Source organism: Myodes glareolus, chromosome 20, assembly GCF_982192425.1.
Source record: "Myodes glareolus chromosome 20, mMyoGla1.1, whole genome shotgun sequence".
Taxonomy (NCBI): domain Eukaryota; kingdom Metazoa; phylum Chordata; class Mammalia; order Rodentia; family Cricetidae; genus Myodes; species Myodes glareolus.
Genome location: NC_142045.1, coordinates 4897512 through 5141304, shown reverse-complemented (window position 1 = coordinate 5141304; position 243793 = coordinate 4897512). Strand labels below are relative to the sequence as shown.

The following is a 243793-nucleotide window of genomic DNA, read 5'->3' as shown; positions in this document are numbered from 1 at the left end:
CAGGGAGCAGTAGGTGCACAGAGAGATGGTACCAGGGCAGTCGTCAGTGGGAAGAGAGGCTGCTTTGACACAATGTTCCCGAGAAGATTAAGAAGAGAACTTGAGAAGATCCATCTAGGGCTTCTTGTTTCCCTGCTTTCCTTTGATGAGTCATAGCTATGAAGAAGAGGCAAGCAAAGCAGCTCAGCCCAAGAAAGATGTGCCCACCAGGCTATGAAAACCCAGTTATGAATGAATCAAACCCTGGTAAGCTGCTATGACTAGCGGATGAGGGAGCTGAGGTCAAAAGGAATTGAGGGTGAATAGTGGAGAGAGCACACTCTAAGTCGTGTCCCCTAGACACGTCGGAAAGTGGATTTGCCTTGCATGATAAATAGCTTGACAGACAGACAACTGTAGCACTCAGCTGTCCCCTCAAGAAAGGACTTGCTTGGTCGTTAGCAAGGTTTAGGAACTCTTTCTCAATTGTTGTGGACAGCACCATGAAAAAAAAAAATTACCCACTAGGTTTCTGCCTACCTTGCCAGTGATTAGCCTATTGGGAACATTTTATGAATCCTTTACTGAACGGCTACAGAAGGCGGGCATAATGACACATGCCTGTGACCCCAGCTCTCGCAAGGCTGAGGCAGGGAGATTACCAAGAGTTCAAGGTCAGCCCAGGCTACACAGCAAGACTATTTCAAAAGAGCCAAGTTATAGCAAAACCACCACTGGCTTTTGCCGGTTGCCTGATTGGGCACTCCAATCAGGAGTACAAACACAGTGGATGCCATGTGTGATTTTCTAATAGCTGTTTCGTCCAGAACGAGATTGGAGTCGTATTTCAGATTCTCATAGTGCATGCCTAGATGTGTAGAGAGCCTCACAAATCTTTGTCTAGCTAATTTGCATTGCATCCCTTCTGGGTTGCTAATGACCAGGCAGTTTGTATTTTGGGAGCTGAAGTAGGCTGACTCCAGAACTTTCTTGATTTATGGATGATCATCTCTTTATCTGGGTGTTATCACTGTGTAAGGCTGTGAACAACTGTGAATCTAGGATTCCTTCTTTTAAAAAGGGCAGTCGTGAAGACAAATCGTGTCTCGAGTTTTAGATGAACGGAAACGACCTTGATGGGCCATGGAGAGAATTACATGTGAAATTCCTTAAGTAAAAATGTATTGTTCTGGGGTGGAACCTAGCATCCATGAGGTCCTGGATTCAATACTTAGTGTCAGAAGGCAAATAAAATGGAGCCATGCATGGAAGCGTGTGCCTGTACTCCCTGCACACTGGAGTCTGAGAAGGACCATGAGTTTGTTTGTTTGTTTCCCAGAGGGTTTCTCTGCATTGCCCTGGCTGTCCTGGAACTCCCTCTGTACCTCTGTAGATCAGGTTATCCTAGAACTCAGAGACCTGCCTGCCTCTGCCCCATGAGTGCTGGGACTAAAGGTGTGTGCCACCAAGCCCAACGATATGTATATACCTAGGCTATATAGCAAGTTAAAGGCCTGAGCTGCATGATAAAATCTTTTTTTTTAGATTTTTATTTATTTATTATGTATACAATATTCTGTCTGCATGCCTGCCTGCAGGCCAGAAAAGGGCACCAGATCTCATTACAGATGGTTGTGAGCCGCCATGTGGTTGCTGGGAATTGAACTCAGGACCTCCGGAAGAGCAGTCAGTGCTCTTAACCTCTGAGCCATCTCTCCAGCCCCCTGCATGATAAAATCTTACCACAACAAAACAAAATGAGGACTTTGACTTGAAAAGAAATGCCATTTCCACAGGCACAAAGGGTGCTGGAGGCCTTCAGCCTGCAGCTGTGAGTGCCTCAGCTTTCAGACAACTCAGCCAGCAGAGCCAAGCAGATACTCAAAGGCCTGGCTATGAGCGCTTAGAGCGGAGTGTGGTTGTCTGTTCGAGACCTTCCAGCTGGACTAGTGGAGGCCCTGTCAGGTAGAGGGAGTGATGAGAATGCTCCTTTGTTCTTATTGCAGCCTTTCTTCTCCACCAACCCTGTTGCTCTCCTGTTCAATCAACCGACTAGTTCCCAGAGAATCCAAACACAGTCAATTCTGCATAACAAACAACCACAACACCTCAATGACACAAAAGCTCCTCTTGCTGCCGATGAGTTAGCTGGCCAGCTGCTGTAGCTGTAACCTGAGCTGGGTCTCTCAGGTGTCTGTGAACCTGAGAAACATTTCCGCTGATGTTGTCCTGTGTTGTCTGCCATGCTTGAGAGTCAACTGGCTGTGGGCTGGTCTTGATGCCTCCACTGTGACAGGGAGTCTTTTCTTCCCACAGGGTCTAATTTACCAATAGACTCACCTTGGCTGGCTTCCAAGAGGGCAAGTTGAAGCAAGGCAGGCCTGGGAAGGTCTGGCTTGAATTCTTCTGTCACCATTTCTGCTGTATTCTAACGGCTAAAGCAGACTAGCTCAGCTTTGTGAAACCATGTCTTGATGGAAGGTATGGAAAAGAACTTTGGAAAGTTAATATGGAGAGAGGCATAAGAAGTGGGGAGTGTTTTGCATTAATCTGCTGTGGGGGAAATTCCCAGAAGTGAAATGCAGTGTTCTAGGCTAACAGAAACGAAAGCAATCTCAGTTTACTGTATTGCTACTGCCTCCCCCAACTCTTCAGAGTGTGTATGTCTGGTTTTGCTTTTTTATTATTGTTTATTCAATTTTTCTGAGTCAGGGTCTCACATATCCCGTGTTGGCCCTGATTTGATATGTAGCTTAGGATGACCTTAAACTTCTGAGTTTCCTAAATGCTGGGATTTCAGGTAGGCACTCTTTGGATGGAAGCCTCACCCCAGCCCCTGGCATCCGTACATCCAAAGAGTCTGGAATGTTTGGGTGGAAGCTCCACCCCAAACCCCCTCCCCTGGAGCTTCCTCAGTCCAGACTCCACCCCTGAGAAAGTCCACCAAACATTGACCCCTCCCCAGAGAGGCTCAAGACCACTTCCACAGGTTATTTAAACTGCCCTCCAGAGAACAAGGGCGTGGTCTTCAGGTCTTCTTTAGCGCCCCCCACCCCCACCCTGTCCCATCTCCTCTCTGGGGGATCAGAAAGCCATCCAGGAGTATTTGTGTCCATTAAGCCTGGGCTTTCTCTAATTCGGTTTGATTTGGTCTGATTTGGACTATTGCATCAACGGAGAGGTTTATTGGGGTGCGGAAACTTTTCATGCACCACTCTGCCCAGTTTTTGTAGTTCTAGGGATCAAACCCAGGGCTTCCTGCCCACCAAAAGGGCATTGTGCCAACTAAACATAAGGAGAGTTCCGGAGATGGCCTGGCTAATATGTCAGCAAGCAAGGGTGTTAGCAATCAGGCACTGCACCGGCCTGCCCTCAGGGATGAGTGTCATCAGCCCCCAAGATACGACGCAGTCCCACCGTCTCTATGAATCTGGGATTTTAGGTATGCACTCTCTATGAGTCACGCATTCTCCCTATGTGCATGTGCTAAGTCCCCTTATAAAAAGCCAGGTCCTTCTCTGTCTCTATGTTCCCTTTCCCCTCCCACCCTTGCTCAGAAGCAGCCTCTGACCCCCACCCCCAGATCTCTTGCCTGGTTTGGGTTTATGGTGCCCCTTGGTTCCACCCTGCCAAGGTATCTTCTGCCACTTAAATCATTGCAATGGGCCTCTGGAAGTAATGCCTGGCTCCTGATCCTGAGTCTTTCTGTCCCACCATGATGCGAAGAGCCTTTGACTATGATGGATTGAGATTCTCTGAAACCATAAGCTAAAATGAACAGTTCCTCCCTGTGGTGGTTTGAATGAGAATGGTTCTCATAGACTCATGTTTCCAAACAGTTGGAACTGTTTGGAGGTTTCAAAATCCCATGTCATTCTCTCTCTCTCTCTCTCTCTCTCTCTCTCTCTCTCTCTCTCTCTCTCTCTCTCTCTCTCTCTCAGCTACTGCCCTATTAATATGCCTGGCTGCTTGCTTGCCTGCCTGCTAACATGCTCCCTGGTTATGATGTCTTAGTCACTGTTCTATAGCTGTGATCAGAAACCATGACCTCAGCAACTCTTATAAAAGAAAGCGTTTAATTGGGGCTTGTTTACAGTTTCAGAGTTTCAGTCAGTTATCATGGTAGGTGCATGGTAACACACAGGCAGACATAGAGCTGGCAAAAGTAGCAGAGAGTTCTCTATCAGGATCGCTGTGGGTCTCTGCCTCCATTTCTATCAGCTGCTGGATGAAGATTCTATGGTGATATCTAAGATATTCATTGATCTGACTACAGGGCAAGGCCAGTTCAGGTACCCTCTTCTCTGTTGCTTAGGGTCTTAGCTGGGGTCATCCTTGTGGATTTCTGGGAATTTCTCTAGAGCTAGGTTTCTTGCTAGCCCCATAATGGCTCCCTCAGTCAAAATAGCTCTTTCCATACTCTCATCTCTGTCCTTCCTCCATCTTGACCATCCTATTCTTTCAAGTTCTCCTCCCCCTCCCCTTCTTTCCTCCTCTTCCCCCTCTACCCCACTTCTCCCCACACCCATAAGCTCCCAATTTTCTCAGGTGATCTTGTCTATTTCCTTCTTGCAGTGGATCTATGTATGTTTTTCTTAGGGTTCCACCTTGTTACTTAGCTTCTCTAGGATCATGTACTATAGGCTCCTTATCCTTTGCTTTACAATTACAATTATAATAGGAAATAATCAAATTGAGGCCTGAAATCAATAAAACAGAAACAAAGAATCAATGAAACAAAGAGCTGGTTTCTTGAGAAAATCAACAAAATATACCAACAAATCAACAAGATATCCAAACTAATCAAAAGGCAGGGAGAGAACATTCAAATTAGGAAAATCAGAAATGAAAAGGGGGACATAACAACAGAAACTAAGAAAATCCAGAGAATCATTGGGTCATACTACAGAAACTTGTACTCCACAAAACTGGAAAATGTAAAGGAAATGAACAGTTTTCTGGATAGATACTAAATACCAAAATTAAGTCAAGACCAGGTGAACTTTATTATTTTTAAACTATTTTTTTGACTGTCTATACCCATTTTTTTCTTCAGGATCTAAGCACATGTTTAAGCATATTGTACCTTTTTAGAGGTTTTCTGTGTCTGAATCTGGCTTTACTAAGCATCTGCAGTGGTCTCTGATCATGTGAGACAAATCTCAAATGCTATGCCAGCCTCCAGTGTGCTCATTCGTGGATGGTGCTGGTGCATGGCATTGGTGCCTGGCTGCTGTGTCTGCTGAACCTACCCAGGAAGCTGCACCAGGGAGCCACATTTGACTCGCTCTTCCAAACTTAGTTTGTTTTTTCTTTTTAGTTTTATCCGGCCTTATGAGGATGTACATGAACTTGTCTGTGAGAGTGAGGAGAGCAAGCTTCTTTTTTTTTTTTTCCTTTCTATAGGCTGCCAGCAGAAGGTGGATCTTCCCACCTCAAGAGATCCAGATTAAAAGTGGGTCTTCCCACTTCAAATGATTTAATGAAGAAAAGTACCCCTCACAGGTATACCCAGCCTTTTTGGGTTTTAGTTCCTTCCAGATGTAGTTGACAACCAAGACAGCCATCACAGGTAGGTAGTTGACCACACCTTTGGTTTTCTTTCGTATAATTGAAATTTTATAATTCAATTTTTTGTAATTCCTACCTGATTTTTTTTTTTTGGTCTCAGTTTCCTTTGCTGTTGTGGTGGGGTGGTTATCTCGTATTTTAAACAGCTTTATTGAAATATACAATTTATATGCCAAGAAATTTGTCTTTCAGTATACTTAACATACCATAAAATTAATCTATTTTAGAAATAAAATATCTTGGTGGGCCAGAAACAGACAGCTTACTAAAAGTAGGGTCATTATGAGTTTCAGGGTTTTCCCCTAGTGACCTACATCACCAGACCCTATACCTCAAGGGCTCCAACACCTCCCCTGACAGTGCCATTGTAAGTTAAGGTTAAACCAGGTGTTTAAATGCATAAGCCTATAGGAACATTTAACATTCAAGCTTCACCTTAACACTCCTCACTCTGAGTAATGCTCAGTGTTAACCTGACTGGACTTAGAGGCACATCCGTCAGGTCTGAACGGGCATTTTCAGGGAAGTATAACTGCAGAAGGAAACCCCACTTAGGATGTGGATCACACACTCTGGCAGGAAGGGGAGAGCCAGCGAGTGAGTGTGAGAATCTCTACTTTCTGCTGTACAGCCTGTGGGGAGGTGCGAGTCCCAGCTCCCTGCTTTCACCACTACGAGTGTCCACCTTAAATGTACCCTAAAATCGTGAGCCAGAATAGGACCTTCTTTTGCATTGCTTTTTGTCCCTTATCACAGTAGCCAACACATCTCCACTCCTGCCTGCCCCTGGTCACCACTAAGCTGTATTTAGTACCTGTAGACTACCTATTCTGGACATGTAATGTAAATAGGATCACACTTAGAAATATTTTGTCTCTGGCCTCTTTAACTTAGTAAAATGTCTTCCAGGCTCATCTATGAGGTAACGTGTATCCATTCTCCAATTTTTCTTGGCTGAATAATTCTCTATGTGCCACATTTTGTTTATCTACTGACCAACTGATGAGTGTTTAGTTTCACCTACTTTTAAGGTATTAAGAAAAAGCCACTAAGGGCATTTATGTACAAGATTTTGATGGGCTATAATTACAATCGACTGCATCTCTCAGATAGTCACTGAGAGTGATAATTGCTATGTTGAGTGTTAGCTCTAACTTTAACTTTTTGAGGAACTGTCAACTCTTCTCCAAACTGGATATGTCATTTTACAGGTCTCAGGCATGTGTGGGATAGCTGTATCATCCATTTACATTAAGATTTTTAGAAATAAATTAGCAGTAGTAGAAGTTTGTCGTGTAATTTTTTATTTACATGTAAATAAACACATTAAAGTAAGTGTCTGTTTGTGCTTTCTCACTTGCTTGTCTGTCTTTCTCTCCCTTCTTCTCTGTCTCTCTCTTTGTCTCTCTCCCTTCCTCTCCTCCCTTTTCTTGTTCTTCTTTCCTCTTTTAATCCTGCCTTGCTATATAGCCCTGGCTGATGGCTAGACCTTGCAGTCCTCTTGCCTCTGCCCTCAGTGCTGGAACTACAAACCAAACAAAATCCTAACTTCATAATGTTATGAAGCTTCCTGATCCTGGGCTTGTGCCTTCCCCACGTTCCCAATCTCCTGCTCTTCGGTAGGGAAAACTTGCTTGACACTCTCCACCAGTCAGTACGTGTAGAGCCCCAACAGACCAGGCTAATGTGAGATTTGATCTCACATTCACAACTTTGAAAGTCTCATAAGGATTTTGGATCTCATAGAAAGAACCCCTCAAAGTTGGCCTGGGCACATGCCACATGGGGACTTGGGTAATTTCCCAACCTTCCTGGTCGAAAGGTAAACAATCCTATTACCAGAGGTTCTGTTTATCCTAGAGGTCACATGCAGGAAAGCCCACAACAGCACATCACATGATGAGCCGTTTGCAGCACTTCCAGGCATAGGGGAAAAAGGACTTCATTTTTAAATATTTGTTTTTATTTTATGTGTGTAGGTGTTTTGCCTTCATGTATGTTTGTGTAGCACATGAATACCTGTAACATGAGGGCTGGCTTGTTGGGGTTTCTGTCCCTCCCAGTACCCCAACAACCGGCAAGCAACAAAGAAAATCACACACAAGACTCCATAAGGTTATAAACTGATTGGCTCATTAGGTCAGGCTTCTTGTTAACTCTTATAACTTATGTTACCCCATTATCCTTATCTACTTTAGCACATGGCTCTGTACCTTTCTCAGCTGGGCAAGTTACATGCTGCCTCTTCAGTGATCTGCGCAGGAGTGAAGGAATGGCTTCCTGCTTTCCAGGATACTCCTGTTTTCATTGCATCACCTCTACTTCCTGTCTGGTTTTCCCACCTATACTGCCTGCCTGGCCAATCAGCGTTTTATTAAAATATGATTGACAGAATACAGACAATTCCCCCGCATCATTTCCCTCTTTTTTTTTTTTAAGCAAAGGAAAGTACCCATAGTCCATTTGTTGGGAATGTGGGCGTAGTATTTCAGGCTACTTCCTGCTGGTTGGGGGCGCTGATGATCTTATGGGGACCTAAAGAAAATTTAGAGTTATAGTCAAGTCATGACTGGAGTATCCTGTGAGACCTGATCATCTCAGGCAGCGCCTTGAATCCGTTCTGGATGTAGAACTCAGACATCTGGGCCATCTATTCCTGTCGGAGATTTTTCAGGTGGCCTCCCTTGGTCAAAGATGATTTTTCTTAACTCTGAATAAATCCAGAGCCTCTCATTTTCTGTGGAAACAAAAGCAAAATCTCTTCTCCAAAGTATCATACCTTTTGACTTCAATTTTGAAGCCAAGGTATTTTCAAAATTCCTATCTTGGGTTAGTTCAGCAGCATTTATAAACAAAAGTCTTTTAGCAGTTGTTGCTCCTTCCTCAGCAATCAAACAATTTAAAGAGAGCATAATAGCATACAGTATGAAGATTCTCTGTGCATTTTCCATCTTTATGCAGCTTTATTTTAACTTCTATTTCTTTTATTTTTTCTTTTAACTTTTGGCTTTTTGAGACAGGTTCTCTGTATATATCTTTGTCCTGGAATAACTCTGTAGACCAGGCTGTCCTTGAACTCACAGAGATCCACTTGTCTCTGCCTCCCAAGTGCTGGGCTCAAAGGTGTATGCTACTACACCTTAAACTCACAGAGATCTGTCTGTCTCTGCCTCCCAGGCACTGGATTAAAGGTGTGTACTACCACACCTTGAGGTCACAGAGGTCAGTCTACCTCTGCCTCCCTTGTGTTGGGATTAAAGGTGTATACCACCACACCCAACTACTCTCTTTCTTCCTTTTTTACCCTAAGAACTTTAACCTTTAGCCTACATATATTTTTAACTCATAGTAAACCATTTAGAGGTTTTCCTTCCCCTTTGACTCTCTTTTTACTGTATATCGCTTTTTCTGACCACATGAGTCTAAAACCGTGGCTTTGATGGCTAGACCCAGTCCATTTCTTAGCTTTCCAGACTCATGGTAGAGGTACCAGCCAGAGCTGTGTTCACTGCCACAACTCTATATGGAGTTTCAAGGTCCTTGTCAGCAAGCAAGCTGCAGCATTCTGCTCACAGACCACTCTCAGTCAGACTGCCGGCCTGAAAGAGTCAGAGTTTGCCCTGGCAGGACGGCCCAGAAAGCCGGCATTTTAAAACAGCGCAGCTTTTTTCGTGCTACGGCTGAAAACCGAAAAGCATGCATTCAGCCCTTCATCAACACCGTTTAAGTGCTTCGCGGCAGGACCTCCCAAAAGAGCTGCAAGGTTTTGCAGCTAAAGCTGAGTCAGGAAGCCTCTCTTAGATGAGGGCATTTGCTTGCCTCTAGCAAGCAGAGCAGACCCGAGAAACTGCTGCTACCAAGAAACCATGCATAATGCTGTTATTTTGTTCTAGAATTACTTCCCAAGCTGTCTCAGGCTTTATGTGGATACAGTTGTCCACACGTTGGCGCCATATGTAACATGAGGGCTGGCTTGTTGGGGTTTCTGTCCCTCCCAGTACCCCAACAACCGGCAAGCAACAAAGAAAATCACACACAAGACTCCATAAGGTTATAAACTGATTGGCTCATTAGGTCAGGCTTCTTGTTAACTCTTATAACTTATGTTACCCCATTATCCTTATCTACTTTAGCACATGGCTCTGTACCTTTCTCAGCTGGGCAAGTTACATGCTGCCTCTTCAGTGATCTGCGCAGGAGTGAAGGAATGACTTCCTGCTTTCCAGGATACTCCTGTTTTCATTGCATCACCTCTACTTCCTGTCTGGTTTTCCCACCTATACTGCCTGCCTGGCCAATCAGCGTTTTATTAAAATATGATTGACAGAATACAGACAATTCCCCCGCATCAAATACCTGCTACCCAAAAAAGAGGTTATCAGAACCCTTGAAGCTGGCATTATAGACAGTTGTGAGCCTCCCTATTGGTGCTAAGAATTGAGCCCAGGTCCTCTGCAAGAACATCAAATGTTCTTAAGCACCGAGCAATCTCTCCAAACCTAAGGTGATGGATACTTAATACTGCATTTTATTTTTTCTATCTTTTTTTTTTCTTTTTTGAGACAAGATCTCCCTCTACAACCCTAACTTGCCTGGAACTTGCTATGTAGACTAGTTTAGTCTCTAAATCATAGATCTCCCTGCCTCTGTCTCCAAGTGTTGGAATTAAAGGTATATTTTACCAGGTTCAGCAATACTGTGTTTCTTTGATGTGTTTTAAATTTCTAGTTTTTGCATCTAGTTTTTTTTAAAAAATAAGTTACCTTTATTTTTGAGATTTTAATATAATTACATCATTCCCCCTTTTACTTTTCTCCCTCCAAACTTTCCCATGTTTACCCCCTTGCTCTCTTTCAGATTCATGGATTCTTTCATTATTGTTACACACACACACACACACACACACACACACCCTGCTCAGTCTGTATGATGTTACTTGTACGTGTTTTGGGGCCGACCATGTGGTATTGATTAACCAGTAGGTGTGTTCATCTTTCAATCTCACTGTTCTTTAGTTGCCTGTAGTTCCTTGTCTTGACTTGAGGTGTTGTGAGCATCCCCCATCCACAACATGTCCCCTTGTGTCATGTCTAGGCACTCACACTGGTAAGGTTTTATGGGTGTAACTTCTGATATTCCTAGGAGGACAGTCTCACAGCAAACTCCTCGGGCTATTACAATCTTTCCATCCCCATGTCCACAATGATCCCCGAGCCTTAGGTGCAAGAGTTGTATTATACATGCATCAGTTGGGATGGGATTCTACAGTTCTGCATTTTAGTCAGTTGAGATTTTCTGTAATGGTCTCCATCTATTGCAAAGAGAAGTTTCCTTGATGAGAGGTGAGAACTGTTGGGAGCAGTGAACGCCCAGATCCTGAATTTCTTGTAAACAACTTGTTTTCCCCTGATCTGAGTGCCTACAGCTGCTCTGAGCACAAGATCCTCAGGGGTTCCTGATGGCAGGGGAATGGTTTCTGGTGTGTTTGGCTGGGGTGTGGCTATCCCTATATAAGCTGGCCCTGGACACAATAAAGGGGGCAGTCTTGTTTCAAGGATGACCCGTGTCTCTGTCTCTCTGTCTCTGTGAGTCTTTGTGTGTTTTAATCTCTAGCCCCTTGCCCGGTTCACTAACTGTATGGTATAGCACATAGAGTGCAGATGGGCACCGTGTGCCATTGAGAACTACCCTTATCTGTGTGCATAATGATAAATATTTAGAATGTAGTTAGAGATTACGCTGGTTTAGTAACGTTAGTAAAATTTAGTCTTCTAGGTTCTTATGGTGGGTTTAATAGAAAATGCTCCCCAAAGGGAGTAGCACTATTAGGAGGTGTGGCTTTGTTGGAGTTGGTATGGCCTTGCTGGAGGAAATGTGTCATTGTGGGCGTGGGCTTGGAGGTTTCCTATGCTCAAGCTGCTTCCAGTGTCACAGTCTACTTCCTGTTGCCTGAAAGATGTAAAACTATCAGCTACTTCTCCAGTACCACATCTGCCTGCAAGTCACCATGTTCCACTATGATGATAATGGACCAAACCTCTGAAACTATAAGTTGCCACCTCAATGAAATTTATAATAATTTCATTTATAATAGGAAATCATATATAATTTCCTTTATAAGAGTCACCATGGTCAATAGAAACCCTAGCAAAGACAGGTTGGTACCAGCATAGTGAGCTATTGCTGGGACAGACCTGACCATGTATTGGGGAGGACTGTGGAAGGAGTTTGGAACTTTGGGCAAGAAAAGCCATTGAGGGTTGAGACCTCAGTGGGATGTTCTGTGGGAGCTTGGAAGATAAGAATGTTGAGAGGCATGCAGAAGCCAGAGGCCTGGCTTGTGAAATTTCAGAGGGAAGCTTAAGGACTCTATTTTGTGGTTCTGGTTATCTGGACCTGAAGAATCAGCAGTGATTAACAAGATCCCAGAACTACTGAAGTGAAACCTTTATGTCACTGGGACAATTGATGCTGGTCGGCTGGAGCTAAGAAATAAAGGTGATTAAGAAGAGACCGGCATCATTGAGGTGAAATTTTCTGGGAAGTGTTTCCTGAGAGCACAGAGAAGCTGTGTTCCAGAGGCAGCCATGGTTATACCTCATGTCGGCAGCAGGACTTGGTAATATAAAAGCGTCACCCAAGTGGTTCTGGTTTTGAAGACATGAAGGGGACATGGAAAGCAGCTAAGGCTTGGCACTGGGAGAAGCCAGGAGAGGCCATTGGTGAAGGTGCAGCCTCAGTGGCAATTGAAGGCCCAGAACTGAAAGGATCAGGCAAAGAAGTTGAGGCTTGTCACCATGAAGAGAGGCTATGCAAGGCTATTGGGAGGGCAGTCCAGTTGCAGCAAGGGACTCCAGAATTTTGGAGTTGCCAGTACGTGGGAAGACTACCAAGGACAGCATCAGCAGTGGAATAGAGCTGGCTGGAGCTTAGCAGACAAGCTGTGTGTGCTACAGAGGGCAGAGCTGGAAAAGTGATCCAAGCCCTTTGCAGGAGTCCGGGAGATCGTGAGTGAACCCCAGATCACTGGACAGAGTTATGTGCACTGTTGGAGTTTGTTTCTGCTTGGTTCAGACCGTGACGGTGCCCTGGTTCTTCCATCTTAAGGAAGGTGTTTACCTTAATTTTCATTGTTAAAGGAGCCCACTTGAACTTTTAAAGGAGACTGGATATTTTAAAAAGACTTAGATTTTAATGTGTTTGAATTTGTAAAGACTGTGGGACTTTTAAAATTGTTTATGATCTTCATATGAGATCTTGGGGGATGAATAAGAAGGAAAGGATTGTGACTTCCTAGTAATGCGCTTATGTGTCAAGGTGAGAAGGGGTCAGCGGTACTGGCTGGTTTTGTGTCTCAACCTGAAATAAGATTGAGTCATCCGAGGAAGGAGCCTCAGTTGAGAAAACACTTCAGTGAGACCCAACTGTAAGGTATTTTCCTATTTAATGATCAGTGGGGGAGGGCCCAGACCAGGATGGGTGGTGCCACACCTGGGCTGCTGGTCCTGTGTTTTATAAAAGGCTGGACTGAGCAAGCTAGGGTAAGCAAGCCAGTTAGCAGCTCTCCTCCTGCCTCCAGATTCCATTTCTGCTTGAGTTCCTGTTCTGACTTCCTCCAGTGATGGAAGTCTTCTCCCCATCTTGCTTTTTGGTCAATGGTGTTTTGTTGCTGCCATAGAAACCCTAAGACAGTTCTCCAAAATCCATGGACCCACAGGGCAGAGCGGGATCTGACCAGAAAACCTCCTCCCTGAGGACCTGAGAACCTGAGGACTAGTTCTCATGGTACCAGAAGGCACTATGCAAGCTTCCAAAGAAGGAAAGCGACCAGTAGTCCTACCCCGCTATGTGGGTATGACCCACATATGCGACACCTATGACCTACAATAATGACCAGCAAGGCACAAAAACCATAAGGCTCCAATAATAGCACACATGCCTTCACGGTAATCAACAGCTCGAAAGACTTAAAGTCCTCTCAACAAAGGGAAATCATGCCTGGTACTGGGAGTTTTACACAGAGTTTTATAATACATGCTGAGTTAGACAATATGAGGTGGGGTCAAATTCATTCTTTCATGCAGGGATACCCCGTCATAAAAACAATTTCTCCTCCATTGAATTAGCTCGCCATCCATGTCTCTGACTATATCTTTATTGCGGAACTTCCTAACTTTCGCTTTAATTTGCAGTAAGCTGGGTAGGTCTTTGCTGCATTAACTTTTCCTGGGGAGACAAGAACAGACATCTACTCCACTTAGATAAGACATCAATGACGGACCAATGGAACAATTCTACCCGAGTATCACTTAAAAAGCCAATCAGTTTATTGTTCTTACTTGCAGGAGCATGAACAAGGAGTGACTTACAGGTGTCCCCAAGCAAGTGCATCACCAGGGAATCTTACTCCAGGATGTATGACAGCTTCTCCCCAGCTGCAATGATGGAGCCCTTCTGGCCATGTGTTCATATGTGCCAGAACCTCCTACCTGAGATCATGTGCAGCCGCGGTGGAATTACATGGGGAGGGGGAGTGTAGGCATGCGTGCCCAGAAGCTGAGGTGAGAGTCTAGTGGCCCACCCCACCCCTCTTTCTGAGGAAATGCCAAGAGGCCCCATCTGAGGGTTGCTTGTGTGCTGTTCTGATCAAAATGGCAACAAATGGTTGCAAATTCAAGGACAGTCTGTTGTTGGAGGAGTGGGCTGCGTCCCGCCACCTGGTTAGCTTAACCCCCGAAATAACCACACAGAAATTGTATTAATTAAATTACTGCCTGGCCTATTATCTCTGGCCTCTTATTGGCCAAATCTCACATCTTGATTTAACCCATTTCTATTAATGTGTATCGCCACTTGACTGTGGCTTACCAGCATGAGTCTAACCAGCGTCCATCTTGGGCAGGAAAATCATGGCGTCTGCCACACTTCCCTTCTTCCCATCATTCTGTTCTTTCTACTCTGCCCACCTAAGGGCTTACCTATCAAAAGGTCAAGGCAGTTTCTTTATTCAACCAATGAAAGCAACACAAATACAGAAGGACTCCTACACCAACAGCTTTCTACAAACAACTTTCTATCTTAGTGGAGGACAAAGAATGTATTTCGTTCATTTAAAATGGCAAACATATATACAAAAAGCTCTACAACGGTTCCTGACAGTAACCATCCATTTCTTCCCTTCTTTTGTCTCTCCAAGGAATCATTTGGTGTGGTCCTTGGCACATAGTAGTTAGAAATATTGTTCGCTAAATGTGAGTGTAAGCATGCACCCTAAGAGGGTATGGATCTTCCAAGCTCTGATTGCATGGGACACACAGGGAAATTTTTAGGGATCCCCAAACTAAAGGTCAGGAAATACTAGGCTGACCTCAAGAGCCATCCTGTTGTCAGGGAAGGGCCTCCAAATTACTCCTCCATCCTGAAGGCCAATGACTTCTACTCGAAGTGAGCCCTGACACTTAGGACAACTCAGAGTTCCCAATACTATCACCCCATTTCAATTTTCAGCTATCCAAGAGTTCACTTGTTTAACGGCTTGCCCAGCCACAGTGTTTTTAACATGTGGACATGACCTCAATTTCTTAATATTGAATTTTGTTCTTATCTGCCTAAAACCAGAAATACTGTTCTCAGGCGGCAACCGTCACCACTGCAGAGGCAAAGCAACGGCGCCGGCATTTCTGCCTCCGCTGACCCCTCTCTCCCTTTCTTTTTCTAGCATGCTGCACGTTGGGAACTCTCACACACTCTCAGGAAGAGAGAAGGAGGCTGCCGATAAAGGCCTGTTCATCCCACGCAGCCCTCTCCTACGGGTTTCGGTATCTTTCTGTGACATTCCAGAATCTGCCCTCCGTGTGAAATTACGCATGTGCACCGACAGAGCCTTAGATGTGTGTTATAGGGTGCACACAACGACTTCTGTCACTCTGCTCTTTCCAGCTTTGGAGCGCTGTTCAGGGGGTAGGCCCCACGGTTAAGTGCTTCAAATTACAGCCTCTGACTTCAGAGCCAACTCCCCCACCACTTGGCCAAAGCACCTCTCTACAAATGATTGGGTATGGGACTCCATAAACACATTTTCTTCCTGGACTTCTAGGGATGGTGGCCTTCTCCTAACCCTCAATTAGCTGGAATACAGGGAGACTATATTCACTTATTTATGTATTTATTTTTTACTCTGCCAGAGACTCGCCTCACCCATGCTGGGGAAGTGTTCTACCTCCAGACCAATCTCAAGTCCTTTCTAGTATTTCAAAGAAGTTAGACCTTATTGTTTAGACCAGAATTGTGCTCTCAGTAAGACAGAAGTGAAAGTACAGATGCTCTCCCGGATTCCCACACCCTGTTTCCCTCCTTCCCACCATCCCCCATACAGTACACTCGTTACAGCTGATAAACTTACTCAAACACAAGGCACATCTTTGTCACCCACAAAGACCATAGTGTGCACGGAGGCTCCTTGTTGTGGCACCAGACTGTGCCTCCAGACTGATCTATAATGACATGTGTCATTGAGTAGCGGCAGAATGATCAGGAGTTCGAGGACAACTTAAGCCACGTGTCCCGGGGCGTGGGAGGGGGGGAGACAGACAGACAGACAGACAGACAGACGAGAACTCCCAGAGTCTAGACTCAACTCTAGGTGGTGCACCTCAAGTGAAGTTCAGCCTCTCCCAGCTGGCGCATCTCTGCTGGCTGGCCTAGGAACCGGTTCCACCCCCTTTTGTTTAAGTGTCAAGCGAATGGGTTTCCTGTTGACTCCGGGATATTGTGAAAGGGCAGGAAGAGGCCAGGCCTCCTCGTCTCTCTCTTTCCTCGCCAACCCCTTTATTTATTTTGTGCACGTCTGTTTGGGTTCTGGGGGTGTTTCCAGCTTGTGCTGCTGGAGGGCGGCCTTAGCAGCCGGTAACCCCTCCCCAAGGAGGCGAGGCCGGCCGGGAGTCCGCCCGATCCCAGGCTGGACCTTCGCGGGGCGGGGAAGGGGACAGGACGGGAAGCCAGCGGCGAGAGCCAGCCGAGGAGCTGCAGGCCGCCTGTGCGTGCCCAGGAGGCGGGGAGCTCGGCCGGGTCCGCGCCCCAGCTCTGCGCGCGCTGCAGGTGGAACCCTTCTTCCCCGCCAAGAGCGCTGGCGAGGGGCACCGGCTGCCCGCAGCTCGTCCGCCGTCGCCGGGCTGCGCGGTGGCGCCTCGCCCATGGCTGAGGGCCGGCGGCGGGAGGACGAGGAGGAAGAACTACGGGAGCGCCGCGAGCTTGGGGGCCCTCGGCGTGCCCGGGGCCGCGCGCTCCCGGGCCATTCGGCTGCAGGTGAGACGCGTGGGGCGCGGGGACCAAGGCCACACGAGGGTGGGGAGCGCCTAGAATCCGGCTTTCCGTGGCCACTCACTCACGCCCTGACCCGCGCGGCGACAGTTCTCGCTGCAGCCTGGAGGGACTGACACCTTTAACTCGTGGAGGCGAGAGGGCGGGACAGTGGCCATTCCATCCTTAGTCTCTTTTTGGAGGGCTGAGCCCGAGATAATTCAGTTTGGTCTCTTGACCTGTTAGTGGTCTTGGATCTGAAACTCCAAAATTTCCGTGCAAACCAAATCCGAGGCTGCCGGTTTGGAACTTGTGGCTGGGTGATTACTTATCTGTGGGTGAGTCAGAGGCCATGGAGAGCTCCCTGTGTCTGATTCTCCTGGTGGACAACGACCTCTCCCTACGGTTTCGCCTGCGCCACCTCAACCTGGTCAGACCACGTGCCCTCCTGAGTCAAGTCTTGTTTCGGCGCAGGTGAACTTTGGACCTCTGGGCCTTTCCTTCCCTCCCTCCCCCACGGCACCAATTTTCTGTTTGAGAGTAATTTGTTGAAACTATCCTCCTCGTGGTAAAAGGGAGTGCCCATGTAGTATCGGAGAATGGAGTTCATTTGGACTGGGGATCATTTGGGGGCCTGTAGTTACCTATATGATCTTGTTTCGGGGCACACAGATGCTGCACAAATCAAGTAACTTGGTGTATAAGTGTAAGATTAAATGTAGGTCCTTCCGTTTTCCTGGGTTTTTTTTTTAATCTAACATAATGGGGAGGAAATTATTGGGGCTGTGGTTCCAGCGGGCTAACCACAGTTATCTGCAACTGGAGGGAAGAATTAACCTGGAGGATGATACGGAGAGGTGAAGGATTTGGGGAGATTCCGGTGAAATCCGTTCACCAGGCCGGAGGATCCTTAGAAAGTGAACTTGGAGGAGCTAAAGTTGGGTCTTTGAAACTGGAAAGCAGAAAATGGGATACAAGGGAAAAAGGAGAGTTGATCAGAACAGGATACTCTCGGGAGAAATCCTGGGACCTTAAAAATAACTTCCTATGGCCCTTGTTGGACTTTTTTTTTTCCCCAGAGTAAAGACACTTGGCTGTCACCACGAACACCCACTGATAATAACTGGTCGTTTCGTTCAGTGTAACCCTCCGTGAAATAACAAAGGATGGTCCAGCAAACGATCCGAGAATACCACGCGAAAAGTTCGCAAAGATGTGCCTCCATTGCTTACGGGTTTTAGAAAGTGTGGGCTGTTCTGGATTCCTGGCACCTTTCCGCAAAACGCTTCCCTCTTAGGAAGCACTACACTGTGGAGAGCCGTGCTGGAATTTAAACTAGATATGACCCAGATATATGTTCAGTATTTCCTCAGTGTTGTGGCTCCCCCCCCTGCCCCAAGGCCAGTACAAATGGTATTTATGTAGCTTTTTACTAGTTCCATAATGTGTGAAGGCTGCCGGGGCCTGGTTAGGTTCTGTGAGAATAGTTTGCCAGGGCATGGTGGTATCCGGTTTCTGCACCTAGAAATGGGTGTTTTCAGTTTTTGTATCTTTAATATGACTTTTCTTCACGAAGGGGTAGGGGACAGCGATTCCATAAGTGGGGTAAGAGGGTCAGACTCACGGTTTTAGGTTTTATTGTCTTGGGATAAATTATTTAATGTTGGCATGTGGTGCTTCTCCCGCCAAATTTATTACCATGTTTTCAAACACTTTTTGCATTCCTTACCAAGCTTGGGCATTAACTCTGGTACTTGACTGGTGCCCCCTTCCAAGTGAGCGTGTGAACTCATTCTGAGGCCTGATGTCCCTCTGTTTCTTCCTGACAGTAGTTCATTCTGCTGGTTCTCAGTGTTTCTTCTTCCCTTCGTCAGTCACGTTCAGACTTTTCCCTCTCAAGATTCCTCCTTCTCTTTAATCTCCTTTAACCTGCTGCATGCCATAGCCCTGAGACTTGTAGACTTGAAACACCCAGGGAGCTCTCTCCTGCTGCCAAATTATGTGTGGTTGTATAAATGTATCTAGTTTTGCAGTATACTTACAGTGAATTATAAAGCGAAGACTCTTCTAACTTATGCAAGAGTAAGAAAAAGAGTACCAATTCCTTAGAAAAAGAATATCAATTCCTTAGAATTACACTTCTATCCCTCCCAGACATTGCCCCTTCTCTCTTTATAGTTAAACATTAAAACCTTTGTGTGTGTGTGTGTGTGTGTGTGTGTGTGTGTGTGTGTGTTTCTAGGGACTGAATCCAGGTCGTTGTGTGTATTAGACAAGTCCTCTACCACTTGCTATTAAAAAAAAATTGAAACTTTTTCCTACCTTGTCTATAAAATTTAACCGTACACATCCTATACAATATTAAGTTTATAACTTGGCTTAGGTAGAATCATCCTGAATGTAGTTTTTCCACGGTCATGTTGTGTAGCCCGTTCTGTCCTCAAATTAATGGTCCACCTGCCTCGGTCACGTCATGTTTAAAATGCCAGGCTTTTGTTTTTTGTTCTTTTGTTTCTTAGATGGCAGGTGTAGGGTATTCTTAGTAAAAAAACTGTGATTTTAGTAATCATTTATCTTACACATAGAAAGTTAATTGATTTAATTCTTACTTCACAAAATATATCTAAGTTTTCTCAGGTTTTTTGTTTGTTTATTTGTTTGTGGGGATAGGAGGACATGCTAGCTAGAGATCGACCCTAGGGCCTTATCACTGCTAACATGGGTCTTAGAAGCCCTCTATTTTACAATTTAAGATACTTTTTAAAGTTCCAAGATATTACCTAAGGCACCAAATGGACTATTTCCTCATCTTTTGATCATTATTACTATTATTATTATTATTATTATTATTATCCTTCTATTCCCACACGCACACATTACTTCTTTGTGATTTCAGTTTTCCCTTACTGACAAAGAGAACCACACAGAAAACCTTAAAATGTACAAGGGTGAGAGAGGAGGGATTGAAAGAGAGAGAGAAAAAAACAAAAGGATAAAAGGAAGGAGGAAGAAGACAACTGAAATTTTGCAGAATTGGAGAAGTTACCTATGTGACATTAACATATGAGCAGAAAGAGCAGAGAGGATTGCCAAGCACCGAATCTTGTGGATGTTGTGGACACTTGTGAATGCTCGTGGTCCCTTGTGGACACTCGTGGACACTGTGGACGCTCGTGGACACTGTGGACGCTCGTGGACACTGTGGACGCTCGTGGACACTGTGGACGCTCGTGGACACTGTGGACTCTGCGCTGTTCTGAACCATGTGGGATATCACTGGTGTGATATGAAATCCTTAATTGCCCCTCTTGACAGTTTTAATATAAAAGCCAGGCACATTTTAATTTTTGGGACATCTTACTGATCCATTAAACGTCAGTCTCAAACAGGGAAGACTATCATGGGTTTGTCAATCAAGTGATTCTCAAACTTTTTGTTTTATAGGGGTTGAACAGTCACAGAGTGCTAGCTACTCTCTCAGGTCCCTGGTCTCCACTGGTTTGGGGACTAAAGTCTGAAAATATTCTTTTTTCAAAAAAAGAATATCATTTGGCAGGGAACAATTTGCTGGAGCCATTCTCTCCTTCCATGCGAGTCTCAGGGATCAAACTCAGGCAAGCAGTCACCTTTACTCACTGGGCCACCTCATAGGCCCTGGTCAGAGAGTGTTCTTAAGGTGCTCCCAGACATTTCGATGCTTCCGGTTCCTTCAGAATGGTACTTTTGAACAGAGCAGTTGAAAAACAATGAGGTAAACACAGAGAGCTCCACAGATAGCACATAAGCTTATTTTTTATTCTGGGGTTCTTGGCAGCTTAAAGGATTCCAAAGTTGGTTGATGTAAGCCAGCCTAGACAGTCAATGGTATTCTCTGTTCTTGACTTTTCTTTCCCGCCATTGGTCAGCAATTCTTCATCTGCACAGCTAAGTCTGGTGTGTTGACGTTGCCACGTCACGCGGGTGTGTTGGCGTTTCCACGTCACACTGGTGACTGCTGGTGACATGGATCACGTGGAGGGCATGGGAAGTAAAAGCTGGGGTCACCAGTTCTCAAGTTTCCTGTGACTGCCTTAGCTTTTAAAATGGAAAGTTCCCAGGAAACTTCGAAGTGTTAGGTGCATCAGAATGTATAGTTATGCTTAGCCAAAGCCAAGGTTAGATAACTTCTTCTAACATTGGAGGAAGAGGGGGAGAAAAGGAAGGATGAAATTTACTGATGAGACCACACTTACACCAAAGTGAGCATCCTGTTTCTTTCAGTCAACATTGTAAGATGATAATGTCACAGGTTGCTGTTGGTTTTTATTGTCCTTTAAGAATGGGCCTTCTTAAATATTTTTTTTCACTTAACACCCTTTTTAGGCCAGAAAATTTTTATATAGCCCTAGATGTATAAACCTATAAAAGCATTAACTGAAAAGAAATCATAAAGAGGGCTGGAGAGATGGCTCAGTAATTAAGAGCATTGCCTGCTCTTCCAAAGGTTTTGAGTTCAATTCCCAGCAACCACATGGTGGCTCATAACCATCTGTAATGAGATCTGGTGCCCTCTTCTGGCCTGCAGACACACATGCAAGCAGAACACTGTATAGATAATAAATAAATAATAATAAAAGAAATCATAAAGGATTTTTATGTTGAAACAGTTCTTTGATATACATGTAATTTTCTCACTTATTAAAGGGAAAAGCAGATTTGCATACAAGAAGTGGGATTTGCTTTTTTTATGTTTGAAGTCTTGGCTGAAATGCTCGTGCTTCTGGGTGTCAGGGCATCTCTAGTGTTCTTCAGAACTGGTGGGCACTTTGATTTTAAATTGTCAGCACTGACAATGATGCATAGAAGCACGCAGTCCATAATGACTGAAGTTGTGTTAAGCACGCAGTCCATAATGACTGAAGTTAGTTGTGGTTTTGGGCTGCTTCACAGATTGCTGGAAATTCTGTTCCAATTCCAAGACAAAATTCATTTAATGATTTTTTTTTGTTTGGTTGGGTTTTTTGTTTTTTGTTTGTTTGTTTGTTTTGTTTTTCAAAACAGGGTTTCTCTGTGTAGCTTTGGCTGTCCCGGAATTCGCTCTGTAGACCAGGCTGGCCTCGAACTCCAGAGATCTGCCTGCCTCTGCCTCCTGAGTGCTGAGATTAAAGGTGTGTAAATTCAATGTCAGCCTGGTCTACAAGTGTTAGTTCCAAAACAGGCTCCAAACTGCAGAGAAACCCTCGCTAGAAAACTTAAAAAAAAAAATTAAACATTCCAACACAATGCAATTCAAATGTATACTGATTTGATACATGCTGAAGAATGGTTCTAAGAAAATATTTATTTCCATAACAGGCTCTGGTTGGTGTGGTGCAGGCCCTGGTTGGTGTGGTGATAATGGTGCAGGCTCTGGGTGGTGTGGTGATAATGGTGCAGGCTCTGGGTGGTGTGGTGATAATGGTGCAGGCTCTGGGTGGTGTGGTGATAATGGTGCAGGCTCTGGGTGGTGTGGTGCAGGCTCTGGGTGGTGTGGTGATTGTGGTACAAGCATTGGTTGGTGGGGTGATTGTGGTACAGGTTCTGGTTGGTGTGGTAACGTGTGTCACGTGCTCAGAACTGAGGCTGCAGTGAAGCCCAGAGCTGCAACACTCTCCAGAACTGTCAGAAACCCTGGCATCTCCTGCACATTTGATGTTGAATTTACTTTGGCCCTTGCACATTCAGAAACATTTTACTAGTCCCACTTTTTTTCAAATACACATTCAGTTATGTGACCCCATATGCAGGGTGGCGGTTCACATTTTAAGAAACTGTGAAAAATACTTTATGGTTTTTTTCCATTCTTTTTATTAATTGTTGGGGGTTTTTCTTCTTTGTTTTTTTTCTCAACTAAGGTATCTAGAGTTTTGTGAGTGGTTATATTCACTGTAAATATTTAATACCTGAAGCTTTTCTGCTCATTTGTTCTTCTCTTTGTGGTCTCTTTGATGTCGACGTTTCTCACTTCAGTGTAGGTGACTGTGCGAATTCTTCCTTTATAATTGTGTCCACTTCCTCTTTCTGGTTAATAAATGCTATCCCTACAATAAATCATGAGAGCATTTTTCTCTGTAGTGTTTTATTATGATACTCCTAGAACATAGCTAGACTTGTAAATATTTATAGTTATTAGTGTTTATGTCTGCTTTTCGCTGTTGCTAACATATCTGATACTTAGTTAAATCTAAATTGCTGTTTCATTTGGGGATTAGTTGTGGATTTTTTGTTTTGTTTTGGTTTGTTTTGGTTTTCTCTGTGTGACAGCTCTATCTGTCATGGATCTCACTTTGTAGACCAGGTTGACCTTGAACTCACAGAGCTGTGCCTGTCTCTGCCTCCCAAGTGCGGGGATAAAGGCGTGTGCCACCACTGCCTAGCTGGCTGTGGGGTTTTATCAGCAGAAAAAGCAATAGGCACAGGCAGTGTCACCACTTAGCAATCAGATACGTTTGCTGCGAACTGTACACTTGAAATCCCTTAGTCCTACCAGACTCTCGAAGTCTGAGGCTGCTTCTTCATCTCGGCATTCTGTCAGCCAACAGATGATGATGATGATGATGATGATGATGATGATGATGATGATGATGATGATGATGGTTACTAGTTGGGGACGAGGGTCTGGAGTTCTAGATCGGGGTAAGCCATCACGTGAGGGCTAGGAATAAAACCCAAATCCTCTGCCAGAGCCACGAGTGCTCTTAACTACTGAGTCAACTCTCCCGCCCCGTGCAGATTATTTTAACATGACCCAATAGTAATGTTTAGTTTTCATTGTTGTCAAAAATCAAAAGTTTGTTCTTGTGACTTAATTTCAACAAAGGAGAAGTTGACAGTTTCCTCCTTCCTTCTGTCTTCAGTCCTGGAGATCACACACACATACATAGATACACACATACACACACGGACACACACATACACACACATATACACACAGAGAGACAGAGACACACACACAGACACACAGACACACACACACAGACACACACGGACACATACACAGACACACACACATACACACAGAGAGAGAGAGACAGATACACACACATATACACACACAGACAGAGACACACACACATACACACAGACACATACACATACACAGACACACACACATACACAGAGAGAGACAGATACACACACACATATACACACACAGACAGAGACACACACACAGACACACAGACACACACGGACACATACACATACACAGACACACACACAAACACACACACACCACCTCACACTTCATTTGCTTTTTTTGATTCCTCTTCTTTCAAATTTATCTCTAAGCTAAAAGACTCAACAATTTTATTTTCACATTTCACAATACCCATGAAAACTAAATTTGTATCCCATTCCTCCCTTTAATACACATTTTTAATCATGTATATATAAGTATTTACCTTTGTGTATGTGCACCGTGCACATCCCTGGTGCCCACAGAGGCCAGACGTGGGTATCGGGTCTCCTGGACCTGGAGTTCCAGACTACTGTAAGCCCCTGTGTGGGGGTGGAGAACTGAACCTGGGTCTTTTGCAAGAGCCGCAAGTCTTTTACAAACACTTAGACAAAAATAGCAAAAGGCCGACATAAAATAAACACTAATAACTTTACAAATATTTCCATGTCTAGCGGCATTCTCGGGGTATCCTAAGACAGCATCACAGAGAAAATATTCTCATGGCCTTTAGGGAGAGCATACAGAGCCCGGGTTCTTGCTTTGTGGCCCACACTGGCCTCAGAGTCTTCTCCTCCATCAGCCGCGAAAGTGCTGGCATCACAAGTGTGCCAGCCCTGTAATCATGTCGCACTGGTGCAAGCTATTTCTGACTGGGGCGTGTCCTTCCGCTCTTCTTTGTCTTCGCCTCTTTGACCCATGGACTGCTGTAATTTTCTTAGCTTATCAATTCTGGGGAGAGCATCAGTATTCTGTTTTCAATTAAAGTTTCACCTTTGCATCTGATCCCATCTCATTTAGCTTCATAGCCTGCAGCAGCTGACAGCATCTTTCTGGCCCTTAAATTTTGCCTTAAGATTTTGCGTTGTGGGTAGAGGAATAGCGCTGGGGTGAGCCTCCATGCCTTGTGCCTGCTGAGCTCCGCCACTGGCCCAGACAACTCGTCTTCCCTTACTTTTGACTCACTGTCCTAATTGTGTTGTAGGATCCCACCTGCCATATTGCGTTTGCTTGTCACGTCTCTTTAGGCTTCTGGTGGCTATGGCAGCTCCTTGGGTTTTTCTTGTTTTCGATGCCCTTGGTGTTTCTCTACTGGGGTTTGTCTGATTTACTTCAGACTTCGAGAAGCCACTTATTTATTATTTGCTGAGTGAGAAAGTGCAGTTGTGGGTGTACCGCGATGGGGTTGTTCTCACTTTCCCCCCTTGTTGAAGCAGAGGCGGGGTCTCTCTTTTCTGCTGCCGAGCTGTGCTGTGCACCAGGGTAGCTTGCCCAGGAGCTTCTGGTAATCCTGCCTCTTCCTTCTGTCTTCTGGAGTGCTAGGATTATGTTATGCTATACACGTGTGCTCCCTCATCTGGGCTTTTGCTTGGTTCTGAGCATCAAACTCAGGTCCTTACCCTTTATGACCCTCCCCCGACCCATCATTTTTCTAAAGACTAGACTGGGTGTTATGAAGACCACAGACTTGAAATGCCATTTTCATTTGATATCGGGGTTGTATACCATTCTTGTTCCTTATTTTTGTGGATGCTGACTTGGGTCCCTGGCGTTGGTAGTGACTTGGTTTCTATATTTCAGCTTTACTCCCTGTAACTTATGTACGGTATGAAATAAAGGAAGCCACCGTGCAAGCCACACCAACAGGGTAAGAGAAAAAAAAAGTATTCTGCATGAAAGACCCATTTTGAAGTTTCTGTAAGTGTCGTGTGTTTGAGGCTGGGCTCAACCTTGTTGTGTAACTAAGAATGACCTTGAAATTGTGATTTTTCTGCCACTGTCTCTTGAGTGCTGGTTCCTCCATGCTGCAAGGCAAGCACTCTACCAACCAAACAACATTCCTGCCCTAAGATCATCCTTTTCCACTCCCTCAGTATCTTCAGTTCTACAGGACAATGGGATTTACGTTGGTCCTGGAGAATCTCAGTTCCTCCATCCTACGTCTTTGGATAATTGCATTTCATAATTTAAAAGGGAACGATGTGAAATACACACCTGAATGAGGTGACCCTGCAGCTAAGACTCATTCACACTAGAGTGTTCTGGCAGCGGGTAGGATGACTAAGAGACATTCCTTTCCAAATTCAGAAGTGGAGAGGAAGTCAGAGAGCAGGAGAGGATTTGGAAAAACACCCGGCTCCGATGAATCAGATAATTAGTTACTATTTTATTGTCCTCTAAGTGCTGGGCAGTATTCTAGTTATTTTATCCATATTTTTCTTGTTAGCCCTGGCATGAGTCCTATGAAGTAGGTATGACTCTTTCCTTATTTTATGGACGAAGGACCTAAGACCTGCAAAGGGTGGATAATCCAGTGAAGGTCACACAGATGGTGACAGACTAGGACCAAGGTACACACACTTGTCTCCCTAGTGATCATTCATCACGTCGTCTTGGTGACTGGAACACCTGTGTTGCTGTGTGTGACTGCGTAGTTACCTATGAGGCTGCGTCTAGCCTGCTAATGAGGCGCAAGTAAGTGTTGAGTGGGGTTTCTGAGAGCCTTGTTCTTTAAAGGGTTAACTCATCATCGGAAAGGTAATGGCTCAGCAGTTAAGAGCAGTGACTTCTCTTTCGGGGGGACCTGGATTCAATTCCTAGCAGCCACGTGGTGTAGGTGTAAAACTGTAACTCCAGTTCTAGGAGATCTGATGTCCCCATTTGGCCTCAAAGAGCCCTGCGTGTGTGTGGCACACCGAAATACATGCAGGCAAAAGATCTGCATGTTTAAAAATAATATCTTAAAAGAGTTCACTCAGTTGCATCATTTCCCCCTACTACTCCATGTTGGCAAGCTTTTTGTGACTATGCCTGAGAAAATCCTCCTTTTCCTAAAGGAGGAAAGGTTTGTTTGACCCTTGGGTTCATAGGTGTTGGTCTGTACTCGCTTAGACCCATTACCCTTGCGCCCATGGCAAGGAGATATTCTCACGGCCAGTATTCTGGGCACAAGAAGCCTCTCCCTTAATGGCAGCTGGAAGCCAAGAGAGAGAAGGAAAGATATCATGCTTCTAGTGACCTAACTTCCGTTTTCTATGGCTCACCTACTTCCCAAGACCACCACAGGTTGAAGACTAGGCCTCTGAGGGATATTGAGGATCCAAATGATAGCATGCCAGGAATCAAGAGGTTTAGCTCACAGTAACTATCCCAGACCCCAAGAGCAGAAAATAACTATGGTGGAGCAGAAAAGTAAATGAGATCTTAGTTCCTAATGATAATAGAGGCACCACATGAAGGTGTGCTTGCCTTCTTTCGGTGAGAGAGAAAAATAGCAACAACAATAACAGCAGCAACTGTTATCCCATGCCCCTAACCACGACCCAGTGTGGTCTTTACTGAGAAAGGCTCCACCTTGATGCTTTACTTACCTTCTCTTATCACTAAACCGTAATGTACTTTGTACATTACGATACCAGAGGATGCCTAGATCTGAGGCTGGAGAGTTGGCTGAGCTACTGACTGCTTTTTAGACAACTAGGGTTCGGTTCCTAGTACCCAGTGGTGGCTCACCATGGTCTTTAATGTCAGTCCCAGGGGATCTGATGCCCTCTTCTGGCCTCCTCAGACATCAGGCATGCACATGGTGCATAGACTTCAATGCGGGACACACACACACACACACACACACATCAAACAGAAACAAATGCCTAAATCCTTGTGATATTTTTGCTTTATTTTAATGACCTTGGACAAATCCCTTTATTTTATGAGTCCCTTTTGTTATTTTGGCTACCTCTTTTGGTTGGGAATTCAAGACATTGATGAGGAGTGTGTTTACAACTTTGAAGTTCACATGGCGGTGTGTAATATTCAGGAGTCTGGGTTACCTGAAACTCACTTTGTAGACCAGGCTGACCTCTAACTCACTGAGTTCCACCTACCTCTACCTCCCAAATGCTGGGATTAAAGTGGTCTGCCACATTTTTTTTTTCTTTTTCTAAAGACAGGGTTTCTCTGTGTAGCCCTGGCTGTCCTGGAACTCGCTTTGTAGATCAGGCTGGCCTCGAACTCAGAGATCAACATGCCTCTGCCTCCTGAGTGCTGGGATTAAAGCCATGCGCCACTGTGACTGGCTTATATTTGGCTTTAAATTGAATGCTTGATGTGAAATGTCTTAATATCACCACAATCAGTTTTATCTTCTACCCTGTATGCTTTCTTTTTCGTATAAATACTTTATAATATGGCATATTTCCCATATTTCTGTCCCAATAGGAAGTCTGCAGTGCTCCTCAAACCTCATTATGTCCAAAATCAGCTAGAGATCTTGCTAACATACAGGTCAGGATTTAGTAGGTTTTAAGATTCTGCGTTTTCCCTTCCCTTCCCTTCTCCTCCTCTGCTCTTCCTTGACCAAACAAACAAACCAAAAAAACCCCACCCAAACTGTGGTTGCGAAAGCCTCTGGCTCCCCAACTCCCCACCAAGCTATAAGAAGAGGTGTGTGTGTGTGTGTGTGTGTGTGTGTGTGTGTGTGTTGTGGGGGCCTTAGAGACATTTCTTAGGGTGCCTGCATTGTGACCTTCACCTGGGGTATGGAGTGCTTGAGTCCAGTAGTCCCAGGCCAGCCTTGGCAACACAGTGACTGTTTAAAAGAACAAGTCATGGGCTAGAGAGATGGTGTAGTGGTTAGGATCACTTGTTGCTCTTCCAGAGAACCCAGATTCCTTTCCCGGCACCCACATGGAAGCTCACAACCACCTGTACCCCCAGCTCCACAGAATCTCACGCATCTGTCCTCTGAGGGCACTGGACCAAGGGGTGCAAACATATATACACATAAAGTAATAAAATAAATCTATATGAAGAATTTACACAGAGGAGTCCTGAGGTAGGCCAGGTGGTTCATGAGTAAAGATGATAAACCCAAAGCCCGAGTGTCTAAGTTCAGTGTCCTGGACCAGCAGGATGGAAGGAAAGGGCAGACCCCTACTTTTCTACTGACATTCTCGTGAGTATCTTGGCATGACAATAATAAGAAGAATGTAATAAATTAAGGGGGAAAAAAGAGGAGTCTTGGGTGCTGTAGTGTTGTAAGGGGCTGCTAGTGTGTTCCTGGATGCCCAGATCCGAAATAACCACACAGAAACTGTATTAATTAAATCCCTGCTTAGCCAATTACTTAAGTGTATTGCTAGCTAGCTCTTACATCTAGAATTAACACATCTCCATTATTTTATATTTTACACGAGGCTTGTGGTCCACCGGCAAGTTTCCAGCATGTCTGTCTCCTGTGGCACTCCATGGCTTCTCCTTCACTCCGCCTCCTTCCTCCCAGCATTCCATTTAGTTTTTCCCCGCCTAGCTCTGCTCTACCCTATCACAGGCCCAAGACAGGTTCTATATTAATTGATGGTATCCACAGCATACAGAAGGGAATCCCACATCACCTCCCATTTTCTGTTTAAATAAAAAGGAAGGTTTTAATTTTAACATAGTAAAATTATGTATAACACATCAGGTATCAAGCAAAAATTAGTTACAATATTTATATCTATCTTTCATCTTAACTAAGGAAAACTATAACTATATATTCTTCAACTCCATCAAAAACTCCAGAAGGATATATTACCTAAGTAAACAGGAAGTGCATTGTAAGCAACTTCCAAAACTCTAGAATTGACAGAGACATCCGAAGGAAAAAAAAAGTGCATTAAACTTTGTTTTTTTATGTGTCTAGAGTTCCTTTTCAAGCTTTCTTGGGTTTTACATGACTATAGTTGACCACGTTGGAGTGCCAATTTGTTGTAGGAGGCTGCTAGTATGTTCCTGGCTGTGCTCCGCTTGGTGATTAAATGGCTGCTCTTTCTGAAGACCTGAGCTAGATTCCCAATATTCCCATGTAACTCTAGTCTTAGGGGATCCAACTAAGATCCAACTAAGGCTTTTGAAGGCACCAGATATGTGTGTGCTGCACAGATATACATGCAGACAAAACACTTATTAGAGAAAAAATTGAAAAACATTGTTTTAAAAAGTGCATTACTTAGCTGAACATCCAACCCCCATTCAGACTTGCTGGGTTTCTTTCTTCTCGTAGATCACATAAAGTCCCCACATCTCTTTGTTGCATTTTAAAACATGATTTCCCAGGAATATCTGGCCAGGGGAGCTCCATTGTAGTGATATTTCATTTTTATTTTAAAAGATAAAGTTTACCTGGAGATCAGAGAGTAAAACAGCCCCACTCATCAGCCTTACAGACCAGGAAGTAGTAACACACACCTTTAATCCCCTAGCCACACTAGGTTGCCATAGAAACTGGGTGGTGCATACCTTCAATCCCAGTGGTGCACGCCTTTAATCCCAGAACTAGAGAGGATTACACAACATAAAAAAAAAAAAAAAAAAAAAAAAAAAAAAACAGTTCTCAACCACAGTCTCATTCTGAGATTCCTGGAAGCAGGATCGCCAGTTTTAGATTGAGGTTGAGGTAAGAGTTACTGGCTGGCTGTTTTGCTTTTCTGTTCTTCAGGCTGAATCCCAATATCAGTCTCTGAACTTTTCTTAATTGCACATCACTCCATATTCTTCTTCTTTGCCAGAGTGACTAGAAAAAGTCCATTGTTCAGATACAGCCTCAATCAATGATGACAAGATGGAGTGGCTGACATCCTAGAGAGAGGGTGGAAGAGGCCTGGAGTGTTTTTCTGTATATTCCTGTATTGTTTGAGTTTCTCCCAGTGAGTGCTTATTATTTTTGAAATTTAAAGAAAGGAAAATAAATTTAAACCATAAAGGGCGAAGATAGGTCAATGGCAGAGTTTCAACTTAGCTGCCAGGGTCGCGGGTTTGCCTTCAATACAGAAACAACAAAGGGAAACATAAGAAGTGATCTCCGACTGCTTTTGTATACTCGTTCATTTTATGATATTTTTAAAACGTTATTTTTTCCCTGAGATGAGTTACTGTAAAGATAATAGCAAATGCTGTCCTGTTGATAAAAGAAATGATTGATAAACTGTCGTGCAGATGATTGTAGGAAGGGAGCATGTAATTGTGTTTCTACTGAAGCTCATTTTTCAAAATGCTGGCTAATTTATCATTTGTTCATGAGTTTAGTCTTATGTTATCTCCTTGTTTTCGCAAACACTATAATCATTTGAAAAGCAAATCCTCATTTATAATAAAACTGTTGCCTGCTTAACATAATTTTAAAAACCCCAAGTAGTCTCTGCTTTATTTTTTATGTGTATTTTGTCTTTTTCTTGTGGCCCAACAGAGTACCTCTTCTGAGGACTAGACTCAGGAGACATGCATTCTTTTGGGTTGAGACAGGGTTTATCTGTGTTGCTTTGTCCTGGAACACGCTCTATAGACCAGGCTGGCCTCAAACTCACGGAGCTTTGCCTGCCTTTGCCTCCTGAGTGCTGGGGTTAAAGGCATGTGCTACCACCTGACTGAGACGCACATTCTAAATACTTAGTCTCAGTGGGCATAGTGGAGCAGACCTTATCCCAGCACGCAAGAGGCAGAAGCAGGTGGATCTCTTGAGTTCGAGGCTAGCCTGATCTACAGAGTGAGTTCTAGGGTAGTCAGGCTATATAGAAAGAAACTTTCTCAAAAAGCAAAAACAAAACAAAGCTATACTAAGCTAGATGCTCAACCTCTTATGTCCAGCGGTTCTGGTTAGCATTAATTGTCAATCAGTAGTGACAAAGTCTAGAATCAAGGGCTGGAAGGGCAGGGATTAAGAGTATTAATTGAGTTTGTCTTTGTCTGGTAGATCTGTGGCCCAGCTGCTGAGGCATGTCTTGATTGACTTACTATCAAATTTCCTTTCAGACTTAAAATTCTTGGTTCTAGATTTGGATATATAAGCCAGTATCCCCCACAGACCCCTTCCTAGTAAATTACTAGAAAAATTCAACTGGAAGAGGAGAAAGCATCATAAATGATACATTATTATTATTTGTTAGCAACCCGAACCTGATCTATTCGGTCACTAACGCTGTTTAAAACAAGCGCTAACTCTCGCGGATGTATTCAGCTGGCTGCACAGGCTCACCCTGCGCTCTTCTGGGATCCCGGCTGAAGGAGCGACCCCTAACAAGAGACAGAAATCTGCCTGCCGGCGTTAAAGCTGCCGCTCACAGGTTACAGGTATCGATTTCCACATTTCCCAGGCTAACCTCGCATTAACCGCACCAGGTGGTTGCAGTTTCTGTGGGAGACCCTGGGAGTCATGGGAACCTGGAGCGGATGGCCAATCCGGAAGGAAGAGCGATCCGAGGAGGTAGTGGCATTTTCCTCACCTGCTTAAAGCTTTGCCAGGTTAAAGGGACAGAAACTATTGGCAGAAACTTGTTTTGGAATTCTTAGTGCGATGCTTTCCATGAGCTCCTTATTAAGAAATAACTAGAAACCGGCCCAATGAGCTTTTGGAATATACCAGTTTTCATAGCTTGCTTAGTCAAAATTCAAAGTCTAGAATGTGTTTTCAGAAGTTGAAAGTGACCTTGTGAAGGGTTTAGATGGGGTCCATTCAGAACTACTTGGATATTGGCCTCGTCTCGCCAAATGGATCGTCTTTTTCCTTGTGCGGCACTAACTTGGAAGTCTCGGAGGCAAGAGTTCATTTATTTTCCTTGTTTGTGATCTTTCATGTCATCCCTCTCTTTCCGAATTAAAAATAGCTTTGTTGAACTCCTAGGGGATAGGATATTTCTCCTAAAATTCAGATACTTGCCTTTGATGATGTTCCACCGACCTTAGATTTTCCGAAGACAAAATATTTTTTATTATTTCAAACTCACTGATAGACAATATTGACCAAACAATGCTTCATTTCTCTTTACCTCGCCTATTGAAATGGAATTTTTAATGACATTAACCAATTCTGAAGCTTAATAGTGGCCGCATCACAGATTTCTGTTGTAAGCTAGTTTTTAAAAGAAGATCTCTGGCTCCAACATTTTAGAAGGAGTTGTTGCACAACAGCCAAGTCCTCAAGCCAGCTCAGAGGGCAACAGTGAGGACTCTGTGGTGCCCAGAGATTTTAAACCTTCCATGTCGGTCACGTCTGTGGCGTTTGATTTTCTTTCAGTAGCCAGAATTTGGGAAAATGATTCTTTTTTTTAGATTAAGTGCTCCTTGACTTCCCCTCTCTTAAGGAGGCAGCAGTCGTGACACCAGGGCAGGCTGTTTGGTCATGACATCACGGCAGACTGTTTGGTCGTGACATCAGGGCAGGCTGTTTGGTCATGGCATCAGGACTGTTTGGTCATAGCATCAGGAGAAGCTGTTTGGTTGTGACAATCAGGGCTGTTCAGTCGTGACATCAGGGCTGTTCAGTCATGACATCAGGACTGTTTGATTGTGACATCAGGACAGGCTGTTTGGTTGTGACATCAGGGCTGTTCAGTCATGACATCAGGACTGTTTGGTCATGACATCAGGACTAGGCTGTCTGGTCGTGACATCAGGGCTGTTTGGTTGTAACATCAGGACAGACTGTTTGGTCGTGACATCAGGACAGGCTGTTTGGAGCTGTATTTCCTCTGTAGGCCCACAGATAGACCATGCCTTTAATTTTACTTTTTTAAAGTCAGGGTTTCTCTATGTAGCCCTGACTGTCCTGAAACTCACTACTACATAGACCAGGCTGGCCTCGAAGTCACAGCAATCCACCTGCCTCTGCCTCCACAGTGCTAGGATTAGGTGTGTACCATCACACCTTTTAGATTTTCGGAGCCCAGTATATCCCTTGGCTCATGGTCCCTCGATTCATCTCTATAGCAACATCTCTGCTTCCCTTGTTCTACACCACTATGGCATCTCTGTGTCACAGCGTCTGTCTTAGTCAGGGTCTCTGTTGCTGTGAAGAGACACCATGATCACGGCAAGTCTTATAAAGGAACACATTAATTGGAGGGCTCATAGTTTCAGAGGTTCAGTTCATTATCATCATGGTGGGTAGCATGGCAGCATGCAGGCAGACATGGTGCTGGAGGAATAGCTGAGAGTTCTACGTCTTGAAGGCAACCAGAAGTCGACTGAGACCCTGAGAGGCATCCTGAGCCTAGGAATCCTCAGAGCCCGCCCCCACAGTGACACACTTCCTCCAACGAGACCATACCCACTCCAACAAAGCTACCTGTTCTAATAGGGCCACTCCCTATGAGTTTATGGGGGCCGATTCATTCAAGCTACCACAGTGTCCTATGGGCATCTCTACCCTAATTCTCTGACCTTATCCTGTCAATAAGCCCTGTCGTCACTTTGGGTTATCTATATAACCCAGAATAGTTTCCCCATTTTGTGATACCTGCTCTTATGTGCAAACCCCTTTCACCATGTATGAAAACACACTTACAGGTTGTGGGGATTAAGACATAGGAATCCTCACGGGAGGCATCGTTCATCCTCTTGCCTAATTTGAGAGCACAGTAAATCCATTTCTCTTCATCCTTCCTCATTTTGTTTTTAATGGTACACTCACCACGAGACCAGTGACCTGTGAGCCCTGTCATTCTTAATTTCTCCTCTCTCTTTCCCATCCTCCTGTCTTCCCACTTCCAGATCGCATCCACAGCTGATCAGATGTGGTCGTGTTGCCACCACCCAGCTCTGCCCAGATTTATCCTTTTCACTAATTTCGACTAAACACAGAATAATGTCTGAAGTATCCTGGGTCCCCAAGCTGACTCCCTGCCCCTCCCTTCCACTCTTGGGTATTCTGAGTTAATTACAGCCCAGTACTGTGAGTGTCATAAGTGGCACACACAGTGCCACAGGACTGATCTCAGTCTCGTTCCTTCAGCCATATGGAGCTGGAAGTGAAGCCTTACATCCTAGAAGACACTGGAGAGAATTTGGGTTGTTTAAAGATAATTATCTCGAAAGGCAATTAGGATTTGAATGGCGAATTTCAGTCTTTTTTCTTCATCTGGTTGAATATTTCCTCTTGTTTATTGGGAAGAGAGAATGAAATTAGGCTCTGGTTATCTGAGCAACTCTTTCCCTTCCCTTCCTGGAGAAAGGGTATGTTTTAAAAAGTTGCAGATGGCTGCTTTCTAATATGTAAATAAAGCGTATTTCGTCAGATTTGACGGGGCATTTGGGAAAGCATCTGGAGAAGTGAGTACCATCCCTGAAACATTAGCAACGTGCAGGCTTCCGGTCCTACTGGGAACTCTTTCTGTAATGTCCTCACTGTGTGAGGACGACTGTGTGGCTTAATGAAACGAGGGTCAGTCTACTACTTGCTACAAAGAAAAAAAAATGGATGTCACTAACTATACACGTCTCCCTCCTGCTTTTAGGGGGGAAAATGTTTACTAGATTTTCGGCAATTTTTATTTATTAAATCCCTAGCTTAATTAAAATTTCTCAAGACATCTTGAAAGGAAAGGTAACAAATATGAAAATGAGATACCCCAAGAAGTAACGTATTCTGCAGATTAAAATTGATTTTAAATCAGAAGCACTGTGCGGCGCCCTCCCAAAGCAGAGGATAAAGATGCCCTTGTTTATGTCCTCCTTCTCTGCTGGTGTGATGCTGACTACATCACTTGCCTGTAACTGCTTGACATTTTAGTTTTGTGAATACAAATGTCTATTGATTTTTTTTTTCCCTCTTCAGTAACGTATTAACAAGTTCCATGCCCCCACACTTTGGCTTATCCTTTCCATCTTGTGTCTTCGCGACTGAAACAGAGACTGTATATAATGACTTTGAGTCTTGTTTTGAAATGCAATCACAAGTATTGTTCAGATCTTCAGAGAGCCCCAGATACATCACGGACAAGTCGATATTTAGGTTACGCAGGAGATATACTTCTCCGTTTGTTTTTAGAAAGTGGAATTAATGAGCTATAACTCATGTGCCATGCAATTCACCCATTGCCTGTGAATTTTTCTCTCCTGGTGCTGGGGACAGGGTCCAGGGCTTTGCTTGTCACGGTCTGTGTTCTACTGCCAAGCCACACCCCAAGTCCTAATTTAAAAACCATTCCCTATAGTGCTTCTAATGTATTTTGTTGGTATTCTTTGCTTCCTTTTCTAAGCAGCAGACAGAAATAAGTGTATTGAGATGAACAAAAGGAAGTATTTTAGGTATGAAGGGCGGACAGGATAAGGCCACGAGGTGGAAATGGGCCGAAGGATCGAGATATGCTCTGGGTGTCTAAATGCTGGATTTTAATTCAGTGTAAGAAGCAAGCTGTGGCTTCCTCAGATCACTGTGGTCTACAGGCTCCAAGGGCAGTGCCAACAAGGAGCAGGAGAGGAGGGTAAAAAAAAAAAAATATGTGTCAGGTGGAATCCCGTTACTCTTTTTTTTTGTTTTGTTTTGCTTTTCGAGACAGGGTTTCTCTGTTGCTTTGGAGCCTGTCCTGGAACTAGCTCTTGTAGACCAGGCTGGCCTCGAGCTCACAGATCCGCCTGCCTCTGCCTCCCGAGTGCTGGGATTAAAGGCGTGCACCACCACCGCCTGACTTCACACAGGAATTTTAAAAGAACAAAGCTGCTTATATGCACCTCGTGTTATGGACTGAGGGATAGAAGAGGGTTAGCAGGGAAACAAAGGATAATAGAAGAGGCAAAAATTCAGAGTAGGTAAGAAATCCATGATGCAGCAAAACAGACCCCTTATAGAGGTCCCTGAAGACCCTTCCTTACAACATATAGGTGGGTTTGTTTTTTTTTTTAGTTTGCTTTTCTAGTAGTTATTTAACTCAGATTCACAAATATTTATTCATAGAAAGCATCCTTCCTCCCTCATAAGATACATTATTCTGAGATAAAAATAAAAAAATATCACATACAGAAGTGATAGCCTTATTTGTCAGCTGTTTGCATTCTAACCACTAAAACATAAGAAAATCAAGAACCCTGAAAGCAAAACCATGGAATCTCAGCGACTCTCTTAAGAATTTTCTGCCCAAGGCTTTATTCTCCACAGTCCCATCCCATTAGTTCCCCAGCAGGTTCAGCTCCATATCCTTCCTGTCTTGGTATCATGTTAGGGTCAAGGCTCAGGGGGATCCCAGGAGAGCCAGAGGAAGAAGAACAGCAGGGTACAAGAAATCACATAAGTACAGTCACCACCGGAGCCCCGAGCTCTCGAGATAATGGCTTTGATCCATTTTTGGTAGTAGGTCACGTTGACGTAGACTCCAGGAGGACTTTTGCTGCATTCCAAACCCCAGCTTACTACACCCATCAGGACCCAGACGCCATCAATGTGGCATGACAGAGGCCCTCCAGAGTCAGCCTGAGGGAGAGAAAGGCCAGAGCTCAGCAGTGAGAAGGCCTGGGATGAGGCTGAGGGGTGTTATCAGTCAGGAGGGATCAGAGAGTTCTACAAAACTGGACCTGGACCCCAAGCTGTGCGGCAGCAAGGGAGCTGCTTCAGGGAGAACTCATAGGAGTTCTGGAACCAATGGAATTTGAAATTCACAGGGACCTTAGAAAAAAAAATGCATTAGTTGTTTCTAAATAGTCATTTGATATGCTATGAAAAAGCAAGGGGAAATTAATACGATGTTTCTTACTAAGGTTTTCACTACAAAGCGAGACTTAATGAGTGTAAAACGCGCCCGTGTTTTTCCCATAGGTCCTTATTTTCTTTTCAGTGTTGTGTTCATTTCTCCGTTGGCATGGTGACAGCCATCAGTCGGTTGTCTCCGTTGGCATGGTGACAGCCATCAGTCGGTTGTCTCCCGTTGGCATGGTGACAGCCATCAGTCGGTTGTCTCTGTTGGCATGGTGACAGCCATCAGTCGGTTGTCTCCCGTTGGCATGGTGACAGCCATCAGTCGGTTGTCTCCCGTTGGCATGGTGACAGCCATCAGTCGGTTGTCTCCGTTGGCATGGTGACAGCCATCAGTCGGTTGTCTCCCGTTGGCATGGTGACAGCCATCAGTCGGTTGTCTCCGTTGGCATGGTGACAGCCATCAGTCGGTTGTCTCCCGTTGGCATGGTGACAGCCATCAGTCGGTTGTCTCCTGTTTTGTTTCTTTGTCCTCTGACAGCTTTAAGAGCTCATGGTATTCTAAGCTCACTTCATGTGTGTCTCGTCTATTACTGTCGCTTTGTGGAAAGCCTTGGAATCACACAGGTTGAGTCTTTCAATTTTGTTCTTCTTTTTCAAGACTGTTTCTGGTCCCTTGAATTTCATATGAGTTTTAGTATCAGCTTATTAATTTCTCAATCTATTTTTTTCCAATTTTATTTTAAAACAAACTTTGGCTTTTTTTCTCCCTTTTTTTTTTACATTTTATTGTTTTTCTGTTCTCTGCTTCAGTAAATAAAATCATTATTTCTTTCTTCTTTCCCAGGTCTAGTTTGCTCCCCAACTCCCAGAACTGTGCCCCCTCTCCCCCTTCCGCCCTCCCCCCTCCCTCTTTCCCCCTCCGCCCTCTCCCTCTCTTTAGTGGCTGTCTTTCTCCCTTGTTCCCCTTTCCCCCCCTTTCTCTTCAGCGTTCAGATTGAACCAGGACCTTGGATGGGCTGCTCAGGTCTGTGCCACTACACTGTGTCCCGTGTCTTAATGTAGAGATTAGGTTCTTCACTTGAGATATTCTTGTTTATAGAACTGACATTTACAATTATGAGTTTCTCTAACTACCGCTTAAGGTCTGTAAGCTGTGTCTCGACTTCATTTCTATCAACATGTTTCCTAATTTCTGCAGTGATTTCTTTTTTGGCTCATTGGTTGCTTAGGAATATGTTAACTACCACAGATCTGAATTTTCTGTATTTTTCTGGTACTTTTACTCTGTTACTCTATTTTATTCTGTTGTTATTAGAGACCCTACTCTGTATGATTTCAATCCCCCTAACTGTACTGAGGCTCAGCTTACAGCCTTAGATAAATCTGTTCTGAAGAATGCTCGGTGTACATTTAAAGTGTGTTCTATTCTTCGCTGCTGATCTCAGATCAACTCTGCTGCAGATGAAATATAAAAGCCAACTCCATGAAGGCAGTGGAGAGAGGTCAAAAGCAGACAGCAAGTGGGGTTAATCTTCAGAAGAAAAAGAATAATACTTTGTTTTTAAGTGGCTTTCTCTTAAACAGGCCCATTCCCTAGCTTATCTGGTAGCTAGAACTTAAATAGAAACCCAGGCTTGCTGACTTGAGATCCAAAGAAAGAGCTCCGAGTCACACAGACGGTTAGAAGGTGAGCAGTGAAAAGCGACCTACAGATTTAATGCAATGCACAGCAAAATTCTTCATAGACCTCAAAAAAATGGTACTCAACTTCATATGGAAAAGCAAAAAAAACCCATGATACCCAAAACAATCCTGTACGATAAAAGAACTTCTGGAGGCATCACAATCCCTGACTTCAAACTCTACTACAGAGCTACAGTACGGAAAACAGCCCAGTACTGGCATAAGAACAGACAGGAGGACCAATGGACCCGAATAGAAGACCCGGATATTAATCCACACACCTTTGAACACCTGATTTTTGACAAAGAAGGAAAAAATATCAAATGGAAAAAAGAAAGCATATTTAAAAAATGGTGCTGTCATAACTGGATATCAACATCATATAGAAGAATGAAAATAGATCCATATCTATCACCATACAAAAAACTCAAGTCCAAATGGATCAAAAACCTCAATATAAACCCAACCATACTGAACCCAAAAGAAGAGAAAATGAAAAGTACACTGAACTTATTGGCACAGGAGACCACTTCCTAAATATAACCCCAGTAGCACAAACACTGAGAGAAACAATTAATAAATGGGACCTCCTGAATCTGAAAAGCTTCTGTAAAGCAAAGAACATGGTCAACAAGACAAAACAACAGCCTACAGAATGGGATAAGATCTTCACTAATCCCACATCAGACAGAAGTCTGATCTCCAAAATATACAAAGAACTCAAGAAATTGGGCATCAAAAGAACAAATAATCCAACTAAAAAAAAAAATGGAGTACGGACCTAAACAGGGAACTCTCAACAGAGGAATCTAAAATGGCTGAAAGACACTTAAGGAAATGTTCAACATCCTTAGTCATCAGAGAAATGCAAATCAAAACAACTCTGAGATTCCATCTTACACCTGTAAGAATGGCCAAGATCAAAAACACTGATGACAACTTATGCTGGAGAGGCTGTGGGAAAAAGTGAACACTCCTGCATTGCTGGTGGGAATGCAAGCTGGTACAACCCCTTCGGATGTCAGTGTGGCGATTTCTTAGAAAATTAGGAAATAACCTTCCTCAAGACCCAACAATGCCACTTTTGGGTATATATCCAAAGGATGCTCAATCGTGCCACAAGGACATGTGTTCAACTATGTCCATAGCAGCTTTGTTTGTCATAGCCAAAACCTGGAAACAACCTAAATTCCCCTTGACTGAAGAATGGATGAGGAAAATGTGGTATATTTACACAATGGAGTACTACATAGCAGAAAAAAATAATGACATCTTTAAATTTCCAGGCAAATGGATGGAGCTAGAAAACATCATTCTGAATGAGGTAACCGACACCCAGAAAGACAATAATCACATGTACTCACTTATAGGTGGTTTTTAAATATAAAGCAAAGAAAATCAGCCTACAAATCACAATCCCAGAGAACCTAGACAATAATGAGGACCTTAAGAGAGACATACATGGATCTAATCTACATGGGAAGTAGAAAAAGACAAGATCTCCTGAGTAAATTGGGAGCATGGGGACCTTGGGAGAGGGTTGAAGGAGAGGGAAGGCAGGGGAGCAGAGAAAAATGTAGAGCTCAATAAAAACAATAAAATTTAAAAAAAGGAAAGTGAACGGTGAAAAGCTAGATAGGAGAGAGGGAGGGAGACACACACACACGAGAGAGAGAGAGAGAGAGAGAGAGAGAGAGAGAGAGAGATTGAAAACCAGAAGCCTGGATTCAGCCAGGCTTACTGAAAAGTAAGAAAATTAAAAATTAAAATTATGTGTTTATCTCAATATATTTATGAAAAAATCACAGGTCTTAAAATGTAATAACAAGTGGCTACATTGGTCTAAATCAGTAGTTTTCAACTATGGGTCACAACCCCTTTGGGGGCAGTGCTGAAGGACCATTTATTTCACAGGGGTCACATATCAGATATCCTGCATAGCAGATATTTACACCCCGATTCATAACAGTAGCAAAATTACAATTATGAAGTAGCAACAAAAATAATTTTGTGGTTGAGGTCACCACAGCATGAGGAACTGTGGTAAAGGGTCACAGTATTAGGAAGTTTGAGAACCACTGGTCTACATCAGTGGTCTAGACTGGTAGTCTTACGTTTTGAAGGAATTAAATTGATATAGGCCAATATTACAGAAAACACAACCAATCAAAATACAGAGTTGCCGGGGCTTGAGAGACAGCTCAGTAGTTAAAAGCATTGGCTTCTCTTCCAGAGGACCCAGGTTCGATTCCCAGCACCTACATGGCAATCGACACCCATGGCAAAACACCAACGCACATAAAATAACAAAATAAAAACCAGAGTTGTGGAGTCTAGTACCAAGGCATTGATCTATAATAGAACTCCCACACCTAAGGTCCAGGTAACATCATGGAAGAAAGGGCAGAAAGATTGTTTAAAAGCCAAAGGTTTGGGGAGTTTGCTGTGAGACTATATCTCCTTGTAATGTCAGGAGCTACACAGGGTCTCACCAACATGACTGCCCAAATGTGAGTTGAACAAAAGCAGCAATAGACAAGCCAAAGTAGACAGGGAAAAGGCCATGAGACCCCAGCCCTACACAAAGAACTAGGCAATTAAGGAATGCTGAGTCAGGGATATGGTCTTCCCCAGGTAAGAGTATGCCAATTAGTTATCCAATACCAAACCGTCAGCCCTAAAAACATACATGTGAGTAACACTATGTTGACTGAGCAGGTTATATTTAAGTATTTAGGAGTATATATGTATGCGTATATATGTGTGTTTGTATGTATATATGTATGTATGTATGCGCATGTAACAACAATGAAATGGAAACGGAGGCTATGAATTTGAAAGGGCTCAGGGAGGGGTATATTGGAGGGTTTAGAGGGAGGAAGAGAACGGGGGAAATAATGTAATTATAGTCTCAAAAATAAAGCAAATTTAAATATTGATATAGGTCAGTTGATTCATCCAGCATAACTCAAGAGTTACTGTGAACCATCATTTCCTGGGTTGTAAGTTATTGTTAATTACAGATAAAACGGCTTATACCCACATTAAGATGTCCCAGAAGGAAAGTAGGAAGGAGGGAAGGAGGAAGAGAGGGAGGGAGGGGAAGGAGGGAGAGAGGGAGGAAAGAAGGAAGGAAGGAAGGAAGGAAGGAAGGAAGGAAGGAAGGAAGGAAGGAAGGAAGGAAGGAAGGAAGGAAGGAAGGAGTACCCCAGGAACAAACACCTTGCAGCTGTCCTTTGTCTGAATATTGCCAGCACAAAGTTCGTCCTCCTCGATGACGGACTCCAGTTCTGGGAGGAAAATGCCGATTGGGCTGTACAGTTGTTTACACCCCTCATTGCTAATGAGGGGCACTTCAGCTTCTTGGAGGGTAGAGGGGTAAAGACCTGAAGAGGACAACAGCAAGGAAAGTTTGTAACCGCCTGGAGTCAGAACCAGCCCGCCTTCCTATGGAGAGCTCTGAGATGCTGAAATCCAACTAAATGAATTTGAATTGTTTCAGTTTGTGCCAGCATCCTAATAAAGAATATTCACATAACTTCTGATTAAGTCAAAATGCAGGTAATCTAAATTATTCTAAAATTGTTCTCCTCATTTTTCTTAAATTTCTGAATTATCTCTACTTCATTCTGGAAAAGGTGTTAACACGTTTTTATAAACAAATTAACACACATCAAAACAAAAAAAAAACTAGACTTTCCAAACATTAAGTCATGTTTAATAGTCTCTGAAGGAGAGGTAAAACTATATGTTTAAATTGTTAATATTTGCTCTGTCAGTTATAAACAGACTCTAGGCATGATATAGTAGTAAACAAACAGGTAAATGTCAAAAGGATATTTTATTTGAAGACTTATAGATTGATTTAATCTAGCTGAAAAATATTAGCCAGAGTCATGCTGTGCTGTCATACACTTATAATTCCAGGAGACTAGTATAAAGGAACATGTGTTCAAGGCTAGCTTTGGCTACTGAGCAAGTTTAAGGCTTGCCTGAGCTACACAAGAACCTGTTTTAATTAATTAATTGTTAAGTAATTCATCCCTCTCTCTACCCATCTCTCCTGTACCTTCCTGAGTTTGTCCCTATCCGGTCACCCAGCACAAAGCTGGCAGAGTCAGCAGCTGCTCTGAGATACTGGGGAAGCAAATTGGCAGAATGAGAGCCGTGAAGGTGACCGTGGACGACAGTTTCAGCAGGGCAATATCTCTGGTTATGCCATAGTGACTGGGATAGGTGATGATTTTGGACACGTAGTATTCCTTGTCTTTACTTGAGTGGTTTACATCAATGGATCCAAGCCGCACACTGTATAAAAAAACCAACTGTGTCCTAAGAGGAAAAGACAGAAGAGAACAGAAGTGACGTACTGACCTACAGCGCATCAGAACAAGCTGCCTATCATAGCCCAAAGTCTCTGAAGAAGAGAAGGTGATACTTCCAGGGTTCAGTTCCTCTGGAGCTAAGATTAGTTTGTGTCTTTTTCTTATCTCCTGTGCCCTGTCCTGGCTTCTCTTCCTGTGGTCTTCTCTTACGTGATGGTGGCCAGAATTCGCCCTACATATTCTCCCTGATTCCCCCACTTAACCTCTTCCATTTTCCATGGTTGTGTGTGTGTGTGTGTGTGTGTGTGTGTGTGTGTGTGTGTGTGTTGTGTCAGGTGGTCTCATCAGATGCACAAAATAAATAACCTAAGTAGTGTCAGGCAGCCTGTTACCACCACCACCACCCCCTTCTTTGGCCTTCTGCCTTTTTGTTCTAGACTATCTTACCGTCTGTCATCTTGGTTTTCTTGGGAATTCTCTTGTGTTATAGCCTACCATTTTGTCTAGGTCCATGTCTTCCCGTCCCTCCCTGCTCATACGCAGGAGTGGAAACGGTTTTGTGGCTTTGAATATTTGTAAACGTCTGTGTTTATACGCTATCTATTCACCGTTTGTATGCAGGTAGAACATACAATTCTGAGCTAGGAAGAAACTCTCCCTCAGTATTTTGAACTCACTCTACCATTTTTCTGAGTTTTCATGGTTGTTCGTGAAAAAGCCTTTTGACGGCTGTGCATATTAGTGTCCGTTGTTGCAGAATGAGTTGTTATCATGTTCTGTGGTGTAAATGAAAACATATTTGGGTCTCAGAGTCTTTGAGTCATGGACCAGGTGTGGCCTAACTGGTGCCTACGTCTCGGTCTCTCCAGTGGCCCCAGTCAGGGCTTGAATTGGGGAGAATCTGTTGCCAGCTCACTTACATTGAGTTGGAGTCTTTGTGAGAAACCAGTCTCATCTGGTGCTGACCACACAGCAACTTGCTTTTACACCACGGCTCTGAAGGCTCTGATTGTATTTGCGAGACCCAAAAGCTCAAGACAAACCCCTGAGTGGTTTCGGAAGTGAGCAAACGCAATGGAAGGCATCGTCTACACCCTGTCTCCTGGTTGTGTTCCCTCCAGGATGATGTAGGCTTCCCTGATGCTATCCAAACATCCATGTGTCCTCTCCCAGCTACAGCGTGCTGCTGTCAGTACCCAGCGCTCGTACCCAGCGCTCGCTGATGAGGGAACCACCACAGATGTGAGTCTGGCCAAACTGCAGGTTGACCTGCCAAAGCAGCAGGTTGGCCACCCACAATGCGTCCAGAGTATACAGGTCGTCCACACACTAGACAAAAAGGAGAAGGCACAGTGCACACTAACTTCTGGCCTCCATTTTATCACTGTCCCCAAACTCCCATCTCATCCTTTTCTAGGATTTGAGGCCTCCTTAAAACAACTTACACTTCCCAATTCCAGTTTTCTTTTTCCCAAGTTCTTTATTTATGTGCTTTAAATATATGGGTGTTTTGAATCTGCATGTACGTCTGCACATCAGAAGAGGGCACAGGGTTCCATGGGATATAGTTACAGGCAGTTGTGAGCCGTCATATGGATGCTGGGGATTGAACTCAGGACCTCTGGGAGAGCAGTCAATCAATGTTCTTAACCACTGAGCCAAATCTCCAGCTCACCGCCCCCCCCAAAAAAAATTCCAGTTTAAAACCCAGCAGCTCTAAGCCAGTGTGGAGACTACTCACCTGATTGCAAAGTTTTCTTTTTGGCAAAAGAATATGGGCAAGACCCTACAGAAAACACACCATATCATTAGTACATAGTAACATCTTATATTTGAACTCACTGAACAAGAGCTTTCTAGGTCGGCGGTAGGGCTAAAATTTACGAATGTCTACCAGTTACAGAGACTCCTGATAATTATATACCTACCTACCTGACTCTAGTAAGCGAAGTTTACCATTTGCTTTATGAGTCATTATCAGGAACATCAAATATGTCCAATTGCAATACAGTGATGCCCTGGGCCCCTTTTGAGATTTATAGACTGTTTATTTTTATGTTGTTTTCTTTAACTGAATTGTCATTTTGCAATATTTTTGTCTTTTTTTGTTGTTGTTGTTACTTCTTACCTCTTTGCTACTGACAGCATAGCCTTCTTTTAATTAATTGTAGTCCAGAGAAGTAACCGGACAAGTTGTTTATTATGCCAGTCCTACCTCCAGATTCCTCTACCTGAAATGCGGTTTTCCGGGGCCTGGGTCTCCTCTGACTTGCTCATTTCCATGAGTCATCCCCTCTGAAGGAATAGAGGAAGTCCTGAGTGAATGAATACTGTTGACATGGACCCTGGCCTCAGACCTGTGGGAAAATGGCAAAGCCCCTACCTCACCCGAGGGGTGTGGCTCCGCGGGAAAGCAGAGCCTTCTTCTGGGTCCTGTGGTGATAGTCGGGGCAGAAAATGTCCACTGTAGCTTTCTCCTGCTAATGCACATGCATGGCTTGAAGAATGCTCCCCAACAAACACCGCTCCTAGGAGATTAGCTAAAAGTGCCTCCTCAATCCAGCTTCATACAGTACACCTTGCCTTTTTGTTTATCCATATGTAACAGTCCCACCTTCTTGTTCAGCAGTGTATAATAAACGTGCTGAGCTTCTAGGGTAATGCAGCGCTCCATCAGAGGGCCCAGCCCACACAACCCCATTTTTTCTACTTGTCCTTTCCTCTTTCCTTCATGGCCCCAGCAGGTGAATCCCTGGAGCAATGCAGGGGCAACCCCTTGTGCTGCGGGGGCTGGAACATGACCGCCAAGCGCTCCACTTTCACCCAGTCTCTTTCCAGGACCTGCTCAAATTATTCCTTTTTAGAGAGGCCATTTTAGACTAACCCGTTAAAAATTACAGCACGCCTCTTTTGCTGTTGTTATTTTGTTTGTTTTATGCAGGCTGGGTTGGCCTAGAACTCCCATTCAGCCGTCCTGAATGTTGGGATTCTAGGCCCGTTTTTGTCCCTGAACTTGAGATGCCCCTTTCCCTTCATAACATTTATTAATCATTAATATGCTTTATAACTTACATTTTTAATCTGCTCACTGATTATAAGGCTCATGAAGACAAGGACCTTGGTTTTGTTTACTGCTTTATCTAATCACGGACGTTTAAACAAGGATGATGCCACTCACGAATAGCATCCATACGTTATCATACGATGTCTTCTTGAGTCAAACGTTTCCGCGTTCTCCCCTCTTGGCCCTGCCTCTGGAGCTCACCTAGCATAAGTAGCAGCAGGACCACGGGGACGGCAGGGCCCATGCCTCTGTCCTCAGGAGCAACACTTCCTGCTTCCCGACTCAGGGTCCAAGCCAGGGAAGGGGCTGGACCAGCTTCTCCGGTAGATGGAGCACTCTGCTTCTTGCTCAGCTTCTTCCCCCAAGGGAGCAGATTTAAGCAGAGCAATTGCAGGATCCTGCAGCGCCCCCTACTGTCACGGAGGAGCCAACTGTGTGGAGTTTTTGCCTAGGGGGCGGGGTAGTAGATCCGCTAAGGGTTCTGGGAAGGATTAGGGCTTTATTTGTCCATGGCGAGAAGGTGGAAGGGTTGCAGGATTCGAGGATTAGTCAAAAAATAAGAAAGGGGAAAGAGGAAATTAACCCACTATCTGAATTAAATCCATTTTTATTTTACAAATCAGGTTTACAAATAAACTCTAAGACAACGAACATCGATCTGTGTGTAGAACATTTATTGTAGTCTGGTCTCAGGTTTACAAATAAGCTTTAAGACAGTGATCTCTCTGTGTGTAGAACATTTATTGTAGTGTGGCCTCGGGTTAGTACCTGGGGTCTGCGTGGAAAGACCAGGAGCGGAGTGCAACGGGTCACCTGGAGCAAACCTAGGGCAGATCATAGCAGGGAAGACTTGGATGATGTTGGCTTGAGAGCTGGTAGCAGGGTTGTTCAATATCTCCACTCAGATTCCTGGCCATTCCTACATTAAAATGGCTCAGCTTCGTTCCATGCCACCTGCCCAAGAGTTTCCTTGTAGTTAGTCTGGATTCCGAGGAGGCTTTATGTGATGCAGATACTCTGTTCTTATCAGGACATAGGTTCTCATGTCTATGGATTGATTGTCTTTGAGGTAGGTCTCCTTACATAAAAAGAAGAGGGGGTGGGGACACAAAAATTTGTTTTTTAGGACAGTTGCCCTCAGCCTGACTCCCCCTAGTGTCTTGAAAATGATCAGTGTGTGTGTGTGTGTGTGTGTGTGTGTGTGTGTGTGTGTGTGTGTGTCTAAGAAATGTGATCTTCACAAGAGTTAGCTTTTCCAGCCTGTATGTACCACCCAACCTGGTCTACTTTATTTAAATAACTACAGTTTAAAGCCATTTTTAGAAGGGAACATTTGACAAAAACCTTGTCTCCGTGTGTTTGTTTACTGACTGTCCCACTACATCTTACCAAGTTTGTACTTTTCAGATCCACTTGCCTTCAGTTGTCTCTCCTGGAAACTGCATCTGCCATCTTCCTGTTAACTTACTAGTGTCCTGCAGGCTTTCTTTACACGCTCCGTTTGTGAGATTTGTGCATCCGTGCTGGCTTTGTTCTAGTTGCTGTGATATTTTTTTTTAGCATCTGATAATATATGACTTCCTGCTTTTATCTTATTTTTTTTCTGAAGAAGGAAAAAAAACCACTTATTTTTAATAATCGCAGCCACCTTTGTGGGTATTTCAAATAATTTGTGATGTTTGCAGACAATTTTATCTGTGAATGTAGCTTTAAGAAGGTCGGGGAGCTGGGAATAGCTCCATAGCAGACTGCTTGCCTAGCATACACAAGGCCGGCGTTCCACCCCGAGCACTGCAAAAAGTACAATGTCATCTGGCGGTTACCTGAGTTGTGTCTGGAGATCTGGTAGTTTCTCCTTGTTCTGTCACGATCCCTGGGCTCTGGGCATGTCTGCGATTTGTCTGGAGTAAAGGCTTTCTCAGACGCCATTAGGTCCTGTGATTATCCCAGGTTGCTTGGCGCCTGATCCCACTGGGCAAATGTGAAGTTCTAACTGACTCCCTTTATAATTTAGTTAGGCTGCTCACAGAGTCTCGTCTGTTAAAATGATTTATAAAAATGTATTTTGATACCACTGTCTATTAAATTGTGTCAGAAGCAAACTCTATGGGATGTAACGAGGCCATCGGCTTGTTATTCTGAAAATTGGAGGGGGGAAAAGAGTTGTCCTGCTTTTCCTGTAAAAATTATAGTTCATAGAAACCAATTAGGTTCAGCCAGTGAGGGACAGAGTACACCTGATGAATGCGTTTGGACTAGCAGAAAATTTAAAAAAGTAGAAAGTCACTAATTACATCCCATCGTGAAAATTGATTAGGATAGTGGTCACCGATAGAAGGATAGAAGGGTGGATATGGATCTCTGGCTGGTGGTACCTTTGAGCCCTGTGATCGAGTGTGGTGTGGCTAAAAGTGGGACAAGGCAGACACGTGCCTCTTGATGTCTCGAATATGAAGCACACGGTACCTCCTGTGTAGCATTCTTGTCAGACAAAGAGACCTGAACTCTGGAGCTACTTCCATTTGCCAAAAATACAGGGGATAAAAGAACCAGTTAGATTACAACACAAGGAAGTAAATAGGCAGAGTTGGAATGTGGGACATTTTCTAAAGCTGCTAACCTGGTTTCTGTAGTAAGTTAACCTTACGGGGCGGGGAGAGGAGACTGCACTAGGTTATAAGAAACTTTAAAGAGGGAGGTAAGTGTGTTGTCCCTGTTTGGATGCCGATGTAATAAACCAACTCTAATGAGTCCTTTTTCTGTAAGGAAGGAAATTTAATAGAGCTGGATAGTGGATGAGTGGCCTTAATCTTGGTAGGTGTGACAATGACTTTGGGTTATGTAAGGAAATATATATTTTCAAAGAGAGAATCAGGAGCCCATGAGTCCTTTGTAAATCTGAGCTGGATTCTTTTTCTCGTTTTGGAGAACACTCCAGTGGATTTTCGTCTGTAGCTGTTGTTTTCATGGATAAGGTATTGTGGCCTTGAACAAATCATCTTACTCAATGGCCTTTCTCCAGGCTCCTGATGGGTCATGATCAACTGAAGATCACAAAGAATGCAACATTGATTGTGCATTGCCTCTTTATCATCATACGCTTTATTGCTTCTACTTTTCCTCTACAGAGATTTTAATTTCAGTTCAGCAATCAAGAAACATGCAGAGCCTGACATTTTACTGCCTCCCTGACTTTCTAAAATAAGGAAGCCCCAGGGAATTGGAAATAATGAGTGTAAATCATTATGCCCACTCCTGGGACACGCCTGGAGCTCAGCACCGCTCTTACCATGTTCTGTCACAGGTGTTCGAGTCTCTGTCCACAGACGTCACAGCTAAGATGCTCTTCGGCTGTTTCTACTGTGCACAGAAACTGTTGGTTTGGGAAATAACAATATGGAGGAGACTATTGAGAACTTTGTCACTCGCTGTGGGACTGTGTGCTGTGGGAGCTTCTTCAGCCAAAAGCCTTTAAGACACTAGCCTATTTGGGCATAGTTCTCTCCAAAGTACTTCCTGCTTTTTGTTGGGTGAAATATTTTGGGGAGTGTTTATGGTAAGCTTTTGGGGGGTCTTGGTGCATCAAACCACATTAGTCTGGAAATAAGCCACAGGTTCTCATCCTCTGTGGAAACAAAAACAGAACCTCTTTTCCAAAGCAACAAATCCTAAGACTCAAATTCTGAAGTCAAGATACCTTTATGTTGGTTTCTTAGCAGTCCATACAATGAAATGTCTCTCATTACATAGTTCTTTAACAGTCAAAAAATTTTAAAAAAAAACACAATAATATACATAATCCAGACTCTCTGTGTATATTCCATCTTTTTGTGGCTTATTTTTCTTACTCTATTACTTTTTCTGCAAGTTTAATATTTATTTTATTATCTTTACTCCTTTAATCTATGACTGTCTTTACTCTTTTATATTACATTTATTGCCTGTTTACTCTTTTTCTTCTCTCTCCCAAGCCTATGTATGTTTTTAAACACATTGTGACTCCTTTAGAGTTCTTTTACATCTGAATCTGTCCTATGGTGTATCTGTAATCCTTTTCTGTCCTGGAGAGCTTTTAAAATGGTAAGCAGCTTGATCACAATGACCCTGGTGCTGGCTCTACCTCTCTTAACTTTTCAAAAGGTGGAGGTACCATTACCGCCAGCTCTGGAACTGCCAGGTGGGAGCCACACTCACCACTTTAATTCTGAGAAGGAGCGTGCAGCACATAAACCCATTTTATCTGAGTAATAGCTAAATCTGCCATGCAGTGCAATGCACAGCCTGAAAATATCTCTGTGTATGGCAGCAGGAATCTGCCATGCTCTCCTGTTTGTGGACTCCTAGTAGACCTGATTTCGCTGTCTGCCGAGGTGGGGAGCACTGAATCCTGGGCATGGTCTCAGCTACTTTGCTCCTGACCCTGAGTGGGCACACAAGCACCCAAGCTCACAAACACCATTCAAGTGTTCGGCATCTGAAAGAGCCGGAGCAGTTTGTGCTGCCATTTTGAAACCGCACTTTTTTTACTTTGTTTTTGTTGTTGTTGCTACTGCTGAATCAGGAAGACCTCTCTTAGAGGAGCCACCAGCAAACAGAGCAAGACGCTGCGTTAAACTCTTTTTTGTTTGTAGAATTACTTTTCAAGCTTTCTCAGATTGTATGTGGATTTAACTGGCACGCATTGGAGTGCCAATTTGTTGAGAGAAGTTGCCTGTTTGTTCCTGGCTGCCCAGACTCCCAAAGTAACTACTCAGAAACTGTATTAATTAAATCACTGCTTGGCCTATTCGCTCTAGCTTTTTATTTGCTAGCTCTTATATCTTTGGCTAACCCAGGTCCTCTGGAAGAGCAGCCAGTGCTCTTAACTGCTGAGCTATCTCTCCATCCCTGGAAAGCTTTTAACACGGTCCTAATTTAGTTTACCATTATGTAATTGCATTGTTTGTGTGGTTATTAATGAAAACTGTTGTTTTCAATAGTTATTTCTTTAGTGAAATCTGAGATGCTTGCTTTGCTATTGTTCATTCCAACAGTGCCAGAACTCCTTCCTATAACTAAGTTTTACTTTTACCTATCATGTGATATATTGTGTTACTATTTTATAAAAAGAAAAAAGGACTTGGCCCTGGCCAGTGTGTATGCCATGTTCTTAACCACCCATCTTTGTATGCCAGAGCTTAGGAAAAGAACAATAAGGCAGCCTTGCATGCGTTATGAAGGGTGTTTTTAAACTGTTCTCTGTCCATGCTGAATGTATCTTTAATAAAACCTCCGCTAATACCACACCTGTGAGCATGACTATGACTCACTTTCTCTGGGTGGGGCTAATAAAAGACTCAAGGAATTTCTCCCTACACTTTTCTGTTTTGATCTTTGAGCGCTAGGCACAGCCAGCCTTGACTTTGGAACCATCACACTGTTTCCGTTCATTTCTAAATGAGGAACGCAGCCTTTATTATGCCCCCTGTGGTGCTTGTAATGAGAATGGCCTCCTGTGGCTCCTATAGTTGAGTTCATAGTCCCCAGTTGAACTGGTTGGGAAGGATTAGGAGGTGTTGCCTTTTTGAAGGAGGTGTGTCACTGGGAATGGGGTTTGAAATTTCAGAAACCCATGCCGTGCCCAGTTAGTTTTCTCTGCCTTCTCTCAGGTACTGCTCTAACACCATGCCTGCCGCCCTCCTGCCAGCCACCATGCTCCCCACCATGCTCCCCACCATCTTCTCCATGATAGCCGTGGACTCTCTGAAACTGCAAGCCCCCAATAAACTCTTTCTTCTATAAGTTGTCTTGGGCATGGTGTCCCTTCACAGGAACAGAGACATAACTAAGACACCCCAGTCTTTGCCTCCTGAGAGACACAACTTGTTGACTCATTTCTAGGGGCTGCAACAGGAAGTCACACAATGACTTACGAAGAGACTTTCCCTTTCTTCAGCCACTCTCTCTTGAGAAGCCATTTTCACTAAGACCGCTCTGCAGACAGCTCCCTGTGGGCCGTGGGAAACAGAGTGGCAAGCAAGCTGGGGTCTCCCCGCAGGTACATGCATGAGCTCAGAAATGAAAGTCAAACATGGCCAACACAGTGGTAGTCATTGAGAGACCCCCGAGTCACTACCACCCAGCCCAGCCTCTCCTGGTCAGTGATCCACAGAAAGGAACTGAGGTTTCCTGGTTCAGTGATTTAAGTCTGGAAGGAATTTGTTGTACAGCAGTAGATGACTAATACACTGTGTGGGCTCTGCTAGCCTGACCCGATTTACCTGAATCCATTTGATCTTTTACATTCTCCCTTTTTTTTTTCAGTCTAAGTCTTGTGTTGGGTAATTTTCTTCTTGGATTCAGTCAAGGGCAGACTGACCTGCAGACACCAGCTTCTTTTCCTACTGAATGTGAAGAGTGGTTGGGCCAGGTGGTTTCTGAATTCCTTTCTGCCTTAAAGTTCTCTGCTTCTAAATTTCTTTCTAAGCTCTGCCTCAGTTTCAACAAAACAATGAGTCTGAGCGATGTCAGAGTTAGCCAGTTGTTTTTAAGTGACAGATTATAATTGTACAACTTCATGTGTTCTACTGTGTTTCGGTACACTTATTATATATTGGTCTACTTAAGACACTGGATACAGCGTTTGAAGCAGTCACTCTGTCAGCTCAGCTTTCCAGACAACAGGTTAGACTTACAGGGTGACAGAACTGTATCTGTCTTGCTAGACACCACAATTTTCAGCTTCCAAAATGTGTCCCTTCTCCCTCATTTGCAATTGCTCTTTTATCCTGGCTATATTGATCTTGCCTGTTAAAGTGACCCCAAGAAAATCAGAAGCATAAATATAACAGGAAGCCAGGAAGTGGGAGTGAGAGAAAACTCTGTGGATGAGATGACTAACTTCTTAATCCAAGAGTTATAGAAATTGGTGTTTGTGTATACTGCAGGCTCACTTGTTCAGGTACTGTATACTGTAGGCTCACTTGTTCAGGTACTGTATACTGTAGGCTTACTGGTTCAGGTACTGTATACTGTAGGCTCACTGGTTCAAGTACTGTATACTGTAGTCTCTCTGGTTCAGGTCCTGTATACTGTAGGCTCACTTCTTCAAGTACTGTATACTGTAGGCTCTTTGGTTCAGGTACTGTATACTGTAGGCTCACTGGTTCATGTACTGTATACTGTAGGCTTCCTGGTTCAGGTACTGTATACTGTAGGCTCCCTGGTTCAGGTACTGTATACTGTAGGCTCCCTGGTTCAGGTACTGTACTCTGCAGACTCACTGCTTCAGGTACTATACGCTGTAGACTCACTGGTTCAGATACTGTAGGCTCATAGAAATAAAGGCTGGTTTAGTATAATAATAAGAATTGAGACTGTGGACACAAAAATGAGCCTCTTCAGACAGGCTGACTCGGGCCTTCCCCAGTGGCTTTACTTTCCTGACTATGTCTGTCTGCCTATCTACCCACCTACATACACACATACTCCATCCAGGTAGGCATTAGCACAATACCAATTCCTTCTCAGATTAAACACCACTATCCCCTCTACAGCAGTTGCTCTGTGTGTAAAAGCACCTCTGTGCTTTTAAGGTCATAACTAAGCAAGAACAAAAGCCAGTATAAAGAAGCTAAGATTTTAACAAGAGGGCTGTGAAGGAGCACAGGGTCGAGAAGAGCTTGAGGGCTAGGTGATTGCTTTATGATGAAAGCGCTTGCCAGGCAAGCATGAGGACCAGGCTTTGGATGCCAGGTAATATGGCTGCCGGTCTATAATTTTAGGCTAACAAGACTAGCAATATCTGTTGTGGGAGTATCTTCCGCTGCCTCAGCCAATAGTCGCTGGAGCAGGAGCCGGGACCAAGCAACGGAACCAAGAGGACCTGATCCGGATCTGTGTCTCTTTTTAAAAGAGAAATATACCACGCCCCAGTGGGCTGGTATTTCAGCGGCTATTGGCTGATGGAGCGGAAGTCGCTCCCCGCTGCACTGTGGGCTCGTGCTTCAGCAACTATTATTCAGGCCCTCTTGGTTCCGGCGCTTGGTCCCGGCTCCTGCTCCCGGCTCCTGCTCCCAGCTCCTGCTCCCGGCTCCTGCTCCAGCGACTATTGGCTGAGGCAGCGGAAGATACTCCCACAACAAATATCATCAACCTTTTGTTTGGTTAGGAGGCCATGCCTCCATCAGTAAGGTGGCCTGTCCAGTTTCTTTTAGCCTTGTTGCCCTGCCCATCTTCCTGCCTTCACTTGAGGTCCACAAAAAGAACACGGCCCCCTACTGAGTATCCAATGTGTATGTATGTACGTACAGTATTTACCTGTGCATGGGTTTGCGTGTGTGCTTGCATATGGGAGCCCAAGGTTTATTCTGCAAACTGTGATCACTCCTCTGCAGACTTCCGATGAAAAGGGAGGGAGTATAGAAGATGAACTCTGGAGCTCGGAGCTCAGCCTCTCCCACCCTTCCGCTGTTCTTTGCCCCCCACAGGTATTCCCTTTCCTCTCAGGCACATAACCCTTCCCTCCGTCCCGGTACATCCCTGAGTGAGATATTATACTTAACTCAAGGAGATCCTTTGATTGATTCTTCCTCCTCGTCTATAACAGAAAGATGAAACCCGGATCTGGATAGGCGGCTCATACCACATGTTTCCTGGGCCGCGCCTCCTAGGCCACAGCTTCCGCCATTGTCCAGGGTTTCCTCGCCTCTGGGGCTCACCTGATGTCTCCAAGAGAAGTGGCAGCAGGTTCACAGCGCCGACTGAGCCCACACCTCTGTCCTCAGGAGCATCGGATGGCGCAGTTGGGAGATGGAGCAAGACCACCCTCTCCTCACAGAGCCCTTGGTCTTCACCCCAGCTCAGCTATGAAAGGGTCAGACTGAAAGAGCGGCTGCAGGGCCCAGACGTGGAGCAGAAGGTGCTGTTTGGCGTGTGTCTGCTCACTGTGAGGATAGAGGAATGGAGGAGCAAGGCAAGGTGGGTAATAGAAGGAGCCGGGCCTGTTTAGTGAATAGTGGCTTAGCGTGGGACGAGTCTAGCCAGACCTTCTGTCCCTCTCGTTACGTCTGGGAACAGGCGCCAGTCTCCCATCTAATTGCCCCCTAAGAGTGGGTAGCTTAGACCAAACCCTAAACTGGAATTAAGAAACAAACAAACAAACAAAAAATTCTATGAGGACTGCGTGTCCCAAATCCCGGGCCTTGTAACTGGTCACCTGACTAACACTATGGAGGACGCGTACCTGTCTGTTAGCTAACCAGTGTTTTCCGCTCTCTTTTTACATTTTGCCCTCCGGCACTCCATGCTTCACAGTCCTCGATCACCAGAGTTGTTTTTGTTTTTGTTTTTAGGTATTTGTAACATACAATGTGTTGGGCTAAATAGGACCAGAATCTGTAGCACTTATGCAGAGTGAACAATAGGAGAATCTAGTGGAAAAGGAAAACTAGCCCAGAGGCTTTTGTTTAGCACTTATATCATGTTTATTAAAACCAATAGAAAAGAAGGTTGTCCGGCCTCGTTCCTGGTCTGCCTGCACGTTGATTCTGAGAACTTTTGACCTTACAAGGTATATAACCTGACTGCTGAGCAAGAGCTGGTTACGATTTCTCATAAAATGATGATGTTGGAGCAGTTGAGAGGCCTTTCTGTTTTAGGCCCTGTGCTCAACACAGGAATGCATCATGAGAATAATAAAAATGTATAGGGTTCGAAGGCCCATGGTGGACGGTTGTATTTTCCAAGACTCAAGGATAGGATTACAGCTGGTAGTTTCAAGAGGTCAGCGCACCTAAAGGTTCGTTTATATTGGATCTGACCCGATGATGGCAAGTGTACTTTCAACCAGGAGATTTTTTTTTCTCCTTTGCAATAAAATTCGTTGAATTTATCACAATACTGTAAAAAACGCATTGATTAGCATAGTAAGCAGTTTGGTAGAGAGTGTTGTTACGGTGGTCTCTCAGTGCTGACACCGTCGTTTCGATTTGTGATTTCTGTGAGGAGATAAGCTAACTTAATTGAAGTGTTCACATTCCTGGTTATAGATCTGGAACCACAAGCAGAACTCAGGGAAGATGTTCCTTTCCCCTCCAGGTGCCTCATGCCCAGCTGTGCGCTCTCGAGCCCCTAGAACAGTGGTTCTCGACCTTTCTAATGCTGTGGCCCCTTAATACAGTTCCTCATGCTGTGGTGACTCCCAACCATAAAATTATTTCATTGCTATTTTATAACTGTAATTTTGCTATTGTTATGAATCATAATGTAAATTATGATTTACATCTTTGTTTTATGATGGTCTTAGGTGACCCCTATGGGATAGGTCACGATCCACATGTTGAGAACCACTACCTTAGACTATCTGACATGTTATCCCAAGGAACGGGGATCCTGTTTCTGCATGTGTGAGAGTCCATCTCAGCTTTGCCTGATTGGGAACTGCAGGGAGGTCTGTGGGAAGGACAAAAGCATCAAAGATCTCAAAATAACAAGTAACATTAGCCTCAGAATACAAAGCAAAAATAATCTTGGCCATAGCACCTACAAATTAGGATTTATAAGGTATGAATATGTACAATTTATATGGAGAAAATTATAAACCCTGAAGAAAAGAAGGAAGTTACAACCTTTTGTTCTTATCAAAGTTGTCCTTTTTGTTTATAAACCAAATAGCCCCTCTAACAATGAACCATTGCCTAGAAATTTGAAAATGATTCTAAATAATTTAACATGATCAATTACAGAAACTCAGCAGTGTTTTTGGTTTGCTCAGTGTTCTCATCACACGGTGGTCCTTCTAGTTTTCATTCCCATTTTGTGGATAAGGAAACTGAAGTCCCAGAAAGTTAAATGACAGCTATAAATGACTTTATGAAAGGTTGGTAGCATCCTGATTTCATATGATTACAGGCTCAAAGCCAGATCTTCAGACTCATTGTCTAACCACACGTCCTCCCGTGCTACGAAGGTTCCTGAGACGGAGACCTCATTTCTTCACCTGGCAGTCAGTTTTGCTGTTCCTGCGTCGGGTGCCAGGATCTGTTCTAGAGTGGACACGTGATAACAGATAAAGGCCCTGTCTGGGTATTTTATTTCAGTCCCTTTGAGGGAGCTTAGTATTTCTTGGGGTTTTCGTTTGTTCAGATAAACCACAGAAAGAGAAAAGAGCAAAGGGGGAGGGACCATACCTTTAAGACAGAGCTCATAAATACGAGCCTCTGAAATAGAATGACCAGCCGAGACGGGGAGTCACTTAAAAAGTCAGCCTTGGCTACAGACAATTAGCGTAAACTGAGACGGCCTTAGCCAGTGTCCTAATTAAGAGAACAGTGAGCAGGACATAGTGGCTCATGCCTTAGTCCAGTACTTGGGAAGCTGAGGCAGGAGGATGGTCACAAGGTCAAGGCCAGCCTGTGCTGTACAGCTAAACCCTGTCTTAGAAAACGAGAAGGGGGGTAGATGAAGAATTGCGAAAGCCTTCACGTTCTCCGGCGAGTCTGTAAAGATCGTAGCTTCTGAAGTAGTCCCTGTAAAGTGTTGGTTCAGCCGCACCAGGGTGTGTGAGCTTCTGATAACGACACTGGAATTTTTATTCTTTAATCAGTAACCAGGTTTTCATATCTTTAAACTTTGACCTATTTAGAAAAAAACTGTGCATGTATCTGATAAGTGGTATAGATTTAGGCTTTGTAAGGTTTTTCCCCATTGATTATTTTATGGAAATCTTAACCACGTGCTCCCAATCCAGTTAAATCATTCTCTTTGTTATGGCTTGAAAACTTTTTAACTTTCCGGAAAAGAGAAACACCAAAAACAACGTTCAATTTTCAACCGGAAGAGCCAAGTGTACTATTTTTATTTAACCGAGAAAATATTTTTAAGTATTGTGACTTGTCCAGACATAATGAACGTGTGCTTGGGAGGAAGGTGAGAATAGAGCCAACACATGTGTTACAGTGTCTCGGGCACCTCTGTTGGGGCTCCTCTCGTCAGCACAGCGATTGCCCTGGGGGGCTTCAGAATGGAGAGCTCGTGTAAGCGCACATCTGTTGGACTCTCCTACAGTCCTACAGTAGACACTTAAACGTGTCTCAGGTTCGCTTTATGTGTTTGAGTGGAAGATGGTAGAAAAGCTAACAGATGGCCAACAGGAATATTTAGTTGACAAGGGAAAAACAATAATTTAGCTGCTGTAGTTCCTGAGCTAAAAAAGCTGAGTCAGTGGAAACTCGCTGTATGAAAATCTTGGAACTATTTTTTCACTGAAGTGTTTTATTTACATTTTTTTGGGTGGGGGGACAAGGAAAGGGACAGGCAGATAGGAGGAGACAAGGGGAGGCAGAGTGGGGTGTGGGGGACACAAACATGGTGGTCCAGAGATTTGAACCCTTATCTACAGTTTTTTTAAAAATGTATGTTCTTTGCACTTTGCCAAGAGTTTCTTTCCTGTTGACCTTTGTCACTGGAAGAATTTCTTAATGTTCAAAGCAGTTTTTCCTAGTAACCTTAGCTCTGAGAATGCTGCTGCCCTGATTCTGCATGTTTGAACATGTCAAAATATTTTCTCGTCAAATTAAGTTTAATCTTCTCCTTCATGCCCCCTGCCGTGTCGGGGAGAACTTTGTAGCAGGGATCAGAAATCAAGTTACACAAATGCTCCCTAATTAGGGAAGTCTGTTCAGTGCTAACTAAAAATATATTGGCCAGTCTGTTAATCAGCGGTGCCTGTTCCTAAACACTAAATTCCTGAATATTTGGGGGTGAAAACATTCTGTCCGTTTCAGAAAACAGACTTTTTCCAGAGTCTCCTTAGACAAAATTATGAGGTGAGCATTTCAAAATGTCTTCCAATGAAGAATGGTTAAACAGGAAGCATAGTGGCCATTCCTGAGATGCTTCCCAGACAGGGGAATTGTTGTGATCCTTTGTCAGTATCAGCCCCTTTCACAAGTTCCCAGGAGCACAGCCAGGAACACGTATTTGTGGAAGTCACAGTGATGAGTAGACGAAAATGAGAGCAGCCGGTTTTGTTTTGTTTCGGTTTTTTTTTTCTTAGTGAAGACTGAACCCAGGACCTCACACATGCAAAGCAAGTATTCTATGACTGAGCTGTTGCCTTCTAAATTGTATTTTGAGATAGGAGCTCCCCATGTTGTCCCTGGTGGCCCCGAGCTTGCATTCTGTATGCCTCAGCTAGTATCGGAGTACCACTACACCCCCTACCAGACACCATTTGTTTTTAGAACCACATCAATTAATTTCTTAAAAGTAGACATTTTTTATAGACTCCATGTTCTATACCACACATGTAAGATTTAGTTCTCTGCTAATCAATATAAGCTAGGCATATCTGTTCATATCCATTAAGACTATAGAGTTATCTTAAAGTGAAAGGTTTTAAGAGGGCAACGGGTTTGGCTACTGATGGGCACAAGGGATTGTTCACTGTTGGTAAAAACTGAGCAGATTTCAAAGATAAATAACCCCCCAGATTGAGGCTCCCTATTCCGTGTTCTCAGGTTCTTCTTGCTGGCAAGGAAAGAATTCAGAGTTGAGACAAAATAAGTGATTGAGAAGACTTTTATGAGGGCAAAGGTACATTGAAGGGCTTGATACATTGCTAGGCTGTTTGTATAGCATATTCCCTGGGCACACTTGAACAAAGGGAGAATTATCTTTTTTTTTTTTTTTTTTTTTTTTTTTTTGATTTTCGAGACAGGATTTCTCTGTAGCTTTTGGTGCCTGTCCTGGAACTAACTCTTGTAGGCCAGGCTGGCCTCGAACTCACAGAGATCTGCCTACCGAGTGCTGGGATTAAAGGCATGTACCACCACCTTTATCTTGAGTTATCAAAGTGAGGTTACAGAAATGGTTCTAAAAAGGGGGTTGTTCCCCTTTACTGCCCTCAGAGGGGAATTCCAGCTGTGACAGACAGGAACAGGCAACTTTGCAAGGTCAGTGATACACAATTAATTATTATTTTAATGAAACTTAGAACTGTTGGTCAGCCTTGTTGGTCCCAGCTAGTTTGTGGTAGTGTTGTGTCTTTACGGTGTGAGCAATCACATAATGCCCGCTATAACATGCCTTTGTAGGTGCAGTGGCCTCTAGTCACTGTGCAGTTTGCCTCTTGATAGCCCTGTGACTGTTTGACCTACATCAATGGGAGGGTTCTACAATGATCATGGTAACGATTGCACAGATCTATAAGTTGTAGGAAATGAAAAATTGTATGACTATAGCTGACCACAGAACTCATAAAATTTAAGAAGAGTTAATATTGATTAAACAGAGAAGTTCTTAAAGCGCTTCTGTTTCCTTACCTCCTTCTTTCTCTTTCTTCCTTCAAGACAGAAAAATCTTGCTGAGCCTTTTGGTGGTTTGTTAAAACGTGCTGCTCATTAAGAATGCTGCCACATGGGACCGGAGAGATGGCTCAGCAGCTAAGAGCAGCGGACTCAGGTTCAGCTCACAGTACCCACAGGACAACTTGCAACCATCTCTAAGCTAGCTAGTTCTAGGGAAACCAGAGCTTTCTTCTGACCTCTGGGGCACTAGACATGCACACAGTATACATGTATGTATGCACACAGAATACTCGTACGGATAAAAATAATCTTTTTTCCAAAACAGTAGTGCAGCAAAAATCTTAATGGACATCTCCATTGCCCTGATTGCCTGTGTATTATTGTCTGTACTATTTCTACCAGCATTAGACATTATTACTGAAAATAGTGTCATTTTATATGAATTTAGTTAAATACAGGATAAGGTAGAGTAGGCAAGGAGTTAGGGAATTGGGAGAGAAGGCAGATAGATTCTTAAGAGGCAGCTTAAGACTTTCAGACGCTATCATTTCAGCAAACACATCTTGCACTGCTTGTGTCTGTTTAGTTAAAAAGGAACCAACGGAGCTGCTTGGGGCCCTACAGTGACCACAGCGATAAAAAGGGTAAACCGATTACACTAACAATTAGCTGTGTCGTCCTGGCTCAAAGCTAACAAAAGGTAATAAATTTGGTTAGCTGCCTGAAATCTATTTTGGTCCATAAAGAACGGCCTTTTAAGTGACTGCAGAATTCAAACCAACAGGAATGGAATTCAGCTAATTATTTCTTCCTTGGCCCAGACAAAGGAGGTCGGGTGCAGTTTTGACTCCTCCGGCAGAATACAGTTTAGTGGCCATCTCGGAAAAGTCAAAGGATGGAGGTGCCCAGTTCATTGCTTTCTCTGTGTGCCCACCATGACCTCCCAAGGCGTTCTTCCCTTCCTACGCTATTTAAATGTCCCTTGTCCTTTCCTCTGGTCTCCAGTTCATTCTTCAGGAAGGTGCCCTCGGGGACATCCTTTCTTAAATCACAAGTGCTGACTTCATAAGGGATTGAGTGAGCGAAGGTAGGAGTCTTGAAGAGTGTAACATTTCTAAGTGAAATGGCCAAAAATTAGTTTGAAATCAAGTGTGTAATGAATCCGAGTTGAGTTCTTTCTGATGGTATATGCTTGTGTTGAGTTACATGGCTGCAGCCTTAGTTCTGAAAGCCCACTGGTACCAGGCCATGCCATCGTACCATGTGGCACCAGTGAATGCTGCCTGAAATACCTCAGCTAAGATTTCAGACTGCTGTATATTATGAATTGCAGTGTTTTTGCTGTCCATATGTTTTCTGCTCTTTAGAAGCATAACTGTGGGAAGCAAAGACAATATCTTCATGCCAGCATTCTTCAGCATGTACATATCCAATTACTGTGTCTATGGGTTGTACTGAATTACGAAGTTTTATTTTATTCATTTAGGATTTTTATTTATAGCCAGGTGTGGTGCCACACACCTTTAATCCCAGTACCCTGAAGGCAGAAGCAAGAGGATTTCTGAGTTCAAGGCCAGCCTGGTCTATAGAGTGAGTTCCAGGACAGCCAGGGCTACACAGAAAAACCCTGTCTTGAAAACACCACCGCTGCCGCCACCACCACACATAATAATAATATTTTTGTGTTTGGGTGTTTTGCCAGCATGTGTGTCTGTGTACCAGTGGTGTGTTTGATGTCTGCAGAGTCCAGAAGAGGGTTTCAGATCCCCTGGACCTGGACTTGTAGAGCCAGCTATCACGTGGGTACTGAGAATCCAACCTGGGTCTTCTGGAAGTGCCCTTAACTGCTCAGCCATCTCTCCAGCCCCATAAACTTTGGTTTTAAAAACTGATATTTGAGTTTCATTTAAAAATTAAAAATTTGGGATTAGGACAGAATTTCCAGTAATTTAGACATGCCCCTAAGCACACCTCAGTCACTTTCATGCCATATTTTTATGTGAAGGAGCATTGGCAGCCTTGATGGTTATGAATCAAAACAGTAATCAGCCCTGAAAACTGTTGAAGATGTTCTACCCTTCAGTATCTCATTCACTAAGGATTTAATTAATTTTTTTATAAAATTAAACAAGCACATCAATCTCATTAATATTTAGATTTGCCTTTGTCTTTAATAAGTGATAAATTTACATATATACCAAAGAATTGTTCTAGAATAAATTACTTTGATTTACTGTCAGTAAATGTTTGGTTTGTATACTTATTTTATATACCTGTGTATATGGAGTTGCATAAGAATTTTTTTCTATTTTTCTTTTTTTGAGACAGAGGTTCTCTGTGTAGCCTTGGCTGTCCTGGATCTCCCTCTGTAGACCAGGCTGGCCTTAAACTCACAGAGATCCACCTGCCTCTGCCTCCCAAGTGCTGGGATTAAAGGCATGTGCCACCACTGCCTGGCAGAGTGAGAAGAATTTAATAAGCCTTTGTCTGAGAGACATTGCTAACCCCAGGCTGAAGCGACTTTCCAGTTCTCTGGTGACAGATGCACAACTGTAACTCAAACCTACCCCAAGATGCTTGGAATTTTGTATATGATTTTAAAAATTTATAATATGAAAATCATTACATAATATAATATTGTGAATATTATATTAATAATATAAATATACTAATAAATTATATATAATAATATTAACAATTAAGTTTTGCAGTAAAAGGTTTTAACTCTTTTAATCCTGTGGAGAATTTATTTTTCATAAAAATATAAATTAAATGCCTCCAGAAAATCTTTTGTGAGGGTGGGGGATCTGGTCTTTTCAAGTCACGTGTCTTATAATCCTATCCTTTATTGTTCCTTCCCAGTTAATTTTATCTTGGTCTTTAAATTCTTTGGGAAGTGAGTATGGCCAGATCTCAGCAAAAGACTCAGAAGGCTGTACTGGATCAGTGTAAATCCATCCAATTACATTTAAATTTGACAGCTTTACCGCTAAACCTAACACAGAACTTTATGAGCTTTCACAGAAAACAGGTGTGAATGTTCTGGGAATATCCCTGAAGGCCTGGGCACGCTTGCTACTGATAGTTGGGAAGGTAGGAAGAGCCCATCCCTGCGGTGGGCCCCTCCCCTCATGTTGCTGAGAGAGGGTTCATTTTTCCATGGGATCGTGAGTTGACTTGTAAATCTTGCCAAACATCAATATTCCTTCATTCTTCTTTTCCCCTCCCCGAAACAAATGAAATGGAAACCGTCTTCTTGCAACATTTAATCAATATATGAACAAATTAATATTAATATGGTTCAGAAAGGCCAGCAGTAATCAGTCCTCTCTGGTTTAATCATGGTGGAATATGTCGAGATCACTCCTGCTTGCCTGTCAGGTTTGCTGTGGTTGTATTTTGGAGACTACCCTGTGCAGCGACACTTGGTCAGCAGTCTATTTTAATATTGGAAGCATGTTTACTGTGTGGCCTATTTTAAATCGGTCACTCAAGTGAAAGGCCACCACAGTTCTGATGTCCATTGTCACCGTAGGCTCTTTCAGAATCTACATTTTGTTTGATGTATGTACTTTATGGTATTCAAGGATAACACGATAAACATAAATAAAAATAAAAAAACTTATTCCTAATCTTAGATATGGATAGAAACGATTTAAGATCAGAAGATCAAATCGGTTGTTGCTCCCTGGTGATTAACTTCAGGAGTTAATAGCCGTTTGATATTATTCAGCCTCTGGTTAGCACCTACTGGTGCCTTGAACAAATGTGCATTAATTAAGCTTGGAGACTGAATTCCATAGCAAGTCTTCAAAATCCACCAGGTTGTTTACTCTTTGGAGAGTATATTGAGATGGTTTTCCTTGTGAGTTCCTTTCTAAGAAAGGAATGGCATCTTTGTGTGATAACTCTGTGTGGTGGGTTGAATGAGCAATCTCCCCATAAATCTTGGGTATTTGACTACTTAGTCTCCTGTTGGTACTCCTGTTTGGGGAGGTGTGGCTTTGCCGAAGGAGGCATGTCACTAAGGGAGTACTTTGAGGTTTTAACAGCTGCAAGATGCATGTTTCCAGTGAACTCTCTCTGCCTCCAGACATGGGATCTCAGCTCCAACTACCTACTGCCGTGTCTTTGCTCTGCCATCAGGAACTCTAACACTCTGGAACTGTATGCCGAACTAAATGCTTTCTTCTGTGAGTTACCTTGGTCATGGTCTTTAATCACAGCAATAGAAAAGTAACTAAGATGCTCATGGCTTGTCTGCTTCTTAGCAGCTCCCAAACCATGCTAGTTTTTGAGCTTGTATCAAAGAGTGAAGTTTTCTTCTTCAATACTCAGGAAAAATAGAGCTCTTTGAGTGCCCAGCTTTCCCCAGAGTTGAAGGGCTTTGCCCTGGGAAACTGCTTTACACGCTTAAAATACACACCAGTGTCTCCTGCTTGGTTTCTGTTTTCAAAACACTATTATTAATAGTTACCATTTGTGTTTTATCTAGCTTAGTACTGTCCAGTTATGAGTTAACTCTTGCTGTTGGGCAAGAGCATAACATGGACTTTCTGTTGCTATCTGGAAGGCAGGTAGCTCAGCGGGAGATTGTCTGCCTAGCACAGTGAGACCCTGCATTTCATGTAGGCCATAAAAAGGAAGGAAGAGGGTGAGGGGGAGAGGAGGAGAGGAGAAGGGAGAGGAGAGAAAGCGAGGGAAGGAGTGGGTTTAGGAGAAGAGGGGGAGGGTGAAGATGTTGAAAGTAAGTGAGGGAAGGGAAGGTGATGGGTGACGGGGCTGTGGGTAGGGTAGTGATGGGTTGAGGGCAATGGGAAGGGAAGGACTTGGCCATCAGTACATCCTATAATTGTCCTATACAGGAAACACTTATATTTACTCTTTTGTTTGATGATTCATGACATGACTGTATAGTTTGTCCCTTACATCTTAGTGATATTCACAGAAGGAAATAACAAGAGACAATTCTTTTTTCCATTTTAAAGCACAAAAGCTTAGTTTCATTTGTCATTTATTATACCTTTTATTTGATAATAGCAGGGCTCTCTCACCTTAGATATTAAATAATGGTTGTTAGAAATATTTAGGCTCTGATTCCTCAGTAAGTAAAGAGGCTCTTCCTTGAAATGTATTTGCTCTATACTGATTAGTATCGTCAGGACTGAGAACTATGAGGGTGCCTCCTTCTCAGCTGTACTGTTTTAGGGGACACCTCATGGAACTGTCAGTGTGTCTGTCACCTGGAGTTGTCTCTCTTGGTTCATACAGCTTAGTCACCCTGAAGGCAAATCCGTGTTCACCTTCTTACCTGCATTACGTGGCTTTCTGTTGAAAGGTCATTTCTATATCTTTGTGTCATACTTGGATAATTAGATTGTTATAGCCTTAGTTAAATATAAAACAGTATAGCTGGGGCTATTGAAGTTTTTATACTGGAGGCTATTTATCCTCAAAGATGACTATGGATTTTATTTTAAAATTTTAATCTAATATTAAAAATTATTAACCTACTGTCATCCAAGGGTAAAAAGAATCAGATGAAGCTGTGGTGGTTTGATTGAATAAATGTTCTCCACAGCCGCAGGCATTGGAAACCTTGGTCCCAGCTGGTAGCATTGCTTGGGGAGGCTTAGGAGGTGTGGCCCTGCTGAAGGAAGTGTGTCTCCAGGGGCGGGCTCTCAGTGTCTGTGGCCTTGCCTGCTTTCAGTTTACTCTCTCGGCTTTGAACTGGTGGTTGAGGATTTGACTCTCTGCTTCCTGTCCCTGCCACCAGGCCTGCGATTTGTTGTTGTTGTTGTTGTTGTTTAGTGATGTTTTCAAGGTTCATCCATGTGTAGAATGTTTCAGTCCTTCATTCCTCTCCATTGCTGACTGATCAAATGATATTCTGTATTTTAAAATTTCAAATCGTGTGGGTGTGTCTGTGTGTTTGTATACGTGTGTGTGCACACGCATACGTGCATGTGTACCGTGACACATGTAGGGAGACGGTTCTCTCTTCCTAGCATGTGGGTTCCAAGGAGGGGCTCAGGTCATCGGGCTTAGCAGCAACCACCTTTATTTACCCACTGAGCCAGCTCACTGATCTGCTATCCAATATTTTATCCACTACTAGTTCATTCGTTTAAAATTCATTTCCGTGTTTCGGCTACTGTTAAGTTATGCAGCTGAGCATTTTTATACAGGAGTCTGTGTGGACATGATTTCGTTTGTCTTGGGTATTGTGAACAAGAATTCCTGGAAATAAGCTATGTCTGCAAAGGCCGATTGGCTGATGAGAACATCAATGATGCGGAGAGGGTGGATATTTGCGGGCCCAGAGCCTAACTGAATTTATCTTGGGCTATTAAGTACGTTAAGTACTTAATAGCTAGTCTTTGCATCCTCCCCCCACCCCCACTGTGCCGGACCTAACATCCTGTCACCAACAGATAAAGTCAGACTTAAAAACCTTTTGGAATGCATTGGCTTAAGAAAACCCTAATTCTATCAATCAAAAGGCAAAGAATGCTCTCAGATAGCATCAGAGGGCAATGGCTGAGATTTCTCTGCTGTACTGTAACTACGTACTTAATGTCTCCATCAGTGTATTTGCAAAGTGCCTTGATTTATGACTTTCTTTGTTCTCTTACTGTAAAAACTTCATGAAACGGCTTCCACATGTTGGAGCATGGAATTCTAGATAACCTAAATCTGTGCTCGTAGGCCACAGTCGCTCAAATTTGGTTCCAGAACAAGCTATCTCTTATTCCCTTGGAGGTATGAGCTGTGTTTTTTGTGCTGCAGGTACCGTGGGTGGCATCTTGGGGTCATGTGGTAACTCTAGTATTTAGTTTTTTGAAGCCTGCTGACTGTTTTATAGAACAAATGCACCACTCTGCGTTCCCACCAGGAACATGTAAGGGCTGCATTTTCTCCACATCTTTGCCAATATATTTTATTATCCATCTGTTGGATTATAGCTATTCTAGGGGGTATGGAATAGTAATATCTCATTGTATATTAGTGACTTCTTGGAGCTGAACTTGTGAAAAAATCCCGTCAGTGTAGTGATATCTGGTCAATGATGAGGCGGATGGGAAATTTAAACCTCTCATGTGGACTCTTTTATTAACCACCTTGTGAATAGTGTTTAGCTAGAGACGTTCTCTTATCTACATGATCTCTGTTTCTTCTCTCGAATTGTGGGGCTCAATTCCCAGTGCTTTCAAGAAAAGCTCCACCCAGACATTTCCCCTGTAAATACTGTAACAGAATCATCAGATCCAGCAGCTAGCTGCAACGCTTCCCATCTGTAATTATCGCACTCACAAGGCTGAGGAAGACACTTTCCATGAATTTGAGGCCAGCCTGCACTACATAGTGAGTTCCAGGGCAGCCTGACTTACAGTTTGAGACCCTATTTCAAGCTAAAAATAAATCCAAACATGTACACAGATACCTCAAAACAGACCCATAGCCTCTTCTGTCTTCCCTTTGTCCGTCCTTCTCCTAGGAGGAGATTTTCTCAACAGAATGTTTAAACATGGGTGATAAGTCTCCTTTTGGACAGTTACTAATGCCGTGGGAATATTTTCTGTTCATGGCTTTTAACCAACTGTTTGGGACTCTGTTACCTATTATGTTGCTCTATGCTAAGTTAGCATCTCAGAGATAAAAGCATAAATGAGCAGATGATGTGGACCACCTGAGTCCATCTTCTATGGGTCTTAATTTTTATATCTCTGTCTTTGTGTTGTTTAAAGTCCTGTCATCTCATTTTCTAGGTTAATTTTCACTTGTGTTTGTCCTCTTATTTAGCCTGTCTGCTTCCTCTCTTGTTTACCACCAATCATAGATTTCCTTCAAGAACTATTTCTTCTAAACAAATTGTTAATTTTTATTTTATATCTCTGTGTTGTACCTGAATGTATGTCTGTGTACCATGTGCATGCAGTGTTTACAGAAGAGGGCATTGGATCCCCTGGAACTGGAGTTGCAGACAGTTGTGAGCTACCATGTGGATGCTGTGAGCTGGACCCAGGTCCTCTGAAAGAGCAATAAGTGCTCCTAACCCCTGAGCCATCTCTCCAGTCTCTCAAAAGAACTATTTCTTGCTCTCAGTCTACTTTCTCCATGATAGATTTTTTTCCTGTTTTATTTATCAATATAAAGAGATATAAAGAGATAAAATAAGTTTTGTTAAATCTGAGACTGTGATTAGAATATCCATTTTATTTTTTTAGGGTTTTTTGTTTTGTTTTGTTTCTTCTTTTTCTTTATTTTCAAGACAGGGTTTCTCTTGTGTAGTCCTGGCTGTCCTGTAATTCACAATGTAGACCAGGCTGGCTTTAAACTCACAGAGATCCACCTGCCTCTGCCTCCAGAGTGCTGGGATGGAAAGCATGCACTACCACTGCCTGGCATGACTAGAATATCTTGGATATCTTATTCCTAGATTCTTTTTCTCTTTCATCCGGAATCGAATGTACATTTAGTCATCCTATTTTATGTATTGATTTCCTCAGCTGCTTGTTTAACATTGGTTGAGGGGGCATGTTTATGAGTGTCGGGATGGGTTGACCAATACAGGATGAAGGTTTGTTTTCAGTAACGCTTTTATCTGACTGCAGAACTGACTCCTCCAAGCCGTGTATTAGCAGGGCATGCCTGTTTTCTGTCGGAAGGTAGAGAAGGCTGCAGGAATTAACAGCAAACGGCATCTCAACAGTAATCCAAGCCTGCTGATGTCATGATGCACCACATCCCTATCAGTGTGTACATGTTTGCTCACAAATTCAATGTTAGTAGCAACATTAAAATATTCTGATAATATAGGCAGTAAGCTCTTCTCCCAGCCCAGACACCTCTGTCATAAGGTTTCAACTCAAAGGCTTCTGTATAATTGGAGGTTTCTGAGCTTAAGAATTCTCAGAGTCAGTAGGAATGAGTTCAAGACTCCGGATTGAGTCTTTGACCAACATGTTATCTAATGTAAGATGAGCGTGGCTTGTGATGAACAGCCATGTGAACCATGGGTTCGTCGGGTGAGGGCACCTCCAGCCTTCTGATGTAAACGGGGGTAACAGAGAATTTGGGGATCTTCAGATCCAGCTTCAGAAGCCTCCCCTTTAGTTCTCCCACTTCTCTGAGACTTTACTATCTCATCAGCAAAATGTCAAAGGCATTCGTCACGGGGCTTTGGTAAAGATGAAGAGGCCATACTTACGAACGCCTCTAGTGGCGTAGACACTCACAGCAGCTTTCCGTGCCGCGCTGACCATCAGTTTTTGCATTTGTTCCTATGGTTTCGCGTGGCCTGGGAGCCACAGAAGGGACTCTTAGGTAGCTCCGCATTCGGGAGCTCCGGCACTACCCTTCAATACTGTATTTCTTCATTGATGGATGTATGTCTTCCTTTGCATCCCTGAAGTAACAGTTCTCGACGCTTTCTTTCTTTCCTAACCAGAATTGTTTGAAGCTTCTGTACGCTGGTGCGCACCCTGTAAATCAGTCCTAGCCACCAGCTCCCACAGAAGAGACAACAACAGGCGTTTCGCTCAGCTGGTTCTCGTTTGCAGAGTTATGGAGAGCTCCAGCCAGTGAATCCCTCTATTTATGTTGCTCTGAGACTGTGTAAGGTACAGGGCATCACAGGCTTTGCCATCTTTAAGCAGTTTACACCGGTGGAGGCGATGAGCTGTCAGAGTGTGTTAGCGCTGAGAAGTGCTAAGCTCTGGGTGGGTGAGGGAGAGGACAGGTGTTATTTCTGCTCCTGGGAGAAGATCAAACAAGGATCCACGGCAAATGTGATGGATGTCTCCTAGGCATTGCTTCACACTCAGCAGCTCTGAGCGCTTAGGTCTACACAGGGAAGGATAGCATGAGCCACTTGGGAATTCCGCTTGTGTTTCTGTGTTCTTTTGAAGGAAGCCGTTCGGGTGGAAGTTAGTGGGGAGAAAGGAGATGAGTGGGCTTGAGTTTGCAGGAGGCTGTGTGTGTACAGAAAATACATTCCCTATCCCTCAGTAAGATCTGTCAGCAAGGCTCATAATTGGCTTTACCTTTCCTTGGTTAAAAGATTTTTTTTTTCCCTAAGTCACTCTAGCTTAGAGATCAAGACTGCCCCACTGTGGATAAACATGTCAACTTGAAAATTCTCAAACCAGTGAGAAAGGTTTGTGAACCAATTGTTTCCCTGGAGACCCCTAGGCCCGATGTTTGGAATAGTGTGATCCTGGTACACTCAGCTTCTCCACAGGGTCCTGGTGCACTCAGCTTCTCCACAGGGTCCTAGTACAGTCAGCTTCTTCACAGGGTCCTGGTGCACTCAGCTTCTCCACAGGGTCCTGGTGCACTCAGATTCTCCACAGGGTCTGGGTGCATTCAGCTTCTCCACACGGTTCAGGTGCACCCAGCTTCTCCACAAGTGAAGGGTTCTCTCTGCTACACTGACCCCTAATGTTTACTCAGCTTTTAGAGTCAGCTCTGCGGGAGCTCTGATGTTAACAAGATCGTTTAATGCTCAGAACTAGGACTAGGAGATGGGAAAATGGGGTTTTTGTCTTTAAAGAAATTTAAAGACTTCATCACTTTCTTTAACCCTAACAGCTGAAAAGGCAATGTGTGGCTAGTGGTGTTATCTATCCTTTTTGCACCTGAGTTCTCATGAACAAAGTCTGTATTGTTCTGAAATATAATGGGAGATTCTAGTAATTTCACAAAGAGATAAAATTATTATATTTAATATATTTAGTTCCTTTCTCTGTGTCCCCACAAGCCTACCCGGGAAAGTGGTTTGGAACTCTTGAGGACTGAAAAAAAAATTTTGAGCTAGGTTTGGTGGCTCATGCCTTTAATCCCAGCACCCGGAAGGTAGAGGCAGGTAGATCTCTATGAGTTTGAGGCCAGCCTGATCTACATAGTTCTAGGGTAGCCAGGGCTACATAGTAAGACCTTGTCCCCAAATAGCAAATTAACAATAATAATAGCTTTTTTGTTTTAGACCAAAGTATGTTATGGCACATTTTGGGAGAACAATTAACATATGCTAATTAGAAACAGGCATTGTGCTGCAAACCTGTAATCCTAGCACTTGAGAGTTGAGGCAGCCAGTGCTACATATCAAAGCTCATCTCAAAACAACAGTAAAATCTCTTATACACACACACACACACACACACACACACACACACAAAGCACACAATAACTAAGTAAATGCAACAAAAAGATATGGTAAGAAGTTTGAAAGAAAGTAATCAGTAAGGTAAGAGAATCATTAGAAAGCTTGAGTGAGCGCAGCGAGGAGGATTGATGCTCGCCAAGGAGCCCTGTCACTGAGCCAGCTTCCATTTCTGCCCCCTCCCTGTCAGTAGCCCTGATGAAATGTCCATCTCCCTAAAGTCCCTGCCAGAGTCACTGTGGGTGAAAAGGAGAAGTTCGGGGGACTCGGATTCCTTAAAATGACCGACATGAAAAAGTTCAGATTATAAATAGCCTGATATAGTAGCCAACTGAATTCAATAATCAAAACGAGCCAGTGGAAACACTTTAAAGAGTTATTTTAAAAGAGGCAGCCTGCCGCCGAGTAGCCAGCCCCTTTCCCAGTTCACATGGGCTGCAATTTTGTCTCCCATATTTGGTTTGTTTTCCCGAGTGCCGCTCTGAGGCACCAGGCTAGACTAAAACTGGACCTCTTTAGAACAGTACTTTTTAAATCATTGTTACGTTCGTGAAAAGCTAAAGATGACGTGGACCTTCTTAGATGCTATTTTCAACAGTATCAGATTTATATGTGAGATAATAAATATCTGTACGGCATACAGGATGCGTGGCAGAAGAGGAAAGGGGGGCACTGGGCGGTTCCATTATTGTAGACATTTGCAGCACCGACTGCGTGAGTTCCTAAGACTGTCCTGGCTTTTATCAAACACAGTGCTCGGGATAAATGGGAAAGGCCTGTGCCAAAAACCGTACAGAGCAATACATCCATACTGTTGTGAGCTTAACCATAGGATGATTAAGGTGATTTGGGCAAAATAATGCTCTCCCCTTGGCCACAAAGATCCACACCCTAATTCCTGGAACCGGCTGTCTCATTCTATATCAGAGAATTAATGTCGCTGATCAGGTGGTCATCTTATAAAGAAAATTAAACTGAATGATCCTCACCGACCCATTATAGCTATAGCTGGTAGTTAAAAACAGAGGCAGGAAAGAAAGCCAGAGTCAGAAAGAGATTTCAAAGTTCTGCTTGTTTGGTTGGAAGCGTGATGTTTGGTTGGAAGCATCACAAAAGCCCCTGACATCCATTCTGGGGTGATGCTTCCAACCAAACATTGCTCTGTTGGACTGGGACTATGGCTCCATCAGTAAAGCTTGACTTCTGAGGTGGATCCCCAGGACCCGCATAAAAGCCCACCACAGAGGCATGTATCGTCCATAGAACCAGTGCCCAGGAGGTGGAGACAGGCAGATCCTGGAGCTCATTGGCCAACCAGCCTGGCCAAATGGATGAACTCCAAATTCAGCGAGAGACCCTGAATCAAGAAAAGAGGTGGAGGGGACTGTAAAGGGGAATTCCTACACAGCTGTAGCCTCAGTTTGCCTTTTGTCTTCAACACCTTTTGTTTAACGTATAAAATATATCTGAAACTTTCCCAAGGGTACAAGCCTATGCAAAACTTGGTTGGAAAAATCCAGCACACTGTGATATTCCTTAATCGAGCATCTGCATTTGGCATTGTCCCTTTGGAGGTTTAGCTGGCATGTTTTGGGGATATGGAGATCAACTTACTCAAGGTGTAAATTGGAGAACAATAAAGGAGCTCTTGGATCCGGGAAAGCATCTCAGTGTCCGGAAGAGGCTGAGCCCTCTGCAGTTGGAAAGGCGGAAGTCATCCTTGAGGTACCTCTGTACTTCTTTCCAGGGACCTGCGTGAACACTCACACCCACTATCCACCACAAAGGACCCGTGAGATGGCTCAGTGGGTAAAGGTGCCTGCTGCCAAGACTGATGATGACCCAAGTTCAGGTCTCGGGACTCACAATGTAGGAGAGAGCTGATTCCTGCAAATTGTCCTCACCTGCACACCATGGCACTCATGTAAATAAATAATACACACTATAAATAAATAAATAATAATTATAAAAAGTGAGATAGACCAAATAGAGAAAGACAGTGTGAATTTCTGGCCTCTGTGCACATGCACACACACATACACATATACACACACACTATTGGAGGAAGAGGCCACAAACTAAGGAATGCAGACAACTTCAAGGAGCAGGAAAAAAAAGCCAAGGAAATGAACACACACACACACACACACACACACACACACACACACACACACACACACCTGGTGATTCCAGAAGGAATAAAACCTTTTAGAAACCTTAGTTTTCTAAACTAAGGAAACTAAGAGAGGAACTTTTGACATCTGGCCTCTGAACTATGAGATAATACATTTGTGTTGTTTTCCATTAACAATGCATCAAGGGGAAACGAATAGCAGAGTGTGAACGAAAAATAAAGAAAAATCAATGTCTGCTTTGCGGAGAAAGTGGCTCTTGAGCCAGGTATTAAAGATGCTAGAGGTAAGCCTGGCATAATTGTGTATGCTGATAGTCCCAACTACTTGGGAAGCTGAGGCAGGAGGATTGTTTGAGCCTAGGAGTTTGAGAGCAGCCTAGACAGCATAGAAATACCTTGTCTTAAAAAGCAACAGCTAACAGTATGTAACAAATTACAGATTGCACCTGTAATCCCAGCATTTGCGAAACTGAGGCAGGATTATAAAGTTAAGGCCAGGCTGGGCGACAGAGCAAGATGCTGTCGCAAAAAAAGCAAAACAATGGGCCTGATAAGACTCAGTCATTAAAAGCACTTGCTTTACAACTGTGAGGACCTGAGCTTAGATCCTATTGCCCATGTGACAAACCAGTGTGCTCCTGGGCCTGTCTGTAATCCCAGAGGGAACAGGAAAATCACTGGGACTTACTGACTGCTATCCTAGCTGAAAATTGTGAACTCCAGGCTCAGGGAGAGATCCTGCCTCAAAGGAATAAGACAGAGAGAGTACATGCTCTCCACTGGTGGGTGCACACAAGCACACAGGTGTGCACAGCCATGAACACACACACACACACACATCACACTCATACCCCTCCCACATGTACTTGGTAGAGTGCTCACCTAACTTGCATGTAGCCTGGGCTTCCGTCTCTAATACCACATCGAAAGGAATAGAATGTTGTAATAATGCTCCCAGCACTTGGGAGGTGGAAGAAGGAGGATCCTCAGCTACATAGTAAGTTCAAAGCCAGACAGGAATACATCAGACACTGTGTAAAAACAAAACAAACAAACAAACAAACAAACAAAGAACAGTGAAAACAATATAGCAAGCAATATACACACACAGTAATAATAGTAGACTTTTTTCTAGATACTAAGCTAAGCGTTTATAGCCTTTAGTTCGTGTGTCCTTACAGAAATTCTGTGAAGTAATCTCTCACTTTTACAGCTGAGAAAACTGGCTGAGCATAAATAACTCGTGGAATCATTTACACGAGTGGATACAGCTAGTTCACTGTGGCCCTCTGACGTGATGGTGGCTGATACTGACGAGGTCTTCAAAGCACAGGTAGCGTGTGAAGGGTGTCCCTGTTATCTCAGTCTTCTCAGGCTGTGTGGCAGGTCATGATTTGTAGTTTTGCTGAGACCTAGATTTCTCTGGCAAGAAATATGGCAGGATTGAAAAAGCCAGAACCAGAAAACCCAGTCGGGACACAACACCCTGAGGAGAGGAGAGCTGATAAGAACCTGGACGGGAGTAGAAACACTGGGCGTGGCAGGAGCAGACAGACGGCTCTGGCTGCTGCTGTGTAGTCACAAACCCTATTTTGAAAACTGAACTCCCCTTCCATACTCATTTCTCCTCCCTGTGATTAAGGTGCTACGCTTTAGCGAGTTTAGGGTTTCTAATTGGGTTTAGAAAAAAGGGCAGTGATCATGTAGAATGCTCTATCATGTGCCTAAATTTCTCCTGCTGTAGCTTGGTCGAGGGTCTCTTTAATCTCCTGGCCTTTTAATGACAGAATGGGTCTTTCTTACCTGAGTTCAACAAGAAATAGTGGGCTGCAGTATGGGGAGGGGACTCGATGGTAGAACAGTTAACTTTCTTAGTTTGAGGAAGGCCTTGGGTTTGATCACCAGCATTGCAAAGAAAGAAACTAGTTATTAGAAAACCTATACTTAATAAAACCATTATACCAGTCACTGTAGGAACTTTACAGACACACTGAAACAAAGCTGGGCAGCAGAGGCAGGCAGATCTCTGAGTTCATGGCCAGCCTGGTCAACACACATATGCATGGAACAGGATTCTTAAATACTATGTTTATGTAGAATGCATTTCTTTTCGTTACATTTATTTGGTGTGTGTGTGCATGTGTGGACATGTGGACATGGGGGAACAACTTGTGGGAATTGGTCCTTCTGCCACCATGGGGATTCCAGAGATGGAAATTGGGTTGTCAGGTCAAGCAAGCTCCTTGGCCTGCTGAACTTTCCCAAGCACCCTAATATGTTTTCTATTTGTTTGTTTAAAATTTTAGAAAAGCCTGTGACACTCTTTATAACATGTAAAATTCTACCCACATTCTATCTTTGTCAAATCGGCTTGCTGTCTTTCAAAGAGTCATCAAGGACTCATGAGCCCTGAATGTTTTTGTTCCATCATGTAATGGATGGTTTCATTGTTTTATTTAAGTTGCTTATCAGAAATAAGAAGCAATAGCGTTGTTGGGCAAATACCACCTTGGGTTGCTAATGATGGGGGTATAATGTGTGTGAAAAATGTGTCATCAGGCAGTTTCTTAGTCATGTGCACATCACAGAGTGACCGACACAGAGCCAGGTGGTGGAGATCAGTTACTAAGTGAAACCCCTTGACGCAGTCAAGAGATGCGGTAGATGCAAGATGCATGAGACTGCCACGTGCCGTATTACAGTAAATTTTTATTACAGTGAAGGGATACACTCTAAAATAGTGATTAAAAATATAGGACAATGAATATCTAAACCAGCAACAAAGTCATTATTATGTGTCCTGCTAATTGCTTGTACTACCCTATCATGAGTGACAGGGTTTGTTTATGCAGCATCTTATAAATGCATTGCACTGTGACAATATGAGAGGAACTTTTAGCTCCATCAAATCATGTGGGAACCACCAATGCATGTCGCCTGTAACTCGGTGTGGGTGTGTGGGTTCACCTGGGTCCCTGAAGTGAAGACTCAGAGACACCTTAAGAATGAACTTAGCCTCCGAGGTTGTAGGGGGCTCAGTTTTGGCGAACTGAAGGGCTTTCCCTTCACCTCTTGGCATCTTTATTTTTTCCTGTGTTTACACTTTAGCGAGTAGATTTCTATATCTCAAAACAAATTGAATGAAGTTTCCAAAAATACAATGCCAGGTGCAAATACCTGATTCATGAGGTACCACAGTTTTCCGGGTTTCCTCTAAACCAAGTTTTGCATTAGCTTTGTATCCATGGAGAACTCTCAGTCAAGATTCCCATAGGGCAACAAAAGGTATCTGTAACACAAAGAATGGATTAGGGGCTGAGCAAATGGATTAAGAACTAGGACAGGTATAGCCAAATGGGAGTTCATGGTGAGCAAGGGTTACTTGCTAACCCTCAGGCACCAGGCCAAAATGAATTTCTGCCACAAGTGTATAGGTGGTCTGTTACAATCTTACATAGCACATGGCTAAGCCTTTTTCAGATATATGTGCCCTTCCATTCATATTAAATGACTAAAGGATTTGTATGGGATTGGTCTATGTTTTAGAAATAACAGAATAAACTGGATGCGGAGACAAGGCATGTCTGTTAATCCTATCTGCTAGGGAGGCTGAGATATCATTTGAGACCAGTGGAGGCACCATAGTAAAACTGGGCATGGTGGTGAACTTGGGAGGCAGAGACAGGCAGATCTCTGAGTTCTTGTCTAGTCTGGTCTATACAGAGAGTTACAAAGTAGCCAAAACTGTATGATGAGATCATGCCTCAAAATAAACACACACACACACATGCATGCACGCACATACACATGCACTCATGCACACATTTCAGGGCTGGTGAGATAGCGTGGATAGACCTGGATTCAATCTCCAGCTCCCAGCACAGAAGAAGAGAATCAACTTCTGAACACTGTCCTCTGACGTGACATGTGCCATAGCATGTGTGTGCCCTTCACACACACACACACACACACGCACGCACGCACGCACACACACACACACAGACATATACCACACAGAACACACACACACACAAATAATAAAATTTAAACCAGTAGTCCTCAACCTTCCTGATGCTGTGACCCTTTAACATAGTTCTTCATGTTGTCATGTGTGGTAACCCCAACCATAAAATTGTTTTCATTGCTACTTCAGTTTTGCCACTGTTACAAATCATAATGTAAATGTGTGCGTTTTTTTTTAATGGTCTTAGGTGACCCCTGTGAAAGGGTCAGTCAACCCCCAAAGGGTAGCAACCCACAGGTTGAGAACCACTGAACCAAGCATATACAAACATATAAAACTTGGTGGTAATGCTTAGGAGTATTGATACAGAATCTCTTAAAGCTTTTTTTCCCATCATAGATGTTAGGTATTTTCTCTTAGACGAGCCTCTCCATCGATGTAAATCATTCCAATCAGACCAAATTAAATCGAATTAAAAGATGCCCATGTTTAGTAAATGGCCTTACTCCCTGGTGGCCCCAGGGAAACATGGAGAGGGGAAGACCACGTGAAACCTGGAGACCATGTGTTCATTCTCTGGGGGGCAGTTTAAATAGGCTGTGGGAGTGGTCCCGACCTTCCCCTGGGGAGGGTTCACCATTTGGCGGGCTTTCTCCGAGGTAGGGTTTGAACTAAGGCAACTTCCCAGGAGCTGGCAACAATCCGGACTTTTTATATAAAGGGGTGTTAGGGAGCGGGGGTGATGCTTTTGACCAAACAATAGAGAAGTGTTGACACTCGAGTGTGAGGTATGGGAGAGATTCTCTTCACACTGCTTTCCACTCTGCTGTGAGTTTATCCTGGGTTCTTTCTGGAGATTGATTCTTCCCCCTTATTTCAAAGAACAATGTAAGACCTTTCTGACTTCAGTTACAAAAGTAAGCTAGTCTCTACTCAATGAGGTTTGATTTTTTTTTCCTCTCCAGTTCAGTGATCAAAGCCAAATCATCAAAGCCGGAATATCTTACAACAGATTCTGGCATGTTCTACATTGCCCATTCTTCTTAAGTTTTAACTGAAGCGAAAGATTACGTTCTTATCATCTTCATTGCAAAGTGTTTGTCATCTTAGATTCAGTCACCCTGAATGGTGGGGTCTGCGTGGTTGTTCCCCGCAAGGCTGCCCTTGTCAGAGGAGTCCCAAGAGGTGTACCATCTAAACACATAAACACTGGATCATACGTGCTGGTAGCTTAGATGAGAATGGCCCCCATGGACACATATATTTGAATACTTGGCCCCCAGTCGATGGGACTCAAAAGCCCACACCACTCCCAGCTAGCTCGCTTTGCCTCCTACTTGTGGGTCAGGATGTAAGCGCTCAGCCACTGCCCCAGTACTATGTAGCCTGTCTGCTCACTGCCATGCTTTTCACCATGATGGTCATGGACTCGCCCTCTGAAACTCGACGGCCCAGATAAAGCCTTCTCTGAGTTGCCATAGCACGGTGTCTTATCACAGCGGTAGAAGGTAACTAAATTCTATGCACTCTGTGTCTTAAAACCAGAAGTTGTCTTGAAAGAGGAAAATGTACATAACCTGGAGTTCTCACAGAGTCCCAGACCTAAGACAGCTTGCTACCACGCTGCATTTCTCCTGTGTGCCATGGGTTCCCCATCATACCCTCCGTCTTCACACATCACAGACACACCAGAAAACAATCAGCTCTGCTTCATTTCCTTTGTTCTGTGTGGGGGATATTCTGCCATTTAAATAGCTTTAATAACCGAGAGGTTAATAAGTGGATGAGTGGGACACGGAATCTAATGTGTGTGTGTGTGTCTGTGTGCGTGCACACGTGTACATGCATTTATGTGTGTGTGCGTGCATGCGTGTACATGCATTTATGTATGTGTGTTCGTTATGCGGTATAGCTACAAAATCATCGCATGGAGGGCACGCTTTTAGACTTTGCATGACCTAAACCATTGCAGTTTTCTTGGTGCACTCTGAGGTTTAATTCTGAGGTGTATTCTGTGATATGCAATATTTGATAGATACATACTTGGAGCTTTTTATTTTTCGTGACTCTTCAATGGAAAGTCTTTGAGCCGATAGTTATTCATATCATTGCTAAATATACATAAGTCCAGAAACCTTCTTTCTGCACATACATTCTTTCCCAATTATTTAAAATTTAGAGAGGGTTTTAAAGGAATGGAGAACATATTAAGAAGTATTTGATTTGAAATTAATGAAATTCATACACTTTAAGCACTGTGTGTGTCTGAGATAAAATTTCCATGTTTGCTCTCAGTCTGTTCATGTTCTTCTTAAGGTTTTATCCCACTGGTTGGTTTTTTCACTGTTGGCAAGAAAGTAGAGCCTGACTCTTCTCTCAGTGGTTTGTTTTCTTCAGTCTTGGCTTTTGGACCAAAATAATCACAATATATTTCTTGACAGTTGCACAATATTCTTCCCTGTTGTGGAAATTGCTTTGCTTAAAATAGAAGCCTATAAACTATAAGGGTATTTGAAAAGGATAAACATCAGACACAGACAAGACACACACACACACACACACACACACACACATTCCACATATTTATATGCATTCTAGCTAAAAGAGGGCATGATCACCAAATGTGCAGTGAGTTTATCTCTATCCTTTGGGGAAAAAAAAGAACAAGGTGAGGATGTGTGTTTCACTTTTTCCTATTCTTGAAAGTTGAGGGTCTGGGGATATTGTAAGCAATGGATAATTCACTTTTATCTCTAAATCATCACGCTGCCGGTTCCTGGGAGTAACACATTATAAACACTGTTTATGTATTGACATAGGAATCTGATCCATAACACTAAGTGAACTTGTGGGAAATGTTTCAATGTCTTCCAACAGTTAATCAGGTCATTTTCTTGGATTTTATTTTACCAGTGTAATACTGTGGGAAGGAAGGCACTTGTACTTTCTTAGAGCAAAAAGTACCAAAATGACCATAGGATTTCCTGTTTGAACCGAGAACGAAGGAGAGATGCGAGCCATCCGCTTCCTGAGTGGCCGCATTCCAGATGTGCAGACTGGTCATAGCACATCTGCCAATCAGAATGGGCCCTGCAGGGAAACCCTTGGCTGCTGAGGCTTGTTTACAAACTCGTGACTCTGTTTCTCCCTCCTCTTGTGTGGTGTGCCACGGGGAACATTAGTGAGGGATCATGCTAGCACACGCCTAGATAAACAAACTGCCTGAAACCAGGATCACCACTGGAGCAGCCACATCCCAGGCAGAGCTTTAGCTCTTGCTAGCCACAGGTAAGCGCTGCTGCTTTAAGAGGATAATTGCTCCTGTAAAGTTTCTGGCTTTCCTTTTGTTAACCAAAACAAGGAAGCTAAAATATGCTGTGCATTACTATGACTTCAATACTCAACTAGTGGGAAGTCTGCTGTTGTTTTTGTTTAAGGGAAGAGAAGAATGAGGACACCAAGACCGTTTTTAAAGGCAAAGTCACATTCAGTGTGTAGAAATTCGAACCAGAAACATGAGCATTGTATACCTAAAGGGCAGAGCATCTAAACAAACATGTCTGACCATGAATCTACTTCCTACTCGTTCAGAAAACGGTGTCTTAGTGTATACTAATTCTTGGGCTTGAAAAGGCATTTCTTGGGCGGGTGAGGTGGCAAAGTGGGTAAAAGTGCTGCAGTCGGTGAGAGTTTTGGTCATGCAAGACTGCTGACTGAGTCTGGTTCCCGGAACCAACAGTGGAAGGAGAGAACTGATGGCTGTTGCACACGCACACGTACACACACACACACACACACACACACACACACACACACCACATGAATAAACAAATAGAACATTCTTTTTTATTATAAGCCCAGTGCAGAAAGATGGAGCATTCATGGATATTGGTGTGTCTTATTCCTTTCCACCTCTTTCTTCTTAGGGGACAGTCTTATCATCGAATGAAATTCTGAAATTGGGTGTAGCGGTTATTGTCTAATCTTTGCCTTATTTTAAATTACTTGTTCCTTGTTAGCATTGATTCAGAAGATATTACAGAAAATATCTTCTGTGTGCTTTGGTAGTGTTCCCTTAGGGTTCCCTTTACAGTTGGGTGGGACTATGTTGTGGTTTTCTTTTTTCTTTCAGTGTTGAATTGTGTACAACACTGAGGCTTTCTTCAGTTTCCTTTCTTATTTTGAAGCCTTTACCAGAAAACAGTTGTTGCTTGGACTCAAATGGGCAACTTGGGTGTTTTGTGGCCCTCATTCATAGGATGGTTTTCGGGTTGATTCATAGTATTTTGTAACAGTCTAGAAAATCACTTTTGAGCAAGTTAGGCCCCTGAACTCTTACACACAGCTGCCTTTCTCACCCGGAGCACAGCTGACATCTTAGGGCGTTTCCCTGTCCCTTTCGGACAACTAACAGCATCCCTGCTCTCTCGTCCTGAAAGCTCCTTCCTTCTCTGTTGTGACAACTGGAATGTTTTATGTGCACCACATCATAGCTAATTATCCCCCAGAGCGTTCTTGAACGTTCTGGATAGGAGAGAGTTAAGGCTGTATTTGTGTATTTGCAGATGTTGCCAGCTGCTCATTTTGCCCCCTCCCATTCTGTTAGGAGCTTCTGCCAACCGTGATTCATGGAATGATTTTTTGGAGCTGAGTAATCTGTGGCTTTTCTGTTTCCTTACTTTCTCCAGCTAAGTCTTTCTAGTTTCAGCAAAGTCTTTAACACAGCAAAGATCTTCTAAGCCTTAAAATTGAAACGTGGTGATGGTAACATTTTCCAAATAGATAATTCTAACAAACCACCAAAAGGTTTTATGTGTCCTATGTTGCGTGCTTTTGACGTCCGTGTCAGGCAGATCCTCCCCACTCCGACGAAGAGCACTGGAAAAAACACAACTGCCCTGACCGGTGCTTTGTGCGACCCAGTGGTGTGGCCTCTGGGATACTCAGCTCCTGCCCTGTGACTTTAACGCCCGTGCTGACTTGTGACTGTCTCCTTTCTTTACAGATCGTAGCGAGAGACATAAGCCAGAGCATCGTTCTTCAAGGTATGAGTTTATAGTGTTTAATAACTCTGTTTAAAGTTCCTTCTTTGAAAAACTATTTGGGAGCAATGAAGCTGTCCTTTTTAGGGTCACTGTTATATTGAACTCAGTTATGGTAGTCAGAGAACTTCACAAGAAAAATGTCTTTCGTTTCCTGAGCAAAACCCTGTGAAGTCACCGAGTCGTGGACAGTGTTTTACAGTGAGGATTCCTTTCAGGGACAGATATAGCTTCATAAAACATTCTCATTCTCTTCCTTTTATAACTCAATTCCCTCTCCTTCTAACCAATGTTTTAAAATGCACATTGCTATTTTTCTAGTTAAAACATTAACACAGACTCAGCATAGGAACTCAGAAAATACTTTTAAAATGTCATCGTTGTATGTGTGTGCCCATGATGTATGCCTAAGGGATAGGATACATGCTGAAGCACGCCTGGGTTAGAGGGCAACTTCGGAAAGTCATTGTCATTCTCTCCTTCCACCTTTATGGGCGTCACAGGATCGAAGTCAGGTTGTCAGGATTCTATGGCAAGTACCTTTACCTGCTGAGCCATTTTGCCCCCAGAAAATTTTGGGTTTGTTTTTGTTTGAGTCAGGGTTTTTTCATGTAGCCCTGGCTCTCCTAGAACTTGATATATAGACCAGGCTGGCCTTGAACTCACAGAGATCTGTCTGCTTCTGCCCCACCAGTGCTGGAGTTAAAGCTGTACACCACCATGCCTGAAACTTTTTTATAATTACAAAGCATTAAAAAACAAACAAATGAAAACCAACCTTCACCAGCACCAAATAATATTTCTAAAAATCTTCTCAAACTTGAAAAGATAGAATCTGACTTTTTCTCTTTCTTCTTAAGTAAAACTGGCAGGTTATTCTAGATATTTTAAATCAATTTCAAGAAAACTATAATTTTTCTACTATTACTTTCTCATTATTCTATACTTCACTCCTCTTTACATTTTATTTTGTGAAAATTGATAAATTAGTGATAATACATTTATTAGATTTACTGGTAAACTATACCCTAATGCTTTTCCAAAGGGGTCAAATCCTAACCTGTACTGAGTTCAGTGAATCAAAACATAAAATTTTCTGAAAGGAGAACATAGCCGAGTGTCTGTAATATTGACCTTTCTTCAGGTATAATGAATACATTATAATAATTTACTCTTTATATATGGCTGGTTCTGAGTCTCGACAGACATAAAAATTATTACTATATTATATATTTGTGTGTGTACATTTGTGTGAATGTACTACATATGTGTTGGATGGGTGTGTATATGGATGTGCGTGTATATATAATGAGTGTGTATATAATATTTGTGGGTGTGCTTCTGTGTGTGTGTGCATGTGTTTGGTATGCATATGGTGGGTGTGCATGTGTGTGTATGTGGTGGGTGTGCCTATGTGTATACATATGTGTGTGCCTGTGGATGGTATGTATATGGTAGGTATGTGTGGGGGAGGCATGCATGTGTGTATAAATATATGTATATATATATATACCTGTGATGGATATGCATGTGTGTGTATGTGGTGGGTGTGCCTGTGTGTATACATGGGCGTGTGTATGTGGCATGGCATGGCCTGGGTATGGCGATCAGAGTACAACTATGCAGGGGTTCTTTCTCTCCTACTGTGTTCTTCTTCGGGCCACACTCAGGCGTAGTGGCAAGCGCTTTACCTGCTGGGCCATCTCGATTTTCCTGTAAGCCTGATTTTATTTATTTTTTTTTATGCTTTTTCAAATACAAAGTTTAAAAAAAGAAGAAAAGCAATGTATGAGAATTTTGAGAGCATACTTAATCTGTGGATGATTTGTTAAGTTGGGTTATTGCATGGCACAGTCCTTACGGGGTCAAAAGAAAACCTTTGGGAGTCAGTTCTTTCCTTCCACTCTGGGCTCCTGGTGACTCAGTTTATCAGGCTTGGCCGCAAGCACCTTTACTTGCTGAATCATCTCATTGGCTCATGAGGCCACAAAGCTAGAAGAGAAAATTTTAAAAATAGTTAGAATAGTACAGACCAAGAATTGGCACACTGAAGGCTGAGATGAATTGAGCAGATTAAATTTTAATGCAGATCCTTACCCTGAAACATAAGTGACATAAAAGACAGGAGGAGGTAGAATGTTAATGATAGGAGGAGCAGTATGTTTTTTAAAAAATGTGAAAATTTAGCTCTTCGTAGATTTACCATGAGTGGAAACCTTGGCGCTTGCTTCCACGCTCCCCAAAGATTTGTGCTGTTGAATTATATGGAAGGAGAAGAGGCTTAGTGCCATGGGTTCACGGACCTATAAAAAGAGTGGATATATTGATATCAGACAAGGAGCTTAAAACACGAAGTAGAATCTCACGCCCGGTCCCTGAGAGCTTCCTCAGGCAGTCTGGAGTGGATACGTGAAGACTATGTATTAATTAAGGCCTCTGGCATTTGTGGTGCATATCCAAGCCGGGACTCTCTGGTCCCAGACACAGCAGCTGACTTGAGACAGGTAGAGGGGAAACACAGCTAAATCATGGGAAGACTGGGGCAGTGTAACCAATGTAGGTGTTTGGGAGAGAAATGGTATCTGACTTCAAAAACCTGGAGACTGACATATAAAAGGAGACCAGAATTGTTTTTCATAGTTACTGTCCCCTACTTGAGCACAGTCCTGAAGATTGGAGGTATCACTGATTTCAGGACTAGGAAGGGAAGCGTACAAAGTGAGTCTTGACTCCCAGTAGAAATGAAAAGCCCAGCTGAAGGAGTCATGGACAAACACTTATCCTACGGGCTTTGGGGAGATGGCTCCATCAGTGAAGTGCTTGCTACACAAACACGTGGACCTGAGTTGGATTTCCAGCACCTGTCTTAAAAACAAACAAACAAAATCCAAGCATGGCCACATGGGCCTGTGATCACTGGGAAAGTGAAGGCAGGAGGGCCCCTAGGCTTGCTGACCAGCCAGCTTCTCCATTCAGTGAGCTCCAGGGTCAGTGAGAGGCCCTGTCTCAAAACATACGGTGGGAACAATCAATAAAGACACCTGATGTTGATTTCTGGTGCTTGTGTGCGTGCGTGTGCACACACGTGCACACACACACACACACACACATAGTAGGTTTAGGAGGATAGCCAAACAAATTCAGGATGATTTGAGTGTTTAAAAAATAATAGATTTTAAATATATATTTGTATATATTTTACATATTTATGTGTATGAATATATTTCCAACAGGGTCTCACTATGTAACCCTGACTGGTCTGAACTCACAGGGATACTCCTGCCTCTGCCTCTGAATGCTGGGATTAAAAGCATGTACCAGCCTGACTGGATTAAAATAAACTGGAATTTTTTAAATCCACGTCAAAGGAATGATAGTGTTGCAAAACCATCACTGTACAATTTTCCGTGCTGTTGCGGACTGAGGCAAGGATCATGGGTGACTGTTAACACTTCTCCAGAGTTGTTGGGGAGCTGATATTTGTGTGACCTTATAGCAGGGTTTTCAGCCACACAAGGGGAAGTTACCACCTTCATCAATGGTCACCTTATCTGTCATCATCAGCAAGAGCCTGGCAGTGTCTCCAGATGGTTCTGTCAGCTGCACACACTGTGCTTAGGTGGCGGGGAGAAGGCTCTGGAGTAGAGTGTCTCAAAAGACACAGAGGCTGGGTCGAAGTTTTACGTTAAAAAAAAAAGCTACAAGAGCCAGACACCCAGACACCTGTAATCTCAGTTCTCAGGAAGCAGAGACAGGAGGATTCTAAGTTCCAAACCAGCCTAATGCATGCATGCATATGTACATACATACATGCATACGGTTAAAAGAGACATTAGCAAGTAAATGTGGTATGTACATTTAATTTTTAAAAACTGAGATAGAAAATACCTTCCCCACCACACACAAAAAGAGAAAAGAAACAAATTTAAAACATCTCTAATTTTAAAGAAAGAAGTTGGAGGAGAGGCCACTAGGGAAGCTTAAGTGGGGTTTTATCCGTAAACATTGCTTGTTTAGGTAGAGATTAGAATGTCATTCTCGGTAGACAGCTGCCAGAGTATCAGAAGTGACATGTTTTATGTTTACAGTCTGTTCTCGAATGATTCATGGGAGCAAAACAAGGGCAGATGAAGAAGCAGATGTATCAGAGGAGAATATTAGTGATTTGTGCATAGAAGAAAGGCATATGCCTGAGAATTTTATTGTTTCTTCGGCGTGTTTATAGACGTGAACATTTGTCATGCATGAATTTAGGCAAGTACAGTGCATGTGTGAACATCCAGACAGAGGTCAGCCTCGGGCATTGTTCCTTGGTGCTGTCCACCATTTCTTCTTAAGACCGTCTTGTAGGTAGGGCACCTGCCGCTCACCCCTTAGCCTAGGCTGACCGGCCAGCAAGCCTCAGGGACTCACTTGGCTCTGCACCCCAGCCCCGGGCTTACTGATACACCTGGTTTGGGATGCTGGGGTTTGAACTCAGGTCCTAATGCTTGCATAACAAGCAATTTACCCCCTGAGCTGTCTCCAAGCCCTGACTGGAAAATTTCAGAGTAGAAAGTCACAGCGGCAAGAACTGCCTGAGTGTTCGCAGAAGTCCCAGGAGACGATTGTGCCTCTGAGGACAGAACTTTAAGGGGAGTGGATCTCTACACAATATGAGGAAGAATTTGCTGTCAGCGCTGATCAAAGAGACACTGTTCTGTGAGCAGATACTGTGAAGGAAAGCTAACATAGCCGGCGCTAGGGAGAAGATAGAAGAGATTCCTGTGTGACTAAGTTATTCTTTGAGTTGCTTTAGCCCCTTGCTTGCTTAGTAACCCATAAATATTTGCTTGAGGGAGCCCTGTTCTGGCTCCCAGATTTGGAGCTGGATTCAAAGGAAGGGAGTGGCAGAAGATGAAGATGGCAGAATCGTGGATCCGCCTGCTCAAGATCAAAAGCGGCCCCTTGGGTTCGTTCAGAGTAAGAATAAGAGAGGGACGAAGGTGGGGGAAAGCATCAACTCGAGTTGGAAAAGCATAGCTCTTGGATTCACTGTAACCCCACACATCTGTTTCTTAGGGTACACTCAGACTCTTTCTTGCTTTCTTGGGATAGGCTTTCTTATTTTTAAATAGCCTCTTGTACTCGGTATGTAAGCCCAGGCTGACCTCCAGTTTGAGATTCTCCTGCCTCAGTCTCTTTTCCACACTTAGCTTCTTAGATGGACCCTTAGATGTTGCTGCTTATGTCTCAAATGTTCCTATGCATGGCTATTTAAAGTGGAGTGTTTCGCCCATCCTCTGTGCTGCCCTCTGCACAAGGAGCCAGTGCCAGCTTTATCTCACTGACGGTCAGCATTATCTCCATCACACTGGGCATTTCTTTCTCTGGGGCTTTGATGGCAAGGAGAGAGCCATTGATCATCTGGTGATTCCTGAAAGTGTGGGATCCCTGGGGCTTCAGGCCTTCATCCACTTCCTCCAAGGTAGCATTGCCATCGACAGGATGGGTTCCACAGGGTTGCTTTTCCTCCTCCGTTAGAGCAGAAACCAAGTCAGCTCAGACCGGACCCCGAAGCGCAGTAGGAGCCTAGAGGTTCTGCCGCCACTGAGAGATGAGAGTGAAAACAGGGACCCAGCAGATTCTCATCTCAATCCTTCCTTTTCCAGGAAGATTCAAGGTTTGCAGGCTGGATTTCTTTGTTCTCTTTTCACACTTAAAAAAAACAAAAGAAACAAAACCCCCAGTGTGTAGAGCAGAGCCTCCTTTCATTTTTTTTTTTTTTTTTGAAGGTCAGGACCTACCCCAGGCTTTGCTGCTGCCTGACAAAGCATACTAGCCTTGTAAATCCTACGTTTTATTAGCTGAAGATGGTGGGTGCTCTAGTTTCTGTTGCAGATGAACACACTGGCAAAAAGTAACCTAGGGAAGAAAGGGCTTACTTGATTTATAGTCACAGATTACAGTCTGTTGTTTCTCTCATCCGGCCTCTTCCTATCCTGTGTAGTTCAGGCCTCCCTGCCCAGGGAATGGTGCCTCCCAGGTGCACTGGGTCGTTCCTACATCAATTAACAATCAAGACAATCCCCTAAATAGTCCCACATCAATTAACAATCAAGACAATCCCCTAAATAATCCCACATCAATTAACAATCAAGACAATCCCCTAAATAGTCCTACATCAATTAGCAATCAAGACAATCCCTAATTGAGGCTGTCTTCCCAAGGGAATCAGTTCATTTCCCGCCGATGTGATAAAATACCATGACCAAGGCAACTTATAGAAGGAAGTGTATTTTACTTAAAGTGGTAGATGGTTAGGGTCTATGATGGTGGAGACATTCTGGCAGAAGATGGCAGGCATGGTGTCAGGACAGAAGCTAAGACCTCACATCTTGAACCACAAACAAAGCCGAGAGAGTGAACTGGAGGTGGCATGAGGCTTTCCATCTCAAAGCCTGCCTCCAGTGACATGCTTCCTCCAGCAAGGCTAGGCTGCCTCAATCTTCTCCAAAGAGTGCCACGAAATGGGAACCAAGTGTTCAGGGGCCTGAGACCGTGGGGGACATTTTCATTCAGACTACCACACCACACAATTCTAGGCTAGCAAGTTGACATTCTAAGCCAGCCGTCACAGCACTTCCAAGTTAAGAGAATGCAAAAGATCCTTTCTCCCCTCACTTGGTGTGCTTTGCCTACCAGAAGGAAGCTATGCCATTTGCCTTCTGGTAATGTACATTAGGTGGCTTTCTTGTTTCTTATTAGCCTGTCCGCCAGGTGGTTCTCAACCTTCCCAATGCTGTGACCCTTTAACACATACAGTTCCTTGATGGCTGAAGATACAGAATCACCCCACACTAGTTCAGAATTACATGTAGTAAAGGGTTATTTATTTAAGGGAGACTCCCAGATCACTGTCCTACATCACAGTCCTCTGCACGAACGGGGAATAGGAACAGAGTCTAGCAGCCGGAAGTGAGAGCTGGAAGTAAGAGAGTGAGCACAGGCTTTACAGCTGCATTTATAGTATAAGAGACCACACCCAAGTGGGCTGGTATCTTAAAGGCCTTTGGCTGAAAGAGCGGAAGGAGCTCTTACAGCACCGTATCTTAAAGGCTATTGGCTGAAAGAGCGGAAGGAGCTCCTACAGCAGTTCCTCATGTTGTGGCAACCCCCCCAACATATAATTACTTTTTGCTATTTCATAACTGTAATTTTGAGAGTTATGAATTTTAATGTAAATATGTGATAGGCAGGATATCTGATATGCAACCCACAGGTAGCATTAAGTTCTGTTCTGTACATTCCCACTGTCAATTCTTCATTGGAAAAAAACACATACATTCTCCTTTTCTAGCCCTTCTAAGTAGGTATGATCTGAGGAGCATGGGGTGAAACTGAAAGATTTTGACAGGGTAAGAAACAAAGAGCTGGATAGTTAACAGTCATGCCTGATTGACAGTTTAGGGGTCTGCTTATGTCGTTGTTGTGTGTATGGTTTATAATACCTTTATGAACCAGACAGGTTCCTATTACCACTATCATGGCTATTGATCCTAATCCTAAAATCCCTTTAAGGACAGCTCTGATACCAGATAATATCTGAGAAGGAGCAGATGGGACATCGCATGACTGTACAGTAATCACTCCCTGGCTCTAAGGGTGTGATGCAGACAGGAGTCATATTAGCAGATCAGCGTGGTAAAGGCTCCACCGAGTGAGGCTTAAGATGGCAAACCTCAGTGACCTAGTTAATCAGAGCATCCTCACCCAGCCAGGCATCCTTGAGAGAAACAAAGGCACCCTGCAAAGGGTTAACACCCTCGTAATTACTTTTGTGGTTTTACTAAACTAAGGTTCTCTGTTGATGGAGAAGAATAAAGCACTTTCCTCAGGCAGAGCTCTCTTTTATTTCAGTGCCATAAATCCAGGGTTTTATTCTTGCAAGTTTTAGTGCAGTGTGAATTGTTTGTAGCACTACAGCCAGCTGCCAAGGCTTATGGCCCATCTGGGTTTTTAGCAGCACTTTGTCCTTGGGGTGGAGAGGGTGGAACGCAGACCTAGAGAAAGTAGGCTGATGCAGTGGCTGACATCTGGCCAGATTCCAGTACATACTGCTTAATCCTGGCTTTATTTTCTCTTTTAAATTGTGGGATACCTGTCTTAGAGTCTAGTCTGTGAGTCTCCCAGAAAGTTTCAAGAGGGGGTCTTAATTTGGGTGCTGGAGAGATGACTCAGTGCTTTAAGAGCTTCCCGCTCTTTCAGAGAATGTTTGTGTTTCCCAGCCCCTCACAAGTGTTTGTAACTCCAGCTCCAGATGATATGGCGCCCTCTTCTGACTTCTACAGGCACTTGCACTGACGTGCACATAACCCACACATAAAATTTTCAAATAATTCTCTTTTTTTAAGGACTTGAGTCAGTTTCAAACATCTGTCCTAATTCAAAGTAAGGCAATAGATAAGACTTTATCTTGTTTTAAATGGATCGCCAGTATTTTATAAGGTTAAGGTTCATCTCTTCTCACCTCCTTCCATGGACCAGGGTCTTCACAATAAATCTAATTCTAAGTTGTTTACAAATTTTGCTCACCTTTTAGGTATCCAGAAACACGAGCCAATCCATTGTCACTTTGAATAGAGCTGGATACAGTCCACACCCAGGATTGATCTTTGAGCAAACTTAGTCATCTCTATTATTCTCTTAATCCTGGTAGAGCTTGTTTCTCCCAGCATAGGAAAACATTCACAAACACTAATGAGAGCATTCTTTAAATACATATAAAGGACTTTATAAAAATCTAAGCGAGAGTTCTAGTACACATCAAATTAAACTTTTATTTAAATTTGTAACTGTCTCCCCCAGACTCAGCTATTAATAACATCTAGGGGGGAAAATGCTGTGAAATAGTGTCAGAGAAACTAATCAGGTGGAAGTAAGAACTAAAGATAATAAAGGATGTTAAGTCCTGTGGCAATGATCGCCACGAACAGAGGATTAGAACTCTTTTACCAACCCCACGAGCCTTAAATTACAGATCTCAATGACTTCTGGGGACGGAATAACTAGATACTTCATCTCAAATATTTTATCTCCAAAAGAAAATAATTTACAGCAGCGAAGAAAGAGACAGTGAAGCAAACCTTTAAACTTCCCTTTCAAGAATTATCACGTGAGTCTTGATATTCCTAAGGCCTCGTTAAAATTACCTATCATAATCTTCTTTTGGGGCCAATTCAGGAAACTGAGTGATATTTTGTTGAAAAAAATCACACACCAGAAAGGAAACGTTAAGTGATTCTAGATGTATCGTGGAGAGAAAAGGTGGCAAAGGTGTTTTGAAAGTCAAGAGGGGGAGGCAGATGGCCGTCTATGATTAAGACAGTGTTGTCAGCAGTTAGGTCACTGGGACAGAAAGGGAAGCGCTCACAGACAGGTTATTATTTCCAGTATCCATGGGATGTGACAGAAGTGGCGTTACAGATCAGCAAAAGAATGAGCTGTCAACAAATGGTGCTAGAAACATTGATTATCCGGGCATTAAGCGTCCACAGGAACCGCTAGGAGCTAAGCTTCTAAAGCTATCAAAATAAAGAAGCAAAACTGTAATGCTTGAACAAATGTGGCTAAAGGCCACACATTGAGTTTTGTTTGGATGTTTTATCTGCGTATGTGTCTGTACATGCTAGACCAGAAGAAGTGTCAGATTCCCTGGAACTGGAGTTACAGAGATTGTGAGTTACCGTGTAGGTGCTGGGAATCGAACCTGGGTCCTCTGGAAGAGCAGTCAGTGCTTGAGCCCTCTCCCCAAACCTCACAGGGAGTTTGAAGCTTGACAAGTACAAGTCATAAGTTGGACCTTTAATCCCAGCAGAGACTAGAGGGTCTCTGTGAGTTCAAGACCAGCCTGGTCTCCAGAGTGAGTTCCAGGACAGCCAGAGCTACACAGAGAAATCCTATCTCAAAAAAAAAGTAAAAGAGGAAAGTGTGGCATGTGATACACATAAATGACAAAGGTTAGTGTCTAAGATATATATGTGTGTGTGTATGTATATATATCTTATATATCTAAAATATAAATATATGTTTATATATATGTATATGTATGCTGCATTTCAGGAAAAAGAAAAAAGACAACTCAGTAAAATAGGTCAAGGGATTCACAAAAGATGAAACCTAAATAATTAGGAAAAGATTATTCAAGCCAGGCGGTGGTGGTGCTTGCCCTTAATACCAGGAATGGGGAGGCAGACACAGGCAGATCTCTGAGTTCAAGGCCAGCCTGGTCTACAGAGTGAGTTCCAGGTCAGCCAGGGCTACACAGAGAAACCCTGTCCCAAAAACAAAACAAAAAAGAAAGAAAGAAAGAGAGAGAGAGAGAGAGAGAGAGAGAGAGAGAGAGAGAGAGAGAGAGAGAGAAAGAAAGGGAAGGGAAGGGAAGGGAAAGAAAAGGGAAAAAAAGAAGAAAGAAAAGGAAAAGATTATTTACCTTCCTAGCCAAAAAAAAAAAAAATGCTAGTTTGGGTACAGTACAGCTCAGCTCGGTGCAGAGTTGCCTCCTGGCATGCAGGTGAGCTCTGAGTTTCGCTGGGGTAGGGATGGGGGTAATGAGATAAGACTTCACTTCTGTTAGGATGACACAGAAAGGTCAGGAACTCAGGCTGCCAGCCAAGTGTGAAAGAGTGCAGCTTGGCACAGCAGGAAGGACAGCCTTAGTCAGGACCATAGCTGAGGCGTGTGGACCAGTGCAGTGAGATTTGGCAATAGGAGAGAATAGAAGTTTGAGCTTGACTTTGAACACACCATGGGTATTTGCAGTCAAGGTATCAGCGTTGATACCTGTCATTGGTGGTTTTCAGCATTGATTCCTATCATTGATGGTTTCTGAGCATTGGTACCTATCATTCATGTTCTGAGCACTGGTACCTGTCATTGATGGTTCTCGGCGTTGATACCCGTCATTGGTGGTTTTGAGCATTGGTATCTATCATTGATGGTTCTGAACATTGATCTATCATTGATGGTTCTGAGCACTGATACCTGTCATTGATGGTTCTCGGCATTGATACCTATCATTGATGGTTTCTGAGCATTGGTACCTGTCATTGATACCTGTCGTTGATGGTTCTGACCATTGGTATTTATCATTGATGGTTCTGATCATTGATACCTGTCATTGATGGTTCTCAGCATTGGTACCTGCTGTTGATTGTGGTTCTCAGCACTAGTATCTGTTGTTGATCGTTGTTTTCGGATCTGTATCCATTGTTGGTCTTGGTTCCAGGCATTGGTACCCATGGCTGATGTTGAGGTTTCTCTTTGGCGCGTCACCAGCATCTCATTATGGTTTTAAGTAGAATGTCTGAACAAAAGATTTACCTTGGGTTTTTTTTTCCCTCTTTCTAAGTATGTCTACTAAAATATCATGCTTTCCTGGGCTCCATTTAACTACTGTAATTGTGTAGCTTTTCCCTGCCCATATGTTTTGATTTCTGTATCTCTATAAACCATAGCTTGTGTGTAATTACCTCTTGGCATTATGTTTTGTGAGCTATAACAGAAGCATTACTTTTGCTCTAGGATCTATGAAGTTTGAAACAAGGTGAAAAATTAAAGTGCATATGGGCTTTGCGAAAGAAAGAACCTTTTGCAGGGGAGAAGATATGAATTGTGCTGTTTTATTGTAGATTTAAGAAATGGGACTTTACATTTCCCTGTGGTGTGATGGAATGGAAATGAAACATTATATTGTGTCTGCTGGATAATTGAAAAGTTTTATCAGCTGGCCTGCTGCTGCCATCAGACTTACTTGGGAGCTTTTCTGAAGTTGCAAATTAAGCCGCAGGCAGCTAGCTTTGGACAAGCCTGCTTGTATTTATGCCCTCTCAAGACAGGCCTGCATGGCCACGGTTTTTTCAGCAGTCCAGGGAACACATGGAACTCCTGACCCTATAATTCGTTCCCCTCTTTCCTTGGGTTGTATTTTGTATTCGTTCTTTACCTTTCTGCACTATAATTTAGAAGCACTATAATTTATCTACAGCTCTGCAAAGCCAATAGCACAGAGACTTTGGTTGAGTGAGCTTGGTGTGCAGCTTTGGGCTCAGTCTGCCCTTAGGTTATGGTTTATCCCAACCAATAAATATCCTTGTAAAACGCGGCTTTAAATTTTATTTAAATATGCCCCTCACTGGCAGAGCACAGATCACCTTTTTCAGGTATATTGGTTAGGACTATAAACTACAAAAACAAACTAAATCCTAGAAAAATCTCGGCCTAGACAGAGTTGGTTAAAAACAGAAACAGTCAGTCAGCCTGGACCTCAGACCTCTGTCTCAATGACAGCCAACAGCTGCAACTCCAAAGCCGAGATTTCTGGAGCCTGTCGCTAAAACCGAGTTAGTCCAGAAATCAGGACTGGAGTTTAGTGGGCCCAGATTGGAGCTCACTGGACCCAGAACTGGAGCTCACTGGGCCCGGAACTGGAGCTCACTGGACCCGGAACTGGAGCTCACTGGACCCGGAACTGGAGCTCACTGGACCCGGAACTGGAACTCACTGGGCCCAGGACTGGAACTCACTGGACCTAGGACTAGATCTCACTGGGTCCAGGACTAGAACTCACTGAACCCGGAACTGGAACTCACTGGACCCGGAACTGGAGCTCACTGGACCCGGAACTGGAGCTCACTGGACCCGGAACTGGAGCTCTCTGGTTGATTAGAGAATTCTCTACATAACACGTCAGAACTTCCCATCAGCCCTAGCTGATGTGCCTCTTCTGCTCTAGCTCCTGTGATTGACAGCTCGCCTCGAGGCCATGCAGGGATCATCCCGGTGCACAGCCCTTGTGATTGCACTGAAAGTAAGACGTCTCCAGAACTTGTCTTGTCCCTCCCTCCGTTGGGACGGAAAGGCTGAGAATTAGTCCCTTCCCTTTGGACATTAAGGAAATGAGAGAACAGACGGAGAGTGCAATTGTCTCATAAGCTTCCGGGAAACCGTGTCTAAAGGACAAACATTACCGAACTACACCGGTTACCTCAAGATAAAGCTATCCTTGGCACTCACGTCCCTCAGGCAGGCCAGCGGTGCAATGCAGGCCAGTAGGTGGAACCTAACGCTTCTCCCCAGCCATCGCACTAGTCGGCCAGCAAATCCTGAAGAGATCTGGACAGAGAAGTCCTTAGAGAAGGAACTGTGTTCTTCACCGTTTTTTCATCTGAGGAGTTCTGTCTTTAACACCATGGCTCTTTAAGAAAAAAAAAAAGTAGAATTACATGTGTTTATTCTAATTATGAAGCAGAATATATTCATGATGGGAATTTTTAAAAGGAGAAGTATATAAAAGAAAGGAAAATCACCTAATCATACCCATCCATGGTTAATCATTATTACAGTCTAATGTAATTTTTCTGATTTTATCTTTTTCAAATAGATTCTGACTTTAATATAAAAAGAGGTTCATGAATATGCTATTTTAAAATTGGCTGCTTTTATTTCATTAGTTCATGAAAAATTTTCCCATTTCAATAAATATTCTTAAAATTATGCGTAAAATTTTTTTTATAAAATTAAAATATTTATTGTAGAAAGTCTATTTAAAACATCGAGAAAAAAGACTATTGCTGATGGTTCAAAAGTAGCTATGTCAGTGTATTGACAGCTTGGCGTTTTACTGGGAATGCTCGTTATATACTCGCTGGTTTAGTTCTTCACAAAACAGCAGTAGATACATGCAAGCAGTTTTCATAACATACTCTTTAGTGATATTCCAGCTTGCAGGCACAGTGTATCCAATTTTATCTTCCCGTCACAGTGGTTCAGTATTTCCATGGCCTCCCCCCTCCCTCCCTCCCTTGCTCCCTCCCTCCCTCTCTCCCTCCCTCCCTCCCTCCCTCCCTCCCTCATTTAAAGCATCCTTCAAAATGACTGCACTGGACTTAAAAACTATAGGAAGTTACATATAAATATGTGAGCACTATATGGCCTCCCTCCCCCCTCCCTTCCTCCCTCCCTTCTTCCCTCCCTGTCCTATCTTTCTTCTAAAAGTATCTCATTATGAAGCCTCAAACTCTCAGTCCTGCTGCCTCGGGCTCCTGAGTACCACCCAGCTTCTTATTGTTAGTAAACGTTGCTGTGAACATTCCTGTGTTTGCATTTTATCGGCTGCCACTGATTGTCTCATGATAAATCCCTCATACTGAAATTCATAGACAAAAAAAATACAAATAAACAGTTTGGGACTTGATTTAATGATTTGACTTAAATCATTAATTTTTAATTGTTTTAATTGGGCTACATATTCTTTTCCGCTCCCTTCCCTTCCTCCCCCATCCTCTTCTACCCTCTCAAATAGTTCCCATGCTCCCAATTTACTCAGGAAATCTTGTCTTTTTCTACTTCCCATGTAGATTAGATGCATGTATGTCTCTCTTAGGGTCCTCTTTGTTGTCTAGGTTCTCTGGGATTGTTAATTGTAGGCTGCTTTTTTTTTTTTTGCTTTATGTCTAAAAGCCACTTATGAGTGAGTACGATGTTTTCTAGATCCATCCATTTGCCCGCAAATTTCAAGATGCCATAAATTTTTTCTGCTATGTAGTACTCCATCGTGTAAATGTACCACATTTTCCTTATCCATTCTTCGGTCGAGGGGCATTTAGGTTGTTTCCAGGTTCTGGCTATGACAAGCAATGCTGCTCTGAACATAGCTGAGCACATGTCCTTGTGGCACAATTGAGTATCCTTTGGACATATACCCAAAAGTGGTATTGCTGAGTCTTGAAGAAGTTTGTTTCCTAATTTTCTGAGAAATCGCCACATTGACATTCAAAGGGGCTGTACCACATTGACATTCCCACCAGCAATGCAGGAGTGTTCCCTTTTCCCTACAACCTCTCCAGCATAAGTTGTCATCAGTGTTTTTGGTCTTGGCCATTCTTACAGGTGTAAGATAGAATCTCAGGGTTGTTTTGATTTACATCTCTGATAGCTCAGGATGTTGAACATTTCCTTAAGTGTCTTTCAGCCATTTTAGATTCCTCTGTTAAGAGTTTTTTGTTTAGAGTTTTCTGGACTTCATTTTTTATTGGATTATTTGTTTTTTTGATGACCAATTTCCTGAGTTCTTTGTATATTTTGGAGATCAGACCTGTCTGATGTAGGGTTAGTGAAGATCTTTTCCCATTCTGTAGGCTGTTGTATTGTCTTGTTGACCATGTCCTTTGCTTTGTAGAAGCTTTTCAGTTTCAGGAGGTCCCATTTATTAATCGTTTCTCTCAATGTCTGTGCAACTGGGGTTATATTTAGGAAGTGGTCTCCTGTGCCAATGCGTTCAAGTGTACTTCCCACTTTCTCTTTTATGAGGTTCAGTGTGGTTGGGTTTATGTTGAGGTCTCCATGGTAGAGCACTTTTATAGCACTTTGCAAGACTGGATTTAATCTCTCTCTCTCTCTCTCTCTCTCTCTCTCTCTCTCTCTCTCTCCTCTCTTTTCTTCCTCTCTCCTCTCTGTCTCTCTCTGTGTCTCTCTCTCCTCTCTCTTTTCTCTCAGTCTCTGTGTGTGTGTCTCTGTGTGTCTCTGTCTCTGTCTCTCTCCTCTCTCTCCTCTCTCTCTCTCTCTCTCTCTCTCTCTCTCTGTGTGTGTGTGTGTGTGTGTGTGACACACACACATACTTACATGGTATCTTTCAGTTTAACTCTCATCTTTTATTAGGATGCTCATACCCAATCTGTTATTCATTCTGTACATTTTAATTCCGACTCCTAATCACCATTTTCCAGCCTCTATTTGAAAAAGGACCATGCCTGTTCAAGCAGAAGAAACTTTTAGGGTGTTCTGAAATGAACACTTAAAGCCCTGTTGCCGCTGTGTGGGGCTGGTCACAGGTGGACTGTAGGATGGAGATGAAGTGCCACCGTGCAGGCTGCCTGAATCCTGGCTTCATTATTTAGGAGCAGGGTTCCCTGGGGCAAGTTTTGGTCTTTCTGTACTTCAGGTTCTTCTGCTAATCATAGTAGGGCTAATCATAGTAGCTCCCTCTATTAGGCTTGTGGTACTTCTTTAGTTACCATATTTATCAGAAAAGCAGAACCAGTGGTAAATGAACCCATATTGATAGACATATTGGGAAGCTGGTGAGATGGCTCAGCAGTTAAGAGTGTGTGCCGCCCTTGCAGAGGACCAGGGTTCAATTCCCAGTGCCTACGATGGATGGCCCACAATCACCCATAACTCCAGATCCAATGCCTCTGGCCTCAGGGACCATTAGCACTCTAGTGCAGACCCCCTTACAGATACAGAATTGGAATTATAATAAATCTTTTTTTATAAAGAGAGATTGCAGAGACTCACAGAGATTGCAGAGACTTGATTAAGCAAGTCAGGAGCCGTAGGACAGAACCGGGAGGAGTTTGGGGCTCTCCTCTCTCTCCCACACAGACTGAAGCAGCTACCCGGGTCCTGCCCGTAGGGAGAATTCTCCATCATAGAAGTCTCATCTCTGTGTTTGAGGTTTTCCAGCTGTCTGACACGCCCACCTGGATTTACTCAAAGCTCTCTTCCCTGTATTGACTACTCTGGACAGCTATAGAATGCCTTCAGGGGAATGTGTAAATATGAGGGCCATCACCAGAAAACTGACCGTAGTAATCTCTTTGGACCTTGGATGAGCAGACTAAACCCACTTAAATGAGTTTTGAGGTCATCGCTGCTTTTCAAGGTCAGAACATTTTGATCCTCTCTAACCCAGAAGGTTTTGATATTTTAATATTTGTTCAATTTTGTCATAAATAACCGCACAGTTCACATTGATCGTGGGCCTGAAGAGCTCTGTCATTTTGAGACAGGTGTCTGATCATGATAAGATTCTACACAGTTAAAAAACAGTCAGATTCTGGGTGGGTGCCTCATCCACGCTACCCTGCAGCCTTCCAAGGCTGCTTGTTTTATCTGGGTTGGAGGTGCCTGGGGTTGTAAGGAACTTTGGGTTTTGATGTTGTGATAAGGCTCTTTCTCAGACTACTTGAAGGAAAGTTAGAGATTTGGTTTTCTGTTTTTATTAGGACTGATTTGTGTAACAGGACGTTTCTCTCCCACCTGCCAGTTCCCAATAGCCCACTCTGAGGCTTAATATTAATTAAAAACTGCTTAGCTTATTAGCTCAGGCTTGTCATTAACTAGCTCTTACAACTTAAATTAACCCATTTCCATTTTTCTATATTTTACTACGAGACTCGTGGCTTGTTACCTCACATCTTGCTTTTCCGGCACCTACTGGTGTCTTCTTCAACTCTGACTTCTTCCTCCCTGTATTCAGTTTGGCTTTTCCACCTGGCTATATTCTGCCCTGCCCTAGACCAAAGCAGCTTAATTTATCAACCAATAAAAGCAACACCTATTTGCAGCATACAGAAGGGCATCCCACATCAGGTTTGTCTATAAGCAAGTTCACAACTGATTGCATCTCTTTGGGAATAAACCCTCAGCTCCACTCGTTACACTCGGGATGACTTCTTCGTGCTCTTAGAGGAAAAGATGAGACATTAGTTGCATGAACAACAAGAGGCTAATCCCAGCATTAAGTCAAGTCTATTCTGGGTGGGAGCAAACCCAGTACCTTGCATTCTACCATCGAGCCACACATTCAGCCCACTTTTTATTGGTTTTATTTGTCGAGAAAATAACCTTGGGACCTACAAGATGGTTCAACAGGTAAAGTTTGATTCCTGGGACCCATGTGGTCAAAAAAGAGAACTGACTTCTGCAAGTTGCCCTCTGACCTCTGTATGAGTGGTATTAACCCCACTCCAAGAAATAGAGAAATACAATTACAGTAATTTAATAAAACATAGCCTTTACAGGGGATTAAAGTGGGAGAACTGGTGTTCAAGGCCAACCAGGACTACAGGACTACACTGTGTGTGAGAGAAGAGTGTGTGTGTGTGTGTGAGTGTGTGTGTGAGAGAGAGAGAGTGTGTGTGAGAGTGTGTGTGTGAGTGTGTGTGAGAGTGTGTGTGTGTGAGAGAGAGTGTGTGTGTGTGTGGAGTGTGTGTGTGTGCGTGTGTGTGTGTGTGAGAGTGTGTGTGTGAGAGTATGTGTGTGTGTGAGAGTGTGTGAGTGTGTGTGTGAGAGTGTGTGTGTGTGCGCGTGTGTGTGTGAGTGTGTGTGTGAGAGAGAGAGTGTGTGTGAGAGAGTGTGTGTGTGTGAGTGTGTGTGTGTGTGTGTGCGTGTGTGTGTGTGTGTGTGTGCACGTGTGTGTGGTCACTGCTGATCTGCTCATCACAGAGTTTTCTTCAGACCCTGGCTATCTGAATTGTGTGAAAAAGATAGAATTAAAAGTAAAGACTTAGATTCTAACCGCACCATTGGCGGTTGCAGTTCCCCCTACTTTGCCCCTCCCCCCTTTCTCTTCTTCCTCTTCCCACGGAGAGCACGGTGCAGTGTCCTTGGACATAGATACACTCAGACAGAAACAGCTGTAAATCTTGGGAAAGCTATGGCCTTGGTTCCAGCAGGGTACCTGTCTGGAACGGAGCGCGGCGTGTTGCCATGGCAGCTGTGGGTGTTTGGAAAGACACGGCCCTGTCATCCCATCAATAACAGGAATAAAACATAGACCACTGCTGAATATCTCCTTACCAAATCGTCGGTGCCATCTAAACCACGATAAAATAGGCCGAGTCACGGGTGGAGAAAATAACAAAACAATAGATACAAAACCTCAGAAACCAATCAATGCAATGTTATAGTCTGGAGACCTCACAAAGCCTTTCTTTTACTAATAAAATACATCTTGAAAATGAATTGAACCATGTCCTTGAAAAATAGAAATTTCTTGAGAAAGTTCCTCTCACTTGGCCAACAGTGTAAATGAAACATGGAAGCAGAGAGTCTCTTCCAACAACACAAGGGTTTGTTCTCCTTCGCAGTTGGCCACAGGAACCCCAACAATGTGTAGGCACAAAACCTTTATGCAAGTATTTAGAAATGTCTCCTTTACATAAGCAAGGCTATCGGGACTCCCACCAGCTCATTTCCATCCACTGGAAAACCCAGAGCAAACACAAGGACATTGGAGTCCTTTAAAATGATGACCGCTGCTAGCCATAGAAAATTACCCCAGAGCAGAGTACATTTCTAGAATTAGGCGGCCAGAGAAAAGCAAGCTTTAGAATAAGGGTATCTTCATTCTAAGTTCATAACTTAAGACCGCAGGCAGTAAGATGGTCTTCAAACAAGCAGTCCTGTGTAGTCAGGATGTTTAAACGCATCCAGAAGAGCCGGGAAGGAGAACAAGAAGGCAGGTGAGAATTGCGGATATGGAGTCCGTTTGAACCAAGGAGCAGACCAAGGAGAACAAGGCAAGGTTTCCAAAAGTGCTCAAGGTCAGCCTTTGCCTGAAGAAAGATGAGAGCGTGCTGGCCAGCTGGGAAGTAACTGGCCTGGTACACAGGGCACTGTGTTACTGCTGCCCCCATCCTCTACCCACCCCCACGTCTGTTCTCCCCTCCCACACTAGAGGCATTCTGTTCAGCCATTCTTTCCCAGCACCGCAGTGAAATGGCCCCAAAGACGGTCTGTGCTGAGGCAGGAGGGCACACGGGACCACATGATACTTCCAAAAGGCAGACAAATTACTCAATAGTCCATACAAATTACTTTGTTAAGTCTTGCTTTAAAAATCAGTGTGGTCTGAATGTTTGCATCTCACCAAACTTTATTGTGCTGAAGTCTTAACCTCCAATGATAACCGTTCTTTGTTTTCTGTTTTAAGTTATTGTTTATTTTATCTCTTGTGTGTATGTGTGTGGTGGCGGGGGGTGCATTCATGCGAGGTCAGAGGACAAGCTTGGGTGTTGTCCTCACTTCCCACGTTGTTGAGGATGGTCTTTTCTTTGTCGTTGCTCAGGCGAGCTGGTAGATTCTCCATCTCTACCTTTCATCTTCCTACAGGGAAGCTGGGATTACAGAGGCGTCTACAGCACCTGCTGTTACATGGGTTCAAACCAGGTCCTCGCGCTTGTGTAGCAAGCACTTTACCCACCGAGCCGGCTCTCCCCTTGGCCCCACAGGGAGGACTGTTAAGCTGAGGTTAGGTTGTGAGGGCAGAACCCTTATACAGAGGTCCTCAGCAGTCACTTTGCTCCCCATAAGGAAAAGGAGAAGCAGCCTCTATGAGCCGCTGGGCAGGTCCTCATCAGGTACACATTCTTGTTCCCACCTTGGTCATGACCTTTCCAGCTTCCTGATCTGTGAGAGAAAAAAAATCCTGTTGACTGTAATAAGCCTATGTTTTGTTTTTTAGATGAACTGATCACACACACACACACACACACACACACACACTTGTCAAATCAGACTGACTCATGAGGCCTGACAAATTTCCTGTCAGACACTGACAATGTGAAAGATTAAGTTGTATTAACCCATGAGTTGTTTTGTTTTGTTTTTTTAATCTTCTGGCTTTTTGTTAGTTCAGTTTTCTTTGTTTCAGGGTTAGGGTTATTCAGACAGAGTCTCATTCATTAGTCCAGACTGACCTGAAGCTCATTTTGTAGCCAGACTGATGTTGAACTCAAGGCAATCCTCCTGCCTTGGCCTCTTAAGGGCTAAAATCATAGGCGTCAAGTACCATGTCTGGCTTTAACCTGTACTTAAATAAACCACAAAATGAAGGCAATATTAGAACGCCATCTTCTATTGTTTTAATTTTGCTTGCTAGATGTGCGGTGTGTACCTCTTCTAAGTGGTGGCACCCTGCAACTTGGACTAGGCAACGGTGTGAATATTGACACCAGAAGCACTAGCAGACTGACGGCTGATTTATCATTTTGCTCAGCATCTACACATAAAACTATGGGGAAAGAAATGTTAGTGCTGGAAGCATATTGAAAGCGTTATGAAAAGCTCAGGGTGTGGTTCCATGGTAGACACTGTGCATGTCATACTCAAGACCTGGTTTGATCTCAGCACTGACGGACGCCAGGGTTATGAAAAGCACCCAAAAAGATGAATGAAAGTCCCTGCTTGTACTTGGAAATCATTGCCCGAGTCAGCAGCGATGTTGTGAATGCCACTGACGAATGAAAGCCTGGACAAATACAAACAAGAATGTCTCATACTGTGTGTGTGCTCCACACACACAGCAGACAAAACTGTATGTGCCCCAAATGCTAACAAGAGTTGACTTCATAGGCATGTGAGTATAATTTAGAATAACTTGTGCCGCTGTAGTTTTGAGCCTTCTGCGAATGAACGCAATGCTCTGTGTAATTTGTAAAATACCCTATTACTGTGTGTGTTTATAATGTGGACATATGTGGACATGTCTGCAACGGCCAGAGGACAGTTCTGCGCAGCCAGTTCTGTCCTCTCAGCTTTGTGTGAGTTCTGGGGGCCAAACTCAGTCCCAAAGCTGTGGAGCAAGCACCTTTATCCACTGAGCCGTCTTGTCAGCTCTGTGAATTATTTTAAAATAACTTGCTGTGGCAAAAAAAAAAAAAAAGGAAAACAAAATAAATCAATTGGCTCACATCAATTTCAACACCTTTGAATAATGAACATTATATTTAAGCCATCACCCAATCAATCACGTTGTGAAATTAGCAGCCTGAGGTCAAATTTATTTACCATTATGGGAAAGAAAATCCCCTGGACCCGGCGTTGCATAATAAAATGACTCAGGGTCTGTATGCAATGTCAGAGCTGTTTACAAAAAGAAAATGATCTGTTTCCTGAACCACCACGGCTGTGGCATGAAAATGAAGCAGAGCTAGCAGTCACACTAGATCAACTTGCAGACTTACAGTTCTTCAGATTTGTTTGTTTTTGTTTTATGCATATTTCTTTGCCGGCGTGTATGTCTGTGGACCACGTGTATGTAATGTCCTTGGAGGCCTGAAATTGTAGTTACAGCCCGTTGCGAACCACTGTCTGTGCTAGGAATTGGACCCAGGTCCTCTGGAAGAGCAGCCAGTGCTCTTAGCCACTGAGCCATCTCTCCAGCCCCAACACTTTAGAATTTTCTTTTTAAGCAATCACGTAATTAATATTTCTTATTTTCCTAGATGCTGGGGACAAACGTAAAAAATGAGCCCTTACCTTCAAAAAGTTTATTAGTGTGGAAGAAAGAAGTAAGCAGGCAGTTAAACAAACCGAACACAGGATTAATACAGACCAGGAGACGGGAACCACCTGCAGACCTTAGAATCTTTAGAAGATAATTACCAAATATAGAACTAGTCGTGTGCTAATTCAAACAAAATATATCTAAAGGAGAGGGTATTGTCAGAGAAAGTGCATCTCCCTCCCAATGGGAGAAGAGACTGAGCGGCAGTTTCCTAGAAGCTGTACAGACCTGAGTAGTTACGTTCACCTTGCCTTCAGCATCCAAAGCCAGAGCCATCCCTCAAATGACCCCGCTAGTCCAGAGCAGGCATGTGTGTACAAAGTCCATTATTAATTTGAACGTGTTATCGATGGCAACGTCACCGTAAGAGTGTCTAGACACTATTTATCTGACTATGGTCCTTCCTGCTTATGCATTACCAACAAGAGGAATCAGCTGAAGTGAACCCGTCTACAGGTGTGCGAATGGACAGGCAGACAGTTTTGTGGGGTTGGAGAGATGGCCCTTTGTAGAGGATCAGGGTCCCCAGCACCTTTGTGGCGGCTGTAAACGGCCTGTAACTCCTGTTCCGGAGAACCTGTTATTGTCTTCTGGCCTCTGAAGGCACCAGGCCACACATTATGTATGAACATAATGCATTCATACACCTCAAACAAAAAAATAATTTTTGTAAGTTAAAGTTTGGGGCTGGAGAGATTGCATGGTGGTTAAGAGCAAGCTGATCTTTCAGAAGACGAGTTTGGCTCCAGCACCAAGTCAGGCAGCTAACAGCTGCTTAAGTCCAGCTTCAGAGAAAGTCTGAAGCCCCTGCAGTCACTTGTACACACACACACACACAAGCAATTAAAAGTAATCTTTACAAAACTTACTTCCAAAGTAAGGTTGACCTTTGAGAAGAAAAATGATCCATGCTTAGTAAGAAGGTGGATCCTATTGCAGTATGAATAACACAGCAAAGACTCACTGTTGAGTGACAAACTACCTGTAGTTATTCAACATAATCTGCGTTTTATTCCTCTTATTGATGGAATGACAGTGCTGTCTTTCCAAACACACTGGACATCCTGTTCCAGACAGGTACCCTGCTGAAACCAAGATCATAACTTTCCCAAGGTGTGCAGCTGTTTCTGTCTGAGAGCAACCATGTCAGAGAACATTGAGAAAAAGCTAAGAAGTGAGTGACTAAGGTATTTTAAAGTTCAGCCTAACTGTGCACACACCTGTAGTCTTAGCTACTCGAGAGGGCAGAGGCAGGAGGATTGTTTAGTTCAAGATCAGCTGGGACAAATAGCAAGACCATAATTCGAACATCAATTAATAAATAAAAGATCTTTAATTTTTAAGACTTACTTTTTTCTGTGCATGAGTGCTTTACATCATGAATGTGTGTGCATTGTGTACATGCCTGCCTTTGGAGGTCAGATGAGGGCATCACAAGCCGTGGCGAGCTTCCATATGGGTACTGGGAATTAAATTTGGGTCCTCTGCGAGTGCAGTCACTGAGCCATCTGTCCAGCCCCATAAAAGGCATGTTTAGGAGTTATTTTGGTGTGGGAAATGTTGTAGTCCTTTTGTTTGGAGGAAGCAGTATTTTTGAGACATTTCCCCTTGTAGCCGAGGCTAGCCTAAAAGTGAGCCTCATGGAGAACTGGACTTATTGCCACCACACTTGGCTTACTGCAGTATCTTATAATAAATTAACTTAAGCATTTTATTATCATCTAAAGTGTAAAAAAAAAAGTATCTGCCTCATGTCACATAAAGCTTGGGTTTCAAACTGACCTAATTTCTTCCTTAGTCTTCTGAAGCATCAATTAATATTTTGATCAATTTCAAGTGCTTAAAAATATGTATTTGTCTTGGTTTTAAAGAAAAAAATAACAGACCTCCATCCCTCTTGGCAGTTTTACCTTAGTATCATAAAGAGTGGAGAATCATGTTTCTCACCTGTTTTCTTGCCCTGTTGTTTTCTGTTAAACCCACTGATCTTTGCGTGACTGTGTTAGTCATAAGATTTGATTTAGGGGTAGTAAGGAAAATATTGTACTCATTACTTGAAGTGATTCTAGTTTTGTCTGAGCAGTGTTTTTGCTGAAGCTAAGGCCAGAAGCTCACATGCACACACATGATTGTGATCACATGCCCTTATGTAATGTATTTTGTTGCTAACCCAATTCCAAATGACAACTGTTTCTGTCAAACTTTGTTACTAATTTTTTTTTTTTTTTTTTTTTGCCATAGCATCGGTAGACATTGGGGATCTCTGCTAGGAATCTCTATCTTCCTGATTTCAGTGTTGGATGCTTCAGAATGACTTAGAAGCAATGTCAAAAGGAAGGCCAAATATACTGACCTGACCAAAAATTAGAAAAGATGCGGGCGGTTGTCTTTGAAATATATTTCTCTCCCTCTCTGTCCTTCCCCCATCTCAACCATCCGATTCCCTCATGTTCTCCTCTCCCCTGATTGAGGGAGCCATTACCAGGCTAGTGAGAAACCGGGCACTAAGGAAATTCCCAGGAATCCACAAAGATGACCCCAGCTAAGACCCTAAGCAATAGTAGAGAGAGTGCCTGAACTGGCCTTCCCCTGTAATCAGATTGATGACTACATTAATTATCATCATAGAGCCTTCATCCAGCAACTGATGGAAGCAGATACAGAGATTCACAGCGGAGCACTGGGCCGAGCTTCCAGAGTTCAGTCGAAGAAAGGGAGGAGCGATAATATGAGCAAAGGGGTCAGGAGCATGATGGGAACACCCACTGAAACACGTGATCAGTGCTAGTGGGAGTTCACTGACTCTGTACTGACAGCGGGGGAACCTGCACAGGCCCAAACTAGACCCTCAGAATGTGGGTGACAGTTGTGTGGCTGGGCAGTCTTGGGGCCACTGGCAATGGACCCAGAATGGAGCCCATTCTCTTTGGAGGGATATTTTGCTCAGCCTAGATATGTGGAGAGTGATGTGCCAGACTTTTTTGATTCCCCATGGGAAGTCTCACCCTCTCTGAGAAGTGGTTGGGGGATGGGGTCGGTGGAAGGTGGGAGGAGGAAGGGAGGGAGAGGGAACTGGGATTGGTATGTAAAATGAGAAAAGATTGTTTTAAAAAATATTTTTAGAATATATATTTCTCTCTTCCTCTCACCCTTCTTACTTTCTCTTCCTATATCCTTTTTTTCCACATGTGTGTGGCATGTATAAGCATGTAAATGTGTGTTCATACATGTGTGAGCATATGCGGTGAGGGATGTTCTTGCACATGAGTGGGCCTGTATATGGAGACCCAAGGTTGAGGTCTAGAGTCTTCCTCAGTCACTTCCCACCTCATTCACTGAGGCAGGGTCTCTCAATTGGACCCCAAGGTCACTCATATGCCTGATCTCCCTCGCTCAGGGAGTCCCGTCTCTGCCGTCTCTGCCTGTGGAGCTCTGGAATTACAAGGGGGCTGCCACAACACTAGGCATTTTCATAGACTCTATGCTCACTGCCTACTTGGTGAGTACTTTAACCTTGGAGCAATCTCCCCAGCCCCTCACATTCTTTTTTAAAATTTTTGTTTACCTTTTAAAAATATGTATGTGTGTTCTGTGTGCGTGTTTGTCTGTGTTTCATATGTTTGCAAAGCCTATAGGGGCCAGAAGAAGGCATTGGATCCCTGGAACTGGAGTTGTAGATGGTTGTGTGCCACCATGTGGGTGCTGGGAATCAAAACGTAGACCTCTGGAAGAGCAGCCAGTGCTCTTTTAACTACTGAGCCATTTCCTCAGCACCCCCTGTAGTGTATATTATTTGTATTTTGATAAATAAATCTTGCCTGAAGACCAGAGGCAAAGCTAAAGCCACTAGAGGTCAGGCAGTGGTTGGCAAGGACCTTTAATCCCAGGATTTGGGAGACAGAGTCAGGTGGACCTCTGTGAATTCAAGGCCACCCTGGGCTACACAAGATCAATGTAGAAATAAATCCAGGTGGATTAATCCTGGATTAGTATGCTGTACATTTCTTGGTTGAAATTTAAAATTCATTCCTAATGCTCTAACAATTAAGTGCCCAGTTAGTTGTCTTTTGCTTTGAGAGAGCCGGGGCAGGGGGAAGGGGGATATAAGCCAGTAAGTCAAAAGGAAGCAGCCATATATTATCTAACATTATCCTTCCTCCCCCAATATAACAGATAACCTTTCAAAATTGTGCTGTCTTTCTTATGCCTTTCACCAGTAAACAAATCCTTACCATAAAATGTAATTCTACTCCATCGCTACATATCTGAAAAGAAGGTCATTGAATCTCAGCCCTTTCCTGTGACTAGATTTCTTTCCTTTTTTCTTTTCTGGAGCAGAGGCTGGGAGCCAGGTCTCATTTTTCTATGGAGTTACAGCCCCTCCTCTTTAGGATTTTTATAGAAACTTTCTTTAGATCAGGCAAGATTGGCTGTAGAGGAAAGGTAAGAAACAGCCTAGAAAAGATTTATTTCACTCCATAGGTGTTCATTATCTATCAGAATCACAGTTTTCTCTGTGTTCACATTTGAGGAGGTTAGAGGTCACACTGGACACGTTGCAATAAATGCCACCTTTCTTGGGTGCCGACTGGACATTATGCTACACGTTTCTCTGCAAATCGAGTTGTGTGCCTGCTCCCCAGCTTACAAGGAGCCCAACTGAGACACATTTTATCTGATGAGCGTCACAGTGTGTTACTGTATGTTCCACATGGCTTGAAACTAGCAGTGCATCTGTGCCCCACTTATTGGGGGCTACTGGACTCTTACAATGACAGAGTCTCTTTTAGATAGTACGCAGCTACAAAAACAAAAACAATAAATTTAGTTATCCCTGAAATTCTATGAACTGACACTTAGGGTTTCCTGTCTGCTACCAAACCACGTGTTGAAGTCTAAAGCACCATCATAGAAGGCCAACTTGATTGACACTCTTCCATCCACTGTTGGTAGCTAGGCCAGTCCTCTAGTGAATGCCGGATGCAGGCCAAGGTGATATCCTATATGAAAAGTACTTCTTTGTTTTCCCCAGAGCCGGCAGTGGATCCAAGGCCTAGGACGTGTGAGACACAGGCTGTAACACTGAGCTATATCCCCGGGTTATTGAGTTTATGAACCAAGATCTGACTGCAACCCAGACTGACCTTGAACCCACCATCCTCCTACCTTGATTTCTTTAGCGCTGAGATTATAGGTGTGCTTCACCAGGTCCAGTGAGCAGTTCCTGCTTTTAGATGAATGACGTTTTGGGCAAGATGCACGTGGCAGGGCATAGCTGGGTATTGCTATCAAGAGGGCAAAACCAGCAGCAAAATTAGATCTGAGGATTTGTGTGCTGAGTGGGCTGTGTGTGGAATCACTGGAACTAGTTAAATTATATTTCTTTCTGCCTGCAAGTAGGATTGAGTTCACGTTAGTTCAGCGAGCACATGATTCAGTTCCGCTGAGCTGCTTTGTGAAAATAGGGAGAAGCCATTATTTCTCCTTGAGAAACCTACAGTCTAATTAGGAAGTCGAGACGTGCATGTATGGGAAAAAAAAAAGAGACAGGGCAGCACACTCCATTTTTAAATGTCCCGTAGTTATAACAGTTGAAAGCATTTTCCATGATCTTTGAACTTTTTATAGAATTTCTTTTTAATAGACTTAGAGCAATATGAAACTAAATCACCAGAGCCACTGATCACCCTGGCCATTTTGTAGAACACATCCTGGGAAGGTGGCCTAAAAGAACGGAGGACTGTCTGTGTTTACAGTGGGAATAAGAGCGTGGGACTAAAGCTTGTGGCTTCTTCTCTTTACCTTTGCTTGGACTCCGTGCGAGATGAAGTAAGTGAGAAGTGTGATTTACGACACTCAGAATGTTTCCTAAATGGAGGAGAGCAGTCCCAACAGGGATGCAAAATATTTGAATTTTCAGGATAGGGTTATGGCTACTAGATCAGCCCAGCAGTGTTGACTCAGTAGCTCTGAAATTCCAGCCTGACTGGGGATATAGGACAATTGATGGAACACTTACTTGTCATGGATAAAGCCATATTTAACCCAGGTGTGGTGACACACACCTATAATCCCAGTATTCCAGAGACAAAGGGAGAAGCATCAGAATGAGATCATCCTCAACAATGTAATTAGTTTGGGACCAGCCCAGAGCATGCTAGAGTCTATCTCAGAAACAAAACAACGTTTCAGTCACGTGTATTATGAACTATTGAGTTTTCACCATTGGAAAGTAGGGTAGGAATATAACATTTAAGTCTACCATGTGCCAGCTCTGTGTTAATATATTTTACACTGTTTTCCTTTGAGTCTTAGTTGCCAGCCAGAGGATAGACTGTCTTCATTTTGCAGTCAAAAGAGGAGCAGAAAGTAAACGGCATGGCCTGTCACAAAAGAGGAGACAACGTGGGCCTCTAGCTGGCTTTGTACCCTTCTCTTGACATTGATGTGGCTCCAGGCAACTCATGGACACATCATACATCCTACCAGCCTGTCTCTCCCAACAATTATGTAGCATATGAATGTAGCTCATTGAAACTGTTATATCTATCCTTCAGATTATTTGGAAACGACGAATAGACAAGTGCCCGGGAAAACTTGATATTGTGTTATTGATCTTTTTGGGTTTTTCAGTCAGGGTTTCACTATGTTGTTCTGTAGGCCAGGCTGGCCTCAAGCTGACAGAGATCCTCCTGCCTTACCTCTCGAGTGCTCAGATTAAAGGCATGGGTCACCACTGCCAGACATATTATTGATCTTTTTAAAGAACATTTTTACATATTTTTTGACAAGTCCAAACCTGTATACAATGCTTCTTGATCATATCCACCCAATACCCCCTCTTAATCCCAGACCTGCCCCTCAACATGGCCCCTCCCACCATGGTCTTGTTATATGACCCACTGAGTCCAGTTAGTGTAGCAGCGTACACATGGTATTGATCTTAACCGTTAGAAATTGGCCTGTCAATGGTGACCAGAGATGAGTGAATTCGAACTCATGTAACTTCTCCTTATTGATTTCAGAGATTTAATTACAGAGGGGTTTTGTTTGTTTGATTGATTTTGTAGTTTTTGGTTTGCTTTTTTGTTTTGTTTTTGTAGTTTTGAGACACAAGCTTACCAAGTAGCTGAGACTGAACTATAACTCACTGTAAAGCCAGGCTAGCCTCAGACTCACCCCCAAGGGCTGAGATTATAACTATGCCCATCACTCTCAGTTTATAAATTCAACTGGAGCTTCTCGGTGGTGGCATCTGGATCAGCATGTGCCGTGTGTTGAGTGTAGTTAGCGCCCCTCCTTGAAAGTCATCCCAGTTGGGTCACAATTATCTTTCTTTGTTTCATTTTTATAAAGGGGGTCTCATATGGCTCAAGTTGGCCACAAACTCATTTTGTAACTGAGGATGAGCTAGAAGCTCCTCCTGCTTCCCCTTCCAGAATGATGGGGTTCTGGGTCTGTGTCTCCACATCTGGCGCCTGTGACTCCTAGTAAGGAGTCGAATCTTGTGCTAAGCAGTGCTCTGCCAGCTCCATCCCTAGCCCCCCTTTTATAAATCTTCATTCTATACCTCTTAAGCGTGAAGTTTATCTACGTTTTGAACTATAAGATTTTATTTACTTACTTCGTGCAGCTACACTTTCTCCTACTTTTCAATTTATCACGTTCTAGCCCAACATCGTGTATTATGGCATTAATCTAGACTACCAAAATATCATTATTCCTTTATATTTATGGAGCACAGTTCTTCCAGAACAGTACTTCCTCTTCTCTATTACATAATATATTGCTTTAATTCAAAAGTTACTACTTGGTGGTGCGAGTTACATCCCATACACACAGACCAGAAGCATAAGCTGTTCTGTAGCTCACTTGGTTCCTCTGGGGGTACAAATCAAACTGACCACAGCCCTATTTATAAAATCCCAAGGAACTGTATTTTTCTGAAATGTAGGAGATCATATGTCCTTCATTGTAGTCAAGGATTAAATATTTGGAGTGGGGGGGGGAGAAAATGGAAACGCAAAAATATATATTATGTGCCTATATAAAAATGCCGTGATGGGAGCCATTTTGTTTCTTTGTTTATAGGTTGTTTTCTGGGATGTGATGTATATCTCCAAATCCCAGCTTTTCAGTTGACTGAATAGCAGGAACTGGCCTTCAAGTCACAGTCTTCCTGCCTTAGCTTTTGAATAGAATGGGATTGTGAGTATGACCAGCATCCCGACCCGTTATTATGTATAATTACTATATGCTGAAGACAGGTGAATAGAGATTTATCACTATAAATTGGGGAGTATAAGTCAGTGGTAGAACCTTTCTTGGCCTGCCTAGGGTCCCAGGTTCAACATCATAAAATGCAGAAATTCAGGCCAGGCTATTGTTGCACTTCCTGACACACCTAACAACCACATGGTGGAAGGAGAGAATCAGCTTCCAAAAGTTGCTCTCCCTCCTCACACATGCTCACCATAGGGCACACACATGAACACATGATAAATACATGTAAAGAGAAATACTTTTTTGACTGCAAACAATCCTGAACTCTAAACACAGCACTTAAACAAAGGTTTGTTTCGTAGAACGACTACTTTCTATGTTCTGTCATGGAAAGACTGATTTCTCTACCCAAAGTTGGCTCTACTCCCCAGTTTTCTGAAAAACCTAGTGTTTCTAGAAAGTGATTTCCTCCCTTCTCTTCCTCATCCTGCCTCAGCCCTGCATCCTCTCATCCAGCCCCTGATCTTGTCAGTCTCTATCGCTGCCATCTTGCCTTGCCAACCAGAAGTGTTGACGCTGGCTTCAATTCTATCCTCGTTGGTCCTGGCTCTTTATCTATCGCTGCCAGCACTGGCTCTCAGTAGGTCTTTCGGCTGTCACTCCTGGAGAAGGCAGAACACATTGCAGCTACTCAGTCTTGATTCTATTTGGGAGAATTGTGACATCCACAAGGTATAGAGTTCAGTGAATTACCACCTCCTCTGAGTAACTCAGGAAGTCCTTTCTCTGAAACACCTAGGACAGGAAGGTTTTGGATTTCAGTCTTTCAGGTTTGGAGTACCCGAGTGGATTTTTTCTGAGAAGCATCCTTAGCCCAAAACCCAAAGTGCTCACAAGTCTTCACCTTTTGAGTGTCATGACCATGCTCAAAAGTTTGGATTTGGAATTTTTAGACCCAAGATGTTCAACCATGACAGGACTTAAAACAATAGAAATGTATTTATCTCACTGTTTTTGCTGGGGTCAGTAGGTGACTTAAAACAGCAAGAACATATTAGCCTAGTGCTTTTGCTGGACTTGAGGTGTCACGAGGCCTGTGTTCCTCTGAAACCCACAGACAGAACCATCCTAGCCTTGAAGTTCCTGTGGTCATCGACAGTCTCTGATGGTTCTCAGCTCTGAACAGTGTCCCTGTCACCATGTGGAGCTTTCCCTAGGTATCTGTCATCTAAACATCAAGCCACATTGGATTCTGTCCATCCTGCCCCCGTATGGTTATAAAAGAAAGCATTTAGATGGTAGTCTCTGATCATCATGATGAGAAGCAGACAGGCATGGTGCTGGAGCAGTAGCTGAGAGCTTTACATCCTAATTCACGGGCAGCAGAGAGAGAGAGACATTAGGTCTGGTATGGACTTCTGAAACCTCAAAACCCACTCCTTCAACAAGGCCACACCTTCTAATCCTTCCAATCCTTCTCAAACAGTTCCATGTCCTAGTGACTAATCATTCAAATATATGAGCCCATGGGGACCATTCTTATTCAGACCACCACAGCAAGTATAATTTTAAAGAACATTCTGAAAAATGTAAGGAATAGTATTTAAAAAAAATATTTTGTTGCTTTTTATTTCCCCTAAATCTTCTCATCACACTGGTTGTCTAGTAAAAAAAAAAATGGTTCCGAAGACAGTGCAGCTGATTTGAGGGAAAAAAAAAAAACCACAAACATCAAACTCATGTATTTTGTAGCCAGAGTGTCTTGACCAGTGAAGGAAGCACTGGAAGAGGGGACTATAACAAAGTCCACAGAAAGCCACAACTGACTACTGAACAGAACCCCCAAAAGTAGATTTCTTTGTTGGGCTGAGGTATTTTAAAGCCTTATCTAAAGAAGAAACTGTTGGTCCTTAGGTCAAATTGTGACTCAGTGTATTTAGACCCACTGTAAGGTTGAGGGAGACCTATGGGAAGCTCTTCCAAGCACACTGGGGTGTCTGATGAGGAGGCGTGTCCAGATTGTCCCTGAGAGATGTGATGTGTTGGTGTCTAAGAAAGCGATTTTTAAGGCATCGTGATATAAAAGGCAGTTTTGAGTTTTTCACTAACTTTTGTTCTGCCAAGAGACCAGTAATTAATGGCGTATGCCCCTCCCATGTGAAATTGTGAAAACCTGTGCTCAGAACTGATGAATGTGTAATTCATTTTCTCTCTTTCTTTTTCTAGCCAAGGACCATTGTCATCCATCAGAGCGGTGATCAAGAGATGTAAGTCTGTTTTCCTCTGCTCTGTGTCTTCCTCTGTGGTAGAGTTATAAACAATGGTTTAGGCTCCCAGCAAGCAATTGTAGATGATGAATCTGCAAAGGCCCCAGCGACTGTAGCTTCTCTTTAGAGGTAGGAAGGCATTTTTGGCAGCTAGTTTGTCAGCTGCTGTAGGTTGATAAGCCAGAACCTCAATTTTCCCTCATTGCATCAAGTAATTTAATCAAGTCATCAACAAAATCTGGAGCTGGGCACAGTGGCACATGCCTGTTGTCCTGGCACTTAGGAGGTGGAAATCGGAGGATCCAGAGTTCACAGTCATCCTTGGCCACATGAGGAATTTGAGGCCAGACTGGTCTACATGAGACTCTTGTCTCAAAAAACAAAACTGAAAATTTAATCTGGTAATACATATCTATGAGCAAACAGAATTTTGTGTAATAATTTTTCTAAAGTACAAGGTATCTGTCTGCTGGGTTTAAAAATTATTAAGCCCTGGGCTAGGGAAATGGCTCAGTGGTTAAAAGCACGGGCTGTTCTTCCAGAGGACCTGAGTTCAATTCTCAGCGCCCACATGAACTGTTCCAGTGAACCTGATACCCTCTCTGTACTCAAGGGCACTAGGCATTCACATGGTGCTCAGACATGCATGCAAGCATCACACCCATACACATAAAAGAAAAAATAAAAATAATATCAAACCTGTATCTTTTGATTAATTTGCTCTCTTCATGTATTTGGGGGCGGGGGCGTCAAGACAGAGTTTCTCTGCGTAGCCCTAGCTGCCCTGGAACTCGCTCTGTAGACCAGGCTGGTCTCGAACTCAGAGTTCTGCCTGCTTCTGCCTCCCCAGTGCTGGGATTAAAGGTGTGTGCCACCACTGCCTGAATTCTTCATAAAGAGTTTTAAATTATATAATTATATATAATGTATATATGTATTCCTATAAAGATAGACTCATACTTCTATATAAAAATAGAACTGCTGTAATTCTCTCCAAACTTAGCATTTATATTTTGTGTTTTCACCCCTTGGATGGTGTTTTATTCTTGCCATTGGTATAGAATTTTAACATTTTGTAAGAAAAAGGATCTGAAAAGCTCTTTTATTTAAACAGGACGTGGGTTACCTGTTACAGGAAAAGTAAAGATGTGATTTAGATGTTTTACACAGTATCTGAGCCAAGAGTGCCACACTAAAAAGAATATGGCCTTTTTTAGGAATGTAACTTTTAATATACAATATGAGTTTAAGGCATCCACGCGTCATGAAGAACAGTACAGTGAAAATCAATATGGTGGCAGTTTATAAAAATATGTTATCTATGGTAAAGAGGTCAGTGGTCGAGAGCACTTGCTGTTCTTTCAGAGGTCTGGGGTTTGATCCTTGGCATTCACATTGGGAGAGAAAAAATGAAAGAGACAGAATCTTTTGGTGTCTCTTAAAGCTGTTCCCTTTAAGGGACAGTAATGGAGGAGATGCGTGGTCATCTTTGTGAATCCTTGCCTGCTGAGGAGGGGAGCATGCTGTCCCTGCCTGGCATCTTCCCCTCTCCTTTCCTGGAATGACTTCCACTTTGTACCTAATCCCCCATAGAGTCCCCAGGATGGAGTTTGCTTAGACTTAGAGGGCAGAACAAACCAAAAGAGTGGCCAGAGAAGTAGAAAAACCCAGGAGACAGCTGCCTGTGACCTAAAGGATGGACATAGTACAGTGGAGCCACGAGCCAAGCAAAAGGTGGACAAGGACGGGCTATTCTGTCCCATGCTTGGGATGTCGGTGGAGACAGCAGTGACCATAGAACGACTGAACCATGAATGGGATGAAGCTTGGGAATAATGAGGAGAGAGGGGCTGGTGTTTGAGAAGTCAGCAGTCCTGTAGAGAGAACCCGTTTGTAGTCTGCTGAGGGTGACTACAAACAAAAGTTTGGGGCTATTTGTGTCTAGTGGGGAAGCATTCACTGGGGATCAACTGGGGAGTGGGAGAAGAGGAAGGTAGCACTGCGGCCCTCGCAGAGGGAGGGAGGAGATGGAACAAAAGGAAACTGAGGTAGATTTGGGGTCCCAATGACCCATTTGTCTTTAATTCCCGTGTGTCACTTACATCGTGGCAGCTACACAAGTGTCTTCATTTGTTCTCTCGCTGGACAAGGAGGCCAGATCGATACAGTATTCTCATTCCTATAAACAAAGTGAGGAGTGGTTGCCATGGCCACTCCCATCCCTCCTTTTGTCTATTTAAGAAAATCTGTAGGGCTGGAGAGACTGCTCAGTGGTTAAGAGAACCGGGTGCTCTTCCAGAAGCCCTGAGGTTGATTTCCAGAACTCACGTGGCAGTTCACAACATCTGTGACTCCAGTCCTAGGGAATCTTTTCTGGCTTCTGTGCTCACCAGGCATGCACGGAGTACACAGACATACATGTAGGCAGACATCCGTATACAATATACATTGTTACTGTTGGTGAGGGCTGGGTTGGTGAGGGCTGGGAATGCGACCTGGGTCCTCTAGGGGAGCAGCTTGTGCTTCTACCCATTTCCCCAGACACTCATTTAACAGGAAAAAATTTTAAAGGAAAAGTTGTAGTTTTTTTTTTTATCTTAGCAGTTAATTAGGATGTATATTTTACTAGCCCCGAAGACAGCCTTTGTTACCTTTTTAAGGCAGTATTCCTCAGCTAGATGCTTTTCAAATTCTTTAATATTGATTCTAGTTCCAGTCTATGGTGGGTCTTTGTAAATTCATTCTTGTGAATCCTAAATATTCTTTAAAGTTTTCTAAATAGGTGCTAATTGGATATATATGACCTTTCATTAACCTTTTTGCTGTTCATTTGCTTTTGTTTTTTAAAGACAGGGTTGTTTTGTTTTTTTTTGTTTTTTTTTGTTTTTTTTTTTTTTTTTTTTTTTTTTTTTTTTTACGTAGCTCAGACTGGCCTGGAACTCATTATGTACCCAGGCTGGCCTTGAGTTTATAGTGATTCTCTTGCCTTCCAAGGGCTAAGATTATAGCTGTGTGTCACAACCCTCGGCCCTTTCATAACTTTTTGAGACAAAAATATCTGGAGAATTCAAATTTAGCTGGCACTGTTTCCGTACCATGAATTGGGGACTGTCCCACACTTAGAAGCAGGGCTGTCAGCAGATGAGCTAACCCTGTTTTACAAAGGGAAACTGAATCCAGGGCGGTAAGTAGCTCACAAGGTAGAGCCAGGAGGTGGACCACAGAGTTGGCCACTCTGGAGGCCCCTGATGTCACATGCATTCGCTCACACCCTGTCCAAAATAATGTCGCTGCTGAGTTTATGATGTGACTTTTACCAATAGGGTGTTCTATAACAGGTACATCTATAACCTAAAACCCTTCTATATATTTGTTTCCTCTGATCATTTAATAGATAATTTAAAATGATTTAGGACCAAAACTAACATCCACCTCACCTAGTACCAAAGGAGACAAACAATATGGAGAAACGAGCTTCTCCGAACCTTCCCCACTGTCACAGCCGTGACCTCAGGTGGCTGACTTGCCTATACATCTCTCTTCCTATGGTTTAAGGAGGATCAAAGAAGGTCTTTCCAGGCTTATGATCCCACTAAAACAGAGGGTTCTGTGTTGGTGGTAACACTACAAATCCACTCTCAACTTCTGACCGTATGAAACTATGTATGGTTCATCAACTTTTCTTCTCCATTTAAGTGTGCAGAATGGGGGAGAACGTGGAGATCTTCCCCACAAATGGCTCTTTAGAATGGGTTCCTTGAGAACAGAGGCAGTTCCTCTTAGGTCAAAGCAACGTGGCAGGTGGTCTTGCTTCTGAGATCCTCGTAGAGCATAGGCACTGGCTCGCCCTCTCCCTCTTTTTCCTCTTCTGTAACCCCTTCTTTTTCTCCCTTAGCATTCATGAATAGTACAGAGCACAATGCCCCGTGGAAGAGGTACGTTTATGCCAATGAGACTTAAGTCTTGGGGAAAGTGTGCCATATCTGCTGATTCCGTCTTCAGTGGTGATGGTGGGGACTTCACTGCAGCAATGAAACCTTAACAATCAGACGTCTCGCACAGAGCTCTGACCTCCTCTCCTCTTCTGGTAGATAAACATCCCTCAGGGTGGCTCAGCTGTGATCCCAATGTCAACTGTCGGTGGAGCCAGATGATGCCATGAGCACGTTCCACATTGAGACCCATACGTGGGTTTTGGGTTTCATATGTTGGAGGTTTCACCTATGCAGCCCAGTGTAGGTTCAGCTGTCCCAGCTCTCAGTGTAGCCCAGATTTCATTCCCGTCTTCACCGGTGTCACCTTCAGCTCTGGCAGCATGCTCAAAGAAAAGTTGGAAGACAAAGAAGGAATGCAAGCTTCCAGTCTTCCCACATCAGAAGCACCGGGAGAGTAATGGAGAGGCAGGTGGTGAAAGCGGCTGTTTGAGTACAAATGCCCTTGGGTGCAAGTCTTTATGGTAGAGTAGTTGAAGATCCTACCCACCGAAGGGATCTTTGAAAATAGAGATAATGTTCTGTTATATATCAAAATGGATCTCCAAATGTGACCTCTTTGCCACAATATCCTATTGAATTGATTTGTTTCATAAATAAAATACAGGAAAAATTTAAGCCATGAAGCTTTTATTTGGGCCTGGCGAGGTGAGTAGACAGAGTCTCACCATGTAGCGTAGACCAGCCTGGAACTCACTGTGTAGACCAGGCTAGCCCTGGACTCACAGAGATCTACCTGCGTCTACCTCAGCACTGGGACTAAAGACATGTGCTACCAAGCCTGGCTGCCAGAGAGGTTTGAGTTTGAGAGATGAGGGAGAAGTCATTGCTTCATATACAAAAATCTGTGTTGTAAATATGATTGTGAAAGGGTCTTGAGTACCTTTATATTTATTATTATTTCTTAATCAATAGAACTACTGTAAAGGTCAAAAAAGTTAGAAAATAGATTTTAAGAATGTGTTACTTCTACACTTTTTACAGTAGAAATTTAAACTATTGTAATAGGACAGTCCTGTGGATAAAATTTAAGATTTCCTTCCCATTGTTACTTCATGTCATAATCTCAATGCCCCACCCTGCAGTCTCTCTCCAATAACTTTTCTCTGTTCTTTCTTCCCATGGTGATTTTTCAGAATGATGTAATATTTTAGATGCTATTTGAAATCTATTATTTTCTTCTGCAATACAAATATATGATTATAATTATCTGTGCCATATCCAAAGATCATTTTGATTTATTTTTCTTAGAGGTATAATGGTAATTACCTTCCATATGTGTCCTTGTAAGCTAACTTATTTCTAATTGTGTATTCTACAGAAATTGATTCTTTACTGAATACACTAATATGGTGCTTCACTAGCTTATTTTTTTTCTCTCCTAGCTTCTCGGACCTGTATTCAGAGTGAACTTCATCGGGATAGGAGGTATGATTACATATATAGTAGAGGGGATATTCTGATCATGTAAATTAAAGTATCTCATCAATTAGCAGATTATTTCACCTTCATAAACAGTGTTATACTGAGCTCTGCCTCAGCAACACATCTCTGAATCAATCTCTAAGTTTGAGAAATGAAGGTTTTGCTTTAGAGAAGTAACACGGGCCTTAAAAGATTCTTCTCTGTTTGCCGGATTCAATTTTAAATTAATTATTAAGCAACTATTCAATGTAAATGTTATTATACTGACTTAGAGAAGTAATCTGTTCTTTATAAGTACTAATAAATGTTGCCTAAACATAGAAATGGAGGACAGGAAAGAAAATGGGTCAGAAGGGTAACAGAAAAGGCTAGGTAGGATTATGGATGGATAAATGGTAGACAGGTAAATAGAAAGGGTGGTGAAAGAGAAGAGAAGGATGGATGGATAGATAGACAGACAGACAGACAGTAGGTAGGTAAGTAGATAGATAGATAGATAGATAGATAGATAGATAGATAGATAGACAGACAGATAGATAGACAGTAGGTAGGTAAGTATATAGATAGATAGACAGATGATAGATAGTAGATAGATGGATAGATAGATAGATAGATAGATAGATAGATAGATAGATAGATAGATAGATAATAGGTAGATAGATGATAGATAGATGGGTAGATAGACAGGTAGGTATATAGGTAGATGATAGATAGGTAGGTAGGTAGATGAAAGATGATAGATAGGTAGATAGACAGGTAGACAGATAGGTAGGTAGATAGACAGACAGACAGATAGATGGTAGATAGGTTGGTAGATAGATACATAGATAATAGATAGATAGATGGTAGATAGGTAGATGAAAGATGATAGATGGATAGATAGATAGATAGATAGATAGATAGATAGGTAGATAGATAGCGATAGATAGGTAGGTAGATAGATAGTAGATAGATAGATAGACAGACAGACAGACGGTAGATAGGTAGGTAGGTAGATAGATAGATGGGAGAATGAATGGAGAACATACAGACAAATAAAAGGATGGACAGGTAGATAAATGAATGGGTAAATTTTTATGAGTCGACATCCCTGCTTGATGTGGGATTCCCCTCTGTGTGCTATGAATATCATTGGTTAATAAAGGAACTGCTTTGGGCCTATAGCAGAGCTATAGGGGGACAGAGATAGGTGGGGAAAACTAAACTGAATGCTGGGAGAAAGGAGGGTGGAGTCGAGAGAAGCCATGTAGCCCCTCCAGAGCCAGACAGAACTTTACCCAGTAACCACAGCCACGTAGTAATACACAGATTACTAGAAATGGTTTAAATTAAAATGTAAGAGCTAGTTGATAAGAAGTTAGAGCTAATGGGCCAAGCAGTGTTTTAAATAATATGACTTCCATGTGGTTATTTCAGGGCTAAGCAGCCGGAACTAACTAGCGGCCTCCTTCCTACAAATTGGCTCCCAATGCTTTCAACTTTCTCAAAATAGAGTAAAGAATAGTGAAGAAGAAGAACTATTTTGGGCAGTGCAATAAGGAGGCAGTTTTCCTCAGTAACCCAGGCTGGTCTAGAACTATTTATGTAGCCCTCAGCCTTCTGAGAGTTAGAATTACAGGCCTGAGCCACTTATCCCAGCAGAAGGACTTCAGACTGAGACAGAGCCAAGTTCAAATCCTGACTTCAGTATTTTCCTATCATATGACTTTAGACAAGCTACTGTACCTCCTCAGCTTCCATGTTCCTCTCTGTAAAATGCTGGCCATGCCCACCTCGCCAATTGTCATGGGGATTAATGTATATTTGTAGTGTTCAACATTAACAGGTAACTCTTAGTTAGAAAAGGGGTTCTAGGGAATTCAGCTCAAACTTAACCATACTTCACAAGCTAGCAAGAGAGTGTGTATATAAGCACAGTTTTGATAACATTTTCTGTTTCCATGGAGTGCTAGAGAAGACAAAATAAATATCATTATTCCTATTTATTAGATAAGAAAATGAAGTTCAGAGACGTTGACTGGCCTTCCCAGGGTCACATACTTGGGGTTTGCTAGAAAAGCAAGTTGAAAATAAAGCATAAAAACGTAGACTCAGAAGCCAGGCATAGTGGCGCACCTCTTTAATCCCAGCACTCACGAGGCTGAGACAGGCGGATCTCTGAGTTTGAGGCTAGCCTGGTGTACATAATGAGTTCCAGGACGGCAGAGCTACACAATGAGACCCTGCCTTCAAAAAAATAAATAAATAAAAGCAAACAAACAAAACTATAGACTAACAGTAGTAAAGGAAGGTTCTCCTGAGTCACCACAACACAAATATTCCAGATAAATCATCAAGTCATATACAGAATTGACTAGGGGAGGGGGGCTGGAGGGATGGCTCAGTGGTTAAGAGCATTGCCTGCTCTTCCAAAGGTCCTGAGTTCAATTCCCAGCAACCACATGGTGGCTCACAACCATCTGTAATGACGTCTAGTGCCCTCTTCTGGCCTTCAGGCATACACAGAAAGAATATTATATACATAATAAATAAATAAATAAATAAAGAATTGACTAGGGGTGTGTATATAACGCCAGGTTCTCAAGGTAAACATGTGAATTTAAAACACTTAAAGGTAACCCAGTTGAGGCAGAGATAGCGTGAGAACAATGGCGTTCATCACATGGGAGCTTGCACTCTGTGTATACTTTTATCATCACAGGGAGCCAAACAAGTCCACTACCAATATGTTCTCCTACTGTGTGCCACACATTCGTTAGTTGCGCTAGCCAACCGCAGAGCCGTGGAATAAAACCGAAAGCCCTGAATTAGCCCTGTCCACCATCAACCAAAGCAGGGCTAAATGCACTAGGCCTAATTCTCAACTTTTCAAGGTTCTTGGAGGATAATCGTCACCCACTCTCTTGAAGCCTGCCTGGCTATATTATGCAGCCACCGGGACCAGAAAGACCATTCTGAGACCTCTAATAGATTCGGATGCTTTTTTATGGAAAGCGATTGCCGCCCTGAGTCTCCAATGATGGTAACTTGTTTTCTACTGAGAACCTCACTGGGGCTCCATCTTCCAGGCGCCCAGAGATCACCATTGTGGCGGCAGAGCCCCTGAGGCCGGCCTCGTGGTTTCCAGGAGGTCCACCACCGGGACTGGGATTTCCCTCCACCCCTGTAGCAGGCCCTTGGAGACCCAATGACTTGGTTCCTGCTGAGGTTCGTAGACACCGTTTTGTGTTTTCTTTTTCACATTAAACTTAAAGATTTTCACAGTGAGACCCGAAGCACCTTGCCTGTTGCCCACAGATGCAGGCAATTTTCATTCTTTGCTTTCCAGCTCCCGCCCTCCTATGAGCAAGTGATAAAAGAAATCAACCAAGTTCAGGTTAACACTACCAATAACAATAATGCCGCTGCCACGCCAAGGAGAACTATTACTTCTGCAACTCAGACCGACTTTCCGGAAGAAATAGACAGCGATCTGCCTCAAAGTAATGCAAGTAATTGGTCTTACCTAATCACCCGGCCTCCAGGCTTTAAAATAATTTACAAGTCGTACATAATTTATCGAGCCCTGCTTCCTAGGCTCCATGACCACTGTATGCTTTCTTAATTTGGATATGCAGCAATTGCTATAATTGATCTTTCCCGAGCACTGCAACCCCAATCTCTGGCCCATATCTCAAAAAAAAAAATAGCCTGTTTAACTCACAGTCTGCATTATTGTGGGTTCCCTCTATACCCGTGGAGAAGTTTACATTTAGCAAGTTGAGCTAAATGTAAGATGCTGAGGGAGACTGTTCTCTGGTCTTCTTCGGGGTGTTTTATTAGGGAGACAGAGGGGAGAGTGACTTGCCTTGGGAAACAAAGCAATGAAGTTGTTAGGATTTTTGACAACCAGATAGAAGTGGTTCGTGTGATGTCTGATGAGGACCAGGAATCTAATGGTGCTTTAAATTATACAATGATTATGTTATATAAACAGATGCAAGTTATACACTCCTGTAAGTGGTTATGCAATGACTTTTTCTTTCTATCTGTCTGTCTGTCTTTCTTTTTCTTTTTCTGCTTTCAAATGATAGCATGGTAACTTTGCTTTGTTCCTTTGATCCTGTCAGCCCTACAGGCGCCTCTCAAGCCTCTTCAGGCTTCCCCCGCAGCCTCAGCTGGTAATCCCCCACCAAGTGTGGCGCCTTTAATAGTCTTTGATGTTTCTGAAGAGCAAAATTGTCCTGAAAACCCCAGTGCTACAAGATGTCCAGTGCCAAGACCAAGATCAAAGAGCAACCTCAGACCAGTAGCTAGAGATAGTAACGGCGAAGAGAAAGGGATCCAGAAAAGCCCTGCGGGCCCGAGGGAAGACTGGCTGCTGGACAGAACCTGCGGCTTAGATAGTCAGGCCGTGATGAACATGATGAACACAGAACAAAGCCAAAATATTGTTTCCAGGATCAAAGCATTTGAGGGTCAGACAAATACAGACATCTCGGAACTGCCCAAGAAACCGGAGATTATCCCTCGCACGGTTCCCCCGAAACCTGCCGTTTCCTCAGGGAAACCCTCGGTGGCGCCCAAGCCTGCTGCTAACAGGGTTTCTGGACAGTGGGACTCTTGGACCGGAAACAGGCTGAAGGTGACCTCCCGAGAAGGGCTCACCCCATCCACATCGCCACAAGAAGCCGGGAGCATCCCAGTAACCAAACCTGAATTGCCAAAGAAACCAACTCCTGGCCTTACGCGCAGTGTGAACCATGAGATCCCGGGAGGAAGGCCCGTGGCCGAGCACCCTGATGCAGGGAAGAAAATCCCAACTCCTGCTCCCCGGCCTTTGCTGCCGAAGAAATCTGCCTCTTCAGATGTCCCAACTTACCCTTTGGTTCCACCAAAACTGGTTTCGGTTCCTCCCCGCCTCTCAGTAGCATCCCAAGCCAAAGCGTTTAGGTCACCGGGAGAAGGGCCTCCAGCCAACCCTCCAGTCCCAGCTCCGCAGAGCAAGGCCCTGGGAGACATTGACCTCATCAGCTTTGACGATGATGTTTTGCCCACCTCAGGGAGCCCAGCCGAAGAACACCTCGGTTCTGAGACAGTTCTAGGTGAGTTAAACTCTGGAGTGGAGGGGAACCCGAACTTACCAGTGGTGTCTATAGTGCGTGCCATTGTTTTGGTTTTCGGTACTTATGCACGCATAGGATGGGGGTAGTGTGTGTTCCAATATAATATAACAGATATAAGAGACATGGAGTGAGTACTTCAGGACACAGAGGGAAAGGAGAACCAGAAGTGAGAGGTGAGAGTGATGGAGAGATGCTAGAACACACTGATTTTAAGTATATGGGCCAGAGGTGAGCAGACCAGGGCTGGGGATCAGTTTGTTGTGGGACTGACTTCCCTTATGAGCAGTTTGAAGTTCAGGCCTCACGTTGAAAGCATCTGGGGACTTAGCAGTTGGAGAATGAGATGGAAGCTTCTCACAGAGAGAGACTCAGGTGGTGACCCCACAAGGATCCTCGCTGAGAGCCAAAAGGCCGCCCGAGGAAGGATCCTGCAAGACTGATTGCGAAGCTAGCACCCACTCTAGAGACTTTCCCATGCTCCTCACAGTGTGTCTTGACAATGCAAATTTCTGTAAATAAAACTCAACAATTGTCAGTGTGCTGCCAAGATCAGGATAATTAAATTTCCCGAAGGCCAAGAGAATGTTTTCTTTCCTCACGCTGTTCAGATAGCAAAGCTTATCTCTCCGTGAAGTAAAGCTTATCTTCCATCTGCCAAACTAAGCTGATCCACAGATCACTGATAGAATTCCCTTTACTATTGTTTGCTTATTTGGATGAAATTTGTGGGGATATAAACTTAATAGTATTTTCCAGAGTTTAACTGTTATCTTATAAATATGAAGCATGCTTCAGTATGGTATAGAACACTCTATTTCAAAGCCAAAGTCTGGCCAACAGGATAGCTAGATATCAGCACAGCACTCGGGAGACTAAGTCAGGAAGGTCACAAGTTCAAGGACAACCTGAGCTACAGCGAGACTTATCTCAAACAAAAAAATCTTGTATACCACGTACATGATAGCAGACATATTTGTTAAATATTTAATGCATATAACTGGCTTTGGCAAATAAAGCAAAAAGACATGCCTCATGTACATCAAAAAGCAGAGGGCAAACATTAGGCCGTATTGAGTGCTCTGATGGTCCTAACACAGAGATGAATACTATTCTTATTTAATGCATACAACTCAAACATAATTTGATTTAATACAGAAACAGCAAGGCATCATTGGCCTCACTTTGCAGATAAAGTAAACAGACCGAGAGACTTTCAGTGCCTCTTGTCATAAAACTGTCTTCCCAGTCAAGGCTCGTGTGTGTGTGTGTGTGTGTGTGTGTGTGTGTGTATGTGTATTGCTTGTGTGTGTGTGTGTGTATGTGTATTGCTTGTGTGTGTGTGTGGCGTGTGTGTGTATGTGCATGTGGTGTGTGTGTGCTTCGTGTACGTGCATGTGGTGTGTGTGTGCATGTGCGTGCGTGTGACATGTGTGTGCGTGTAGCGTGTGTGTGTGTGTGTGCATGTGTGGCGTATGTGTGTGTGTCCATTGCGATTTGTGTATCACTGGGGGGTCAAACCTGAGGCTTCATTCATTGTGCTGCCGACTGATCTGCATCCCCAGACATCTTTTTATTCTGCCTTGTTTATTTTTCACATGATGTTTGCTACCCAACATTTCGAGGACTCCCTAAGCAAAGCAAAACCTCAGAGACCTTTTTAATGTGGTGGCCAATATCATTTTCTTATCCAAACCTTTTGATGTTACAAGGATCAGAGAAGGACAGAGATGGGGAAACAACACAAACCAAACATACATTGCCTTTTTAGAACCCTACTAGGTACTGTGGGATGGAAACTTGGTTAAAACGCTGAGAATTTCTTCTGTGTCATTAAGATAGACATCTTCAGACAGGAAGCTGAACGGCAGACATTCGGCGTGACTATAGTTCCATGCCTCAGCACCTTGATTTCTACCACTTCATTGTACAACATTTAATTATGAGGGCCGTCTTTTGGCAAAACATATAATTTGTATGCCTCACCTGACTCTAACCATTGCTCTTGACCATGAAGTCATAGGTAGTCCACTGTTTATCTTGTAAACCTACCCCCTATATTTCTCACCTCCTCTGGTGACAACCTCACACGAACAGCCTTCCCTAGAGAGACAGAAGTCATCCCTGAGTCTCCTCACTGCGTCACAGGGTATCTAACTGTTTGGACTTGGAGTAGAGCAGGCCCTCACGCAGTTGCTGTGTGACTTTTAGCATTTCCCTTACCCTCAAAGGACCTCTGTCTCCTCATACATAAAATACCATAGTAATACCTCTTGCCAGGCGGGGGTGGCACACGCCTTTAATCCCAGCACTCAGGAGGCAGAGGCAGGTGGATCTCTGTGCGTTCGAGGCCAGGCTGGTCTACAAGAGCTAGTTCCAGGACAGGCTCTGAAGCTACAGAGAAACCCTGTCTCGAAGAAAAAAAAAATATGCTATCATGGAGGATGTTACCAGGGCTAACGTGGTTGTGTAGGATCGTCCTGCCTCTACTGTAGACCGGGATGTAATGTTTCCTTTCTGCTATCACGTCTGTTAAGCTGCTGTCACCTGCTGACCTGACCTTGTGACCCATCCTCAGAGCGGCCTCCTCACTTCTATCCCTGTCTGCTGCCCCACTTCCAGCCTTTGTGCTGAGATTACAGCGGCTTTCTTCTAAACCGAGCTCGCGCAAGCGTTTCATCGTCTTCTGAACTATGGCTGCCTGAGGGATTTTTCCAGAGTGCACACTGGCCTTCTGGCTCCCCATACTTGTTCCCCTCCGGAGGTCTTCAGGGTCGCCTTAGCCCCTCGGTACTGATGAATTTTTTGTTTGGTTTTTGACTGGGGATTCTGTGAGGCTTTGCTGTTATTTCGGTGGCATTGTCATTATAAATGAAGGTTTATGGCCTCTCTGAACCCTTACCTAATTGGTCCAGGCATCAGCCAGAAACGGAGGGAGGAACACAGAAGAAAACTCAGAAATATGTCTTTGCTCCTCTTTGTCTTCCCTCAAATATAATGAAAAACTAATAAAAGTGTTCATAAAATGAAGTTGCCATATTAATCTCAGGAAATAGAGATCAGAAAATACCTGACACTATGGAAACATTGTAAAGATTAGAAAAATTATTAAAGGAAAACTCATAAAACAGACAATTTAATATTGGATTCATTTCTTAGGTAGAATGCCTTCCAGGTTAATGTAATAAAGCCTAGAAGTATTAGCGATTTCACTTCACACCCTTGCAAATCATACCCAGGTGTCAAAAAAAAATAAAAAGGTAGAATATTTCTACTGTCAACTCCATTATACAGACCAGAATAATAGTTCAGCAGCCAGGCTCGGCTATTAACAGAACCCCAGGGAGAGAAATGACAGGAAAGCAAGCCAGAGATGGGGAAACTAATTGCAGTGACAAGCATATTATTACAGACAGGTAATGGCCAGAAGACAACTTCATCGTCAGTGTCTCTATCAGCCCAGTAATGAAGACCAGGCATGGATAAGACGGGCCTGCTTGTTTGGCGTCACGTGTAGAATAATTGGTGTTGATATGAGGGACTGAAAGGAAGACAGAATGAACACGGCAAGTGAAAACACAGAAAAGATGTCATTGGATGGTACATTTGTCCTGGGATGCGTGAGCAGCCTCTGATAGCGTTATCGCCACGAGGTTGTTTACCTCTGGTAGACCACAGGATCCTGAGACCCTGAAGCCAACTGTGACTCTTTTAGCTCCTTTCCAAAGGCTTCCATTAGCTCGTGTGCAAACAGTTTGAGGTGCAACGTTCAGCACGTCCTGACCATTCCTGGGATCTAGATTAAGAACTTGTTCTAAGGAACACATGTTCCTTATGTGCATGTATAATCTAAGGAGATTATACATGCACATGTGTCTGTTACTTTTCTATCGCTGTGACCAAACACTATGACCAAGGCAACGTGTAGAAGAAAGAGTTTATTTGGGTCTTATGGTTTTGGAGGGTTAGGGTTCATGACCGTTGTAGGTAGAGTTTTCCATCTAGACCGCCAGTCAGCTCTCTTCCACCAGCTGCTCCCCAAATAATTACACACAGATGTACTAATTATAAATACTTGGCTGATAGTTTAGGTGTGTGACTAACTAGCTCTTACAACTTAAATTAACCCATATTTCCTATCTACCGTCTGCTATATGGCCATTTCTTCTTTTAGCATGGCATGTTTATCTTGTTCCTCTCTGCATGTCCTTGAGACTCCCAGACTCTGCCCTTCTTCCCAGTGTCCTCCTAGTCTGGCTCTCCCACCCAATCTCTTCCTGCCCAGCTATAGGCCAGTCATCTCTAATTATTAACCAATGAGAGTAATACATATTTACAGAGTACAAATATTGTTCTATAATAACCATCATAGTAGGGAACATGTAACAGTCAGGCAGACATGGTGCTGGAGCAGTAGCTGAGAGCTATGGCTTCTTATTATTGTTTATTAGTATTATTGTTGCCTTGGAAAAACAATGAGATTTTAGTTCTGTTGTTTTTTGTTGTTGTTTTGTTTTGTTTTGGGCGAGGGTTTCTCTGTATAGCCCTGACTATCCTGGATCTTGCTCTGTAGACCAGATTAGCCTCGAATTCAGAGATCCACCTGCCTCTTCCTCCTGGGTGCTGGGATTAAAGGTGCATACACCACCTTGCCTGGCTACAAAGCATTAAGATTTATTGACAGCCTGTCTTCAGATTAATAGTCCAATTCAACCTATTGTTTCCTTATACCTAATATCTCCACCTTCAAAAATGCTTCCAAACCATTTGGGGGGGAGAGGGGGAAGTACTTAATTCTTCCTTTTTTTAAAAAAAAGCTCTTTCTTACAGTATATTTTTTTTAAATGTTTGCCATCAATTTTTTTTTCAAGCATAAAATGAAAGTATTTTGAAGTTAAACTCAGGGTTCCCCAGTTGATATTCAGGCTGTTTCCCTGTATTTTGCTTTCGTTTCATTTCTTTTAAAAAACAATTCTCTAATATCTACTCCCATAAAATTTACTCCCAGTGTTTTTGTTTCTGGAGTAAATTTTGTAAAACTAAGGCCCAGGACCGAAGGTCACAAACTTGGGGTCTTTGAACAGATGCCAGTGATGTGGCCTCCTTGCAGGCTGTGCCTGCAGCACCCAGGGACGTGCCATGCTTGCTTTGTATGTTGCCCACATTCAGGAGAAAAGTAAGCTTCAGCAGTTGGGGGTGTGCCTCGTTTGGAGGGAGCTTGCCTGGCGTGCATAGGGCCCCAGTTCCACCATCATCGAGATAAAAGCCAGGCCTTTGGTCCTCCTCCTTCTCTTTGATTGGTCAGCTCTGGTTGTGGTCTGTCAGATGGAGCCCAGCCCGGCACAACATGCCAGTGACCGTGTGGCTCAATAAGCACTGCTGGAACCCTTCACCACACCATTCCTGCCAGTCTGCAACTGGTGTTCACCAAGGCACACACAGCAGTGTAATAACGTGTGGCCAAGCCAGTTACTTAAGCGCAGCTCATAGCAAGGAGACTGAGAGTTCTTTGCATATAAACTGTAGCATAGCTTCTTGTGTTTCCAGCCTTCATCCTAGGACAATGTGGCTGGCCCTTCGACAGAATTGTTGAGATCTGTCCTCTACGGAGTGCAGGGTTTGAGACAGGCCTCTCCAGCAAGATGGATTTGGGTCTTCCTGTGCCAGCCTCTCCACAGTAACTATTGACCTCCTTTCTCCGTCCACCACCCACCCTGTGCCCTTGTTGTGCACACACCCACCTACTCTGGATTGTGAAAACGTATAGGTTGTGTATTGGCCCAAACTCCAATTTCAGACATTTCACGGTCAACATTTCTTCTCCCTTTAAACTCAACCAGCAATCGTCGCTTGTCAAAAACTATACCAATAACCCACAGATTAGAGATGCCAGAAACATCAGCTATAGCAGAAATACCACATGAAGGGTTGATTACACAGAACATTATCAGCCTTGATCCTTTTTTTAACTCTTTGGTCCTTTTTCAAGTAGAAAACAGAGGCCTGGACTGGAGAGATGGCTCAGAGATTAAGAGCACTGGCCGCTCTTCCAGGGGTCCTGAGTTCAATTCCCAGCAACCATGTGGTGGCTCACAACCATCTGTAATGAGATCTGGTGTCCTCTTCTGGCAGCCAAGCATACATGCAGACAGAACACTGTGTATAATAAGTAGATAAATAAAGATTTATTGAGAGAGAGAGAGAGAGAGAGAGAGAGAGAGAGAGAGAGAGAGAGAGAGAGGTGTCTGGGAGATTCTGAAAAATGGTCTATAGTAGCTGAGATTTGGGATAAGGGTTGAGGATGGTTGGAAGGCAAGGCCAAGCTTCTGCAGCTTGTAGAGGGTAGGGGAGGCTGGTAGTTCTAGGTTCCAGAAGACCAAGGAAGCAGTATAGAGCAGTGGCCGGGGAAGAAGTGACGAAGAGAAAGGGGAGATGCTATAGTGTAACATGAGGGGCCGGCTTGTTGGGATTTCCATCCCGCCCGGTACCCCAACAGCCGGCAAATCCCAAAGAGAAATTACACACAGGACTCCATAAGGTTGGGGCCATATGTAACACGAGGGCTGGCTTGTTGGGGTTTCTGTCCCTCCCAGTACCCCAACAGCCAGCAAGCAACAAAGAAAATCACACACAGAGATCTCTATAAGTTATAAAACTGATTGGCCCATTAGGTCAGGCTACTTATTAATTCTTATGACTTATCTTAACCCATTATTCTTATCTATGTTAGCCACATGGGCTCAGTACCTTTCTCAATGTGACAGCTTACATGTTGCCTCTTCGGTGGTCTGCCCAGGAATGGCTGAGAGAGAGCTTCTGCTTCCAGAATACTCCCAGTCTCTTTGCTCCACCCCTACTTCCTGTCTGGCTTTCCCGCCTATACTGCCTGCCTGGCCAATCAGCGTTTTATTAAAATATGATTGACAGAATACAGATAATTCTCCCGCACCATTTCCCTCTTTTTTTTTTAAACAAAGGAAAATACCCATAATCCATTTGTTGGGAATGTGGGCGTAGTATTTCAGGCTACTTCCTGCTGGTTGGGGGCGCTGATGATCTTATGGGGACCTAAAGAAAATTTAGAGTTATAATCAAGTCCTGACTGAAGTATCCTGGGAGTCTTGATCATCTCAGGCTGCAGTCTTGAATCAGTTCTGGATGAAGAACTCTGTCATCTGGGCCATCTGTTCCTGTCGATTTCTCAGGTGGCCTCCCTTGGTCAAAGATGATTTTTCTTAACTCTGAATAAATCCATAGCCTCTCATTTTCTGTGGAAACAAAAGCAGAATCTCTTTTCCAAAGTAGCATACCTTTTGACTTCAATTTTGAAGCCAAGGTATTTTCAAAATACCTATCTTGGGTTAGTTCAGCAGCATTTATAAACAACAGTCCTTTAGCAGCTGTTGCTCCTTTCTCAGCATTCAAACAATTCAAAGAGAGCATAATGGCATACAGTATCAAGATTCTCTGTGTATTTTTCATTTTTATGCAGCTTTATTTCAACCTCTATTTTCTTTTTTCTTTTATCTTTTGGCTTTTTGAGACAGGTTCTCTGTATATATCTTTGTCCTGGAATAACACTGTAGGCCAGGCTGTCCTTGAACTCACAGAGATCCTCTGTCTCTGCCTCCCCAGTGCTGGGATTAAAGGTGTTTGCTACCACACCTTGAACTCACAGAGATCTGTCTCTGCCTCCCAGGCATTGGGATTAAAGGCGTGTACTACCACACCTTGAGGTCACAGAGGTCAATCTACCTCTACCCCTTGAAGTCCCAGAGGTCAATATGCCTCTGCCTCCCAGGCATTGGGATTTAAGGTGTGTACCACCACACCCAACTATTCTCTTTCTTCCTTTTTTTTACATTAAGAACTTTAACTTTTAGCCTGCATATATTTTTAACACACTGTAAAATATTTAGAGGTTTTCTTCCTCTTTGAATCTCTCTTTACTGTATATCTCTCTTTTTCTGACCACATGAGCCTTTAATTTACTAAGCAATATGGGAAGCCGTGGCTTTGACAGCTAGATCCAGCTCATTCCTTAGCTTTCCAGACTCATAGCTGAGATACCAGCCACAGCTGTGTTCACTGCCACAACTTGTCGTGTTTCAAGGTCCTTGCTAGCAAGCAAGCTGCATCATTCTGCTCACAGACCACACTCAGTCGGACTGCCTGCCTGCAAGAGTCAGAGTTTGTCCTGGCAGGACAGCCCAGAAAGCCGGCATTTCAAAACAGCACAGCTTTTTTCCTGCTACGACCGAAAACCGAAAAGCATGCGTTCAGCTTTTCACCAACAGCATTTAAGTGTTTCGTGGCAGGACCTCTTAATGAGCTGCAAGGTTTTGCAGCTAAGGCTGAGTCAAGAAGCCTCTCTTAGATGAGAGCATTTGCTTGCCTCTAGCAAGCAGAGCAGAACCAAAAAATTGCTGCTACCAAGAAAACATACTTTACTCTATTCTTTCCCAAACTTTCTCAGGCTTTCTGTGGATTCATTTATCCACGTCTGGACGCCATATGTAACATGAGGGGCCGGCTTGTTGGGATTTCCATCCCGCCCGGTACCCCAACAGCCGGCAAATCCCAAAGAGAAATTACACACAGGACTCCATAAGGTTGGGGCCATATGTAACACGAGGGCTGGCTTGTTGGGGTTTCTGTCCCTCCCAGTACCCCAACAGCCAGCAAGCAACAAAGAAAATCACACACAGAGATCTCTATAAGTTATAAAACTGATTGGCCCATTAGGTCAGGCTACTTATTAATTCTTATGACTTATCTTAACCCATTATTCTTATCTATGTTAGCCACATGGGCTCAGTACCTTTCTCAATGTGACAGCTTACATGTTGCCTCTTCGGTGGTCTGCCCAGGAATGGCTGAGAGAGAGCTTCTGCTTCCAGAATACTCCCAGTCTCTTTGCTCCACCCCTACTTCCTGTCTGGCTTTCCCGCCTATACTGCCTGCCTGGCCAATCAGCGTTTTATTAAAATATGATTGACAGAATACAGATAATTCTCCCGCACCACTATAGATCATGTCATTCATTTTATTTTTGCTATTCTATTCATTTTCAGGTCTCTCATCTTTCTTTTTTAAATTATTTTAATGATGATGTATGTGTGTGTGTGTGTGTGCGCACGCCTGTGTGTGTATATATGTCTGTATATGTGTCTATGTGTTGTGTGTGTCTGTGTTATGTATGTCTGCATATTGTGTGTGTGTCTGTGTGTATCTGCTGTGTGTATGTGTCTGTGTATGTCTGCATGTTGTGTGTGTGTGCCTGTGTGTGTATATATGTCTGTGTATGTGTCTGTGTTTGTGTCTGTGTGTTGTGTGTGTGTCTGTGTATATGTGTTACTTATGTCTGTGTTGTATGTGTGTGTGTGTCTGCTGTGTGTATGTGTCTGCATGTTTTCTGTGTGTTGTGTGTGTGCATATGTGTGGGTACACACACCTGTGTGCATGTAGAGCCCAGAGGCTAACACTGACTTCCTTCTTTTGCTCTCCCCTTTTTTCCTAACCGGAGTCTCTCACTGAACCTGGGCTCCCCTTTTCTCCTGTACTGGCTTGCAGGCCAACCCCAGGGTTCCTCTTGTCTCTGCTTCCTCGGGGCACCAAGCTTTTTATATGGATTCTAGGCATTGAACCAGGTCCTCATGTTTGCATGACAAACCTTTTACCAACCAACCTTTCTCCCAAACCTTGGGTTTTCGGTCTTTCAAAAACTTTTATAGGAGCTGAGGAGCTGGTGGGTATGAGTGGGTATGAGCGCTTGCACAAACATGACGGCCCAAATTTGGATCCCCAGCATCCACATAAAGCCCAAGTATGGGCCGGTGTGTCTGCAACCCCAGCTCAAAGTGGGGCAAAGATAGAGAGACCACTGGCGCTCATTGGCCAGTCAGCCCAGCCACAAAGCAGCAAGCTTCAGGTTCAGTTAAATAGGCTGCCTCAAAGGGACAGGAAAGACAGAGCAGAACACCTGGCAGCCTCCGTACACATGTGCACATGCGTGTGAACCAGCAAGCACACATACGCACACACCTATGTGTACACCACACCTACAAACGGTTTTTAAAGATTTATTTGGGGGGAGGTGCATCCACACATATTTATGCGCCACATGTGTGCCTGGTTCTCGTGGAGACCAGAAGACGCAGTGGATCTGCTAGAACTGGAGTTACAGGCTTGATGTGGGTGCTAGAGATTGAATGTGGGTCCTCTGCAAGAGCAGCAAGTACTCTTAGCTGCTGAACCATCTCTCCAGACCCACATACAAACATTTTATTTCTAAAATAGTGAAAAGAGCATTTACAATAAAGTTCATTTCTTTCCATTTAAAAAATGGGTTTATAATTATGTTTTGATTTAGAATACCCTAGGCATATCTGATTCACTTAAAATAAATTAATGAAGATGGAGAAATGTTAAGTTATATATCTTTGCCCCAAAGTTAAACATTTGAAGGATGATGTTTTATTTCTGGAATAAGAGACCCTTATTACTTCCACATTATGAAAGTATGCCCTCACTAAGTTAAATCTAACACAGCTGGGCCTCTTCCTGGCGTCAGGTCACACGCGGAGGAGGAGAAGGCCGCTGGTGAGCATGCATTGCAGCCTTGCACAGGGACGGGAGAAGAGCCCTTCGGGGCCCGGGAGGTGTTGCTGTCTAAAAAGACTGCTTGTTGCAGTTACCCCTCATTTGCAGGCAGACATTTATGAAATGATTGCACTCCCCTGAAAGCTAGCTTCTACATAATTCAGGATTGTCCTGGATCTCTCTCATCAGAGAGGAAGAAAAGCCATATGAATTATTTACAGGGTACTAAATTATTTCCTTTTATGAGCTCCAACTTTGTTTTTTGTCTCTGCAAACTGAGATTTTGTTTATCCATGAATAGTTTTCCCTGGGGCATGAAAAATATGACTCTTAAATTATGAATGAGGCTTTTTTGTTTGAGTCCGTGTTAACTAAAACATGCAAAAATAAACTATGTTTTTCATTAGATCCCTTTCAGCTCCCCACAAAAACAGAACCAACAAAAGAAAGAGCCGCCGCTGCCGCACCAGCGCCCACCAGGAAGCCTACTGTCATTCGAATCCCAGCCAAACCAGAAAAATGTAAGCTCTTCTCTGTCTTTCTAACTTACTCCTCCAGAACTGAGGAGAAATCTGGATTAACTTATCAATGTCTGCTTTTGACATTATATAAAGCCTGCTGTTTGTCACTCACAGTCCGGGCATCCCGAGCAAGGCATTCTCTCCCAGTTCTTTGGAGAATTCTGTCAATTTGTATTCTGTTTTTTCTCTAAGGTTGATTTTAGACAAAGAGAATAGGAGACTGTAGCTCTGAGAACAATCATAGTATGCCATATCATCAGTGCCTCTGGTAACGATGGGTGTAGAAGCAGTGGAACTAATAGCAAATGAAATTCTAGGTCTATCGTGGGTGTATTGTTCCACTCCGCTCAATTTTCGTATGGCAGTGTGTGAATTATGCAAAGAACTATACCCAAAAGCTTTAGAAAATTACAACAATCGTGCTTCTTAGGATGACTAAATTACAAAATAAAATATCTTAAGATTGGTTTAACGCTAGATTTTTGTGTGTGTGCTTCCTTAGTAGATTTTTTTTAAATCACACAGTAAATGAAGTTTTGTATCAGTTTTGATAGTGCTTCAGAAAGAAATTTGGTGTTTAGGGTTGGGGTTGTGACTCTTTTGGAAGAACGCTTGCTGAGCACGCTAGAATCTGCCCTGGGTTCAGCTTTCCTGGAAGTGTTATAAAACCGGAAGAGTGGGTGCACACCTGTGATCCTTGCACTCAGAAGGTGGAGGCAAGAAAATCAGGAGTTCGAGGTCATCTTTGGCTACACAAAGAAGGGAGTGAGGGAGAAAGAGAAGGAAAAAGAAAATTGTGGGTTTTAGAGCGGTCACTCAGCTTTGATTTCATTCCTGCCTGCAGTGCTTTTGCATGGCCCCTAGGAGGCACCGTTGCCTTCGTGCGAAGGGAGGTTCTGCTGATTCTGCCTGACACAGTCACGTGGGGTACGATGGCTAGGGCTGGAGTACCCGAGAGTGTACAGGAGCATACCCTTGAGTTTAGGGGACTGGCTTTGCTCTAAAATACTACGGAGAACCATCATATTGGTTTCGGTCTCTCGGTGGTTTTGCAATTAACCAAGAGCGCTCAGCCAGTAGCAAGAAATAGAGCTGAGTTGCTGTGAAAAATGAGGAGAAGGTCAAGGCTCTGAAATTCCATCAGACCTTTCTTCTCTGGAGGTTATATCGTAGTGTTGATTAAGGAAATGGTGGCGTAATCGCTTTTGATGGTGTGATACAGTCAGAAAGGAGCAAAACGATAGATAGCTCATTGGGTTATTCGCCTGCTTGCTGTTACCTTAGAAGTGTATTATGAATTTAACAGGCATAGTAAAATATAAAGATCACGAATATTATAGGAACCTCATGTGGATTTGGAGTTGACCCTTTTGTGGTTTTTTATTTGTTTGTTTGTTTGTTTTTGACGTGCTAAGATTGGAATCCCGCCCTCTCTCATGGTTTACACTAAGGTGTTTTCTAGGCTCCAACGCTAGGTGACCCCAAGACCACCCCAAGTCAATGAATTATTAGGACTTCTCACAGGAACTCAGTATTCAGGGTTATAACTTGTTGCTGCAAAAGTAAACGAGACAGAATCCACCCAGGGGAAAGGCAAATGGGGTACAGTGTATCAGAAACCGGAGATAAGCTTCCAGGAACCTTCACACCACACAGAGCTTCCTCCCGGCTCCCGACAATGAGTTAAGACAACAGGCAAAATAGTGATAAATAGGGCAGCTTCCTGCGCTGCCTGGCACACTCTTTTAGCTGAGGCTGGTTACCTAGCCACCGTTAGGAACGGTGGGTTCTGGAATTCCAGCTGTCTGGAAGGAAAGGAAGCGTTCATGTCAGCCAGTTTTGTGGTTTGTTAGTTCTAAAGATGGTTGGTCCTACATCAGGCCGTGGTGGCACAGGCCTTGAATCCCAGCACTCGGGAAGAGGATCTCTGCAAATTAGAGGCCAGCCTGGTCTACAAAACGAGTTTCAGGACGTCAAGCACTGTTACACAGAGAAACCCTGCCTCAGGGGGAAAAAAAAAAAAAAGGAGAGGGGAGATGGTCCCATTTTACAGTCTAAGTTCTGAGTGCCAGCTAACAGCCCAGAAAAGCAGGCATCCCTAAAGGTGAGCCATGTGGGGTTCACATTTACTTCTCCTAAATTGGGTTAATAACGCTGAAATCACGAAAGGGTAAGCCAAGGAACCATCTTAAATTATCTTCCAAACAAAACCCCAGGAACTATCAAAAAGGTGAATCTGCCCTGCTGGGTGAGAATTGATTTGCCAAAATAGCTTCCAAAGCGTTAGTTCCAGCAAAAATCAATGCCCCAGAATTCTATTAATATAATTTCTAACATCGTTAGTTTGTTTTTTAATGGACGTTTTGCCGGCATGTGTGTCTGTGTACCGTGTGCTTACAGTGCTTGAGGAAACCAGAACAAGATGTCAGGTCCCTTAGCACCAGAGTGAGAAATGACTGTGAGCTGCCACGTGGGTGCCGGGAATCGAACCTGGGTCCTCTAGGAGATCGCTGAGCCATCGGCACAATTTTTAAACACTTGCCCATCTTAAATCATTATTTCCTAGTAACTGGCTGGGACATTTTTCTCCATTTGATACTGTTTCCCCATCTGTGGATATAGCAGTTACCTGAGAGATCAGAGGTTTTTCGTTGGGGCTGGAAATCTGAACAAATGAGAATTTCCATATACTTTTCCTGGCTACACCAGACAATGTAAAAGGTGGCTTTAGCCTCTGGCGATATGTTACACCCATCCCCTCGTAAGGTATTTCTGCACACAGATTTTAATTATCAAGCAATAATTAAATCTAATCATCTCTATTTTCTTTCTCTAAAATAAGTTGGGAATATTACTGAGCTAAGGGTGTAGTTTGGATATAAAGGTATTGTTTCTGGAATTGAGGCTAATTATGGCCATTAACCTAAATTATCAGAAGCATTTAGTTATTTGTGGGTGGGGGAGGGTTGCGTACTCCACCTATTAAGGACCATGTCTTACTAGAATGAGAGCAGGCTTTGGGTTCAGATGGACAAACCTGACTATTACTGACATTAATAGATTAAGTAACTCACAGTTTTCTTAACTTCAGCTTGTATAAATGGGTAGCATATTGTCTAGTATGAGGCCCTATGTTGTATCTGTGCTGGCCACCATGGTAGCCTCTATGCCCCAGTGGCTTCTGGGTACTGGAAATGTGCCTAGCACAACTAAAGCACGGACACTTTATTTCACTTTACGAAAGATTTAAAATCTAAATTGCCACATATAGGTCACTGGCTACTTGTTGACCAGACGAATCTAATACAGGCAGGATGATTGGAATGCCTGAGTTAATGCCTGACACATCATCCTTAGCAATGCTAGCCCCCTATTGTAACATGTAACATTGTAGCATCAGTTCATTCATTCGTTTCCTGAGGGCTGCTGAGGGCTCTCTCTCCTCCTTACGTCACTGTCTAGGAGTCCAGCTACGGTCAAGCCATTGGATGGACTCCTGGGCCAGCTATTGCTGGTGACATCTGTCTTCTATTTTTTCCCTAGGTTTACATGAGGAGCCACAATGCCCACCTCCTCTCCCTGCCGAAAAGCCTGTTGGAAATACTTACAGTACGGCGTCTGGAAAGCTTGGTAACACGGACAGGACTAGACACCCAGTAAGTGATCCTGAGGGGTTGTTGGGCTTACGGCAGAGTTCTGAGCTAGTTCCAGCTTCAGTTGCTGTTGAAATTATTTTATCGTTGATTATATTTTTAGAAGTATTTTATTAGAACCCAATGCTAAACTTCACGTACTTACTTTATGTTATAGTTAGTATTTTACAGATCCCTATAGAAAGATTGGTTCACTCATTGTACTTCATTATAAACTAATTTCTCCTGTACCAATAGAATGGCATTGTCTTTTATATGGTACTATAATAATAATGAAGAGGTTGTTAAAACTTCAAAAAAAATTTAATATTTGTAGAAGTAGATTTGGTCAAGTTGTCAGATTTTTTAAAACACTAAATCTATATTTATTAAAAAATAATAATGATAATAATTTAAGATAACTACCCTAAGAATTTTTATTCTGAAATTTAAGAAAAAAATCAAAATATAATGCTTTGCTATACCTTTGTTAACATACCTAGGACCTTAATATTATTCCCTTGTGCATTTTTAAAAATTTCCTCCTGATGGGTAATCTTTATGGCTTGTTTCAAGAGAAATCAATTCTTAAAGTCTTTAAACCAATTCAGTTCAATTTTTATAATAGTTTAGCCCTGTGCATTAGCTGTGATCGTCATACAAGCAAACCCATCCAATCTTCTAGCGAAGAGAGATTCCTTTGGAAAAAGACATTAAATTAAATTAGCCAATACCAAGTTAATGAGATTTTCTGTAGAATGAATTAAAATTTAGTGATCATTTGTATCTTCAAAGTGCTTGTTAATAAATTTTTATTAAAACCGGGTCATGGAAACCCAAAAGCAGATAGTAGGGCCCCCGCCATACTGTAATCCCAAACGTCTATGAAGGAATGGTTGCTTGCAAAGACCTCAGGCTTCCTCTCTCAAAAGGCTCCTGGACGGATCTGAGAGTACAATGCGCAGGTGCGCTGTCCAGCGACCGGTGTGATGAGGTCTGTGAAGGACAGAGCTTGCAAACACTAGGATCATCACCTGCAGCTAAGAGCAACATCTGAGTTTAAAAGAAGACAATTTAGGATAAATGACACCACCCAGAGAGCGTCTGTGTGCACACCTACATCTCTGCCTCACCTGGACATAACGGAAGTCCTTCCTACATCTGTCCCAGAGGGAACTGAAGCCACCTGCAAACCCCTCCATGCAGCAGACCACGATATAGACACACTGAGATTGAAGAAAAGGACATGCTAAAACAGATTCTAAATTCAGTCAAGGGTAGATTTCTACAGACTGAGGTCAAACACATGCCAGAAAATTCTGTTTGTTTACTAAGTTTATTTAGACCAGGGGTCATAAGGACTAGAGGTGAAGACCTCTAGAAAGTGTCGATGTCTCGGCCTGTCTTGGCGCATGCCTTCAATCCCAGTTCTCAGGAAATGGGTCAGCAGATCCCTAAATCTGAAGTCAGTCTGGTCTTTAGAGGGCATTCCAGGACAGCCAGGGCTACACAGAGAAACCCTGTCCCGAAAACAAAATTAAAAAGTGTCAGTGTTACGGACCAGGAGGGTAGACAGTCTTTACTTTTACAAAGCTGGCCACTGGACAAAACCCATCTGCTCTTCTCCCAACCAGAGTGCTAGGCAACTCTTCATCAGACCTAGTGGCTATGGCTGCCATATTTCACTTCCATTACCTGAATGATGGTCTCTAGTGTCCCATGGGGAGCCAGTGGAGCTGGGTGCACGCTCGCCTGTCCCCGAGCATGTCCTAAAGAAACTACAAGCTCCACAGCACTCAGGTAACCTGCATGATTCGGGTTAGAATCCAGGACGCCGCACAGAAGCGTGTGTGCCAGAGGCATGCTGTTCTAAACCTGGCTCTAAGAAGGCGTGTCGGCTCCTGCAAAACATGCCTAGGCCAGTTGCTCCACAATCCCAACACATATGTGATACACATGTGGTCATAAGAGAAGGAGAAATATCTACCTTTTTAAAATGCCACAGAAACCTGGGAAGCTCTGAGCATGCTGACACTCACCTGTTACCCTAGCACTTGGAGACTAAGAAGAAATGTGAGTTCCGTTCTGGCCCAAGCTGTACAGCAAGATCCCGTCTTGAAAAGAAAAGGGGAAAAAAAGGAATTTTCCTAAAATTAAAGCATGATTCAAATATGGAAAGATGGCATTATAGAGAAAACCATCTCTGCCTGGACCCAAGCCAGCCCCTCAGACACCAGAGTCCCAGGATCTCAGAAGTAGACAGAACTAAAAAGATACAGAAAGCCTTCACAGTGTGTATGGAATGCTGAGGAGGGGGACACCTCTAATCAATAATCCAGAGACTATTGGCAGCCTGGGCACCAACCCAGGTTGAGCAAATACTAAGACAACTGCACCCAGCAGCAGGGCCACCTCTTCTCTGTGTCGGGGGGGTCGTGTACATCAGTGCCTACCAGGATGTGCCTTTCTTGTTCCAACTCAAAGCCTGTCAAAAGTGAGAGATCAAAAAGATATTTTAAATTTTCCACAGGCATACCATCACTGGGTTGGGATGTAGCTCAGTTGCAGTCCAGCTTTGCCAGAAACAAATGAGAAAAGACAAAACAACCTCAGCCCACGAGACTGCAGCTAATAGCTGTTGTACACCGTACGGTAGACACCCTTCCTCATCAAAGTTACACCTTAGCATTTCCCCTCAGTGTTGGGGCACGTCCCACAACTAAATTTTGAGAAAAATCAATTTTAAAAAAAAAAAAATCTCCTTTCCTACTAACCTTTGTTTGCTTGAATTTTCAAGGTGGCCAAGGAAAGACATGGTTTTATCATGGCGATATTGTCAGGAAGAATTACAGGCAGCCACGTATTTATACGGCGTGGGTTATATTCTGGAATATTGCAGGGTTTATGAGCTGGTGGCTTGCTTCACTACATTAACTGAACTCATTAGTGAAGCCAAGTTTTAAGGGCAAGCTTAATTTGTTTTTTAAAAAATGAGATTTTAAAACATCGGAGCATGTTTAAATTATCATAGTTATTGGCGATTAATCACTTGGTATTTAAGGAAGCGTTATAAATAGCATGAATTTCAAAATTGGGGAAAGAAGTTTTAACTCATTTGTTACATGAATGAAACAGTTTGAATTTGCCCAGAGATTCCTAAGCAATCACTAATAATTTTAAAGGGCTGGACATTTCCCCCTACAGTCTTAGAGGCAGTATTTCATGGGTGTGTATTGGGGCCTTAAGAAGTAGATAAGGGGAAGTGAATTGGTAGTGAACTCTTTCAGTTTTCGAACTGGCAAAAAGAAAAGAACAATTTAGTTAGGACTTTTCCAAAAGAAAAGAACAAAAAAAGCCCTGTTTGGGACATGAGATATTTTCATTTCTCATTCAACAGAAGAACGTGTTCCGAGAGCTGGAGAGCTCAGTAGTTAAGAGCATTGCTGCTCTTCCGGAGGACCTGGGTTCCGTTCCCAGCTCCACGTGGCAGCTCACAGCTATCCAGTGCCCTCTTCACACATGACGCACAGACATACATGCAGGCAAAGCACCCATACAGATTAAAAAAAAAAAGTGTCCTAAAAACTTTTGAGAAAGAACGGCCGAGCTCCTCCCTCCCCTAGGGAAATTTCTCTGTTCGTCCCCTACTCCCAGACCCTCTTTCTGTCACTTGGCTGCAGAGTCCAGCTAGAGCTGTCTTGAGTTTTTCCAGCTCTCCCCTTTGCTCTTCCCCACAAAGCTCTTGTCAGCCCACACAAGCTATCTGTCAGCAAAATCCCCTTCTCCCAGCCCTTCTCTCTCCTCACAATGTCTTCTTTTTAGGCCACTCTGGTTTTTTTGTTTTGCTTTGTTTTTTATGTCCTCAACTTCTTTAGTTCAAGATCCACTGCTTGCTTTAAAGCTATCCAGCAGGGAGAAGGGATCTGACTGTCCAATGCAAAACAACCACACTTCAACCTGTGGTTTGAACTCAGGACCATTTGATTTCTACCATAGTTGGGGTGAAGAAATACCCTATATTAAAACTGAAGCAAACTCTAGCAAGAAAGGAGAAAGAAAGACCACCATCTAGGGCACCCAACCCCATTTTCAAAACGTTGCTTTACTGGCATGCCATGGTAGGTAGTGCATGCCCTTAATCCCAGCACTCTAGAGACAGAGACAAGTGGATTTCTGTGAGTTCCTGGCCAACCTGGTCTACACAGTTCCAGACCAGCAAGGGCTACATACAGAGACCCTGTTGCAAAAATAAACAAATTAATAAAATGACATGTGTGTGATGTATGTATATGTATAATATCGAGTCCTTCTCAGCCATATTCCATAACTTCACAGCTTTTCTACTTAGAGACTCACCCAAAAAATTGACCCCAGTTACTCTTGCAAACTCTTGTTTTAGGTCAGTCTTAACTAAAAAGTCCTTCTGTGACATTTATAGGAACCGGAGCAAAGCAGTGAATTGGGAGGCTTGGTACAAGGACCCCCCAGGTTGCCACCAAGGTAGGTAAAATGTGAGACAGTTGGAGGCATTGAAGGCCTTGGAGAATTGGCTGTTGTCCTCTGTTGCCCAGATGCAGGGCTGCAAGCCTTAGATCTTGCCTTGAAGAGAAACTCATGAGTCTGCCCAGGCCGCCAGCCCACAGTCTGCTCGTGACATCAGGTCATGGGGCTCTCTCATCTTTTCTTCTTTCAACGAGGTCCAAAGCCCTACAGAGCACAAATATGAGTTTCTGATACTCTTTCCAAATAAACAAGACAACTTTCCAGACTGAAATAGTTCCGCTGCTGGAGTCTGCTCAGTTAGAAGGGGCAGGCGTGTTTCTCAGCATCACCGAAGGGAACTCAGAAGTACCCTAGCCCCCAGCTCTAGAGGTATATGAACCAGAGGCTGTTGTGCTTTTAGAAGGCATTGGCGTGTTGAAATTTACTTCCATTTAGAGATTAGGAAAAAGGTTTTCAAAGTAGTTGCTGTCCCATTCCATTTTCAGAGCTTACTTTCAGCTAATCTAAATTAAGAGTTTTAATAGTGCCGCCTATAATGTGAGCATTAGGGGGTTTTGATGTTCCTCTTCTAATTACGCTGAGGACCCAAGCACACATACCTGGTATCATCATATATATAAGCTTTTGCCTCAGACTGTAGTAGAAAGTACTTAGCTTCCTGAAATAGTCAGTGTGTTTAGGAGCAGTTTGGGGCCTTCAGAGAACAGATGACAGAAAACGCTTGTTTGTCTTGAACTAATGAATCTCTAGTGCAAGATAAGAGGAAGCTGGAACATCATGGTGTTTCCTCCAATATCATGTTTAATGCAAGAGTCATTTGCTCAAAAATAGCATACCCTGCAGGTTTCGGGAAATTGTTTCTAGCAGCAGAAAAACTTTTCACATCTGTGCCAGGCTCTGTGTGTGCGTGTATGTGTGTATGTGTGTGTTTGTGCGTGCATGCGTGTATGTGTGTATATATGTGAGTGCACACATATGTATGTGTGCGTGTGTGTGAGTGCGTGCGCGTGTGTGTGTATATATATGTGAGTGCGCGCATGTGTATGTGTGCGTGTGTGTGAGTGCGTGCATGTGTGTGTTTGTGTGTGCATGAGTGTGTGTGTATATATGTGAGTGCACACATATGTATGTGTATGTGTGTTTGTGCGTGCATGCGTGTGTGTATATATGTGAGTGCACGCATGTGTATGTGTGCGTGTGTGTGAGTGCGTGCATGTGTGTGTGTTTGTGTGTGCATGCGTGTGTATATATGTGAGTGCGCGCATGTGTATGTGTGCGTGTGTGTGAGTGCGTGCATGTGTGTGTGCTGTGCGTGCGTGCGTGCGTGCATGTGTGTGTGTGTGTGTGTGTGTGTAAGAACAGGTGGAGCAGAACATAGATGAGATCGAAATGCTGACTCATGACCCCTCTTGCCTTTCAGACCTGTCCATGGAAAAGTCATGCCAGTTTGGAAGCCTCCTCCCAAAGGGGCCCCTGAGAGACCACCACCCCCTAAACTTTCCGCAACCAAATCATCAAGTAAAAATTTGCCTTTTAATCGGTCCTCCTCTGACATGGATCTCCAGAAAAAGCAAAGTCATTTGGCCTCTGGACTCTCAAGAGCCAAGAGTCAGGTCTTTAAAAGCCAAGACCCGGTGCTACCCCCTCGTCCCAAACCAGGACACCCTCTCTACAGGAAATACATGGTAAGCTGGAATTTCAAAATGTTGGTGCCTAAGGGATTATTCTAGCCAGGCGGCAGTGCTGCACGCCTTTAATCCCAGCAGTCGAGAGTCAGAGGTCGGTGGATCTGTGTGAGGCCAACCTGGTCCAGGTTCAGGGCACTTGTTCTTGCAGAAGACCCCAGTTTGATTCCCAGCATCTATAGAGCAATTCACAACCGTCCGTAACTCCAGTTCAGGACACACATGGTACACAGACGTAAATGTGAGCAAAATACTCATACGCATAAAACAAATAAATCCTTTAAAAAAAAATCCAACAACAACTACAAAACCCTGGGTTTTCCAGACAGTCTGTCAGTATTAAGAGAAACACCAGAAAGGGAAAGCAGGCATATAGGGGTCTAAGCCACTGATGGCAGGATCCCTGTGGGAGGAGGTGATGGTTCATCTGCTGCTATAGTTTGTACTTCATAGCTGCTTGCCCACTAAATGAGGAGCATTTAAACCAAGTAGAAATTAAGTTTTTATTAAGATCAATGGACTTTCTTACCGTTTTTTTTTCCATTCTGTAAGCATAATTATCATGGCCCATTTAATAGCTACTAGTTAAAAGTTCTTATCAGTAATTGAGATAGTTGAGGATTAATTTTGCTCTCTTTGGATTTTTTTTTTTTCATCAGACGACTCTTGCTTGTGTTTTCCACAAATGAAAGAGTTGATTTGCTTTCTGTGTGGTCAGGTCAATCAGAAAGAGTTGAAAATTTACTTGTAAGTGGGAGGAGGATTATGTGCATAGTAGTTAGTAATGTTAGTCCTGCTCTATACTTCCATCAAGCCAGAAAATGTTTTACTTTAAGCTAATTCAGACTTCGAGAAAAGAATAGACAGATAAAAAGAGATAATATATTTACAGTCTTTTAAATTGATGAAGCCCATTGCTCCTCTCTCTCTTTCAGTTAAGATGAATATAAATTAATGAAACTTTAACTACCCACAAACCCAAGGGATAGTCTTTGGGATAGACTACGTAATAAATAAAGTAAAATAGTAATTGGTATGTATTGAGAACTAATTGTTCGCTAGGTACTATTCAAAACTAATCTTGTAGATTAGATACTATTACTATCATCCGCCTTATACAAATAAGAGAAAGGAGACCAAGATAGAGATTTAAGCCAGCTAGCCGTAAAACCAGGATTTGAACACAAAACAATTGACATCTACCATTTCACCGTACCATGAACAGTGTTAATTAGTGGTAAGACCTCTATTTGCTTTGATCTTTCTATACCAAGATTATTTCCTCAAAGGGGATCAGGTTTCACTTGGGGTTCTTACATAACTGCGTAATATCAAAGCATTTAAGGAATTCAAAGCAATCAATACATCAAAATGGTGGTCTATTTAAGTGACGTGTCTCATTATAAAATACACCCTTAAATCCACTTCCTGTCCCCCGTGGCTACACTATCATTAAATTACAACAGGATTCTGTGTGTCTTGGGAGCCCTGGATGCTGTGGCGATGTGGGGGAGGTGACACTACGCAACCCGGCTTTACCTGGCCACCTCCTGTACTCTGTGCTTGCTCTCTGGTGACCCAGGGGCCCAGGCAACCTCCCTCCCTGTGTTTTAAGTGTGTATTATATAGAACTTCTAACAAGTTCTCATCAGCTAAAATTTACCAAGGCAAAAACAGAACCGTTTGGTGCTGGGGCCCGAGTATAGAAAACATTGTGAGATCAGACTGCTGAGGGACTAGGAAGCAGCTGGGTTTCAAGCCCACAGACCAGCTACCAGGGAGACGAGAGTTCCCGAGAGAACTTGAGGCCACGTTCAACCCTTGTGATCTTGTGGGCTCAACTCCACCCTCTTAGAACTTCAGTTTCCAAAAGAAATGCTGGCCTCACTGGATCCAGGGCGTGAAGCCTGCTCACTCTCTGAAGAAGCTGCCCATTAGGCCCGCTTGCCAAGTCCTAAGTGATCAGCAGCAAGTGAGGGTTTAGGATAGCGAATAATTCTCTTGTGGTTTACATTTAAGCTGTCTGTGCCTCATGGAATTGCCAATGAAGACATTGTCTCCCAGAACCCCACAGACCTCTCTTGTAAGGTAAAGTCAAGCTCTTTCTCTACTGACTGATTTTTTAAAAAATTAAAAAAAAAAAATCCCTGCCCTCTGTTCCTGCTATTACGCGTTATTAAATGCTTTAGGCTCCAAAGATTAAAATGTGGGAAAGTAATAATGTTTTATTAAATAATAATTGCTTCAGAGAGTGGCGTTGTGTCTTACAGCGTGGGGACGTGCTTGTGATCCTGAAGCAGGCAGAAAATAATTACTTGGAATGCCAGCGGGGAGAGGGCACGGGCAGAGTTCACCCATCCCAGATGAGAATTGTCACCCCCCTTGAGGAGCGTCCAAGAAGCAGACCTGACGTACGTGAGGCATCGCTATTGTGCAACGTTCCTGTCACACATGGCGGCACCATCGTAGAGTTATTAATTAGATCCTTTCCTCCCCAGGTTTCTTTCATTAGCAGCATTATTTTAACCAGGGTGGAAATAACAGTAGCAGTTTGCTCCAATTCTGGAGTAAATGGCCCTAATGACGTTGGCACAGACTGCCGGGTGTTCTGCCCTCTTTATGTTGTGAGGGCTTGGACAGTCGCAGATTTTTCACCCGAGCAAGTGGCTCGCTCTTTTAAATAACACGAGCCTGTTTGCCAAACCAGACGTTGTTCTCTGGCAGAATGAGTCAGTTATTTTTAAAAGGAACCCGGTAAATGCTAAATCTGACATAAAAGAGTCCTTTAAAATGTGGGCTCTTAATAGGATGTGGTGGGTGTGATCCGGGACACGGGAGGTGGAAGCGGAGGGGTCAGAAGTCCAAGATCATCCGCTATTGCACAGATCAAGGCCAGACTTAGTAACAAGGGAACCTATAAACCTTGTTTCTCTGAAATTCTTTAAAGAATGAAATATAATTAATATAATCCAGCATCTCAAGTCACAATTAAGGACTAACAAGTTTGTGGAGCCCTGATTGGAGAAGAGGATTTGTTTAGGAGCAGGTGACTGAGCTCAGGGTCTGGGAGGCGCTAGCAGCTGTCCTGCGTCTGAGCTCCACCCCCCCACACACACACCCGCCAGCTCTGGCTGCAGTTTTAGGAGAGTTTAACTTACCAGTTAAGTTTGCGCTGTTTGTGACTCAAGGTAACATATGAAAAATACACCAGTCGTTCAGCTCAAGCAAAGAATTTGGTTTGTTGTTCTTCATCCAAGATTTCATCATCTAGTCTAAGTCCTTCTTCTTGGAAGGCAGTTTATCTTTCCAGGTTTTCCTAAGAAACTAAAAATTCTCACTTTAGGGAGAAGATGTGTCTTCAGCTAGTGCAGCTGGCATGTGAAATCTAACTAGTTCACACCGGAAAAAAAAACTCTGTTACCCGGTTTTCTCTGTTTGGGTCCAGTATCAGCCATCTGTCACCGCCGCCCTTCCTCTGTCAGAAAGTGCTGTTGGTGGTGGCAGGAGTCACGCCACCAGAATTCTATCCCTTTACATCTGTTTTTAAAGCTTAAAAGCTAAAAGTTGTAACAGTCCAAAGTTTTCCTACTTGAGCATTGCCTTTTGGGCTCTGTCCTCCGGGGACCATTGTGTTATCTCTGTTGATGAAATGAATAATTAATTAAATTAATAAATAAATTAATAATAAATTAAATTAATGAGTGGGTGGCTCCTTGGCACAGCACTTTAACTAAGCATGTGGCGGTGCCTGTCCCAGCACCACCTTAAGTGGCAAGAAAGGTCCAAAGATGTGTTATACTTCCCCCTAACTTGGTAAACAGGAGACATTAAATTTATTAGTTAAGGTTGAATCCAAAGGATTGGTCACAGAGAAAATGAAGGATTATCACCATCCCCTGCTCCACCCTGGGTGGCCACAGAGTGTGCTGAAGGTTTTGGTTGTTGTTTTGGTTTTTATATGTGAAGTGAGTGTGGTAATGCCCAACAGAATTGTTTTTGGAATTGACATATTGTATAGAAACCCAGAAAAGGTACAACCGTGAGGACAGAAAGTAGGTTAGCATTAGCTTAGGGCTGAGGGTAGGATGGAGGAGTAACTGTTAAGGGGTAGGTGCTAATCCCCACCAGGCGAGAAGACCACTACCACAATTTTTAAGCCAAATCTGAAGCAAACTTTATTAAATACTGGCCAGATCCACCCTGGATTCTCAGAGAAGGACTGTGAATTACATTAGTTAGAGATTTATAAAGTCAAAACCCACAAGGGTCATGCTTCCCGGTTTTGTCCAACTGGGGATAAGCATACACACATCCTGGCGTACTTCCTGCCTATGTCCCTCCCACTTATGTGTGATCAAGCACATTCTGTGTGGTTGGGACAACCAAGCTTGTTTGCAGAAGCAAAACCCTGTGGTTTAGTATCTTATATAAACAACAACTCCCTTCATCCCAGGAAATTATCTCTCCTAGAGTAAGTAGGGCTTACAGGTTAGAGGCATTTTTGTTTTAAAGATCTCTGAGGCACAGTAATTAAAACTTAAAACATAACTTTAGCCCTCACATAGGTTCTGTGGAGAATAAAAATGGTCTAAACGTAGACTTCAATGGTAGTTGCACCGTCCTATGAATGTTCTAAAACCACATGCATTCTAAATGAATAAATTTTATTTTGTGTGAATTCTATCTTGGACATTTAACAAGCTAAGTGAGCCAAAGTTAATGCACAGAAGATATTTATCACAGTGAGTGGAGCACCATAAATGAGCAATGGTATTAGCTGTCCCTGTTGTTATATCATTTCTTTAGCAATGATGTAGAAAGGTCTTTGAACTCCCTTAGATTCACCTACCTTACGTGCAAGTGCACCCTGGCCGCAGCATCTGGGCTGTACTGCTCCCTTGTGGCCAACCCTGGCTAGCCTATTTCACCTGATGAGCCTCATTGCTCATCCCCAAAGGCTTGAAAAAGGAAACTAACTGGAGGCTCAAATTATCTTTTCAACTCTTCTCACTTGGGTATGTTTAGACCGTTGGTCCATTTGGAGGCTCAGGTTCATGTTATATTTAAGATAGATCTCTGACTTCACTTTTTCCAAGTTAGTAGCCATCCAATCTAATACTGTTTATTGAATAGCCATTCCTTTTCCTGCAGATGTAAATCAGGAACAAATACAAATATCACACACACACACACACACACACACACACACACACACACACGGGCACATGCACATGTCAGCCAGTAGTGGCACACACCTTTAATCTCAGAACTTGGGGGGCAGAGGCAGGCGAATCTCCGTGACTTTGAGGCCAGCCTGGTCTACAGAGTAGTTCCAAGACAGTCAGGGCTACATGAGGAGACCCTCTCTCAAAGGGGAGGTAGTGGAGGGGGGAGAAGAACATAGTTTGCCTCTGTGGTGCATTTTGGTTAAAAGCGCAAGTGGATTCAGGAAAGATCTGACCGGAGTTGTTACGAGGTGGGAAGAGTGAGCCGTTCCTTACAGTGTACTGGGATCAAGCCAGCACACCAGGGATGTAGAAGGGACAAAGATGAACTGTCCCTAAGACGTCAAGGGTCACTGAGGAGCAAAGAGGAAAGAAAAGCAGAAAAGTCTCTACCTTTGTTCAGTTCATACGTTTTCTAGTGTTGAAGAATTTTACGTTGAGGGTGCAATACTTCTTGCCCATGAATAAGGCCCTGGGCTCAATCCCCAGCACCACCAAAGAAGGTAAACAATATCCTTTAATGGATTTGGTGACGGGAATGATAATGATGTTGTTGATAAGCCTGTCTCTCCATATAAAGATGTGAAGTAGCCAGGTGTGGTGGCCCACACCTATAATTCCAGCACTCAGGATATTGAGTCAGAAGCATCATGAATTTGAAATTTGTCTCCAGAGTGAGTTCTAGGTCTACCTTAATCCCGTCACTAGGGAGGCAGAGGCAGGAGCATCTCTATGAGTTGAAGGCCAGCCTAGTCCACATAGCAGCACCAGAGCCAGAAAGAGGAGGAGGAGGAAGAAGAACAAGAGGCAAAGTAAAACCAAGCAACTGCTTGTCAGTCATGAGATGCCCCTCTTCAACCCCACCCTCCAGCTAATCCAGTCCCTTGTTTACCTAGCTAAAGAATACTACATTCTCTTTGCTAATTTACTCAGAATTGCTGTTGAATAAACCATTCAGATTAAATAGAAAGGCCAAGCATCGTCGATAACGTTGCTTTCAAACTAGAGAATGTATTCAGCTAAGTGGTAATAAATGAAGTGGTTTTGCTCTTGTGAATTATACTTTTGTGGAAAGTCATTAGCTCCTTTCACTGCAAAAAAGCAAGAACATAAATACAGAACTTCATTCTCTTCCAGCAGAATGGGCTTGACTTTGAAAGCTTTGTCCTTAAGGTTTAAATTGGTCAGCTGAAGAAGGAGAGGACCATTGGAAGGCAAACAGGATAACTTTGAAATAGGATAAGTGTTATGGTACTTTGTTTTGTTTCCTTTAAAGTTATACAGTTCTGTTTTGTTTTAGTTTCTTCCTTTAAAATCAAAATGCTTAGGGATCTGGAGAGATGACTCAGTGGTTAAGAGACCCTACTACTACTCTTGGAGAGGACACAGGTTCACTTCTGAGTACGTCCAGTTTCAGGAGATCCAATACCTTCTTCCGGTCTCTGTGGATGCCACACACGTGTATGGTGTACAGACATCCATGCAGGCATAACACCCACATGCATAAATAAGTAAATCCTTGAAAAGAAATGCTTCGTGATAGGCAAGTTACTCCTGCCCCCTCCCTGGCAAGGACACGTTCTTTTTCGAGGTGACAATGATTGCCTTGCCTACCTCACCTGTGTGGTTTACAGCTGGTGCAGTCCTCTAGGGAGGCTCTGACAAGAAAACAAACAAATAAGCAAACAGTGGTGTCTGAGTGAATATGAAACCAGTTCTATCCTGCACACTCCGTTCATTGCCCTGTTCCCCTCCCCACCAGGATTCAGGCCACACTCAGAATCCCGTCGACAGCGGTGCACCGTACGCTGTGGCTTTGCATGACTTCCCAGCAGGTAAGGACATAAATACTGAGTTGGTGGAGCCCTGGGATGCCCTCCCAAAGCCTGCCTTCCTCACTGCTGAGCCTATAAAACCCGACCCTGCAGATATCATCTTGTTCATCAACGCTGCCTTCAGGAAGGGGCCGCGCACCCAATCATGTCCTTTGAAAGGGATGGGAGATCCCCCCATACAAATGAAAAGTAGCCGTTGCTTACCAGCTATAAATTTTAACTCTGTGATGAAGTTCGTTCTAATTTAATAAAATCAAGAGGATGTTTTAAAAAGATTTTTTAATATACCTCACCCCACCACTTACATATGAGATCAAAGTATTAGATTTTTTAATCATTTTAAGTTATCTTTCATAACCAAGGCTATGAATTTTTTTTTAAAACTATTTGCAACTTATTTACTTATGTACTTGGCAGGCTGATTATTATTTTAGTATAGATAAATTTCTTCCTAAAGAGCTGTAGTACTCCCTTAGTTAATATTTGAAGTTGGAATAGCTTTCAAGGGTGACTGGGAATAATGGTCAGTGTCTCACACCATATCTTTAAAGGCCTTTCAGTGTTGAATGTGTTTTCGGCAAGAGACTTACATTGGCACAATGGGAACCACTGGCCAGGACAATAGTGGTCTTAAAAATGGTTTCCCTTAGTAGATATATCTAATCTTGTCTTAGAAAAGAGAACCTCTAATATAAAAATTTTTAAGTAAAATGTTATGAGAAATTAATTTGGTCAGTGTAAGCCGGTCTGTCTCAGAGTCAGTGGAATATAGTGCCTCTGAGGGCAAAACTAAATGCCCTTTGTTCTGCTTATGGTCACATGGGCAGCTGGGGAAACCCCTCACATGTCCCTATTCTGTGTCACAGAGCAATCCGATGATCTGAGCCTCACATCTGGAGAGATTGTTTATCTTCTCGAAAAGATCGATGCAGAATGGTACAGAGGGAAATGCAGAAACCGGACTGGCGTTTTTCCCGCCAATCACGTCAGAGTCATTGTAAGTGGGTTTTGTTGACTTGATCTGGCCACATGTTCAGTCATTCAGGGGGACACGCAGGTGAGAAAGAGGAACTAGACGCCTGCAGCCGTGAGTTCCTCCTTTCTGTCTTCTCTTGATCATTTGGACATTTTAAAAATAAATCTCCTTTCCACACAGACTAGCTCTGCCAGCAGTCAGTTATGGGAGGGGTAAGGACTCACAGGTTCTGCCCCTAACTGCTATTCACAGAGTCTGAGGGTGGGAGAATCATTATCTTCAGTTGTGTGCCCACTGCTGGGCCCACCATGCTCTCATGGAGGTACATCAGTTGGTAGATCAGTTATCCTTGGAGGGTTCTTAAGCACTGAATGATCTATGTTAATCCTTTGAGACCCTCGGAACATGAGTTACATGCTCCTAGACAGCTCTGAAGGGATGTTCTGTGGGATTGTGGTACCACGTCGGTTTGAGAGTACCAAGACACTTTCACAAGAGGTAGTGCTCCATTCATGGTTTTCCACATAATATTTTCAAGCCTGACTGGATGAAATTATACTGAAGCATCAAAATTTTATAGCCCCTAAAAGCTTAACTTGTGAACACACTCCAGTATGTTGAAGGTCTTCGTGCCAAGCCTTGGCAGCTGTGAAACATGGGGACAACACAGGATTGCTCCTTGAATACTTGTATTAATAGGAAAAGTGTAGCTCACCGCCTGATAAACCTATTGATACTGTGAAATATTAATAACGCTAGCTTAAAAGTTAGCAACTTATTTTGAAGGGGAGAAAAAAACGATAATTTTCCATTATATCAGAAACTTTAAAATCTAAGTATAACAGAAAATCTGTATTTTTCAAATAGAAAAGAGTTTGAGTCTCCTTAATTATGAAACGTAGATCTTAAAACTTGCCCAGCGTAGATGTGGCCTGGTTCTTTGAAGAAATCTAACCACATTCTCTACATTAGTAGTAAGAGTGATGTTAGTTTTAGCGCTCTTCATTTTTCTTCTGCTCGGTGTCAGTGCTTTAAGAAGCACGATTACCACACTGGAATCCATCACACCCAGACGGCCACTTTATTGGTATAAATGTTATTCCTAAGCCCACAAGTTTAAAAAATTGGCTTAAAGCATCAAATTTACAGAATTTATCTAAAAGGGCACTGATCTAATATAGAGTTCCTGGCCTTAAGTAGGTTTTGGCTGCATGCGTATGGCCAAGAGTTTTATCCCAGCCCAGCTCAACTATTTACTGAAGTGCCTGGCGCTTAGTAGACACTCGTGTGTCTCCCTATCCTAGAGGTGGTGAAGGGGCAAGTTCCCTTCCATATGTGGAGAGAACCCACAAATCTGAGCAAACTCCTCATTTGGGGACCATCCTGCCCTTCGTTATGACCTGATGGCTGTCTCAACTTCCTCAGATTAAGTGTAGCGAACTCTCAGGGATAAAATGATGTCAATGTGCTCATGACAGCAGCAAGATTGATTACTCAAGGAGAACTACGTCAGGAACTCTTCCCCCTCTACCCCTTTTAGACAGGGTCTAACTTCAGTAGCCCAGGCTAGCCTCAGCCTCCTGTGTGCTGGTGTTACAGGAGTGTTTTAGACAGGGTCTCACTACTGTAGCCCAGGCTAGCCTCAGCCTCCTGTGTGCTGGTGTTACAGGAGTGTTTTAGACAGGGTTTCACTACTGTAGCCCAGGCTAGCCTTGGCTTCCTGTGTGCAGGTGTTACAGGAGTATTTTAGACAGGGTCTCACTACTGTAGCCCAGGCTAGCCTCCACTCATGATCCTCCTGCCTCAGCCTCCTGTGTGCTGGTGTTACAGAAATGTATTACCACGTCCAGCTGAACCTGCACATTTTTTCCAAAACTCAATTTTGGTTTTCTTAGTGTTCATCAGCTATACCTCCAATGTGTTCAACAGCTAGCTTTCCTGTTTGAGTTCAATCATGCATTTCCTAATTACTTGATGTTAAATTTATCTTAACCAAATTACGAAGAAGAAGCAAGTGTTACCTTGATTTTCTTTGCTAGGTTGATATTCCAGAAGGAAGAAGTGGAAAAAGAGAATCATTTTCGTCTCAATGTGCTAAGTAAGTTTTATCTGTGTTCTTTTATACGAGATAAAAAGGAGGAAGAAATGAAGAATTTCTAAGCGGAATGTGCTTTTAATTCTGAAGAATTTTATTTATTTAATTGTGATAGTGAGAAGCTGGAGACGTGGCTCAGTGGTTAGGATGCAACCTGCTCCTCCAGGGGACTCAAGTTCAGCTCTCAGCACCCTCATTAGGTAGTTTGTAGTCTCCCAACTCCATTTCCAGAAGTCTAGTGCCCTCTGCTGGTCTCTGGAGGTGTGTGCATGCAAACCCACACCTTTTAAAGAAAGGGGTGAGAAAGAGAGGGAGAAGAAGGAAGGAAGGAAGGAAGGAAGGAAGGAAGGAAGGAAGGAAGGAAGGAAGGAAGGAAGGAAGGAAGGAAGGAAGGAAGGAAGGAAGGAAGGAAAAGAGCCTTAAAAAAGGAAAGAAAAGAGAGCCTGGAGAAATGGTTCATGGTTCATCAATTAAGAGCAACTTGTTGCTGACATGTGGCTCACAACCATCCATAACGCCAGTTCCAAGGGATCCAATCAATGCTTTCTTCTGACCTCTGTAGGCAGCAGACATATGTGTGGTGCACATATATACTTCAGGCAAAACACTCATACACATAAATGAATAAAAAAAGAAAACTTTTAAAAAAGAATTCAATTACAACTCAATGCAGCAGACTGATAGAAGCCAGCTTAAGCAACCTTCCAAAGAAGCCTGGGGACAGCGATGAAGCAGTCTAAAGGAACTCTCCCTGATCTGGCTGTCGCCTGCACAGATAGTTTTGTCATCAGTGAGTTTTTAGTGCGGCTTTATAGCGTTTAGTAGCAGGTTTTTTTAGAAGCTTCAACTGTTTTCCTCATGGAAAATATGTATATCTTATAAAAATATGAATCCTACAAAAACAGCCCGGTGAGGTCAGGGCCCAGTTCAGTGGTTGAATGCTTACTTACCTAGCAAAGTATACAGTGCTGAGTTCAAATTCCATCCATGAAAACAAGAAAATGCATCTTAGTAGACATTTTGTATTGTTCGGTTTTTAATGACTAGCCAAAGGTGAGGGAGGAGCTAACTGCAGGCTCTCCCTGCGTGTTTCTGTGTTTGTGAGACCTTTCCAGGGATTTATATGCCTTTTATGCTCCGTTGTAACTCTTGTGTGATTTAAAACCTGACACAGTGCAGCTTTATATTCTAGTTAAATGAGCAAATTAGTCCAGTTCTCTACCTGGTGAAGACTGTAAACCTGTCTGTGAATAGGTCAGGCATAAGGAGGTATTCCCAGGGGACTGGAGACAATAAACGCAAAGGTTATCACAAATAAGAAAATTTTTGGTGTCACAGCATCAAGTCATCGGGTCGAACTTCAGGCTGTGTGTCTGCTCTGAACAACAGATACCTCATGGCCAGGTTGAGTTTACATCGTAATTTGAATTCTGCAAGGGCCAGCCTTTCCTTTATAGGTGGTTGTTTTCTCTTTAGATTTCTGCTGTTGAAACTTCCTTGCTGAGACCTCAAATCAACAGTGTGGTATTAAATCAGGCCTTCTACAGACCAACTTCTTTCCCCCTTGTGTCTTATTTGCCATCAGAGTTGCAGATCACTGAAGGGTTGTTCTAGTCTCGGAAATGCAGCTTTCTTAAAGGTGCCCACAATCCTTACAGAGCAACAAAGCAGATGAAAGATTATGTGTTTCGCCAACTTTCTGTTTCTTCTGACTTCCTAAATTGTCAGCTCGCTGATTCAATCATGACAGAGTGAGCATCCCCTCTGCTGGGCAGATGCCACTCTTGTAGTATCTTCATCCTTAAGCAAGACTTTGATGTCTTGCCCTGAGATTCTCAGGGGAACTACTCCAATCCCAGCATGTTTGTGATTGAAAGGGTTCAGACTGAGCCATGGATTGCTTTGGCACAAAGACACAAACACTTGGAGTCTAGGGAGATTCTGTAATTAAATAAAACATGACCAAAAGGCAGATGTGCAGTGTAGACTACCAGGCTGCTACTGATCCGGAGAACGTCACTATCTAGAAATAACCCTTGTTATTTAGAGATGTAACTTACTCTTTTCGTAAAAGTTTTTTTCATAGAACAAATATACTGTGTTCCGTAGTAAACAGGCTATTTACTGAAAGACTGAATGTGAGTTAGAAAGCTTTTTTGAAGTCACTGCTAGAGAACACTTTGTTCTGGTTTTGTTGTTGTTTGGTTTGGTTTTATTTTGGTTTTCAAGGCAGGATTTCTCTGTGTAGCCTTGGCTGTCCTGGAGTTCCCTGTGTAGACCAGGCTAGCCTCAAACTCACAGAGATCCACCTGTCTCTGCCTCCTGAATGCTGGGATTAAAGGCACGTGCCACCACTGCCCAATCACTTTATCCTGCTTTAAGAAATGTTGCTTAGCCAGCAATTAAAGGCGGTGGCACACAGCTTAATCCCAGCACTCGGAATGCAGAGACAAACGGGTGTGAGTTCGAGGACAGCCAGCATTACACAGAGAAACCCTATCTCAGAAAACAAAAGCAAATTAACAAAAGGTTGTTAGTTAATGGTAGACTTGACGGGAAAGCCTGTGAAGGGTTTTAGTTTTCGTAAATGCTCTTACGTTAACCATAACCATGTTCTTTGTTCAGAGGCCCACGATGTGTTGCTCGATTTGAATATATTGGAGACCAGAAGGATGAGTTAAGTTTCTCCGAGGGAGAAGTAATTATTCTGAAAGAGTATGTGAATGAGGAATGGGCTAGAGGAGAGATTCGAGACCGGACGGGGATCTTCCCCCTTAACTTTGTAGAGCTTGTTGAGGATCTTCCCCCATCTGGTGCAAATATTCTAAGTGAGTATGGAGAGCACGGGTGCTTACTGTGTTGTTGCCTAATTCAAATGAACCGGTAATTAATAACACTTAAGATGCTTGATAATCCATATTGCCATATTCATAAGGTAGAAGGAACACTTACATTGAATGGTAATTTATGTCAGAAACTGGTTGTATTTATTGCTTTAGGTAATTAGCAATGGCTGCCTATGAGAAGTGACAAAGTGGCTCTGTCACTAAGTTCTGTGGTAACTGAACTTAGACAGTGGGTGAGACAGTTAATTGTGAGTCCTGGTCTACAAATAAACAGTGCCAAGAAGCTAATACCAAGAGACTGGTCTGGAATTCCAGACTCCACACTCTCGCCCACCCAACAATTTTCCTCTAATACTGTCTAATAAATTCTAATAAATAGTCTTTCATTTGACTTTCTTTTTTGAATGTAGACACAAAGGTGCCACCAAAGACCAAAAATGAAGACCCTGGCTCAAATTCTCAGGTAGGCTGTTTGAATGGATAACTGCAATGACAGCCACATTTAAACCCTGGAAAACTGATACTATAATTATTGAGAGAAAACAGTATGAACCCACATTTCTTGTTGTATAGCAAATGTTTCCAGTAGATTTGATGGTTGATCATAAAATCTGTGGGAAGACATGCAGGCCCTGAGGCAAAGCAAAGAAATGTGGTCTCCCCATTTCTGTCTTCATGTCACATGCGTTCCATTCCATACTCTCTTTCTTGTAGAGGGGTTAAGTTAGGGTCTGGGAGCCCAGGCTGACCTTGAAGCCTTACCGTCCTGCCTCTACCCCCCAAGTGGTGATGCACAAGTGTGCATGACCATGCCTGGCGCCCTCTCCTTCTCTCTCTCTAAAGCTGTTTTCCTCTCATGATCTTCATTACAGTTTCCTCTCTCTCTCTCTCTCTCTCTCTCTCTCTCTCTCTCTCTCTCTCTCTCACACACACACACACACACATACACAATTAGATACTGTTTGGGTTGGTTTTGTTTGTTTGTTTGTCTGTTTAATTTTGCTTTTTAGTTTTTGGTTTGTGTTTTGTTTTGGATAAAATCTCACTCTGTAGCCCAGGCTGGCCTCAAATATGTGGCCATCCTCCTGCCTCAGCTTCCCAAGTGCTGGGATTACAGGGGTGGGGCACCAACCTGGCAGGTAAGGGGTTTTTAGGTTTAAGTGCTCCGCCAGGCCCTGCAGAAGGTGTTCCCCCTGTGCCCTCTGATTTCACTCTCACAGCAACCCTGAGATGAAACCGAATCTCAGAGAAGCCCGGTGTCTCACACACAGTGAGGAAATGGCAGAGCCGGGTCTGGAACCCTTGCCTGCCTGGCTGCAAAGCCTCTGTACCTGTACCCTCCACTACCTGTTAGAGGTTCTGAAATACGAGTTCCCATCCAACTGGGAAGAGCTGCCTCTTTATAGGGCAGAGCCTTCTAATGCATTGAGGGGCGTTAAAGATGTGGTCTTGCTATGTAGACAGACAGGCCTCAAACTCTAGAGAGATCAGCCAGCCTCTGCCTCCTAGCGACTGGGATTAAAGTCATGTACCACTATGCCTGGTAGATAAATATTCTTTTGTTTTGTTTTGTTATGTTTTGTTTTCATTTGGTTTGGCTTTTTTTTAATTTATTTATTATGTATATAATGTTCTGGGCACCAGATCTCATTACAGATGGTTGTGAGCCATCATGTGGTTGCTGGGAATTGAACTCAGGACCTCCGGAACAGCAGTCAGTTCTCTTAACCTCTGAACCATCTCTCCAGCCTGGTTTGGTTTTTAAGACAGGGTTTTTCTGTGTAACAACCCTAGTTGTCTTGGAACTATCTCTGTAAACCAGGCTGGCCTCAAACTCACTGAGATCCACCTGCCTCTGCCTTCCAAGTGCTGGGATTAAAGGTATGTGCCACCACCACCTGGCCAGTGTTCTTTTTTAAAAAGCTTTTTTTCCATTTTATTTTTTATTTAAATGGGTATTTTTGTTACATGTATTCTATGCATCATGAATATGCAGTGCCATAGGATGGCAAAGCAGAGCATCAGATCTCCTGGAACTGGAGTTACACAGGATTGTGAGCCACCATGTGGGTGCTGGGAATGAAACCCAGATCTTCTGGAAGAGCAGCCAGTGCTCTTAACTACTGAACCGTCTCTCCAACCCCGTGTGTTCTCTCTCTCTCTCTCTCTCTCTCTCTCTCTCTCTCTCTCTCTCTCTGTGTGTGTGTGTGTGTGTATGTGTGTGTGTGTGTGTGTGTGTGCACCCTATGTGTGCAGGAACCTGTAGAGGCAAGAAGAGAATGTCTTATCCCCTGGAACTTGAGTTACAGGTAGTTTTAAACTATCCTGTGAGTGCTGGGAACCAAACCCAAGTCCTCTGCAAGAGCAGTAAGTGCTTTTAGCTGCTGAGTCACCTCTCCACTCCCACAGAAAATGTTCTTAAAGGAGAATTAGAAGTAGCCTATCACATTAGACTAGGTCACAAGACAGAAATTCCTGCTTAGATATTACATGTTCCTTAAGAGTAGCAAAACCATAAACTCTCTAGGAGAGAAGGGTGTGTTCTTAACCACTGAGCCATCCCACCTGCCCCCGCGACCCCTTAGCTTTCATTCCTCATCGTTCTTGAAGCCTGGGGATAAACCCTCACCTTCCTTACGAGACTCCCGCTCTGAGACAGGATGGCAGCCCTGCTGGAGAGTGGTGCAAAGCCCTTCACAGTTTCGTGGCCGAGACCAGCGAGGACCTCTCCTTCAAACGCGGAGACCGGATCCTGATCCTTGAGCGGCTAGACACGGACTGGTACCGCGGCCGACTGCATGACAGGGAAGGCATCTTCCCAGCCGTGTTCGTGCAGCCCTGCCCAGGTATGACAGCTGCCAGGCGTGACTTCCTCTTCAGGGAAGGACCCAAGGCTTTTAAATAGTATTTATTTAAATGTATTCCTTTACCTCTGCCCTTTCTTGACTTAAGTTCCTTATCTACATCTAGAGAGATGATTGTGGAGGGGAAAAGATAAAGATATCACTAAACAACAGCAAACTGTCTATTAAATAGACTTTGTACAGTTCTTTTCCTGCTAAGTTAAATAAATTTATTTAACTTTATTTTTTTTTTGCAAGTTAAATAAATTCAAAACTAATTGAAAATATTCAAAGAGCGACAAGACAGGTTCTTAGGATGTTTGTGTTTTGTGTGATTTTCTTCCTGCATATTTGAGATTCTCGTGTCTTCACAGCTGAGGCAAAAAGCATGGCTACCACAATATTGAAGGGGAGGAAGGTCAAAGCCCTCTATGATTTCCTTGGGGAAAATGATGATGAACTCTCTTTCAAGGTCAGACTACATACCTTTTTATATCTCTCTAACAGTACGTATTTTGCAATGTACATATGATTGAAATATTGATCATTACCTAAGAATAAGGAGCTCTCAGATCCTAGTTGTTTTTTTAAAAAAATTTATTTATTATGTGTACAGTGTTCTGCCTGCAGGCCAGAAGAGGGCACCAGATATCATTACAGATGATTGTAAACCACCATGTGGTTGCTGGGAGTTGAACTCAGGACCTCTGGAAAAGCAGCCAGTGCTCTTAACCTCTGAGCCATCTCTCCACCCCTCAGACCATAATTAGAAGGGAAGAGAGTGGATAGAACTGGACGTGGTAACACAGTCCTATAATTCCAGCTCTCAGGAGGCAGAGGCAGGAAGATCATCTATTTGAAGCCAGCTTGAACCTCTCGTGAGGCCTTGTCCAAAAGTGGGAAGAGGGTAGCTGGGAAGGAGGAGCATGTGAATAAGGCTTTGATAGTTTACATTGTCAACTGTCATGTCAGGAATGAGGGAAAACCTTAGCTTAGTAACCACAGCCTTCAAATAGTTCCTGTATCCTCCGTCTTTGAAGGCATTCCATCCCCAGCAAAGAATGAAAGGCTCCAGGAGCAGTTGGATAAGATGAGACCTGGAACAGGAGACTGCCCAAATGAGGTTTCACTCATCTCTAGGGAGTCTCTAGGGAGAGAACTAAAGAGGCTAACCAGCCTAGCGGGGCTGCGGGCAAGGTGTCGGGTGAAGTTGCCAACTCCTGCTTTGTGTCAGTTTCCTGTATTCTAAAACTGTTCTGCCTTTTATATTAAAATATCATTTCTACTATAAAATATTGCTAATAAATGACAGGCATCACAAACTGAGTTGGTAACTCTAATCTTTTTCTAACACCTTGATCCACAAACTCCTCAAGCTGGGAAACTGCTGCCTTGCTCTTTCTCAGTCTTGCAAATCGGAGACCCAAGATGTACTCCTTGTCTTCAGATAAAATGTTGTTAGAAGTGAAGACTCTGAATTTAGACTTTTAGGGTGTTGTTTTGCTTTCGTTTGTGCCGATTTACAGAATTCACAGCAAACTCCACAAGAAACAGAGTGTCTTCACGAACGAGTGGCTCATAGGTCAAATAGCTGTGGAGTTTTCTGTTAAGGGTCTCTTCACTGCTTTCAGTGCTATTGGTCATTAATATTTTATCACATATTACTTAAATACAAATGTCTACAGCATTATAGTAAATAGATACCTTATATAGTCCTAGCATTCTGGACTGACAGTGGTTAGAAAAATAGCCTCAACTATTCATTATATTATAACTTAGGGCAGAAGTAACTTATTTGTAACAAATTTTGAATCGCCAAAATTTTACATATTTAAGCAAAGTAGAATAGATATATGACATTTGATAGTCACCATGTTTTCAGTCCATTCTCCATACAGGAAAGACTTTAATCACATAATTTTTGCAGGCAGCTAGGTAGTGGTGCTACAAAGAATTCCATTTATTCTGGTAAAGATATTTTTTTGAAGTAGCCCAGGTCATCTTAGACCTTTGCAGAATTCTAAAGTCAGGCTCTAGGAAATTACTAGACACCATAAGGAGCAAAATCATATCTTCATCTGGTAAGGGAATTATAATCTGCACATATGTAAGACACACGACCACTGTGACTAACATAGATGAGGATAAAACGGTATTCTTTGTCAAGGCAAAGCACTTAAGATGGGATGCCTGAAAATTGATGCTGAGGCTAGTGAGTGATAGAATGAGCCACGTGTTAGAGGGAAACACTGTTATGAGCAAGAATTAAGAGTATACTAGGCTCAGGCTGTTCACAGAGCAGTTTTATAGTAACTTTGCACTGTGAACTTGGTGACCTCGTAGCCTTTTAGTTAGGACTATGGGCCCTAGATACCCTGAGGTTTGAGGCTCCGTGTTAATTATGTGTGCAATCCTGATAAGATGCGTGACACCTGGGCTTCAGGTTCTTCATCTATAAAACAAGAAAACATAGAGCTGGGGAGGGGACCAGTGCATCAGGCACTTGCTGTGCATGTCAGGATCTGGATTCAGATGTCCAGTAGCTGTGTAAATGCCAGGAGGTTATGGCATTCAGGCGGAGACGGGGATCTTCTAAGCAAGCTGGCTAGCTTACTAGCTGAATTCGTGAGTTCTGGGTTCAAGAGATCTTTCCTCAGGACAAGGCAGAGAATGATTGAGGAAGACAGTGGCATCAACCTCTGGCTTCCATGTGTATACATACACATGCACTTGTGCACACATGAGCTCACACACCGAAACACGAGCACATACATGCATGCCCAACACACACACACACACACAAATAATAATAATAAAATACAAAAATCTCTAAACTGAGGGTACTAAGAGTGCTCATCTCTAGAAACAGTCATTTAAATAAGTTCAGTTTTTGTAAGGAAAAGGCTAGGACAAGGCACACAGGGAGCATATGGCTCACTCTCCTATCTGTAATCTTTACGGAGGTGTGACGGTCAGTGTCCCTCTTTGATGGCCCTCATGAGAAGCAAAGCCGTGCTCTGTGTCTCTCCATGGGCTTGTCCTCCCACTCTAGAGTCCATTATTACTTTACTATACCTATATTACCGAGAGAAGTGTCTGCTACATAGTAGGTATTCTGTAAATACTTGTTAAATGAAAGTATGTATGCTTGTGTGTATATAGCTGATACTGTTATTGATTAAAGAGTAATTCAGATTAGGAATTGTGAACATAAGCAGGAAATAGTGTGCAGTAAGACTGACAGCGGCGGGGGTCTTTGAGTCTACTTTGAGAAAAACAGGCCTGCGAGCAAATGTCATCATTAGGTATACATCATCTGTTTGACTTATCATTTAATCCTCTCTGCAAATCAAGATAAATGAGTTATATAAAGAGAAGATTATTCACGCCGCTCCAGGTAGGCTACGCTCTGTGCTTACACCCTGCAGAAACCAATAATTATTTCTCACTCCTGTCTTCTTCCAGGCTGGAGATGTAATAACAGAGCTGGAGCCCGTGGATGATGACTGGATGTGTGGAGAGCTAATGGGAAGGTCTGGAATATTTCCCAAAAACTACGTTCAGTTTCTGCAAGTCAGCTGAAGGTGAAGCTTGGCTGTTCCTCGGCACGAGAACTCACTTGAACATTCACTTTGACTATCAGATATTTTGCACTATTTTTTTAACAGAAAGAGAAATATCTAAGGTGTATGTGGTACACTAGGATTTCTGAGAGCAGAAAACTTGTAGGTTTTATAGTTTAGCTTTATCCTTGGTGGTAAGGTGTACGTAAACTGTGAGTGGGAAAGCCAGCAAGGAAACGTTACTGGGGATGGCAGGCAGATGCACACGTCCCCTGGGAAATTGTCTGGTGATGGCAGTGCGGGGCGGCTAACGAGCAAGAACTGTACTTGTACCCCTGTCCCCATCCACACACGTGAATTAACCATGCTTCTTCATTTCCTACTTTAGTTTAAAAAGAGGACGTTTGACATTCTACATGCTGTAACTATCAGGATATGGATGGTAATCTGAATTTCATTTTTGATATTCAAATTAATTCTAACAGTTTGAGCACACTATTCTTAGTCCCAGGGCAAATTCTTGCTTTAGGACAGATAGTTTGGTTACTATTGGGACATTTACAAGCAGGTGGGGAAATAGCTCATGTTCCCCCCAAATGATCCTTGTGTTTCCCAGCATTTCCTACTTGTCCTGGGACTTGAAGGATCAAAAGAACCAAAACCATCCCTGAGATGCCTTGCTAATACAACTAACCCTTGCACAGACATGCCACACTTATCTCTTCGTCCGTGTATACTTTATGTTAACAGGGTTATAAAGCACACTTTCTGAATCTGCAATCATTCCTTTGACAATTACTGGTACCCAAAGGAAACTCATTTTCTTTGCATTACCCCAGTAATACATAAAAGCTTTGTCTTGTTATAGTAGTACATTATGAATCATGAACAATATCTTCGAATACAGAGCAAATGGTAAGATGAAAAACCGTACCAAGGCCTCGTAGCTCATTTCTTCTCAATATAATCAGAAGGAAAAATAATTCAAGACGACTGAAGGCTGGTGCAGCCCTCCCCTCCACCGCACCCCCAGCTCATCTCTGCAGTTATTGGAGTAAACACAAGACCACTTTCCCACTGACTAGGGTAACATGTTCTGAGCTTGAAAACTGGTTCTTGCCTGACTGAATCAATTACAGTTTACAAACTCCAGCCAAATGGATTGAAGACAATCTTCCTGACGGATCGGGGGTTAATATTTCACTGGAAATGTGCAACACTTCCCAGTGAGGTTCGTGGCTTTCTTCTCTTTTTTGAGAAAGACTTCCACACGCTGGACCACTTCATCATCTGTGTTGCTTTCCCCATTATCCAAAAAGCTGGGCAACCAGTGATTCCCTGAACACGTGACTTCTATAAGGAAGTAATATTTACTTCATCTTTGACTAAATTTCCTATCCCTAGCATATGGTTGCATTTGATTTTGGAATTAAGGACTTGGAGTTTTTACTACATTTTGGGTGAAAAATGTATAAGGAAAACTCTTGTCAGTTTTCACTCAGATTAATTTCATGAGATTGGGATGACTTAAAAGTGTTATCCAAACTAAATTCTCATTTGTAGCCAGCTATACAAGAGCAAGAAGAGGTCAAGGGTGTGGAGGGGGGCATGAAGTGTCTTTGTCTGTGGGGTTTCAACATCTAATAGTAAAGATTCTGAAAAACCTATCTTTATTGAGGAAAAAAATCCCTCTTAAATATTGGCCTTCTGTAAGCAGAATGATAAGTGCAATAGTTGTGTATCTACTTGACACTATAATAAACTGAACTGAACTTTTCCATTCCTTATCTCAGGCTATACTGTATTTTTCAGAATGTAGGTGGTGTCTTCCTTAGCCTTGTATCTCCAGTCCTCTGCCCAGGTGGGTGGGGTGGTGCTTTGCTAGGTGGGTTGTTGGACAGACAGATGGATGACTTTCACAGGCAGGAACAGCACTATCTTAGCCTACTCAGTACCTTCCCCTTTGTTGACAGAAATATATATTGAAACAAATTCAGTTTTTTGACATTTCACTCGACCGTGTTCTGTGTTGCTCGCTATTTATTTCTCTCTCAACCAATAGAAAGCAAGATGTAGCTGTGGGGTTTCTATGGGCACTTTCTTATTATATTTTCTTATATATTCTATGGGCACTTTCAATTGATTGAAGTCAAGACAAACATCAACCAAAAAAAATTAAGCCGGGTGGTGGTGGTGAATGCCTTTAATCCCAACACTCAAGAGGCAGAGAAAGGCGGATCTCTGTGCGCTCAAAGGCAGCCTTGTCTACAGAGCTAGCTGTAGGACAGGCTTCAAAGCTACAGAGAAACCCTGTCCTAAAAAACAAAAACAAAGAGACAAATATCAACAATGTTCCAAGAAAAATAATTGTATGCAGAGAAAATTTTATAAGAAAGAAATGAGAATAGATTGTTGAGTTTGTTTCCAAAACTTAGGTGAAAGGTTGATATTGTTTGTCAGTCAGCTTTTCACAGTGGCAAAATACCTGATTGTAACTTAAAGGAGAAAATATCTGTTTGGCCTGGTTTCAGAGTTTTTGGTCCAAGGCCATCTAGCTCCATCACCTTCAACTTGAGACACGCCAGAATATCGTGGCGGGGAGCTTTTCACCATACAGAATCCACGAAAGAAGAGGCAGGAAAGGGAAGGGAAAGTAGGGAGCAGAAGGAGAGAAAAGAAAGGGCCAGGCACAAAACATGTTCTTCAAAGAAACATCCCCTGTAGCCTTCCTCCGCTGCCTACTATCCTGCCCAGTTGTGAACTCATCAATGGAGTTCATCCATCATGGATTAGTTAATTCGTCGGGACCTGATCTAGATAGAGTAGCAGTGCCTCTACATAGAGAGCAAACCTTCAACACATGAGCCTTCTGGGGACACCCTCACGCCCACCACAAACACATGAGCCTTCTGGGGACACCTTCATGCCCACCACACATACAAACACATGAGCCTTCTGGGGATACCTCCACGCCCACTACACATACAAACCTCCTGCAATACTCATTTTTTTTAAATTAGGTTAAAATTGAAGAGGCCATTTTAATATATTATCCTTTTTGTTTTATTCTTTGCAGTATGAGGGATTGAGCCCAGTCCTTGTGATACTAGGCAAGCACTCCACTACTTAGCTACATCCCTCGACCCAATGTATTATCCTTTGAACCCTAAAAGATGAGGTGTTTCCTTAGATGCCCTTGTATACCTTGCTGTAATAATGAACTTCCTTCATTGTTCTTGAAAATCAGTCTGTAACATTCAGAAGAGAGAATATTAGTGTATTTATCAAAATGTATCATGAGAACTGACATTAAAAAAATACTTATAGGATTATAAGGCAGTGTCCCTAAAAATCACTGTTTGTATTCAATTTCTTCAATTTAAGTACATAAGCCTGAAAAAGCAGCAGTGGATATATGGATCAATTATAAGGGATTATTTTCACTTTGGTGTGAACATTAATGGTTTCTTTTAGTTAACATCAGTTGCACAGAGGCCACAAGATTTATGATTCAATGCCATTTTGAATATCATTGAATGAATTCATAAGCTGATTTTCAGAACAAATGGGAAATCATTTTCTACCTTACTTTTTACTTCACTGCGTGAAAGCCGCAACATCCAGAGCCTCACTCAGAACACTGCCACCATCTAGGGGCCTCTCCTTTCATTACAAGGCTTTTTCTACCACAGAGCTCAATAAGGAGATTAAAGGGCTGGTAGAGCCCCAAGTACAGCCCAGCTCCACTGAGGACCAATCTAGGCTTTCCCACTGATTATGCTGAAATGATGTGTTTCTCTTTACCTGTAAAAGTCGCCTATGTGGCTGGAGAGATGGCTTAGCAGCTAAGAGCACATCCTGCTCTTCCAGAGGACCCAGCACCCATGGCAGGCAGCTCACAACTGCCTGCAGCCTCAGCTAGAGGACCTGAAACCTCCTCCGGACTCCAGGGGCATCTGCATACAGGTGACACAAAGATATGAGTAAAAATAACTCTTTGAAATGTTTTGGTATTTTCTTAGCCTGTAAAAGTCACAAATGCTCATACAACTCATTTTTAAAAAATCCCCCAGGTATTCCTGTAGTCTCAGTACTATGGAGATTGATGCAGGAGGGAATAAGAGGAGGCAGGGAAGGACTACTTGCACAGAACAAATTAAAACTCCAAAATTTAAGATTTATTTTATGTGAACGAATGTTTTACCTGTGTGTGTGTGTGTGTGTGTGTGTGTGTGTGTGTGTGTGTGTGTGTGTCATGTGCCCATGCAATTCAGAAAATATTGGCTCTTAGAACTGGAGTTACATACTAGTGGTTTTGAGCCACAGTATGAATGCTGGGAATTGAATTTAGGTCCTCTGCAAGAAAAGCTAGTACTCTTAACCACTGAGCCATCTCTTCAGGCCCCTGAAATATTCTTTCAGATAGAAAGAGAAGTACAAGCCAAGCTGGTGTTGCATGCCTGTGATCCCAGCATTTGGGAGGTAGAAGCAGGCAGATTAGAAATCCAAGGCTATTTGGTTAGTGAATTTAGAGCTAGCTTGGGCTATATGAGACTATCTAGGACAGTTGTAGGAAAGAAGTCCTGTCAGTCTCTTATGTACACTAATGTAAGCTAGAAACTCAAGCTGTGAGTTTGTCCACTAATGGACAGTTCCTTTCTCTGTGACTGCTTACACTTCAGGTCTGCTGGTAAGGCTGTGTAACAAGAAGCAATCTCAAAGTATGTGTTAGATAAAAGTAATACAAGATGAGTCTGGGGAACATTCTGGATGATTTTAAACAAATCCTAATTGTATTTATAGTAGGGACTGTTTACTACAAGAATTCACCAACATTCTTTTCAGAATGATTCAAATTCATAATTCAGAAAATATTACCTGTTGGTTGTTGGAGGAGGGGCTGCTTGTTCTTCCCAGCCGCCAAGCTAGCTTAGACCCAAAATAATCATATAGAAGCTTTATTAATTAAATCACTTCTTTGCCCATTAGCTCTAGCTTCTTATTAGCTAACTCCTACATCTTTTTTTAAAAATATTTATTTATTTATTTATTATGTATACAATATTCTGTCTGTGTGTGTGCGCCTGCAGGCCAGAAGAGGGCACCAGACCCCATTACAGATGGTTGTGAGCCACCATGTGGTTGCTGGGAATTGAACTCAGGACCTTTGGAAGAGCAGGCAGTGCTCTTAACCTCTGAGCCATCTCTCCAGCCCTAACTCCTACATCTTAATGTAACCCATTTCTATTAATCTGTGTATGGCCACGTGGCTGTAGCTTACCTGCTAAAGTTCCTGCATCTGTCTCCAGAGTGGCTACATGGCATCTCCCTGACTCTACCTTCCTCCTCCCATGCTATAGGACAAGCCAGTTCTTTATTCATTAACAAGTAAAAGGAACACATAAGACAAAAGAACCTCCCACACCAGTTGGTTGTCTACTTTTCAAAAACTAAGCAGCATTTTTTTTTGTTGTTTCCCTATGTAGCTCGGGCAGATCTAACTCAGGATCACCCTGCTTGAGCCTCTAGACTTCATCGTGTGCCACATCTGACTGACAACAATCATCCTGCACTTATTTTCTTTATATTTTTATTTTTGAAGAAAAGTGAAAAAACAAAAAGCAAGCTGTGATGGTGCAAGCAAGCCTTTAATCCTGGCACTCAAGTAGAGCCAGGTAAATTAGAGGCCAGCCTGGTCTACAAAGGGAGTTCCAGGACAGCCTTGGCTGTTACAGAGAAACTCTGTGTAAACTAAAACAAAACAAAATGGAAGGAAGGGAGGGAGGGAGGGAGGGAGGGAGGGAGGGAGGGAGGGAGGGAGGGAGGGAGGGAGGGAGGGGAGGAAGGAAGGAAGGAAGGAAGGAAGGAAGGAAGGAAGGAAGGAAGGAAGGAAGGAAGGAAGGAAGGAAGGAAGGAAGGAAGACACCTGTTCTCAGCTACTTGTGGGACTGGGATGGCAAGATCACTTCAGCCCAAGGGGGTTTGAATCTGAAGCCAATCTGGGCAATACAGTAAAATTTTTGTCATATCTAAATAATTAAGTCATGCAGTGGCACATCCTATAATCCCAGCACTTGGTAGGTAGAGACAGGAGGATAAGGAGTTCAAGGCTATCCTTTGATACATAGTTAATCTACAGCAAGCCTGGGCTACATGAGACCATCTCAAAAACAAAATATATCAATCTATATTTATTTCTCCAATCATGTAGAAGTACTTTATTAAGAATCCTGACTCAAAGATTAATGCAGCCAACCACATTGCTTTCCAGGCCCCCAAGTGGCCAACAGAGAAGACTTTCTCAAAGGCCTCTGTGTGCTGGGCAGTGGTAGTACACACCCTTAATCTCAGCACTCAAGAGGCAGAGGCAAGCATATCTCAGTGAGTTTGAGGACAGCCAGGGATACACAGAAAAACCCTATCTTAGAGAGTAGAAAGGGGACAGGGCTTAGTGCATTTAACCCTCCAGTTCAGTACCACAAAGACAGTATTGTCTTCTCTGCGGATGTATAAATAGTGAAAAGGTTGTGTACAGAGCAAATGGGTCAGAACTCACTGTGCTGGGCCATGAGCAAGCCCAGGTAACACCTAAAGTGACAGCTCAGGGAAGCTGGAATAAACAGTAGGTTACTCCAAGTGGGTGAGATGGTGGTGCATGTCTTTAACTCCAGTACTCAGGAGACAGAGACCGAAGGATGCAATATAGTGAGTTCCAGGCCAGCCAGAGCTACCTAGTTAGACCCTGTTTTAAAAAAAAAATAGCAAGCTGGATGTGGTGGCACATTCCTTTAATCCCATTACTTGGAAGGCAGAGGCAGGCTGATTTCTCTGTAATCAAGGCCAGCCTGGGCTACATATTGAGTTGTTGAACAGAGATGTGGTAAGAACCTCTCAAAACAAACAAAAACAGCTAGGCACACACCTTTAACTTCAGTACCCTGGGAGGCAGAGTTTGGTAGATCTCTGAGTTCAAGGGCATACTAGTCTACAGAGAGTTTCAGGACAGCCAGGGCAGTTATACAGAGAAACCCAGGGCGGCAGGAGAGGGGCATGACAGACACACAACACAAAAGGACAAAAACCACAAGCCAAAGAACAGCAAAGAAAAGAGTGCTGAACCCCTGCAAATGTGACGGTCAAGTGGTCTAACCATCCTGTTGCTGGCTGTTCCTACCGGATGAGTAGACCACTTCAGAATCACATTCTAGTGGATGGAAACAGGTTTTCCTGAGAACGAGGTAAGGATGAGACGTTTTGGAAACTGAGCCCTTCAGGCAGAGATTCGGGACCACATTCTCCAGCACAACTGCAGAGCAGAAGTCCCCTTCTGTCGGGCAGTTGTGGTACACACTTGGGAGGAAGAGCCAGCCTGGTCTACAGAATGAGTTGAGTTCCAGGACAGGCTCCAAAAGCTACAGAGAAACTGTCTCAAAAAAAAAAAAAAAAAAAAAAAAGACTGTTGTTAGGCCACTAATGATGCTGAATATGATCTCTGGAATGCTGGACAGCATTATCAGATCCAGCCCCATGACTCTTATAAGTGGTACCCAGACCCTGGTCCTGATTACCACAGAAGCCAAGAACCCCAGGACTGAAGTGGAAAAAGGTGTCGTTAGGCATGGTTCCAATTCCACAATTCCAGATGGGTTTGAAAGGGTAAGTTCAGTGTGGAAAGCAGGAGTAAGACAGACGGTTACCAAAGTGCAGCAAAATACAACGAATCAATGACCTAGTTGGCTTCACCCATCTTTAAATTGAGTCATATTTACATCAAATGCATGGATATCAAGGAAATCTATGGATTTTGACACCATATACAATCAATACATGAAACATTTGTCTCCAAAGTTCCTCACACTCCCTTCCGGTCAGTTGCTGTACCCTTTTTCCCAACTCCTCACCCAACAACCACTGTTCTGATTTCCACCACCACAAATTTTTAAATTCATAAAATCATACCTACTCTTTTTTTCTGGTTTCTTTTGCTTAACGTATCCATGGTGAATCAATTCTTTTGTTACTATTTAAAGATTTAAATATCACAATTTGTTTATCCACTCTATTAGGCTTAGTGCAATGAATAAAAATGGTATCAACCTTGACCTAGTTATGTTCTGTTGCTGTGAAGAGACACCGTGACCAATACAACTCATAGAAGGAACCATGAACCTGTTTACAGTTTTAGAGGGTTACTTCATGGTCAACATGGCAGGAGACAGTCAGTGGCAATGAATGGATAGCTGAGACCTTTACAGCCTGACCTACTAGCAGCAGGCAGAGGAAGAGAGAGACATTAGGCCTGGCCTGAGCTGAGACCTCAAAGCCTGGCCCCTATATCACACCTGCAAGGCCACACTTGATAGTTCCAAACAGTGCAACTAACTGGAGACCAAGAATTCATACAGCAGAGTTTAATGAGGGTCATTCTCATCTAAACCACCAGAAAATTTTAAAACTAGTTTGTTGTATGGACAAATGCCTAAGAGTAAGATAAAATCAAAGCAGTGGTATGCTCTTGAAGGCCCAGGAACTTGTGAGGCTGAGGCAGACTATCACTTCAGCCCAGTGCCTAAAACTAACTTAAGTAACATGTAGTGAGACCTACTTTTAAAAAAATAATTAGGCTCAGCATGGTGATGCATATTTAATCCCACCTTTAACCTCAGCACTGGGGAGGCAGAGGCAAGCAGATCTCTTTGAGGTCAAGACCAGCCTGGTCTACATAGTAAGTTCCAGGACAGCCAGGGCTAGAGAAATCTTGTCTCAAAAACAGAATTTTTTTTAAAAAAATAAAAAATCAAGACCAAGTATAGTAGTACATACCTTATTCTACATTACTTGGGAGGTAGAGACCTGGTAGATACTGGGACCCTGGTACCTTTTTTTTTTTTTAAATATTTATTATGTGTACAATATTCTGCCTGTGTGTATGCTTGCAGGCCAGAAGAGGGCTCCAGACCCCTTTACAGATGGTTTGAGCCACCATGTGGTTGCTGGGAATTGAACTCAGGACCTTTGGAAGAACAGGCAATGCTCTTAACCTCTGAGCCATCTCTCCAGCCCCCCCTGCTACCTTCTTTTTGCATCGTGGTTTACCATGTAATAAGTAGCCTCCTCGGCCACACATACCTAATGTTATGCTGTCACTCAAGCACAAAGGCAGCAGTGCCAAGGAACCAAAACCACCATGTCAGAAAGCTGACCAACAGATACGTGCTGAAATACTTTTTAAATGATGAATTTTGCTTCTATGTATACACAAACACACCTGGTCCCCAGGGACACTGGATTTCCTGAGCCAGTTACTATGAGCTACCATGTGGGTACCAGCAGTGGACCCTGGGTTCTCTGAAGAGCAGCCAGTGCCCTTAACCACTGTGCCATCTTTCCAGCCCCGGATATTTACTGTAGAAGTCAGATTGGCTTCAGAACCGGAGGAGTGCCTGTGGTTACTTGGTGCTTTCTGTTTTATGCATGAGGGTTTGCTCAGTTTCATAAATTCTGGCAGAAGACATGAGGCTACCGCATCAGAAACCGAGGACTTTACTACTCCAAGTATTGCCTAAACTTCATGTTCCTTTGTTTCCTGTGCCCCTAAATCCTAAAGGCCATATAGTAATGGTTATGGTACAGGACATTTTAAGATTTTCACTCTGGTAGCATGTAGAAGCAAGCCTACTTTCCTGAGGGAGACATTACACAGGATGTAAATATATGGCATGGTCCAAGCCAAGAGCCTCCAGTCAATGGATTTTTGGCATATACTAAAATACATGTAGAGACACATAGGATTTGTGGCACCTTGCCTATCAATCCTGTTTGACACACTACTGGCCAACCTTGACTTTTTACACTATTCTGAGGGATACACTTAATCTAACCAAGAGGCTAGAAGCACATCCACACAGACATTTCATTCAAGTTACCTGAATGAAAGGTAAGTCTTCAGCAAGACTCCTGAAAGGCACAACTGAAGCCAGCCTGCAGCACTGGTCTCAAGTACACTAGGAGTCCCAAACAGAAATGTTGGAGCTAAGTTCCTGGAGGAGTAGTAAACCTGAATTTGCAAATATAACAAGTTGTAACTTATAGAGCCACATAAACTGCCCAAGGCCACTCACATGAAAAACACACTGGCCAGGTTGAAGAATCAAGATTGTGTTGGTAACAGCAGCAGTCACAGTATAGTAGTCCACCAGCAAACCAAGTAAGATTCCTTTGATTCGGGTGATTGGGGCTACCCTTTGCCCTTCAGGACACCTGACAATACCTAACAGCATTTCTCACCCAACTAGGGTGTTACTTCTAATGGGTACCCCACTAAATACCCTATACTGTACAAAGCGATCACCTTTCTAGTCAACAATCTGGTCAAAAATATAGATATGCATTGAAGTCAAATGAAGACCAGAAGGCACAACTAAAATAATCATTATTTTAAAAAAAATACCTAGTGTTAATGCTCTTGTTATACCCTGAGTATACTGTCTGGAAAATAATTGGTATGCAATTTAAGATAGTTACGGTACTCTGTCTTTTGTTACTACTTGTCTTTTCTGTTTTTAGAAAGTCTACCCACATTATCTCTTAAAAGTTACCAGATGATTTATCAATTCTCCCTTATATGTAGGAATTCCCGGTTACAATGACCTGTCTGTCCCGGGCCTAGGAAGTGTGTGTGTGTGTGGGGGGGGGGGTCTTGATGATAGTCTCCTTAGGACTTACAAGTTAGTCTACAGGTTGCCCTTGGTTGTGCACACTGAAGAACCAACATGAGATCTGTTATCTTCATTACAAAATTTTGTCTTTCTAGGGCAGACTAAGGTAAGTCATTCAAAGTTCTATAAATACTCCAGACAGGTTCCCATCAACTCCATGGAAGCATTTGTTACATAACAGACTTCCAGAGTGGCCTATAAGTAGGCTTAAATTTTAACTAAACAGGTCAAACCATTTTACATGTTTTGTTCTAATGTACGTGGCACCACACACATACCTGGTGCCCACAGAGCACGGAAAAGGGTGTGTGATCCCCTTAACTTGCATTGGCAGTTGGGCCACCATGTGGGCACTAAACTGAATCTATGTCCTCAGCCATGAGCACCATGCGCTCTTAATGGCTGAGCCAGCTCTTGAGCTCCTGGTCCAACCATTTTTAACTCCTCTTTGAGCCTTTCCAAATAAGCCCTTCCAAGAGTGCTATTCACGTCCCTACTCAGTAGGGCTGGAAAATACTTGGGATAGTATTTGCTTGCCACCACGTCAAAGATACCCGTTCTGCAAGCACAAGACCACTTTAGGATGTCAAATATAAAATGCCTAGAAGGTACACTTCCTAATACTTTACCTTGTAAAGGCATAAGCTAAAACTGGGGGAGGGACATGCTCAATGAAATCAAGAAACTGAGTTGTCTACAGAAAATCTAGGGACTTCCATGAACTTTAACCTTCTGGAAGAGCATGGTAGGAAAACCTAAATACAGCATTAAAAATTGGCCAGACTATGGTGGTGAAAGGCAGATCTGAGTTCCAGGCCAAGGCCAGATAGGACTACACAGAGAACATTTACCTAGCATGTTTAAGACCTGAGATCTGATCTGGATACTCCCTAGGCATCACAAAACCCTACAAAGTAATTTCTTGTATTCAGCCTGGTGGTTCACTGTAGTCTCCACACCATCAGTACTGCATGAGAACTTTGCTAGAAATAAAAACTGGCCTCAGTCTATAACTACTAGAACCAAAAATTTGCCTCTATCTTGTCCTGATTATGTCCTCCACCTAGTCATGACCCAGCAAATGCTAAGGAGTAACAATGCCATGCCACAAAAGTGTTTAATTAAGAGGTGATAAAAGGAAACAACCTCAGAATATACTGGTTTCATTTGCAGGACATGGTGGAGCACATGCCTTTAAATCAGAAGCAGCCAAATATCCCACTGGAGGCCAGACAGTAAGACCTCATCTGACTACTTACCCAGATCACTAAAATGTATACCTTCTAACAACTTAATAAAAGCCCATACAAAAGTCACAAATTCAGGTCACATTAAATACCTCATTCTCTAAACTGTCATACTTTAAAAGTGTTCACAAGCAAACCATCATCACAAATAAGACTTTATTTGTCACTATTAAAAATCTGGATTTCACACAGATTCTTGGACTGGTGGTTCATATCCATCAGCTCGTTCAACCTTAGCACCTGTCTCATCGCCAGTAGTTTTTCCAGAACTACCACCTTCACCATGGAGCTCCATGAGTTTTCCCACTAAAATGAAAAGAGGAAAAAAAGAAAAAACCTTGTTACAAGTTATCGTAACTTCATACTACATAGACACAAGAAAACAGACCATTATCTTGCCCTTAAAAATTTACACGTTGAGCCAGTTGGTTGGTGGCACAAGCATTTGATCCCAGCACTAGTCTACAAAAGTTAGACCCAGGACCAGCTTCAAAGCTACAAAAAAGCCTTTTCTCAAAATAAAAATAAAAAAACTACACCACGCCAGCTGTGTTCTTACACACCTTTAGTCCCAGCACTCAGGAAGCAAAGGCAGGCAGATGGATCTGAGTTCCAGGACAGATAGGGCTACACAGTGAAACCCTATCTCAAAAATAAATACAATTTAAAATTGAAATATAAAGAGCTGATGAGGTGGCTCAGTGGTTAAGAGCACTTGTTCTTACAGAGGAACTGGGTTCATCCAGTTGCCAGCACCCACAGGTAGCTTGTAACCATCTGTTAACTTCAGTCCCAGGTAAACCGAAGCCCTTTTCAGAACAATGTTACCAAGTACATATATGATGGTGCCTAAACTATATACACATGTAGGCAAATTACGATCAATTTATAAAATTTCAGTCATTAAAAAAAAAACACATATCTGGTCCCAGAAATTTTCACGTCATGAATCCTGATTTCTCACTTACATTCAAACTTGGGTTTCTTCAGCATTTTCACTTTTCTAACGAAGACATCATGAAGAGGATAAATGGACTGGCATGCCTTTTCTATGTCTTTCCCAATGCTGTCTGGAATCCTGCAAGACCAGCAAACTTTAAATTAAAAAAAAAAAAGCAAACAAGAAGCCCACAAAGTTTGTTTTTCATATAACCACTTCTTTACACTGAAAAAAGAACCTTAGAAAATATCTAATGTGTACCCACAGGCATCCTTATTAAAGATGGTTATAATATCTAGCAACAAAATTAGCACCTAAGTCTTCCTTTTTTACACAACATCCTTAGCCATTGTATTCTGCATGGGAACATCAGAAAAATGTTAACAGTTATCAGTGTACATCAACTGGGACCGAAACATCTTCTCATCATGTATTCCCACACAGTATCCTGAAAAGCTCTATTACTCCTTGGGTATGTAAGTTAATGTCTAAGTTTCACTATCCACCGTTGGAGCTTCAACCAGAAAAATAACTCCAGCTTGCCCACATATACCTTCTCTTACCGAAGGATAATTCAACAGGAGGAAACAAAAACCCCACTTACAATTTATTAACCACCTCCTTCAAGTCATTTGTCTGCACTTCTCGGGTCATGATCTCCATCATCTTCTTCCGGATCTGGCGGACCTGCTGGTGCTGTGCATATGAGGTCTTACGGATCTGATTGTTGCGTTTTTTTGTGAAACCAACACAGAACAGACGGAGCAAATAACCATCGGTTGTCTTGACATCAACGTGAGCTTCAATCATGGTCTAGGGAGAAAAGGATACTGTAAACTCTTAACTCTCTTCTGAGAGGGGGTCTCACTACTGGCTTTGGCCTCCCTGCCCGTAAGCACCACCTCCACTAGCCTTTGCAGTTGTTTTGGGGCCTCAACCAATTCCTTATGTACTAATATAAAACAGCTTGGAATGTTAAACCTTTATGTGACATAAAATATAAATATCTAGCTCACAACTTCCTTAAAATTAAAATTAAAGATAGCCAAAATTCATTCTTACCCTCTAAACCACTGTCAACAACCGGATATCACATCCTTTACTTCTTTATCTATCAAACCCAACAGAAGAGCTTTGAAAGTTAAATTCTAAGACAGCATCCACAGAATAAGATCATATGAATTTGTTTTCATCTTTTAAAAAGAAAAAAAGTAGGTTGTGTGTGCTTTAATCCTAGCACTCCAAGCAGGAGGCAATAGAGGTTGGATCTCTAATAAGAGTCTAAGACCATCGCAGTCCACATAGCCAAGTTTCATGCCAGTCAAGGATACATAGTAAGTCCCTGTCTCATGAATTTAAAAGAAAAAAAAAATGACAGAAGAGGCCAGATACAATGACACAGGTCTGCAATCCTGTTGCTAAGAATACAAAGACAAATTACAACTTCAAGCCCAGCTTGGTCTACACAGCAGGGAGCATACCAGAACAGTTAGGGATCCTTTCTCCAAAGGAAGAAAAAAGTTCTGTTGTAACAGCATCTTTAATCCCTTTTATTTCAAACTAAAGCCATGCCAAGGATTTAGATACATAATCCAACTGCTAAATGTAAATAAAAACCATAATTGGACCCTATTTCCATCTTGAGTTTTTTTTTTTGGCTTTTTCAATACATTGTTTCTCTGGAGCTTTGAAGCCTGTCCTGTTTTAAAACCTACCCAATATCTGCCATGTGTGGTGGCACACACCTTTAACTCCAGCACTCAGGAGGCAGAAGCCGGTGGATCTTAGTTTGAGGCCAGCCTAGGCAGCATAGTTAGACCCTGTTTCAAAAAATAAAACAAAATCTTGATTTTCACCACAAAAAAAGAATATCAGTATTTATTAAACAACTTTTTATTTCCAGAATTGCATAATCTGTAAGGGAATGTCAGAATACATGTAACGGTGAAATCAGTATAATTCATTTGGGACCGAAACATTTTGTCATCATTCATTCCCATACATAAAATGCCAATACTATATATATCAGAATAGTTATTTCCTGAAATGATACGGGTTACTGATTTCTGTCCAATTACCTACATCAGTCATCTTCACAACTCAATGAGCTGATGTTACAAATAAAGAAACCAAGCTGCTAAGTAAGCTTGTTACTTTCCAAGGACAAAATAAATGCAAACTGTTGATTTTAGCCCCACACAAGTCCTGCCACTGTCATACTCCATGGCCAGAGACAATGCAATTAGCCACTTTTCACTACAAACTCCAAAGATGAGCAGCCCTACAATAGTCTCTAAACTATTTTTACCTGTGTGCCCTTTAACCAGTAAATACTTAGCCAGGGGCTGCAGCTCAATATAAAGAGTAACTGCCTATGTGGAAAGTAGTGGGTGCTACCTCTAACGCCAAAGAATAAAAAGCAGCTTGACCACAATTTAAAAATTTTCATCAACCATGAAAGAAGGGGAGTTTAGAACGTAGAATTCAGGTAAGTGGGTAATAAACAATTGATCGGGTTCTCCTTGCAGTTCTATCTCTAGTAGCTAGCTCAACAACATACAAATGTGGGGAAAAAAAACTTGTTCATTCTCTACGTGAAAAAAAAAATGCCATGGCTTACTGACATACGGACTCAGGAGGACCCAACTTTAGGCTGGTGCTTAATACCAAGAAAGCACTCAAAGGTCTGAAATGAAATCTTACCCTCTAGTCCATGTTCTGATCTCCAAATCACCACACCATAACACCCCTACACGTGCACACCACAACACTACATACATGCTCAGATGCGGGGGGGGGGGGGGGATTTCTCACCTGCCACTTTTTGACCATGGAACACATTTTGTCCCGGGTAAGATCCATGCCGTGGAAGTTAGTCAGACAGTTTTTGCCCTGAACATCCTCAGTGATTAGCTTGAATTTTCTAAATGCAACTTCATCGTTCTGGAGATCAGCAAGGCTCACTTCAAACACACGACCTTTGAGGCCATCGGAAGCAATTTCTACAAAAGAACCCAAGATCCTGTTAACGTGTTACGAAATCCAACTAGGCAGGCACCGGGGACATACTGGCAATACCCAACCATTTTCTTGATTAATTCTAAAAGATCTCCTTCCTGCTACATGTGTGAAAAACTAGCACCCCAAACGCCAGGCCTGCAACCACTGACCTGATTTATCCATCAAGTCCCCTATCACAAACAGACCCAGATGTCTGTTAAAATACCCACGCAACAGCGTATCGACAAAGCAAAAAAGCACACAGTACTCACTGGTTCCTTGAGTCCTCGTGACCAGTGTCTTTCCAATGTTTCTAATATTGAACATGGCCGGGGCTTTCACATCATACCAATCTTTCTTCGAAAATGGATCAACCCTGGGTTTGAGAAAAACAGGCTGAGCTTCTTGCTAAATCGTAAGACTACTACTGACAACTTTTAAACCTTCCTTCTTCTCAATACTTCCGTTGATATGTCCCAAAACCTTAAACTGTCTCCTATCTAATACAAAATGACGCCCCTCACCGTGAGGTGAGCGTCTGTCAACCGGGACGAATCCGTAAGTTAGACACCGTGCCTTCTCCACTGCTCCCGCGCACACGCAGCCCGACACGCATCTCGGAACCCAAAAGTCTGGGACATGAACTAAAGTTTAATAGGACGAAGCGGTCTCCAAGTGTCAGGAGCTCCCGGGGCCCATGAGGCCCCAGCACGGGAGTGACGTGGGGTCTCGAGTGGGAAACCACACTGACTGCCGAACTTCGAGATGCAGGAGAGAGACTGAAAGTGCCGCGGCTGTCATGCAATCCCAAAGCCGTCATTCGCGAGGCATGCCCGGCTCGCACGCGGTTCACACGCGGCGCTCGGCAACCGGCCGGGTCAGGGAGAGGCGGCCGCCCGGAAGGCACCGGCCGGCGAATCCGCTCCGCATCCTCACCATCCGCCCCACGCTGCAGCCTAGAAGCTACCCGCCGACTCCCGCGGGTCCCGGGCACCGGGCGTCCGCAGAATCTGCCACTTACACTTTCTTCTTGGCTCCCTTCTTGCCGCCTTTCGTCAGCCGCTTGTTCTTGCCGACCGCCATGGTGCTGCTCAGGGAGCCAAAAGGGCGGAAGTAGAACTAGCGCGAGAACTTACGCGAGCGGGGCGGGGAGCGCCGGCTACGTGACCCTGGCTCGGTCGCCCTTCCGGCTTCCCCAGTCTCGCGACACTGCCCGGCGACTCGCGCCCGTCGTGCTGCGACAGCGCCCTCGTGCGTCGGGAGGCCGCGCGGCGGGCGGCGGGCAGGCTGGGAGACTTCACTGTGGTCCGACGGGCGTATGCCCCCAGTGGCGCTCACAGCAAGTTTCCTGTGGTTTCCGTTGCCCCGAGGGTGCCCACTGAGCCGTCTCGTGCTCTAACCTGAGAGTATGTTTCTTCCCCGGAGCATAGGCTTTTAATCGGAGACAGCGCATCCACGTTGAAGTGGTGGTTTGAACAGTAGTTAGCCTTCCGACCTCTCTGACCTTCCGTTCTCTCATGTGTAAAATGGGAATAATGATATGATCGACTTCAAAGCGTTAGTATAATTAAATAAGCATAACTCCGGGCATGCTGCTCACATCCTGCGTGTTGATGTTGAATTCTGATTAGTCTCGGGTATGGTTGTTCTGTGAACATGCATGAAGATAGAGGCTTAGCCAGGGGTGGTAACGCATGCCTGCAATCCCAGAGCTCTGGAGGCAGGAGGGTAGCAAGTTGGAGGACAACCTGGAGTGTATGGTGAGTTCCAGATCAGCCTCAGCTACCTAGCAAGACAGACTGGGCCGACGAACTGGGAGAAGTATATATACTTTCTGTCTATGTCTTACCCATCGATGCAAGCAAAGGCATTTCTGATACTAGCTCCTGTCCAGTTTGTATACTTTACTATATATCTCTTACACATTTGTAGTCACATTTTTATTGCTTTTGTGTGCCTATGTGTGTTATGCATCTGCCTCTTCAATCTGTCAGAGAACGACTCTCAGAAGTTGGTTCTATTCTCCCACAGTGTGGGTCTAGAGCTGGAACTCAGGTGGTCAGGCTGAACTCAGGGTCAGACCTCTGCAGGTGCCTTTACCAGCTGGGCCATCTCGCAAGCCCTCCCTCCCCCACTGGATGGCGGAGTGTTTGTTTTTGTTTTTGATTTTTCGTGGAATAGGGGATTAGAGTGGATTAATGGCAAAGCCTCAGGACCATCTGAGGCCCTGGATTCCATCCCCAGCGCTTTAAAAAGGCACAGTGGAGTTTAATCCTTGTACCTAAATGACCACCACTTTTCTTAATGTAGACTTCCCTTCCCCATTTTTATGATTTTTGTTTTATTTTTCGAGACAAGAGTCTTGCTATGTAGTTTGGGCTGACCTTGAACTCAAGATACTCAGCCTCCTGAGTGTTGACATGCATGCTCTACCACATCCAGTGTAACTATTCCAATTTAGCAAAGCACAACCTAGTGAAATGTCACCAGTTGCCTCAAGAGTTTAGTCCTGTGCAGAGTTGATATTCAGCCAGCAGTGTATTGAGTTCTGAAACTTCCTCTCTGGCCAAAGCCAAAAACAAACAAACAAAAACAGTGACCAAGCCGGAAATCAACTCCCTGTTCACCAGCCAACTGGTGATTCAACTCCCAAGAAGTTGTCGAATCTCTTTTTGTTACCTTCAAAATATATTGACTCCACCACAGCCCACAGATAATTCAGCCAGGTGGTGGTGGCACATCCCTTTAATCCCAGGACTTCGGAAGCAGAGGCAGGCAGATCTCAAGTGAGTTCAAGGTGAGCCTGGTCTACAAAGTAAGTTCCAGGACAGCCAGGACTGTTATACAGAGAAACCGTGTCTCAAAAACAAAAACAAAAAATGACTCTGATTTGAGAGGAGGCTACTGTCATGTTACCCTATATTTGGAAAATGACAAAAAGTCCCATTTCCAGTCTGATCATAAAGATAACATTTACCCAGATGTCCAAGACTATCCTATAACTTTAAAGAAAATCATGGAGCCAGAGGCGATGGCACACCCCTGGGAACTCAGAATTCAGAAAGCCAAGATTCTTTGAAGGCAGTCTGGGCTACATAATGAGGCCTATCTCTGAAGATCTGTTGTTCGGTGGCAGTGTATATCTGACATGAACAAGGCCCTGGGCTCGTTCCCCAGCACCATAAAGGAAGTATGTGTTTTTGTACACGTGTGCTCAATGAAAATACCCAAAACAGTGACAGGGAATCGAACTGTTGTTTGATTGTTAGTTTGAGATGAAATCTATATGTAGCTTAGGCTTCTCCCTGGCTTAAAGGATCCTCCCACCTCAGGTTCCCAAGAATCTAGAGCCCCAATCATATTCTTCTGGCATCTGGCTGGAATATGAAGTTCTTTTCTGCTGTTGTCTTTAAGGAGGTGTAAGAGTCATTGTAATTCCCTTTTTTGTCAATCGGTGCCTTTCTCCACAGCCCATCTACCCCCTCTCCTATAAATGCATCTTGTACCCTCACAGCTCCTCCATCAAGTAACGCGACTGAATTGACACAGACCTCATAATCTGTACCATTTAACTTCTCGGCAGACCTTGTGAGAAGCTGATGAGACCTGAAGCCTCACTAATCATGGCCTCAAGATGTTCATCACCTGGACTTTTCTTTCAGCAAGGAAGTATATCACGCAACCCTTCTCTGTTAATGAGGCCATCTTTGTTCTAATCAGTCATGTTAAAAGCTCTTGAACTCCCCAATCTGTGACTGGTCATGCCTGGCAAACACATTGAATATTGTACTCCGAGGGCTTTTCTTTGCCCTCGGGCTCTACTTGATAGTCATTAAGTCCCATCACGTCCTTTCCGGCCACAGCACAACTTCTGCTCTCCAAGTTTTTAATCTTAAAATCCCTTCTAGATCTCAGCTCCTACCTCCTTCCACCACAGCCTTCTTAGTCACTCTCCGTAAACCATCAGTCCCACCTGCAGTTCTTCAACACCTCCACATATCTGTTGTCTGTAGTATCCTACAGTCCTTACTTTATAATGGTGTGGCTGTATTTTACGCTACTCATGTGTACCCTCAGAACTAGTTAAGGTGAAGCCAGGAGTGTATGTCAGTAACAGAGCATTTGTCTAACATGTATGAAGTCCTGGGTCCTACAGGTCACCAGCCTCTTCCCCCACCACACACACAAAAAAACTCAAGGACAGATTTGATTTTTCTTTCTACAATTTAAAAAGACAGAAACAAAGGGCTAGAGATGTGACTTAGATCCTAGCGTGTTCACCTAGTGTGCACAAAGCCCCAAGTATTAATACCGAGCACCACGTAAGCTGGGTGTAGAAGCATATACCTGTGAAGCTGGGTGGTGCTTTGATCCTAGCGCTCAGGAGGCAGAGGCAGGCTGATCTCTGAGTTTGAGGCCAGCCTGATCCACGGAATGAGTCCCAGGACAGCTGGGACTTCATAGAGAAACCCTGTTTGAGAAAAAAAAAAATCCCATGCTTGAAATCGCAGCACTCAGGAAGTATAGAAAAATCAGAAGTCCAGGGTAACACATAACACTTAGGGAGCCTAAGGTCAACAGAGCTACATGAGACTCTGTATCACTTCTTTTCTACTTTTCTTTGAAATTTTAATTAATTAATTAATTATGAGTGCTCTGTCTACGTGTACACTTGCAGGCCAGAAGAGGGCACCGGCTCTCATTGTAGATCATTGTGAGGCTACCATCTGGTTGCTGGGAATTTACACAGGACCTCTGGAAGAACAACCACTGCCTGCTCTTGTCCACTAAGCCATCTCTCCCTCCCTTCCCTGGGTATCACCCCTCATCCCAGCATTCAGGAGGTAGAGGCAATTGGATCTGTGTGTTGGAGGCTAGCTGGTCTACATAGTTATTTCCAGGCCTGTCACATCTATAATAAAGGAGAATCTGACTTTATTATTATTTTACTATTTTTTTCATACCACACATTTTGATCATATTTTTCCCTCCCTGAATTCCTCCCAGAGATCTTCCAGTCTCCCTGCCCACCCAGCTTTATGTGATTTTTCTCCTATCTTTCAAAAAAATCCACAAAAATGAAAATCAAAACAAACAAGCAAAAGACCATTGCCAAAACAAAGCAAAAGGAAACAAAAAGTCTGCGGAAATACCACTGAGTTGGTTTTGTGTTTGTCAACTGCTCTTGGGCATGGGGCCTACCCTGGAGTGTGGTCGAAATGCCCAGTGAGACTCGGTTGGAGAAAATTGATTTTCTGCTTGCCAGTGGGTATCAATTACAGATGGGTTCTTGGTTAGGAGTAGAGCCCCATGTCCACTTCTCCCTCTTAGTGTTCTGACCCCATATGGCTGGAGATGTGCAGGTCCTGTGTGTGCCGACACAGTCTCTGAGTTCTCTTCTGTGTATCAGTCCTGTTGTATCGGGAAGATGCTATTTCCTTGTAGTCATCCCTCACCGCTGGCTCTTACAATCTTTTTGCTTCCTCATCCACATAGTTCCCTGACCATTGATGGGATAAAGGTGTCCCATTTAGGACTGAGTGCTCCCATTTAGGGCTGAATGCTCCAAAGTCTCATTCTTTGCACATTCCCCAATTATGAATCTCTTTGTTAATCCCCATTTACTGTAAGAAGAAACTATTCTTGATGTGGGTTGATTGGGGCACTGATGTATGGTTATGGGAATATGTCCCTGGGAGTCATTTTGCTATGTTCTTTTAGAAAAATGATATTAGGTTTTCCCAAAGTCCATGATCTGTCTAATCTTAGTTTCTTGACCACTTCAGGCTTGGGTTCTATCTCGTGGAGTAAACGTTAAATCCAATCAAAAAGTGGCTGATTAGTCCCATAATATTTGTGCCACTATTGTACCAATATATCTTGTAAGTAGTTACTGTATATCTTGTAAGTAGTCACTGAATTTGCAGGGTTTGCAGCTGGGTGATATCGATGATTACCTTTTTCCTCCAGCAGCAAGCAGAGTATCTTCCAGCTCCACGAATGCTGGTCAATAGGAGTGAAGCTACTGGTGCTGGACTCTAGTGTCCAACCTGAGAAGGAGTCGCCCCCAGAGACCACCTCATACACCACAGCCGATGCAAAAACATGAGGATTTTATTAATTCTGTCATGACAGGGTCCCTCAGCATTCGGGAAGCCGAGAGACCCCGACTAGCTGGTACAGTCTACTTTTAAAGGAGAAGGCCCTATAGAAACAAGAGGGGTTGTTCCTTGACCGTTATGATTGGCTTATTTGAAAAGGGCTAATACCAATAATTGACTGGAGAACTATTGTCAGATCAGATGAGGTAAGAGGTCATTTTGACCCCGTTTCCCAGGGGACTGAGTCAAAACATACGTGTATGGGTAATTGTTCAGGAACTGAGTACGTGCATGTGTAACTGTTAGGTCCTTGGTTCCCAGGGAAGGAGGGGAAGCACTAAGGCACGGAGGCTGAGAGGGTTTGGAATTGTCAGAAATGGCTTCAGAATTGTCTAAAGTCTTACACTGGGTAGGCCACAGCTTGACTTCTCTGTGCTCAGTAACATAAGTAAGCATTCTCTTCAACACAACCTTACCATCAGGTCGTAGAGAGCAACCAATAGCCTGGATTGTTTGGGGTTTTTCATAGGACCCCCTTTTGCTAATGATTCAACAAGATGTTACCCATTCCTGGCACTGAGGTTTTATTTGGTGGCATGTCTAGTTGGTGCACTGTTTCCCCTATTATTTGGTCACTCCATTTAGATTCCTTTCACATGTGTGTCTATATGTAGGAAGGTTCCATAGTAGGAGGTTTCTGTATGGTTTCTTTTTTTAAATATTTATTTATTTATTATGAGTACAATATTCTGTCTATGGGCATGCCTGAAGAGAGTACCAGGCCTCATTACAGATGCTTGTAAGTCACCATGTGGTTGCTGGGAATTGAACTCAGGACCTTTGGAAGAGCAGGCAATGCTCTTAACTGCTGAGCCATCTCTCCAGCCCCCTGTATGGTTTCTCAAATGACCTTTGGTGTTAGTTGTCCCTTCTTTACCTTCCTCTCCCATTCATTTCCCTATTCAACCTTCCTATACTTGTCCCCCTTGTCTCTCAATAACACTATATTCTGTTTCCCTCCCTTAGCTGAAACCCCCCCCTTACCCCGTTTCCTTAGGTTTACCCCTAACCTCTGTAGCTACTCAGATTATAGAACACATTTTGAAAGTTTAAAAGCTAACATCCACTTAAGAGAAAACGAACAGTACTTGCCTTTGGGGGGCTGGGTTACCTCACTCAGGAAGAATTTTTCTAGCTCCATCCATTTACCTACAAATTTCATTTTTCTTAACAGCTAAGTAATATTCCATGTGTGAATGTATCACATTTTCGCTAGCTATTAACCCATTAATGGACATCTAGGCTGTTTTCAATTTCTGGCTATTATAAACACAGAAGCAATGAACATGGTTGAGCAAGTGTCTTTGTAGTAGGATGTAGAGTCTTTGGGTAGGTGCTTCAGAGTGATATAGCAGCATTTTTTGGTAAGTCAACTCCCTGCTTTCTGAGGAACTGCTAAACTGATCTCCATAGTGTCTGCTCCAATTTACACTCCTACCAGCAATAGACAAGTGTTCTCCTTTCCCACATCCTCGCTAGCATGGGCTGTCATTTGTTTTACTGATCTTGGCAATTCTGGTTGATGTAAGAAGAAATTTCAAAGTACTAAGGATGCTGAACATTTTATTCAAGTGTCTCTCAGCCATTTGTGTTTCATCTTTTGAGAACTCTGTTTAGTCTGTACCTATTAATTGAGTTATTTGTTTTCTGTATGTTCAGGTTTTGTTTTTAGTTCTTTTTATATTCTAGATATTAACCCTCTGTCATGTTTTTGGTTTTAGAGTTTTTTTGGTTTGGTTTTGTTTTGTTTTTCAAGACAGGGTTTCTCTGTAGCTTTGGAGCCTGTCCTGGAACTAGCTCTTGTAGACCAGGCTGACCTTGAACTCACAGAGATCCACCTGCCTCTGCCTCCTGAGTGCTGGGATCAAAGGCCTGCGCCACCACTGCCTGGCCTAATCCTCTGTCTTAGTCATTGTTCTATTGCTGTGAAGAGATGCCCTTATCAAGGTTACTCGTGTGAAAGAAAGCATTTCTTTTTTTTTTTTTGATATGCATGCATACATACTCAACTTTTTTTTTATATTTATTTATTATGTGTACAACATTCTGTCTATGTGTATGTCTGCAGGCCAGAAGAGGGCACCAGACCTCATCACAGATGGTTGTGAGCCACCATGTGGTTGCTGGGAATTGAACTCAGGACCTTTGGAAGAGCAGACGATGCTCTTAACCACTGAGCCATCTCTCCAGCCCCAAGAAAGCATTTCTTTGGAGGTTTTCTTACAGTTACAGTGGATTAGTCTGTTGTTATTGTTATTGTTATTGTTGTTCTCTAAAGCGGCAGGTGTCCCGAGCAGGCAGCAGTGAGAGGGAGACCACAGTGGGTGAGAGACTCACCGTGCAGGGAGAGTTTGAATGTAGAGTTTATTTAGTGGAAAGGAAGGGGAAAGGGGAGAGGGACAGAGAGGCAGAGACAGAGGGAGGGGGGAGAAGAGAGAGGTGGGGGGACAAAAGAGAGAGGCAGCAGCCACCTCTTCAGAAGAGGGATGGGAAGAGAGAGAGCTCACAGGGAAGGGAGGGGAAATGGGTAGGGCTTGTCTCTTAAGGGAACAAGGTACCCAGGTGCCGGCTAGGCTACCAGTAGACCATAACAATTATCATGGCAGGGTTGGACATGTCAGTATCCAGGCAGACATGGTGCTACATCCTGATCTGTAAGGCAGCAGGCAGAAAGACACACACTTGTCTTGGTGTGGGCTTTCCAAACCTCAAAGCCCACCTCCAGTGATGTATTTCCTCCAACAAGGTCACAACTTCTAATCCTTCTCAAACAGGCCACCAGCTGGGGCACTAAGCATGCAAATCTATGAGCTATGGGGGCGGGGCATTCTCATTCAAACTACCTCGTTGGCTTTCAGAGGTGTAATTGGTAAAGATCTTTTTCTATTCTGTAGGCTCCACTTTTCTCGAGTGATGGTGTTACTTTCTGCACCGAAGCTTTTTAGCTTCACGAGAGACTCTGACTTTAAAAACAAACAACAAAGTGAAACCAAAAATTGTGATGGGATGGGGGGGGGCAGGAGTTCCTTTGACAACGTTTATAAGGCCCTGGGTTCAGTCTCTAGCACACAAATAAAACACAAGAAAGCATGCTTCGCTGAAAAGACTCTCTGCTGCCCTCACTATTTTCCTCACCAGGTCTTGACTCCTACAAGGTAATTTTACTTCAGCCATTAATAAATTGCTTAAAATCCCCTGAACCAGACATGCTTCCCTTGCTCACATCCCCCTACCCACCCTTAGCAAGCACATGCCTAGACATTTCAAAGGTAGCCCAGCTTCTTTCGATATGAAACTGGTCCCTGGAAAAACAGGTTTTCCCTCAGACATGTTCCCCGGACACCTCGCATTACCGTTAGAGACAGCTGACAAAACATGTCCCCTTCTCACTGTGTGCAAGAAAGGGACCACAGCAGCCTTTTTCTCATTGTCCACATCTCTTAGTACATAGTAACCCCTCAGGCTATTTACTGACTGAATAGAGAGGGTTAGATGGCATCAGTCACATATTGTTTGTGAACCAGTCCATATATTCAGAATATTTAGGAACCAACAAGACAATGAATGTTGAATTTTGCCAGTTATAAAACAACAGCAGACCCAACGTTTCCTAATAACATCATTCCATTTAAAATGTATATTTTGACTACCCAAATAAAAATAAGATGTCCCCTAAGAAAAATTCAGTTCTAGTTGGGTATGGTGGTGCACACCTTTAATGCCAGCACTCAGGAAGCAGAGGCAAGCAGATCTATGAGTTTGAGGCCAGTCTGGTCTACAGAGGGAGTTCCAGGACAGCCAAGGCTACACCTGGAAACCACATCTCAATAAATAAACAAATAGACACACGCCTTTAATCCTAGCACTTGGGAGGTAGAGGCAGGAGGATCTCTGTGAGTTCGAGGCCAGCCTGGTCTACAAGAGCTAGTTCCAGGACAGGGCTCCAAAGCTACAGAGTAAACCCTGTCTCGAAAAACCAAAATAGATAGATAGATAGATAGATAGATAGATAGATAGATAGATAGATAGATAGTGTCCATTCTATTCAGTGAAGAAGTCAGATCCACCCCTCATCATCCTGATTTTTAGCTTTGCTTTGTTGTTGTTGTTGTTGTTTTTAAAGTCAGGGTCTCTGAGGAAACTAAAAAGCAAAGGACACCATCACTTGGGAAAAGTGGCGGCCCCAGAATGGGAAAAGATCTTTACCATAATAAGACTTAGATCTTATTTCTCTCACGTCATTACATACTGGTGAAAACTGGTGACCATGGGCATCAATTGTTCCTCCAAAACATAACATTCTATCTAATAAACTGGGAAGCTAGCTGTAACAGTGCATGCTTGGGAGACTGTGCAGGAGGGTCAGTTCAAGGGCAGCCTGAGTTATGCAGTGAGACCCAGTCTCAAGCAAGCAATAATAATAATGTATTGTATTAATTCTATACTGGCAGAGCCTCTCAGTCTCTCTTTCTCCCTTCCTCCTTCCCATCCTCCCTATCTACTTTCTTTTTCAGTGTTAGATAGAACCCAGGAGCACCTACAACCTCACACTTTCAACACAAGTCCTCAACCACTGAGTTACACAACCAGCTATCAGTAATAATTTAACTCCAATTTCTTTATAGCTAGCATTTCACTACTGTAAAACTTTCCCAATAGAATTTATATTATAGACCCCTTCCCCACAGGCTGCCAACTCCAGAATAAAAACTGAATTCACTTTCTCTTTCTACCCAAGAGTAAAAACTACAGTGGGGGACATTAATGAAGCCAGCCATGTCTAGTTTTTTATTTCTTTTCATTTTTTTCCTGCCTTCTTCTGGCAGGGTCTCACTCTGTAGCTCAGCAAGACCTGAGACTAACTATGCAGCCCAGACTTGTCTCTGGCTCGTGGCACTTTTCTTCCCTCAGCCTCTTGAGGGCTGAGGTCACATCATGAAGCACCATGCTGGCAGGAGGACGGCTTATGGGGCTGTCGGCATTCTGTGGATGCAAAGGTTGGACTCCATCATAAAGAGTCGCAATCCAAATAATTAGTGATTTTCTAGAACCGAGACGTGCCCTCTGGTCAGAAGTGGCTTGGCATTTGTTTATCTTGCCTCTCCCTGCTTTTCTCTTCTGTTTAGAACATGTCATTCTTTCTCAAATAACAACTTTTAAAATAGAATTTGACTGGGAGCTTGCAGTTTAGTAGGTAATTTATTTAATTAGCGGGTAAAATCGTCTCCAGTAGATGAAGAAAGTTGAGGAAATCTTGGGCCGTTATTTTTTTTTTTTCAGAATTCTGCCTTTTTAGAAGCCGGGCATGGTGGTGCACACCTTTAATCCGCACTCAGGAAGCAGAGGCAGGTGGATCTCTGACTTGGAGGCCAGTCTGGTCTATGGAATGAGTTTGAGGAAATCCTTCAAACTTCAAATGTCTTTGTAATGATGACATTCCCCAAAATACTTACATGATAATACGGATTGAGCATTCTAATCAGGAAACATAAAATGTTTCAAAATCTGAAACTGTGTGACCACTGATATGAGACTTCAAGTGGAAAATTCCACATGGTAAAACTTTGTTCAGGCAGAAGATTATTTAAAAATATCTGTATAAAATATGCTGGCCATGGTAGTGAATGACTTCAGGGGGCAGAGGCAGGTAGATCTCTGTGAGTTCGAGGCCAGCCTGGTCTACAGAGTTAGTCCCAGGACAGGCACAAAAGCTACAGAGAAACCCTGTCTCAAAAAAAACCAAAACAAATAAATACGTACATAAATAAATAGACAAAACAAACAAAAATAATTCTGGTGTTGTTTAGTAGTAGAGCATATGCCTGCATGCCCTGGATTGAATTCCCAACACTAAAAGTTAATTATTTATTAATTTATTTATTATGCTATAAAATTACTCTCAGGTTATGTGTGGAAGCCATGCGTCACCATGTCCAGCTCTATTAGGACCACAGTTTCATACATTTAAAAATGATGCATCTGAAAATACTGTGATAAAGGTCACAGCGTGGGGTTTTCAACTTTAACTCACAGTTATTACATTTGAAGACTTCAAATTAAATTCAAAGTCGTAATGATATTGACAGAAACTCTCGATTCAAGGTTTTTATGACAGACTTTGGTGTGATGGCACATGCCTGTGACCCCAGCCCTTCCAAGTTCCAAAATGGAATTGAAGCTCATCTCTAGCTAGAGCGAACTTGAAGGCAGTCTGAACTATATGAGACCTCTCCCCCCAAAAAAGAAAAGATTTAAAAACTTAAAGATAGATTGTGTAACAAAGGGTGAGCCATTTAGCATTCGGGGTTGTTTAGTTAATTCAGTTCCCTGTAGGCACAGGCACTGTTTAGGTTATTAAATCAGAGAGAGAGAGAGAGAGAGAGAGAGAGAGAGAGAGAGAGAGAGAGAGAGAGAGAGAGAGAGAGAGAGAGAGAAAGGAGAGCGCGCGCAAAGAAAGTGTTAGGCCAGACCATGTTTATTCAGAGCAAGTGAACATTTTGTCACCCACGTATGTGGATGGTCAAAATGCCTACAGAGTGAAACGGGATGCAGCTCCTTATAGGACAGAAACGACTTCAGTAGTTCACAAGGGAAGCTGGGAAGTGTAGTCCTTTAGCAGGAAGCTAGCATTCCTAACTTTTAGAGGATATAAACAATGCAGGGAAGGGTGTTACAGCTACTTTCTTTATCAGAGGGGGTAGTTTGGGCTCCACTGAAAAGAGAAGGGTCCTCTGGTCATGGACTAGGGGGAGAGTCTTAACTTGGTCTGCTGTGACGGAACAGACGATTGCCATCCTGTATTCCTGAAGAGACTGGAAAATAGTTATTAGAGGGCTGGTAGCAGATGATTTGTTACAGAGTTGAACTGAGAGAGTCTCTTGGGGGGGGCGGGCAGAGGACCGAGTAGGCCCACACAGGTCGATTCAGGGTGACAGTGATTGGTCCCATTACCAGAACTGTTGTACTGAAATGAGCTAGCAGGGCATCAGAGGGCTACAGAGTATCGAAGGAAGGCGACAGGAGAGACTAGAGGGCTAGCGGACAGAACTCTACCTCCGTGGGGTGAAGAGACCCAGGTCTACTGCAGCCATAGTTTCCCCACTGCATCTAAACGGTCTTTCTGCGGATGTGTCGGGATCAAATGGAGCAAATGGAGCTGTTGTGGGATGAGAGTCATTCTGAGAGCTTAGAGGAACTTGTTGGGGTCTAGGGGGAGGTTCGTAAGGAAAACATTTAAAAGACGGGGTGAAAACCTAAGTGTGAGGATTGTGAGGATAAGGAGGAAGACGTGAATCCAGAGGAGGAGCCAGAGAGGAACCAGAAGGAATTTTTGCCTGGTCCATATGTCTCTAGACCCCGTTTAAACTAGTTAGGATCTGTTGGTGTGGAAGCAGCATTGCCCGAGGTGGGCACACATCCCACCTGCGGCATTAGTCAGATCTAGTCCTTTCTAATCTTGGAGTGCGTCCGCGGTCAAGGATCTGAACCTGGTCTGGCTGGTAACTGACGCAAGCAAGGCTTCAGTCTAGATTTTTAGTTTTGAGCTCCCAAACAATGTCCAGAGTGGCAAGAAGAGGGATGAAATGGATGGGCCATGGTCCATTATTCTCATTTTAGAGGTCATCCAGATTGCTTTAGGGGTTTAAGGTCATTGATCTCTTGGTAACTCCTTCAAGGCTGACAGAAAGATGATGAGAGGCAGCAGTGAGAGAGAAAGAGAGAGAGAGAGAGAGAGAGAGAGAGAGAGAGAGAGAGAGAGAGAGACAGAGAGAGAAGGTCCACCAAATGGCCACGATAAAACCAAACAGTTGGCAAACATCCAGAACATAAGTCAGGAGGTAATAACTGTACAGCTTTGTGGGAAACATTAAGGCACAAAGTTATATGAGGAAAACTTTTACATCAAGATTAACAAGAGTCAATATAACACAAGGTTAACTATGAAGTTAGCATAAGGTTAAAGGCATCTGTGCAACTGGCTGGACCATGTGTTCTGGAGAAGGGAAAGGTAACTGTGTCCAGATGTTTGTTTTCATCAAGGTCCTGCCTGAGGAGCAGGCACTGGAGTCTGTGTAGAAGACATCAATCAAAGTCAGCATCCACGCAGCGAATCTGAATAGAAAGTGCCTAGGTGATATTTCTTGCTTTCACAAATGATGAACTTTGTATATTTGTTTTGATATTAACAATACCTGTTATTATCTAATAAAAAAAGAGTGTCTCAAGTGAAACACAATTTTTGGTTAGAAACGTTTGATTAAAGTAAAAATTTAAAATTTGAGACTATTATCTTAAATGGCCATATCTAGTTTTAAAAGCGTGACAATATATGCTTTTGTTAACATTAAGTTGTCCAAGGATTATACAGTAAAGATATTTTATATTGTCAGACTATGTGAAGAGAGAATTTAATTCTGTTATATTCCCACAAAATAAACGATTTCCAATTTCCAAATTTAAAAAGTATATTCCCAGAGACAGCAACTGCCCTATCGAGCATAAATATTCACTCTACAAAGTTTTCTAAAATTAATCCTGTTAACAGAACATTTTAAAAATTCTCTACATTTTCATTCCATACACTCAACCAACAGACGGAAGATGAAAGCAGTCAGTCATGTGAAACCTGTAATAAATGATTTAATGAAACATGAACTGACTTAATGAAGAAGGCTACACCAGCTCTTTGCTCCACCCTGCCGATGGACAAATCTCTAACCCACCACACACTGACAGCAGCAAACAGTCTCTTAACACCATCCTACTTATAAATAGGTTGGTTGTTCAGAGGCATAATTTATAAAGCTGGGTAACAAAATTAAATGAGCTTTTGGCCTTTGGAATTTCTTAGAAAACATCACAAGTTTCACGGCCAAAGCCTTTATACTCCTTGTCGGCCTCAAGATAAGAGTGCAGGGGCTGGCTCTGGAGCTCTCCGATGAGTCTCCGAAGAGTCCCAGGGCCTCATATGTGCTAAGCACAAACTTTAGCATGTCTCGTCTTTGCGTCTACCCAAGAACATAGCAAAGAATACGGGAAAGAATGTGGGCTTTGGGGCCAGCTGTCTCACAGCTGTGTGACTGGATTGCCCTTGTTTTCTCAACAGTAAGTGTGAATAATACCTAGTTCCTGTGATCGCTATAAGATGTGGAAAAATACAGCAAATGTTAGCAGTACCTCAGAGTTTAGCATACGGTAGGCACTCAGTAACTCTCCCTTTTTTTCTGTCTTCCAGAAGGAGTATGAGACTTACTCTCTGGGTAGCTTTCTCATACCTGTCCACTGTCAGCTAGTTCTGTCCCTGTGGTGAAATTATGAGTATGGCATCTGTAGGAGTCATTACTCCTGCCCTACCCAGCCTCTAGGCATTTGCTGTGATTGGCAGACAAGAAGAAAGAACTTGTTCCAGGAAGCAAAGCAAGAAAATTGAGAAAAGAAGCCGAGATTAAATCTGAACATGGTGATACCAGTGTTGTTATAAAAGTACAGAGGTGCAGTCACGCCGGGGCCTCTGTTCTCTGCTACCACAGGAACAAAACCTGTCTGGGGCTGGGCACTCACTTTTCTTCACTCCCCACACAGCATTGCCACTGTCTAAACACACAATCTCTGGGCTTTCTCTCTGGCCAGAACATTTCAGAAAGTGAAAATGGGGGTCTCAGTTCAGTCTTACTTTGAGTAGTTTGATCTGAGGAAACACTCCAATCTTCCTGAAATTAGATTAATTAGAAGTTTGGTGATATCTACCACGTTCCACAACACAGGTAGACACCAACAAGGACTCAAATAACAGCAGAATAAACAAGGTAGAGGCCTTCTCTAATGTGACAGACAACCCAAGGATGGGCAGTCCACAGCTGATCTATAGCTCTCATGGTGGTCTCATCAGTCTTATTCCTCTGTCAGCCATACTGTGTTGCTCTCATCCATGTGATCCAATATGAATAATCAACATGCACTCCACTGAGGAGAGAAGGTAAACAGGAAGACAGGTTTCTTTTCTTACAGAGTATCATCCACATATTTCATACAGGCTTTCTGCTTACACTGCCTTGACATACTGAGAATGAAGACAGGCTGGCACACAAGACCCATGTGCACACCAAAAATTCTGTTACTAAGGCTAAGGCATAGCTCAGTGATAGAACACTTGCCCAGCATGTGCAAGGCCCTAGGTTCCTTGCAGTAGGAAAAAAAGTAAGCCTGATGCGATCCACAAGGGAAGAAAAATCATTAAGAGCAGTTAGCTTCTAGCTTCCTAGTCAAGTTTTATGAAATGAAGTTTACAGAGAAATGCCTGGCGAACAATACATAGGTGCTAAAAAGAAATACATGTTTCCACCAGGTAGTGGTAGCACACACCTTTAATGCCAGCACCTGGGAGGCAGAGGCAGGCGGATCTCTGAGTTTGAGGCCAGTCTGGTCTACAAGAGTGAGTTCCAGGACAGGTTCCAAAGAAGCAGAGAAACCCTATCTCAAAAAACCAAAAAAAAAAAAAAAAAAAAAAAAAAAAAAAAAGCTTCCTTGCTTCCTTTCTCCTTTTCCTGAGTCCCCTTACCCTTGTACCCCCCACCAAATAAAAAAGATTTATATATCCTTTTTGGACACAAAGTCTCACTATATAGCCTTTGCTTGCCTGGGACTCCCTATGGAGACACAGAGACTCAACTGCTTCTGTTTTCCAATAACTGTAATTAAAAGCATATTTCACCACTCCTGGCAGGAAACTATTTCTAGTAGCTATTTATAAAAATACACTTATGACCAAATCAGTAAGGATTATGTACATGAAATTTTGTCTCAACTTGTTCCTCACAAAGTTTATACATCTATCAATATATGGAATGATATAACAAATGAATGAAATGTATTGCAAAATCTAGAGACTGGCAGCCAGGCATATAATACAGACATTATGGATGTGCTGGCACAAGCTAGAGTCACCTGACAGGAAGGAACCTCGGTTGAGAAAATGCCTCCATGAAAGTCAGGGTGTAGGCAAATCTATATAATATTTTCTTAGTGACTGATGTGGAGAGCCCAGTCCATTGTGGGTGGTGCCATCCTTGGACTGATGCTCCTGGGTGCTATAAGAAAACAGATGAAGCAAGCCATGGGGAGTAAGTCAATAAGCAGCACCCCTCCATGGCCTCTGCGTTAGCTCCTGCCTCCAGGTTCCTGCTCTGACTGCTTCCATGACAAACGTGATATGGAAAAGTAAGTGAAATAAACCCTTTGCTCCCCAGGTTGCTTTGGCCATGGTCTTTCATCACAATAATAGAAACCCTGTTTAAGACAATGTGTTAATACTCTTTGGATAATCGTTGCTGCCCCACCACCACCCTACATCAAGGATGCATCCAACACTAAACTTATTATGCATGTGTCAAGACAGACTTTGAATTCCTATCCTTCCACCTGCACTTCCCAAGTGTTGGGATTACAGGCATGTGCCATCACTCCTAGCGTAGGGTCCTCCCTTAAATGCACAATTCTCATTCTTATTCAAATATCTTTTGGATCTATGCATTTGTATTGATTATAATAAGATTATTTTTACTAATCAATCAGATATGTATTTTCTCAGTAGTATTATCTAGGTGTGAGGTGACCTTTATCCACTCAGAAGATACTTTATTTCAAGACCGTCTCAACAGTCCTGAGACTGTAATTTGAAGTTAATTGACCTGACTTAAGCTCCAGCTTCCTCGCCATCTAGTTGGTAATCACAGGCAAGCCACTTGATCCCTGGCTTTTAGGTCCCCGTGAAATGGAAATAATAACCATCGCCCCATGCACCGCAAAGGATCGTTAACGTGGGAAACACACGGACCAACGGCTCTTGTCAGTCCTACACTAGCATCCAGGATGGTTGAGTTAATTCTGTTTTCAGGATTTGTTTATTGCCAGAGTCACTCAGTATCGGTAGAAGGTGGAGTAGTATTTAAACTGCCAGCTCTGAACACCTGGAAAATAAGTGCAGAGAGAATTTCTCCTTCCTGAAACACCACATAACTTCAGTTTTCTACCCCCAGAGCTGTTTCCGCATTTCTCCTTCCTGGTAATTGCTAAAATAGGAACTATTTTAAATAGTCGAGACCACTGATAGTTGTACTGAAAATACAATATCAAGAAAAGTAGGTGTTTTTCTTATATTTTGTCAAAAGGAAAGGACATTAGCATGGACAAAGTCTTGAGCTAATAGGAGAATCATTTACATGATCTCACTTAATCTCTTAGAGTCTTCTGAGGTCAAAGGAGGAAAGAAGACTCAGTGGTTTTGTGATTTGCCCCAAACCACACAGTTAGAGAAGCCGAGCTAGGAGCCAAGCGTTTCAGCACAAAGATTACAATTTTCTGGAGCTGCTAACATGTAGGTGCCTGTTCTGAGAGCCTGGGGGTAAACCTGCATTTGACATTCAGTATAGGTATTCAGCGTGATCTTATTGATTTATCAATGTAGGCGATGTTGGAAATCAAGCCCAGACCAGGCGAGCAGTCTTCTGGTGACCTTCTCCGCCCAGTGTTCTTCGGTGTGATGGACATTTGGGAGAGTCACAAGACGAGCCTTGGAGGCCCAAGAGATCAGTATTTACTACCCTCACAGGGTCTAGAAAGGAGCCCACTGGCTGCCACCCAATGATCAGGGCCAGATTAGGGAGGGTCAGGTGACCTAGCTGTGGCAAGCCAACAAGAGAAACTTTTGGGGAATTTCTGTAAGACAGGAAAGGCAGGGCACAGTAAACAATTTAAATCAAGCTAGTTAGGATAGTTAGAAAAATCAGCTACCTAAGGCTGATTTTTCGTTGCCTTTTACCTAGGTCTGTGAAGACAAAAGCAAAGGAATTTCTCCTCTTGCCACACATGTGCCAGGGAGAGGACATGTGCTTTGTGCTTTGGTCAATTACTTTGCGTGTTAAGGCATGCTGATTCTTTGCTATGGCTAACTTCACAGGGGCATTTGGTCCCAGTTTTTCTATTAAAGCATTGTAATACACAGAAAATAAAGATCTGTAGAAAGAGCATGGGGTGGGGGAGAAAGAGCATAGATTCGTAATAACACAGGTTACTTCTATGGAAAGTAAGAGTGGTCAAGCCACATACCAATATACAGAAAACAAGAACTATCTAATCTACATGGGAAGTAAAAAAGACAAGATCTCCTGAGTAAATTGGGAGCATGGGGACCATGGGAGAGCACAGAAGGGGATGGGGGAGGAAGGGAGGGAAGCAGAGAAAAATATATAGCTCAATAAAAACTATTTTTTTTTAAATTTTATTTATTTATTATGTGTACAATATTCTGCCTGTGTGTATGCCTGCAGGCCAGAAGAGGGCACCAGACCCCTTTACAGATGGTTTGAGCCACCATGTGGTTGCTGGGAATTGAACTCAGGACCTTTGGAAGAACAGGCAATGCTCTTAACCTCTGAGCCATCTCTCCAGCCCCTCAATAAAAACTATTAAAAAAAAGAAATAATAATCCTGACAGCTGCCAATTCAACCAATTTTAAAGATTTGAAATGTCTTTCAGCCCCTTTGAAATAAGACAAAGATTATGATTTCTGTGACAGGGACAGTTCTGTGGCACCTCCCGTGTGCCCCCAACACACACACACACACACACACACACACACACACACACACACACACACAAAAGAAAAGAAAACAAGAACTATTTAGACGACCTCTACTTAGGGACTAGAGGTGTAGCTCGGCTGGTAGTGTACTAGCCCAGCATGCACGAAGCTCCAGGGTTGATCCTCAGCTCTTCATAAACCGGGTGTGAGGATGCACACCTGTCATCCTAGCATTCAGGAGACAGAGGCGTAAGGATAAGAAGCACAAAGTCGGAGCTGGAGAGACACTCAGCTAAGAGTCGTACTGTCTGTTCTTGGTGGCACATGCCTTTAATCCCAGCACTCTGGATCTCTGTGAGTTGCAGGACAAACTTGATGAATTTCAGGATAGACAGGTCTACCTAGTGAGACCCTGTCTCAAAAGCAAAAAAGGAAACAGCAAAAAGTAGCATTCGTAACACTGGATGTGAACAAGTTCAGTGGTCCAATTTAAAGGTGTTGTCAGACTGGACTGAAAAAAGGCAGCACGAGACTGATTTAAGATCTCTCATTTTTTTTTTAATTGAGTGTGAGTATTTTCTTGCATATGTGTCTGTGCACCGTGTGTGAGCCTGGTGCCCAAGGAGGCCAGAAGAGCGCATCTCTTCCCCTGAAAATGGACTTGAGACAATGAGCCGCTGTATGGGTACTGGGAACCTAACCTGGGTCCTGTGCAAGAACACCAAGTGCTCTTAGCCACTAACTATCTTTCGAGCCCTGAGACCACATTCAAATGTAGAAGAAGAGGTAAAAGAATGAAGAAGCACCAGGCATGGTGGCTCATAACTTTAATCTCAAGAAATAGGGGGCTATCTGTGAATTTGAGACCAACCTGCTCTACAAAATGAGTTCCAGGCTGGGCAGGGAGATCCAGTCTTAAAAGGAAGAAGTGGGAGGTCTGGGCATGGCTGCACAAGCATGTGATCTCAGCCGTCCAAAGACTGATTTAGGAACCAACCTGCTCTAGTAACATGACCCTCTCTCAAAAACTAGAAAAACCCAACAAACAACAAACACCGAGGAGTGGCTCTTTATTATCAGATGAAACAGAACAGATGTGATAACAGAAGATGTTACCACGGGTAGCACAGTGATAAAAGAGAAAATGAACCGAGCAAAAGCCAGCAGAAATAAAGGAAGAGGGGCTGGGGATGGCTCTGAGGGTAAGAACATTGACTGCCAAAGGACCCAGGTTCCATTGCAGCACCCACATGGGGGTTCACAACCATCTGTAACTCTAGTACCAGGGGTCCAAAGTCATCTTCTGGCCCCTATGGGTTCCAGGCATACATGTGGTGTACAAATTTATATATAGACAAACACCCCATACACATAATTTGTTTGTTTGTTTGTTTATTTATTTATTTTCCTTTTTTTGGGACAGGGCTTCTCTGTGTAGCCTTGGTTGTCCTGGAAATCAATCTGTAGACCAACCTGGCCTAGAACTCATGAAGGTCTACCTGACTCTGGGATTAAAGGTGTACGCCATCACCCAGCTTAATTTATAAAATTTTAACGAAATAATATAAAGTGTATTCTCTAATAAAAGCCAATACTTGAAAGAAACTTACTGGTTTTAAAAAAAAAAAAAACGGAAGGTAGGTTAGAGAGATGGTTCAGTGGTTAAGAGCACCAGCTGCTCTTTTAGAGAACAAGGGTTCAATTTTCAGTACCCACATAGCAACTAACAACTGTCTGTAACTCTAGTTTCATAGATGTGGTGCTCTCTTGACCTCTTTGGGCACCAGGCACACATGTGGTGCACAGACATACATGCAGGCAAAACACCTATAAACATTAAAACATCTACAATGGGCAGTGGTGGTGCACACCTTTAATCCCAGCACTCGGGAGGCAGAGGCAGGTGGATCTCTGTGAGTTCAAGGTTAGCCTGGTCTACAGAGCAAGTTCCAGGACAGGGAAACTTTGTCTCGAAAAACAAAACAAACAAACATACAAAATATCAACAAGGATACAAATATAGTAGTGCAGCCAGGTTACAGGATACAAGAACAATCCTAAAAATATCTTCTATATATTAGCAATCAAAAAGGATGTTAAAATAATAATGAGAACAGGGGGTCGAAACTGGAAGAAACCCACCAAAAAAAAAAAAAAAAGTTCCGAAATGTCTTGCTTCTCTGGGCAGAAGGGAGCTCTGATTTCTTATCTAAAGCTAAATGAGCGCCCCTCCTGGAGGCTCTGTGTGAGGGCGGGACTGAGACTCCAGTCCTGACGTCAACCCTTTCAGCCAAGGAACCGGAGCTCTAGATGGTCGTGGTGGAAATGGGTTATTTCCATTCCCAATCTCGGTCCATCTCCTCGGTGATTTACAGTCACAGTAGCAGCAGAGGCTCACAAGGGAAAACTATTCCCTTTTGGTCAAGAGAATGGAATCTCCAGCCTGAGTGGAGACCTAATATTCCAGTTTGGCGGGTCAACCACTTGGCTAAGGGTCCACCCCTCAGGAAGGAGGAGCCGCCCTAAAGCTCGCTAAAGAGATAGGACAGCATTCCTTTAGTGAGATACTGTACTTTCCTTCCCAAATCCTTGCTCTCTGTGCAGCCACTTACAGAGCCATGGCAGTGAAGCTTCATTAGTATGCCTGTTCTCCTGAATCGCTGAGAAATCGTAACTTTTCACTTTCTTTTTAATGTTGAGAGGCAAGAGGCAGTCAGATCTCTGAGTTAGAGTTCTGTGATTAACGGCATGTACCACTATGGCCCTGCTGCCTGTTTGCTTTCTAAATGAGAGAGGGGGTTGAGGATTATTATTTTAGGATGTGTTACATTTGTTACATTTGTTTATGCTGTGGAACATTTGTTTTAATGGTGCAATGATTGCATTCTTTTTGATTTTTCTTTTGTTTTTTGTTTGTTTGTTTTTGTATGTTTTGTTGTTGTTGTTGTTGTTGTTTTTGAGACAGGGTTTCTCTGTAGCTTTGGAGCCTGTCCTGGAGCTAGCTCTTGTAGACCAGGCTGGCCTTGAACTCACAGAGATCACCTGCCTCGGTGATTAAAGGTGTGTGCCACCACTGCCCGGCTGTGTTGCATTCTTTTATGTTTCATTTGCTTAACTCTGTGCTGTGATTATTTGCCTGTCTAAAACAAAGCACTTAACGGCCAATAGTGAGGCAGGAGAAACAAGAGGTGGAGCTGGCAGACAGAATAAATGGAAGGAAAAATCTGGGTGAAGAGAGGAAGAAGGAGCAGGATAGAACAAGGAGAGGAGGCTATCAGGGGACAGCCACCCAGCTGCACAGTCAGACATGGAGTAAGAAATAATAACAGGTATACAGAAATAGAGAAAGGTAAAAGCCTAGAGGCAAAAGAGAGACAATATAATGTAAGTTAAAGAAAAGCTGGCTAGCAACAAGCCAAGCTAAGGTCACACTAGTGGTGATGTTCGGAGATCTCTGTGAAGACACTAAATATCAATAGTGGTCATTTTTACGTTTTGTGTATTTTGCCACTCTTAAACAAACCAATCATGTATCTACTATTCAACCTAAAAAATGAAACATTTAAGGATCTGGAGAGATGACTTAGCAGTTAAGAGCAGTAATTGGTCTTCCCGAGGACCTAGGTTTGATTCCTAGAACCCATATGATGGCTCACAACCATCCTTAACTCTAGTTCCATGAGATCCTACAACCCTCTTCTCACCTTTTTGAGCACCAGACACACACACATGGTGCACATAAATATATGTAGGCAAAACATTCATACGCATAAAATAAGTAAATCTAAAAACCAATTTAAAAGAAATCAAGCACTTAAGTACAAAGAATGGTATGCCAAATTTAACAATGAAAATGGATTTATTATTATTGTTATTTTATTTATTTATTTATTTATTACTTATTTTTCAGGTGCTGGAGAATGAACCTAATGGCTGTGTACATGCAATGCCCCTCATCACTATTTTGTTCCCCCACAAAAGCAACTTAGAGCAGTTTATTTCATGATAGGCCACATGCCAAAATATACAGTTGAGAGTTTTTTGGAAGGCTGTGAAGATCCACATAGTTTGTTGATCAGCAAACTGATATAATCAGAACTCTACTGTAGGAAAAGTGCCTGGTTTGGTTTTGTTTTCTGGAGGCTAGGGAGGTTGTTGGAACTACTGAGCTCAACCGATTCTCCTGCCTCAGCCTCCTATGGTGGTATACCTTTTAGCTCCAGCAAAACCAGCAAATTAAAACTCTGATTGCCCTGAACTCTTTGTTTGTTTGTTTGGTTGGTTGGTTGGTTTGGTTGTGCTATTAGTTGTTCTTTGTTTTGTTTTTAAAATTAATGAGTTAATTTAGTATGTACAGTGTATGAATGTTGAATTTGGACACACACATACCGGCGTGTACAGAGGTCAGAGGGCAACTTTTGGGGGTTGGTTCTTTCCTCTGACTTGTTTGAAGGCAGCATCTCTCTTGTTTCTGTCTTTAGATGGCAGCTCCAGGATAGCTGGCCTGAGACCTTCTAATGGATTATCTTGTCTCTGCCTCCCATCCCACCACGTGAGCAGAGTGCTGGATTGCAGATTCACGCCTTTGTATCCAGCTTTTTAGGTGGGATTTGCGGATCCAACTCAGGCAGTCAGGTTTGCCTAACAAGAACATGCCCTTTGCCTACTGAGTCATCTCTCAGGTCTTCTGGTTTTGTCCTGTGTGTTTTGGTTTGAGGAAGGGCTCACTCTGACCTGGGCTGATTTGGAATTCACTCTGTAGCTCCATCTTCAAAGTCACTGCAGTCCCCCCACCTCTGACTCCTGAGTCCTGGATCACAGGCTTTACCCATTTGATTGTGTTTTTGTCGATAGTATTTGCAGTGCAAGGGACTGAACCAGAGACTAAATTTCCTTCAAGTCCTGCATTAAAGCGGTGGAAGCAGGAGTGGAGAGAGACCTGTGGGCCCGAGATCTTCTTTATACCCATGGTGTCCACAATTCTGATTCCTTGGCAGTCAGAGTCCCTGTACCAGCAGATACAGAGCAGTGGGATTTCAGATCCAGGTACCTCTAGAGTCCCCAGGAAAGGGATCCAACCAGATCAGACCAGGAGATACTGGGTAGCCTATGACTATTGCTGTTATTGTTAAACAAGGCCTTTGCAATATTTACTTTCTTATTTTGGCCTAAGAAAAGCAGTATTTGTGCTTTACTGACTATTTTCTAAATAAATCACAGGGAACTTTCTAATCAACTGTCATTTTATAACCCTGGGAAGAATTATTTTACAAATGAATAGAATGAGATTCAGCAACATTCAGGGTAAGGGCACTTGGCTCCAAGCCTGTGTACTTTTTATTTAGGGATTCATTCATTTTTCTTTCATATGTTTGAGTGTCTTGTTTGCATGTTGTGCCTGTGCACCACATGTTTACGGTGCCCTCAGAGACCAGAAGAGGGTGTTGGATCCTCTGGTGTTACATACTGTTGTCAACTGCTATATGGGACCTGGGAACGAATTCCAGATTCTCTGGGAGAGTGTCCAGTGCTCTTAACCCCTGAGTCGTCCATCTCTCTAGCCCTCAAAGCCTATATTCTTTTCTAAAAACTGAAAACAAAATTAGAACCACTGTGTACTGGCTGGTTTTGTGTGTCAACTTGGCATAAGCTAGAGTCATCAGAGGAAGTAGCGTCAGCTTAGGAAATGTCTCTGTGAGATCCAACTGTAAGGCATTTTCTCATTTAGGGATCAATGGGGAGGGCCCAGTCATGGTGGGTGGTGCCATCCCTGGGCCGTTGGTCCTGGGTTCTATAAGAAAGCAGGCTGAGCAAGCCATGGGAAACAAGTCAGTAAGTAGCTCCTCTCCACGGCTTCTGCCTCTGGGATTCTGCCTGTTTGAGTTCCTGCCCTGACTTCCTTCAGTGATGAAGAGTAATGCTGAAGTGTAAGCCAAATAAACCCTTTCCTCCCCAGCTTGCTTTTTGGTCATGGTTTTTTGTCATAGCAATCAAAACCCTAACGTACAGTGTTTTGCAGTCCTGATCACGTCTCTGCTGCATTTAAGCCTTGTCTTCACACAGAACGGCTAGTATAAGCTATTAACTTTCTAGACACTTAAAAGTAATTATTTTAATTAGTCTGTTGGAGAGTCACAAAAAACTTTTTTTAAATTTTTTTATTTTTATTTTGGTTTTTCGAGACAAGGTTTCTCTGTAGCTTTGGAACCTGTCCTAGAACTAGCTCTTGTAGCCAAGGCTGTCCTCGAACTCACAGAGATCCGCCTGCCTCTGCCTCCCGAGTGCTGGGGGGGTTAAAGGCATGCGCCACCACCACCTGGCTACAAAAAAACTTTTTTAAAAAAATGTATATCTCTTTTAAGAATAGTAAGCTTGTGCTGAACAGTGGTGATGCACGCCTTTAGTCCCAGCACTCAGGAGGCAGAGGCAGGTGGGTCTCTGAGTTCGAGGCCAGCCTGGTCTACAGAGTGTGTTCCAGGACAGGACAGTCAGGGCTATGCAGTGAAACCCAGCCTTGGAAAAAAGAAAGAAAGAAAGAAATAAAGAAAGAAAGAAAGGAAGGAAGGAAGGAAGGAAGGAAGGAAAGGGAAGGGAAGGGAAGGGAAGGGAAGGAAAGAAAAGAAAGAAAAGAAAGTTAAGTTTGTAGCATCAAAACCAGCATAAAGCCAAAGAGCAAGGTCACACTTCTGAGACGGAGCGTGCCAGCCTCTACCAGAGATTGAACCAGTGAAGGTGCTAAGTACCAGAGAAAAGAGGGGACTTAACCCGAAAATCAAAGACTGGGAGCTGAAGGTGTCTGACTGGGAGTCACTCTGCTGTAAGAATTCATTTCATTCCTGGAAGGAAAAGAAAAGGTGACCTCACAGCTCAGAGGCAGGCAGGCCCAGGCACCAACTCAGGATGAATGGGATTTGTCTTCACAGAAGAGCAGCCGGCTCAGGTTTCTTTGGCTCCCTTCCCTCTTTTACCACCGGGCCTTTGGGGAAAGCTTATTTAAATGTTTCTCGGGCTGACTTAACTATGCCCCAGGGAGTGAAGGTAAGGGATCTCTCCCTCTTGTACCAAAGGTTACTAGGAGGGAGTAGGTCCCCTTGAGGCCAGCCTATGGGTGACAGCATTGCATGCAGCTCCCACTGGGGAGGTAAGACTCAGGACAGGCAAGCTGGGGGTTGGGCAGCCAGTGTCTCTGAGAGAAGCTTTCCCTCTACTTCCTGCTTTGATTGGTACAGAGGGAGCCAGGTGTCCCTTATCTTTTGTCTCAGAAGGCTGCTGTGCTACCTAACCGAAAGTCAGCTACATTAATGAGTCATTATATGTAGTTAATGGGTGTCCAAGCGAGGCAGTATAGAGAAAAATTACCAGGACATGGGAGGGAAAAGGAGATTCTCTGTCTGGAGTTTGACTGAAGTCTCTCATCAACTGAAAATCACAGCACAATTAACATGTTGCTGTGAAGGCTGCCAACCTGGAGTCTATAACCTCATCAAAAACACAAGATGGAGGAACTGTTTTGTCCTGTTACAGACCTTACTAAATATGGTTGAGTCTCTACTATTTATCCCACACATAAAGCTTTGTGGTGTCCCTGTATGGAAAATCAGGGTCCCCTCTTGGGGGTCTTAATATAGTTAATAAAATAATTTAAGAATATACTCCAACAGAAGTTTGGGGACAATTTTGTTTGGATTTAAAAGAAAAACCCTGGGCAGAGGGGAAAAATGGAGAAGAGAGAGAGAGAGAGAGAGAGAGAGAGAGAGAGAGAGAGAGAGAGAGAGAAAAGCATGTCAACTGAGTTGAATTAGTGGGAATACAACTGCATGGGGTAGGCAGTCACATGGCAGGGAAGGGGCTTGAGTAAGGAAACTCAAAGTGTTTTGAGAAAGCATACTGAGAACAGAGATAGAGAGAGGAAAAGGAAAAGTTATGCCTGTGATCCTGTAAGAGGGTGTGCTGGGCAGGGAATTCTGGTAAGGAAAAGGACACTGCTCCTTTAAGAGAATAATTATTCCCCCTTCCTCTTTAGCAGGGCCCAACTGGATTAACTCTTAGGGGAGGACATGATGGTTTTCATTCTTCTCTGTAACAATATGACTAGCACAGCCAATCCAGGACATTCCATCCTGGGACCAGTAATTGACTTCCAAATAAACATGTGACCAGTCTTGTGGGGTTCTTAAAAGGACTTTCTCATTTGTGCAAGGGGGTCTTCTTTCTCTGCATGCCAGCACATCTGGGTTCTGATGTCAAGGATTACTAGTTATTTTCCCACTGTCCGAGGGCAGCAGGTGACCTGCTATGGCACACCGGAAGAATAGAAGACCCCTCTCGTTTTTATTTCTTTGTTAATAACATCAATCAACCCTGCCTAGCCCAGAACTTCCTTGTCTGGGAGCATAGTAAATGTCCTTATTGTTTGTGAACATGATTCATGGGGATGAGTTTTATTAAGTGTTCACAACTGAAGCACTCTCTCTGACCCGGTGCATGTTAGTGTTTTTGGTTACTTGCTATGGCTTGAATCTGTAATGACCGCCCCCCCCACCAGACACACACCCAAGACTCTTGAAACCTCGGTCCCCAGTTTGTGGGTCATAAAGAGCTTGCAAATCATAAAGCGGCTATGGAAGGAAGCTAGGAAGTAGCACCTACTTAGTGGAAGTGGAGGCAGGTAGTGGGGGGTCATATCTTACTTCCTCTCCACCATGAGCTGAGCATCCTTCTCCCACTACGACTGTCCGACATGACATTTTGCCTTGCCACAAGCTTCAAGCAGTAGAGCCAGCGGGTCACAGACATCTGAGCCTGTGAGCCGAAATAAACATGTCTCCCTCTTACATTGTTTTCTCGGGGATTCTGTCGCAGTGATGGACAGTGTCCAGCACACGACTTCCCTAGGTGGCGGTAAAATATTTTCTTCAGCTCATCCAGGACAGTTAGAGGATTCTCTGAAGAATACACGTAGCTTCAAATTTACAAGCACTCTACAAGGTATGCAGCCACTGGCATCTTGTTACGATCACTTTATGTCAAACGCTCTTGTCATCTTTTCACGTCCCCCATTGCAGACTGAGGTGAGGTTTGAGAATGTAATTCTTTCCTTAAGCACATAAAAATTCCCAGGTGGGTGGAGGGTGTATCTGAGCGACAGAGCTGCTTGCCATGTGTGAGGTCCTGAGGCTTAAGCAGGATGTTTAATTCTGCTGAAGTTCTGAATTCTTTTAAGAAGACTGCTTGAATAGATTTCTGACCCGATATTTCTCTTCTTGCTTGTCTTACTGACCCCAACTTTCCTTCCAGCCCCCTCAAATTTTAGCCTTCCCTGCCCACCAGGAACCTTTTCTCCTTTAAGTATCTGCGTGTTCCTGTAAGTTTGGTGGAGTGTATTTACAAAGAGGAAACACACCCAGGAGATTTTCATCAGGACGACCGCAGAAGAGGTAACCAGTCCCTGTGCTTGTTTTCCTCTGTGAAATAAAGAAAATTTATAAACTGCTAACTCTGTGTGCGCCCATGAACTTCCTTAAACGTTCCAGAGTTATATTGAAGTCAGTTTTAACTACCAAGGATTTCAAAGAGGGATGAGGAATTAATCAGAAAGCTTTATTTCGAGAGCCACACTTATTATTTAAAACATCACCGGCAATCATTCAACATATAAAGGTAATAACTTCTTTAATGTAGCCATTCGTCATTTCTGGACGCCAGCCCATTAACCCAAGCAATCAACCCTGATTCCCTTTCAGTCCCTCTCAGCTCAGCGGGACAGATTTTCCTTCAGCTGTGTTTCATGTAATAGCCTCTAACTATCTGCTTTATATGCACTTACAGGTATGTGTAGAAGTCAAAATAAATTGCAAGTTTTTTAATTCTTACATAGCAACTATATGAAATTTAATTTTCTACCCATTAAATGCTTTGCCTGTTAATTACTTATCCATTTTTTTTCTTATTTTCCTTGGAATGTACTCCTGAATTACTTTCCTGTTTGCTATAGAATTCTATGAAACTGTACACTGTGAGTTAGAAAACATTACCCTGTTTTCAGATCCCCAAGGATTTAAATTTCTTTCATTAATTTGTTTTTCTTCCTTTACTTTTATTTTTATACACATGGGTGTTTTGCCTGCCTGGTGTCTGCACACCACACGCCTGCAGTGCCTGTGGAGGCCAGAAGAGGGTGGTGAATTCCCTAGAAACCTGGAGTTACAAAGTGTGAGCCACTGTGTGGATGCTGGGACTCCAACCCAGGTCCTCTGGAAGAGCAGACAGTGCTCTTAAGCACAGAGTCATCTCTCCAGCCACAATAATTTTGTTTTGAGACGAAGGTCTTATTCAGGGTCTCAGGCTGCTGCCTAGAGCTTATTATATACCTCTGACTGTCTTGAATTCATGGCAATACTACTGTTTCAGCTTCTAAAACACAGGGATCATAGGCATGGGTTGCCATGCCTGGATTCCCAAAGGACTTAAACAACTGCTGCCTGGCGGTGGTGGCACATGCTTTAATCCCAGCACTCTGGAGACAGAGGCAGGCAGATCTCTATGAGTTCAAGTCCAGCCTGGTCTACAAGAGCTAGTTCCAGGACAGGCTTCAAAGCTACAGAGAAACCCTGTCTTGAAAGACAAACAAAATGAAGCAAAAGACCAAACAAACCTGTTTTATTATTAAAAGTTGTTTAATCTTTTGTGAAAAAGAATGAGAAATTTATAATCCCCCCAAGACAAACATTTTGATTTTGTGCTTCAAAGAATACCGAGAAAGTGAAAAGACAACCTGAAGAACAGAAGAGAATATTTACAAACCATATATAAATGACTAACATTCACATATTTGACAAATTATATTATAATTAATATAATTTGACAACCTTTTCAGATAACGGGCAGAAAGACAGGCCACAATGGTACACACTACAGCACTTGAGTTGGGAAGACAGGAAATCATTCATTCTTGGCTACATAACAAGCATGAGCTCAGTCTGGGATACATGAGCTCTTGTCTTGGGGGGAAAGACATACAGAAAGGAAGACATTCAAAGCTGGTCTATAAAGTTAAACATAGCCGGGCATGGTGGCACACCTTTAATCCCAGCACTTGGAAGGCAAAGGCAGGCAGATCTCAGTGAGTTTGAGGCTAGCTTGGTCTACAGAGTGAGTTCCAGGATAGCCAGAGCTACTGTCTCAAAAATGAAACAAAACAAAAACAGAAATGAATTAATAAGAACAAAGGTTCAGACCCTTCCCAAATGATGCATGTGTCCACTGTGCACACAAAATATTCTCAGACATACTAATTAGTAGAAGTCACAACACCACTTAGTATGTACTGGAATAAATGGTTATAATTGTAGCTAAAAACATTAGACACTAGAACCTTTGGAGATTCAGAGAAATTGAAACCCTAATGTATGGCTAGTAGGACTGTAAAGTGATACAGTCATTGGAGGAATAAAATTGGCAATCACTTAAGAGTTCTCATATAACCTAGAAATCCCACTCCTAGATATCTATACCCCACAGAATTGAAAACAGTGCCAACACACAAATATTCACACAAATGTGCACAGTAGCATTATCAGAACTAAAAACAATCCTGAAATGATCTAAATGCTAATAAACTGGTAAATCAATAAACAAAATGTGTTGTGTACCCTCAGTGGAAAATAATTATGCCCTGAAGAGGAATGAAGTGTTGATGCATGCAACACATGAATAAACCTTGGAAACACTGTGCTTAGTCAAAGAAGCCAGACACACAGAAGGTGACATATTATATAATTTCTACTAAGAAATCTCTAGAATAGGCAAATATGTAGAGCTTAAAACTACTTCAGTATTGGCCAGGAGTATTAAGGAAAGAGAGTAAGGAATGAAGAATGAACCTAATAGGTACAGTATTCTTGGACTATTGAAAATGTTCCGGAACTAGATATCAGTGATGTGGATAACTGGCTAATGGTTACTTCTGAATATACTAAAGACCAATGCATTGCATACATTGTAATCTTTTGTAGTCCTAGTAATATAACCCATGATCATTCATATGTCTGTCAAGTATTATACTAATAAGCTATGCCCTCAAATTTGTATATTGTATATCATAAGGATAAATTATATAATATACATAGAATTCAATTAAGAAATCAATTATAGGGTCTGGGAAGATGGCTCAGTAATTAAGAGCACTTGCTGCTCTTGCAGACAACCTGGGTTCCCAGCACCCATACTAGATAGCTCACAACTACCTGTAAATCCAGTTCCCGGGAATCTGAGGCTTCTTCTGACTTTTGTGGGTTTCTGCACACATGTAGTGCACATATACTCAGGCACATAAACATAAAATTAATATTAAAAGAAGAAATCCATGATTATATTTCTTCTCTATTCTATTATAGAAACCAAACTGCTTCTAGAAATATCTTCAGAATCCAGGTGAGAAATATATAGAAAAAAATAACAATATCTGGGTGTGGTCATGCACACCTGTACATGGGAAACTGAGGCAGAAATCTTGACAGTTTCAGGCAAGCTTTCACTGTATATTGAGAGACCCTTACTCAATAAATAAAACAAAGCATAAATTACAACAGTCAGCAATGAAAAACCATATCTGAATTTACATTCTGCTTTTTCAAACATCTCACCGTGTTTTATGCTTCCTTAGTGTTCTCTGTGTTGGAGTAATAACTACCTCTAGATATCTGTAACATCTTCGAGGTGAAGGGTACAATTAAGGCATAGCTCAGCTGTTGCTGTGGCTGGGGGTGGAATGCAAAAAAAGAAATCGTCTTTATCTGCTCTTTTCAATTTGCTCCCCAAACCATCAGAGATGAAAAGGCAGCCAGGTATAAGCTCTGTCCAGAAGGTGTGAATCTCTGCCCCTGCCTCACAGAAGGATTAAGAAGTGAGAGATTTCAGGAGCTTTGGGGTCCTGTTAAATTTGTCATCTGTGAATTTTTCCCAGTTCCTTAGTGTAGTTAGAAATCTCATGGGTGTGAATCACAAACGTAGAAAGAGATCCCTGAAAAGTCTCAAGCTTCACTGAACACTGAGGATGGGCACATTAGGGTAAGAAAAAGGTCCTTTGAGCCTGGGGTTACTGCTCAGTGGTAGTGCCCTTGCCTAAATGCATGAAGTAGTTCATAAAACGGGAGAGCACATATGCTAAAATTGGAACGATACAGAGATTAGCGTGGTCCCTGCACTAAAACGACATGCAAAAGCATAAAGCGATCTTTATTTTTATGAGGGCAGTATGTGTGAAAATAGTAGGTATTGAATGAATTGAATGAATGTAAAGCTACATTTTTGCAAAGTTAACATTTATGTAATCTTGCATAATATGAATATATACTATAGGTGCTTGTTAATTACTTAGCTTATATTCAAATTAATGTATAAGTTAAAATGTGCATCTAGGATCTCAGCTCGGTTTGGTATATGTGCTAAAGTCCCAGCAACTTCAGAGGCTGAGCTGAGAGTATTATGAGTTCAAGGCTAGCTGACCAATGAGTAAGACTACATCTAAAAATAATAACAATAACAAATGAAGCTTAGAAGTTTATGCCAGAATACTCTTTTCAGAGATTACTTCTCAGTGTGGTTTTTCTAGGCATTCATTTCCTAAGTTAAGCATTTTGGGAATATCTGAATTATGATGATGATGATAATGATGGTTTTTTGAGGCAGAATTTCTCTGTGTAGCCTTGCCTGTTCTGGAGCTCCCTCTGTAGACAAGGCTGGAGTTGAATTTAGAGATCTGCCTATCTCTGCCTCCAGAGTGCTGAGATTAAAGGTGTGCACCACCATCACCCCGCTATTTGAATTTCTTATAAAGATTATACATTTATGATATATAAAATAACATTTGTTCTTTTAAGAAAGATTAATGAAAATTTCCAAGTAAACAACACACCGGGATCCCGGTGGTCAATTAATATCACCCCTTCTTCCTTTCTTCACTACTCCCTATTAGTTTAGATTGAATGGTCAAGGAAGAGAGTGAGAACAGTTGGGAATTCAGAGAATCAGACTGTAGGGATCGGCACAGCCCAGTGATAGAGTGCATGCACGAGGGAAGCCCTGGGGTTGTCTCTCTGTTTTTCTGCCCCTCTCTAGTTTAGCAGGACAGTCTTCAGACCGGCTGACCACAAGCTGGAACCGTCTTCCTACTTGAGCCTCCAGAGTAGGTCTCTTGTTTATACCAGCATGACTGACCATATTCACTTTTAAAACCAGACTTGAGTCTTTATTTTTTCACAGGTGTATGTATTTTATTGTGTGTACATGTGTGCGCGTGTGTGTGTATGTGTGTGTGTGTACATATATGTGTGCATGCCTGGTGCACATGTGTGGATTAGAGGACAGCTTGCTTGAAATGGTTCTCTTCCTTCCACCATCTGGATTCTAGGATCCAGCTCAGATCCATAGGCTCGGAGGCTGGCGCTATTTCACCAGGCCACAGACATTCTGTATTCTCTTTTCTTCCTCCCTCCCTCCCTCCCTCCCTCCCTCCCTCCCTCCCTCCCTCCCTCTCTCTCTCTCTCTCTCTCTCTCTCTCTCTCTCTCTCTCTCTCTTTCTTTTTCAAGATAGGTTTTCTCCATGTAGCCCTGGCTGTCCTGAAACTGGCTTTATAGACCAGGCTGGCCTCAAACTCAGGAATCTGCCTGTCTCTGCTTCCTGAGTGCTGGCACTAAAGGAGTGTGCTACCACTGCCCAGTACTTCATTCTCTTTCTCTCAAAGAAAGACTGAAATAAGATTTTTTTTAATTCTAAATACTTTATTTGTATTGTTGATTTAAAAACCAACAATAACACTACTTTCAGTTTTATTGTTGTTGTTATTTTTACTATTGAATCAGAGTCTTATGTATTCCAGGTTGGTCTCAAAACTTGCTATGTAGTCAAGATTTTGAGTGCTGAGTGAACCACCATACCAAATTTATATGGGGTTAGCGATCAAACCAGCATGCATTGCATACAGCGCAGCATATGCATGCAGGGCTCATGGAGTCCAGAAGGCAGTGCTGGGTTTCAGTTACAGAAAGTCCTAAGTGGCCATGTGTGCGCTGGGAACTAAACCCGGTCCTCTGAAAGAACACGAAGTGCTCTTAACCACTGAGCCATCTCTCCATCCCCTGGTAGTTTTAATTGTGAACTCAGTGCAGTCTAGAGTCATCTAGGAAGAGAATCTCAATGAGGAATCATCTAGTTTGGGTTGGGCTGTGAATGTGGCTCTGAGGGATCATCTTCACTGTCTTAATTCATGTGGGAATACCTTACGTAGCTATCAGCAAGGGCATTTGGTCACGATAGCAAAAATAAAAGTAGGACAACAGGCAAACACTCTACCAACTGTACAACCCCACCTGAGATTACTGAAGGGCATTTAAAAAACCTATCATTTAAAAGCCAGAAGATGTATGAACTGGTTCAACACCTTCGTTTTCCACAACAGAACAAGTGGTTGAATGGATATGATTCTGAGTTATTGTCACATGGATAGATTGAGGCTACTCGGGAACGAATCCCTGGATGTTTGATTAAAACGGTTGTGCTTTTTGCATCTCCAGGGGTGTGTGGGTAGAAGCCATAGAAGAGACAAGTTTAACCAGATGAAAGAAAGAATATCCTGGCAATTTGATGGCTAGATTGCCACATCGTATAAATAGGGTCTCTGATGTTGGGAAGGTTTTGACAACGAACTGGGTAACTTACCCAATTAAGACAGTAAATTGAACGATACTACTTCCATGTGTCCCATCAACTCTAACACATGATTTCATGTTGCTGTTAAGATGAAAAAGAATGCTGTGTATATATGTGTGTGTGTGTGTGTGTGTGTGTGTGTGTGTATGTATGCATGTGTGTGTATGTGTGTATGTGTGTATGTATGTATGTGTGTATGTGTGTATGTGTTTATCACTGTTAGAGCATTTGTTTAGCCCTAGCCTCCATTTATAACACAATAAAGCAAAAAGAAAAAAAAAGTAGAACAGATCATGGCAGTAAAAACAGAATCTTACGATTTTAAAAAAATTGACTTTTACTTTCTTGTTCACAGATATATCCACATACACTACATTTTATGCATATGTGTGACATTATTGTAGAGGTCAGAGAACATTGTGGGAATTTATTCTCCACTCCTAGCATGTGGGTCCTGAGGATCAGACTCAGGGGCTGGAGAGATGGCTCAATTGTTAGTGCTCACTGACTGCTCTTCTAGAGGACCTCGGTTTGATTCCTAGCATCTACATGGCAGCTCACAAATATCTGTAGCTCCCATTCCAGGGGTTCCCTATGCTTTCTTCTAGTCTCTGTGGGGCATCGGGAACATAAATGGTATGCAGATATAAGTGTAGGCAAAACAGCCATACACATAAAATTAAATAATAACAATAAACAACACAAGCAGGCAGACATAGCAACAAGTGTGTTTACCTATCGGGCCATCTTGTCATCGTAGAATTCTGCAGTCTTAAAAATCAAACAAACTCTATAGAATCGACACATTTCCAAGGCTGGAGAGAGAGCTTGAATGGTGCTGTGCAAACAGGAAGGTGTGAGTTCATTTTCACAACACTTACATAAAAGAAACACCTGCTGCAGCAGTGTGTGTGCCTATAATTTCAGCACCAGTGAGGAGACAGGGAGATTCCCTACAGGGTTTACTTGCTAGACAAATAAACTAAACTAGCAAGCTCAGGGTTCAGTGATAGACCCTGTCTCAAGAAATAGAGTATGGGAAAATGTGGTGCACGCCTTTAATACTGGTGCTTGGGAGGCTGAGGTACGTAGATCTCTGAGTTTAAGGCCTTCCTGGTCTACAGACTACACGGAGAAACCCTGTCTCAAAAAGCAAACCAACAAGACAGCTACAACAAGAAGAGATGAACGAGAAGACAGGAGCACTTAGATTGAGATTTAGACTATTCGTAGAAATAGAACAGGAGAGTGAAATATTCCCTGTGGAGGACAGTGGATAGTCACCACGGAAACTCTCTGTAAGGAAGATAGCTAAGCAAGACATAATTCCTACAATTCCAGTACTGCAGCCCCAGAACCAGCATGGATCACTGTGTTCAGACACCCATGACGTGCCAACAAGAGCTCAGCAGTTGTGGGTGGCGAGGTTCTCACATTTACCAGCTTCTTACGAGGAAAGCTCCCTCAGAGTTCAAAACAATCACCTATCAGTGTGGAACACGGTCTTTATCTGAGGCCCCCTTGTCCACATTCAGGCAACCTCAAGCAGGAAACATTTAAAACATTGCATCTGTATTGGTTATGCATCTCGTGGTATAACATTTACATTACACTAGGTACTAGCAATTTGGCTAAATAGACTACATAAATTATGCTGGCAGTGTAATAGTACACCATTTTATAAAAGGGATGGGAGCATCCCCGGTGTCCACAGGGGCCCCCGAGAACAAGCCTGTCACGGTACTGAAGGAACCAGGTACTTTGATAACTAATGAAACACTTTTGAGAAATAAAGGCGGTTTGTAAACCCAGAGGCTCATACTTCCAACAGAATGCGGCCTTCCCATCTCAGTTACTGCAACCGAATTCCTCCAGCTGCTGAAGCCTGAAACTTTAAAATTAGCCTCTACATCTCCCTTCCTTTCATATTTTAGGCTTCAAACCCATATTCAAAACACATATCTTCAAAGTCCGAGCATTTCTTAACACATCCACTGCAAACACGCTGGTCATAACCATCACATCTCAAGCCTTCTGGCCTGTATCCTTTCTCTTTTTTGTCTTTGTGTGTTGGCTGGCTTTTGAGACAGGGTCTCATTCTGTTACCAGGACTGATCTGAAACTTACGACGTAGCCCAGGTTGACTTTGAACTTGTGGAAAATCTTCTTTCTCAGCCTCTGAAGTACTGGGACTATAGGTGAGTTTCAAGTGCTGGGACTATAGGTGAGTCACGAGGTCTTGTGAGTCGTGACACCTTGCTCTTCTTGGATTCTTCTGAGCATTTAACTCTGTCTAGTGCCCTCTTTTCCGTCCATTCAAAGCCCAGCTTCCAGAAAAGGGAAAAAAAGCTTTTAAATACTGTATGTGACAATAATGTTTATCTTTGGTTCAAGACTCTCCAGTGACCTCCCACTGAACGCCTCAGAATAGCATACAAGGCCATCCAATGACTTCCCTCTGAACTCCCCTCAGAAGAGCCCACAAGGCCTTCTGTGACTTGGTTCACTGCTTCTCTCATCTCACCCGCAACGCTCTTAAAATTTTTCTAAAAAAAAAAATTTTTGTGTGTGTATTTTATTTATGTTTCTACATGTGTGTCTAGTACCACTTTCATGTCTGGTGTCTGCAGAGGACAAACGAGGAAGTCTGGGCCCCTGGAACTTGAGTTACAGATGTTAGCAGGCCGCCACGTGGGTGCTGAGACCTGGATCTTCTGAAAGAGCATCTTTGCTCTTGACCACTAAGCCAGTCTGCTGCACTCTGAGGTCACCCTGTAATCACACGCCGAGTCTGCATCTTGGCACATGTAATGCCAAAACAAGTATGGCCAAGACATCAAAGGCTAGAGAAAGACCTGCAGCAGGCAAGGGCCGCGTGGAGTTATTTCCAAAACAATGCCCTCTTTGAAGAAAGGGAGCATGGAGATTTTATCCAGAAAACCGAAATACACCCACACAGGAAAATACTTTATGACTGGGGTCATTCCTGAGCAGGAACGGTTAAAGACATTTTTCAGCAAGCTCACTGTAAAGTTCAAGAAAGAAAGATAGTAGACACATTTCTAGGTGTGTTTATATGAAGGTCAAGAGCATAAGCTCACAGTTTTAAAATGGTGAACAGGTTTAGTAGATAACTTAATTCCTACTTCTTTGAGGCTTTTCATCTTGAAGAGATGTTGAGAGCGTTTCTGTGTTGATTATGATGTTCATGTGATCTCTGCTCTCAAATCTGTTTATAAAAATGTATATTGATTTGCATATGTTGAACTGAACTTGCATCCCTGTAATGAAACCCACTTGGTCAGGGTGTATGTATTGCTTAATGTCTTCTGGAGTTTGATTTGCAAAAAATTTTGTTGAGCGATTTTGTATCTATGTTAATTAGGGGGTATATTTGCAATTGCTAAATCTTCTTGATAAATTTTCCCTTTATTAACATGTAGTGTATTTAGCTAGGTGTGGTAGCACACATCTTTGATCCCAGCACTTGGGAGGCAGAGGCAGGTGGAACTCTGTGAGTTCAAGGCCAGCCTGGTCTATAACGTGAGTTCCAGGAGAGCAAGAACTGTTATACAGAGAAACCCTGTCTCAAACAAACAAACAAACAACTCAAAAAACTTGTAATGATCTTTTTCATCTCTTCTTTTTGGTTCAAAACTCTTCTCAGATATCAGAATAGATATATCAGCTTGTTTTGAGTTTTTATTTGCTTGATAGAATGTTTTCCATTAACTTTTAGTCTGTGGAGTTGTTTGTTTTAAACCAGTGATATATGTTTTTTTTAGAGACAACAGAGAATAGGATCTAATTTTCAAACCTAGTCAGTCAGTCTATGTCTCTTTGTTGGTGGATTGAGGCCACTTACTTTCAAGATGAATTTTGCGAAGTGTTTACTAATTCCCATAATGTGGTTGCTTTTCTGGTTGGTTAGGTTATTGTTTGGTTTTACTTTCTTCTCCATTAGCATTAAGGATTTGTTGGTTGACTGTGCTGACATAGTGGCGTCCTAGCTCTGCTATCTGCACCCCTACAGATGTATTCTTTCCTATTCTCTTGTACCTGAAAGTTCTTCTGTGCACCTTACACCCTTAAATACGATATTCTGCAATGCTTAATGGTAATGAATTCCCTTACTTTGTGCTTGTATTGATCTATGATTATTTCCCTATGAAATTTAAAATGTAGCTTTATTAGATTTGGCAATCTTGGTTGGCAGCTATTACTTTCAGGGCTGGAGATATGTCATCCATGCTTTCTTAGGTTTTAGAGTTGCTGACAAGATACCTGATGCTATTCTGACATTTCTACCTTTGTAAGTGACTTGGTATTTTTCCCTTACAGTTTTTAATATAATTTTTTTTTGCATTTTTGACATTTTGACTGTAATAATTTACAGAGAGATTCTTCTTTGATCACGTCTCTTCAGTGTTCTCAATGTCTCTTGTATTTGGATGCTTATATTTTCCCAGTAGATTTGGGGAATTTTCTGCTTTGATTTTTGGGCCTTTAGTTTTATTTCAGCTCCTTCATCTTTCTTGTGGGCTTCTGGATCTGATTCCTCGATCATATTTCAGAGTTCTTAGATGATGTCCTCCTGTTCATTCAACACCAGTTTTTCCTTACTGGTATTTGAATGCAGCATCAGCCTTATTCTCTATTCTTTCTTCTTGCTCACGCCCACTGGTGATGCTTTTCATTGTTTTTTCCCTTTGATCCATTGAGGTTTTAGTTTCTTAGATGTCTACTTTTTTGTCAAAATTTCCATTTGATTGCTGAATTTTTCTGCCATGTTGTAAACTTTCTTGCCCATTTTCCTGATTGTTCTTCTATGTTGTGACTTTCTTATCCAAGTCTTATATTGAATTAAGCTACTTGCTTATATTTTCCTCCAGATCGTTGGCACTTTATCATAAATATTCTGAAATATTCATGTGGTATTTTATTTGCTTCATCACCTTTGAGGTCGGTAATCCAAGGGTTATCCTTTGAAATACTCATGTTGCATTTCTATTTCTTGTGTCTGTGTTGCAATTTGTACATATTAGTTTGACTCTCTTACAATTTGGGAGAGTTGAGTAGACTCTTCCTACGAAGCAGCCCACTGTTTAAGGCTCATGCTCCACTACCTCGCAGTGAGTATACCACAAATGCTTTCAGAAATTACTTCTTCTCTCCTTGATGAACAAGGCACAATGGCACCTGCTTTAGTCCCAGCTATAGGAGGCTGAGGCAGGAGGATCACTTGAACCTAGGAAACAAGCTAGAGAATCTTATACCATAAAAAAAATCATTGAACAAAAATATTTAAATGGTAACTCAGTAGTAACATACAATCTAGGCCCTGTGTTTGATTCTACTGCTTTTTTTTTTTTTAAATTCAACTAGACTTGGAGGGGCATGTGGAAAATATGGAACCCAAAGAACTTCGGTGAGAGCAGAGATTACAAAGTATTGCAGGCAGATGGGGTAGGGTGCTCTCTGGAGCTACAGAAGCAATGGTCTGGTAGGTAAGATGCCTGTAAATCAAAAGAATTAGAGTTGTTCACAGTTAGAAATGGTGACCTTCTTGCTGGTCTTGCCATTCCTGGGCCTAAAATGGTCTCTGGCTCTTTTTTGGTTTGATTTGGTTTGGTTTTTGTTGTTATTGTTGTTTGTTTTGGTTTTTGAGGCAAGGTTTCTCTGCAGCTTTGGAGCCTGTACTGGCACTCGCTTTTGTAGACCAGACTGGCCTCGAACTCACAGAGATCCGCCTGCCTCTGTGTGGCGCGCTTCCTGACCAGCAGGAATGAACGGCCACGAAAACGAGATTCCTTCCCTATCACGTCTTTATTCGGAGCACTCGGTTGAGGAAAATTGGGGAGAAAAGACTCAGAGAGAGAGCGAGCTGAGAGCACAGGGACAAGAGAGATTAGAGAGAGCAGGAGAGAGAGCAGGAAGCCAGAGAGAACCTAGAGAGAGGAAGCCAGAGAGAGCCTAGAGAACCTAGAGAGAGGAAGCCAGAGAGAGCGATGAGAGAGCGATGAGAGAGCGCAGGGACGAGAGAAAGATTAGAGAGAGCGAAAAAAACCCAAAGGCAGCTGCTTTTCTAGGGTGAGAGGCTCGAATGCTGATTGGTTGATGCCATTCTGCTAGGGCCCAAAGCCACAAGACAGGTCAGGGAACCAAGTCTCTGAAATGCAAAACAAGGCCCCAAGCACACTGGCCTGCACGGCAGCATCAAAGGATTTGTATACCTCCAGGCTGTAGGACCGCTGGCACTATCTTGCCAAGGCGACATCCTGGCAGCTCCTTACACCTCTGCCTCCCGAGTGCCGGGATTAAAGGCGTGTGCCACCACCACCTGGCTGCTCCCTGGTTCTTTCACCTTCCCAAAGACTTCATGGTTGCCATCCAGCCACTTAGTCTTGACAGTGCAGATAAAAAGCTGGAAACCATTTGTGTTTGGTCCAGCATTTGCTATGGACAAGATTATATATGCATCACGTGCGTGCGTGTGCATGTGCGTGTGCGTGTGCGCGTGCGCGTGCGCGTGTGCGTGTGTGTGTGTGTGTGTGTGTGTGTGTGTGTAACATCCAGCTCACTCTTGATTGATTTGGAAAACTCCATTCCTGGTTCTCTCTCTCTCCAAATTGTACCCTTTCAGAGAATCTCTGAACAAAGGGAAGGCACCAATATGCCCAGTTTTGCATTCTTGGCGGCTACATTTGGGTTTCATGTAGGCACTTCTGAACTTCTTCACTTTGGGATAGGATACATTTATATCTAACAAATTCTAGACATTTAATAAAGAGGTTCTTTTGTTCCTTTATCCTGTACTAGATCCTTCCGCTGGTAAAACACCCCACGGGATGGGGCTGTAGTTCAGCGATAGGATACTTTTCTAGCAGATGTAACACTCTGGGCTTTATTTGTAGCAACAAAAGAAAAACAGATCTTAAACAGAACAAAATTATAATGCTTATGAGGTATAATGATGGTGCAAACCCATAGCCTCAGCATTTGGAAGGCAGACCGGGGAATGAGTTCAAGGTCATCTTCAGTTACACAGTGACCTAGAGGGCAGCTTGGGCTACTGAGACTCCTTCAATCTCCTCAAATTAAGAAACAACAGTAAATGCTTATTATTAAGACTTTCTTCAAGGCAATGCAAATGCCTTTAGCATTCAGGAGGCAAAGTAGGTAGGTCTCTCTGAGTTGAGGCCAACCTGTCTACAGAGTGAGTCCAGGCCAGCTAGGGCTACATTAAATTTTTTTTTTCTCAAACTGGGAGTATGATTTGTGCCTGCAATCTTAGTACTTGGGAGGCTGATGTAGAAGGATCACCGCGAGTTCTAGGCCAATCAGGTTACGTAGTCAGTACCAGACTAGCCAGGGCTGCAAAGCAAGACATTAATCATATAAAACAAATGGAAAAAAATTTCTCCGATTGTATTTATCTTTGCTTCAATTTTTTCAATCTGTGGAATAAAGTATTCATCTGAAATAATTAAGGAACTGAAAATTATTTTACTTTATTTTAACAGGGAGAATGTAACTAAACAGAATTTCACTTATATATGTGTTCCAGTCATATTTTAATGATGATCAACACGCTAAGAAAATATAGATAACCCTTCTCATAATACATAAAAGCCAAAACTTCCTATAATAATCATGGCAGCTGTTGGTCAAGTTATTTTAAAAGTTAAAAGCTGAAAACAATTGTGAATTATGACTATAATTGGCTGCATTTATATTTCTGTATACTATTTTCCTATTCTGAGGCCTTCAGAGAAAACCTAAAGCATAATGCCAGCTATGGTGGATCAAATTTGTATTCCCAGAATTTGGGGGGTTCAGGCAGGAAGATGGAGTTTGAGGTAAGCAAGGCCATCCTGCATTAAAAAAAAATTGCCATGAAGTGAAATAGTTAAGTACTTCACTTGTATGATCTGGGTGCTGCTCTAGGGGCTGGGAGTTCAATGAGAAACACTTTAAGACCGTGACCTCAGGAGATTCCTTCTCAGAAAGTGAAGGCAGAATTCATACCACTCTTCTCATGAACCAGGAAACAATTCTCTTAGCATCTACCTACTCTCAGGTCCTATGACCCTGTGGTTCTAAGATTAAAGACTGTCTTTACCTCCATAATGGTTGGGTCACAAATAATGCAACAGTCAATTAAAATCTCTGGGCCCTTTGTTTCCCAATTTGTATTCTCATCAATTCTTCATCTGTAAAATGGGGTTCATATACAAATTTCCTAGCTTTGCTGCCAACATGAAAAAAGCATCGTGTAGCAATGTGAATCCTGGGTAGTCAGGCTTCTAACCGGCTCACTGACTCCAATCCCAGAAGTAGCAATTCTATTTCATGCCTCAATGGACTGGCAAATTGCTACATGTCCTGGAGTTCCAGGACTACTTGTGATATTTAAAACCTCTAATACTAAATTGTAGGATGTTGGATCCACGTGGTAAGTACTATTTTGGGGGTAAAAGTAGGCTGCCATGGAAATATAGAATAAAGACATTTGCTGTTGGGATTGTAGCCCAAGGGTAGAGTGTTTCCCAAGCATTCCAGGGCCTGGGCTCTACTGGAGTGGGGGGTAGCCTGGGGAAGTGGTAGAGGACAGGTGCAAGGGATCCTGGGGTAAGGTCTGGAGGAGTTAGTCAAGGGTGGAGAAAGAGTTAGGGCTGAAGTTGAGATCCACTGCTTTAGCAAAGCCACAGATACTCAATTGCAGGTTGAGAAGAGGCTTTTGAGCCTATTCTGGTCCCCTTGCTAAAGCCCATGAAGCCACCTTAGAATAATGTTTTTCTAATAATAAATAAATAATAATTTATTATATTATAAAGTAGGGACTTTATTCATTGATAATAATTATTATTATTATAATAAGTATAATAACTATTTATTATTTCATGAATAAAGCAGTCATTGCAGCAGTTATCCGAACACATAAAATGCAAGTGCAATGTATGCATGCAAACATTTATCTGCTCATCAGTGATGAGGTCTGGAGTAGGTGTTAACTACCATAACTTTGGGGCTGCAGAGTTGTGTCCGAGATCAAGAGCACTTTTGCTGTGGAAGAGGAATTGGGGAACTGGGTTCAATTCCTAGTACCCATGGGGTGGCTCACACTGTCTGTGACTCTAATCCCAGAGTCAGACGTCCTCAGTTAGGCATGCATGCAGTATGAGGACATACATGCAGACAAAATACTAAAAAACAAAAAACATAAAATAACTTTAAAAAATAACTACCATAATTTCACAATAGCAACAAGGATAGTGTTTTTTAAATATCTATGATTACTGGAATACACTGAATATTTTGATTTTTAATGATTATGAAATCACATTGTTTTGTTTTTCGGGTAGACTATGTAACATAGGCTGGTATGGAATTCTGTACCCTTCTGTCTCTTGCCTCCTGAGGGGTTGAGATTATAGGAAATTGCGACTATGCTGGACTTGTCTGTTATTCTATTTCTGTTTTGCCACAATGAGTTTTTCTTTTCTCCCCCTGCTTCCTTCTCCTCCCCCTTATGTGTGTAAGGCAAGCAGTTTATCGCTAGGTTATATTCTCAGCCCAGATCGTGCTAATATTGGGATTTACTTACTGCACTTATAATTACAGGATATCTTAAACTTCAGTTAGATAGGAGTAAAAAATAAATGTGTATTTTTTGCCCCTGCATCTCAGTTCAACCTACCCCAGCCCCCAGGTTATGAGCCCTTGGTTTTACCCTGTACCCTCCTGGTCTCCTAGTAGAGTTCCCTGCATTGAGTCAGATCCCATCTCTAACTCTGATTAAGCCATTACCTTCCTTCAAACTCTTCATTGGTTCCCATAGCCTCCACAATTAAGTCAAAGGTATTTTTTTCCCCTGTGAGTCACAAATCCCTCTAAGATGAGTCTATCTCTACTCCCCAACTTCTGTTCTTTTCAGAATAGAACTTGTCAAACACAATTCACTCTCCCAGCCCCAGAGAGGCTGTTGCTCTGCAACCCAGGCTGTCCTCAATTTCAGCGTTGTTCCTCCTCAGACTCCTGAACCCTGGTTTTACGGGCAGGTGCCACACCCAGCTATAACTATTACAGCACCATGTGAGAACTGCTCTGTTCGCTGCTTTATCTCCAGAGCTTCTCAAGTGTCTGGAACACAATCTGCCTGGTCCCCAAGCGCCACACAATTCTGGGGTGTGCCTTTCCTTCTGATCTCTATTTGAATGGCTCCCCCGGGGTTGCATAACTGTCAACCCCAGGCTGACAGTATTTTATTGAAGAATAAACTGGCCTCAGCTGGGTGAGGAAGATTCAGGCAGGAGTCATTCTGGGATTACATGCACTCAGTTTTCTAAAGCAGTCATTTTTAATCTTCTTGCATGTGCATGATCATTTATAATGCGAAAGCAATGATTATTGCAGGAGGCTTTCCTGATTATAAGCAGAATTGTTTTTTTTACAGCTTCTGGGTAAACTGTTTATTTACTGAATTGGGGTTTATAAACTCTGGCCAATGAACTAAATCTGGTCTGCCAAATGTTTTGTATGATACTCAAACTAAACATGATTTCTACACTTCAAAATTACGGGAAGGAAAAAGTCAAAAGAATAAGGTATCATGTTTATTAAGTTTTGTAGGAACACAGTCACTGTCTTTCATTTAGATACCTTTAAGGCTATTCTCCTGATACTAGGGCCAAGTTCTTAGGTTTACAGACAGAAGAAAAACAGGCCGAACCCAGAGAGGTACAGGCAAAGCCTTTTATTGGTTGATTGAGTCGAAGTACAGCTTAGACCAAGGACAAGTCAAGGGTGACACCTTAAATAAGGGGGACGTGGTAGCTAAACACAGAAAGATTTCACTCAAATAATGGGTCCAGACTTGCCTCCTTGACCCATTCCTGAATGGTCAGTGGCAGGTCCTCCACTTCAGTAAGGAATTGAAGCTTGCAGAGAATGTTTCTGTTTGGTCAGTGACTGGACTCAGTTGTAAGTAGCTCATTGGTCAGCCTTGACTTTACAATAAGGTAGGTTCCCTGGAGCCTGGTTGTTCTTTGCATCTGTGCTAGTAAGATGTGTTTATAGCTGCTGTGACTTTAATTCTGGGACTGCCTTGATCGCTGGGTCCTCACTTACATCCTTGCTTGATCTCCTTGTGGAAGCCCAAGACAGGTATGATCCCTGTGGGCCCCCTCCCAACATCTGATTATACTATCCTCCTTTTGGGTAGTTCCCGTCTGCTCATTCTCACTACAATGACATGTTTGAATAGTCGTAACAGAGATCATGTGACTTCAACCAAGAGTGGTGGAACATGTTTATAACCTAGCACTTGGGGGGAGGAGGAGGAGGAGGAGGAGGAGGAGGAGGAGGAGGAGGAGGAGGAGGAAGAGGAGGAAGAGGAGGAAGAGGAGGAGGAGGCAAGATGCTCAGTAGTTCAAGATCATCCTCAACTACATAGTAAGTTCAAGACCAGCCTGGACTACTTAAGAACCTGTCCCCAAAGAGCAAACTCAGAAAAGTGTGGTGGGACCATGTGGTTTGCAAAGTCTAAAATATCCATATCACTTTTTGTCAACAACGTTTGTGACTTCTGCATTGACTCTCAAACCCTTAATGGCACCGTTTTGTAAATAAAAGGCATTCAACACATTTGTTGAGTTGGAGTGAAGTTCTAAAGTGTCTTGATTTAATTTGTTGTTGTTGCCATGCTAGGGATGAAAACTAGACCTGTTACTGATAGGCAAGTACTCTACCATTGAATTGTCTGTCTCTGTCCTCCCTTTCTGTGCCTGTCTCCTTCTCCTCTTCCTTTTCTCCTTTTATTTTTCCTTTTTGCTTCTCCTCCCCACCTCCTTTTTTTTTTTTTTTTTTTTTTTTTTTTTTTTTTTTTTTTTTGACTAAACATAGGTCTCTTTGGGATGGAGAGATGATTTAGCAGTTAAGGGTTAAGAGCACTGGCTGCTCTTCCAGAGGACCCAGGTTCAATTCCCAACAGTCACATGGCAGCTCACAACTATCTGTAATTCCATTTCCAGGGCATCCAAAACCCTCACACAGACATACATGCAGGGAAAGCACCAATGCACATACAATAAAAATAAATCATTAAAAAAAAAAAAGATGGTGTCTTCTATATCCTAGGCTGGGCTTGAGCTTAGAATCATCCCGCCTCCGTCTCCCAAGTACTAGAACTGCAGGTGTACACCATCATGTTCCTTTACCCCAGCCTTCTTTTTCTTTTTCAATTTAATTTTATGTGCATAGGTTCTTTGTCTTTATGTATGTCTCTACACCACTTGTGTGCCTGGTGTTTAAGCAGGCTAGAAGAGGGCATGGGATCTCTCCAGCTCCTACCCCAGTTTGTTATGCCCAGATCACAGGGACTCCCAAAAGACCACCATGGAGACTGAGTCCCTGTGTAAAAGCAAAGAGCCGTTATTCAAGTCTGAGTTTCCATGTGTCCAATGCGTTGGCACAATCAGAGAGTCTCAAGCTCAGAGGGTGGAGTGAGGGATTTCTAAGGTTCAGGACCCCTGATTGGCTGACATTTGTCTAGGGGTGTCCTGGCCAAAAGGGGATAGGAGTGTGCTGTGTGCTGGACTTAGGAATGTTAGGTATTTTCTCCTGGGTGGTGCCTGGGTCTGCGTGATCTTTCTTGGAACCAGATATTGCCTTAGGGTAAATTGAAATTTAGGCCTCTTGAGCTTATCATGACTGGGTCCTACGAATCTTCTTGATTTAAGTTTTATGACTCAAATTCTTTCCCTGGCTGTTGGCAAAGTTTTTGTTGGCCGCACTGGCTCCAAAATAAATGCACAGAAACTTAATATTAATTTTAAATGCTTAGTCGGTAGCTCAGAATTATTACTAGCTGACTCTTACGTTTTAAATTAACCCATATTTCTTACTTACCCTCTGCCATGTGGTGGTACCTTCTTTCAACATGACATGTTCATCTAGCTTCTCTTTGTGTCTGTTTGAGATTCCCCTGACTCCTTTTCTTCCCAGTGTCCTCTGTGTTTTGCTGTCCTTCGTATACTTCCTATGTAGCTATAGGCCAGTCAGTTCTTTTATTAAACCAATTATAATGTGCCTTGGCAAAGACACATATTCACAGTGTGCAAAAAGACTATTCCATAACACTTGACTCTACAAAAATAGTGCTCATTGTATTGAAAGGGTATTATCTTAATAGTAAAACTAGTTTTCAGTTTCTTTCTTTCTTCCTTTTTTCCTTTCTTTTCCTTTATTTTTTCTTTCCTTTTTGTTGTTGTTTGAGAAAGAGTCTGGCTATGTAGCCCAAGTTGGCCTCAGACTTGTGGTCATCCTGTTTCAGTTTCTCGGGTGCTGGGACTGCAGACATGTACCATTATACCTGGGTACAAACATTTGTTAAAATGTAGCTGTTTCTTCTAGGCATATGCATTCAATCTACTATTATTTCCAGGCTGAGTTTGAGAATGTGGTTAGTGCCAGAAAAAGCAATTACAGCTTATTCGTTACTGGGATTAGTACAAAACAAAGCTCTTGAAGCCGAAGCAATTAGGGAAGGAATTAAGTTCAGAACAGTTGACACTAGACTCTCAGATCATCTGGGAATACCAAGGACAAAACTGGAGCTGGAATATGATTGGATATCCCGTGTGTGAAGAGGAGGTTGTAGTGTGTTGCTTGACTGGTGTTAGAGCTGGGGAGGCTGCTCACGTGTCGTAAGTGATAACAACTCTTAGTGAGGATTTACCTAGGATGAAACTGCATATCTCAGAATTGTGGTCTGTCTTCCTTGGCGGCCATTTGTCAACCCCTACTTACTCTTCAGCCTTAGTTAATCTGGTTTCTTGGAATTTATCTGTACTAGTTCCGTTGAAGGTCACCAAGCATCATTAGGAAAGCCAATAGTCTTTGATTAGCATGCACTTTCTTATCTGTCTGCAAAATTCAACACTTTAACCAGCCTTCCTTCCTTCCTTCCTTCCTTCCTTCCTTCCTTCCTTCCTTCCTTCCTTCCTTTCTTCCTTCCTTCCATTTTGCCCCTTAAGTTTTTGTTTTTAAAAGAACATATTCTTATGCCAAGTGTGGTGGTGCCAATCTAAGTCACTCCCCCAACCCCAGCATCTGAGAGGTGGAGCTGACCGTCTCAGGAGTTGAAGGTCATTCTTTGCAAGTTTGAGGTCAATTTGGGACACGAGGGACTGTGTCTCAAAAAACAAAACAAACAACACCTACATATTTTCCTTCAACAAAGCACTAACATTTAATCTTCTTATTTGGGAAGAAAAGAGACAGAGGCATCAGAAGTTTAAGGTCAGTCTAAACTCCCCTGCCTCAAAAAAAAACCAAGGGCTGCAGATAAGATTTAGACAGGTAGTACTAAGTGAAAGACCGTGAGTTTCCAGTCTAGCACCGATGAAAAGGAAATTGTATGTGGGTGTTGGGAATCTAACCTGAGTCCTCTTCAAGAGCAACTGGTGCTCTTAAACACAGCCATTTTTCCAGTTCCAATTCCCATTTCTTATCTCTCCCCCCAATCTCCTTCCGTTTTACTAATTGTGATAATTTTAAAAACAGCCTGGAGAGAAAGATGCCCTGTTACAAAGCTCACATGAAGGGGTTTTTATTAAGGGAAAGGGAACGTAAAAAGGGGGGGAGGGGAGGGGAGAGACTGGCCTCTGGAGAGAGGAGCAGCAAAGAGAAGAGAGTGGCAGAGAGAGAGAGAGAGAAAGAGAGAGAGAGAGAGAGAGGGAGAGAGAGAGAGAGGGAGGGAGGGAGGGAGGGAGGGAGGGAGGGAAGGAGGGAGGGAGGGAGGGGAACAGACAGACAGAGAAGAAAAACGGAAAAAAAAAGAGATGGGAGGTGGACAAGGCCCATCTTTTAAAACGCAATGTAGTCAATGTAGTGAATGTGCAGAGGAGGTGCTCTCAGGGGCTGCAGCTGAGGACGAATCCTGTCAGGACCCCAAGGAAGGCCAGTACAAATGCCTGAATGCTAACACTAACAGTCCTCCATTTTATTTCACGAATCCCTTCCCAGATTCTGTATATTAGATAAACATGCAATGCTTATCTTTCTTTTTTAAAATTGTTTTTATTGAGCTATATATTTTTCTCTGCTCCCCTCCCCTTTACCTCCCCTTCTGCCCTCTCCCATGATGCCCATGCTCCCAATTTACTCAGGAGATCTTGTCTTTCTCTACTTCCCATGTACATTAAATCCATGTATGTCTCTCTTAGGGTTTTCTTTGTTGTCTAGGTTCTCTGGGATTGTGAATGGTAGGGGTTTTTTTTCTTTATGTCTAAAAGCCACTTATGAGTGCGTACATATAATATTTGTCTTTCTAGGTCTGGATACCTCACTCAATATGATGTTGCAATGCTTATCTTTCCGAGAGTGACTTAACACGCTAATCTTCACTTCCATTCATTTTCCTGCAAATGTCATGATTTCTATCTGAATAACGCTATGTTTTCTTTGTCTTTTATTTTTCCTTCCTTTCTTTTTTCTTCCTTTTCTTCTTTTCTTTTTTCTCCTTCCTTCCTTCCTTCCTCCCTTCCTTCCTTCCTTCCTTTCTTTTTATGACAAGATCTCATTATTTTAGTCTGGCTAGCCTAGAACTCACTATTTGGACCAGGCTGGCCCTGAACTAACAGAGGCCAAAGGCATGGCCACCATATTAGACCAGTATATTTTCTTAATTCATTTGTTGATGGGCATGTAGTGTTGTGATATTTCATTTGTGTTTTAACAAATAAAGCTTGTCTGAAGATCAGAGTGCAGAACTAAGCTATTAGAGGTCAGACAGTGGTGGCACATACCTTTAATCCCAAAACTCAGGAGACAGAGGCAGAGGGATCTCTGTTAGTTCAAGGCCACCTACGGCTGCACAAAATTGAATCTGTCTAAAAAAGAAACAGCTCACACAAATGTGATCCCAGCACTTGGGATCCCACACCTTTAATACCAGCACTAGAGAGGTGGAGATAGGAGTGATATGGCTAGGCAGAGAGAGAAACGTAAGGCAGGAGGAGACAGAAGCTCAGAGTCAGTCTGAGCATGCAGTCTGAGTTTTGGTGGAGACAATTAGAGTCTGAGAATGCAGTTTGAGGCAATCTGAGGAGTCAGTCTGAGGACAGGATCACTCCTGTCTGAGCACTGGTAGAGGTACAAGGTCTCCCTAGTGGCTGGCTGCACGGCTTCTCTGATGGGTCAGCTTTCATGACCTAATATCTGACTATGGGTTTTCATTATTAAGAACAATTAGAATTCATGCTACAGTGTAGGCTGGTTCAATGCCGTGGGTACTGTGAATAGTGCCATGATAAATAGGGACATACAGAGAGTTTTGTTGTATATATCACAGACTTTTTTTGAGTTTGAGGTTCTCCTGCCTCAATTCATTCAACTGTCACATACACTCTCTTCTCTGGTCCTTTCTTATATTTGTTTGTTTGTGACAGGGTTTCATGTTTTTCAATCAGGACTCAAACTAGCGATGTATCTGAGGATGACCTTGAACTTCTGATCCTTCTGAACCCACAACCCAAGAGCTGGAATTTCAGACTTGAACCAGGATTCCCAGTTTCTGCAGGGTCGGAGATCAACCTAGTGCTTTGTGTGTTAGAATATAGTCGTCTACCATCTGAGTTACATTCCTAGCCCTCCTCAAGTGACAAAGAACACAGTTGGGATGTTGTTACCCCTACAGTTTCTATAGTCAGCATTTACTTCTTTCATTTGACACAAACGTCTATGGAAAGGACACCACATCTATGAAAAAGGTTCCTGGAATTCCCAGCATTGTACAGAGCAGAGTTAGGTAAGGAATTAGTTCAAACTCAATGCAAAATAAGGCAGAGGTGGGCAAGAAGTTTAAACAGCTCCTGTGACTCCGAGAGGAAAGGGCAACTAAACATGACCCTGGATGGGGCTGGAGAGAGAGAGCTAGTCAATACAGTGCTTGCCTCAGAAGCATTAAGACCTGGTCCCCAGAACCTATGTAAAAAGCCAAATGTAATGGTATGTATTTATATAATTAAAGCACTGGGGAGGTGAAAACAGGGGTATCAGCATTTTAAGGCTGGCTTTGGGTACACAAGCCCTTGCCTTAAAAAAACATAAATAAATACATGTATATATACAGACATAAGTAAGTAAATAGATAAATGAACAGACAGGTAAATAAATAGTGGCTGGATGTTTACATAAGTATATTTCTTCCTTTTGTTTCCACTAAATACTAGCTCTCGCCTGAAGGAGGTACACTGCTCCCGGGCTGCAGCACTGTTTACTTCCCTCATTTTCTCCATTGTCAACATGACTGGACAGTCTGTTAGCTTGGGGAGTAGCAGCTCTTTAATCCCAAGGGGTCCAGTAGAATCTGTGGAGCTGGGAAGAGCAATTCGCCTCTTCAAAGCTGTGTGTACAGAGCAGCCCTAAGGAGATGAAGAGTGTGTGCAAGTAAGAGTGTGGCAGGAAGATGGAGAATGGGTGGAAGGATCAACCGAGCAAAGTTTGCATGAAAATACTGTAAGGGTACCTGTTACTTTGTCGGCTAATTTAAAAATTAGATAAATCGCTTAATGGAATATTTACACAACATCAAGAAAAAGGGTACTATTTCAAAGTTGTCAGTAGTTCAGTATAAAAAGGGGGAGCAGATGCTGGGGCTATAACTCACTCCGTAGAGTGCTAGGCCGTGGGTTTGATCCCCAGCATTGTACAAATGTTAGGGTTTCTATTGTTGTGAGGAAATACCATGACCAAAAACCAAGTTTGGGAGGAAAGGGTTTATTTGGTTTACACTTCAGCATTGCTGTTCATCACTGAAGGAACTCAGGGCAGGAACTCAAACAGGCAGAATCCTAGAGGCAGAAGCTGATGCACAGGTCATGAAGGAGTGCTGCTTACTAACTTGTTTCCCATGGCTTACTCAACTCACCTTCTTATAGAACCCAGGACATGCCCTAGGATGGCACCACCCACCATGGGCCGGACCCTCCCCCATTGACCACAAAATGAGAACATGTCTGACAGCTGGATCTCAGGGAGGCATTTCCTCAGCTGAGACTCCTTTCTCTGATGTCTCTATAGCTCATGTCAAGTTGACACACAAAATCACCCAGTACAGTTTCCTGTGGTCTTAACACTCAGAAGTTCAAGGTCATCCTCTACTACATAGTGAGTTCAAGGCTAGCCTGAACTTGTCTCAAATGAAAACATAAAGAAAAAAGACAAAAACTGGCCAGTGGTAAAGGCTCTTGCAAAGGCCTAATGACCTGAATGTGATCCCAGGGATGCACATGGTGGAGGGACAGAATTGGCTCTTGCAAGCTATCCTCTGATATACACACACGTTGTGGCATGCACCTCCCCTACTACAATAAAGTAATACATACATTTCTAGAGAGTAAAGCATATTGGTAGTTGTTCATGACTCCCAAATGCAATATCAGTTTAGGGAAATCCAGAATGGTGTTATTTTGTAAGTTTTTTCTTTTTCTTGCTAAAACTGGGGTAACCAGTCTTGAGGCAGTAAAACCAGTTTGATGGGTGCCCCTCCCACTTCTTCCTTCAGAAAGTGACTTCAGACCTTCCTGATTGGTTGATGGTTAGGGTTGAATTGACAGGTACAACAATGGGGATGAATGGACTAGAGCTTTACAAAGACCACAAAGAAATTTTGTAAATAAAAATGAAGGCTGTGTAAACAAAGTCCCTGCATTTTCTCTAGTTTTCATGTCACACTGAACGCAGTAGAAAGAGATCACAGCAGACAGCTAACCACAGAATAAGTGTTTAGGGAGGGTTCATCGTGTAAGGCGATGAAGATGTTTGGCTGCTGCTATTTTTTTTTTTTAATTTTAAAGATGTATTTTTTTTTTTTGAGGCACAAATAGTCTTTATTGGGCTCACACAAGGAGTCCGTTGGTCTTGAGGACCTCTGTGAACTTGCAGATTTTCTTCTCCACGTTCTTTTCTGCCTGTTTCCGTAGCCTCAAGAGCTGCTTCTTCTTCCGATAGTGAATCTTGACCTTTTCCTTCCGTTTCTCCTCCAGAGTGGCTGTTACTGCCTGGTACTTCCACCCGACCTCATGAGCCAGATGCCCCAGGTAAGCAAACTTCCTGGTAGTTTTCAGCCGCACAACCTTGAGGGCGGCAGGGACCACCATCCGCTTTTTCTTGTCATAGGGTGGAGGGATCCCATCCAACACCTTGAGGCGTTCCAGGGCAGCCTGGCCTCGCTTGGTCTTGTGGGGCAGCATCATGCCTCGCACAGTGCGCCAAAAAATGCGGCTCGGGGCTCGGAAATGGTAGGGGCCTCGGGAGGGGTTGGTGTTCATCCGCTTCCGGAGAAAGGCCAGATACTTCAACTTGTTTCTGTAGAAATTTCCGGAAATGTTGATGCCCTCACAGCGAGCAACGACCACCTTCCGGCCCAACAGTACCTGCTTGGCCACAATGGCAGCCAGGCGACCCAGAAGATGGCCTCGGCCGTCCAACACCAGAACCTGCCCCTCCGCCATTTTCGGCAACCGCCTGGGAAAAAGATGTACTTTTTTTTATCTTATGTATGTTGACATTTGCCTCTATGTATGCATGTCTGTGCACCATGTGTATGCATTGCCCTTGAAGTTCAGAGAGGGTTCCATATACCCATGGAGCTGGTTGTTGACTGCCTTGTGGGTCCTAGGAATTGAACCGGGTCCTCTGGAAGAAGAGATTCTCTTAAGTGCTGAGCCATTTTTCCAGCTTGATTATTTTCATATGAAACAATGCTGACCAAGCTTTTGATTTCATAAGCTCCCATATAGGTCTTGAAAGATTTCCAGTGATTAAAAAATCATTAGGACATAATTGAGAGCTGAGTTCACTACAAAGAAGTCAGAATAATTGCTGGCACAGGGACAGAAGGATATATTGAGATGGAAATCAAGAGAATTTTGTAGTCTAGGAGCAGGTAAAGGATTCTGTCATGGGTCTAGGGTGATGGGTTTGTTGATGGGTGGGACAGAATCCGGTAACTCTCCTCTTTGTAGCTCTGGCATGAACTTTGTGTAGCCTTCTCTCCTTCAACTACAAAAGACTGCAGAGAAAAGTGGGCAGCAGTGTGATCTGAGCAGGCAGAGCAGAAACTGGTTCCAGTGTGCTGGGGTTGGTTAGTTCTAACCATCTTACGCGGTAGACTGCTCATAAATGAAGTGAAACCCAATCTCAAGAGTGACCTCTTTAAAGTACAACAGAAGACAAACATGGTGGACATGCCTTCAATCCTAGCATTCAACATGAGTTCAAAGCCAGACTAGTCTATATAGTGAGTTCCAGGTCAGATAGGGTTACTTAGTGAGACCCTATCTCAAACAAAAACAAGCAAGCTCCTCTAAAATAACAGCAGCAGCAGCAGCAGCAGATAAAGAAAAAACAATGGAAGGAGAAAAAGGAATAGAAAATAACTCAAAATGACTTCTTTTTATTTAAGAAACTAAGAGAATCTGTAACTCAAACAACTTTATAAGACTGTCACGAATGCTAATAAACCAGTAGACAAGAAACTGAACAGACAAGTTCACCAGAAAATAGTTCTCTTATTTTCCCCTAAATTAAAAATAATTAACCTTTATTTATTACAAAATTGGTTTGTTTTTATTATGCACTGGCTACCTATGGCCAGACATGCTAAGAGCTTTACTGTAGCCCTCTTGGTATAAGCATTTTATAGATGGAGAAATGTAAAGGTCCATAACTTATTCAGTAATTTCATGAGAGCAGTTGTGATGGCACATGCCTGCAGTCCCAACACTTGAGAGACAAGGGTAGGAAACTCGAACCAGATCTTGTAAATAGGAGTTCAAGGTCATCCTCAGCTGCAAGTCAAGTGAGAGACCAGACCATGTCTCAAGAAAACAAAGTAATAACAACAACAAAAACCATCCAAAAAACAAACAAAAAATTTCTCAAATGCGTATGTCCTGTAGGTTGTAGAAGCCATGTTTAAGTGAGGTGTTTGGTGCCAAAGCCTATGTTTTTATTTAACTATTATACAACTTTAAGTTTATAATAATGGCCAAATATTGTTTAAAACAGACAATAGCCTAATCTATGGTTTAGTCTCTCATGTAAAAACACCTTTTCTCTTTCCTTCATCTTTAGCGTCACCCCCTTGCACATGATACATTAGTAAATCATGTGATTTAGTTTGTTCTACTGTATTTTCAAAGTACATTTTTTTCTTCATTCTAGATTTTGTCAGGATGACTTGAATTCTTAATCCTTCTGCCTCAGTTCTCTTACTAGATGGCATCAAAGTGTACCTTGAGGTGGTGGGAACATGTCCAGTGGGTAAAGCACTGCCCAAGAGACTGAATTCTAACCTCTGGGATCCAAGTAAACCTGGATACAAGAGCTTCCATATCAGTAATCCCTGTGTTCCTCTTGTAAGATGTATCGGTAACACTATAGAGCAAAACTCTATTAAAACAAAACAAAACAAAACACCACTTCCCCAAAACCACCAATAAATAATTAATGTAAATTCAGAAAAGCTATAGAAAGATAGGAGGCGGAGACATGGGAGCCCCAGAAGCTAGCTCATGGGTCAGCTAGCCTTTGTACACAGAAATGAGAGGCACCCTGTCTCAAAAAAGGTAGAAGGCAAGGGTGGACACCAGACGTTGTCCTCTGGCCTACACACACACACACACACACACTTATACACAGACAAAAAGTTGGATATATATGCATATGTATATTCTGAGACATTTGCAAGGGGCCTACGCTCACATTACTTCTGCATATACATGCATATATTTGAATTTTTCCCTTTTTATTTTCTACCTTGTCTGTACATCTGTGTCTTCAGTTCTATTTTTGGACAGGGACAGCTTACTATGCTGCCAAGGCTGGTCTCAAACTTCTAAGCTCTTAAGTAGGTGGCACTATGGGAACTTTGGCTGCACCTGGCTTTTGCTCTTTTTTGTTTGTTCATTTATTTTACACAAGTTCTCTTTATGTAGTCTTGGTTGTTATGAAATTCACTATGTAGACCAGACTGGTTTAGAACTCGAAGATTCTCCTGTCTTTGCCTTCCAAGTGCTGGGATTAAAGGCGTGCACCACTATGCCTGGCATTTTTTTTATTCTTATTTTTTCCTGGATTTTGCTCTTATTCTTCACTGATCTTCATGCCTTCTTCATACACAGCCAGCCAGCTATGCTTATCTCTGAATTTTGAACAAAACTCTAGAAATGTGTTTTTTAAAAAATATTTTAAATTTTAAATAAAAAGATTTATGTACATTGGCTGAATTAATTTAGTAGTACTAAAAAGTGAATTCATTTTTGTTTCCTAGCAGTCAAATATTTGACAACTTAAGGAACAAAAAAATCTTTTTTGCTTGGGGTCAGCTTGGAGTATTTGCTACATAGCCTAATGACCCAAGTTTAATTCCCAGAACCCCCACGGAAAGAACTGGTGCCACATCATTGTCTGTTGTCTATCACACATGTAACAGGCATGTCCCCACACACGCATCATCTACATATGCCCAATAATAATAAACACAGCAGTTTGCTTATTCTGTTCACCTTGTTAATCTTGGCTAATAATGGCTAAGGAAAAACTGAAAAACAAGCAAATAAAATTCTTTTCTTTGTTTTCATCCATCTGTAAAGCAAACACACAGGCAGAATGAGATGAGTGTGTTATGGTCTAGAGGTAGCTGACTGTACTTGTTTCTACTGAAGTCAGTTTTACCTCATTTTCCAGGACCTCAGTTCATAGAATTATGTTTTTCTTTCAAGCTTTTACAGTTTTGACTCATGTAACTAGAAATAGATCCTCAGTACTGCTAAGTGTTACTTTCTGTATTAGTTTTTTCTCATCCAATTAAAGTGACATAAGCAAAATTCCTTTTTTAAAAAGCTGAAACACAAAGTCCTACTGACAGACAACCTCCATTAAAGAAAGTTTAATTTAGCAGAGGAACAAAGACCTTCTAATTTTACAGCACACAACAATTTCCACAACCACTCCTGCTGTAGTTCCATTAATCTCACTTCACTCTGGAAATTGTAATTTTATAACTATAATGTTAATTATCATTTCTAGTTCAGCAACTACATTTGCTTTAGAAATCAATTATTTAAAAGTTTCACACCGCAGTTGTGCAGTCTGTAGTAGGAAATCTAGCAAATGTATTGTCTTTGACTTACCCAGAACTTTCATCTTTCCTTCTTCATTTAGAGAGCTAATGTCTTTAGGAAAAAAATCAGACCATCCAGAACTGGGGAAACTGTACGTTATTTTTAATAATCTTAATAAGTGATAGTAAAATCTTCCTACAAGTGGATTTTAAATAACTTGAACCTCAGCTAGGAGTAGTGGCTCATGCTTCTTGTCCCAACTACTCAAGTGGATCACTAAAGCCAGGAATTCAAGACTAGCCTGGGAAATAGAGCCTTCAGCTTCACAAACAAACAAAAGCGCTAAACAACACATCCTCATAAACTGGGCGTAGTGGTTTTTCCGTGACTATAATACTGGCACTGGGGTCGCTACTGCTGGAAGACGGTAACCTTGAGGCCAATTTATGCCGTATAGTAAGATCCAGTCTACAAAATAATAAGAAAGCAAAACAAAAAAGTCACTATACACAAACCACAGAAGTTTCATTAAACTCATTATAATATAAGTTACCAAAGGACTGTTGTGAATCCATTATGAATTCAAATAAAAAATAAATGATCTCAGTGGGTATTGGCTCACGTAAGAATTAGACAGAGTCAGTGTGGTGGCCCAGGCCCATAACCCCAGCACTTGGGAGGCAGAGACAGGCACATCTCCTTGTGTTCAAGGTCAGTCTGTCTACAGAGCAAATTACAGGCCAGCCATGCTACATTGTGAGGCCCTGTCTCAAATAAAACAAAAAAGCAAATAAAACTAAAAGAAAAAACAAACAAACAAAATAATTGTCCAGGGAACTGTAATAAAATCTTGATGTCTGGATCTTACTCATGATTCTGATTTAATGACTCTAGGCACTGGGATGTATAAAATAAAGGTTCCAGGTGACCCTAAAGACCTACCGATCACTGAGACCCACTGAAATAGGCTGTAACAACTCAAGATGCATCTTCTATAATTGAGGCTAGCTGCTCATATGACAAAGATGAGAATATATTCATGCCTTATCACTCTTCCAGAACTACGTGCAGCACACAGTAATAGCATATATGTTTTAGGCATACGGTTACTGCTAAATGATATCCGTGTTTCCAGATTCCTTATTAAAGATATTGTGGCATGTATTTATGAAGCGATGACATTGACAGTTTATCTTCATTTTCTCAACTTCCCGAGGAAAAGCCTTAAAATGTATCACCCAACTCCACATGTTAGTACTTTGTAAAAATCATAAAGCAGTCTGAAACTGCAGTCCACCAACAACATACAGTGCCTAACTCCACCAAAATATGCAGTGGAAGTCAAAAGCTCCTAGCGGAGGCTAGTACAATTCTGTTCCTTTATTGCTCAGATCTTTTCAAGGAAGATAGATGATTGTCCTCAGGATGGAATCTGGTCCTTAACCAAGTTTATCACAGTCTGCCCTATCTCTGTAGCTTAACTTATCATTCCAGGTTCAGTCATAAACAACTTGCTGTCCCAGGCTCACCTCTGTGTGTGTGTTACTAGAGACTGGACCTAGGTCCTCACACATACTAAAACAGCATTCTGTTATTAAAGTAAACTACACTACTACTACATCTCTCCCTCCATTCCCTTATAGGATACATTCTAAAGAGCAAAGGCTAATGCTGATGGCTGTGAACCAATGTGCATCTGCAGTAGCTTAGCATGGATACTTTCCATTTGCTCAGTACTATCTTCATTTCCATTATGTGTATCTGAGCACATATTTACTCTGTAGAGAAAATAATTCGGAGTACCTGTAAGGAAATAGGTGTTTTCTTTAATAAAACCAAGCCCAGTTCTCATTTAGCAAGAAAGGAGATCCTACTGCCAAATTCCTCCACCTTATAACCCTGTTCCATACAAATCATCTTTCTTTTGGTCTCTGACTAGACATATTGATAACACCATCTGCAATCTGCAGGGTCAGTTACAGGGAATATGAATTGCAACATAGCTGTGACCAGCCTGCAGTATTTGAAGGTTTTCTCTTTGGACAAAGAGAGGGTAACTCTAAACTTGAGGATTTGTTTTACCTGATGTTTGGTTTTCTGTCTTGATGACAAACAACTCAAGACCCAGTTGCTTAAATCATACTCGTCTAATATCTTTCACAAATTCTGTGTGAGTCAATAGGTTCTGTATGAATTCTGACACATGCTGGCCGGGACTGTAGTCTTCTCAGGGCTAAGACTGCAACATTCAAGATGGACTTTCTTACATGGAAGGTAACAACTAGAGATGCTGACTGATGGGCCTTGATACTTCTCTGCATGGCTTCTTCAAAAAGCTTGGGTTCTAAGAGAGATTGTTCCGAGAATGCTACCATGTGCAGTAGTAGTCTCCCTGTCCCCGCAAGACTCGGTTTCTTTGCCTAATAGCCTTAACTGTTCTGGAACTCGCTCTGTAGTCCAGGCTGGCCCCGAACTCACAGAGATCCCTTGGCTCTATCTCCTGAGTGCCCGGCAGAAGCAATCTTTCTCCGCTAGTTCATTCCTTGTTTGGAGAGTAAAATCTCCTTTTAGAGGAAGTCCTAGTCTCTCAGAGATCTTACCTGGACAAGGGTTTTTGGATATAACTGGCTGATGCAGTTAATTACTCTAGTGCTTTGCACTCCTAGAAATTGCCGTGGTTACAGGGTTGTAGCTCAGTGACAATTCTTGTTT

At 42.9% G+C, this 243793-nt stretch overlaps 3 protein-coding genes, 4 non-coding genes and 1 pseudogene across 12 annotated transcripts; 3 read left to right on the top strand and 5 right to left on the bottom strand.

Annotated features, from left to right (window-relative positions):
* The first annotated feature begins 431 nt into the window (after positions 1-431).
* Positions 432-550, top strand: LOC125394246 (small nucleolar RNA SNORA32). Its single transcript, XR_007230150.3, has one exon. It is a non-coding gene; the product is annotated as a small nucleolar RNA SNORA32 (small nucleolar RNA).
* Positions 551-16528: 15978 nt separating this feature from the next.
* Sh3d19 (SH3 domain containing 19) lies at positions 16529-168381 on the top strand. Of its 6 annotated transcripts, none has more exons than XM_085682538.2 (22): positions 16840-16854; positions 83112-83151; positions 115709-115749; positions 119645-119684; positions 121127-121169; positions 124235-124373; positions 124495-124657; positions 125276-126250; positions 137278-137391; positions 140935-141047; positions 145462-145523; positions 146947-147211; positions 149231-149299; positions 149482-149622; positions 154199-154271; positions 155138-155268; positions 157287-157345; positions 159968-160170; positions 160599-160651; positions 162848-163034; positions 163406-163503; positions 166497-168381. In XM_085682538.2, the coding sequence occupies exons 4-22, from the start codon at positions 119669-119671 to the stop codon at positions 166611-166613; spliced, it is 3021 nt and encodes a 1006-aa protein (XP_085538664.2). In that variant the 5' UTR covers positions 16840-16854; positions 83112-83151; positions 115709-115749; positions 119645-119668; the 3' UTR covers positions 166614-168381. The 6 variants fall into 6 exon arrangements, with proteins under 6 accessions (XP_048280470.3, XP_048280468.3, XP_085538664.2 ...); XM_048424514.3 differs by lacking the exon at positions 16840-16854 and adding an exon at positions 81244-81394; XM_048424517.3 differs by lacking the exon at positions 16840-16854 and adding an exon at positions 81245-81394 and having other exon boundaries at positions 124495-124648.
* On the bottom strand, positions 36964-46902 carry Prss48 (serine protease 48). The gene is given in 7 exon segments (XM_087899383.1): positions 36964-37262; positions 42390-42553; positions 43237-43499; positions 44670-44768; positions 44770-44821; positions 45234-45278; positions 46758-46902. Coding segments are annotated over 7 exon segments (912 nt in total). The 5' UTR covers positions 46801-46902; the 3' UTR covers positions 36964-37016.
* Positions 168382-178701: 10320 nt separating the features above from the next.
* Positions 178702-183678, bottom strand: Rps3a (ribosomal protein S3A). Its single transcript, XM_087899429.1, has 6 exons — positions 183521-183678; positions 182772-182875; positions 182314-182501; positions 180104-180312; positions 179528-179637; positions 178702-178865 (listed from the first exon to the last, which is right to left on the bottom strand). Exons 1-6 carry the CDS (start codon positions 183580-183582, stop codon positions 178744-178746), a joined length of 795 nt encoding a protein of 264 aa, XP_087755555.1. The 5' UTR covers positions 183583-183678; the 3' UTR covers positions 178702-178743.
* LOC148118767 (small nucleolar RNA SNORD73) lies at positions 179865-179934 on the bottom strand. The gene has a single exon (XR_015735811.1). It is a non-coding gene; the product is annotated as a small nucleolar RNA SNORD73 (small nucleolar RNA).
* On the bottom strand, positions 181423-181494 carry LOC125394243 (small nucleolar RNA SNORD73). The gene has a single exon (XR_007230147.1). It is a non-coding gene; the product is annotated as a small nucleolar RNA SNORD73 (small nucleolar RNA).
* Positions 183679-215378: 31700 nt separating the features above from the next.
* On the top strand, positions 215379-215484 carry LOC125394239 (U6 spliceosomal RNA). The gene has a single exon (XR_007230144.2). It is a non-coding gene; the product is annotated as a U6 spliceosomal RNA (small nuclear RNA).
* Positions 215485-236814: 21330 nt separating this feature from the next.
* On the bottom strand, positions 236815-237500 carry LOC148118766 (large ribosomal subunit protein uL13 pseudogene; annotated as a pseudogene).
* Between the last annotated feature and the right edge of the window lie 6293 nt (positions 237501-243793).

Coding starts and splice junctions, on each gene's coding strand:
- Sh3d19 (XM_048424511.3), top strand. CDS start 16,743: ATGGCTGAGGGCCGGCGGCGGGAGGACGAGGAGGAAGAACTACGGGAG. Junction 126,251..137,277: donor CGGTTCTGAGACAGTTCTAG/GTGAGTTAAACT, acceptor GTTTTTCATTAG/ATCCCTTTCAGCTCCCCACA. Junction 145,524..146,946: donor CCCCCCAGGTTGCCACCAAG/GTAGGTAAAATG, acceptor CTTGCCTTTCAG/ACCTGTCCATGGAAAAGTCA.
- Rps3a (XM_087899429.1), bottom strand. CDS start 183,582: ATGGCGGTCGGCAAGAACAAGCGGCTGACGAAAGGCGGCAAGAAGGGA. Junction 182,502..182,771: donor CACGAGGACTCAAGGAACCA/GTGAGTACTGTG, acceptor GTTCTTTTGTAG/AAATTGCTTCCGATGGCCTC. Junction 179,638..180,103: donor AAGGAGGTGGTTAATAAATT/GTAAGTGGGGTT, acceptor CTGGTCTTGCAG/GATTCCAGACAGCATTGGGA.